The following is a 288,358-nucleotide window of genomic DNA, read 5'->3' on the forward strand; positions in this document are numbered from 1 at the left end:
ACCACGTCAGTTACGTTCACGCATACGTAACTATTTTAAACAGGAAGCTGCGAGCCATCTACATTTCCAACCGGCATCTACAATGGAGTCTCCAGTTGAGTTCATTCTACCGATCACGTTGGCCGCATTCATCATGCTTCGTCTGATGAACGACAGACGACAGGGGACTTCTGCTAGCTAGCTAACAAGCTAACATTACGAGGCAGCATAGTTATGCTAGCTGGCGTGTTATCGTAATGTGAAAAGTCTGACAATTTTGCAGAACAGGACAGATGACAGACACCAGATAGTGCGAGCTAGCTAGCTAGCTAACAAGCAACCTGACGATGGTAACGTTAGCTACGTATGAACTTTTTCCCCCGTCTCTTGCTCGGTGGTAGCCATGGCGACGTCTACCCCTTTGTAAACATAACATTTAATACATTCAACACATATTGTCTGCATTTACACGGTGCACATTCTGTTGTCAATACACGGTGTTTCTCCATACTGCAGTGCCAGTAGCGCATTTGATGACGCGGGACTTTTGAAAAATTGCAAGCCCCCCACAAATATTGCAGACTTTCTGGGGGACTGATTAATGTCACATGTAGTGAAGGTGGGTGAAGTTGGGGTCAGATACCGACCGGATTATGTGAAGGTCATATATTCTAACCCTCACTTCCTGTGGGCTACAGCAACACTAAACCCCTGAGCTTGCCTGAGAAGGACTAAATGCACAAAGCTGCTATTTTGAAATATCCCATGGAGAGAGACTCTCACTGCAGCCTGTTCTATTTTGTTGTGAAAATGTGGGCGTGCAGCCTCGTTCTGTGGACGATAAACCAGGTGCAGACTTCCATCTGTGTCACCGCTGATGAGGAAATACAGCGAGTGCTGGACGGAGCAGTGAGTGACAACAACCCCGCCCACATTTAAGAGGACTGTCTGAACACACCGAGGGTCTAGGTACCATGTCTGAAGGCTTACTGCTGGTTCCAGAGGTGCTGGACTGAAAGGGTTTGGTGGAGACGGATCTGTAGTTTTGCAGCACTGTTTACCTTTGAGGACATCAGCAGCATCAGTCTGTTTCTAACTACACTTATTCTGACCTGTAAAAAACATCCTTGCCTGGTTGGATTTTCTTTCATCTCCCAGTCCCCTCTCCCAGTCAGTCAAAAAGTTAACTTAGGACACTGGGTGAAGCCTATTAATCCATTCTCTATACCTGCTTATTCAAGGTCCCGGGGGCGCTGAAACCTATCCCAGCATGCATTGTGCCAAGGCTAAAGAGAAGCTCCACACTTCCCCAGGCTGACGCAGAACTAAAATTAAAACATTTTCTCATCTCTGGACAATTCAGTCTCCACTTCACCTGAGAGCTACGTGTCTTTTTAACTGTGAAAGGAAAGCACAAGGAGGAGGTGAGAATACACCAGCTGCTGACAGAAAGGACCGAGGTCACGCTTTACACCTGCACAACACGTCTATTCAGCAGATAAAAAGACACTTTAAGAGAGTTTAAGTGGATCACTCTCTCTTTCCCTTCTGAGTGCAGCTGGTATGAAAACCAAGTGAAGGCTGCAGATGCTCAACAATCACACTCTCTTCTCTAAACCAAAGATGGCGGACAGAAAAGACATATCTCCTTCCTGTTTCAGACCAGAGCTGTAACTAAAAATGCTTTATCAATGAAAGACTCTAGAAGTCTGTGTCTGAGAGATCGCGTCTTTGTGGTCGCTGCTCCAAAGCTTTGGAATAGTCTTTCCCTCCTAATCAAATGCTCCCCTTTTAAGACAAATCTTAAAACGTGTATGTTTTCAAAGGCCTTAGGCTGTTTGTAGTCGCTTTAATATTTTATAATCTTCATAAACATTTTCAATTGTTCTTACTGGTTTTATTCTGTTTTATATTTGTGTACATTTTAAATTGCTACATATTGTGTGTCACTGTGTGCAATATAAATAAACTTGATTTGATTTAATCTGTAAAATACTGAGAAACCTACAAAATGTTGTTTCTGTCTTGTAAATGACTCATAATAATAAATCAAATATCAAAGTAGTTGCAGATTCATTTTCCATGAGTCGACCGACCATCTGTTGCAGCTCTATTTTGTAATACACAAGAAAAAAGGGAACATTTTATTATATATTCAAACATCTTACTAATGAAGATTAATATAATGATAAAATAAAGAAGACACGTTCGTGCAACAATCTGGGCTTCACACTGATTAAAACTTAAATGACTCAATTAACCAATTCATCAGTCAACACGAAGTTAAATCAGCAACAATTTTAATCATTTTTCTTACATTTTGTGCGCATGTGGGAACAAGTTAAAAATCTTGTGGGCACAAAACAATTATACTGTGGGAAGAAGTTAATTATCTTGTACACATCAGATAAATAATCTGTTCCAACAAGATAATAACTCAACTTTAGAGCCTCCGTACTAATTATGTGTTAATGAGTTTGGGACAAAACAAACACCAATTTGAAGATGTCACTCCATCAGCGGTAACAAAGTACTGTACTTTAATATTAAGGTACTTGTTCTTGAGTATTTCCATTTTCTGCTGCTTTACACTTAAGAGGGAAATATTGTACTTTTTACTCTGTTACATTCATCTGATCATTTTCTTTTCTTTGGTACTTTCAAATATAATCAATGTATAAATGTATTATCTGAGGTTGACATGGGACTTCAAAGCTACCAAGCAGTACAGAGATTAATTTAATTTAGCTCCTCATTTACCAACTGTAACATTAAAGTGATAAACACATTAATGCATCAGGTATAATCCAGTTATATAATGTACATCTTTATGAAGTGGGTCATACTGTGTTATGATTTCTCTCGCTACTTAAGTAAACCTCTCAAAGCAGGGCCTTTGTGTATTTACACCATAACATTACTACTTTACTTCAGTAAAAAATCTGAGTACTTTTTCCACCACTGCCTAAAATATTTCTGGAATCTGGTGGATTGTTATTACATTCAGAGGGAGGATATATTGTGTAATTATAATTACTGTAATACTACTTGTTGAGTTCCTAACGCTAACTCTTGTTATTTTATTATTTATTATTACACCATTGTGTTTTACTCAATATCTCAGTCTGAGGCAAAACAAAGATTTCAAATGTAGGTCTGTTTCTACACTGTGGTTTATACTTATTTTATTTAAGAAGATCTGAGGATTCATGTTGTCACTGTATTAAACACTGAAAATGACTTTATGATGAGAAGCATGGTGAGTGAAGTCACAGCTCTGCTACTGATGATAGACACATCCATCCTCAACAGATTTAATGAGTAAACAACGGTTAATCTGTGACCAACAACAACAACAACAAACCCTCACACACACACACACACACACACACACCCCACAGCTGCACAAGTGACGTCACATTAGCTTAGCATAAACACGTTAGCTAGCAACACTACCATCAAACAAACAGAGCTAAACTCACCGTTAGCTTGTTAGCTTGTTAGCTTCCTCATCCTGTCACACGTTTGTTGAGTTAGAAACATGTCGCTCCGCTTGTCCTGTCTGTCTTCTGTCTGTCCTCTGCCTGTCTTCTGTCTGTCTTCTGTCTGTCTCCACTTTTGAGTTAAAAACTGTCTTTTTAACCGCCATGTTTTCCTCCCAAACTCTGTCACCTGAACGCACCACCTGCTGCAGTGATCATCACTGTGGGAGCGCTCGGTTTGTGTCACTGAACGGCCGCGATGGGCGGTGATTCACGTTGATAAAAATCATTTTTAGTGTTTGTGTTCTCCTTCAGCTTGTAAATGAAAACATGAACATTAATTACTCAGAGTATTAGTTTAATCTAAATAATAGTTTCTGTGTTTAACAATATGATGGAACACTTGTACAAATTTCTTTGTTTTCCTTTTTTCAGCAGTGTGTTTTTTATTTAATAAAATCAAGTAGGTGACACTGACTGACTGTTCAGATAAATGTCTCGTGCATGTCATGTCCTTTTTTTGTGTTTTTACAGTTATAAGACGTCCACATGCTTTTGATACTCTACACTGACGCTATAAATAAAAAAGTCAGAAATAATGTAACACAACATAACAACACATTTTCACTCCATCTTCGTCACATATTGACGCTCCACGTCCACATGGGCAAGGTACCCTGGGTGTGTTGGAGGCTGTGTCAACTTCAGCCTGTTACATGCACTGTCTTCTTTCAAAATAAAACTCTGTTGTCCCAGGCAATGTTCAGTTTGCATACAGTGTCTTTCAAAATAAAAGCACTCTGTCATTACAACACTGCAACTTGACTTTTTCTTCCTTCAGCAACAAACATAGTTGGGTTTATGCTGTGATCCATTTACGTTGCTACGAGCGGTGAGACTCAAGATAGTGTCGTAAAATGTCGTAACTTCCTGTTTAAATTGGCGATATGCGTCCCCGTTTGCATTTGTACCATTTACGAGCTAAACGTAAACAAAGATGGATGCCTCCAAGAAAGCAGTCGTCGCTATTGCAGTAGCGGAGCCTTTATTATTAGCATCACTGTTAGCTACTTTCACCAACACCAACCGATAAACAACACATACACGACATTCCACGCACAACAACATATCATAAAGCATTCCCATAATGCACTGTAATGTGAACGAGTCATTAAAATGAAGACTCAAATAATAGTAAAGAGCAGAGCCACTTGTGGTAAATACAGGGCGCAGCCATCTTTGCTTTCGGCAGTCTTTCGAAACTTGTAGTCCTCTGAGTTCGTACGAGACTGCTACTGGTAGAACCTCCTCAAAGAGGCGTGTTATGACTTGTCGCTGCATAATTTTGCGCAGCTTTCCTACTGTCTTACTAGCAGTAAGATCTATATGGAACACACCATTAGGCAACAAAAACACGTGGTCGGGTTGGTGTAGGAAAAAAGAACGGGATTTGGCTTTAGCATTTTACGGGATGCGACCACTGCTCTCTCAGGCAAAAGTGATTGTTGGACCCATCCAGACTTTTACCACTTTAACTTTCCCTCTTGTTTGCTGCGTTTCCTCCTGATGCCGCCGGGCACCGTTAAACTATAACGACAACCGGCTGTGTATCACGTCAGTGTTAAAGGACGCCTTTTTACATTGGTTCCTGACGCTGCAAGTCACTGCCCACGTGTCGGATTTCAATGACTTCAGAGAAGACTGGGCTCAACGTCACATAACATCTGTAACACTGGCTGGAACACTGACTGTGAATGAACTGGGTTTATTACTTATATATTTAACTGGGTGGAAAACAGACTGGGGACAGTTGTATATTAGTTTAAATAAATATGGGATTTGTTGAAATAATAGACGAGTTAAAAGAAGAAATGTAAGAAAGGGTTAGGGACATACAAGTTTTACTTCTACCTGCTTCTCTCCGGACACTGGGAGCTTTGTCCTTTTATTCATTCATTCATTTACAATATAGTTATGTTCAGGGACCAGTAGAGTAACATTTTGGCTTTCAATTGTATTTTCAGAAAATTTTATCTTCCTATGTTATGGCTTTAGTTTATTTCAAAGCTTCATTTACACTGGAAATGAACACTAAACCTTTTTATTTTATCTATTCATTTCTTGCCTGAAGACAGTCAGACTCAAACACTGGTGCTCAGTGTGCAGTAGCTGAGTGTAATTATAGAATGAGAATTCCCTTTTATGTCATTAATCCCCTAAAATTCACAGATAAATAAACCAGTGCTGCAGAAATATGCTGCTCACAAAAAGTAAAGGGAACACTTCATGGTCACTTTGTAACAGGAAGTCAGTTAAACTTCAGTGATATCAATCTGTCCATTCAGGAAGCACAAGTGATTGTGAATCAGTTTCAGCTGCTTTGGGTCAAATCAAAGAGACAACAGGAACAATGGAGAGACAAACAGGAAATGGTTTCACATGTGGTGTCCACAGACAGTTGCTCTCTCCTTCTCCTTCCTCACTGATCGTCTTCTCATCAGGGTCGACTCTGAGAAAGTCAACAAGATAAATGTGACACTTTCTAATGTCACAATGGAGGGACAACTACGCAGGTTGATTTTAGCGCTGCTCATCGTGGACTATATTGCTGTCATTGTTCATTTTAGTCAAAGCATACAGTTTGAAAACGAGGCAAACGCGGCTCCAACTAGAAAACAATGTTTTGATGCATTGGATGTGCTGAATGTGCATATTAAGGCAGTACAGGAGGAGGTGCACATTAATAATCCTCCAGGACTGTAACATGCTCATGTTTAACCCAAACAATGTGTCATGTGACTGCAGTTGCTTCACATCCAGGTCGCAACACCTTCTCACCACAAACCAACCGCACCAGAGTTCCTTTGGAACCGGACTGAGACCACCTCTTCAAGAAGGTCTCGGTCCGGTTGTTTTGCTGTGTTCACACCTGCACAAACCAACCGCACTGAGGGGGCAAACACACTGGAGTTTGACTGAACCGAACCAAACAGAGCAGGTGTGAACGCAGCCTTAGTTACATTAAACACTGACTTCAGGTTCAGGTGAGATCTGTTGTTTAAAAGATGTGTGATGACTTGAATAAACAAAGTGACCAAATGACCCAGACGTCTTTAAATTCTAAATATTTGAATCGTCCTGTTAAAAACTGCCACTCACCTCCTGAAGAGAAACAATAATATGTCTGTCTCTCTTTTTAATTTGATGTGTTGAACGTATCCCAGCGTGAACAGAACAGAGTAGGCAGGGTCATCCTGTCAGCGATCATACATCCTAACTGTGCTGCACATTATCGAGCTCTCTTTGAAGCCGTCCTGACCCATATCTCCTCTGTCACTCTTCTTTTCACCCCTTAATTTACCTGGCCATCCAGGCCCAAAAAATTTGTTACCATAGCAACCCCTCCACAGAGAGGGGGCTGCAGTGGAGAGGAAGGGTTACCCGAGCACACTGGTATTTAAGTACACACACAGACACACACACGTACACACAGAGTAGGTCAGTGGAGACATGAGCTCTGTAGCTCCAGTGCAGAGCTCACAGCCCTGCAGCAGAGGATCTGTGATGTGTGCAGACTGCCAGGACTCCACAATGACCTCCAGGCTGCCTTTTATGTCGCTCCACCAATCGCTGCACCGGGATTCACTCCAGGTTTTTTTCAGTCTAGTTTTGGGCTGATAATGGTTTTATAATCATCTGCTTTAAATCAGGCAGAGCAGCACTCTCTTCTCTCAGTGTTCACAGTCCGGTTCCACAAAAGTGTTCAATCATTTATTTCCACCCACTGGTGAAATGGATCTCAAGTGATGCGTGTGTCAGGGTGCTGGTACCTTACTGGAGTTTTTATATGTTATTTATGCTGATTTATACTTTTACGTTACAACATGTCAGAGCCAAATATTTTATATGACCTCATATTGCTAAACTACAGTTATCTGACAGCAGTGCTGCTACAGCATGGACACACTCAGATGGACAGTGTGTTCTCTTAGCTGATAATAAGTCATCATATCTGTTGATCATTTTTTGTGTTAATAATCTGAATCTGTAAAGCTGTCAACTAAATGTGGTGCTGTAAAAAGTAAAATATATCCAGGGTTCCTATTCCTTTATAACTCTCCTGAACAAATGGGCTTCACAAGACAAAATTAGTAAAAAGAGAAAATTAAAAAAAAAAAGAAAATTAGAAAAAAAGGAAAGAAATAAAGTTAAAAATAAACAAACAAGGAAATGACCTGGAAAATGTGCTTAAAAATTTTAATAATTCTGTACCATAATTCTATATGTGTAACAACACCAATAATAATAAAGTGTAATAATAAATAATAATAAATTGCTCTGAGCAAAGTGCTGCGATTATTTTCAAAAAAATGGGAAAAATTGCAAAAAAAAACAAAAAAAACAATTAGATTTAGAAAAATATTTTTTAAAAAATAAGGGGGAAAGCTGGGTAAAAATTTGTGTTTATTATCTTTTTTATTATTATTGTTGTTGTTACATATATGGAGTCATGGTACAGAATTATAAGTTTTTTTAAGCACATTTTCCAGGTCAGTTCCTTGTTTGTTTATTTTTAACTTTATTTATTTCCTAATTATTTTTGTTCTAATTTTCTTTTTTTTTAATTTTTTCTTTTCACTAATTTTGTCTTGTGTTGCTCGTTTCCTTCTTCCCATGGTTGTGAAAGAACTCAGGTTTGAGTGTGAAAGTTGCTCAGGTTTCAAACAGTTATAAAGGTGCATAACCCTGGATATATTTTACTTTTTGCTTAAATACAGGTTTAAATACATGCGAAAGGCGCCTGAAGGCAGCAGAGGAAAAGTGATGTCGCTCCAGGTTTCAAGCAGTTAAATATTAAATTCAAGGACGTTCCAGACTTAGTTCTATTCAAGGACCAACACAGCACAGTTTGAGACAAGAATCAAGATTAAGTAGTTACAACACTAAGATTGTTTTATAATGAGAACTAGCAGGTCACAGAAAACATTTAAGAGTCTAATTACTCAAGTTAAAAAAAAAAATCAAAAGAACCTCAATTTTTATTTTTCCAAGCACTTTCAATCACTCACTTCTATTTATGTGAGTTTTCGAAAACCTTTAAGACCTCGACGTTCTTCCCCTCAACTCTGCAAACTTCTTCTGCAGATATTTCTGGTGCTTTTTGCCTTTATGTGACAGGACAGATACGATGTGGAACCGGGGATGATGGGTTGGAATTGAGCCTCTGCACATGGGCTGCCTGCCCTGCAGCTGAGCCAGTGGGCCGAGGCCGTGACTTTGCAAACTTTAAATGATTCCAAGGACCTGTGGGAACCCAGTACGTCCCTGTGATATTTAGTGGAACAGAAAATCAGAAAATGGAAAAACTCCAGTCAAGTACCTCAGAATGGTTCTTCAGTACAGTACTTGAGTAAATGTACTCAGTTACATTCCACCACTGCAGATCCTTTATTTAAGTAAAAGTAGCAACACAACAATTCCAAAGTACTCCATTACAAGGTGAAGTCCTGCCTCAGTGAAAGTATTCATACATGACTTTATGAGTTGATACTGATGCATCAGTGTTTGCATGTTGCAGCTGCTCGAGGTGGAGCTTCTGTCAGCTGCTTCATATACAGTGTAGTTCCCAACGTGGGGGCCGGGCCCCTCTGAAGGGTCATCAGATAAATCTGAGGGGTTGTGAGATGATTAATGGGAGAGAGAAGAAGAAGATACTACCAGAGCCTACCAGGCAGAGGCCCCGGGGACCCTGGCTTTCACCTTCAATACGTCAAATGTCAAATTAACATGAACCGACCAGGAGGGGACTCGAAGTTAAAACAACGAGACACAAAACAACCAGCGGTCTCACTTATAAAACAATGTGCAGGATACAGGCTAAAAATGTACATAGGGACAAAAGACAAAAAATATTAGACAGTTTCTACTGTCAGGCTCCACCTTAGGGTCTGTGTCGCCAATTTCCTGTCTCCAAAACGTTCTTGTTGTCTTGCTCCTCTGTAAGAGAGGGGGTGGGGCCCTTTGCATATCTGTGCCCAGGTGCTGATTGTCTTATAATGCGCCCATGATATTACCGCACTATTCAGTATGTCAGGAAATGATTTTGTATGTCCCATCGTCATGTGCAGTTTGTCATAACTACCAGGATGTTCTACTGCATTGAGTCACACACTGCACTCTCCAGTTATTCTGCAGGGGAGAAGATGCGTCACATCAACCGAGCCGTGAACAGAAGACAGCTCACTGACAGACGACTCAAAACATGATCATACAGATAATCAATAACAGCTGGGTGACCTCTGGCTCACTGCTGGTAGAGTGTGTGGCCCTTACAGTCTTCTGCAGTGGCCTGTTTGACTCTGAGCCGTGTCGTCACCTCCTTCTCTCTCACACACTTCCTGTCTGTCTGCAGAGCTGTCCCATCAATAAAAAGACAAATCCCCCCCAAATAAATCTTTAAAAAGAAAATGCAAAAAAAAAAAACGGACTATGAAAATAAAAAAAAGACAAAACGCAGAGAAATGCAGATGGAATTTTACTGTTGTAAATATATCTTAAAAGACCACCGTTATAGACCACATAAACATTCTATATGGGTCCCTTTGTATTTCCTGTTTGAATGAATGTTAATGCAGAAGCTGACAGGAAGTAAACAAGGACCAAAGCTGTTGCCCTAGCAACAGAATAGCAATGAAACAGTCCATTGAAACTACATACATTGTAAAGTAACAACAGGAGAGCTCTCGGGGTTGACCTCTGACTTGCTGCGTTCCAAATCGCATGCTTCTTATTTTTAATAATAAAAATATTTAAGGAAATTTATGTTGTGGAAAAACGGTATTTTTCTCTAAAACATGTCACGAAAAAAATGTGAAAAATATTGGAAACCTTATTTGACTTTGAAGTGAAATTTTGTATTTGTATTTATTGTGTTAGGTGAGTTATGTCTTATTCCTCTCAGTGTGAAGACGTACAGAATAGACTGCAGCTCATGAATGAGTGGAGGATTTCTCCTTCTTTTAAACACCCCTCGCTGTCCACAATCAAAGTGAAGCATCGCAAGGACAATCATGTTATCTGTGACACTACAATGTGACCTTACTTCATTTCTTTTTCTGTTTTACAATATGTTAAACATTTCACCTTCACCTGTGATGTCACTGCATGTTGTCCTTGGTTTTGTCTGCTTTTTTCTTTTCATAAAGAATAATAAAATAAAGTATAAAAAAATAACTGCTACAGACAGAGACATGAGCAAGAGAGTAAAAGTTCAAGGCAAGTTGTGCGTCCCAAATGTGTGCAATCTCTATGCAACAGTACAAACTCTGTAAGTTCAGCTGCAAAACACAGTGAAAGGAAAAGGACAAAGTGTTCAATCAGGAGCGCAGGGTTCAATCTCTTTACTCATTTCACCTCAAACAATTGTTAAAATAAAACCACGTGAGACGTTCAGAGGGCTCGTCTTGGTTTACAGTTAACTTCTTAGACAACATTTGAAATTTAAGAACAAATGTTTAATATGAAATTATTTATTCAACATATAAAAACAGGTCTGAAAAGGACACAAAACATTCAAGGTGTTTAAAACAAACAAACCCTGTTTGATTGTTTCTAAAAAAGTGTGAAAACAGTAAACTTTGGACTGAATGAATAAAGACAATATTTGTTTATATGCTGACATATTAAGAAATGGATCTTCATGATAAAAAAGAAAACAGTAAGTGCAAATATTCAAAAAGTAAAAGGAAACATGTTTAAACAGCCGGCGACGACACAAAGATCAGAAATGATTTGTTTAGCAGGCGTTTCATTTCCAATCCATCCCCAAGAAATTACCTAAAAATAACTTTGGTGTAAATTAAAGGAAAAGAGGAACAAATATGTTTTATTATTCACTTATAATTGGAGACTTTAAATGTTTGTTTAAAGATTCGAGCTGACGAGAAATGACTCTGTTTGCCTTTGAGATCACCAGGAAACTTCCAGGGAAATTATTAGGAATCATTTGGGAAATTTTGGCCCTGTAAAATAAAGTGTTGCTAAAAAGTCTTAAGATCTACTTACTTGCTTTTTCCAGAGCTTTCGCCACATCTTACTGTCTTCCTCGGTTAAAAACAACAACGTTTAATGCGTCCTCATGAAAGTCCATCATGTTACATATGTGGCTGATTAAGCATCAGAAGAAAACGCAGCTTCCCTTCACCATCATGTGCAAATACAGCGCTGAAAGTTGGTGACAGTCCTTAAAGTTTGTTCTAATCAAACATATGAGGCACAAATATTAGAGTTAATGTACAAAACATCACATGGTCAGAGGGAGTGAGAGTTTAAATGCTACATGATCGCATCCTGGGGCTTTTCATGATTATAATATCACAATATCAAAACACATTGGTGTTTGTTTCTTACATTAAACAGCTGAAAAAATAAAACCCCTCTGAAGTCCTGTTTTCCCAGCTTTGACTCAGAGCGCCCTCTGCTGGCTACAGTCGCTCACTTCAACAGTGAGATCTGATGAAGCCACAATCAAACACTTCCTCCTCCTCCTGCACTCATCACACCACCCGTCCTCCACCTCTCACCACGGCTGCACAGATCGGAATCAAAGTGCAATAACAGTCTGTCCAACGTGGATAATTAAGCCATCGCCACGGGGACGGCAGCTCGTTAATTAAAAATAAAAACCAACCACTGTCTGGGGCTGCACGTGTAGTCAGAATAATTAAAAATACTACAGAGAGGAGGGGCGGACAATATTCTTCAACTCTTCCCAGGAGTGCACGTCTTACAGGCCTGATGATGTTATCACGCTCTGCACCGCTCTGCCACAGCATCCACACGTCTAACTGAACAGATACAAAACAATCTGACGACTCACACTTTACACTTGAGTCAAAGGTGTGTGATTCAGGGCCGACGGGGGCAAAGGTCGCAGCTGAGCGGGACTCATAGCGCTACACAGACGCAGGGGTGTTTGAGGCACACGGGGAGGATGCCCTTGTTGATCTGGTGGAACTCCACCAGCTGCAGCAGGTCTATGAAGAGAGTCAGGCCGTCGTCCATGGTGTAGTACTTCCTGCCTCCCTCCTCACACTGCAGACACACAGATAATCAGTCACGGTCAGCACACACAATGAAGACGTGTGTGTGTGTGTGTGTGTGTGTGTGTGTGTGTGTGTGAGTGAACAGGAGCTGTTTGAGTCAACAAAAGGAACTCACAGGGATCACCAGGTAATGTTTGGTCTTCAGCTTGTAGCACAGCGAGAGGACGAAGCACTGGGCGTGCTGCTGGCTCTCACGGATCAGGAACATCCTGCACACGAACATGAAGAGAGACGATTCCTTAAAGGAGCAGTACGTGACATTCAGAGTGTTCATGTGGCTGCAAACCACTCTTCACTGTGTGCTGCGACGCTGTGGAGATGATCTGCAAATCCTTTTGGACCCACACTCACCAGCCACTTTATTAGGTACACCTGTTCGACTGCTTGTTAGCGCAGGAATATTTCATGTCTGCACTTAACTTCTGCAGGTGAGTGCTGAACAGACATCTACATCAGTGAAGGCATCTCTGCTGGGCTGCCTGCGTCCTCCAGCTCGTGCACAGAACAGTGAGCTAACGCTGTCCATGAAATGAGCCGCGAGCACCGTTCAACCTTTACTCACTGACTCCTGGTAAAACTTGCTGTCTTCATACGTAATCTTGTCACATCAGCTAGCCAATCAAAATGTTACATAAGGGAAGTGAGGGGGCACAAACTTTACTCTCTACACGCTCTACGCTCCTGTCCTTATTTCTGCACTTCCCAAAAATGATTCACTTTGTTTTTAATCTGTGATATTTTTACTGTTTCAAATCACATTTTCCTCTAAGTGCACCAAAGCACATTTAAATAAACTCCAGACGGCCCAAAACAAGTAAATCAGTGTTAAAGTTTCCTCTCTGTACCAAACTCCACTCAGCACATTTTCTATTATTTAATTGGCTTCCAGTTGATAAAGAGTCGTACGAGTCAAGCTGGGACATAAAATGGCTCATAATGAGGTTCCCAGATATCTGTCCAGCTTCTTAAATCACTTCAGAGACAATCGGAAATATTCAACAAGGCAGATTTGTTGCTTTTTAGATTCAACAGTTCAGAGGGGGAAATATCTTTTCATACACAGCTGCAATTAGAAAGAATAAACCTCCAGTTTCTCTGAGACTCGTTAGAGAGGAAGTTTAAGGAGCTTTGAAGACACAGAGAGCAGATGGTCTCTGAGGACAGAGACTGAACAAACTAACAGCGGCGTCCTTTACGTTACAGAGGCATCAGTATTACAGTGAGACAGTTTCATGACCAGTTAAAAACTCTGTGTCGTTGTTTTAAACAATGAACTCAACTTGTGTTTTTGGACCCATTCAGTGATCTGAAAGGTTCCTGGACTCACCCGTCCACCAGGCCCTGCTTCTCCATCAGTCTCTGTGTTTCCTTTCTGGACACACCGCCATGAAACCACGGCTGGGACTTGTGGATGGCTACAAACAAACAAACAAACAAACAGAGAGAGAGACAGTGAGCATGAGGAGCGTGAGCAGGCACACAGTGTGCTTTGGATCAGGACCCTGTCTCCTCTCATGTGGACTCACAGGACGGTCTGGCTCCAGAGTTCAGGTTGGGCAGACTGCACCTCAGGGCTTCTCTCCGCTGCACCAGAGAGGACGAGAACAACAACAGGAGAGGGTCAAAATATCAGACTCTGATACGTGGAGGCTTTTTACATCACCACTACTGTCTCTCTGTACAGAAACACTCTGGGTTATTAAAACATGGATCCTATTTCTGCATGTTTGACCATCACTTATATCTCTATCAATAATCAAAAAATATCCAACGGCAGTAAATCATCAGACAGATATACATATGTTTTTTCACATCAACAAATATTTTTAAAAAGGAACTTGTACATTATCACTATTACTGTAGATATTAAAGTGAGTGTGACAGATCTGTGCGGACACATTTTACAGTTGAAAGATAAAAAACAAACATTAGCAGTACAAAATACGTTCAAGTTAAGATTAAAAAAAGATTTTAATAAATAAAATTGAAGCTTTTAAATCCCTTAAAAACTGAACTGATGCTGGTTCATATCATCTGTCTGCACAAGTTAGTTACAGACTCACAACTTCTCTGCTTCAGATTCTGGTTGTAATTTGATTAATTTACATGAATCAAGGTTTTTGAAACAAAAAAAATAACTACAAAAAACAATGTTGCACATTTCAGATCCGTTGTTAGCATCGTTAGCTTGTTTACTATATTACTATAGGTTGAACAGCCGAATCTGATTCGACTGACATCATTCAGAGTCGGGTACAGTCCTAACGCTGCGTTCTACAGACGAGGTATTTCTTTTATTTTCATGTCCGATGTTGGATTCAATATTTCAACTGTTCTTACTCGAGTGATCGTGTTTGTTTTTTCAGAACATGATGTAATGTCTGAGTCTATTTCCTGTACAGATGTTTGTATCTGTGAGCTGAGCTGGGTCCTGGAAAATGTTGTGTGTTGTTTGGCTGTGGAAAATCAATAAACATATCTAGAAGATAAAATAAATAAATAAATAAATGTGCAGACTGAAGACAACAAGATGCCATAAAGACGGCAACATGAACATTTCCACGACAGTCGAGACCTCACTGAGTACGTCTGCTCTTGCTCAGGATTTTCAAAACAGTTTTCAAATTCCATGACTTTTCCAGGTTTTTCCAGGACCGTATGAATCCTTTAATGAGCATGAATTATTCCTTTAAGTGAATCTCGTCTAAACAGAGTTCTGCTCGTGCATCACTGCCTCATCCACTCTTTTTGCTTTCAGACTTTTCTCCAGCGAGCTCTGCAGCCGGGAACTGCCCATTGGTTCGACATCCCATTGTTCCGACCATATTAAACTCATTGTTCCGAAATCATCATGATGCCCGGTGGTTAAGGTCTGGTTAGGTTTAGGCAAAAACCACTTGGTTAGGGTCAGGAAAAGATCATGGTGTGGGTTAAAATGAAAAAGAAAGTGGCAAACACATAAGCCGTGAGCCTGGTCCGCCTCAAGCCGGTCGCGGCGCACCATACGCCCGCCGCGAGCCGTTCAGCACCGCGGACAGTCGGACTAATGGGCTGTCAAACCAATGACATGAACCCCTGCAGCCATGCCTCCTCCTCCTCCTCCTCCTCCTCCTCCTCAGCCTTCCCCCGTCCTCACCCTCCAGGCCTGCCCCTCCTCCCTCTCTGCGCACTGGGCCTCCGTTGGGTTCTGGATGACTCGTCCGCCGGCCTTCCCCGAGAAGTCCATGGCCACCAGGCTCGCCTCCGACTGCTCACACAGAGAAACAAACAGCAGAATGTGAGACGACACGACTCTGCATCACATCATGTGACAAGTCTGATGATGACCTCACTTTGCTCTCTGTGAGTTTGGATCCTTCCAGGCTTCGAGGGGCAGACTTGGACAACTGGTAGTTGCACTGAAGCTGCTTCCCGTACTGACAACACACACACACATGAACACACATTAAGAGGACATGATAAAGAAGATATCCTTTAACTTTCAGCTTTGTGTGCAACACACTGACTTATAAATATCACTGTAGTGAACAGAATGATCTAACAGTGTGACAGGACTGTGTTAATGTAGGATTGAAATGGAAACCTTGAACAGCCTGAAGGCCGACGTCCAACACGTTCGTATCTGTTCGTTCTCAGCACACAGGATCTTCAGGTCCTGAACACGGACTGGGTTTTTGGAGGGCTGTGCAATCACACACACACAAAACAAGGTGACAGGGTTACTACAGGTCATCTAGAGATGTAGTTTCAATGGTTAAGGATGAGTGGAATGATGGATGACAAAAGTACAAAATTCTCTAACTAACATTTTTGGGCGATAAGGTGGAATATTTTCTATTTGTTCTTTTAAGACGATTATTATTGTTTTCTAACTTTTTTATTTATTTGTCGTTCTTTCTGTCCAGACACCTGCTGAACACAGGAGCTGCTGCTCTACTGCTGCCTCCATCACTTAGTTCAGGGGTCGACAACCTTTACTACCAGAAAAAGCCATTTTGGTCCACAAAAATGTATTAAATCTCTCTGGAGCCACAAAATATAATTGAACCTTATATTAAAGGTAACACAGCCTTATTAAAGGGATAGTGCATCCAAAAATGAAAATGCAGCCATTATCTACTCACCCATATGCCAAGGGAGGCTCAGGTGAAGTTTTAGAGTCCTCACATCACTTGCAGAGATCCAAGGGGAGAGGAGGTAGCAACACAACTCCACCTAATGGAGGCTGACGGCGCCCCAGATTCAAACGTCCAAAAACACATCATTGAAACCACAAAATATCTCCATACTGCTCGTCCGTAGTGATCCAAGTGTCCTGAAGCCCCGACATAAAAAGTTGTTTGGAAAAACCTCATTTGAACTCTGTTTTTAGCCTCATTGTAGCCTGTAGCTCTGACTGCCTCTCTGGGCACCACGCTCACGTGTGTGCGCTTGCACGAGACCAGCGAAAGCACGTGAACACACATGAAGATGGTGACCATATCTCACAGTCTCGCACAAATGCACACACGTGAGCGCTGTGTACAGAGAGGCAGTCAGAGCTACAGGCTACAATGAGGCGAAAAACTAGGGCTGACCTTCGACTCCAGTTTTTCGAAGCTTTGTAGCTCAGAACGAATTTAATTCGAAGCATTCAACAACAGGGGACACACGACTCCGTGGAGGCCCGCACAGACTAAAAGCGGAAGTCCGCAAGCCCTGTGCGTGCAAAGCTCAGATTTTCCGACCGCGCGGACTCCGCTCCGCGCACCAGTGTCACTCAAAAGACTGCTTGGCATGTATTTTTCACATCGCCATGACATAAACATGCAAGAATTGGGGGTAATGTAGTGTTTCACGGACATTTTTACAGGAAACTACAACGCGGAAGTGCGCTCGACTATGGAAGCCCAAATGACTGCGGACATTCCTCGCAGAGTCCACTCCGCTTATAGTGCGCCCGAGTCTGTGAGCACCTTAAATTAAAACCCTCGGCGCACACTGCAGCACAATCAAACAGATGCGCGACTCAAAGCATCAGAAGTGTCTCTGACACCAGACTCAGAGCGGCTCTGAGTGCGCTCATTGGGTTAGTGTTGTGTTTAAGGCCTCCCCCAAAAAAATGAAGGAAAAAAAAAAAAGCTTCAAAGCTTCGATTTTTTTTTTCTTTCACAATCGAATCCCATGCCATCGAACAAAGATTCGAAGCTTTGAATTTTCTGGGTTAGCCCTACTAAAAACAGAGTTCAAATGAGGTTTTTCCAAACAACTTTTTATGTCGGGGCTTCAGGACACTTGGATCACTACGGACGAGCAGTATGGAGATATTTTGTGGTTTCAATGATGTGTTTTTGGACGTTTGAATCTGGGGCGCCGTCAGCCTCCATTAGGTGGAGTTGTGTTGCTACCTCCTCTCCCCTTGGATCTCTGCAAGTGATGTGAGGACTCTAAAACTTCACCTGAGCCTCCCTCGGCATATGGGTGAGTAGATAATGGCTGAATTTACATTTTTGGCTGCACTATCCCTTTAAGACTAAATGAGCTCATCAACATCACTAATAGGTCTAATTTGATTATATTAACTTGTACATGTCTTTTCTTTGTCTGCTTTGGTCTGTGTAACTTTGATTTTGTTTTGTTTGTCTTTGCTCGACCATATCGTCATGATGTGATCTATGTTTTATGTATTATTTGCCTGTAGTTAATTTAAAAAATCATTTGATGGTGAGGTCTTCCTTTAATCGTAACTTCCAAACACAACATTGCATCACGTTTCTCACCTTTGTTTTCCTGTTGTGACACAAACACATGTGAACGAGGTGCGAGTGATTCTCTGCAGTAACAGCTGCTGTGAGGTCGTCACCTCCCAGAGCTACATGCTCTCCAGACAGTGTGATTTTCTATTGTCAGCACCACCGTGACATACGTCTACTGTGCAGCAAATTACTGGTGTGTGTGTGTGTGTGTGTGTGTGTGTGTGTGTGTGATGTTATCACACAGCAGTTACAGAAAGTTCCTCGATCACTGCCAGTCATGTGGAAGCATTACAGCTTACAGCTATTACAGCTTCTGCTGCTGAACACTACTGACTCAATAATCCACAAGAATGACATGAATGCTACTCTCACACACACACTCACACACACGCAGACCCTCAGGTCAAACAGTGCTCAGTCTGTTCCTGACACAATGTTCTGTCTGGTCTGAGAACATTTAATCCCGTCTGGGTGAGGCCTGGAGGAAGCAGTTACCTTGATGCAGAAGGTGAAGTCTGAAGGCGCTCCGTAGAGTTTACGACTGTTCACCACGGTGTACACGTTCAAATCGTCCAGATCAGCCACGTACTGCAGGTGCCGAGGCTCCTGGTCCACACACACACACACACACACACACACACACACACACACATGTTTAAAGATCGCAGTGTGTATAAAGTGTCATTAATCCATTTGAAGTTTTGCTGAACTTAGTAAGGAACTTAGTAAGTATCAGCTGGACTTACTGACCTTGGAGGAGCCTTTGGTGGAGCAGTAGAGTCCAGAGCGGCGGAGGAAAAAGTAGACCTTCTTCCAGGCTTTGCGGCTGGGCTCTTTGACCTGCAGGTAACCCTGAATCTCCGGACACGTCCCGGACTTCAGCAGATTCTGAGGAACACAAAGAGCTCATTATTCTCACATGTTAGAGCCCAAACAATTCATCAGAGACAAAAAAAGTTCCAGGTAGTTTATCAGAACTTTAATTATGAATCAATAAATTCATTTAAAAACATTTGTGTTTTCAGTTTTTGTGTCTGAATAAAATCAAAGGACACTTTATGCACATGTTTACTGGTGACTTCCACACTGACTGAGGCTCCTGATTTCAGCCGCTTTACCTGAATGAGCTCTGATGATGTCATCCCCTTGCTGACATCGGCGCTGTCGGAGATCATGCACTCTGGGAAGAAGAGCTGAGGAAGAGGAGGGCATCATTAAAATCCGCATTTACAAGACAAAGGAGCTGCTTCTGCTGCAGTCTGCACTGTGATCACTTTAACATCAGGATGTTGCTTCAGAATGCCATCATCTTCAACATGCAGATGAGACACACCTCACAGGAATCACGCTCGTTTGTTTAATGTGTATCAGAGGCAACATAATAACTTGTAGTTCGGACAAAGCCTTGAGTAAATGATCAGTCGTGCAAAGTGATCCACGTGTGCACAAAACCAACAGGTGTTCTCAGAGGAGACAGAGATCCTGCTGCTGTCGCTGTTTGCATATCACGCACATGAAACTGGGCGTGAGCGCTCAAATGACTGTAGAGATGAAATAAAATTAAATCAGCAACAATTCGGATCATTAATCCATCAGTTCAAATTAATGAAAGAAGTGTCAAACATTCTCTTCTCTTGTCCCAGACTCTTGAATACAATGGTTTGTTGTTTTGTAGGGTAGACATATTGGCAGAACCCTTTTGTTTTAAACAGACCGAGGCGGCCTTCTGCAACGGGAGGAGCTGTTGATGTCTTGTGGGAGGAGCTGTTGATGACTTGTGGGAGGAGCTGTTGATGACTTGTGGGAGGGGCTGTTGATGTCTTGTGGGAGGAGCTGTTGAAGACTTGTGGGAGGGGCTGTTGAAGACTTGTGGGAGGGGCTGTTGATGACTTGTGGGAGGGGCTGTTGATGACTTGTGGGAGGAGCTGTTGATGACTTGTGGGAGGGGCTGTTGATGACTTGTGGGAGGGGCTGTTGATGTCTTGTGGGAGGAGCTGTTGAAGACTTGTGGGAGGGGCTGTTGATGACTTGTGGGAGGGGCTGTTGAAGACTTGTGGGAGGGGCTGTTGATGACTTGTGGGAGGAGCTGTTGAAGACTTGTGGGAGGGGCTGTTGAAGACTTGTGGGAGGAGCTGTTGAAGACTTGTGGGAGGAGCTGTTGATGACTTGTGGGAGGGGCTGTTGATGACTTGTGGGAGGGGCTGTTGATGACTTGTGGGAGGGGCTGTTGATGACTTGTGGGAGGAGCTGTTGATGACTTGTGGGAGGAGCTGTTGATGACTTGTGGGAGGGGCTGTTGATGACTTGTGGGAGGGGCTGTTGATGACTTGTGGGAGGAGCTGTTGATGACTTGTGGGAGGAGCTGTTGATGACGCCACACGTGCGAGCCACTGGTGGTGGATAAACAGGAAACAGCTGATAGCAGGAATTAGCGAGCAGCTAGTAGCAAGAGGGAAACACAAACCTGACAGACACTGTAAAGATGAGCAACTGGGGAGACAAGGAATTGCGCGCCCTCCTTGTCCTCGCAAACGAAGAGGCCATTAACCGTCAGATGACGGGGACGGTGAAGAACGGGCCGACTTATGAGAGAATCGCCGAAGGACTGACCAGCCGCGGCTTCCCTCCCACGTCACTGTTTACGTCACACGCTGAGCTACACGTTTTGTTACTTGCTCACGCCCCCCATTGCCCCGAAAAAGGCACATTCTGTATAAACAAAAGTAGGTAGGCGGCATTTTGCTGCACTCCCCGATTTTGTTTTTACACTGCCAATGCTGAAAAAAGACTGATAGGATACAATCAGTGCTGATTGAATTTGCACAATTCCTGTTTAAAAAGGGCTGAAGATACGTATGAAAAGTACAAATGTGATATATGTGTGGTCAGCAGATATGTACAATGCCAACATTTCCTTCTGAGGACGGGGCTGTAATCCTCAATAATCATTTAACTGAGCAAAAACACCAAACATTGACTCATGATAGCTTCTAGATTGTGACGATCGGCTGCTTATTCATGCATCGCAGACTAGTTGCATAAATCTGATCTTGTGCAGAAGTGTTCTGTAGGAACATGGTCACTGGAGTGAGTTGAGTCAATCTACATTTTGCCAACAGGTCGGTGCACGTATGAAGTAAAATGACAGTATTATAGTTTTTTTTAAAGATCTGTAACATTAGAATTGTGGACTTCTACGTAAAGCTTTTTATCTTCACATAATTATTTTTAAAAAAATGGATAAACTAAATTAGATCACATTTGTAGTCATTATGACCTCACAAATTCAAAGTTAAGACTATTTAATGACTTTAAAGGCCTTATTGTTGTAACACTCAGTGTAAGACATTTTAAGACTTTTCAACAACATGAGTAAAGTGAATATCTTTTGGACCGTTAGTCTAATAAAACAAAAAAAAAATCACCTCATCACCTCAAACTGGCCTTTTTCTATAACTATTTTTAACTCAAGATTTATCCATTGATAAAATGTAAATCAGCAAATTATTCGATATTGAAATTAATCCTCAGCTGCAGCCCTGAGTGACTTTCTGTCACCTGTTTGCATGACACAGCTGCACACACTGCTCACATGTCACATGGTGAAGTGAACAGTAGTAAATCCGTCATCAAACTCCGCTCTGTGCCGTGTGGAGGCAGCGTGGGCCGTTCATCAAAACCAGTTTCACCTTTGTGTAACAGCACAGGTGACAGACCAGATCTGATGTCATGAAATACCTGAGGCATGAAGTCGACACGTCTGCACCAGCACGCAACCTGACAATCATTTATGCTTTTAATTGTTATGTAAAAGGAGTGGATGGAAACTCAACACGCCTCCTGTTATCTAATGTTAACGAGTACACTGCTGATGAGTTGTGACAGGCCGCAGGCTACGTACCATCGGTTTCCTGAAGAACTCGTACTTGGCGTAGTTTTTGCAGAAAACAAACCTCGTGTCGCCTTTGAGGGACCACGTCGCCTGAACCTCCAGCATGACCTCGTGGTCCTCCAGACATCTCTCTGAGGACACAGGAGGACATTTTATGAGCCGCTCTGCAGCATGTGATTAAAGAGAGTGTTGATCTCAGAGCAGAGTCGTACCGAGGCCCAGGGTGGGGTGGAGCTCCAGCAGAGCCCAGTTCTCCTGGTCGCTGCAGTGAGCCGTCTGGACCAACATGTGACACACCTCTCGGGCCGTGGCCTCTCGACACACCCACACCGACCTGCTGTGGCTGTCCTCTCCGTACACCTTTATCAACTGAGGAACACATGGAAGAAATATGAGCATCCTTTAGTACAAAAAAACCCCACCTTTAAATCTTTACTTAAAGTTTTTTTTAAAAGTCCAATTTTATACAATTTATGGTCTGAATTTTGTGTGAAACAGCCCTTTGACATATCGACTCTCAGTAATTCTCTCTGTGGACAGTATTTATTTATTTATTTTTTTTAATAGTTGGTGGCGGAGTCCGCCATTCCCCTGTTCCCACACTGGATTCACGTTCCCTTCACACACTACAGCACTTAAACCTGCTGCTCTTTAGGATTAAAACTTTACATAAGAAGTCCAGCTGAAAGGATCAGAAGTAAAAGAACTTATTATGAGGAAAAAAACCCCAAAAAATACATGTATATATATAACACACATATAAATAATGAGGTAGTTTACTTACTCTAAACATCTTTCAAAATAAAGGTAAGGCTGAACTGTTCAGCCAGGTGCTTGATTAAGAATTAGTAATAGACATTATTTAATTTATTTATATTTATTTTGTAAAATTGTTCTGTAACTTATCTATTATTTTATGAATACATATTAATATTATACTTTTTTAATCCATCTTTATCAATTTATTTGTCTTTGTTCTGTCTCTTTGATCTATTTTTTAGTCTTTTTTTAACTTTTTGTTAATTATTATTATTATCATTATTATTATTATTAATATTATTATTATTGCTTTTAAATCTATTTTATTGTACTTTATGTCAACATTTTAATTCTTGTTTTGTATTTTTAATTCATTATGTATTTATTAGCTTGCATTTTGCTTTTAAATCTATTTTATTATTATTATTATTATTATCATTATCATTATTATTATTATTAGTTAATTACTTTATTTCATTATATTTTATGGTCACCATTTTAATTTCTGTTTAGTCTTTTATAGTTATTTTATCTAGTTTTTATTTTAGTTTTTTTAATTATTATTATTGCTTTTCAATCTATATCACTGTATTTTCTTTTTTTCCAAATCTTTTTAATCTGTTATCCAGTTTTTAGTCCAGTTTTTATTTAACAATTATATTATTTAACAATTTTATTTATTATTATTATTATTATAGCTTTTAAATTCATGTCAGTGGTTTTATTGTCATAATATTTACTCTTGTTTTGTCTTTTTATTCTATTTTATTCAATTTCTAAATCTATATTTTAGTCTAGCTTTTATTTACTATTCTATTATTATCATTATTATGACGACCCTATGGTGATTATTTTTGCTTTTAAATCTATTTTATTGTTTTTTTTAAATATCATCACTTTTATTCTTGTTTGGTGTTTTGAATATATTTTATGACAATCTTTAATCTTATTTTTAATTTACTCTGTTTTCCAACTTTAACTGCTATTATTAATTTTAAATCTATTTTAATACAATTTTATTTTTTTTTCTCTCATACACTGGTCTTAAATTGTTAAATAGTTAAATAGTTTAGTCAGACATCTGTGAAGCGCTTTGAGCTGCACCAACTCTCACAAATCAAGTCTGACTGAATGATAACAATACTACTACTATTTTTTAAACATAGATTAAATCTTAATCTGCAAAGTACCGTCTGCACCCGTCAGATAAATGTAGTGGAGCAGATGTTTAAAGTACAGGCAGCTCTGTGCTGAATGAATCCTCAGTGTCCTACGACTTTACACATTTTAAGTTGAACAAACAGGTTTAAAGTGACGCTGAACAACAGAGTGAACAACACACTCTTCACAGCTGCCTGTAGCATCGTACCAACAACACGGCTACACTCAAAACAAAAAGCCAAACTGAAGCCAAGAAGCTGTCACCTGTGCTGACACAGTCACTCTGGATTTAATAAGCTGTGACACTTGGAGGGAAAGGCCCCTCATGTATTCTTCCTAATTTTAGAGCGACACTGCGGCACCTTGTTTCTTCTGCAGCTGAACTGAACACACACGTTCCATATCTTTGTCTGTGAGTCATGAGCCGTCTCACTCTTCTGTGTGTGTGTTCAGGGTGAAGATGACACTGGAGACACGCCTGTGGACTGTTTCTGTGTCTGATGCTGCGGAGGTGAGCTGGGTGCAGGTTATTCAGGGGTCAGGACGTTCCTCAGAGCGCGCTGCTGTCTGACTCAACGTCTGGATCCAGCAAACCGAAAGAAAACAAACCTGCCCGACCACAAAGTCATCAAGTCCGGACTGGTCGGGCGAGTGTCAGCGTCAGGCAGGACAAATAATGGGTGAGTATGAGCCGGGGAGGCTCACGGGGGAGGAACATTCCTGCTGTGGAAACTTCACGCTTCAATATCCGGTCAGTCCACTTTGACTCCTGAGAGGTTTTTATTAAAGAGCAGGGGAGGAAAAGGGAAAATGTTTCTGAGCTCAGGACAGGAAGCTGACGACACGTGACGACGGTGGAGATCAGATATTTAAAAACATTCAGACACGCTGTAGCAGCAGTTTTATTTTGAGCATGTGATCTGAAATATTGTGTTTAATCAAAGTGATGTCACAGCTCACAGTGCAGCGACCTACAAACACAGGTTGTATGTAATGTGCAACACCCGCAGAGCTACATTATCAAACACATAAAGAGACAAGTGAAGGAACAAATCCAGCTGAAACTATTCGCTCAGATAAAGAATTACTATCTGAACAAAGAGTAATGTTACATGGCCAAAACTATGTGGACACCTTGTGTGCTTTCAGGCTCTGCAGACTGCAGTTTGATAATGTCTGAATTATTGGTATCATTTATGAGCAGCAGTGACAAACACTTGGTCCTAAAATGTCAAAATTCTGCTCATATTCGGTTCGGGTTCGGCCCACCTGACACGCTGCTGTGTTGTGCTACAGCTGCATTCGTTATTTACGTGACAACGCCTGAACGCAACACAGGCTGTGTGTGTTTAATGTTTAATGTCTGAACTGTTTAGACTTTTTATCCTGTTTTCATTGTCCAGACATGAACGTTTCTGTGCTCCAGCCACTAACCTGCTTTGCAGCTCCTTTAAATTGAGAAGCATAATCGAACATTCAGAATTTGACGTCATGAGCGACTTGAGCTGCTTTCACTGCCACAAATATTTTACCAGCACCGCTGCTCGAGTGAATTCAATTATTTTGCAGCTCTGGCAGCTTTTGGTGTGAACGTACAGTAAGAATAAACCGTTCATATCTACACACGGAGCAGGTCCTTCCCCCAGTTTGTCCCAGAGCGTGCTCGTGTGCCTTTTCACACACACACCCAATGTGTGTGTGTGTGTGTGTGTGTGTGTGTGTGTCAGAGACAGAGAGAGAGGCAAGCAGCTCCATAAATAAAAAACAGTTTGTTGTGGCTGATTCTGATATCGTGGCAGGCAAAAATAAACAAATATGTAAACCATGTTACTACAATAGCTCAGAACAAACAAGCCAAACTCTGGCTTTACAGAGGGCCTCTCATGTGTTCACGTTACAGTGAACGCCACCGTGGGCTCGCAGGGAGGGTGAGCAGAGGGGTATTCAGTCAGTTGCAATCTGCAACCTCAGCGCTTAATGTGACTCCACCCTGCACACTGCTCCTGCAGGTACAAGTTACGGAGGTGAATCTAAAACCAGTTTAAAATGATCTGATCGATCTGGATCAAATGCCTCCGAGCTTCGTAATTTCTTTTATCAATGCTGGCATGTTTTTCTGACAGTTGCAAATTGTGAAACAATGAGCTGCATTCACCAATATCCTCGTACACTTTCTCTTAAGAAAAGTCTACGTCAGTTCTTAAATGGCAGAACTGTTCTCAGCTGTGTTCTGACACAGTGCACTCAGTTACCTGAGTATTGTTGCTGAGCGTGTCCATCCCTTTATGACCACAGTGTACCCATCTTCTGATGGCTACTTCCAGCAGGATAACGCACCATGTCACAAAGCTCACATCATCTCAAACATGACAATGAGTTCACTGTACTCCAATGGCCTCCACAGTCACCAGATCTCAGTCCAATAGAGCACCTTTGGGATGTGCTGGAACGGGAGATTCTCATCATGGATCAACTGTGTGATGTCATCATGTCAATATGGACCAACATCTCTGAGGAATGTTTCAGCACCTTGTTGAGAACCAAGAATTAAAAAGGAGGTCCAACCTGGTACCAGCAAGGTGTACCTTATAAAGTGGCCGGTGAGTGTGATATTAACAGACTGATTCATGACAGCAGTGCTGCCTGTAATGTCTGTAAAACGATCATTTCAAGTGGAATCATCAACAATATGGGCTTTAATCCAGTAACACACACTCTGCACACGAGTCAGTGCCTCCCAGCCGAGCAGGGGAGGGTAAATATCCCATGTTATTACCTGAGCGGCACACAGGCAGGCTCAGGAGAGTTTTCTTTGACTAAGAAAACAGTTAAACAGCAGAGCTCTGCACACCAGTCACGTGGATTATTTTTTTCTGACTCAGTTTCTACACTGGGCCCAGACTCAGATCAGAAACAGAACTGATAAAGAATCCGACTGATGAGCAGAATCAGAAATGGTCTTGTTATAAATAAAGTCTTATCAATCCAGTCCACAAACTTCTGGCCACATAATCTCAGTCTCAAACAGCTCACAGGATCTTTCAGCGTTTGTTTCCCTCCTGCAGCTCCCACACAACAATCACAATTCCCAGTTTGACAGATGCCTGTGTGTGTGTGTGTGTGTGTGCGTGTGCGTGCGCGCTTGCCTGTTTGCCTCCATCACTGTAGATGTGGCACGGCGACACGCTGCTGTAATTACAGACATGTTTATTCTGGCAGCGTTTGTGAGTCAAAATAAGACGGCGCAGGCATGGCAACACAGCTCTGCTGTCAGTCACAGTCTTAACCGAACTTTACCTGCATGATTAGCAAACAGGTTGAGACACATCGAGAGGACGCACCTGTCAGACCCTACACATCAGACAGGTGTGAAGGGATTAACGCAGCCGCTGTAATTTGTCCAAACAAATAAGTCTCAGAGGATGAAGCTGGTGTTATTATATGTCGTCCTTCCTCTCAATAAACACTATATGTCTACTGTCTGTCGCTCTGAGCCCAAACACACACTGCCTCCAAGTGAAGACTTAAATCTTTATGAATACCATTTCCCAAAACAGGCTCAGTGCTCTCCTCAAACAGCTGATCACTGTAGTTTCTATCAAACAGGAGCGAACAGTGCATCTGTGGGAACTATTTTCAGTACTTGTTGACAGGGTTCTGTCTTTTCACAGGATGTGCTGACATTAAAGCAAATGTCCACTTTAGAATGAAAACACAGACAGTACTTACTGACCCTCATGCCGACAAGAAGCCCAGTGTAGTTTTTTAATCCACAAAACTCGTTCGGGGTATCAGAGGATAACAGCTACACTTGAAGTGCACAGAACCCACATTTTGAAAATGTAATAAAACTCTGCTAATGCATTTCAAACACATCAGAACGGCTCATCCGTCGTAATCCAAGTGCCCTGAAGCCACGGCATGCAACACTGACTTGAAAAGACGTAATTTACTCCACTTTTATAGCATCATTTCTCACTGTGGTCAGTCAGCCTGCCCTGCAGGAGTGCTGTGTTTACATGACAACTCGCGCGAGACTTGAGAACGTTCAGAAACGTTCCTGTTCTTGAGTCTTGCGAGTTGCAGGCTGACTGACCACGGTGAGAAATGATGCTATAAAAGTGGAGTAAATTACGTCTTTTCAAGTCAGTGTTGCATGCTGCGGCTTCAGGGCACTTGGATTACGACGGATGAGCCGTTCTGACGTGTTTGAAATGCATTACTGGAGTTTTATTACATTTTCAAAATGTGGGTTCCATGCACTTCAAGGGTATGGAAAAATCTGGCTAGCTGTTATCCTCTGATACCCCGAACAAGTTTTGTGGATTAAAAAACTACACTGGACTTGTTGTCGGCATGAGGGTCAGTAAGTACTGTCTGTGTTTTCATTCTAAAGTGGACATTTGCTTTAAGAATATCACAGAACATTGCCAGATTCATTCCTGAAGTGCACAAAAGGTAATTAATAGAGCGTACATTTGCCATAAGACTGCAACAAAGTGTGTTTTTGAAAAGATGGGAAAGATGGATCATGTATGTTACACTGGTGCAACCATCTTTTGTCTAATGCTAAATTGTATGTCCCTTTTCTCATATTCTTCCCCTTTTTACTTCATTTTTAAAGTTTTCTTTTTTTCACACCCCGGCTTTCCTGTTCTAGGAAGTTTAGTTCTTAAACTGTATTAACAGACTGCCTTATAATATGGTGGAAGGACCAATCATTCATCTCTGTATTATTTATACAGTCTTGGATATACTGTGGAGATTCAACTGTAATTTACGGATGAATGGATGAGAATGTTATGTCAATGAACATGTGAACCATGTAAAATCCTCATAAAAAGAGAACTGAAAAAACAAAAAAACAACAGATGGAGTGATGTGGTCACTGGAGTCAGTTTATCTTGGCTGATATTCCTTCAGTGTTCATCGTGAGGGAGGTTTTTATCTGGAGCTGAGTATCCACTGAGGTCTCTTCCTCTCAAACACTAACAACCAGGGGCCTCATTTATAAAACAGTGTGCAGGATCCAGACTAGAAATGTATGTGCGAACAAAAGCTAAAAAAATGGCGTGTCCCAAATAATACTTGACAGTTTCTACAGTCAGGCTCCACCTCACCATCTGCGTCGCCAATTTCCCATCTCCAAAATGTTTGTCAGCGTGGGTCAAAGTTTCTCCCATCAAGCCTGTTTTCACAGATCACAACTTTTCCATGGGAGGTGGCGTACGCCTCTTTCAGGCCTCGATTTGTGCGAACAAAATGTTTATAAGTGAGACGCCTGGTGATTAAAACCAGTAAAAACACTGAATAAAGCTACAGCCAAAACACACGTTTGCCGTGGCGTGCATGCAGCAGAGCGCGCTCATTATGATCAACTGAAGCTTCTTCACTGACCAGTGAAGCTGCTGCTCAACATTATTTCTACACAGCTCATCTATTTTTCTTCTGTGCACGCAGCTCTGCAGCTCTGCTGCAGGTAAACCTTTACAGAACAGAGGACAAAATGAGCAAAGTCTGTTTATAAATGATTAAATGAACACCTCACTGTGTCAATGTGAAGCCGCAGAGCAGCGCTGTGTTCTTACATTTCACATTAAAATAAATCAATCAAATCAGCCTGCAGTTAAAACGATGCAGTTCATGACTTCAGTACCAGTTCATATGGTGTACGCTTCCAAAGCCTTCATAAACAACTGCATTATTATTCTGCAAAACTCAACACACACACACACACACACACACACAGAAGCTGTCAGCTGAGTGTAGCAGGTGAAAAATGCCGCTCTGCTCCGCCTACATGACCACGCCCCATTTCAGAACTAATGTGTGCTCACCTTTTTTCTCTTGAGATCCAAACCCTCAGGAGGTTTTTAGTTAGAGCTGAATTATCCTTAGAGGTGTCTTCCTCTCCAAAACAAACAGACCCGCTGATTTAAAGCAGTAAAAACACTGAATGAAGCAGTTTCATGTTAAAAATCAATGTTTCTCTAAAGCTGTTCGGCACAGCAGGGGTTAAGGATGAGCTGCCGCTAATGTTTGCTCAGCTGGTTTCTCCGATAACTTGAGATACAGAAGTCTGATGACTACAACCCTTCATCTTCATCTAGTTACAAACGACCAAGATCTAAAAAGTGTTTCATAAAAATGTCTAGTTGAACTAATTCAATCTTTAAATGAGGAGGATCCTAATGTTTATCTAAAATGAGGCTTTAAATCTGAATTCTGAGCGTTTTATTTAATCTTTCACCTGTACTGGAGCTGCACTTGGTGACATCACACTGACACCTGTTCAGTCCACAGTGTGATAAACTGTCTGTGTTGTATTAATGAAACTAAAATGATGAAGTGAAAAAAACACCTGGAATCTGAGCCTGTCCAAACTGCAGTTTGAACATTCATCAAACCATTTAAGATGATTTCTGACAGACTTGTGAAGCAGCTGCCTGATAATGATGCTTTGAACTTACATGTTTGTTAGCGGACGGAGAGGGAAGTGAACTGATGAGCACTGGAGACTTGGAGGGGCTGCACAGCTCTGGGAAAGGGTTGGGAATGGACGGGACAGAGGAGGAAAATGACTCCACACCCTTCGTCCTGCAGAAGTTACAGACATGAACAAAAGACCAGAACCAGATGAAATCATGTAAAAATAAACTGGCAGAAGATTTACAAACAATCAATTCCTAATTATCTGCTATCAAAGGACAAGACTGCAGATTTCTATATTTTGTTTTATTGACAAAACCTGACATATCTTGTGCCAGCGAAAGCACGTGAACACACATGAAGGTGGTGCCCATGTCTCACGGTCTTGTGCAAGCGCACACACGTGAGCGCGGTGCCCAGAGAGGCAGTCAGAGCTACAGGCTACAATGAGGCTAAAAACAGAGTTCAAATGAGGTTTTTCCAAACAACTTTTTATGTCGGGGCTTCAGGACACTTGGATCACTACGGACGAGCAGTATGGAGATATTTTGTGGTTTCAATGATGTGTTTTTGGACGTTTGAATCTGGGGCGCCGTCAGCCTCCATTAGGTGGAGTTGTGTTGCTACCTCCTCTCCCCTTGGATCTCTGCAAGTGATGTGAGGACTCTAAAACTTCACCTGAGCCTCCCTCGGCATATGGGTGAGTAGATAATGGCTGAATTTTCAGTTTTGGGTGCACTATCCCTTTAAGACAATTTGAGACTTTTTAAGGCCTTATATTGAGAGAACTTAACTTAAGACTTTTTAAAGGATCTGTAGACGCCCTGGATTAAATAAAAAAGACTGAAAAACTGAAAAAAAAATCTATACATTATAAAAAACAGATGTTGCCGACTATATGGAGATTTTACGATGCAACATCAGAAAAAAACATTCATAAAGTCCTTCTTACGCTGTATCGTCATCTTTAAGAAGTTGAAAGTTTGATTGAAGACATTTTAGTACCAATTAAGGCCTTATTTTTAGATTAATGAATTCAGTGGCGTTTAAGACTTTTGCAGGGACCCTGACTTTACAAGTCCACAGTGGGAAGAAAATAAAACTTTGATTGGAGCTCTTTTGTGTCTCTGAACTTTAAACAGACAGAAACAACCCTCCCTATCTCGCCATGGTTAAATACTGTGTTTTGTTATGTCGTCAGAAAAAAAAGAGCCAGTTTCTAGATAATAACGTGTTTAACATGTTTTCTTTTTCCCATTTATTTCACAGTGTGGCCACAAAGAAACAGAGCTGTCTTTGTCTTCAGGGAGGAAGAAACAAAAAGGTACCACGTCTATATAAGGACAGAAGGAAGTGAAACTAAAACAAAACTCTGTCTAACACCAGCACACACACACACACACACACACACACACTGCTCTACAATCACACTTTTATTACCCGTGACTTAAACGCTGTCGAAACTTCTTTACACATCAGATGACTTTAGCCTGAAGGTAAGTCACTGACTTGAGTCAACATCCACCTGAACAAGACTGACTCATGTCCACTACATGTGTACACGCTGCATATCTAAACACCCTGTCAGCCTGTTCCCACAGGGAGTAATGATGCCTGTTGGTCGTACCTGTTCACAGTGATCAGGATGGGCTGGGAGCGCCGTACAGAAGGAGAGTCAGCCACCAGAGGAGCCAGAGTCAGAGTGGAGCTCCCCAGCAGCGTCTCTGCTCCATCAGACGACTCCTTCCTCTCCGAGCCCTCGAATACTTCTGTCCACGGACCAGCCACCTCCATCATGTTACCTGAGGGGAGGAGGGAGTCAGAGTTTTAGCCTCCAGGTGACTCTGTGCTGATGAGGAGCAACCCTTCAGTCTGTAGTGAAATCCACATGCAAACTATGATCGACTTCATTTATACAGAGGAGAGTCACGAGAGAGAAGGAGGGAGAGACTTTGACTTTGCATACTTTAAAGTACACCGTGCTGATAATACTTTAAGTCAAGAATGCAGGACTTTAACTTGTAGCGGAGCAGTGTCAGTGTGGTATTAGCACTTTTACTGTACATAAGTAAAGGACATGAATACTTAGAACCAACCCCAATACCCCCCCCTTGCCCACTACCCCTTGGCCCTCGAAATGAAGCAACGAGGGGCAGAGGTAGAAATCTTTCCCTAGGAATTGGGACACCACTCACTACGTCACCGCATCAGTTACGTTCACGCATACGTAACTATTTTAAACAGGAAGCTGCGAGCCATCTACATTTCCAACCAGCATCTACAATGGAGTCTCCAGTTGAGTTCATCCTACCGATCACGTTTGCCGCATTCATCATGCTTCGTCTGATGAACGACAGACGACAGGGGACTTCTGCTAGCTAGCTAACCAGCTAACATTACGAGGCAGCATAGTTATACTAGCTGGCGTGTTATCGTAATGTGAAAAGTCTGACAATTTTGCAGAACAGGACAGATGACAGACGCCAGATAGTGCGAGCTAGCTAGCTAGCTAACGAGCAACCTGATTACGGTAACGTTAGCTACGTATGAACTTTTTCCCTCGTCTCTTCCTCGGCTGGTAGCCATGGCAACGTCTACCCCTCGCTGGCAAGTCAGCATCTGAAATCCCTCGCTCCGAAGGGCTAGTTTCATACCCGCTACCCCTCGTTATGCCCCCTACCCCTACACGCAAAAAGGAATTGGGAAGCAAGTACCCCTCTCGGGAACGCGCAAATGTAGGGGTAGGGCTAAGGGGGGTATTGGGACGGACCCTTACTCTCTGGCAACTCTGGCGAGTTGATCCAAGGTGCCCAGTTTTCAGCCTCGTAGGGTAGACATATTGGTGGAACCCTTTTGGTTTAAACAGAACAAGGCGGGAGGGGCTGTTGATGACTTGTGGGAGGAGCTGTTGATGACTTGTGGGAGGAGCTGTTGATGACTTGTGGGAGGGGCTGTTGGTGACTTGTGGGAGGGGCTGTTGATGACTTGTGGGAGGGGCTGTTGATGACTTGTGGGAGGAGCTGTTGAAGACTTGTGGGAGGAGCTGTTGATGACTTGTGGGAGGAGCTGTTGATGACTTGTGGGAGGAGCTGTTGATGACTTGTGGGAGGAGCTGTTGATGACTTGTGGGAGGAGCTGTTGATGACTTGTGGGAGGAGCTGTTGATGACGCCACACTTGCGAGCCACTGGCGGTGGATAAACAGGAAACAGCTGATAGCAGGAATTAGCGAGCAGCTAGTAGCAAGAGGGAAACACAAACCTGACAGACACTGTAAAGATGAGCAACTGGGGAGACAAGGAATTGCGCGCCCTCCTTGTCCTCGCAAATGAAGAGGCCATTAACCGTCAGATGACGGGGACGGTGAAGAACGGGCCGACTTACGAGAGAATCTCCGAAGGACTGACCAGCCGCGGCTTCCCTCCCACGTCACTGTTTACGTCACATGCTGAGCTACACGTTTTGTTACTTGCTCACGCCCCCCATTGCCCCGAAAAAGGCACATTCTGTATAAACAAAAGTAGGTAGGCGGCATTTTGCTGCACTCCCCGATTTTGTTTTTATACTGCCAATGCTGAAAAAACACTGATTGGGCTTTCCTGCTAATCTGCACAGCTCCTGTTTAAAAGGGCTAATGAGTAGATGCACACGTCCTTCTGCGCCGGATCAGTTGGCAGGTGTTGTTTGGTAGAAAGAAAATAGTTCCCACCCCACATACAAAGGCAGTGTCCTTACCGCAGCAGCCACAGATTCATTTCCAGCTCGTGGCCCTTTGCTACATGTCACAGTCAACGCCCCCTCCAGGCTCAAGCCTGTCCTGTCGTTAAGGGCAAAAAGCCCAAAAAATTATCTTTCCAAACTAAATTAAAATAAATAACAGGATCAAGAACACCGAACGCACTTTGTTCTGGTGTGTTTGGGTTTTTTTCCATGAGGTAAAAAGACAGCAGGGAGTTGCGTGTAGTGCAGACAAAGACTTCTCTGCTTTCATCAGTCAGAGCTTTTGTTGGAAATGGTTTTATATTTAGACCACACACACACACACACACACACACACACACACGATAATAACACCTGCTGTGTGTGTGTGTGTGTGTGTGTGTGTGTGTGTGTGTGTGTGTGTGTGTGGATATTCAGGTTCGTAATATTCTCTGGCTCTGCGCCACCAAATCTATTTTCAGTAAGGAAAGTTTGACTCCACAGCGTGTTATTGTCCTGACATTGTTTGTTAATCTGTGTAAAGTTGTGAAGTTGTTATTAAATAATTACAGTAATTACAGTTGCCATGCACAGCTGGCTCTGTGTGCGCACTCTGATCGAGGCAACAACAACAACAACAACAACAACAACACAAATACTGGCTGACATATTGATACTGAAGAAATGCTCTTTAATTTAATTCCTATTGCCCAGCCTGACTTCTGATGCTGTCTAACACTTGTTGGGGTTTATTGTCTTATTATTGCAGCATGTGAGGGGAACAGGTGCAGCCTGCAGGTTTACACACACACACACACACACACACACACACACACACACACACACACACACACACACACCACCGGATGGATAACATCTTCTTTTACAAACATAAAAACCCTGCAGGCAGCATTTAGTGGTTTAAAATCTCTCCTCAGCAGGTGTGGATCCAAATTAAACATGTGTGTAAACAGGTGTACATGTGTGTGAAGGAGAACAGAGCTGCCATCACACTACAATCAGAGCACAGACAGGACCGACACAACCCACATCCTGTTTCCTCGAGGAAGAGTCGACGAGACGGGAATAAAAGGTTGAATGTCTCAGTTTGCGACGATGTGACGCAGAGAAGCTGAGCTTTGCTTTATGAAAGGATCTAAACGTTGAGCCCACAGTCACAGTGCATGTCACTGAATTCTCCTTTGACTGACTCATGACACCTTTAAGTGTTGTTTTATTGCAGTCATATTTTCTACCAGTGTGATTTACAGCCATCATTCAGCACTGATGTTTGGAGGGAGAGCGTCTGATATAACCCGTCTGAATCCGAGCTGACGTCTTGTTTTGTCTGAACAACAGACACAAACACAAATATATTCAGTTTATTGTTGTCACATTAGGGACTGTTTGTTACTTATGGGGGGTGGGGGGGGGGTGGGGTGGGGGGGGGGGGGTGCAGTAAGGGTGAGGCATGTCAAATCATTTTTTAAGCACGAGGTGGGACTTCTGGTTTTTAGTTTGGCTGAGAGGAGGAGCTTTATTCTGTATTTATTTTACCACAGATTTAATTTAAAATGTAGAATAAATGGTTTGATGAAATATATATCACTCTCTTAAACTCAGGGAGCTGTTGTTGCTTTGTTTTGTTTTGTTATGTGTACATGTGTGTTCGATATGTGTTTGTTATGTGTAAGTGAGAATGTTTATGTTTATGCTGTATGTATGTTGGACCCCAGGAAGAATAGCCGATGCTGTTGCTGGTGCTAATGGGGATCCTAATAAAAAGAGAAAGAAAGAAGAAATGGTGTCATTTTGGGGATTTTTTAAGAAAACATAACGTCTTTTTTTTTTTTTTAAATTAAATCTGTGGTTTGTGGGGTGTCGGTGGCTTAGTGGATAGAGCAGGCGCCCCATGTACTAGGCTGTTGCCGCAGTGGCCCGGGTTCGATTCCAGCCTGTGGCCCTTTGCTGCATGTCACTCCCTCTCTCCCCCCCCCCGACTTCACACTTTGTTTTCCTATCGATTAAAGGCAAAAAATGCCCCAAAAATATCTTTAAAAAAAAATCTGTAGTTTTTTGTTGAAGAGAGATATTCGCACATCCAACTGTCTCAGATGCAGGTGTGTCGGAAAAATGACTTGAGTCTTTGAACAGTTTATTAGTTTACAATTTACAAACAACATGAGTGTTTCCTGCTGGACCTTCAACACTAGCCATGTTTCCATCAGCCTGTTTAGATGCGCATCTAGAAGTATCGTATCGGAAGATTATGATGGAAACGCCAAAATTCGAATTAAAATCCCCTGATTCACACAAACTAAAATACGCTTGCTTTAGCCGGGTTTTGGTTGATTAGAAAAAATGTTGATTTGCAAAACGGGGGATGGAAACAGTTATGTTCAAATTAAGTGTGATGTAGCGCACCTCTCTCCATGGTGATATCCACACTCCGGGTCGGGAAGGCGGTAATGCATTTACAAGCTGGTTGCCAACCGCCAGAAAACGTAGAAGAAGAAGAATGCGAGACTTGTTTTGTTTCCGGTTCTGCGGAAAACTCGCGCGAGTTCGTAGTTTTCACCAAAGTCCGTACATTTAATGGAAACACACAGGATTCATATTTCTTTTAATGCGCATTTCCCAATGATTCAAATCACTTTTGGATGGAAACATAGCTACTGTTATTTACAACACTGAGCTTAAATATTTCTTGTTGCCTTGTTCTTGCGTGTGTTGGGTATATAATGTGACATATGGGGCACAGGTTGTTATTAATAACTGAGGAACACACCCACGGCGGATTAATTCCCCCACACCTGTGCACACCTGTGACATGGGTGGAGCAGTGTCCATATAAGCTCAATGTTGTACATAATGGTGTTGAACACTCCTGACGAAGGTCCAGGAGGAAACGTTAAGCTGAGCAGGAGCAGTGTGCAGGATTGTTTTATGCACCTGCATCTGAGACAGCTGGATGAATATCTGTCTACAAACAAACAACAGATTAAATAAAAAAGGATGAAATGACACCATCTATCAGCCAGAAACTGTATGAAGAGAAATTATCGTTGGATTTTCACATTTCTGATGAACAAATGCGTCCTCAGAAAAACACTATAATCAAACTTGAGCTTAAAATGGTGATGTCTAATCTAAATCTCTTTATTTTACATTTTAGATTTGGCCTATTATAAACCGTCTGCATGAACTGAGCAGCAGAAACGACAAGAGTGAAAAACTGAGGCTTTTTTCAACTCCAGGATTTTGTCTTCAACTTTTAACTTTCAAACATAAAAGCGTCAATTTTACAAATCTAATAACCACTCTTAATAATCAGGGGCGTAGTGGGTGCAGGGTGCGTGGCACTTTTCCATACTGTGAGTTTGACAGCCGTTCAATTCATGTTAACAAGTCAGAGCTCGCTTCTCCAAGTTGTCTGAATGCACCTTGAGTGACTTGGCAAGATGCACGCTTGCTGCTTGTTCTGTCATCACAGCAGAGCAGCACGCTCCCTCGCACACAGCAGGAGGATGTTGTATGTCTGAACAAAACTGTGCAGCAAACACGTCAGCAGGAGGCAGAAACCCTGCACTCCTCCTTTATATCGAACCATGTTAGCTGAGTTACCTGGTTTGTGATAACGGTTCGCTGTCGTTAGAAGATGAGCTCTCTTCCTGGTCATCAGGTGGTTTGGGTTATTTGGTTTGGCTCCTTAGCCGCTGTGGAGAAATGCAAACGAATGGGAGACAATAATTCAATAAATCATTTCAAGAAATCGTCTCACTCCAGAACAATCTGACCCCTCACTCCTGAAATAAATAAATACCTGTAGCTTTAGTCAAAATAATATTAAAACAAACAACAAGTCACAGCTCAGCCGCCCAGCTGCTCTGACGAGTAAACAACAGTCCCTAAGGCAAAGGAAACAGCAGATCCTCACGGTGTGAGAAAAGATTTGGCTTTTTTGCTTGATTACATCATTTAAATTATTAATACATTTTCATAATACCTGACAATCCATTTACTTGATGTGCTTCAGCAGCATAACTGTCTGATTATTGCTAAACAAAGAGCTGTAATTATCTGACTGTGTTTTAATCTATGACCAACAGGACAACACCACAGTTACTAAGTAGGCCAGTGATAAGAGTCCTCCTGTGTGTGGAGCACCTGAGACACAATATAACACCTGATAACAAACACTTGGTATCAGACCTGTGTGCTGGAACAACAGAGTGCTGGTGTGAAGGAATATAACTTAACAAGTCCACCTTAAGAGCCTTCAATACGGTCTTAAATACTGTTAATTAACTGATACATCTCTGCCACGTCTTTGTCTTTTATACCTATGAACACAAAGTGGTACAGACTAACTCCTGGTAGCTCCAGGAGCCTGAAATCTGAGCTAACGCAGGTGTAGACGTAGCGTCAAAACCTCATACCGAAACTGCTAAAATTACCTCTCCTGCCCTCATTAAAGCTCCGACGACAAAAAGAAACTTCAGTTAAAGTGACAATAAGGTAAAGATAAATTCGGCTAACTTCGGCTACAACCTGTCCTCACCTGAAGTTTATATTCGCGGTTAAAACCAGCCTGCACCTGTTCAGACTAGCTAGTTAGCTCCTCCGGACAGAGCAAAACCTACCTGTGAACGCAGTGTGGTCAGGCGGAAGGCTTCAGCTGTCTGCCATCGTCTTAATCCCAAACTGAGCTGCTTCGTCAACTCTTTGTTTTCCTCTGATGTGTCGCAAACAAACAACAAGATGCCGTGCCTCTACCACAGTGCCAACAACATGATCTGAGTGGAGAGGCGGGAGGAGGGCGGAGTCTGACCGTCAGGTGTGCGCTGTAGCCCCGCCCCCTCCTCACTGAGGGTTTCACAGGGTAATGGGTTCAAATATGAGAACACACTTCCGGGTTCATGACGAGGAAATATAAAATATAAAACATTTCCTTGGTTCAGGTTGTTTTTCATGAACAAGTCTTTGTTGCTGAAAACAGAAAACAATTTAAATCAGGCAATAAATAAGTTAAAATAAATAAATTTTTTTTAAAAAAATGAGGAAAATGGGAGCTAGAAAAACAGATTAATAGAAATAAACAAATAAACAAATAGATAAATGCACAATAATAATAAATATAAAACATTTAAAAGGCATTACGTTAAATTAAAAGGTAAATCTTGAGTTTGCTTTCTCTGTGCAGCCCTCAGGTGTTCAGACGTGGATCATATAATAACATGACGCCTCACTGTAGGTTTTGTTCTGATTAAAGGTCCACGACCAGAGGACCTGAGTGTCATACGATGAAATCAAATCTGATAAACAGGCAGGACTGAGACCATGAAGAGCTTTATAAACCAGTGATCTTAAAATCAGTTCTGAAGCTCACAGGAAGTCGATGCAGAGACTTTAAAACCTGTGTAATGTGTTTGTGAGGGAGACCATAAAGTAGAGCATCACAGTGTTTGACTCTGCAGGTGACAGAAGCATCAGTGTGTCTCTGTGTTGGGAGAGAAGCAGTCGCACTCTGACAATGTTCTTATTAAGATGATAAAATCAGTTTTGGTTAAACTTCTAACATGTTTATCAAGACCAAGAGCTGAATCACAGAAAACTCTGATGTCTTTTTTAGTTCCAGCTGCTGCAGTTTTTCTTTAATCCTTTAAAACCTGGAGCGACATCACTTTTTTGTGCTGCGTTCACACTCCCTTCACAGGTATTTACATCTCTGAATCCTGAGCAAACTGGTTTGATTTCTTTTGGGAAATAAGCAACAAGAAACTTGTGAAGAAATGTTCTGCAAATTCCAAGAAGTTAGGGGGTTTGTAAATTATTTTTAAAAAGCTATGGAAAAGAAATGTGCCCTGTATTTATAATTATCATAATTATATATTCAAAATGATGTTACAAATACATAATTTTTATGCTTTTTTTCAAGTCATTCCCTTGTGTGTTTTTGTTTTTTATTTTGTTGAATTTATTTTGGCTGATTTCCAGGTCATTTTTGTAATTTTTTCTCTTCTAATTTCTTGGTATTTTTTTGGGGCCATTTCTTCCCTATGTTTCTCATCGCCTCCTTCCCATGTGTTTGAAAGAAATCAGGCCACTATGCTCAGGTTTCAAAGGGTTAAGTTCCTCTCTCTGAGCTGCAGGCCCAATAACTGAGAGCTCTGTCTCGTCCTGGTTGAGTTGAACAAAGTTTTCTGCCGTGCAGACTTGATGGATAAAATACAGCACAGAAGTGTGTCAGCTGGCCCGACCTGTAGGTGACTGCAGCGTTTCCATTTCCTGCTGCTCAAACTTCAGTTTCATGAACTGTCAGAGACAATTATTGTACTTTTTACTACATTAATCTGATACCTTTAAGTTCCTGATTCTGATTAATAATACAGATATATTGATTCATGATTATGATATTATATATTGATCCCCAATGTACAAATTCATAACCTAGGTGGCAGCGTATCAACTAACAGGCTCCATATACATTAAATATTAAATCATTTAAATGAGCTTCACTTTTATCAGCTGCAACATTTAAGTGATGAACACATTAATACCTCAGTAATTATCATCCAGTAATCAGTGCTGGGAAGGTTCATTTAAAAATGTAATAGGTAATAGATTACTATTTAGTTACCCTGTTAAGTATGAAATGAGTAATGTAACTATTCTATTTATTTTGTCATATGAATGTAACTTATTACATTTTGACTACTTTTCTAACAAATGTTTTAAACTGGGCAGTCGGGCTCAAACTACAAACATAAATGTCACATCAGTACTCAACACTGATTACTCTCAAACTTTACTTTTATTTTATTAATATAACAAAGAATAGAGAATGTTAAACACATAACTTTTATCCAAAAGAACATATTCTGATGTCACCTTTTTGTAATCACCAATATTTTGATTAGTAACTAATTCAATCGGATATTTTCCTTGTAACTGTACTTGATTACAGTTACATTTATTTTGTTGGATATTACTCATTACGCTCAGACACTACCAATAATATAATCAACATTATTCTGAAATGGGCCTTTCTGCAGGAGTAATCTTCCTTTTGATATTTTAAGTATATTTTAATGGAAATACGTTTAAACTTTTACTGAAGTAAGATTTCAAATGCAGCACTGAACGACTTGTAACAGAGTATTTCTACTGTAGTATTACAACTTTTACTTAACCCAAACAAAATGTGATTACTCCTTCCATCACTGTTATTCTTTAAAACGAAGCAGCAAAATGAAAAAAAAGTTTATCGATAATTCAGAATTAAAAAAATTAGATATTGTTTATTTTGTTTTGCATGATATTTTCACATAGGGCTTATAGTCAGTGGTGGAAAGTAACTAAGTACATGTACTCAAGTACTGTAGGCCTACTTCCACTCCACAACGTTTCAGCCACCCAACAGTACCCTACTGAGTTCTTGCATGGAAACTATTTTGATAAATCCAGATTATTTTTCAGAAAAAAATGTAAAACACTCATCATTGTTCCAGCGTCTCAGTGGTGAAGATTTACAGCTTTTGTCTGTTATTTATTTATTTATTTATTTATTTATGTGGGTTTAAAACCACATGAAGACATTGGAAGACGTCACCCGGAGTTTTAGGATTTTTTTATTTATTTTATTTTTTACTGTTTTCTGACACTGTGTTACCATCACCAGCACAAAGAAAACAATAGTTAGATTAATCAATAATAAAAATAATCCTTAGTTGCAGCTCTGATAGTTTGTGCATGTTTATTATGTTTGCTGCATTTATTTGAGAAGACATGTTGTTTTACTCAGCGGTGCACGAAGCACCTGAAAGTCATACTTGAGTCAAAGTTATCGTACCAGAGAATGACTCTGGCACAAGTCAAAGTCACCTACAGCATTATTTGAGTAAAAGCATTAAAGTATCTGATAAAAAAAGTAATTGACAAAAGTAATTTTGTGATATTAAATGTACTCAAGTATTAAATGTAAAAGTACAAGTAAATGCTGTTAATAAAAAGCAAGTGGTGAAGTCTGTTTCTTTATAACATGTACACCACCTTAAACAATGTCTTTTTTCACAACTTAAACGATTTAAAGAACAAAATCCAGTATTTTCCTCCCTCCCATTCCATCTGTGCATCCTTTCCTCCCTCCTCCCTCCCTCATTCCTCCCTTCCTTCCTTCCTTCCCTGATTCATAGCAAGGAGCCAAGACGCTCAGGGGAAATGCACTGGAGCTAAAGTAAACATTTGATTTTGTAAACGCAGGAGAATAAAAGTGAGAGTTGGCAGAAGTATACAAACTCAAGAAAAGTACAGATACTCCCCAGAAATACTTCAGTACTGTAACTGTAAGTATAAGTACTTCGTTACATTACATCACTGGTTTAATTCTGTTTTTAGGGTGCTTTATTTACATCTGGCCCATGATGAGGTTTGCACTTTCAGCTGACTGTTTTCCTATTTCAGAACACTACATTAATATGTGTCATAAATCTGACACACAGCTGCGGTTCATCCTATTAACACATCACTTAATGTGACTTCATAGATATATTTGCTTTGACTGAGAGGGACGAATTAACTTCAGTATTTACACCATGTCAACAGATGTCACAGATGTTTGTCTCCACCTGGTGGTTGAACTGAGGAACTGCAGACAGACAGACACACACACAGACACACAGACACACACACAGACACACAGACACACACACAGACAGACAGACGGAGAGACAGACACACAGCTGAACAACTTATTTGTCTGTACTTGACTCGCGTGTTTCTCTGAAATTGAACAGGAAGTTCAACCTGGGTTAAATATTCACAGCTTCATAAACCTCTGGCAGCGAGCGAACACACACACACACACACACACACACACACACACACACACACACACACACACACACACACACACACACACACACAAACCTGAAAGTCAATCTCTTTTATTGAGGCAATTATTATAATGCTAATAATTAATATTTGAACCTGGAGGCGACGTCTCACTCTCTCACAGCTCCATGTTTCTGACAGGATGAGTCATGTTTTCAGTCGTTTGCCAAATATCAACTTTAGAAATAAAGAGTAATCTTGTATCTTGTTTCATTTGTAGATTTTTTTTTAACAATTTCTATTTAATTTTTGACAATTTAATAATTGTAATTTGGTCTATTTATTTATATATTAATGAATGTGTTTCATATTAAATTTGACTATAATCAAATAATTGTAAATAATCTATTTTACATGAATATATTCATTTGTAAATACGTGTTGACTATAATCAAATAATTATTCTAATTTGGTCTATTATATATTAATAAATGTATAAATTTTATTTGTAAAAAAAATTACGATAAAATATTACTATTTTATTTATTTGTAAATAAATGTACTATTATCAAATAAATAATTGTAATTTGGTCTATTTATTTATATATTAATAAATGTATTTGATATAAATTTGACTATAATCAAATAACTGTAAATCATCTATTACATATGAATATATTCATTTATAAATACATGTGTTGCCTGTTAAATAATTTCTAATTTGGTCTATTATATATTAATAAATGTATTTGTAGATAAAATTGACAGTAATTTTATTTATTTACTTATTTGTAAATATGTATTATTATCAAATAAATAATTCTAATTTTGTCTATTTATTTATATAGCAATAAATGTATTTGTCAATAAATGTATTAATGTTTAATATAATTGTACATTATTTGTGAAATGTTTTATAAATACTCCCATGACACCTGTGGGCCACCGTACATGAGTTACTTTACAGGTTTGTTTGGTTTTGTAACAGCTTCTCAATTTTAACCATTTTTACTACAAATATTTTATGTTTTGGACTGTTGGTAAGAAAGAGTCCAAACAATGAATCAATAAACTAATGGACAGAATAATCAGTAATGAAAATAGCACTTAGTTGCTGGGAGTGTGTTTAGTTTCGCAGGTATTCGGTCATAGAGTATTGGAGAAATTAAACTGTGACTAAAACCATCTTAATATTTGAGGCTCAAGAAGAAAACTCTGTGAGCACAAAGTGTTGGATCAAATCATGTTTATTAATGTGTTCAGGAAATCCCCACAGAAACAGTTTACAGGGGAACGTACAGATTTACAATCATTCTCGACACAAGTGCCAGCTTAACCCCCGTGACACTGAGAACGCCCGCTGACTCTCACGACCAGTTAACCCAACACCCATTCCCCTTTAAACAGGTCGACCATCAAGTCCTTCCTGCTCGCTGACGAGCTACACACACACACAGTACGTGTTGTGTTGGTCTCCTCGGTCATGAAGTGTGCGGCGCTATAATGTGTAGTAGCCTGCCATCGCCCAGACATCCAACTAGGTTTCCTTTCTTCATGTATGGACCATTCACAGTTAAAGAGCCTTCATATTTGGTGCCAATCCTTCATCCCAACCAGGAAAACTAGACAGCTGGATGCTTTCAGATGTCAAAGTAAAACTGCCAACCGTTGGTGAGAGAAAACCTCTTGAGGCCCTCGAGGATACACTACGCTCATATACAGGATTTGTCATACTGCTCAAATGCATTTGGTTCAGCAGTCAAAGTACAAATAGAAATGCTAAAACTAGTTACAGAAAAAAAAACACATGTAACATCTCTGAAAGGAATAACATGTGAAGCTTGTGAATGTATCAGGACACCTGTCTTCAGTCAACCGGCTGACGCCTGTGAAATGCCCAACACTTTGTATATGACCTACGTCACAAAGGAACACTGTCAGGATGAGCCGTCGTACGGAGGGGCATCTCATAATCCAATTTAATCCGGGGTTAATTAAATGCCAGCTATCCAAAAATATAGACCAGAATTGCATATACTCTCAGATCCTAATTTTTAAAACTGTTGGCTTGCTTTGTGCTTCACGGTCTCGCTTGGTGGGGGACAAAGGTAGTGTTCACTGGAGAACCATCGCTAAGAATAATCTGTTATATTCCAATATAATAATAATAAAACAAACAGCATGATTTTCAGATGACACCAGAATGACCGAGGATGGGCGTTTTTTTTTTTCTTTTTCTGTTTTTTGATTTGTTTCGACCTGATACAGGTTAAGATGCAATTTACTGAATCTCTTAACTGGTGGGTTTGAGGTTTCAAAATCAAAGAGAGGTTAAAATGAACATTTAGCATTCAGTCTACATCAGGTGAACAGTTCTAGTTAACATAGATATATACTACAGGGGGAGGGGGGGCTTGCACCCTTGCTCTTTCTTTGCCGTATGAAAACCATGCTTCCTCTGGAGAGTAAGGGCGGGGAGGAGGGGGCCGTGCAAGACTTGGAGTGGGGGCAGGCTGAGTGGGGCAGAGGCTGAGTTTGGTGGATGGAGAAAGGGGCTTGAAAACCAGACTGCTGATTCCACAGGAGGTGTGTAAAAGGCACGCCAGGGTTACTCCCAATCCCAGCCAACATACACAGAGACGCCTTCACACCCACACACACACGCACGCACACACATGCTGAACACACAAGGTACGCACACGCACGCACACACGCGCACGCACACACACACACACACGCCCACACACACACAAGCAGCACAGGCTAGAGCCCCGAGAGTACTGAGGAGGGCAGAAAGCAGGAGGGAGGGAATGAAGGAAGTTCTTGAAAGAAAGAGCTGGGACTGAAACTTGGGTTAGATGGGAGCGAAGGGGGGCCTGGGTCCGGTGCTGCCGCTGTGTTGAAACAGAAAAAATAAACGACAAACAAAAATCAAAACTGGTGGAATGGATCATTTCTGGTTCTTGAGCTGGTTGGAGAGCCAGTCCAGGCCCTCGTACAAGCCATCCCCACTGGTGGCACAGGTGGCCTGGATGTACCAGCTGCGCTGGCGGAGGGCGTGCAAGCCCAGCTTGTCTGTGATCTCTGCAGCGTTCATAGCGTTGGGGAGATCCTGGAGAAGAACAAACAGTCGGTCATGATCAAGGTTACAAACACGGATACCTCCACGTTCAGTGTTTTAATACTCTAGATGTCCGTTACACTGAGTCACGTGTTTCACATACATTTTTTTAATTTGTCACATGAGGGGACACATTTCCTCCTTTGCCTCTCTGTACCTGTGTGGCTGTCATCACTACCACTGTCTCTCATTTGACACCGAAGCTGCATTCACATCCTCCTCTTCATCATCATCATCATCCACCTGAATGTTGCTATCTGACCTGCTGACAGTAGCTGTCTGAGTTATGAAATGATTCTGTTCCTCTGTCTCGTCTCAGCTGTGTCCTGCCGCCACAGTTTCTTGGCTGATTCTTGGTCAAATGTCTCTAACGGCTGTGACGGAGGTGAAAAAGCAGGAAATTGAACGTGTTCCGAAAATTTAAATGACGGGCAAAGGTTTTGGATTCAGTATGCAAACGTGATCGACACAACGTGAGGTCGTATTTCTTTTTAGACAGACTCAGTGTGCTGAGGTCTTTAGTCTCATCTTGAGACCGACTGCACTTTTACTCAAGTCTTGTTGCAGTCTCAGAAAAAAAACGATTTGAGATTTGAACAAGATTCAGAACTTTTCAAGACCACAGCTGCAGGGATATCACTGAATTAACTTTGCAAAAACAGTGTTAGATAAAGATGGTTAAGTTGATTTCAGTTGCTTAGTGTTTGTATTTGTTTACTCACTGAAAACAAAGAAACATTCCCACATGAATTCACCTCTGCAAAGCCTTTTAATTATTCATTAAAACATTTATTAAGGTGCATTTACACATACACACATATACAGTATATGGCATTTAAAGAGAGAAATATGGAGGAGCTTTCATTTGTTTTCTGTGGGTGTTTGTATGTGAACGTGGATTCTTCAGATCAATAAGTTTATAGCTTTCAAATTTTAGTATCACGCAGTGTGGGACTCACGCTGGTCTGGTCTTGGTCTTGACTCGTTCTTGATAGACTCTGGTCTTAGTCACGATTTAGTCTCAGTTAAAGTGGTCCTATAATCTAGCAATTTAAGGGGAACGACTACAGGTAGAAACAGGTCTTTCATGCACTGCTCTTTTCTTTTAATATGTCTGTCTATCTTGCTTCCATGATGCTGAACACACACCAAGCAGCACCGAAGTGCGTCCTGCAGCGAGCTGCCATGCGCTGTCTATGGAGCATCTGCTCTGAGCTTCATTTAATTCTACGGAAAAGTGTGACCCAAGTAAAAGTTGTGGAAAGTTAAAAATTTAGCAGCTACTTGCGGCCTGAGAACACCAGCAGCCGTAAGTAAACAGTCCTGAGACTCCAGTGACACGCTGACCTGCCTGAAACACACTCACGCCCACGAACTGTTAAAAAGTATAATTATTGCTGCAAGCAGCTCTTTGCTGCTGCTTACTGTGTTTTCTGCACAACACGTCTTCTTTTAGACTCAGGCTGGCACGATATTAGATTTTCACAACATGATTATCGTGGCCAGAAGAGTTCAAAGTTCTCTTTTTTTAACCTCTTTATATAAAGTATTTTTAAAGTTTTAGACACAACATGAACACCCCAGAGAACACTGTGTAGGGGCACAGCGGTTGAGTATTAATGAGTCCACGTGTTAAATGACCTTTAATTGTCCACAGACGCTCACAGTGTAGCTGCATCTGTGTCTTCTGAAATAAAGACAGGAGTATTGCTCCTCTAGACCCCAGAGAAACAATGTCCATCCATTGTTTGGCTTGGAGGCTCAGGTTTGTACCAAATAATTCCTCATTTACATAGATGAACTTCAGATATCAGAAAACTTGTAATGCCAAAAATACCTGTCCTAATGTAAGTTCTCAACTGAGGAGGTGTCACAGTGAGATCTCCCCTATTCACCTGTAGCGTTTCCTCTTAAGACAACATAGATTTCCATCTCAGTTTAACTGGTACATAGAACATACCTTAAAGTGACCTCACCTGTTTATTTGCAAAAACGAGCAGCACGGCGTCTCTGAGTTCATCCTCAGCGAGCATTCTGGACAACTCCTCCCTCGCCTCGTTCACTCTCTCTCTGTCGTTGCTGTCCACCACAAAGATAAGCCCTGCACACAAAATACAGTTCACACTTAATACAGATATATGCATTTTACTTACTGGCTAAAGCACAGAAATGTTGCATTATAATCATTTGTCTTCTGGTTCCTAAACATTTTCTTCCTGCAGATCAGAAGCTGTGACTTTGCCCCCGTTGGTAATTCACTCTGCACAAACTGTTCCTGCTGCTGAAAAGGTCTCTTTGACCCAAAAGATCACTAATATTCATAAGATGAACTGGACGAATGCAACTCAGTGGTTCTAACGTGGCGATTATCTTGATCAATAACTCCAAAACATTTGAGAATTATTCTGATGAAAATGAACCACTGAGAGTCAGCTCAGCTGTGAAGATGCCTACGTTACAGTCAAGTGTTGAAAACAGCCAATTTAAAAAAACAAACTCTAAACGTGTCACTCTGTAACTGCAGGTCTGTTGAGTGTGAACGTTTTATCATGCCAAATGGTGACAAAACACTTGAATCATGCTGTCTGACAACCTCACACTCACTCCCATTAATTATGTAAAAGCATCATTATGAAGACGCAGACAGTTTATACTTCTACAGTCAGACGGCTCAAATCAACCTACAGAGCTGCAGCTGAGTGTGTGTTGATATTTCACAAAACAAGAAGCAAGAGAGGATCTAGTCAATGCAGTGTTCGTAAACTTCCTGTTTATGAGCCAACACATTTGGTAAATATTTCATCATCTCTGTAGCTCAGTAAACACACAAACAAGTTATTACTATGGACAAAGTTGTCACATAGACAGGAGCCTGTGAAGGAGCTGCTCAGGTTGTTGCCCCAGAATCTGTACACAGCAGCTCTGTGTTTAACCACAGACCCTCTGCAGGCAGCAATATATCAGTAAAATAAAGTCATCACTGCTCACTGAGGGCACGAGGTCTAACTACAAAGTTTTAGTCTTTCTTTCTGTCGTGTCATTATCCAAATAATGTAACACGACCACTGTCACGGTATCAGGTAAGCATGTCCTGACCCAATCTCAGCATCGAGGCCCATCGACTCTTTTTTCTTTAACTGATGGGGGTCGGCCATATTAAGGCCCAATCCTATCTTTTGTTTTACACCAGCTGTCACACAGGTGTTTTTACAGACGACACTTTCATGTTTAGCAACAAGTGCAGCCGTCATCAACTCTCCTCCACTCTGCAACCCACCTGCCGTTAAACACCACACACCATGAACGACAGTTTAACTCAGTATAAGACTGTTTATTTATGTTATTTACCAAAGTTACGAGCACTTGTTTCAGCTCAGAGTTTGAGTCTGACTGTCGTCATGGTGTTTCACTACAGGCAGAGGATAGAGAGCGGTCTGTCACACTCACCCTCGCCAGCAAAAAGCCAATCAGAGTGATTTATTATCCACGCAAAAAAATAAACAGAGGACGAAAATAAACACTCGACAGACTACAGTTCATTCAGGTTACTAAGGCCTCTCCGAAGCAACAAACACTGAAGAGTAGCAACTTAGAGGGATAGAGATATTCCCTAGAAACAGACACAATTAAAAAGATGCAAATTAATACATTAAAAATAAATATAGGAACAGCTTGAATGATTCTGGATGCACTGCAGAGCTATTCACACCCATATACACTGGATTGATTTCACTAGTTTTAATATTCTTACAGTGCTGCACTGTGCAGCTGTATTATCAAGGAAAACAGAAGTACCCGATTGGGACTCAGCATCGGCAGATAATCAATATTAAATGTCTGGAGTGGGAGCAATAAACTTGGTTGGGACATGACTATTCTAAGTCTCTTAACTGCCAGAGAAAACAAAGTATCTCACTTATCTGCTCTTAAAAGTTATTGTCAAAAGACTTGCTCCCTCGTTCAGACATTCAGAGACAGAATTGAGCAGTTAAGAAATGTCAGCCCTTAAATAAGAGGCAGATACCATTTAGTGAATCCAACACTGCATCGAAAAGAGCCGAAGTAGTAGCCTGGTATCTGATGGCAGTTTAGTATGCTCTCAGTGATGTCTGAGGGAGGCATTTTGGCACCGTTTATCTCACAGTGGAGCAGTGTGTCCTGACCTCTCTGACTTGTGACCTTAAAAACACGAGTGTGTATCTGTGAGGCCCGATCACAGGCCGTCACGGCCTCAGTGAGGACTTTCATTAGCAACCAATGAATGATGTTTCCACCACATACTATTTTATTTGAATTTTGAGTGGTCTGAGGTTGTGTTGTCACCATACTGGAGTTTTAATTTTTTTTTAATATTATTTTTTGGGGCTTTTTATTGATAGTGCAGCTGAAGAGTGATGGGTAAGGGGGAGACAGAGGCAGTGAAGGGCCACAGGATGGATTCAAGCCCAGGCTGCTGCCAAGGAGTCAGCCTCAGTGGGGCACACACTCTACCAGGTGAGCTAAAGTTTCTAACTTTGATACAATACCTTGAAAAATATTAAATAATCAACACCATCTTTGATACCAGGAGGAAATACCGACATTAAGGATGTAAAATGTTAAGTTTTGGATAAAAGATGTGCCTAACAGGGGTATAAAATGACAACAACCACTTTCCTTTACCTTGGTTAGTAGCTATGAAAACAGCAGACTAATGCATCAATACTGTGAAAATGAGTATTGAAACGGTTTCAAATATTCAGTATCAATATGGATCCATAAATCAATATTTTTAACACAGCTAACCTGAAGCAGTTTAAGTATTTCACAAAAAACTTTTTGAGGTCAGAAAAATAAACTTTCACACCCCTTTCTTATCTTTTTAATCATCTTGTTACCCCCTCATATTTTGGGGCCCCTTAGGTGGTCCCAAATCCCAGCTGTGATATTTTCCAGTCAGAGAGTCAGTAGGCCTGCGTATATATGCTGTATCACACATCAGCATCTTTATATGTTGAGAAAAACTCCTGATATCTTCTGGAATAAGGCATTCAGTTTGTGAAATACTCCTGGGCCTTTATTTGATGTTGTATGCTGTATCTACTCATCATCACCAAAGGGATTCACACGTTCAATTTCACACTTGGATGCTCAGTGTATGGACAGTGATGTTTGCTGCATCTGCTGTAGATAATACAGCAGGCCCACAGGTAGTGTGGATGGAGCTGCTGAAATATCTATAGGATTAAAACTACAACCAAATACCAGTTTGGCAGAGAGTTTACCTGCAGGTTGCATCATCAGTAGGAAACAGTAAGCAGCGTCTACAGTGTCTTCACATATTCTGATGAATTCAATTTCAGGAAATAGCAGAGGAGTCACACAATACGCCCTCTGAGAACTGAACAATGGTGCCTGAGTCATTAGTGACTAGCTTTAAGATCATCTTTTATGCACCACAAGGCCACCTATAGGCAGCAATGTTCACTGACACTGCTGCATGCTAACATAAAGTCTCCTCTCACCTTGAGTGTTCTGGAAGTAGTGGCGCCACAGCGGCCTGATTTTGTCCTGACCGCCCACATCCCACACTGTGAAGCTGATGTTCTTGTATTCTACAGTTTCAACGTTAAAGCCTGGACACAAAAGGAGAAACATGGATGAGTCACCAACTGGTTGAAAAACTTTGTACAATTCAAGTTTTGACTGCTGACAAGCATTGAGAAGCTGGAAATACAACATGCCTGGGTATCAAACCTGAATACTTCTCAATGAGTCCATGAAACATGCATAAAGACTTCTGTATGAAATACTGAAAGCTGCCATCAAATCTCTGGACAGATTCATAATCTTGTGTTCTTATTATTTTCATCAGATAGATCCTGATTTATTTTACAATTTTGCACATTTCAGACTGTTTCACTGATGTAGAGTTCAAGTACAGCCAATTGTGTTGGTAAAACACTCAAAAACACAACTGTCAAGTGACAAAAATGGATTGACACAATCAAAGATATCCATACCAATGGTGGGAATGGTGGTGACTATCTCTCCAAGCTTCAGTTTATATAGGATGGTTGTTTTTCCAGCAGCATCGAGCCCAACCATTAGAATCCTCATCTCTTTTTTGCCAAACAGGCCTTTGAATAGACTTGCAAATATATTCCCCATGGTGACGAAGCTGTCAGAGTAGAGGAGAAAACACCGTTAGGAGAGTAATGTCTGTCACGTTTCAGTTTCACGGCAGTGTACGCCAAGAGGAAAGGAGGAAACGAAACTGTACCGTCAAGATTACCACCAGCCAGTGAGACTGGTATACCGGTGGTAGATTTAATACTTCCTTATTGTTCAACAATTCACAAAGGCACAGATGCATTAACAAAACAGACTGACAGTGGTGGGATGTAATGTAACCAAGCAGGGTCCAAAACTAACACTCGCCAATTACGGGTAGATTTTGTCTCTGGCTGGTACATTTTTAAGACCACTTGCCACTCTGGCGAGTTATTTTTTTACCAGCGAAAAATGCATTTTTTGTTACTGGAGAACGATCCTGGTATCAGCTGGTTTCCTGGCAGAGTAATGTGTATTTCAGGCAGAGACGATCGTTGGTCACGTAAGTGTGTCACATGCATTTGCGACTAAAAATAGTTTTGTGCGAGCGAACAAAAGAAAACATTCAGGAGCACGCTGTGCTAGTAGGCTACAGATTTCAACCAGCAGCAGAAAGGAAAGGCGAATCCTGTCAGTTGTGGGTTGAACGGGGGTCACAGACACAAGACAGGAATACATATTCCTGTCAAATACGGCGGCTATAGTGCTCCGCGGTGCAAGATAACGGCTTACCGGCGACGGAGAAGCCCGACTCCAGGTCCAATAATTTCCTCTTCGTTGGCGTCATGATTGCCCAGTAGTACCTGGACAGCTGAGCCATGGCGGCATACAGGTATGTGACGTGTCAGAGGAGAAACAAGCCGTTCACATTTCTCTCTTTGTGGCAGGTAACAGTCCACAAACCTCACCGTACTTAGGGACTGTTCTTTACTTGTCAGAGGAGGAGGGTGGCTGGTTGATTTTTATTTTATTTATTTATTTATTTTATTTCGATCCCTATGTTAATCAGTTGGTGCAGTTTCACTTAAGTAAAAGAAAATGACTGAACAACTTTCACTTGTATTGGAGTAACATTTGACCAAGAGTATCTTTACTTTCACTCAAGTCATGTCGTTGAATACTTTGTCCACCACTGGTCAGACATTCATGTTTATATAGGGCAGGCCCTGCTGTTGCAGTCTGGTCGAGCTAAAATCTCATGTCTCAACTGTCCAAAGGCGACTGAAGTCAGTGATTCATGTAAAATTCCTTAATGAAAGAGTCTTTTTGCACTGTAGTGAGAATACTACAGAATTTATTAACTCAAATATTACACTTAACTGTTGAAACAGTTATCCATATTTTAGCATACATTATTACTAATATTAGTGCACACTATTAAAATATTGCTCAAGAATCGCATACAAGACCCAAATGACATGCTAAATAATACTGATAGCAAATTGCAACACTTAAAAGCAATTTTTATTTGGTTGGCTGGTAAAATATCAGCCTGGCTGGTAAAAAAAAAAAAGTTAGTTTTGGACTCTGTAACCAAGTACAGCCAAAATTTAACAAGTGGGAGCGTCTCCCTAGTTTTGAAAAAAATAAAATAAAACATGCTTATATTTCACAAAGTTATAATATTGGTACCAGGAACTCAAAATTAAGAAACCTTAATGTACCCAAATACCATATTGAAGCACACATTCAAGGAACTTGTGCTGTATTTTACCTGACTATTTCCATTTAATGCAACTTTCTACTCCTACTCTACTAAATTTCAGAGTCAAGTACTGTACTTTTTACTCCACTACATGTACTTGATAACTTTGATAATGTGTCACTTTGCAGATTTAGATTAATTACACAAAAAAACGTAATCGCTGCTCCACCTTTACCAGGTGCAACATATAAGTGATAAACACACACTGCATCAGTAATTATAATCCAGTATTATAATACATGTTATTGTGGAGTGGACCAGTCGGCATAATGAGTATTTTTACTTCTGGTGCTTTTAATAAATCTTGATGCTAATACTTTTGTACTTACTCTAGTAAGTCTTTTACTTGTAACTTGAGTATTTCCGCACTGATGTAGTGTTACGAAGGTAAAATATCTAAATACTTCTTCCAACACTGCAGTTTGATGACAGCTGTGACTTTAATGCATCAATAATCATAATAGAGTAATATAAATTATTCTGAAATGGGCCAGTCTGCATAATGAGTACTTTTACTTCTGGTACTTCAGTATATTTTGATGCTATTACTTTTGTATTTCAACTTTGACAAGTCTTTTACTCTTAACTGAAAATGTTTACACTGTAGTGTTATTACTTTATTGAAGTTAAATATCTGAATACCTTTGTCCAACACTGCAGGTTAAGGACAGCTGTTTCTGAAATGGGACCAGTCTGCAAATGCCTAGTATTACTTTTGGTATATTCTGATGCTATTACTTTTGTACTTCTACATATATAAAACTTTAAATTGTAATGACATACTTTTACACCGTAGTATTATTAGTTTTTCTCAAGTAACATATCTGAACACTTCTTCCAACACTGCAGGATGATGACAGCTGGGTATTATTGCATGAGTGATTATAATTTTACATTTTGACAATACTTTTGTACATTTACTCAAATAAGACTTTTTGTTGTACTGGAGTACTTTTACACTTTAGTATTGTTACTTTAACCCAAGTAAAACATCTGAATACTTCTTCCACTCCTGCAGGCTGATGACAGCTGTGTATTTAGTGCATCAGTAATTATAGTTTTTACTTTGAATTCTTTTAGTAAATTTTGATGATAATATTTTTGTATTTACACTTAAATAAGACTTTTGATTGTAACGAAATACTTTTACACTTTAGTATTTTTACTCTAACTCAGGTTAAACATCCGAACACTTCTTCCACCCCGACAGGTTGATGACAGGGGAGTATTTGCTCGAGGAAAACGCAGATTTTCGCTGAACCAAAAGGGGGCACAATGAATGTAACATGCTGGGAACACAAGTGAGATGTTTACTTAAGCTAATGGTTAAACGTCAAGGTAACAGTTTAATGGCTATACGTTAACAGCCAGTCCAAACCCTCAACAACATCAACTATTATCTAACGTTTATCTGCATTAAATCTACAACCTCATATTTAAATCTTATTGATTATAAACTTAAAAATCATACATGTAAAGGCAGCTGCGTTAACCCGGATAAACTCAACGGCTAGCTGATCACCAGATAAGAAAGGCCTGTTCCAGCTGGCAAACTCTGTCCCTGTGTGCAATAGCGGCAGGGATAATGTTACTGTGTGTGTGAGCCGTCACAAGACGATAGCTTGCAAACAACACCTCGACCTTAGCAAAAGGCCGACGATCCGGCTACGTTTGTGTCCGTGTGGGTAAAATGTAGAGCACATGTGTGGAGGATGGTTGATTAATTTAACTTAGATATGTTAATAACCGACGCCAGGTAGCGTTAGCTAGTTACTGGAACTCGAAGCAGAAAACGGTTAGCCTAACTAAGGGCGGATGCTTCAGCTTGTTAGCATGCTAGCTTGTGTTAGCCTTCACCTAGCGGCAGCGGTACAATTTCGCGGACGTTAACGGTCCAAAGATCACCGTCGTTCACAAAACACGGCGACACGTTACTGACATATGTAACGCGGACATGTTTTGAAACCCGGTGGGTGAAATCTGAGCCCCGTATTTTGTCAACCCGACACTGACAGCTCTTTGATCTGTCCGTTAACGTTACAGGAACTGCTTTAGCGAGCTGGCTACTGTTAGCCGCCGTTAGCTAAATGCCGCGTCACAGTAACAAGAGAACACCGTGACGTCAGTTTAAATGCTAAAGAAAGCGGGCCGCTCGCGCAGCACAACACTCACTCCACATAATAAGACATTTTAAGGCGAAAAGCAGCGCGTGTGTGCGGGTAGTTACCTTTAGAAAGACAGCTTCTCGATCTTTCCGTTATCTTTCACTGTCACTCCAAAATGGCGTCTTGCGCAACCAGGGAGACACCGGCGTACGGGGACTTCCCACTATCAAACCCGCTCCAATCACAGTGCAGGTGGTGTCACTAATAACCCGCCTTCCGCTGTCAATCACGCTATCTGTCCAATCAGCGCGTCGGCAGAGTCCTGTGTGCGCACAGTGCACAAAATGTCGAGGAAGTGAATTCGCTCACAAGTTTATTCAAGTTTCAGACACAAAACCGACTGACTGCGCTGGGAGAGGTGTTTTCCTCAGTGCTGGAGAGTTAGTCACATCAAAATACACACTCTGGAAATCATTACAAGTCCTGCATTCAAAACTCAAGTGTCTACCAGCAAAATGTACTTCAAGTGGGGGGTGAAACTCAGCTTGTGCAAGGGCTTGTGCAAAGGCCACTGGTGCAGCCAAACCACTGCGTAACAACCCAGTGTAATTTCTCCTGTTTTAGTGTGAAGATTCTGTTAACATTCATCAATTTACAGAGCAAATGATGATCAGGCTGTGACGTCCTCACATAAATATGTGCAAATTCAACAGCACGTCTCAGTTTTTCCACATTCAGTCAAGTCGTCTGCTCACTTTGAGCATATGTTTCATAATTTTCCACTAAAGTGCACGCTGGTGAAGAAGCAGGTTAAGTCACCCACTGCCTTACAAACCATTTACAGTCTGTCAGTGCCTCAGCAGCAGGGTTCCACCCACAGCGCTGTAAGATAGATATCTGATACAAATTCTTTTACACTGAAACTGCTGGTTGACAATATACAGTGTTCAGCATCTTTAAATCTGACTACAGTAAGTATTCATCGTTATTTCAGAGAGCTGTGTTCTGGTCTGGAAAAGCCTCCGAGACAGTATTTAACATGGAGTATCTCTTTGTTTTATTTTTGGACTGATATCTCTGCATTAATGCGCATGTTGCATTTTACTGCTGTCGACATTAACCTCTGAGATGTTGTGGAACAGAAGTACAAAGTTGCATAAAATGGAAATACTCGAAGTACAAATACCTTGAACGTGTACTTAGTTACAGTTTTCTTGCATGTGATCATAAGTCCAGCGCAGTGAAATGTCACTGATCCTGGATTGTTTCTCTGTAATATCCACTGCAGGGCCAAAGGTGTGTGGACAAAGGTGTTCTGTTGTTTCATGGCTCAGGCGAGGCCCCTTAGTCAAATAATACAATGGACAATAGTGAGCTTCCAACTTTGTGGCAACAGTTTGTGTTTGACTCTTTCCTGTTTCAACATGACAATGGCTCCCTACACAAAACCAGCTCCATGCAGAAATGGTTTAATTGTCCCAGTTTGGTGTTGGGGGACATGACTGGGTACACACACAGAGTCCTGCCTGGTTTCAACCTCATCCAACACCTTTGGGATGATGGAGGAATGTAACTAAGTACATTTACTCATGCACTGGACTTAGAGGGTAACCTGGAATGTAATCTGCCATGTCTATGTGTCTGATTGACTGATAGGAACAACATTTTTTAAAACTGGTCCAGCCAGAGTGACAGTGCTGCAGCTGACAGCGGCAGAACAGGCTGCAGTGTAACCACCCAGGGCAGTTAGGCACCGTCAGTTTGCATCATCTAAAAGTGCTTCTTTTTGCCACTGACAGGTTCAGATTGTTCTTATATTCAGTTCAGTCCAATAGAACTTTATTTATCCTGAAGGAAGTTATTGCGCTTCAAATTACAGTAGCACTAAGTTCAGTAACCACAATTTAAGGTTCACAACCAGTAACAACCAGTAGGTCAGGGCCACTCACTGGGCCCAGTTTTGGAAACAATAGAGTAATAAATATCTGGCAAAATATACAAATATACAAGACTAGTCCATAGCCACTGGTAGCTTTGTCACCTTCTACCTATGCCAGTCCTCAATGCCTATGTGCAGTTTCACATAGATTGACCACGTCAGTGAGTAGAAAAACGTGGGACAGACAGAATGACTGACTGACAGAATGACACACTGACAGTTTCCGTGATTATGTACAGCATACCATACCATGACTTAGTCATACCAAACATTAGAAACAACACCAACATTGGTCCACAGGGGGAGCCACAGCGATCGGTCACATTTTAGCCATTTTGAAGCATTTTTCTGTTGTTATAGCGCCACCCAGTTGCCAATTAGAGTTAAATTTCTCCAGTCACCTTGAGGCGTCCTGTTCTACATATCTACCAAGTTTAGTAAAAATCCATATGGCGGTTAGGCCTAGATAAGAAATGAGCTCTCTAGCGCCCCCATTTTGTTTGATGGGCTCAATAATGGAGGGGTCCCCTCAGATTATGTGTGGTCATATGCCTACAAAGTTGCGTGGTGATGGGTGAAACCCTTGAGATGTTCTACACCTTTATGTGATGAGCCACGCCCTCCGCAATATTCATTGCCTTATAGAAGCTCAGTTTTAGGAAGTTTTCCAACTTTTGCCAAGAGGGAACTTTAGATATTGCTCCCTAGATTATGTTCACCCAGTTTCATGCAGATCGCTCAAACTTCCTAGGAAGAGATCCATTTGAAGTGTTTTTCAACAAATTCAAAATGGCGGAAAATCTATATAAGCGGAAGTTATGGGTTCTTGAGGCAAATGTGTTCCTCATGAGGAGAGGCATCTCTGTGCAAAGTTTCATGTCTCTACCACATACGGGGCATGAGATATGCCCATTCAAAGTTTGACATTTCAATGGGTTGCTATAGCGCCCCCCTTTGGCCAGTTGATGTAATATTGCTTCATTGGCATCCTCCCATGACCCTCTACCACTGTGCCAAATTTCACATGGATTGACCAAGTCAGTGAGGAGAAAAACCTGGAACACACACACACACAGAGTTTTCATCATTATATAGTAAAGATATGAAGTGTGTATTAAAGGAGCAAAAGCAAACCTAGTGCCTAATGGAGTGACAGTGGGAGTTAGATAAGTACAAAATGGTGGAAAAAGCAGACTGCACCTGATAATCAATGTTATATTGAATATGATGTGACAATGAGAAGTACTATTGCACATGATTGAGAAATGATATTTCACTACATTGACAAGCGATCATGATATTGAAAAGTAATATTACTATTAAATTTGTATTACTATATTAAATGAAACAGAACGTACAAAACCACATTCTCATACTGCCACAATGAAGTGTACTACACTGTGCTACAGGAAAACTATTTAAAAAGTATATAAATAAGGTAAAAAAGTTAATAAAATCCCTACAAAGATAAACCGCTTTGTTAAAAGTAGAATCATTTTTTTATTCACCAAACAGTCCAAGAATCATCACCAAAGCCACCAGACTCCATTTAAATGAGCAGTCATTTTAGTGTGTACAGAACCAGCATATTTCCACATCTCACTGGATGAGTTAAGGGTTTATTTCAACCAAACCAGAGCTGGTGATTGTTAGAAGAGTGGAAGGACCAAACCAAGACGGTTTTTGTTAGTTTAATTTTGTTTCTGTCAACTTTGAATTAAGTGTGTTTTATGATGATAAAATTACAGTTTATTTTAATGGACTCTGGTGGGTTTGGTGATGGTGATTTCAGGGCTGTTTCTGGTTTAAATAAAAAGGATCTTTCTCTTTAGCAAAAAGCTCTATCTCTGTCGGGATCCTTCCCATAATGTTGTCAGATACTGAGTAACACTGAGCCTGTCAGTGACAAGAACAAACACTTTCAGTGGATGTAAGTTGACGGTGAATAATTGCCCATGGCAGCCTGTTTTACATCTTCAAAAACTCTTGTTGCCATTTGTCAATTGGACACAAAAACAACGGAAAACAGAGTCCAGATCAAAAAATACCAAAGTTAACTCTTTAAGTACAGACTGAAGGGACTTTATAGGCTTTTAACTCTGCATTCTCTCGGCTCAGGCTGTCCTTAGTCACACATTATTAACCCAGGGTTAACCTCAGCCCAGGGCTATACACGATTCACCCTGCACTTCCACCAGCTCTGAGTTCAACACCTAACTTATGTTACCGTTCTACAGTTGTACTGTTGACTCACTGGCAACTTTTAGCCCTGGGTTAAGTCCATTTTTATGGAATAACCCTGCAAACTCAGGGTTAAACCTGCTCCAAAGCAGGGCCAGCAAGCCTTACGCTAAAGTCGGTGTTAGCTCACTTGGATTGTGACAGGACTGTACCACTTTCTTAGGACCAGACTAACAGCTCTGTAGAGTCCCTCGAGCCAAATTTGAAATAAAGGGTGACACTGATTATTCAAATTTTAAGGCGTAACTTAAACAAGTCCTTTTGTCCTTTTTTCTGTTTGTTCAGTCATCAGTTTAAAGACTCACTGTATTATCCTTTGTGTTGACATTATGCAATTTCTGAGCTACCGGACATCTGCTGAAAGTCAACACAGATCGCTCTCTGAGTGGAGTCAGGCTGCTGAGCACTTTACATTATGATTCTTGTTTTCGTTTTAGGCCAGAAGGTTCGGCCAAACAGATCCTCACATACTGAATCATGTTACAGAGTTAGAGGAACACTAATTGTGATGCTGTGGTGAAAAAGGGTAACAGAGGGTGAAAAATGACTGCTGGGCCGTGTTTAAATATTTGCTATGGGAGGAGCTGCTTGAGCGACCCGAGCTCCAGATTCCTCAAACATCATATGTTGTTTGAAAGGGAGGGAAAGGCCAGAAATTTAGAGGTTATGAGTCAAAATCCGCCCAAACAAAACACTTTGATCAGACACAAAAAAAAAAGAGTCTTTTTTTAAAAATGTTTTCTGCATTTTTACCAACAGAATTTTCTGTAAATATCAACTCCAGAAATGAAGGTCCAAAGGCAGTATAATTAACTACATATCCAGTGGAATTTAAATACAACATTGTGGAATCAGCCTATTAAATATCCATAATAAAATATAAACACCCTCCATTTTCCTTAAAAAGAAAAACTTTCCTCACTGGTCGATTCACTGTTGTAATAATTCTCAGTAAAGCATTTTACATAAAAATACCATGAGTCTCAGTCATGTGACCACATGTGAAATCCTGTTTGTCAAGCGACTCAGTCACATGAACCTTCTTTGTGCTGCTTTCTTCATTAGTGTTGTAAATGTTCCCAGTAGCTGCAGCTCTGGTCTGAGTCTCCTCCTGTGTGGACTGAAGCTGGAGGACACGGTGCACGATGGAGGCAGTGACAGGAAAACAAGCAGAGGTGGCAGAAGAGAGCAGGTCATTTTTTTATTAAGATATAAAATGTGAGTAATGTTCAAGTATTAAAGTCTCAAGGGCTCATGTTGTATCATGACAGTTATTCATGGATTTAAGCAGCTTCACTTGTTCACTGCATTTAAAGGGCACAAAGAAACACGACAGACTCCAGATCACAGAGAGAACAAAGAGGTGCCCCAAACGTCTGAACTCTTTTGTCCCCTGATTGTGCATCCAGGGCGAGATAAGAAAAGATAACATTAAACTGAAGAACGGCTATAAATCATCTTTACAAATAGAAAATCAGCTTTAAAATCACATCATGTTGATAAAATCACACATCTTAAAATCCAGCAGTCACCAGAGGAAAATGTCAACGTACATTTCTATAAGCCAGGATTTGCACATTTCATACATATTATCAACATTTCTAAAGTAACGTATTTATGAGCTGACAGTGTCATCGGTTTAAGGGACCAAATGTGGCCATTTTTTAGCAACCTGTTACTGGGGATCACCGGGGATAGTGACACAAAAGTGACTGTTTTATGCAAGACATTGTTGCATTTCTTACCTTGCTAGTACCACTACCAAAACAGTTGCTTAACTGAGGAATTGCTGTGTTTCCTGCATGGAAAGTATCATGAAATACAGTTGTTTTTTTACCAAGGACACTGTTGTGTTTCGAGAAATTGACACCAAAGATGGTTCTTTTTAACAAGACATCGCTGCGTTTTCTGCCTTCATAGTGACATGAAAAATTGTTGCTTTTACAGAGACATCATTGCATTTCCTGCTCGGAAAATCACATGAACATATATATCTCTGCATTTCTTGTCTTGGTAGCAACATGAAAAACAGTTGCTGTTATCAAGACATCGCTGCGTTTCATTCCGGGGTAGTGACACTAAAAATGGTTGTTTTTAACCAAGACATCACTGCATTGACACAACGACAAAAGAAAAAAAATCTGACTACTGGGTTGAAAATCAGTCATATCAGCAGCACAACATCTACAGGTACCTGTGCACATGTTTACGCATAAATGCATAAATTGGTGCAAACCACAAATAAAACAACAACAACAACAACAACAAAGTCTCATTCTCTGAGTTCCAGTTTGCCGTCTCGGACTCTCCACCTCCAGCGCTGACACCTGTCAGGAGCAGGAACACAGCGCAGCCACAGACACGACTCTTTGATCTCTTGCTCAAAGGACACGATCTTCCTGTCCAGCGTCTCCAAGGTGAAGGCTTTCCCTGAGATCTGTTAATGACAGGTGAGATCCATAATTTTGATACTTCACGTAAATTCTTTTCAAACTACTTGTGTACTTTTACTTAATTTACGTCGCCTCTTACCTGATCGCTGATTCCTATGGCAACATGGCCCACTTTGACCTGCCGCCGCTCACGGATCCTCAGACACTCGCCCTGGACATTCTCGATCCAGATGTCAACACCTGGAGTGTCACAGCAGTCAATAACAGTAAAAAACAGAAGTCGAACGACATGTAACTGAGTGATACGTCCTGCCGTCTTACCTTCAAAGCAGCACGAGGACGGCTGACTGGCTGAGGCCAACCACTCCAAGTGTCCGTCTGTCCGACTGTTGCAGGAGGAAAAGACTCCAGAGCTTAGATCATCAGACGAATGATCAGAGTCCTTAAAAATGGAGAGAACATTTTCAGAACGTTTTAATTCCACATGTGCGGCACACGTACACCTGTGACTTCACAACACACACCTTCTCTGAGGCGTCTATCTGTGATGTGTCTGAGCAGCTGAAACAGGACGGAGGGTCGTCTCGAGGTTCAGGGGACGGGGTCTGGATCGTGGTGCCCAAAGGTACGTCTAGTGAGAGAAAACATATCAGCAGTTTAGTGCTGAGCAACAAACTTTTCTTCCCACTGAAGGATGATATCAATGTTTTTTACATGTTTGAGTGCATTTACTTAAAATCTGGTACTTTCCAAATCAATCCTTCACTTTATTAGACTTGTGCCTAAATAACCAGGCTCTTCAGGTGCTCTGTGAAAAGGTGAAACCTCGTGGGGCGTCTGACTCAGTAACTCAGGATGTGTCTTTGCAAGGTGACCTTTTTGGAAACCTTCTTTGTTTCCAGAGATCAATATGTGGAACTGAAGTTGAATGATTACAGGTAATCAAATATGGACGCTCTGTCACGGCTCTCAGTGTTGCCGTCGACACCAAACACATCCCTTATTGTCTTTATGAGCTGCATTGGGCTTTGAGCTAATTCACTCCAATGTAAACGTATCCATGGCGATATTTGTCAGCTGAAGAAGTACACAGATGGATGGGTCACACGCTGACATCATTCACATACTTATCTTAACTAAAAACATGTTCTAATCTTGACCAAGTAGGCAGCAGTACATGTAGCTCAGTCCATAGGGACCTGGCTTGGGAACCCAAGGGTCACCAGCTCAAGTCCCAGTATGGACCACTGTGGAGTTGGCAAGGCCCTAAACCCCCAACTGCTCAGGGTGCCTGTCCACGGCAGCCCCCTCACATCTCTCCATTTAAAGCATGTATAGGTCCTGTTTGTGCATGTGTGTGTGACAACAGAGTGAAATAACTTGGGTATCAATAAAGTACATCTTTTTCTTCTTCTTCCTAAAGTTCTGTTGCCTGAACCTGACTGCAACCATGTCACAACATTAACCTCATGTCACACTGTGTTTCAGCTGTGCATCATCTTGATACTTTTGCGTGGCTGTGGTGGAGCGGGTCGTCCACCAATTGGAGGATCAGCGGTTCAAACCCCGGCTCCTCCACTTTGCATGTTGAAGTATCCTTGGGCAAGATACTGAATGCTCCCGATGGCTGTTCCATCAGTGTATGAATGTGAGTGAATGTGACCCCTGTGAAAGCACACTGAGTGGTCAGAAGACTAGAAAGGTGCTATACAAGTGCAGTCCATTTACCATGATCCGCTAAGGCATGCCCTGTGTTCCCCTTTAAGACACGCTGGAAAAAACTCTGTTTTACTTTAAATATGCACCAGAGAGGAAAAGCTCTGAAATCACACTGAGATGCAGCGTCCTGATAAAATGTAGCTGCGTCAGATGAAATGAGGTGATTCTGGACATGTATAAACAAACTGTTAGAGAGGAGTGTATCTGCTGAGCTGTCCTCATGACGCAGAGTTTTTCTGACTCACCGTCTCGGAGGTATTCCAGCTCCGGCTCTGATCCCCATGAATTGTCATTTGTCTGTTGGCCTTTTTGCAGCAAAGGGAAAATGCCTCTGAGAGCACGGAGATACTCTGTGGACATGGAGGACTCCCACTCCTCTTCCTCCTCCTCCTCCCCCTCCCCCTCTTCATCTCCCTCCTCTTCCCAGTCCCCCTCATAGTCCCTGTCACTTTTCGGCCACTTCTCCTGAACATGTTCCTCCTCGGCCATGTATATATCCACCTCTGAATCAGAGCAGGTGTCCCAGTCTTTTCCATCTGCAGCATAATCATCCTGCAAAGACTTTGGCTGGGACTCCCATTCCCTGGTTAAGAAATCTGTCTCCACGTCAGAGTTTTGGTCTGAGTCACCATCTTTCCAGTCACTGGTGTCCTCGTCCACTGCTGTTGTCCTCCAGGGGCTCACCCAGTACATCGTGGCTGATGGTTTGGTTGGTTTGATCCCAGGTGACAGAGAGCAGGGCGTGTCTTCATTCTGGCTCTCACTGTGATGCAGCTTCTCACAGGCACTTTTGATGGACCAGGGACTCAGACCGCCAACTGTGGAACAAATGTAGAGTCCTCAGTGGTGCAGTAAACACAACAACAACAGTAAGGTGCTTGAGATTGGAGGTTTTTGGTTAACACACTGTTTTATTAGCTCAAAAACAGACAATTCTTGGTTTCTATTGACAATGACATCACAAAAACTAGGTTTGGAGTACCTCAAGGCTCAATCCTGGGTCCTGTTTTTTTCCTATAGTTGCTCCCTCTTGGGGATATTATTCACTGCCATGGCATCTCGTTTAGTGTTTATGCTGATGACTTGCAGCTATACCTTCAGATCCAGCCCACGACTCATGATTTATCAGTGTCATTTCTGTTTGTCATTGATACTGTTCTGTTCTGTTCCGTTCCCAGGGGGTCTTTGCTGCTGCTCTCCCTGCCTTAGGCTTTCCATGTAGGTGCATGGAAGGGCAGGGAGGTGTGTTACATCAGCCTCAGGCTGAAGGGTTATAAGGGCTTTCTGCCTAGGCCTGAAGAAAAGCAGAGGGGCTCCAGAAGAGAGCCGTACTGCCAAATATAATACTGCACATGGAAATAAAGTTTTCTTTGACTGAAGTGGTCCTGACTGAATTAATATTTTGGCAATTTGGTTCCCCTACAGTTTCAGAGTGGTAGACCACTGTTGTATATATATTCGCCTGCAAGACTGCAAACTGTTTATATGACCCTGACGTAAGCTGTAGTGATATGTCTCATGGCTAACAGGCAAACATCTACAACCTGACAGCAGAGTGTATATCCCTGCCAATGTTATTTATGAAAGATTGTGACATGAGCTGTAACCTTATCTGTGTCATCCCCGTCTCACTGAGTCTCATGGACAGCCTTACAAGTTCATCTGTGGACAAGCTGAAGCTGATTTGGAGCCAGGAAATCGAACATCAGAAGAAGAAGAGCCATGTCGGCTGACGTGAAAAATTTTGCACGAATATGACTCGGCACAGTTTTATCTATTGTGGCATTGGAGATGAACACACACAAAATAAATGACAGAAAGTTTGCTAAGCTTCTGAATGTGACTTTTGGAATCCAGAAAAACCCAGAACTCAGTGAGACAGGGATGACACAAATGAGGCGACAGCATATGTCACAATCTCTCATGAATAACATCGACAGGGATGTACACTGTGTGATTGTCGTATTTCTTTAGTTAGCCGTGAGACAGATCACTGCAGCTCATATCAGGACAGTTATGTTACAAACACTTTGTAACCCTGCATTCATCCCTTTGTTAGTTTACTTTTGTCCGGCCTGCTCGGTCACTCTCTCTTTTTCTCTTATTTGTTTCCTCTGTGAATCCTTTCCTTTTTGGGCTGTTCGCTACTGCCATGATGTTTGTAATGAGAAAACCGAGCTAGCTTCATAGTATCAAAAGACAACATCAGCCACAACAACTACAGCCAAACTAGCTAGTGCCATAAATTGTTACGCTTTGGTGATCCACTTCGTTTATCAAAGGGACATAGTGCACGAACAGCCGTTTGGGGTGCTGAGTGGGAAGGATAGAGTCACTATTCTCCCTGTTACAAGTCAGTGTAGCATCAAGATAGAATAGAATAGAATAGAAAGAACTTTATTTATCCCAAAGGGAAATTCAGCAATTGATTGATTTAGCAGATGATAATAAAGCTGTTATTTTAATTTAAAAAGTTGCATAAAGTTGCTTTAAAGATACTAAAACTTCCATACACACTTTAATTTTGTCACGTTGTAATTAGTACAATGCACTTTTTACCTGCCTTAATTGAAAAGCCTAAAGGCCGTAACACAAGCCAACAGTTGTTGGGCTGTTGGTGAGAGTCTAAGGCCCTTGTTGATGCTAGTCAGCTTTTTTCCGCCTATTCAGTTGGCAAAGTAAAGCCTGATTCACTATGATTGGCAGTTTGACTCAGCACACGGAAACAGAGACAGAAGTGAGGAAAGTAAACAAACAGCTAAAGTCACGAGGGAGTGAGACCGAAACAAAGTTGTTAAATAAGGTCAGATTATTTTTCTTTATCCACTGAGCTCTTTAGCAGAAATGTTTCCTGATGGTTTGTGTCATTGTTCTTTCACGCACAGTAAATATACTGTTCTTTCAACATTGCATTGTGTTGTTAATGTGCTAGCTGGCTAACTAGCGTCAAGATGAACTTCCACTTTTTGAATGATGATTACAGATGACCACTGTCTGGTGGTATGGAAGGGTATGTCTTCTCACGCAGGAACAGAACGTACAGTACGTACTTGTTGGTGTGTTCATGTGCATTTTTTTGGTTGAGAAGTTTGGTGTGTCTGGGCCTGGAGACTGAGAGGCTTTTAACTGGGACAAAGAGATCACATTACTTTTCTTTTAGCCTCTCTAGATTAGCTGCCTCTTCATTTTAGAAATTATTATTATATATTTTACTTCTAACGTTTAAAGCGTTGCATTTTGCTACATCACTGAACAGTTCTCCACGTGACCTTTGCTGAGTGTTTGTCCTCTCTCAAATCACTTCTCAGGTCATACTTTTACTGCAGAGCTAACCCTGATATTCAGCTTTGTTTTATTGAGTTATTTTAACCACTTTGTTTAAAGCCTGTCTTATCTTCTTGATTTTATTTTTGCCATAGTCTGTGCTCATTACACTGTTGTAGTTTCCTGTTCTTGTTGTATGTTGTTAAATTCTTTGTAATTTTTTGTTTTCTGTGTAAAGTACTTCTTAATTTTGTTGCAGTATTTCTTTATATCATTTCTTTTTTATGTTTTAAAGCACTTAACCTTTGTTTAGAAAGTGCTCTAATATGCTTTTGATTATCATCGTTATTATAAACAATAAAGATGATTGTGAAACATGAAGCACATCGACCTGCTCTGAGGGCTTTGGTGGTTTTCCTCCGGAGCTCCTTTGCCGACGCTCGTCTGTCAGGGTCCTTCTGGAGTCCGGCCCTGAACACTTTGGCTGTGAAGTTGTTGCAGTTGGACGGCACCTCCCACAGAGGCGGAGGCTCGTTGACAATCTGACAAACACATGACAGGAAACGTGAGAAAACCTCTTTACACGTCAGGGTGGAAATGTCACACTTTCCAATAAAGACAAAGAAGACTGTCACCTGGAGACACAGTGGATGGGAGTAGTAGCGTATCCATGGGTGGCATCCATTGAGCATGTGCAGTAGCATGCAACAGCTGCTCCACACGTCCGCCTTGGCACACAGTCGATCCCCCTGTGCCACCTCGGGGGCCATGTGGGTCTCTGTGCCGGGGAAGGCAGCTCCTACATCGACATACGGTGAATTCATTTTAATCTTTCTGTCTTTTACCTGCTCATTACTTTGTCTTAATAAACATGCTCCTGTTGTTTCTATATTTTAACTTGGCTTACACTTTTCTGGGGCTGTAGACACACAGTAATATATGTATTTTTTTCTGTCTGTTCATGTTGAACTGTCTCTTACAAGCTCCTGATCTTGACCCCTTTAAGTTTTACCATGTTTTTTGAGTCAGTAGAAGCTGGTTTGAGTAGGACCATCAGCCTGAGATGTAAATGCTCAATGTGCCACCAACGTAAATGTTCTGTATATAACTCTGGAGAAAGATTTCCAGCCTCGTTTCCAGGTCGTCAAATATCATAGCTTTGGGTTGCTTGTCGGCTCAAACTACGAACCCGAAGCATCTGGCGACCGGGCAATGATTTTCAACCTTATTGCCAGGACACATGTTGGCATTGTACGTTTCTGCAAACCACAGATACATGTGTACATCATTATGTAGCAGATTTGTTGGAAGTTCGCTTCGTTACTGTGTGGTTTGGTTTAGACACAAAATACTTGGTATGGTTAGGGTTAAATATCCCGTTTTGGGGGCACAATCCAGCTGGAAACGCAGCGATGTCTTGATGAAAGACACCCACTTGTTTGTGGCACTTTCCCTGCAGGAAATGCAGCGTTATCTGGGCAAGAAGAATCTGCTTTTGGTGGCACAGTCCTAGCAGGAAACGTAGCCATGTCAGTGAGAAACAACCACTTTTTGTGGCGCTATGCCAACAGAGATGCTGTGATGTCTCGGTAAAAAAACCAACCACTTTTCAAGGTACAATCTGGGCAGGAAATGCAGCTATGTTTTGGCTTGTTGTGGCACTTTCCCTGCAGGATATGCAGTGCTATCTTGGCAAATAAAGAAACTACTTTTTGTGGCACAATCTTAACAGGAAACTCAGAGATGTCTTGGTAAAAAACACCCCTTTTTGTACCACTATCCCCGCTGGAAAAAAAGTGACAGACCACTAAAAAACACTCGCATTTGGTGGCTAAAAAGTTGCTGGAAAAACAACGGGTTTTGTTGTTTCTTTGTCTCGAACTGTGGTGTGCAGCTTGGCAGATGTCTTGCCTAGGTGAAACGCCATCCACCAGAAATGTACAATGCCAACATTTTCTCATGGTGACTGAGCTGGGTATTTGATAACTGGAAAATGAAACTCAGCAATTACCTATCTTTCTCCATAGCTCCATACAGAACCTTTAAAACTCATTTGGGAAATTACTATAAGTGAGTTTATGTAGCGTCTGAAAGAAAAAAATAACATAACTTTAACAAAAAATATAAGATTAAGAATTCATATATAAAATAATTCAATAAAAACTTTAACTAATGAACAAAACCCACTATTACTCAATTCAATAGAATTAGGTTTTGCTGCTTCAGCCTCACTCGGTCTGGTGTGACCTGTTGCTTCATGTTGGCCAAAGCCTAGACAATTTAAGATGGATATTGCTGCATAACTAATAATATTATAGATTGTAAATGCAGGAGTTATTTCCTGTGCTCTGTCAGTGTGTTCATCTTTATATTTCTGTTATTGTCATGGACCTGCTAAAGATAGACACACAGAGAGGAAATAATACAGTAAGTCAGACTGACCATCAGGGGAAAGATCCAAATTGCAAATATAAACCTTTTTTATTTTCAAGGATCAACATCCTCTTGATTCACAGCCAGTAGAATTATAGTGAGATTAGATCAATTTTAAATTTATAAAAGGCTAAAGTATCTTTTTTTGCATTTATTTAAAGCTAACTTGCGTAACAAAATCCAATAATGTGATTAACAAATATTCATATTTAATGTAAATGTTGCCGCAGTTTCTCGCTGACTGTTCAGACCTCACTCACCCCTGAACGCTCTGGTGCTCCATCCGTTGTCATCTAATGTCTCTGAGAGACCAAAGTCACAGAGGAATGTGTCTCTGCAGTCTGCAGACAGCAGCACATTGTCAACTGGAATAAAATCAACACATAGGATTCAGTGGGACAGCTTGTTTTCATTTGGTGCTCATTATGAAACAGTTGAGTGAGAAATCAGGAGGCTGTCAGGCTGATGGGTTCACGGGGGACCACAGCCATCTGAAGGAACATCTCCAAAAGTAAAGCACATTTTTTCCACCTCTGCATGAAGACGTGATTTGATGGGACTGCTTAATTTGATGTTTGTTGGCTGAGTGAACACAGAGGGCGACGGAGGGGCCTAATTTGAGCGAGCCCCTTCGTCTCCAATCCTCTCAGCAGGGATTACTGGGGGTTTAGGGTCGAGGTGTCAGTTTAGGATTAGGCACCAACACTGGAGATGCGATCTGACAGTAGAACCAGCAGCTAGAGGCTTTACTGGGCTCCATCCCTCTCTGTAAGCACTGCTGATTATATCAGATCTACTACTGTGGGGCCTGACCACAAACTGAAGCTGAATCCGAACATATGCATATCAACAGAAATATGAATATGTATTAAAATCTGCTTTAACAAAGTGATTTTACACTGGAAACACATCAGCATGCCCTCAGATGTAGTGAGAAATGAATCGATATAAACTAATCCCCTGACAAAAGACAGAGGAAGTGCTCAGATCGCTAAAAGTAAAAGTAGCAATACACCAAGTTAAAGGTACATTACAAGTAACAGCCCGGTATTTAAAAGTACAGAAGTATTATCAACAGTATGTACTTCAGTAAAAGTAAACTCAGACAAGACAGAGGTAATAACCTTTAGCCCTGATTACCCAGTGAGGACATTACAACCCTTTATTGGTTCTCTGGCAACTAATATAAAATCTACAGCAAGAAATGTAGGCATCACTTTTGATTCTCAGTTGAACTTTGAACCACACGTCAATCATCTCATCATCTCATCACAAATCTCCCCAGCTCTCGCCTCCCTCCACTGGTCCCCAGTTAACTTCAGAATTAATTTTAAGATTCTTCTAATAACTTTTAAAGCTCAGCATGGTTTAGCCCTCGTTATACAGCTGAGCTTCTGACTACCTGTGCTACGAGTCATGACCTGAGATCCTCCAGTCTACCCTCACTAGTCGTCCCCAGGTGCAGGCTAATAACTGAAGGTGATCAAGCTTTTAGCATCGAGGCCCCGAGGCTCTGGAGTCCTCTGCCTGAGGAGATCAGGCTGACACGTAACCTGTTTTTAAATTATTGCTTAAAACATATTTCTAGGAAAACTTTGTATTTTAATGCTGATTTATACTTTTGTGACTTTTTTGTTTTATTCCCTTTTGCTCTATTTTTTGTCTCTGTACACACAATTTTTCTTGGCTGGCATTATCGTTTTTAAAGATCTCTTTGATCATCAAGTAGTCAAGTAAAGATCTCCTCATTACACCTGGAATAAGCTCCAAATCAGTTTATAATGCTTTCAGTCACTATGGTCCTACCCTCTGGAATTCATTCAAAACTCTGCAGCTCAGCTATTAACCCCAACCAAGAGGAGAGAGCACATCAGCCACCAGCTCTCTGATGTCAGTGTGGTGTGTGAATGAATGGGATTTTCCAATAAAAACAATGCGTGGACTCATTCAAAAGTAACCCCTCTCACTCATCACTTATGACTGACTAGAATATGTGGCAGTGCATTAATCTGCAGAGATTCTCGCCTCTGTTTGTATTTCAGATTCTTATTATTTTGCTTTGTTCTGGACGTAACCTTTGGGCACTGGTGTGTAGCGCCCGGCCACAGCGGGCAGCGTGTGAGGGCGGGACTCTTAAGAGGAAGCTATGAAAATGGTGGACACAGCGCCCACCATGTAACAGTGTGGTTACAGCTGGTTGATCTAGAGCTGATTTAAAATGGTGTTTGTAATTTTGGTGAATTAAATCTGCAACACAGGATCAGATGTTATGAACTAATGATCACATTGTGTTTGTAAAATCTCAAAATGTAACTATAGCTGTCAAACAAATCTGGTGGAGCACAAAGTACAACATGTACAAGTATAAAGTAGCATAAAGTGAAAATACTCAAGTACAAGTACCTCAAAATTGTACTTGAGTAAACGTACTTAGTTACAGTCACTGAGTGTGACTCATGTGACCTGAGGTGTCTAAACTCCTCTAATCTGGTGCTCAAAACAGGCAGAAATAAATACCCGGAACTCTCATGTGGTGTGAAACACAAACACACCTTTGACATCCAGGTGAAGGACCTTCCTGTGGTGCAGGTGCTCCAGCGCCCCCAGTGTCTGATGAAGGTAGTGCAGGGCCAAATCCTCAGGTAGACAGTTCATCTCTTTGAGAAGCTGAGCCAGACATCCTGCAAGAGGAATGGATGAATCTTTATTTTCAACACTGCAGTGTGTTAGTGGTGAATTATGCTGCAGCACACAGACAGTGTATCTGTGTTATTTACTGAAGAAAGTTTACCTGGCTTCAGGTCCATGAAGAGCACGATGTTGAGGCCCTCCCTGACGGCCCCAAAGAGCTCCACCACACGAGGAGAGTTGAGAGCGCTCCACGTGCTCACCTCCTCGCTGCTGAAGTGACTCAGTGGAATCTGAGATCAGAGGACAACAATGTGCTGAACAACACTTCACTCACTTTAAACTCAATCATCGGCTCAGCGCTGGGGAGCGGGAGACTTTGGGTGGTGCATATCTGGATTCAAATGACTCACTCTTTCTTGGCTTACCCTCTTGGCAGCACACTGGAAACCAGTCCTTTTGTCCCGGACACAGAACACATCGCCGTATGAGCCGTTCTGTATGTGGTGCAGGACGCAGTACTCCTCTCCCTCCCTGTACTGACAGCTGTCGGGCTGAAGTTGCTTTAGGACACAAAAGTAAACAGAATCAGTGAAATAACAAACAGCCTGAGGAAGTAAAGTCTGTTGCACTTTGGCCACGCCCCAATCAGTGATGTCACTGCAGCTGGTTCCTGTCTGTGGTCAAAGATCAAATACCTGCTGTAACTAAGAAACTAAGCACAATACTCAAGTACAATGTGGAGGTACTTCTGCTTCAATTAAACTGCTCTAATTAGGGACGCATGATAAGGATTTCCTCCCGATATCTGGTATGCCGATATTTAACAACTCATTTGGACGATACATTGATACATCCACTTTTTCTTCCACCTAATTTCAGTGATCATCAAGTCTCTTCTGTGGTGGAATTAACATCATATTATACATGCAATCTCTTATGGTGACGGCCCACCAGCGGATGGAGACGTGAAATACAAATGTTTGTGATATTCATTCATTGCGCAAAAGAAGAATAAGCTCGCTGAGAGTTCATGTTAAAGCTGATATCGGCTGCTACCCACAATGTGCCGGTGTTATCGTGCATCCCTAGCTCTAATATCTAATTCTATACATCAACTGATCAAATGATGATGTGAAATTTGAAAGGGGTTGTTCATGGTGACAAACACACAGCTAATCATCACCTGAGTCTTAAAACTATGAAGCATTTGAGCTCTTTGTTTTAAGTTTTACGACCCACAACTTCACTGTTTTGGTTCAGTGTCACTGCTCCTATCAGCTCTGGTTCCAGCTGCACTCTTCAGCTCAAAATAAAAGGTGATAAACCCTCAGTGCTCTGCCTGCTCAGCAGCAAACAGCAGACTGACTCAGTCAGAGACAGGCTGGTGAACATGGTGGAGCATTTAGCAGATAAAGAGACAGATATTTCCCTCAGGAGTTGGTGGAGACCAAAAACAGAGCTAAAAAAGAGAGAGAATACTTGACCTGTATCTGACAGAAATATGACTCCATATGTCACCTGAGAAAATAAAATGTTTATATGGGACTAAATTGTTTCCCCAGTGATGCTGTGCTGACAAATATAATCGCTGGCTGACTTATCTTTACAGGTAACATTTTTCTGATTGAATGACGCCCTATGCTAATCTGCCACACTGTAGTAAATGTGAGGTGGTTCTTAACATTTCAATTAATTTTAATTTCAATGTGTAGGTCTAAAGATATTCTTACATTCTCCAAGTGTAAAAATGTGAAGCCTACATACCAGATAAAAAAATGTTTTCTCCATCCACAGCCTGGCGCTTTTTCCTTGAATCTTTGCCTGACCTCGATAACAGTGGCTCATCTTGAGTCTCCCTCTCTGGTAAGCTATGGATGTCAAATCCAAAAAAGTAAAAGTCTTAAGATAAAATAGAGAATTTAATAGTGCATGGGCAGATTTGTTTGCGTTTACTGTCAGCTCTGCAAAGTTAAAGTACCAAATTATCATAACTAGTGTCCTGCACAGTGTCCACCTTGTGGTAAAACATATTAATGAATGCTATAAGTATGGGCTATCATGGCGGCCAGTGCGTCTCCATGCGTTCACGTCTGCATGCCTTTGCGTTGACTATGAAACGGCCCTTAGACTTAATAGGCTATGTTACCGTGATTATAGGGCTTAAATATAGTTTGTGACTCCACACACATTTTTAAAAATGATCATTTTTGCTCAAAAATGGCTCCCCTGGTTTAGACAAAAAAAAAACAAACAAACAAAAAAAAAACACTTGGTTCGGTTTAGGAAAACATCATGTTTTGGCTGAAAAGACCCAGTTTGGTTGCTACAAACACGGCTGGACATGTTCTGACGTGTCATCAAAAATAACCTGTTCTAGTTGTTTGATGGTCTCAAACAGTGATTGGCGGCTTGGCAGCCATCTTGCCTGGGTCTCACACATCCACCATCCCCTCCACTTCCTGATAAGAAGCTCAGCTCATATACATGTAACCAAAATGTTGATATAATATGTATGAAATGTACAAATGTGCCAGATTTGCCGTTTGCAGAAACGTACCGTGCGAACATTTTACTTTGAGGACTGGGCCGTAGGTTCAGGCAACAAAAGGACTTTGCTTAAGATCAGGTGAAAACACTGGTTTGAGTTAAATGTGTGTAAAAAGTTTAACGATCCAAGTCACTGCTGACTTTTTCTGTCTTAAACAAAGACCAGGGTCTTTCCCTTATCTCAGCTAAGTGTTGCGAGTGCCTCAACATAACCATACTAATACCAGCTGTAGTCTCTATGAGTGGATGTTGTCGAGCAAGATCTGACATTAGGGTGAAAAACAAAGTAAATACACTGTCAGTGATATGTTAGCAAACAACATCTCCTCTGGGTTTCATTACGTTTCCTTCAAAATGTACCTACTGTTGCAGACTAGTTGTATATAAAAGTAATTTCTAGGAGACAGGGCTGCAACATGAATGCTAATGTCGTGTCTGCTGGATGTGTGAGTAGGAAACGATTTGTTCACAAACGTCAAAGGTGATAATATGAAAAATGAGTTTTACCTTGTTTTGCTTTTGTTTATGGTAAACAAAACCTTATTTCTACATTTCTAGGATGAAGCATTTTTGGCTCTTGATCAATATTACGCACTAAAAGTGACGACATTTTGGCTTTTTCTGCTTTCGTTTGATCTACTTTCTTCATGCCTTCTCCAAGCAGGTTATGCTTTTGGTTTGATTTGTTTGTGTGTTTGTCAGCAGGAAATATTACAGGCCCTCTTTTCATTAGACTTAGTGAACAGGTGCAGCACAGGCCAAGGAAGAGCCCGTTAAATGTTGTAGCAAATTTAAATCGCAGGGAGGACACACAAATTATTTTTCACTTTTCTTAATGTGGCGAGACAGCGGGGCATTTTGCCTTGGTGGAGGTCTGCGCTCTCTGAGTGCACTTCCTGTTGTAATTTGTCTCTTGTGAGTGTCCAAAGCATTTTATGGAGATATAATAACTAAACCCTTCAAAATAAAGCTCAGAATACTTTCCCTTCGGCTGATTGTGGCGCTGATAAAAGTGCATACTTTAAATTTTTAACTCATCAGGAGCAGTGTTCAGAGCTTATAATGGGGTCAAGTCAAGTAGGCGTATTATATCAGTATAAAAACATGGACGTGAATGTCTTACATGATGAAATATGAGTCCTTCATTGACAGATGTGCTGGTCCTCCAGTCTGTCACAGTCAGTTTGATTAGATCTTTAAAGAAAGGTAAAACAAAAAGCTTCGGCATCCAGGTGACTCTGCCTCTCAGGCCGTACAAAACTGCGTCATCATCGCTGATGTCATCAAAACTAAAGGCACACTGGGGTGTATTTACAGTGCTGGGGCTGTAGGTGGAGTCAGAAACTCCCAGCAGGCTTTGCACACACCCTGCTGAGTCAGAATCCCACTCAGTGTGGGAGGCAGAGGTAAAACCGGACACGTGCATGAGGTCAAAGGTCAAATTTGACACTCTGGCTTCAACTCCAAAACTATCTGGTGCTCGTGTGCCGTCCTCTGCAGCACAGGATGAGTCTGACTCGCTCTCATGTGTGTAAACAGAATCAGAGTCCTGCTCCTGGACGCCATCGGAGTCTGAGCCTCCTCTGCCGTCAGAGCTGGAGGTGTCGTCTGTATCTGCTGATCTGAGCTGCTCCTCTGAGAGTGACTCTGATCCTCTGACACACACATCTGCACAGCCGTCACATACGCAGGAGCCTCCGTGGCTGCAGGGGTGTGACGCTGAGTCAGTAAACTGTGGAGGCGGCGGGATGATCTCAGCTGATGTTGATGATGTCATCTCTCTGCTTGCTGATTTTAGCCAATCGATCTCCTGCACCCACAGGCCCTGTATGATGGGAGGTTGTTCACCGTCCTCTTGGCTCTGTCCTCTGGGTTTCCTGCGTTGTTTCCTCTGGAGGTGGTGGAGCGGGAGTTTGGCAGCCAGATGGAAGTCTTCGTCCTCTGTGTCACTCAGGAGGGCAGCGTCCATGTTGAGAGACCTGTCAGTTAGATGACATGCAGTATGTCATGTTCAGGGTACTAACTGAAATGAAGTTATTTATAGACAGTGTAAAGATCATTATATATTATCAAAGCTCATTTTTCCAGTTATTCTGGTGGCAGTTATTTCTTCCTGAGACACTCTGATGGTACTGTGGGTTGTATGTTGTGAGGTACCTGTGCTTTTTGAGCAGCTGAGATCTTATGTAAGGACACTGTGTGTTGGTGGGGCTGAACTCCTGATAGTCTTCTCCTGGGACAGAGAAATATTTAGTTAAAGTATCCAAAAACATAAATACATTCAGCCAAATTCTGTGAGGAGGAGTGATGAGGAAACTGAGACCTTGTTACATGTCTGTCTGTTTAACATGAGGCTACAGCTGATAGTTTGCACCCACAGTTTGCAGGAATTCTTTTTTTACAGGAGGGTTTATGTGTTGGAGTACCCTCTGGAGGTGTCTTGGGCCTATCATTGAAACAATCGACCAGTTAGAGTCCACCTTGGTTAAAGTTAGGTAAGTTTTTCTCCTGTTAGCTTCTTCTCTCTTCCCTCATCAAAATAAGGGAGTAAGGGGGAGGTAGGGTGTACGGCCTGGTCTGGCAGGGGGGAGTTCAGTCCACACAGATGTCTCTCCTTGGCTCTGCCTTCTCTATGCTCTTTCCCACTTTTCTGTTCATCTAACTTTAACCTTTTGACTCCCACTAAGAAACCCACAGGCTGTTGTAGCGTCCAGTCCTAAACTGAACTTCTTGACTCGGAGCAGTTTGAATCAACCAGCAGAGACTTCTGGCCATGACAAAGTTTGGCACATAACCCCCCTGTAAAATGACAAATTGATGTTTCTACACTTCTGTTTTTGTACATACTTACAAACAGGATACAGTGTGTGAATAATGAGCTCTGGAGACACTGACAGGCTGATTTTGTTACCTTTGGACAAGCCAGGCTGTTTCTCTCTGTTTCTAGTCTGTATGCTAAGCTAAGCTAAGCTAACCACCTGCTGGTTGTAGCCTCTGACTATTTCACAGACAGACATGGAGTCGTATTCATCTTCTCATCTCACTCCCTACCAGAAAGCAAATAAGCACATCCTCCAAAATGTTAATATACTCCTTTAACATCAGGGCTTCAAATGTTGTTTTCCTAAATTATCTTTCTACCAGATTAAAGCCCAGTGTGGCATTTTAAATCAAAGCAGTAGAGGGCGAAATATTCTGGCTGTTTGAGCCTCTAGAACAAGTAAAAAAAGAAAAGAAAAAGAAAACCTGGATCCTACATGTCCCATAATGCAACTCACTAGCATCTCACATGACCACTGTCATCCACCTGGGTGTGTTTATCATCCCTGAATATGGGCAAGTTTCAGTTACTTTATGTCATCACACTCTGTGCAATATCTGAGTGTTAACATTTCATATTAAAAGTAGAATTACATGTTTTTCATCCAGTAGAAAACACATGACAATCAGTTAGATCACTGGTTCCCAACTGATGGCTTGTGGTCCAGAAGTGGGTCGCAGGTCCATTTTGAATGAACCACAAGTGACTTGCAAACCTGTCAAGTTTGTAAAAAAAAATGCAATTCATTTTGAAGTACAGTGAATTTCCCGGGACAGAGCTTTTATTTTGAAATGCTGTTTCTAGCTGTAAATGAGTGACCGAGGGATAGCTGCGTAACAGAGACAGCAAACTAGCTCTACGACGTAACGCTGAATATATTAAACTGTGTGGACCTTGAACTAATGACTAAGGAGAAAAGTTGTATAATTGCCTAGAGTTGGTTGGTGTTCTCACGGCAGCATTTACAAGAGGACCAGATCAAATGCCTTGTGTGAGAAAGCTGCTCTTGATTGGTCAGAATTTCCATGTGGGAAAAATCCAGGAAGTAAAGCAAACGTTGAAGAAGAGTACACTTGCAAGATAAATGTGACACTTTCTAATGTCACAATGGAGGGACAACTACGCAGGTTGATTTTAGCGCTGCTCATCGTGGACTATATTGCTGTCATTGTTCATCAAACCAACTGGAGTTTGATTGAACCGAACCAAACAGGGCAGGTGTGAAAGCAGCCTTAGATCATCCTTAAAACACATCATACATTTCAATATAAAAAGCACCAGTGGAAACTGACCCTGTTTTAATGATAGCTTATCTGCACAGAGAAAGCCCCCCCGCCTCACTGTGGTCATTCATGCTTCATTCACTGATCCACACATGCAGCTCTTACTCTCTGCCTGTGCCACTATGGAGACACAGGCGTTCTCCTCATGTCCCTCAGTGACCACATGTTTGGCAGTGCCGTGCTGCATCACCCGACTCAGATGAGGGGCGATGGCCTGGACCAGCGAGTCCTTCTCCTCCTCACAAACTTGGCTGTCGTCCTCTTTGCCGAGAAATGAGAGTTCAGATCCTCCGGTCACGATGATGAACGGGGTGTTGGAGTTGAACATTCGGGGTATCGCCATTTCTCTGTCACTGTGCATCTACACTGTGAGAACTGGAGAGGAGGATCAACAAAACACATCAGTACAGACAGATGTACTGCTTTGTGGGAATCCTCCTAAATTCTGGGGATGTGTTGACCCTTTGAATAGAAAGATGTTAGCCAAAGATATTACAGAACAAGAGACATGTGGGGCATGAATTTACTTCATCAACGTTTTTACAACCTCTGCACAGAAATAAGACAAAAGGCTTTTTTGCTGTTCTTACCCTTGGCACCAGCATTTATAGAATATTATGGGAGCGATGAGATTGTTATTTATTTTAGTTCTAGTCCTGTTTATTTAGTAGTACTTGTATTTGTCACTTGTTTCTGCACTACTCTACTGCTGCTGCTGCAGTCGCTATAAACAGATATCTGCATACGAATGCAGAATCTCAAGGTAACAGGACAAGATGTTTGTATTGGAAGCTTTCTGGGTTGCGTCTGTTGTCCGAGTAGTGTTGACCAGTCACGTTTGAGTAAGCTGTGGCTGCACACAGGTAAGGAGTCCGTGTGGAGAGCAAAAGTGGCAGAACGCAGCTGCTAATATATAATCTCAGAACCCACCAGCTATTGTCTTACAACGACGTTGCATTTTATGAGCTTTTTTCAAAAAATCATCTGCCTTTATCTGTCGACAGAGATTAGCCAACATGTTCTAGGCTTAGAAAACATGGCTTGGCTTAAAGTAAGTATGGTTGTTACTAACAACATTTAATGTCACAGGTCATATGTCATGCTATACACACTAGCACACTACTTTGTTATCAAAATAACTCCACTAACTTTTGCTTTCATACGGGAAACGAAAAGCGGGCTCCCAGGTGAATGTCTGAGGTTTGTTTGACCAATCCACCTCACTCCCGGCCCCATACGGACTTTCTCATTATCTATACTATGGTGGTAGCCGGTGCATTTCATATGGCCATAAAAAGGGCTTTTGTGCTTCAGCAGCCCCTTTTACACTGCCAGATATTCCGTGAATGTTGGGCCGTTTTGCCGGCAAGCTGCGAGTGTTTAGACACACAGAGCCGGATTGGCGAGTTGATCAGAGGTGCCCAATTTCCCGCCTGTTGATGACGCCGCACGTGCGAGCCACCGGCGGTGGATAAACAGGAAACAGCTGATAGCAGGAATTAGCGAGCAGCTAGTAGCAAGAGGGAAACACAAACCTGACAGACAATGTAAAGATGAGCAACTGGGGAGACAAGGAATTGCGCGCCCTCCTTGTCCTCGCAAACGAAGAGGCCATTAACCGTCAGATGACGGGGACGGTGAAGAACGGGCCGACTTACGAGAGAATCACCGAAGGACTGACCAGCCGCGGCTTCCCTCCCACGTCACTGTTTACGTCACACACTGAGCTACACATTTTGTTACTTGCTCACGCCCCCCATTGCCCTGAAAAAGGCACATTCTGTATAAACAAAAGTAGGTAGGCGGCATTTTGCTGCACTCCCCGATTTTGTTTTTATACTGCCAATGCTGAAAAAACACTGATTGGGCTTTCCTGCTAATTTGCACAACTCCTGTCTAAAAAGGGCTAGTATCTGACGCTAATGTCCACTGACAAAGCGGTGTTATTTGCTGAGTTGGGTTGTTGCCTGCTTTGTCAACAACTGCTGCCACCAGATGCATGCGTAGCATACTGCTGCATTGGTGTCTAAACTGTGATCACTGACAAACTGACGAGTTGGAAATGAGCAAGCGCTGGATTAGCCAAAATGTTTTCTGGACCTGTCTGAATTTGCTTATCAAACTGTAAACAAGTGCCACACGGTAGAGGAAGTCTCGGCTACAGTGGATCTCCTAAGATATTGGCAGTTGCCCCCAGAGCCTTGATTGAGACACTGTTGCTGCTGGGAAATGCAAATTTACCCCTGGAATAAATAACATATCTGTCCGTCTATATCTGTCAGATCAAAGTGAAATTGTGGCCTCATGGTGGAGCCAGACAAAAAGCCAGGATGAATAAAGTTGTTAGGACTCATCACAAATGTCTGTACAAAATTTGGCGCTAATCCATTCAGTAGATGTTGAGATATTTCACTGGATGTTCAGTGTAAACAGCCTGCTGGTGGCACCAGAATCAAAGTCAGAGGGTCAGCAACACCTTTAGGGTTCATCCTCTGGAGACCGTGATGTACATAATTTAATGACAATCCAGCTAGTGACTGCTGAGAAATTAATCTCTGGAACAATGCGGTGAAGTAAACATCCATCTCTAATTATGGGGATATATTGGATTTTTCATGTATATATTGTGTTTGTCATGGTCACCATTAAAGTATTATGGTCTGTAAAACCAGTAAAAGACCTCAGCGTATTCCAGCTCTGGTTGTCAGTAGGTTCAAAGTGTCAATTGATGATATTCCCACATTGATGGAATGGCAGAAACAGCATATTTGTAATTGGCACTTATTTTAATGTGGTGGCATTTGCCGCAGCCGGGCGTGAATGAATAGACACCAGTAGTGATCCTGGCAAGGTGAGTATAAATAGCACGCAGAGATTTGGCACGCAGGGAAGCAGCCGCATGCCTTCCACTGCGCCCGGGCCAGCTGTCGGAGTCTCTCTTCCTCAAACACTCGCCATGTTGACAGCGAATACTGGAGGGGATCAAAACACACACGCTCACCACACATAAAGACGGTCCTGAAGTCCTCGTACACAGAGCGAGACGGTGGGGGAGATATCGAATCTTTTAGTAGTGCTTCTGTTTGATAATGCGAGGATTTGATACTGTGAAAACTATAACTACTCTGAAATTGTGACGTTTACAGAGCTGAAGTTTTAAAAAGGACAAGCAAAATAAAAGTATCACCTGAGCTGTGGACACTTCCAAAGTAAGATAAGATAAAGCTTTGATGCAGCAGCACAAGGACAGAAATACAGATATGTAGAAAAAGTTAAATAAATAAATTATAAGAGTTATATAAAACTAAAATAAATAAGGTAATGTGACAGTAGTATAATAAATAATAACTCTTGTGCACAATAATTTAAACTTACTCGTACTACAGTGATTATTTAAGACTCAATCTTCCAAAACATGCAAGATCAATCATCCCAAACACTGATAAACTCTTCCCATGGTGCACCTCTAACACTTCCTGTCGGCTACACTGCTCGCCTCCCTCTGTGACCTGACAGTGAGAACACCTCTGATCAAACTAAAGTCAGACTGACGGCATGGTTTAAAGTTTCCAGCCAGGTGAATCTGTGCACCAGCAGAGCACGTTACCTCAGTGAGTGACGGTCAGTCAGTGTGTCAGGTTCAGGTGAGATCTCTGCGGTCGCTCCTGTGGAGAGACAGAAGAAGAAGAAAGTGTGTTTCCTGACTCTCTGTTCGTCCTGTGTGTTCATGTCCAAGTGTAACCTACCGGCTTTCTGCCCCCGCAGGCTCTGCTGATTGGTTGACCATGTGTGTGAGTTACGAGCTCTTACACCTCAGTCACTCCGGCCCACTGCCCCCCTCAGCACACCCACCACCCACACACAGCAGCTTCCAAACACTCCGGATGGACTGTGTGGATGCCCCCTGTGACATTTGGATACTTGCTGTCCTGTGAGTTTTCTTTTATTTAAAGAGTTGTAACTAAGTACATTTACTCCTGTTTGGTACTTAGGTACAATTTTGAGGTAGTTGTACTTTCCTTCTTCACTCTACTTTCTACTTCTACTCCACTTTACCTCATCAGATTTATCTGACACAAACATACGAAGAGTTCATGAAATATGAATATTTTGTTATAAATTGAAGTACCTGACAATTTAAGTGGCAACACAGCTGAACTGAGTTGATCAAAATAATTGTTAACTACTTCACTTGTCTTTCAAAGGAGCTGTATGCAACATTCCTGACACGGGATTGCCCACACACGGCTCTCAACATGGCTGAGCTGGCTAGCAGCTAACAGCGCCAACACTGCCAACAATGGCAACAGTGCTAACTGTGTTAACATGGGGGGGCACCTCCAAGACAACACCATCTTACCACCATGGGTCATGACAATATTTTGAGCGTTAACTGCTGTACACATCTCATGAATGCAAACATTTAATGGGTGCTACAAATATATTTTGAATTAACACAAATTTTACACCATAATCCTGATGAAGAGAGAGCTGAGCTGGAAGGCAACACTTTCAATTTACTGGCCCATAAGTGTCCCAACCCTCACCTATGGTCATGAGCTCTGGGTAGTGATCGAAAGAACAAGGTCGTGGACACAAGCAGCCAAGTTGGGTTTCTGCAGAAGGGTGTCTGGGCGCAAGGACATGGGACATCCGGAGGGAGCTTGGAGTAGTGCTGCTGCTCCTTATCATTGAAAGGGGTCAATTGAGGTGGTTCGGGCCAACACATTTTCACTCTGACCTCGTCAAATATCAACGTTTGGTCATGGACTTTCCACGTCCACATACGTCGTCCAAGGTACCTTGGGTGTGTTGGTTGTTGATGTTCTCGGACGCCGTGTCAACTTCTGCCTGTAACATGCATCATCTTCTTTCAAAATACACTTCTGTTTTCAGAGGAAATTAAACATTTACATACAGTCTCTTTCAAAATAAAAGCACTACGTCAGTACAACACCTTGAATTGATGTTTTTTGTCCTTGAACAACAAAAGCATGTGGTTAGGTTTAGGAAAAATACAGGGATTGGCTTTAGAATCTTACAGGACACAAACACTGCTCTCTCGGGTTAAAGTCGGTGTTTGTTAGACCCACCACCACCCCTCCTACCTGCCCCAGTCAGACTCTTGCAGCCTTGACTTTCATCCTTGTCCCACCGCGTTACCTGCTGACACCGCCAGGCAGCGGTTAACTATAACAACAACCAGCCTGGTATCATACTGACATTAAAGGACAGCTTGTTTTGTTGGTTGCTGACGCCGCAAGTCACTGACCAAACACCGGATTTGGTCTGGGCTCACCGGGCATCTGATCAGGATCCTCCTGGGCAGAGGTGTTCAGGCATGTTCCACTGGTAGGAGGCCCCGGGGCAGACCCAGAACACACTGGAGGGATTATATATCTCATCTGGCCTGGGAACAACTCGGGGTCCCCCAGGAGGAGCTGGAAAGCGTCTGGAATACTTTGCCCAGGCTGCTGCCCCCATGACCCGGAGTTGTACATCAGTAATGTACATTTACACATAAATCATCAGTGCATATGCAAGTATGTTGAGTGTACTGTAAGGTATACTTAGTACTTTTAATAATGGATTGATTACAAAGAAAAACTTGGATATAAAAACATAAATTTAAGGAAAAGATTTAGCACAATTTAGTTTTTTACCTTATGGACAATGGAGAGTACCTCAGACATGACAGAACAGGGTATTTTAATTGTTATTTAGAATAATACATTTGAATTACAATAAAGGTACTCAAAGTTATTCTATTTTAGCACAACTAAGTGCATTGAAATATACCGTGAAAAGTCTGAAATTGAGCTTTAGTATTTCTAAAAGAACGGTATACATACTTCTTTATGCCTTTAACTTCTAAAATAATGCATTTAATATGCACTTGGGAAAAAAAAGCATGACTTAAATATATTTCTTTTTCACCTGGTCAGCATTGTCAGATCTGGTTTTGAACAAGTTTGCGTGATTTAACCGTCAAAAACTTCCATGAGTGAATATTGTAAAGAGTATGAACTTGAGATGAAGTTTTGTTTCGAGACAGTTTGATTAATAAATATATATTTAAAGTGTAGCGCTCTCGTATGAAAGAAAAACAACAACAATGACGTTTGCTAACGTTTAGTTTCCACCCCAACAACACACTTGCTGTCCCACATAGAGATGAGCAGAATATATACATTCCTGTGGGAATTAACAAAATACCAGAGCAGGGAGTGTGTGTGTGTGTGTGTGTGTGTGTGTGTGTGTGTGTGTGTCATAGGGGTGAGGGTCCCTCTCCCTAGCAACATCTGAATGGGATCAGAGGCCGACCAATAGTGAGGCTGAGGAGAAAGTTTGCTCCCACGTCAAAGGGTTTTTGTCACTTTAGTCCTCTCTGCTGTTGGTGGGTCAAGTCTGCTAAACATAGACCTGAAAAGCCTCCCAGAGGTTAAATACAGCTGCTCACAGGCCTCATTTACTAGAAACTGATTAATTAATAGACACTAGTTGAAACAAATCAATACACTAACACAAAACTCTTTTCTTATGCTCACTGTTTGACATTTTGGGAAACAAATGCAGAGAGTTAAAATATATGTTCCTGAGGCTATACAGCCAGGAGCTGGTTAGCTTAGCTTAGCTTCAACACTGAACACAGAGCACAAATAGCCCTCGTTCAAACATTAAACTTCCAGTACAACCACAAATAGTCGTCTTAACATTTTTGCTTTTCTACAAACTAAACAAACAAAAAATGACATGCTAATTAATGAGCTTTGAGTAAATGCTAAGCAAAGGTTTTTGTTACCTTTGACAGAGCCAGGCTAGCGGCTTCCCCCTGCCTCCAGTCTTCATGCTAGCAGCTGTTAGCCTCCACCAACACCTTTTTAAGTGACAAGAGACATTTTGATATAAATAGAAAAACTCCATCATAATATTTTACATGTATTTTGCGTATACCAAGAGATAACTAAACAGTGAAGTTGATGATCCGACATTAAGCTAACTCCTCTTGATGTAACGTTAGCTATACATTAGCTAGCTAACAGCTAACATAAGAGGTGACTAAATAGAATGTAATGAGCCCATAAAGACTGTGACAGTCTCCCAGCGTCATCATTTGAGTATCTTTAAAATTCGGGTTTCTGAACAATATTTTCAACTAGCATGGAGCATAATCTAAGTTCAACAGGAAAGAGGAAAAGTTGATCAAGGTCCTAAAACCTGGAAATGAGTTAGCATTGTAGCACTCCTGGTTCCCTCGTCTCCGAGACAATGGGATTTTTGAATGGGTTTTTGGTTAGATGTCTGTGTCTGTTGTCTTGTACGACACAAAATAAGTCAGTAAATACCCTATGCTGAATTTAGAAGCTTTTATATGTCTTGAAAAGGCGGTTGCTAACAAATGGCTAGGATTATACGTCATCATGCCGAGCACGGGTTTACAATCTTGTCGAAATCATGCATTGTATTTCGTTTATGGCCTAATGTTAGTTCTAGTGATTGCAGTAAGGTTTCTAAAATCATAAAAGTGATGTTCATTTGAGATTTAAGATTATCTTGCTGAACAAAACATGAACGCATCATAAATATTTGCTCACCACAGAGCTTATTCTCTGCAATGATCCAAAATGCAATGGAAGATTACCAGATATCCTAAAAGTTTAAAGTGGTGTGTCGTATTTTTTATTTTTCTGAAGCCAAAAGCACACAGAGAGATGTTGGATCTAGATAAAACATTGTTGAAAACCTCACTCATAGCTGAGTCCATCAAACATAAACTCCCTCATTTGCTTCAAGGTAAGATGCTAACTAACGCAAGCTAACGCAGCACGTTAGCTAACAAAGACAGTTGAATATTAATTATAAATTACTTAAGTTTTAACTTTACATTAGGTAAATTTTATACCATTTGAGGCTGATTGTGCTTCAATAAAAAATGCAGGATAATTTACTTTTGCTATCAATAACATATATGAGACAGCAGATAGTGAGTCACAACTAACGTTAACTTAAAATAAAACAATACATTGACTTATATTGACCTCTGAAGCAGGTGCCTGACTTGCCTTGAGCCACTGAACTTTTCCCTTGATTTTAATGTTCTCTTCATTTGTAGTCCTTTGCCTACAAATTATAATGTTTTTATTTTTTGGAATATCTCCCATTGATATCATGGAAAACGCCGTATTGACATGTCGGGTGTGAGGGCTACACAGGCCTGACAACAGTAACCAAGAGTGGCTGAAATTAGCTAACGGTCATTTGATGCAGGATACAGAGTTAGTAAATTGTAGTTATTGAACAGTGTCTTTGAGGAAATAATTTGCCTTTTTTTAAGCCACTTAATTGCTAACTTGTCGAGAGCCCTTTAAATATGAGGCCACAGCAAGAAGCTAGTTAGCTTAGCTTAGCACCAAGTCTGGAAACAGGCGGAACACCCAGCCTGACTCATGACCAAAATAATGACCAAAAACATTTTTACTTTCCAACACACTGCAGTTTAACAAAGAAAAAACTGAACGAAATACACATCCATGTTATTACTACGGCTAGGGCGGCTAGCTTCCTTGCAAATTCAAAATAAAAAATATGTTCATAGTACTAGGCTACTAAATTTGTACCTTTAGCAGGTTTCTCATAAATTCTCAAACATTTATCGTTAATAACGTAAACAGTATGTTAAACATTCTTTTAACGAGCTACAATTAAGAACAAAGTATATACATTATCTAATTCCTTCAAACATAAAATAGGCTACTTGAGATTTATCATTAACATTTACATTTTTGTACATAAACCTGTACTGGTTTTTGCAAAATATTTCTGCCTGTAACTGCCCTTTGGGTAACAAATAGTCATCTGAACTGAACTCCCCAAATTAATTTAAAATGAAAACAGCCGCCTCTTTAGGAGCACTTTGTTAGGGGAGGCATGTAAACGATTTTTAAGCACTTGGGAGGGAATTATGTTTTTTTAAATTTTGGCTTAGGGGAGGGGCACACAAATTTAAATAGTTGTATTTTGTATTAATCTTACTGCTGATTTTTATAGACATTAAAAATTTCCAAAATTACACCATTTATCACAGCTAGTAAAAACTGAAATTATTGCTGGATGGATGGAAATTTCCGACATTCAAAAAAACCACAACCAAATCTGACCCTAAAACTGATAGTTCATCAAGATAACTTTAATCTATTTCTCATTAAAATTTGCCAAAAAATAAACCATGTGCACAAACTAACCAGCATGAACATCAAGAGTAAAAAAGAGAGAGTTAAAAAAAAAAAAAGAAAATCAAGGGTTTCGTCTTCACCTTTTAACTTTCAAAACCAAAGGGTAAGTTTTAAAAGTCTAATAATTCTATTAAGGTGGAGGGAGGGTCATGCAAAAATATTTGTAGCTTTGGGAAGGGTAAAACAAAAAAAGAAGTCACGCCCCAGCAACCTACTCCTCTAATAAATAAAGAACAGTCCCTTATTATGACTCTGCTCTACAAAGACATCAGTCTGTGTCAAAGGGCTCTCACATAAGTAACCGTCCTGTAGATCCTGAACAATGAGGCCTCACAGGAGCGAAGTATCTGACCTCATTTAGAGCTCAAACACCATGTGCTGCGTTTTGTTTTCATCTCGAGCAGAAAAGCCGCCATGTTTGTTTCTGACCACCAGAGGGCAGATGATGAAGTAAAGCAGTGCTGGCCTGTGAGCTGGCAGCAAAGTGGGACACACACCACCCCCCACAGCTGAGTCTCCACTTGTCTATCTTGTATTTATCCGGGTCGTCATAACAACTTTGTGATGAGTAGGAGGATGGAGGATGGGAGAGGGGGCGGGGGTAAGAGGATACGCAGGGAAAAGGCCAGAGGAAGTGTGTGGGCTTGTTGTGTGAGCGTCGGCACATCCTGCCAACTGATAAAACTTAAAGGATGACCTCACTGTATTTAATTATCACATCAAGCAGACGGATATTTTGAAGAACTTTATTTCACTCAAGCCCTCGCCCCTCCTCCTTCTCCTCCCAAAATCTTCCTTGAAAGGCTGCAAAAATTTTAAATCACAGCAGAAAAAACAAGACAAGTATCTGAAAGTAGCGGTGACAACATGAAGTGGATGCTGAGTGCATGTTTACGTAATTTAGTTCCAATCTGGGTCCAAATTTTATTCACAAAAGTGGATTTAATTAAATTACAATTATCCTCATGACCTAGAAAGTTCTGTGTGAAAAGAAATCCACCCACTGACAGAGTTCAGGAGCAGTACTCTACAATCATTAAATGTTTGGAAAATTCAAAAGCTAGAAACCACTTGATGACAACGTGTGTGTTCAGCTGCTGCGGTGAAAATGGCCGGAAGCTGCTGTTTAAACACAAAAACCTTCATCTGAGTCTTTTTGTCCTGTGGTGAAGCAGCGAGCCCTGGATGTGTTTCCTCATGACATTTAAACGTGCCTGGCGCTTATGTCTTGGCTGTTTGGATGAATCTACATTCAGCTGTCCAAAAACAAAAAGCATGTTTGCTCATCAACCACGAGCTCTTACAGTGAAATTACAGAAGCTATCAGTCATTGTTTCTTTGTGATTTAATTAAATGTACAGCAAAAAAATAAAACAAAAATAAAGTTGCAAATGGTAAGAAACTATTTCAATCACTGCTTCACATGAAATCACTGTTGATCCGCACAGCCTTCAATAAATCACACACAAAATAAAGATGAAATAAAATCGACTACATTAAATTTCAAGTCAACAACTTGTGCCCACGAAGCAATAAACAAGGACATGATGCTTCCTCACCGAGTCAAACCCGTAAAGAGGCACGTGACTATTCTTAGAGACAGAGACACCTTGAGTCACATATGAGGAGCTGATTTGATCAAACTGCCCACAACAAGGCTGCACACTCTCTTTTTAACGGAGAAATGGAACAGGGCAATCAAAGTAAAACAATGGAGCGGGCTTTAAGGAGAAGTCTGCTGATACTCTTTTTCTTTCTATTGTCAACCAATCCCATGAAAAGGCAGAAACCAACAGTGAATGTATCGACTAACATGATCATGAACACAAACACACACACTGTAGTTCTGACTCAGTCCCACACACACCGTCCTGCAGCCACAAATACTCACTGGAGCACCAAATGTGGATTAATCCGCTGCCGAAAATAGTCCCCAACAACTTTCCCTCCTGTTTGGTTGATAACAACTATGTTTAAGCAACTTGCTGAGTCATATTTTTGTTTTTAACTACATATGTTTTCAAAGCTGCATTATTGATCCTACATGGGTCAGACTTCACACGCTAAATATCCCAGAAAAAAAAAAAAACACTGCTGCTGAGATTCCCAAGCCCCAGAAACTGTAAGATTTGTGAGAAAAGGTTAAATAATAATTACATCATTTTATTTTTTTACCCTGTGCTTCATTTTCCCATAATCCCCCGTCGTATCCCAACTACAACAAAAACAAGAACATCATTTTTTTAAGCTAATCAAGGTCACCTGTCCATCACCACCTTCATCTATCTGTATTATATTCAATTAGTACAAAACCCCAAAGAAACACACACTGAATGAAGCTCTGGTGTCTGTTTAACTATATATTAGAGCTGTAATGATAAGTCAATGAGCTGATCGACAGAAAATGATTTTACCAACTGTTCTGATCATCAAATAATCATTTGAGTCATTTTGTAAGCAAAAAGAAAAGAGTTTCAGTTTCATGTTTCCTAAACGTGAGAATGTGTTGCTTGCTTCCTTTTTATTATACTGTTTGCTGATTATTTTATTTTTTCCTACCACTTTGCACTCTGTCCCTTTGCTGCTGCACATTTAACCACTGTGGGACGAATAAAGAATGATCTCGTCTAATCTGTTCTTTGTCATAAATGATTGAGCCAAATACTCAAATGAAACGAGTGTCCGACAAAGATAATGTGCAAGTATCATACGAGTGAAAAGTGTCTTTATCTGAACCCCTGATGTTTTGGTATCTGTGTTTCATCTTGTGATAAAAAATGATCTGAAGCTAAACTCTGAGGCTGTTCTGTAAATACTCTTCATAGGTAATAAACACTGCAGCTGCTGATTAATCTGTATGAATTTCAGGCTTAAAATAACAACTTCAGTTTAGGTTCAACCCACTTTCGATTCAAACCACACCCGCTCCTGGTATAAACTCCACTCACTCAGATACAGAATGATACAGAATGATACAGATGTACTTGCTCATCCCTAATGATGATAATAAACCTAATAGCTTTGGCTTTTGGACTGTTGGTCCCATAAAACACACTTATACCTAACATACATGAGAATACGTCACCTTGGGCTCTGGGAAGTTTCACAGCGGGGCATGTTTCACTATTTTCAGTTTTCTTTTCTTGACAAATTGATTAATGGAGGAAACAACAGGCAGACTGACCTATAATGAGCGTAATCGTTAGCTGCAGCCTTACTTTATATCTGTGACCCATGTGTAAAGGTTGGTAGGAACCAGTGGGCTCCGGGTCAGAAACTACTGAGACGGACTAAAACGTTGGTTTTAATCTTTTCATAGGATTTGTTGACAATAAGAAAAATACAGAATAATGCCAACGTTATACTTTAAGAGACACAGTAAGTCCTCACTGTGCTGCTCATGCTCGTCTCATCTGCATGTTGAATTTCAGGAAGTGAGCGTGATGATATTTTCTGAGACTCCTGCAAACTGTTTTTGAAGGTAACACAAGCTGAAATGACAAAACAAGTCTGAGTGAATGAGAGGCTGTCACGTCACCTGACCCTACCAAAGTGCTTCTACTTCATCATAACGTCGTCACTGCCACCAGCTCTCCTCCACACCTCCCACCAAAAACACCCAGGAGCGCACAAACTTGATAAAAACACTCCCATGAAGGACAAACAGGAAGTGTTGTCCAGAGACAACATGAGCTGTAGAAGGATGTTGCAGGTCGAGATGGAGGAAGATCAGTGCACCTTTGTGTGCGATTAAAGTCCATGTCGGACAAAGTCTTTCTTTCTGTCCCCAATCAAAGTGTCCCAGGTCAGCTGGGTGTGCAGGGTGCAGCCTCCAGCCGTCAGGTCACAGAAGTATCCTGCAGGACAGCAGCGCTTGGAGTCAGAGCAGCAGACCGCCTGTCAGGAGGAAATGACATCAGTTAGATTAAGATGCTCAGAGTTTGGCTCCTGCTGGGTAACACACAGGGATGAACGTACAGGTGCTTTTCCCCCCGTTTTCCCCCTAGCGATGCTGCGTCCAGCTGTAACTGGGCTGATGTCACCCGGCATGAGTTGGCTGTTTCACAGCTTAAAGGTCCAAATGTCAAAGAAAAAGATAAAAATTCAGAGTGGAACTTAGTATCAGGCTCAAACTGAACATGTTTACATGCACACAAGAAACTGGGTTACTGGGAGAAATCAGCAGAGGCAAGGTGACTAGGTGACAAATGTTCTGCAGAGGAAACTGAATTAATCTGACCTATAGGGACAACTCTCTGTTAGTTTCAATGTACTTGTTTTAATCCATACGTGTAAAGATTTTTGCTTTAATCCTGTTGCTCTGCTGTCACACTGATCCTCTCCCTGTCTGAAACCTTTGGTCATGCACATGCTCACATGTAAAAAGCTGATTAGAAACGCCTTTACACATACAGACTTTATCTGTGCTCATGAAATCAGCGTTTTCCAGGAGAAATCTTGCTGGGAATTTGAAGGTTTTCTCATCCTATACCTCCTTAAAATAAATCTGCCGTGATGTCACATTATGCGAAAGGTTAACCATGGGAGGTTCTACAGATTAGTTTTAGTGAGTTTATGGGCATCCCAAGATTACTGTAACTATTTCATTACGCTCAACAAATTTCCGCGACTTTTCAAGCACTTTCAAGGATTTAACTCAATCTATGACTTTTCCAGGCCTGGAAAACAAGATTGTGGAATTCCATGACTTTTCCAGGCACACTAATCTTGCGCTGTGCCAACGCTGGAGAAAGGTTTGGCTGAAACCATCATGATTCTTCACGAGGGGAAAAACGCTCGAGTTGTTTGTGTTTCATTCTCATCTTGGGCGACACTCAGCCCAGGATGATGATGAAACACAAAATATTGATTTTACATCTGAAACTACATGTCTTGAATTATTTTTGTGAATATTTCCCAGAGTCAAAAATAACGTATTGAACATCAGATCAGACTGATTACTGACAAAACGCAGTGCATCTGTTGGCTGATGAAACATTATGAACAGCTGTTTCTTTATTTAAAGTTGATTTTAACACCACTGTCATGACTCATCTCCATTTCTAATGTGTTTTTCATCAGTTCTATCAATTTCATATCATTCAATTTAATATCTAAGCTGCCAGTTTCCATCCATGCACGTGAGGAACACACTGGAACAAAATCAAACGAAGAGGGACACAGCGTGTTCAGCGAGGCAGAAAACAGCGAAGCTACAGAGCCTCTTTGGATCATGTGACACAGTGTTCACATTGTCCACATTCCTGTGGATGGAGCCAGACGAGGTCTCACTGTAAAACACACATTAAAACAATCAAACATTTAAGTCAGTAAAGTGTGAACGCACCCCGGGTGAGGGGCAGCAGGCCCACTCTGTGGCTGAGACCTTACAGCACGTGTCCTGCTTGGGGCAGCGAAAGACCCCCGTGCTGTCACATGGTACGTCTGTGTCGCCTTCTGTGTCTCTCGGCTCAGACTGTACCACTGTGGTTTGAGGGAGGGTGAGGACGAGCGTGTCGTGGCTCTTCTTCTCACATGTTCCAGTCTGCATGTTGCAGGTGTAGCCCTGAGGGCAGCAGTGCTCGTGATCTGCACAGCAAACCGCCTGCAGAGGAGACGGAACAAGAATCTATAATCTGATGTGAACGCTAGAAGACCTGAGTTTATTCATGTAGTGAAACAGTGAATTCATAATTATTCATCTTAAATGAAAAACGTCTGAAGCAACACCTGCTTGTAGTTTGTTCTTAAATGTGAATCAAATGGTTTGTTAAATGCACTGAAAGGTTACTGTCTGAATTTCAGCCAATTTATTTTGATCTGTTTATTCAAAGATCTTCAAACCCAGCTGAGCTTCATCATCGTAACTAAAATAAATTATTTTACATGAATTTAGCCAAACACAAGTGTGACATCACTGATGTACGGACCTTGACCAGCGGGCAGCAGCCCCACTCTCCCGTCTGCAGTTTACAGCAGGTTGTTCCTGAAGCGCAGCTGCTCTTGTCGTCACATTTAACATCCGTGACGCCGCTCGGCTCGGTGAGGGCGCCCACTTTGGTGAACCAGGGTATGACAACATGGGGTCCCCTTGAGCAGGAGGAGCGGTGAGGCTCACAGGTGTGACCGCTGGGGCAGCAGTGGTTTCCATCACTACAACAGACGGCCTGAAGAACAGCAGACACAACTCTGAATTCTCAAAAACTCACATGTAATTAGCTTTATCTGCGTGTGAGGCTGTTTGAATGACAACGTACCTTCGGCAGAGGGCAGCAGCCCCATTTCTGGGTCTTGTCCATGAAGCAGCAGGTGGTGTCTTTGGGGCAGCTGGTCTGGGCGTCACACATGTTCCTGGCCGGCCCAGTTGGACTGGAAACAGCTCGACTGGGCTCCTTCTGCTTCTGCAGGGCCGGGATCTTCTGCAGCCAGGGCAGGCTGAGGTCACCGGGCTTGTCACACGTCTGTTCAGCCACGTTACACTTGTAGCCTTTGGGGCAGCAGTGCTCACGATCGCTACAGCACACGGCCTGCAGAGAAGAAGATAAAATGGCTCCTTAATGCCACCTGAAGTCTCTGCAAGTGTCTCAGTTTAACAGATGGAGGAGATTTCACGCAACATTACTTTAAATTAATGACACACAAGTCAAAGAATGTGATGATGAAACATTCCTGCTCTGCTTTTGTCCATGAACTCATCTGTTTGGATCGTCAGTAATCAGACAGTTTTGCCTCTTTTAAATCTTTTCCTTCTTTAAATATATTATCATTTCAAAGTTTTCCCAAATGTTCCTCAACACATAAACACATTGAGTCTCCTGAGTGTTTTCATGATACTAAAGGTTTATATTTAGTGCTTCAGTTTTAGTTGCTCCTACTTTGTTTCACAGTTTGATTTATTGGAGGGATAAATAAGAATAATAACCGTGATCCTCAGCCAGTCTGTTTGTTGAAAAGAAGCCAGTCAGACGCACGACTGCAGCATGAATCACACCTCTGACGAGCAGGATGGGAAAAACACGCACATTATTCCAACCTGGAAACATTAACACACTAATCAAAGATTAATTAAATGGCAGCTCCATTACTTTATTGTTTTTAGAGGTTTTTATATCATTCCATTCCTTCACAGGAGTGTTCCTGTATTCAAATCTGAAAATTCAGGGGCAGCAGCGAAACGAATTTTATCCACCTAAAAAATGAGTCACATCTATCACCTTGCCATCAATCAGCCCTGCAAGATGAGGAGCATAAACTGCTGAATCACTCTCTTCAAAGTCACCACACTACTTTTGTTGCTGTCTGACTTTTGAATCCACCTTCTAATGCGAACCTTTGGCTGCGTTGTTGGCATCATCAAGGCCGCATGGAAGTAGGGAGGACAGTGGCGCTTACAGACTGAAACAGACGTGTCTATTTTCATAAATAAAGGGAGTATAAATGAGACTTCACAGGAATGAAAACAAGTTTTTTTGGCTCAACAATCGTAGAAAAGTGAGAGAACACGATAAGACAATTTTCATACTACGATATACTTTGAAACTGGCGTACGGCTGCAACCCCAGTCTGAACAATATGGCATCAAAGATGAGGTAAATTCAGAAAGCTTTAATGTGCAGAACTCTGCAATATAGTGGATGAATACCTCAAAATTTTAATCTGAAAGCAAACTGAATTAAACTGTTGAGAGTTTATTCATTAGTCTTTAGTTAAATGCAAGCGGTGCACGCAGAATCTTAAGCTCTGTGATTGGATGTTCTCTCTGAGTCATAATTAACTCCTCTCCTGCAGTTTGTACGTCCACAGGCTTCGAGTAACTTTGACTTTTTTATTAAAGAACCAGACGGTTTCTAACACAGTTGTTCATCTTTTGTTCTCATGATATAACCAGGAGAGTTTCACATCTAACCGAGATGTGACAGTGTTCCTGCTGTGAGTTATCCAACAGGACTTTTACATCCTGGAAGCTTCAAACAACTCCTCCTGCCTCTATTCCAGCTGACACGTTACGAGAACAAACACACCTACAGCCATCAGAACCTCCAAACACACCAGTGTCATCTGGCCTGCAGAGACACACCTTCACACACTGAACACTCAACAAGCCCTCAAACTGCTGACCTGAGGTAGGGGGCAGCAGGCCCACTGTCCAGAGTCCTTCTTACAGCAGGTGGTGCCTCCTGGACACATGGTCTGCTTGTCACATTTCTCATCCTCCACCTCTGAGGTCAGAGCCGACACCTTCTCCACCCAGCGGAGGGAAGGTAAGAGACCTGACGGGTCGTCACAAGTTTCAGCCTCCATGTTGCAGATGGTGTTGTGAGGGCAGCAGTGGATGTGGTCGTCGCAGCACACCGCCTGGCAGGAACACAGGATATAGAGCATTTATACTGTTTCATAAAGCTTCGCAGCTCAAAAGCAAACACCGTGAAACACCAGAATATTTATTGTTGGCTTATTTTCATGCTTCTTTAAAAAATATTATTACAACATTTTCTTTGCTCTAATAAAAACTGAAAACCTGTGATTGATGTGACTCGTTTAGATGCGATGTGAAACACTAAAAGTTTGAAAGCAGTTGTTTTAAATGGAACTTTCTTTAAAGTAAAGAACAGTTCAGTTAGTTTTTAGTAGTTTGACTGTGATAGCTGACTTGTTTTCATTTTAATGTGAGTTTCAGTCAAAAAACTATTAACTGCTTATCAATAAAAATCTATCATTTATTATTTATTGTTCCATCTGTGAACAATAGGTGCACATGCCTCTCATCACATGTGAAATAATGCTACTGTGATACCCCCGAAGATGAAGAGTAAAAAGCAAGGATTAGAAAAAAATGAGACATGAATGACAACATTTCACAGATAAAAAATATACACAATCAGCTGCCAGTTTATTAGGCACCCTTGGCTAAAACTAATGCGGCCTAAAATATGAAAGTTCTGCGATAAATCCTGCAATAAAATACACATCACAAACTTTATCCTCCACACTGACCATACAGCTGAATCAAAACATCTCTGAAACAGTTACAACACAAACTGAACATTAGACACTTGATGAGAGGAGGATTTACAGCAGGTGAATCTAATAAGTGTCTGCATGGTGTTCTCCTTCTCAGCACCTTTTTCAAAGTGTTCCTAATGAGCAGAGAGTGTATGCAGCCGCTCAGAAAAGGCGCTCCACCCAGTGTCTTTTGTCAGAACGCTGCAACTTTTTTGTGCAGATGCTCCGAGCAAGTTAAAAAAATCTCTGAACTTTACTGTCAATCCCAAGCTGTACGATATAAAAGTCAGACACTGTCACAACAAAAAAGGAAATGCCTATTTGTGGAGGCAGATCCACTCTGAATGTGGAATGTGTGCAGGTGAGTGTTTTTAACACAGCACTCGTCACCCGTGTAGTCAACGCTCTGTTAGCACGATTTTTATGGTTCTGAATCACCAGAGGCCTCAGGATACAACGTTATCACGATACTTTCTTTCTCTATTTAAATATGTCAGGTGCTGTGGATGTTTGCTTTGTTGTCTGATTTTATTTGTTTTTATTTATCGTTTTTAATTCATTGCTCTTATTTGATTATATTACTATTTTTAGTATTTTATTTCTGTTTCTGTGCAGCACTTTGGAGACTTCCGTTTGTAAAATGTGCTATATAAATAAAGTGGATTGGATTGAAATATGCTTGCTGAGTACTGTGATAACATATATTGTGTTTTACTACCTTTTTTCAACTGCAAATTATGATAAATGTGTTCTAAAGCACCTTTCTAGTGTTTTAACCACTCAGAGTGCTTTAACACAACATGTCACATTCACACAGTGGCCAAGGCTTTCATACAAGCTACACAGCTTACACATTCACATGCACTCACAATCTGAAGTTCAGAATCTTGCCTAAGGATATTTTGACATGGGAACTGAAGGAGCCAGGTATCGAACCGCCAATCTTCCCATTAGTGACGACCCACTCTGCCTCCTGAGCCACAGCTGCCTATTACGTCCCCGAAGTAAAACTGTGTTTTCATCAAGATGAAGTTTTCAGTCTGTTAATTTCACTTCAGTCATTTTTATTGCAGCAAAATATATATAGTGGACTGAGAGAGCAAGTGATTTTATTATTCTAGTCGGCTACCAAACGTTTAATTTGTATTTGCTATATCAATAATTTACGGAACAAAAAAAATCAATACTCAGGGCGACCTCTAGCTCAACAGGTAGAGACAGTCCTTTGCATTGGCCTGGGTTCGATTCCAACCCTTTACTGTGTGTCATCCCCATCCTCTCCCACTTTCCTCTCTCTCTCCAGCTGTCCTGCAATAAAGGCAAATGCCTCTAAAAAATAATCTTAAAAAAATAAAATAAAATACTTAGCGTCCCTGTATTAAAATATTGCCAGGCAAAATAACGCAATATTCTAGCCTGGTTCCAGACCATAGACCCCGCCCACTCAACTGAGTAGGCTTGCATCTCTGGTCTGGCATACTGCAATGAATTTGTGATTTATCTCGTCCAAACGATGGACGGACCAATGAACGCCGGGGGTGGGGGCGGGTCTAGTGATTAGCCAATCAGCGCCACGCTGATGTCAAGCTGTGCGCCGGTGGGTAACTGGTGAGGATAGCAACAATGGCGACCGCTACAGATCCTACAGACCACATTAATGATGCTATCGAGGTATTTCGCCACTACTCGCGTTAATGGAGGACCAAATTAAGGAAGCTGCTAAACTGGATTTAACGGCGATGCAGCTGGGCGTGCACGACGATGGAGACATTTTAAACAGGCAATGCTCGCTTGTTTTCAGCACCCCCGAGGCATGGATACTAATGACGTCAGATTCTGGGTGAGTTGTTGATCTCTACTGATTGGTTAGGGAAAAATCAAATTCCCTCCCCCTTGTAAATCGCCTTCAATGGAGGCAGTGTCAGACTGAAGGTTCTGGGAGCTTCAGTCTGACATCACCTGAGTGTCAGACTGAAGCAATATTCCATTATTATATCAATTTTTCCCCACCCCTAGTAGCGTTACATCAGCTAACTAGCTAATGCTAATGTCAAGATATTGCAGTCATGGATACAAAACCCATATGCAGCACTTCATCAAAAAAGTGGGATGGGATGAAGCTCCCTAAAGCCCTGCCAACACTTTTCTGCCAGAGAACAGCACTATATGGACCCACGCCCTAAACTGGGAACTGCGTAACATCATGTCCTGTTAAGTATTAAAATGTTGCATGTTTACAGTGTTCATCATCCTGTTAGTCTGAGGGAAGAAGGTTTTTGTGAGTCACCTCATGGAAAACACGAGTGGCAGACATCAAAAAACGTCCCAAAATTCTGCCGGTCTGAACAGCATCATCACTGTGGTCTAGCGTTACCTGAGGCAGAGGACAGCAGGCCCAGCCTCCACTCGCCGTCTTGCAGCAGGTGGATTTTCCAGGACACGACGTAGACTTGTCACACTTGCTGTTGTCGCTCAGCAAAGGGAAGGCGGGCACTTTGGCGAGCCAGGGCATCACGGTGCTGCCGGAGGGATCGTCACATGTGGAGGCTGCCAGGTTACAAATGGTGCCATGGGGACAACAGTGCACATGGTCCTCACAACACACAGCCTGCAGCCAGGAGAAACAAACATGCTGTTGTATCTGCGTTGTATATTTATCACTGAGTGGCTACTATAATGTGTCTGTGCTAGGAAACTTCTTCCTCCTCCTCCTCCTCCTCCTCCTCCGAGTTGACGTCCACTGATAAATATGAAACTGGAATACGTGCCAAGACTGAATAACAGTTTGCATTAATCATACTGACTTATATTTCTACACACGAATGTCGCAACACAATAAATTTTCCAGCACATTTCTGAGCTGAGATTAGACGCTCCATTTGTTGACAGACAAAAATCAAAACTCCTTAGACGTTAGATGAATCATGAGCTCAGGAAACAAGTCATGTGTTGAGTAATTCAGTGCAGCTGGACAGAGAGCCAAACACACTCAGCCTGTGTGACTCACACACATCAGTATGTTGGTACCTTAGGTAGTGGACAACAGGCCCATTCTCCCTGTGACGATTTACAGCAGGTGTTTCCATCGGCGCACGCCACAGAGTCGTTGCAGGGAACAGCGCCGCCTGAAAGATAAACTTTATTATCAGTAAACACGTGAGCAAACTTTATTTCAAAGAGCAGCATTCCTGTGAGACTGTTGACCAGAACCAGAGATATGGTCTTTTATTAAATGCATTCTTCTTCATCGTTTAAACCGGGCGCCTACTTTACCCACGATGCAGCTGTTGTAAATGTCGCTGTCCCATCACTACTTCTTAATGAAAGCCCAGATGGAGCCAACAGATGGCACCAGAGGGCAGAGTGAAAAGTTTCACACCACAACAACAACAACAACAACAACTATGGAGACTCTGGAGGAGGTCGTAATATATTTATACAGAGGTAGTCTGTGATGCCATTTAATACACTGTGACTGGAGGATGGAGCTCTCTTGTCACGATCTCTCTCTTTTAAAAAGTCTTCGCCGCCCCCTGTGGTCATATCCTGCTTGATCTACGCTACACTGCCCCCATAGTCTCCGGTGGTACTGCTCCCATTTGTCCATATTTGCAAGCATTCAGAAAACGTGCATAAATACGGGCGACATGGACACAGAGTACGGACAGAAGGCTCCGTCCACGTCCCTGTATCTAACACTGAGCATGAATGAGCCCTAATTCTCCCTGGAGCCTCCATCCTGCTCCTGCAGCAGAGATGAGCAGCGAGCTACAGAGGTCTGTAACGTTACATCACTTGAGGACATCTATCAGTGTCACACAGCTTCCTCTGGAGACACAAATGGCTTTAGTCACATTAGGACGGGGCAATATATCAATATTTTATCAGCTAGATATTGTTGGGTATCGTTATTTCGTGTTGTCTTCTCTGAACTGCAAACTGGAGAACATGCAAACTCTGCACAGATGGGCTCCCCAGCACGCTTGCTGTGAGGCGACAATGCTAACCACTGCACCACCGTGCCGCCTCTTTTTGTTTTGCACGTGCGAAATAAAACCTAAATCTAAAGGATTCATATTGAGTTTCTATGCTAAAACTATAAACTGACAGAAAACTAACCAGCAACAAATTTTGATCATCAATTAATAATCTGAATCATTTATAAAGCAGAAACCTTCATTTGTTCCAGCTTCTCAGGTGTGACGATTTACTGCTGGGTCTGCTGCTGAGCTGAAAACTCCTGTTATTTATTTATTTATTGATTTTTAAATATAAATGTCGACCGAACATTTTGTGCCAAACTCAAATTTCAGTTTGTGTATTTATAACTGAAGCCACGGGCTGTGGGAATTTGTGACGCACATCATTCAATATTGTTTGACATTTTAGAGATGAAAGCATAACTCAATGAATCAAATAAATAATCTACAGAATAATCAATAAAGATTAACTGAACTGCTGCAGCTTTTGTTTGATCAGACGAGAAAGCTTTTACTTATTAAATTACTTTATTCTGAGCTTTTACTGCATTTGTTCTTTTTAATTTCATCTATTAAAGTTCTCCTTATTTTAACTGTAATTATATGTATTTTGTTGCACTTTACATCTGTTGGTTTTATGTCATTACATGCATCTTTATAACTTGCTTTTGAAAAGTGCCATATAAATAAAGTTATTATTATTATTTGTTCCTTTTATTAAGGAACATCACGGCAGCATCATGACCAGAAACCGAACAACTACAACACGTCACACAAAAAGTCCTCAGAATAAAATACCTGGAGTGAGTGTGACAAAAAGAAAAACATGTCGTAACATTTAATTCATCACTCTTTGAGGTCTATAAATTATCTGAGAGTCGCTTCCCCTTAAGACTAGATAAAAGGCCCTAAACTTCTCCATGACACAACAGATAACGTTCAGTTCCTGCCCCACATTAGATCAACTCGCTGGAGAAAACAATTTAATGCAAATCAAATAATTAAAAATAAAGAGGGACAGTCAAACACAAGTTCTGCTTTAAGATGGATTTCCCCTGGAGATGAAACCATTGAACTCTGACCTTTGCTCTGCACTGCCACCAGCTCCGTCACAGTGGCAGGGATCTTCATGGTCATGCTGGTCTCTCCGTGGGCGGACATACAGGTGCTGTGGAAGAGGTCACACTGGGTGTCTGCAGGACAGCAGTGGATGTGATCTGAGCAGCAGACGGCCTGGAAGAAAAGAGGACAGTATCTTAATGAACACTGAATTATTGGCTCTCAGCTTCAGACTGAACGATCACTTCAGTTATGTGCAGTTTACAGGTTTGTGTCAGAGCTTCAGTTCATATAAAGCTAATTTATTTATATCGACATAAAACCAATAAAAAGCTGCTGTGATTTGAAGAAAATAATTCTCAAGAGCCCGATCAGGTTTTACAATGTTAACGTAGAACTGAGTGACCTCTGTGTCACAAATATATCTTTTAACCTTTTTTGTAATGACATCTTTTTTTTTTTTACTGTTCTTCTGAGAATTTATTTATGGACGCCAATGTGATAAATAAAAATCCTGTTTCTCACTATTTTGCAACACGAAGTCATCATTTTGATTAAGTGTAAAATATCTTTAATATTTTAATTATTTTATTTAATATTTTATAATTATTTATAATTATCTATAATATTTTTTATAATATTTTATAATTATTTATTATTTTAATATTTTCTATAAAGAGGTTTGGACTGTAGGATCTGTAGCTCCTGGTTTAGTCTGGGCAGTAATGTCTCTCCAGGCTGCTTCAGCTTACTCACATTGGGCAACGGACAGCAGCCATATGTGCCGTTGGTCATCTGGCAGCATGTGGTCTGGTCAGGACACGCTGACTTCTTGTCTGGACACTCGACTGCAGGGACAAGAAGCCAGAACAGAAACACGGTCCAACGATTAATACTTTGTTTCCTGCACATAATTTAATCTCAACAGTTACATCCAGTCCCTCTTCAGTAACATCTGCTTACCGTCATTGGGTACAGCAGCGATCTTCTTCAGCAGGGGCACACTCATCTCTCCAGACTTACAGACCCCATGCTCCAGGTCACATATTGTGTTGCTAGGGCAACAGTGGAGATGATCGCTGCAGCACATGGCCTGCACAGGTTTCAAAATATCAAACATAGAGGGAGCAAAAGAATTAAAGTTTGATATTTTGGCAGTGTAAAAGGATCCATCCAGCCACGTACAGTATTACAGCTTTGATTTCCAACTTCAGTCTCACACCGTAAACCTTTTTTTTATCCTAATAAAGCCGTTAAACCACAGCAACATAAGTTACTATTGCTACATCTTAAATTCACATGCTGAAGTCCTCCCTGTAGGAGGATCTGTGCAGCAGTGTAATGAAATAAAAGTGTGCAACGATCCACTGTGAGGATTTTAAATTAATGAGGTGTAATACAAAAACCACCTGCTAAAAGCAGTGCTTGACTTTGACATTAAAATCTACCGACAAGTAGTTTTTCCAGTATCCTCTGGTGTGATACAGTTACTGGTAATTTGATTCTGTGTCTGGCACCTTGAAGTGTTAGTATGTGGCATGATTAAAACCACAGTACGTAACGTTCTGTTTCACCTGCAGCACAGAAAAGACGTGCACACTGACAAGGCTGTGTGGAAGTAATTTGATATGTGATATAAATGTTTCTGATCTAACAGACAGGTTATTATTTGTGCATCATCCCGTCTCTTCTTTAATCTTGTTATTGAAGTAGTAGGTATTAAAAATTCATGATGTCTTATCCTGCCTTCAAGTCATGTTTAGACCAAGTGCAGCCGAACGTGAATGGCCCAACGACACAAAAACATACGGACAATAATTCAAGCAATTTATTACCTTTAAAAAACAAAACATTATTAACTGGATTTCTCCCTATAATGGTGCCAAGACTGGTGAAATGTTCCCTCTTCACTTCTCTTGGGATATTTCTTATGATAAAGTGGTGTAGTAGGGGGTTTATTCAGGTATACTAAGTTTACCCACCTCCTTTTTTTGGCCGTGCACAGTATATCCACCTATCAGCCAAACAGCTGTCAGAATATATAGAAGTGTAAACCCACTTTCTCCTCAGTAACTCCTCCCATCTACATAGTAATACACCCACCTCCCCAGCTACACCACTGCTTATGATTGTTGTTGAGGATCTTATATTTGTGTTTTGGTCGTACAAACAGAGTCCCAGTGACCAGAAAGGTCATTAGTCGGCAAGATTTCACTGGTCGCTTAGTCACAGAAAAAAAAACAAAAACATGTGAAACTCTGTGAGGAGCTGCACCTTGTCAGAATAAATCCAAACCTATATGACTGGAGCATGTGTGACTTTACTTTGAAAGGACAGACACAGGAAGTGTCCACGCTCAGCAGTCAGACAGGAGTCAGGTTAATTTCCAGAGCTGGTACCTGCGGTTATTCCACAGGCTAGTTAATAACATGTCGGGCAGGAAATCCAAAGTGTGGGATCATTTTGAGAAGGTGAAGGACGAACCCAAGGTGATATGTAAACTCATCTTCATTGGTCGACTACAAACATGACGTATCATGTGAAACATGGAAGTAGCTACATGCCCATTAGCCCACAGCGTCATTAACAGGCGGCTCGCTCAGTGTGTGACGTGCACTTGGAGATAAAATATAGGCCTATATTAATGAAGGTTCATTAGTACGGTTTGTATTTCTCTGTAATGTAGCACAGTGTTAACAATGTTACTGATACTATTCTTTCTCACACCTTCAACTCAAACCACCAAAATATATCATTTCATCATTACAGCAATATCCGAAACATGCAGGAGACTAGTCCACTGATGGACCTAAATGACGACGAGTCATGTGTACCTGTGGGTAGGGGCAGCAGCCGTAGTCTCCACTGGTGAGCAGGCAACATGTGTAACTATCTGGGCAGCTGCTTTTACCCCCAGGACACGTCACTGATCCGACAGCAGAAGCTACAGACACATAAAAATCATTATTAGTCATGAGTTATAAGTACAGTATCATCGGCATATAAAGAAACATGAAGACCAGAGAAAGAAACATCAACAACAGCTGGAATAACTGAAGCACAACTGTGACCTGACATGAGTACATGACCATCTACATGAGGAGTTCCCCACCTGCATTACTGTCCCTTCTCCTGGCAGGCAGTTTCTGCAGCATGGGGAAAGACTCCAGTGAGGGAGACGCACACTTTGAGTGAACAAGATCACAAATTGTTCCCTCGGGACAACAGTGGAGTTTATCCTCACAACACACCGCCTGTACGAGAGAAGAAAATCATTTCAGACAGTCAGGAACACTCATCAGTTTCCTGCAGATAATAAAAGTGTACAGGTGATCCATTTGAACGCTGACAGTTAGAGAGGATTACAAATGTGTGACGAGCAAACCATCATTTAGAATTACCAGATATTATACTTTTGTAATATATGGATTTGTTTGGCTGTGAATATGTGTAGAAATGAGACATAAATCTGTTTTACTATCAAGTTAAATGTCTCTCTTCAACATGAGCACTGTGACCGATGATGCTGTCGAGCGTGTAAAAAACAAACACCATATTTTACCCTGTCACCAAAACAGACAGTGACAGTTTGATGGTGGCGGCTCTTCATTTCTGCTTTAAGTAGTTGGTATTCAGCTGGTATTTCAACAGGCACTGGATAAGAATCACCAACACCAACATTTTAAAGAAGCAACTAAATCTGTAATTTTACTGGATTGTTTTTTACTATGACCTGGGGGTGGGGTGGACTATACGACTTTTCTTGTCTGTCAATATTTTTATGATCGTACCAGTGTGATTGTCGTCGTAAACTAATCTGAATTTAGAGGCAACACTGCTCGTATGTGACACTTTAGACGTCTTTAATTTTAAAAATTCCACATCAGAATTTATTGATATTGTCTGAATGACACTCTGAGGTGGTGTACTGTCATTTTGAAGTAAGACTGGTTGCTGAAATTACATTTGACTAATTATTTACATGACTGAAAGCCAATTTCTCTCTGAAATACAGTTTGCAGGTGTTTTTTTTAAACTATCACTCTTTATAATAATTTAATATTCATTTGTTTTATTAACTTATTTATGTATTTTCATTTATCTATTTATTAATGACTGACTGACTGACTGATTGATTTATTGAATGAATGTGAAAGTTCACTGGAAAGCTGCTTTTATTTTGAAATTAGTTCTTACACTCTGTTACCGTAACACCTTGTACAGAGGTCGTCAACCTTCACTAGCAAAAGAACCATTTTTGCCTAAAATAATTTTAAAGACCTTTCCAGAGCCACTAAACAAATTGAGCATTATAATGAAGGTGACACAGACTATTAAATCTATTTATGATTATGTTTAACCACCAGATGGCACTGCAGTGGGCTATTTATGATTATCAGAAACTTTAACTTGGCAGAGTTGGCGGTTAAAGCAAACAAATCTCTTCACGTGCAATATAATTCTGTTCTTTCCAAAACGTTTCCTTTTTTGGATTTGGAATCCAGAGCAAAGCTAGGGAGCCTCAAGACGAGTGTAGCCACAGCTATTAATCAGTCCATCCAGGATCTCAAGGCAAAAAAATGTTGAATTTACGGCCAATTTTGTCAAAAATTTTGATAAAAATTGCAGCATTTTTATGTGATACTTTGCGGGAAATTGCAGCAATTGACAAAAGGAGAAAAAAAAAAAAGTTTTTTTTTTTTTTTTTTTTAAAATTACTACCTCCAAAAAAATAAGTCATGTAGTCACTTGCTATAATCATACTGAATATTACAAAATAGCTGCACAGGCTTTTATAGTTCTCTTCTTTAGTTTTATTTAATTAGTTTCGAAACATGGTCTCCAATAACGCTGCAAAATATCCTGAGTGAATATTGTCGCTCTCAAACCAGACAGTGTAACTGTACAACATGTCAGCTACATCTTCTGTAAACATAACATTTAATACATTCAACACATATTGTCTGCATTTACACAGTGCACATTCTGTTGTCAATACAGAGCGTTTCTCCACACTGCAGTTCCATTAGCACATTTGATGACGCGTCTGATGACGTTTCAAATGACGTTGCATGTGCAACGACTTCCTGTTGGCCGGAAAATGCGATAAATTCCTGGGACTTCTGAAAAATTGTCAAAGCCGACGGGAGCCACTGGAGAGAGGCTAAAGAGCCACATGTGGCTCCAGATCCGCAGGCTGCCTTCCCTGGTCTATTATATATACACATACCACAAATCAAATCAATTCTAACATTGTGACCAGAGAGTTAGTCCTAGATGATAAAACAGTTTCTTATACAACTGAGCAGCTGGTGGCATCAAACACTAACCAGCAGAGTGTGTAATGTGTTTCCTGGTATGAAGTCATTTTGGGGTTTGTGTTTTAGTGTGTGAGTGTGAGTTCATGTATATCACCTTAGCTAATGGACAGCAGCCCCAGGAGCCGTCAAGAAGCTGGCAGCAAGTGGTGTCATCGGGACACTCAGACTCCTGGTCCGGACAAATGACTGCTTTTAGATTCTCTCCGAGCTGCAGCCACCACACGCCACAGCCCACGCATACCAATGAAGAAAAAAACAAAGACCAACATGTCAGAGACAGGACTGCAAATGTATTTACTTGTGGAAACAGATTTTAGCTTCCTACACTACAAACATAAGCAGTGTAAGATCAGTCCTCATGCCGGATCTATTATTCATGAAAATGCATTTAGTACCACCGTACACCAAAACCACATTAACTTAAAAAACACTGTGAAAAGCGAGCAAGAATAAAACTACTGCGTCCTACGAGAGGCTCCTCAAGACTGTAGAGTTCATTCAATGATTTGTCGATTGAGTGAAGCAAACAGTCAAACATTACCCAGAACTTGTTTTTCAAATTTAGGATATTCTGCTTGTTTTGTCTTGTATGACAGCAAACTAAATATTTTTAGGGATCTGGACTGCTGGTTACAAAACAAACAATCTGAAGACGTCATATTGGGCTTTATCAAACTGTGATGGACATCTTTCAGACTTTTTTGACAATTTCAAGACAAACTGATCACTCAGTCGAGAAAGTAATCGGTGGATTGATTGACAATGAAAATAATAGTTAGTTGCAGACTTAAAAAAAAAAGAAGCTGTTTGTCTTGCTATTTTTATGATGCGGCAAAAATGTTAAATGTATACTGAGAGTGTATATAAAATATTTTATTACTTATATCCTCTTTGAAGAATGACTGAGCTCTGCAGATTCTATGGCTGTTCATAGGTGATTGTTTCCTTTGTGTAAAGTTTATATTTTGGTCTGAAGGTGAGCAACAAAAAAGCTAATAAAAGGAAACGTGCTCAGTAAATGTTATGGCGATCTGAATTTAATGTTTTAAAAGAGGGCTGCGCAATATAGAGAAAATCAAATATCTCAATATTTGACACCTCGATACTGAGATGAAATTGTAAAGCTGACTGTTGGTGCTTTCATGAAATGTTTACAGAATGAGATTTTTGATAAATAATCATCAATAATGTGAATATGATGACTAAGTGTGTACAAATATAAAACAAAGTAATAGAACAGTCTGGTAAGTTCAGAAAATGACATCACTTAACTGTAATGCAGCCTTTAAAACCAGGAAAAGGCAACACTCATGATATAACAATATCCAAAATCTAAGACGACAATTAGTCTCGTCTCACGATATCAATAATATCGATATGTTGCCCAGCCCTAAATTGTAAGTAAGTAAATAGTTATTTATATAGCACCTTTTTTAACGCAGGTTACAAAGTGCTTTACAGTGATATTGGGACACAAAGAAAAGAGGACCCCAAGACCATAAAAGACACATTCAATAACACATACAGACAACACACACACATATACGAGCACAGCGAGCATGCAGTCATCACCCAGAGTACACACTTGAATTTATCAAATGTTATGAGTAAGCTGTTCTAAAAAAGTAGGTTTTTAGGTGTTTTTTGAACCAGTCAACAGACTCAGCTGATCTAATGGAAGTGGGGAGGTTGTTCCAAAGTGTGGATGCCAGTGCAGCAAAAGCACAGTCACCTTTGGGTTTTAGTTTAGTATGTGGTATGGCCAACAGGTTTTGGTTGGAAGACCTAAGTGACCGCTTGGTAGTATATGGGCTTAGCAGCTCGGAAATAAAGGTAGGAGCGAAACCGTGTAAGGCTTTTTGTCAGGGCCAAAAATAAGAATCTCAGTTTTGTCAGAATTTAGCTGAAGAAAGTTGACAGACATCCAGTCCTTCATCGCAGCTTAACAGTTGTGGAGAGTGTTTAGGTTGCTAAGATCATCTGGCTTTACTGAAAAAGATTGCTGAGTGTCATCCGCATAGCAACGATAGAATATACAACCATAACGACTGATTATCTGGACCAAGGGAAGCATATACAATGAGAAAAGAATGGGACCAAGGATTGAGCCCTGGGGCAGCCCATATAACAGCGGAGTGGACGAGGACACATAGTTACCTATGGAGACAGAAAAACGTCTATTTGACAAATATGTCAAAAAATAAACTGTGGCCTGATGGTGGTAGAGGAAAGGTCAGGTGTTCACTAGACAATAAGGAGCTGTGTCTACCAAAGTGTTTTTTAATGAGGCCAGCATATTTTTGTGATGCTTTTGCAATGGGAGCGCCGTTATTTATGCTGCGCTACAAAGGCTGGGAGGGTGGCGAGGTGCTGTGTGTGAATTCTACACTGAGCACTGTTGGTTTGATGTTTTTTCTTCTGAGTGTTGTAAAATGTTCAACTTTGGGTTAAAATGCTGCGCTCGTCTCTGTCACATCAGCTGTTCAGTCCCAGTGGAGGAGGGACAAATACCACAAAGACAAATGGTCACATCTTACATGTACAAGTGCTGAAAAACAACAACAGAGGTGAAATCTGTTAATCAAATATATTAAGTTTCCTCCAGTGAACGCACAGAGACCAGCGGGTCCATCCACTCTCCCTGCATGCTTGAGCCTTTCCCCAGTTCAGACCAAGTACTCCACCTTCTGCTGAAATGAACTTCCGCTGCGTCTCCAAAGCACTTACACGCTCTTAGCTTGTCGTTTCCTGAGGAGCACCTGGCGTTTTAAGCTGAGAAAAAACTCTTTGGTGGACACGGAGCTTTAGGATTCATCCACTTAAAAAATGCTCCATTATGTCGATGATGTTCAATAATATATTTCTATTTCTTACACTTTCCTGAAAGAGCAAAAATGTTTTGACCTTTTTATTTCTGAAATTCTTCACTGCCACGTCTGTCATTTTGTCTCATTTGCACTTTGTACCAATTCTTTATGTGTTAAAAGTACACTTCAATAAAGGACAGCTTATTGTGTGTTTTGTGTTGGATAAGAGTAAAGACAGATAAAGATAAGAATAAACCAAGTGCACATGCAGCAGATCTCCTGGTGTCAAAGCTGCTGTCTGACCTGCTTTCTTCAAAGAAATGTATTTGCATGTCTGAAGGATGACGTCCAGAAAACAATCAGTGGCTGCCAGGACGTAATGCTCCATAGACTGACGGTCGAAGAACAGCTCAAACTTCCTAAAGATCAAGTCTAATGAGCTCAGAGGAGACGGTACACAGAGATATAACACGCCTTTGACTTGATGAAGCCCTTTGTTAGAGTTACCTGAGGGACGAGTGGGGCCTGTTTGGTGGGAACTCGTCTCATCCAGGGCAGAGAAACTGTCTTATTGACACATTTGGCGTGGACGAGATCACAGACCGTCCCTTCATAGCAGCAGTGGAGGTGGTCCGAACAACACTCAGCCTGCAGAGGAATTAAAACAAAAAAGAGGTGTGAGGAATGACAATAGAGTGACATCAGACTTCACTGTGTACACACCTTAAATTCTCCATAAGCTACGTAACATAGACTCCTTCAAACACGCACGCTCTTTATTTAGTCTGTGAACATTCTCAGTTATTGAGGTCACAGTATCTGCAGAGATGTTTGTTAAAGTTTCAGCTGCTCAAACAAGAAATTAAGAAGAAAAGACTGCTGTGACCTCGTGTCAGCTGTCGTCCTGTCGTACAGAAATGTGTTAGAGGCTGTGTCCAAAGTTCTTCTTCCGTGAGGCTAGTGTATTTTTTAAATTCTTTGCAATGGCAGGACTGAGTTTAACTCGACTGTATCAGCAACAAGTGCATTACTGAGCGTCAACCAGTAATTTAATTTAAGACACATAACTGAGCCATAACTCACATGTGGCAGTGGACAGCATCCGTATCCTCCCACACTGTTCTTACAGCAGGTGTTTCTGTCCTCACACATGCCTCCATCAGGACAGACCAGTGCTGAGCTCAGGCCCAGCAGAGCCAGAAACAAGATCCCCATCTGTAGCGTCTGAACACGAGACAAAAGAGGAGAGGAGAGGAGAGGAGAGGAGAGGCTGTCAGCAATGTAGCATGCTGCAACAAAGATCTTAAACTACTGTCAACATCTTCTTATCTTCTTGGTTTCTGCGTTTCTTTCGGGTTGTGAGGAACTATATCATTGTGGGGAGGGATAACAAAGGTAAATATGTGCAGCAGCTCAGCAAGAATTCCTGCTGATAAACTGGATTTCAACACTAAACAAACCCTCATCCTTCCTGTAAAGTTCATGTCCTTTTTTACTCACATCTCTGGCATTCCTCAGCCTAAACAAACACTACATCTTATTTGAGTATTTACACTTAATGCTACTTTATATTTCTGCATCATCACTTGCCAGAGGAATATTGTACATTTTGAAGGGTTGCACAAAGGGAAAAATATGATCCACAGATTAAACTGCCAAAAGAGTATGAGGTAGTTAAAACGAGCCCAATATTGACCAACAACAACACTAAAGTAGCACTTACATATTACTTTAATACTTTAAGTACATCTTGCTGCTTCTTACTTTTTTTTTACTTTTACTTAAGTGAGATTTTAAATGAAGGACTTTGACTTATAATTAAGTATTTCTACCCTGTGGTATTACAACTTTTAACCCCTTTAAACCTGGATTGACATCCATTTTCTTGTGCTGCGTTCAGATGCCTTTTACTAGCATTTAAAACGTTGCAACAAATTGGTTTGATTTCTATAGAAAACACTGAAAAAAGCAATTAGCATTATTAGGAAAGTGTTATTAGAAAATTATCAAAAAACTAGGAAACGTCAGTTTCTTATCAAATATTTAAAGTTATGTTTAGCATGATTTTTACTACTAATTTATTTTTTTTGTGTTTATTTTCAGGTAATATATTTTTTTTTCTTCTTTGGCTTGTTTTCGGTATGTTTTTATGTTCTAAGGTTACTCATTATGATGTTTTAATATCTCTCATTTCTCATTGCCTTCTTCCCATGTTTAAAAAAAAGCAAGCCAATCTGCTCAGGTTTCAAATAGTTAAATAATTTAAATACTTCTTCCACCGTCTCACTGTCTGTCTCTCATGTTTGTAGATAATTTACCCAGCATCAGTGCCGTGTCAGACAGAAATGTTGTAAATAGCTAACCACTGATGGAAGTACTCAGTGGTACTCATAACTTTAACTTAAGAAGAAGCAGAAATAACAAAGTCAAAGTCCTGTATTCACAATTTCACGTAAATAGAAGAAAAAAATTCTTAGCATTAAAAAATGTTCTTAAAGTGCCAGATATAAAAGTGGTCATTAGGCATGCATGATGATGTCAGCATGTCGTCAATATCAGCTGGTATTGACTTTAACATGAACTATCAGAATCAGCTAACACGCTATTTTTTATTTTGCACAATGAATGAATATCACATACATTAAAAAGAACTATATTTCATGTCTCCACCTGCTGGTGGGCCGTCATGATAAGAGTATACATGTATAACATGATGCTAATTCCACCACAGAAGAGACCTGATGACCACTGAAATTAGGTGGGGAAAAAATGGATATATCGGTACTGAAACTGGTTATCAGCCAAATGAGTTGTTACATATCAGCATGTCGGATATCGGCAGAAAATTCAATATGGTGCATGCCTGGCTGGAGGTACTCAGCCGGGCAAACTGTGCAAAGTGATTAATGGTCTGGCTGCTCCTCCATTAAAAGCGCTCCTACAACTGCGCTCAGACAATGGGAGGACAACTAGGATGACTAACAGAAGTGACTGTGCAGTGCAGCACAGATCTACTGAATTTGGTAGATCAGTCTCAGTCTCAAGGGGACCAAGAGGAGGAAGTGGAACCCAAGATCAGCAGTTCAGGAGGCAGAGGCAGCTCTTAGGCATGCAGAGATTGTAGGTAATGTTCAGTTTGGCCAGGGAGACCTGGGGCTTGGCTCAGGCAAAACGGTATGGAATAAAGCAGGTCTCAAAGATAAAAGAAAGCTGGTTGTAGAAGAGATACGTAGACAGGAAGAGATGCTAAGGGGTGCAAAGGTAGTGGCCCAGGCTAAACAGGGACAGTGGTTGAATTGGGAAAGTGTAGAGAAGAGGAAGCTTAGTTGGAGGGACCTGTGGAGTATGGAGGAGAATCGTATTAGATTCCTGGTAGGGGCTACATACGATGTGTTACCAACCCCCCAGAACCTAAAACTGTGGGTAAATGAGGACCCATCATGCCCATTGTGTTCAGGTACTGCAACCTTAAAGCATATTTTGTCAGGCTGTAAAGTTAGCTTGTCACAAGGCCGATATACATAGCGACTTAACCAGGTGTTGAAATGTTTAGCTGCAGGCATCGAAGGGAAACGAAGACAGGTGAATTCAGAAGGTGTTAAGGATAGGAGTTTAGCAATTCAGTTTGTCCGTGAGGGAGAGAAATACAGACGAGATAAGTTAGTAATGAGGTAAGGGTGTGGCCGCCTAGAAGGTGCTTGTGATTGGGAAATGCAAGTAGATTTAGGGGGAAAGCTTGTTGTTCCCCAGGAAATAGTTTGTACTAAGCAGAGGCCTGACTTAGTGTTGTGGTCAGTGAGTCAACAGATAGTTTATTTCACTGAGCTGACAGTTCCTTGGGAAGACTCAGTGGAAGAAGCCTATGAAAGAAAAAAGCTTAGATATGCAGACTGAGGAGCAGAAGCTGAGCAGCGAGGATGGAAGACTAGGATTTGTCCAGTGGAAGTGGGGTGTAGGGGATTCATAGCAAGATCAGCTGTCTCACTCCTGGGGGAACTCGGAGTGCAGGGACAGAGTTTGAGGAAGACAGTGAGGGAAATGTCAGATGAAGCAATTAAATGTAGCCAGTTTATCTATAAGAGAAGAAATAATGTCAGTTGGGGGCCAGCAGGGGGAACTACTAAGCAGGGCACATAACTCCTTGAGATCAGGTGGAGAGATCCACTTCCTCTCAGGAGGAAATCCAGGAAGAGGAAGGTTATTCAAGTGTGGGAGTGGCCTATTTTAATCCATTTTGTTTGAGGCCATGCCTCAAGGTGAGTGTGTTTGCTGATCCTGTAAGTTCATTTATCTCCTTTAACTTTAGCTTATATTGTAGTTATGCTATGTAGCGTGTGAAATAGAGTATGGTGAATGTGCTAGGAAAGGTAGTATCAGCACTGTCTCTACCTGGAGCTTGCATGTACGGAGCCTGGGTTTGGTTGAAGGTGGCAGTGCTGTTTGGGCTGAGAAAGCCATGTGTAAGTAAGGTAAAGGAGGTTATTGGGTTGGTGCGGGGAGCAGTGAGACCTGCCATTAGGGGAGTGTCTCTGGGACGCCAGAGATCACTGTCTAGCCTCCTGGAGGTGTCGTGGGACCAACTAGACGAAACACTGGTGAAAGGAGGTTCCCACCTGATGACCCCAAAGACATGTTAGTTATCACTGCTCACTGGTCTGTATAGTTAAGCCTTGCCATAATAGCTTATCATAGGGCTTAGGAGGTTATTCACTGAGTGCTGATCCTTTCTCCAGAGCACAAACTTCTTGTGTTTATTGGAACTCAGTCCCAGGTGAGATCAGACAGTGCAGCAGCTTTGTTGGTTTTAAATTTAAGATGAAATCACAGCTAATCATGTACCCATCACACATGAACTCAAACACTTGATCTAACATTATGAAATCTTGTGATATCCTAATGTCCGCGGCACTAAAACACCACGGTACATATGTATAACGCTACCTCACGGCACCACTACTGTGGGATAAGTTCAAAGTCCAATCACAAGAGGGTGAGTGTCCATGCACCGTCCAATAACGCTGCGCGCTGGCCACCTGGCACTCAATATGCTGCTGCAGTCATTTGTTTTCCAGTGACATGTCAGGTATTAGCTGAGCTACTGAGTATCTTTGAGCAGTGAAAGTTATTATTTATTTCTTTTTACTTGTAGGTTCGATTTATTTATATATGCTACAGTGGTTTGTTTTCCACAGAGCTCTACGGTGCGAGCATTTTACTCACATTTGAGACTAAAAATAGTTTTGTGTGAGCAAAAGAAATCATTCAGGAGCACGCTGTGCGAGTACAGATTTCAACCAGCAGCAGAAACGAAAGGCGAATCCTGCCGGTTGTGGGTTGAACGGGGGTCACAGATGCCGTATTCCTGTCAAATACATCGGCCATGGTGCTCCGCGGTGCAAGATAACGGCTTACCGGCGACAGAGAAGCCCGGCTCCAGGTCCAATAATTTCCTCTTTGTTGGTGTCATGACTGCCCAGTAGTACCTGAACAGCTGAGCCGTGGCGGCACACAGGTATGTGACGTGTCAGAGGAGAAACGAGCCATTTGTATTTTATTTATTTTATTTTGATCCCCCCTATGTTAATCACTTATTGATGCTGTTTTTGAAGTATGAATAAGTCAATAAATAATTTATTCCATTGAAATATCATTGATGTATTATAGAAAAGTGATTTATCTTTTTATAAATGACAAAAGGCACATCTGCCTCATTTTTGCTGTGGTATCCTGATACCACTCAGAACCATGATACTTTCACTGGTATCATACCGTGGGTCCCAATTTTGGTACTGTGACAACACTAGTGTAAGTGTTGTAGCTGTTGTTGTTGTTGCACTGACTTGATGATGTCTTACTATTGTTATTGCTGAAGCTGTTGTGTCATGAATATGTTCTATTTTGTCACTATGTTTTTATATGATAGTGTCTTTTAGCAGAGAAATTATTCTCTGTTTCCCGCTCAGGGACTACAGATTAAAATGATCTTACAGCTAACTGTGGTTCAGATGCGTAGCTGAGCACTGTCCCTGTTCAATAAATAAATAATACATTTAAACCACATTCAATAGTGATACTACAGTAAAAGTCCTTCATTCAAATTATTTACCTGAGTAAAAGTACATTTATTAGCATTGGAATATGTTCCTAAAGTGCCAGAAGTAAAAGCAGTCATTATGCAGAATGGGTCAACACAGGAATAGTTTCCTTTAGGGATCAATAAAGTTTTATATTTGCCTGTGGTAATACATCATATTTACTTGATTATAATATTTTATATTATCAATCTGAACTTGCTGGGTAATTTCTGTTATCAAATAAATGTATAATATTTCCCTCTAACAGTGGTGCAGCACAAGTATCAGGTAGCAGAAAATGGAAATACTCAAATTAAGTACCTCAACACTGTACTTATGTTTTGTAGCCTACATGAGTAAATGCACTTAGTTACCTTCACCACTGTAGCTAGTTACTATATTAATAATGAGTACAGTTAAACACACGTGTCTAACAGTGATAATACTTTACCATAATTATCAGATGACAGATGATCAGGCAGGATGAGCTCAGTTGTTGTTAACAAACAGCTCTGTGCTGCATCACGTCACCGTTACTCCTCTGACAACCTGAAGAAGAACACAAACACCATTACTCATCACGACACTGCGAATAATACTCTACAGTACTTTAACAAACTCAGCACTTTATCTAATTAAACTGGACACACGAAACTTTTCGCTGAAATTAACGAGCTAACGTCAGAGGAGCAGTTAGCTTCCTTTATAACAAGCTAACCCAAAGGAAAAACAAGTTAGCTTAGCATGCTAGGTGGCTAACAATAAAGCTAGCCGGTTTGAATGACTTCAAGCGGAGACATTTTCTTCTTCGTGGTAAAACAGGTGTGTTTTTCTTACCTGGTCGGTTCGGTGCAAAGACTCCAACCTGTGAACATGTACGAGAGAAGTGTCAGCGGCTCCACAAACACTCAGAGCGACAAAGAAAGACTGTGGGAAGCTGTTTGTGACTCTCAATTCATTACATCACATGACACGGTCACACGTGACGCTGCAGTTTGGTGTTAAAGGGATATTACACCACATCTGACTGTTGCTGCTCACCACACTGAGTATTTATTTATTTATTTATTTATTTATTTATTTATTTAATCTAACAGTAAATATTGACTGTTGACTGACTAAACACCAGAGTTAAAGGTTGTGGTGGAGAGTAACTGAGTACTTTAGCAACACGCTAATGCTGCATATAGTCTGCTGGATATTCAGAAGAAGAAGAAGAAGAAGAGGAAGAAGAAGAGCTCAGTTCAGTGCATTTATCCAAACAGTCTCTCAGTTCTTTTTAGAGCTATTTACTCTGAGTATTTACAATTTCTGCTACTGTACACTCCCAATTCAGCACAGCTCAGAATTAAATGTACTTTTTACTCCACTACATTTATTTAATAACTTTATTTACTTTCCAAATTCAGCTTAAGAATCCAAAACATGACATCAACAAATAAGACTTCACTGATCCTCAGAGGGAAATTCACCCAAAAGTAGCTCGCCATATAAGGAATATATATCTCACGATATAATAAGGAAACTGTGTGTGTGTGTGTGTGTGTGTGTGTGTGTGTGTGTGTGTGTGTGTGTGTGTTCCATGTTTTTCTCCTCACTGACTTGGTCAATCCATGTGAAATTTGGCACAGTGGTAGAGGGTCATGGGAGGATGCCAATGAAGCAATATTACATCAATTGGCCAAAGGGGGGCGCTATAGCAACCCATTGAAATGTCAAACTTTGAATGGGCATATCTCATGCCCCGTATGTGGTAGAGACATGAAACTTTGCACAGAGATGCCTCTCCTCATGAGGAACACATTTGCCTCAAGAACCCATAACTTCCGCTTATATAGATTTTCCACCATTTTGAATTTTTTGAAAAACACTTCAAATGGATCTCTTCCTAGGAAGTTTGAGCGATCTGCATGAAACTGGGTGAACATAATCTAGGGAGCAATATCTAAAGTTCCCTCTTGGCAAAAGTTGGAAAACTTCCTAAAACTGAGCTTCTATAAGGCAATGAATATTGCGGAGGGCGTGGCTCATCACATAAAGGTGTAGAACATCTCAAGGGTTTCACCCATCACCACGCAACTTTGTAGGCATATGAGCACACATAATCTGAGGGGACCCCTCCATTATTGAGCCCATCAAACAAAATGGGGGCGCTAGAGAGCTCATTTCTTATCTAGGCCTAACCGCCATATGGATTTTTACTAAACTTGGTAGATATGTAGAACAGGACGCCTCAAGGTGACTGGAGAAATTTAACTCTAATTGGCAACTGGGTGGCGCTATAACAACAGAAAAATGCTTCAAAATGGCTAAAATGCCACCGATCGCTGTGGCTCCCCCTGTGGACCAATGTTGGTGTTGTTTCTAATGTTTGGTATGACTAAGTCATGGTATGGTATGCTGTACATAATCACGGAAACTGTCAGTGTGTCATTCTGTCAGTCAGTCATTCTGTCTGTCCCACGTTTTTCAAACACTCTGTCTGAATACTATTATATAATTTTGTAATGGAGAAATGTTGTAGCTGTTTGTTTTTTTTAGCTGTTTATTTAATTTTGTGCTATTGACTTTTATTTGTTGGTTTTAGAAAAAGAAGAAGAAAATGTACTTCATTAATCCCTGAAGGGAAATTCAGCTTCTTCACTCTGTTGTCACACACACACACACACACACACACACACACACACACACACACACACACACACACACAAACAGGACCTGCACATGCATGAGAGATGTCAGAGTGAGGGGCCTCCCATGGACAGGAGCCCTGAGCAGTAGTGGGTTTGGTGCCTTGCTCAAGAGCATCTTGACAGTGCTCAGGAGGCAAAATGACACCTCTCCAGCTACCAGTCAGGAACAGGAACTTGAACCAGCAACCTGCTGGTTCCCAACCCAGGTCCCTATAGACTAAGCTACTGCTGCTGATTCAGTAAAATTTCATTGCTCTATAAACATAATTTTTTAGCCTTGCAAGAGTTTATTTAGTGCTGTTTATTTTTGTTTTTATTATTTATTTTTCTCTGTGTTGTTGTGATTTGGCCATGAAACACTCTCAGCTGCACGTCTGTATCAAAGGTGCTGATAAATCAAGTTAAATTACTGAAAATATACCAGTGGCAATATTAAAGTGAAGAGCACATTAATGCCTCATTAAACATAATCCAATAATAATATATATATATATTATTCTGAAATGGGCCATTCTGCATAATGAGTACTTTTACTTTTAGTACTTTAAGTATAGTTTTATCCTAATACTTTTGCACTTTCACTTAACTAAGATGAATACAGAAACTGTAACAGAATATTTCTGCACAGTATTATTGCTACTTTCACCTAAATAAAATATCTGAGGGCTTCTTCCTCCACTGTTCAAAGGGCCACTCCAACAATTTAATGTAACAGTACACTTGTATAATCTTTGAGGCCTTGTGTGAGAGGGATTTAAATTAAGAATTCACACACTGACTGACCATGGGAACAAATTTATTTCTATTTTGTCTCATGTACAGAAAGAATCAATTTACAGTTTACAAACAACTGACCAGGTTTATGAAGCAGGTGATTTACTGCACAGGATGAAGGCCTACAGTTCAATCCTCCTCACCCTCACGTGTTTTTGTACTTATGTATGTGTCCTCTCGGGGATTCAGTTCTTGTGTAAACCTCTGTCCAAAACACAAGTTCACCAAAGAGAAAACACGTTTTGTCATGTAAAACAAAAACAAGCAAGGAAAGCCACAATTGCACAACTCATAATAATAATTATAATAATAATAATAATTCCACATCTGATCCCCAGTTAAACGTACATTTACAGCAGTGGACACGACAGTTCAGTAGGACTCGTTTCATGGCTTCATGGTTTTTCTTCAGACTTTGAATTACATCAAATTTTCAGCTTGTACTGTAGGCTACTGACACAGGCGTATGAACAGCAAGCAAATGGTGCAAAGGACCAACGAGTCAGCGTGACTTTTATACAGCCTTCACTTCATCATCATCAAAACATCTTCAAGTTTCAAACTGGTGAGCTTTTATCTGCAAGATGACGTAATTGATTTCACAGTTGTTGATGCGTCGTAGGCAGTGGAGATGCTCGTATCAGCGGGAGTGTGTTGGTCAGTATGTTATCGTTGTAAACATTTACGACCGGAAGTGAATTTTGTTAGAACTGGATTGAGGGAAAAGTCAGTGTTTCTTCTTCTAACCAAGTTCATTTTGGCAACGAGATTCAATGTGCATCACATCTTTTTTTTTGTGCCAAACATCCTGGATCGATTAAAAAAAAAAAATCATTAAAAACACCCTATTCTACACGTTACATGCACGTCGTATACACGTAAAATCTCATATAGTTCATCATAGCATTTACAAGTTTGGTGAAAAAGAGGATAGATACAAGAAAGTAAGATATTAAAGGACGGAAAAGCCGCGAGAAAAGTTGTCAGTTTTGGCAGGCATGCTCCCCAGAGTGACGCTGTTGTTGTTACCACAATGCAGTGTGCTTATTAGTGCCCGGTGACGACTAACTGCATTTTAAAAAGGGACCTGCATGCCTATCACTCGATCCTATGTGAAAGAAGGCACTTACAGGAGAGAAGTGGTACAGGCCCTGTCTACAAACAACCCCTGCAGATCTCAGTAGAATATTAAACAGGGAAGTCTTCAAGTAAAGTGGTGTTTTTGTGGTTTGGACTCACCCACGTGTCTTGGTGATTAGGGGTTGTCTACGCAGGAGCTCGGAGAACTGTGGGGGCTTTTGGTGCCTTCTGTTTTAGTTCATACATTCATATGCATGCAACCTTTCTAAACCAAGCAGTCTTTCCAAAACGTCTGGGAATCTTTATATTTACACAGCAGAAATCGCATCTCTGTCGACCGAACGACGTCAGGAGAGAAGGCAGAGATTTTGGCAATAAATCAATGACAGAGAGGATGATGGAGAGATGATGCTCAACATTTCAAATCTGAATAAGTAGTAATTTGAACACATGAACACAGCACAGGAGGAAGAGGAAATCAAGTACATCCCTGAAGGAGCAAAATGCAAGTCGCACGTTGGACTTTAGAGATTGCATGATCCGTTCACAGGGGCTCAAGAAACAATAAAGTCAGAACAACTGTTAAGTTTCCTACATGTTCAAGCTTTGGGAAGCTGTTTGCTTTGAAAGAAAACTTATTTTAGTTACAGTTCAGAGACGGGGAGTAGTCAAGGAAACACAGGCGCATGGCTTCTACCATCCACATGAGCCTTTGTGTAAGACAAGGGAATGAAAGCTAATTCATCTAAACACCCATCAATACCATAAAAAATCCACTTCCAGATACTTAGAAAGTATTAATCAATCAATTATCAAATCATTTGTAAGTGCTTTATTCTTATATTTTGCTCTATAAAATGGCTATTTCCACAGTCAGTAGATGCAATGGCTCAGACGATGGTTCAATGATGTGATGGGTGACAGAATTCACAATAAACTGGGTACGTTTCAGTGTACGATGGATCATCTCAGTGAGGTTTACTGACAGTGAGACGACGAGAGAAATCAGAAAGTGCAAAAGCACCTCACCAGAAACACAAAGGTCAAACAACAACCTGAAGATGGACCAGTGAAGCGTGGTTGTGCTTATTGTGATCGCTCTCGGTGAAAACATCACTCTTCTTCCATGTTTGTTGCGGAAAGATTCCCCCCTTCACCACAAAGATTGTTAAAAGTGTTCAGTAAGTTCACTTCCTGGGGTGGAAGACCATGAGAGGCCTGTCTTCGATCTTCTGCCAGGGGCTTTTCTTGTTCTCGTCTTTGTCGTCAGGATCGTCCTCGGGACTGGTCATGGAGTCGCGGCGGTTCTCGCTGTTGCTGCTGCGGCTGCTGTTCACACGGCTGCGTCCTCTCCTGGGGATGGTGGATCCTCGGGAGGATGGACCTTCGTCGAGGAGAGGGGTGAGGGAGTTCTCTTCGGGTGACACCGGGCGTCCCTCGCTGCTGCTGGGCTCGCTGTGGTCAGGGTACGCCAGCTTGGAGTAACACTTCCCACCACTGCTGCTGACACCGTGGCCCTTCCGTCCTCCCGTCCCCCAGCGCTCGTCTTTTCCCTTCCGGTTAACCCCTGACTTGCGTTCTTGGGACTCCAGGGGTGGTTCCAGGTTGACGTCTCGGCCGGCGCTGCTGGGACCACCTAAGAATCCACCGACACCTCCACCACTGCCACTGAGGTCATTCCCAGCATCTATGTAGGAGTGGCGCACGTGAGCATTATTACGTCCATCCAGGGAGATGAACCACGCCCTTGGGTGCTGTTTGACACCCAGCTCCAGCAGCTTCTTCTCAGTCAGAGCCTGCAGTTCCCCGTTCATCTGAGCCATGGTGGAGTCGTTGAAGAGCACTGGGATGGTCACGGGTCCGCCGGAGGAGTCGGACGCCCAGCTCGGATCCTCCGAGTCGTCACCCTGGGATCCACCTTGCTGCTGGCCTTGTTTCTGGGAGTGGTGGTGATGGTGCTGCTGGCCTCCTCCCATCTGAGCACCGTCTTTATCTTGGTCCTTCTGGTCTTTGCCGTCTTTAGAGAACTCGGATGGCAGGCGCATGTAGTGTGCCGGGATGACCAGGGTCGGCACCATGCTCCGGTACATGTTCTCCTTCATCTGGTCGATGGAGCTGCAGAAGATGATCTGACCTGGCTGGGTGTTGAGGGAGGTGGGTCTGGCGAGGCTGTCTGCAGCTGCTGCTGAATATTCGGGGGGTTTGTCGGACTGGCTTGGCACGTACCCTTGGAAGCGAGGCGGGGACGGGGGATCAGAGGAGTACCCTCGATTGTCATTGGCGTTGTGGTGTCGGTGGTATTCAGACTCCTTGTTCTCCATGGGGCTGTAGCTGCGGTTGTAGTCTTCATGGAGCAGAGGGTTGTCCAGGTTGTTGGTCTCTGTGGCACGTGTGACCTTCATGGGGAAGCTTTCACCCCGCTGAGGACCTGAAGCATTTTTTCCCTTTGCGTGTCGCAGCATGTGAGCTGGAACATGTTTGGTTAAATCCTCCCTTGAGCTCTGGTAGTCTCGAGATGGGGACATGTCAGATTTATCATTGGAGGGGTCGGACTCAACGTGGCCTCCACAGATTAGATTTAGCCGTGACGTGGATGTACCCTGGTCTCTCTTTGCGCCATTTAGATTGGCCACGTGGGGCTTCCCTTGCTGACGACGAGGTTTTAAACACTTCCGCCTGAAAGATAAAGAAACACTGAAGGTCAGCGAAAAGAAATGAAAGCAACACCTGCTACCTGCCGGGATCACAAGGGCCCAATCTAAAATGAGACCCTCATTCACAGTTAATTTTCTGCACTTATCACCACCAAAACCACTGCTGTAATTCTGTCATTTTTGCTATGAACAGAAACCTAAGTGTGAGACCTGCGCCTACGCTCCCCACACCTGCAGTAGTAGAGCAGCACACAGAGCAGGATGAGCACCAGCAGGGCCAGCGAGCCCAGGATGGAGAGCAGGAACAGGGTGTGGTAGGTGGTGATGTCCCTCAAGCCTGGATGAGACAGACCCAATCCTGCAAGACAAGTCACGGCAGAGAGACGACTAAAAATCACTTTGAAACTTCAGCTCTGCAGCACACTGGTACACACGGAGGGACAGAAGCCGATGATGATCTGAGTTTAGCTTTCAGCATTTGGTGTAAGATAGGGCCCGATGTGTTCACTGGTTTCAAATGAAGACAGAAAACAGGTCACCTGTATAAAGTTATATTTCTTAAAAAATATATTTCCAGAAGCAGCTGCTGACTGTAGTTTTTTCATCAAAGAAACAGAAGGAAATGGTGCATTTGCTTGGGACTATTTTTGCAGCGGATTAATCCAGATTTGGTGTTCTAGTGAATATTTAGGCAGCAGAATGGTGCACGTGGGACTGAGTAAAAATAAAATGTGTTAGGGCCAAATGTCAGATGACCAGAAAGGTCATTAGTTGGTAAGATTTCATTGGTCGCTTAGTCGCAAAAAACCCAAAACATAATGTTTAGAGTTATATATTTTAACTTCAGACAAAGGGACAAAACGCCATGTACGTGATGCTTCTGTCACAGCAGCTTCATGAGAAGAACACCAGATAAAATATTTCCCTCTCACATTTTCAGTATGCTTGTGAAACTATGAACCAACACCTGGCCTTCAGCAGCAAACACAACACCACATTACAGTGTGTTTCCTGTTTGTCTCCCAGGAGACGTACAGGAACATCTGCTGGCACAGCAACAACACTGGAGATACAGAACAGCACCAACAGCAGAGCGGAGGGTGGAGATGAGTTACGGTACCTGAAGACGAAGGGAAGGCAGCTAACCAGTATCCCATCTGAGGAACCACCACGTTCCACACAAACTGTGGGCCGTCTTTTTTGATGTAACCCGTCCCGTTCCTGACCCACAGACCTGCAGAGATGGAGATTATTATCACACAAACAGATTAAACAGCGAGCCACAAGGAAATCTAACACCTCAACTAGGGTTGCAGAGATATACTGGTTTCAAGGTATACCCTGATATGAAAACTGACAGTTATCACTGCGTGTACATTTACCTATCGATTAGATTCAGATATCAGATTATACGTGTCTCCCTTACCCGTCTTAGGCTGATACAGCCAAGCAGGCACACTCGTGGCCATCCTGTTGCGGGTGTCGGACGGCAGCGGCACAGAGACGTGGATTGGATCTGACACCTGGATCGCACGGCCATCTTTGTCAAAGAGCTGAATGCTGACCACGGCCAAAGCTGTCAGGTCTGTCCATCCTGTTTCTGCACCTGAAGAGGAGAAGTCACCGATATCAGCTCTGACACTTCTCTTACACATCTGTAAATCTTGTGTTATTACATCCTGATGATTCAAGACTTGAGGCTGATACATGACTCTCTTGTTCACTCTTTCACTACGTAATAAACGCTCAGTATCTGACTCTGTGGTGAGCAGAACATTTAATTTCTGTCACTCCTTTTGTGTGATCGCTGACAGGTGTTGTGTCACATAATGACACAGTATAAAACGTTGTAATGAAGCGCAGCGTAAGTTTAATCAGGAAGACTTTCTTTATGCTGTATCCTTTCACACTTCTCTCTCTCTCTCCCACTATCACCACTTCTTCAAATCAGCTGACTGCAGGTGTTCCCTCTTAGCCAATCAAACTCCTCTCTGCTTATTATTATTTGTTTCGTAGTTGTTTATGTTCAGTCCTTTATTAAGTACGACTACTGCTGTTAAATAAAACAGTCCTGCAAGAAATCCTGTTGTCATGAAGGTAGACAAAACTGTTTCAACATAAACCGAACATTACACCCCTCATGGAGGGTTTATTGCATTAAATGTCAGTAGTTGTACCTAATAAACTGGCAGCTAAGTCTGTATGTGGACATCAACATACAGCCTCTGTAATAATGGCTGATAATGTTAGCTCAGTACAGTTGTTGGGCGACATTTTCATCGAGCTGTGAATGTCTCTTTTATGATCATTAGCATCATCTGACTTCCTTTAATTGAGATCTCTGTGCAGAAGAACATTTGCACTGCATTCCTACAAGTATGTGAACACCTGAACGTTAGACCCAGCATCAGGGCTCAAACACCACCTGCATATGGGCGGTAGTGCACGTAAAATCTGAGCTCTACACAAACTGGTTCATGTAGCTTGGAACATAAAATAAGTTGAGCAGGGCGGCCAACTCACACACACACACACACACACACACACACACACACACACACACACACTGACTGTGAGACTCAAACAGCTGACACTTTTCACATGCTCTCACACCACACGTCTGTTTTCTCTTTTATAACTGATGCTGGAGGCAAAGACACGACACTGGCACATTATCACGGATCTTACTGTTTTTCTTGGCACGTCCCGCCCGACTGTGCTGTGACTGGCTGGTTCTAGCTCTAACCATGAGCTCTTTGCCCAGCCCTAACCATCTTTAACCTCGACACATTGACATGACAAGTATTAACCAATCACAGCAAGGCAGGGCAGGACGTGTCGAGAAAAGCAGCAGGATCCATGATAGTGTGACGCTGTCAGTGCACAGACAGAGCAGCAACGTGCAACAGCAGCACCGTGTAAAATACTGCCGTCAAGTGAGCCGTCGTTAACAAAGAATCCAGCTGGGGCTTAGATTTTGATGCACGTCTATTCGTACTGTTACGGTACTTGGAGCGGATAAAAAGAATTAAAATTAAAATTAAAGTCATGAGACCAGAGACGTTCTGATATGATAAAACACTTTCATAATAGGCTTGCTGTTATTCCTATGACTGTAAATAAAATGTGAAATAGTTTCACTGCATTACTTCAGCTCAAATGATGAGGTAACACATTCAAAATGTCCCTTTTAAAATATATTTTCGGTGGCTTCTTTGCCTTAATTAACAGACAGATATAGTGTGAGAGAGAAAGGAGGGATGACATGCAGCAAAGGGCCACAGGTTCGAATTCAACCCACAGCTGCTGCAGCAAGGACACAGCCTTCACACAATGGGTGCCTGCTCTACCTGGTGAGCAAACAGGCGCCCACTGTCCTATTTTTTAATTCACAAATTAATTGAATAAATGTTTTCCTCCAGAGGTTTGCTGAGATAATAATGTAATCCACATCAAATTTATTTTACAGGACAACTTTTGAGAAAGTCAGTTGTGTGCACCAGTGCATTTGGAGTCCTGCGTATGGCATTGTTGAACATCTTATCCCATTAATCTGCTGCTCTAACAGCCTCCACTCTTCTGGTCCCAGTTTTTCCTCCAGATGTTGAACCAGCTGCAGGGATTCACTTCCATTCAGACACAAGAGCTTCAGTGAGGTCCAGCACTGATGCTGGTGATCAGGTCTGGCTCACAGTCGCTGTTGGATGAGTTTGAGGTCAAAGCTCTGCGCAGACCAGTCAAGTTCTTCCAAACTAGGGAAAATCATTTCTTCATGGAGCTGGCTTTGTGCACATGGGAAACACTGAGACATTGTGAAACAGGAAGCAGCTTCCCTGAACTGCTGCCACAAAGCTGGATGCTCACAGTTGTCTAAAACATCACTGACAGGCCTCGGCCAGGTCAGGACAAACAGCCCCAGATGTTTCAGTAAACAACATAATAAAGGAGATTATTCTCAACCTGAGCTGTTGGTCTCTTGGCCCAGGAGGAATGGGAAACCGCCGATTTCATACTGAGTCCTGGCTGTGGTCAGCGCAGCAGAGAGCGCCGTGTAGTTGGAGTTGGAGGGCAGCTGAAGAGACTTCCTCTGGAGCTGCACCAGCGGCTGGTTACGAGCTCCTGCAGAGAAACAATCAGGCTGAAAATCCTGCCAACATGTCGTGTCCTCATACCTGTCTCTGTCTTCTTTTATTTAAGAAAGTAAACTGCACAAAGTCAGACATCCTGGATTTCACACAGTGTGAACATCAAACATTAAGACGCTAAAGAAATGAAAAAGGGCAGATAAACTTTTCTTTATTTACAAGTTTCACAAACTGCAATAAAAAATATTTTCAAAAAATCCGTCAAATAAACGTTAAAACAGTGGGAGAACTTCTCAAATGTAGATCATCCTCATGGTGTAAACACACTGGTGTTTAACAGATACAGGGAGGTGGCTGTATTTATAAAAAAAAGTACCCCGCTGCAGCTGTTGCTATGGTGACAGCAGCAGCAAATAACACAGGGTCATCCAAATGTTAAGCAGTGAAATCTATGGAGGCCTGAATAGACACAGGGGAGAGCAGAGGGGTGTGAATCTATCTCCGCTCTCTGCTGGAGACAGACTAATTTAAGATGTGATGACAGAATCACTGTTGAAGGGTCAAACTGACTTTACCAAGACTACAAAATAGGAGCGCTGTCGCCCGACACCTTTAAATTTTGTTAAATCGCCTGTTGTGATTCATAAGTTTTAAAAGCTGGAGAGAGAGAACTCAGAGTCTGATAATAATCCCTCATGAGCTCCAGGTCTGACAGGATCAGTGAGCGTGAACAACTCATCTTAGAATATTCTTGTTTCTTCAGACATAAATGTGTTTTTGTCTTTACCTGGTGACCCGGACAGCACCTGCAGGACGTCATCGTACAGAATAAGTGTTCCTGGCCTCTGCACCAGGAGGTACAGGCTGACTGATGCGTACACTGAGAACAAAAGGAAGAGACACTAAAATGAAATACAGCAGATCTCCAGGTGTAACAACAACGCTGACACAGAGCTTCTGCTGAGAGAGACTTTTCAACATCACACAAAATGCAATTTAACACTTTCACCAGCTCAACTTAAAGGGACAGTTCACCCCAAAATCCAAAATACACTGGAGATGTCTGGCTTCCCTCCAATGTAACGGATCTAGCTGGCAATCGGCTTGTTGTGCTCAGAGCACAAAACATATATTTGAAAATGTCAACAGCAATAGATGAACAGCACAACATGTCCTCACAACACGGCTCAAAGCATAGCTAACAAATTAGCACTCAACAAATTAGTGCCCCTGCTGGTTAGGAGATACACGGCTGTGTGTTGTTACGTTACATACTTTACGTAAAGTTACGTACTTAAAAGAAAATTATGTAGGCTAGCTTCAGGAGACGAATCATGATTGGGCATTGTCGTGTTACTTAGTTACAAGTTACACACTTAACATAACAGAACACGTTAGACGCATATATAGACACAGAAGAAGCCCTCTGTCGTAGGGATGGGAATCGAGTTCGGTTCCAACTGGTTCAATTCGTTGACATCATTAGCCTTTATGCTTAACGATTCCCTTATCGATTCTTTTCATTACGCCAAATCTTTACGTTAATTTAACAACGGCGGAGAGACAGAAGCAGGCAAAAGCGTGGCTTTACTTCACCAAAAAAGACTCTTACAGCGTGACGTGCAGTTTATGCAGCACCGTAATTACATGCAAGGGCGGAAACACCACCAACATGCTGTAGCACTTGTCGTCGTGTAACGTTATTTGACGTAGATGAAAACAAATGCTGTACAAATATTCTTTCATTTGTTCCATTTTAGATGATAGCAGTGGACCAACTTCATATTTGTTTACTTACACAAGCACTTATCTCTTGTTTAGAATACAAACTCAATAAAATTTGTGTTGTTGACACCGAAAACCTGTAAGGTCTACTTTGTCTACACAGAAAATTCACAGGAGGACTCGATAAGGGAATTGATATCAGTAAAATCCTATCAATTCCCATCCCTACACTGTCCATACTCTGCATTCACTTTGTCCAAATGTACCTTCTCTGAAAGCTTACAGACAAAACACAGCAGCACCACCAGAGACCATGGATGCAGTGTAACGTAGTTCAAGCACAAGCGTAGCAAACAACTAAGACACTGTAAAATTTTTGAAACGTAATGAATGATGCATTTAGTGAAATGTAAAGTGTGTCCACATGTCTTGTATATTTTTAATGGTCTGACAGAGGAACGCTGCCTCTGTTAAAACACCGTCGCCCTGTTTGTTGTTGCCAGAAATTTCTGACGCTGCCCTCTGGTGCCACCTGGTGGATGCATCTTTGTCAACATAAAGGCTGCATGGAGGTATGTGGGCAGTGACCTTTATGACATTTGAAATTCTGTTTTCATACGTAAAGGGAGAATCAATGAGCCCTTAAAATAACACATTTTGGCCCAATCCCAATACCCCCCCCTTGCCCACTACCCCTTGGCCCTCAAAATGAAGCAACGAGGGGTAGGGGTAGAAATCTTTCCCTCGGAATTGGGACACCACTCACTACGTCACGGCGTCAGTTACGTTCACGCGTACGTAACTATTTTAAACAGGAAGCTGTGAGCCATCTACATTTCCAACCGGCATCTACAATGGAGTCTCCAGTTCATCCTAATGATCCGATCACGTGTGCATTATTCATCATGCTTTGTTTGATGAACGACAGACGACAGGGGACTTCTGCTAGCTAGCTAACCAGCTAACATTACAAGGCAGCATAGTTATGCTAGCTGGCGTGTTATCGTAATGTGAAAAGTCCGACAATTTTGCAGAACAGGACAGATGCCAGACGCCAGATAGTGCGAGCTAGCTAGCTAGCTAACTAACAAGTAGTCTCGCTCACCAGACCTTTCGCAAGAACAGAAAGGTCTGGCTGGGCCGACTCTCACTTTAAAATTGGAGGAAAAAAAACGCCCCGGCTGCTTGTATTTCTTTCAACCAATCACAATCGTTCTTGGCGGTGCCAGCAACTATGCGCTTGCAAAGATATTGCCAGGGGGAAACAGAAAATATCGCCTACAGGATGCGAACCATGGCAGAAAAATGGCTACATCCCAAGATCAAACACCGCAAAAGTTAGTAAAGGATGTGTTGAAAACGGTTGAAAACTGCTACACAACCGGAGGTGGTAGGGCGGGACTTCAGCGGGTGGCTCTGCAGCAAACTTCCGCCCGCTCAGACTAGCTAACAAGCCATCTGACGACAGTAACGTTAGCAATGCATTAACTTTTTTCCCCATCTCTTGCTCGTAGGTAGCCATGGCGACGTCTACCCCTCGCTGGCAAGTCAGCATCTGAAATCCCTCGCTCCGAAGGGCTAGTTTCATACCCACTACCCCTACACGCCAAAAGGAATTGGGACACCACTACCCCTCGCGGGAACGCGCAAATGTAGGGGTAGGGCTAAGGGGGGGTGTTGGGACGGGCCCTAAGTTCACTTGATTTCACAAGTGACATGAACGTCTGTGTCCCGGGAGAAAGTCCTGTGTTTGACCCATCACCTCAACCAACCTCCTTACGCAGACTTTTGCTCTTACGCTCCTTCCTTCTTTACTTCCATCAGCACGTTGGTCACATGATCTCAGCCTTCCCAGTAACATAGGTTAAATATGAACTCTGGTGCATTACTTTTCCTACAGTAAGTAAACGTACAAACATTGCATCAGAACAGCCTGAAGAATAGCAGGTTTTTTTCAGTACTTCCCAGCAGTACATAACAATAACTCCTGATGATGTCATTAATCAGAGTCATGTGACCTGGACCTGATAAGCAACAGAAAGCAATTCAAATTTTTGCTCAAACCAAAACTCATAAAACTTGCAAGAACCAGTGACAGTTTGCTTCGTGCAGCTCAAAGCACTGTCACTACAATCCTACTTTCTGATGCACATCTAGATGTATAACATCCACCAACAGCCTGCAAGCACATACAGAAAACTCCACTTATCTTAAGACTATTTTAAACTCTCTAAGGCCTTTTGTTGAGGAAACTACATGTGAGATTTTAAGAGCCCTGCAGATCCTGCATGAGGAGACAATGGCTGCACAGCCAGCCAATGAGATGACTGCAGCCATCTTGTTAAGAGGCAGATTTTACAGCTCGATAGAGTCATGATGGTGAGAGTGCTCTTCATGCTTTATGAACTACATTTCCCTCCTCGGTGACTTACAGGGGATGCGGCTGGAGTGCCAGGGCACAGAGTTGGTGACATAGTCTTGTTTGGAGGCTGTGATGATCACCCATGTTCCTGTGCGGTACAGGAAGCTGACCCTCACGACGCCATCGCCGCCGGCCCTGCTGGACGCCAAGATGGTTTGGTTGCCATGGACTTCCACCTGAGCGTCTGCCAGCGGTGACAGGTCGCTGTTGTCGAACACCTGGACTTTGATTTGCACCTCTGTAAGAACAGAAAGGGAGAGTGGTCCGGTAATGTTACACTGAGCTGATAAACTAATTAGTCGATTGACAGAAAATCAAATGATCAATTAATTAAGAAACCTTGAAATATAAACTTTTGTCAAATTTAGGAGGATGGAACAAGTGATTTTTTTGCCTCCTAAAATACTTCAGTGCTTATTAAAGTTAATTACCTGTAAGTGATCAAATACGCTTGTTTACGCACCAAAAAGAACAGACTGAATATTTTTCCAGAGGAAATATTTCACAGTAAACAAACAGTACTTAATGCTCTGTCGTGGATTTTTCATTCCACTCAGTCAAAAGCAGAGCTTCATGATTTACTGGTCTCGTGCAGTCAGATTATTCTGCAGTATTAAAGCAGTAAATACACTTGAATATGGCTCAATTTATCAAGTCACCTCTGGCTGTCTCACAAGGACAACATTATTATGCAGCAGTGTGACGATCTCGTCTGAAAGGACCTTCAAAATAAGTTGTCATTAAACAGCAACTGACGACAGACAGTGTCGACCTCAGGATACTGTGGACTTAACTTCAGACAAAACTGTGGCACATGTGAACAGGTTTTAACATAGGACAAAAAGTGCAATATAAAAAGTTGTTATAAATATATTTCTGTTGTTCTTTGCTAACTTTATATCTGGGGGATAATCATCATGATCTCAGTTTTGGAACTACAGTTCCCATAATCCAGTGGCTTTGGGGAACGTAAACACTGAGTATAATTTTTTTTAACCTACATTATTTTCTACATTTCTGCAAATGGGCACCATCCACAGTGTGCCGAATTAGCTACCAGCAGCTCCCGTCTGCACTGTACCCACTGATGTTCTGACAACTGTCACTGGATTACTCTGACACTGAGGAAAAACTAAAAACGTTCTGTTTCTCAAGCAAGTTCTGCAGTCATGAAGCAGGTCTTTTTTTCTGGAAACTTCTATGCAGATTTACAGACGTTTATTCACGATGTATCTCAGAGATAACGATATGATCCCAAAGTGTAAGTCACACTGAATTTAAAAATATATATATCATGTCTTTGTGTTCAGGTTTGACTGAGTTATGACTCCGAGTATCACGACATAAATGTTAGTTTTAATTTACTAATATCAAAAGACAATTGAAGACTAGCTGTTACTCATGAAACAGTTACTAACAAATTAAGAATTCATTTTATACATTTTAAAATGACATCAAAGCACCAGCAGCACATCCATTTAAACAGGAAATAATGTAAGATAATGTGATGTGTCACACACTTATAATTCCCTCACATGAACAGCAAAAAATAGGTTCCCCGTGAAGGTTTTTAAAATTAAATTAAATCAAATCAAATTAAATTAAATTTCTTAGCTAGAGTTTGCCTCTTCATGAGGAAATGGGTGCACATGACATACTGATACAGTTAATTAAAATTAAACATTGATTTAAAAAAAAAAAAAAATTCAGTAATGACTTTCTGTAAAGGCCACGTTAAATACTGCAAAAACAATGTGTGGTTATCACAAAGTCATCCTCGTAAGTGAACCGTGCAGGGTCCAAATGTGTCAAAGGTTTCTTTGTTAGCCGTGAACGTGTACTTAAACTGAAGTGTATTATATGGTGCTAACACAATCCTCAACCTGCGAGTTATGATTTTCAAGTGTCTTTCTTTGCGTGTTGGTGGATGTACTATATGTACACAGACCGGTGTGTGTGTGTATGTGTGTGTCCTATGCCCTGGTATTTTTGTGATCATCCTGACGATATGACAAATTAGCAAATAATAATAATAATAATAATTTAAGAACATAGAAAAACTAAAATGATCTCTCATTTCTTCAGTTTGTGAACAACAGTAACTCAGAGTGAGATTCAGATTCTGTTATTAATAGTTCAACTAAATAAAATAGAAACATGGAACTCATTTTAACAAAAATAAATCGAAAGATGGATAAATTTAGATTATTTCTTTTTAGGCCTTATATTTATGTTAAGGACCTGCAGACACCCTGCTGTATCTTAGTCTCAAGTCTTTCCCAGAAACCTCTGCTGAAGACTAATCACTTCCCGTAGAGGTGGATTACTACGATGATGATGACGATGATGATGCTGCTTACAGTCACCACAGACACACCCATCACAAATCCATGGCGTGGCCCTTCCTGCCCTTCATCCTCCCTCACATGTTTTTCAGCCCCAGAACATTTTGTTTCTCATCTTGCCTCTTGGACAGCATGGATGTGGGTCATGCTGGGGGTGGGGTGGGGGGCTGTTTCCATGGATACACGCTGACTCTCCAAAAAGCCTGCTTGTCGTTGCTGCTGCCTCACTTGGCTCGGCTCAGTTCCTGTAAACCCTGCAGGCCTCCAGTGACGAAGCCTCCGTGCAGAGCTTCAACCACTAATGGCTGCATTTACATCATAAACAGCACGTATGTGTGTGTGTGTGTGTGTGTGTGTCCACGTCCATTGTGCCTGTGTCAACGTTGTCAGCCATTACCATAATTGGTCCAATAAAGACTCCCTTGTGTGTGTGTGTGTGTGTGTGTGTGTGTGTGTGGAGAGGACTTCCTCAATCTGGGCTTGAAGCAGCTCCATTGACAGAAGCACTGAGAGTCACAGTGTCGCATCAAGAGTCTGGGAATTTTCAGCCACTCAAAGGCCTGAATGTAAGTTTAGTGGAGTGTGAACCGTCCTGAGGCTCAGAGGAAACACTCATCTGGGTCGAGATAGATCCTTCAAACTTGAGAACATGAGAAAATATTTATCTCTTACTGCACCTTTCCCTACTACACGTCATCACTGGTTTCGTAAAGCACAGTAAGGCTGCAGCTGATGATTAGTTTCATAATCTATTAATCTGCTGATTGTTTTCTCGATTGATTTGCTGTTTGGTTTAAAAACCATCAAAGAAGAGTGAAAGTAATCCACTGAAATTCAGTGTACTATTAAAGAAACACCCAAAAAACAGTAAATATTAATCTCACAGTTTGTTTAGTGTAAATTTGTTTGTTATTTATTTAACTTTTCGTCATTTTATTTTATTTTTTTCTGCTGTTCATGATTCTTGCCAGACACCACAGCTGTTATTAGTTATTATGGACTTTCTGTCATCATGTTATTGTGGTTGTTTTCGTATACTATATATCCATTTATTCAGGGCACTGCTGCAAAAGAGCTTAATGCTAACTAAATTTTCCCTGAGTAAACAATGGCCGATGATGATGTTGTTCGTCACTTCAAATTGCATTATTGGTTCATCACTAGTTTCAAACTATAGACGAGTTTAAAAAAGTAAAATGAGCTGTAAGTCGTGAATTTTTGACCTTAACAGTTAAAAAACTTGAACAAGTGAACAACTGATTCTCTGTCATGTGACTGATCACTTTCCAGCTCCTGCCGTGCACAAACGCAGATTTCTTTAGACGATAATTGCTTCACAACATCCTGTGAACTGTTGCAGCTCGGGAGAAGTGCTGAGCTGTTCCCAAACGCACCTGAGGTATCAATTAATTGATGATTTAATCAGTGGAGCCGCAGCTGGGGAGCAAAATCTATTCCAATTTAATCCAAATTAGCTTCTAACAGACAAAGAAACACGTGGAGCGTTTTCAGCAGACGTCTGTTAGTTAAAATATCACTCAAGCATAAGTGCAGCTAATTTTAATTCAGGTGTCAAAAGTAGAAAACTGACCCTGTTATCAATCTACGTTTTATATTGTTATATTATTGTTGTGTGAGCAGCAGTGTGTTCACGTTGAAGCAGCCAGGCGGAGCTGATGTAGAGACTGTACAGTTTGTAGTTTGATCTTTAAAGGTCCAGTGTGCAGGGTTTACAGGCAGCTACTGGCACATATATAATACTCAAAACTATCTGTTCTTTACTGTGTGATCACCTGAGAATGAGAATCATTATGTGAGAACAGTCATGTCCAAAGCGCGGCCCGGGGACCAACTGTGGCCCGCAGATTGTCTTTCAAAATATATCATACTACTTTTTTTTCATCCACCTCACGATGGCAGGTCAATCATGCAATTTATAGACATGCACTGAGAAGGAGCACACCACGTGCGATAAGCAAGCTAACGAACCCTAAGGCCTCCCTAACACCAGGTGTTTCCTGCCAGGTATCACACATGGCCACAGCGAAGAAATGTAAAGTCAAGTGTGAGGGCCGCTGCTCTCAGGAGTGGTGGAAAGTTGAATTACGCAGCTGACCTCCACGTGACGTCACATGATCTAACCTGGACCCCATTTAAAATGTTTGGACGTGAGCCTTTTATATCGACATCGTACACAGGAGTCCACCCTTTTTTTCTACAGTAGCCCACGAGGGACAAATCAAAAATCATGTACTACACACTACATACCCAGTATGCGTACTATCTTCAACATAACCAGTAGCATGCATCTTATCAGACACACTGAGCTGTAATCACCACGTCACTTCCTGAGAGCCTCTTTGCTGATTCGAGACGCATCACCATGGCAACCAATCCCAACCTCATATCTACTGGTAAATTAAAAATAAGTTAGCAAAGTGAAATGTTAAACTTCTTAATCACAAACACTGATGAGCCTATATGCTGAATTTTCAACAAATGTTTTCACGTGTCGTCAGGTATGTGCGTCACACGTCTACGGCCTGGTGCCTTTTCCTAAAATATGAATCTCAACAGTGACGGCTAGCCTCGAGTCTCCTTAGTGAGGCGAGCTACTGATTCCAAATCCACAAAGTAAAATATCTCAGAGGGAAATAGAGACTTTCATAGTGAGTGGACAGATGTGTTTGCTTTCATCACTAACGCTGCAAACTTAAAGTACCAAATAGAGTTGTACCGATACAGATACCAGTATCTGAAATGCCTCTGATACTGCCTAAAATGCGGTAATGGTATCGGCGAGTACAGCCTATGACCAGTCCGATACCATGTAATGCCGCACATCATTACTCATACGCACGCTACAGGCAAACAAAACAGAAATGGAGCGGAGTTTAAAAAGCATTCTACTGTAGCCTTTAAAATGTCTTTTTACCAAACTGTGTGGCTGCACTTTAACCTGTGTCTTGATCTGTGTCAACACTGGATAATAATATTTAAAAAGGTTTTATGGCATTCACTGTACTGTTATGTATTTATTTCTTAATATTTTACACAGAGTTTTAGGAGCTGAGACATACAACAATTCATATCCCATCCATTTTTATTTTACGCGCTGGTATCAGATCAGTACTCGGTATTGTGAAGGAAAAAGTAGTATCGGTGCATCTCTACCGACCCCTGGTCTACAGCTTTAACAAAATATATATATTTTAAAAACTGATCACGTTTTGTTTGTACAGTCTGTGCAGTAACTAAAGCTGCCACATAAATATAGATCCTTTCTAAAATACTACAATGTAAAAATACAGCGCTCACTGAGCAGGACGGCCCCTCTCAGGGTGTTTTATCATCATGTATGCTCTAATAAATATTATCTCTACTGTCAGAATTCAAATGTTGCAGCAACTTTAAACTCCTTTGTGTTGTGTTGGGCAGTTTCATCTGTGACGTATCAGCTGATGACGTGTTTTATTAGTGAAATATTAACCTGTAAAGTAGCATCAAATCAGAACACTACAGTACAAGTACTTCAGACTGTAGTTGAGTAAATGTACTTAGTTACAGCCCTGTCCTGTCTGTGAGCAGCTCAGAATAGCCTGAAGCATGAATAATGCACAGTAATTACATAATGTCCTTCACAACATAAACAGAGGAGCTTCAATGCAGCTGCTGCATCATGCTTTCACTCATGCACATGTATGTGACGGCGTGTATGAACACATGAATGTGTGTGTTGTGTCAGAGGCTGACAAACATTCACCCTGGTGTGTCTGTCATTGTTTGAATCCCATGCAGGCCTGTGCTGAGCAGGTTGGGCCTGACATCACAGCAGACTGTGTCAGGCCTCACATCTGTACAGTATCACAGCACTAACACAGTGTGGCCTCTGTGGGAGATATAAATGCACACACAGCATCAAACCGACATTATTCAGCGGATATGATCTGATAATCATCCCCATAAACGCATCTGCTCTCGGGCTCAGTGATCTCACGGCGCATCGGTGCAAAGATCGACGCTTTGCCGACAAAAGCCATAAAACCCAACCACTCCCATCTCCTCATTGTGCTGCATCCCCGTATGGCGAGCTTACCAAACGCTCCCTGGTCTGGAAGAGATTTGGCCAGCGCCTCCCGAAGCGCGCAGATCCACACGAAGAGGAGCAAGCGAGAGATGGAGCTGGCTGCCATCCTTGCACCTACATGTCTAGTCGCAGCTCGGCGGCCATGTGTCCATATCTGTCCCAGCAGCAGCAGCAGCAGCAGCAGCGGTCCGAGGGCTCGTCACTGCTCACACATTTAGCTTTGTGTGGTGCTGAGATGAGATGCTGCTACTGCTGCCGTCTGTGTGTGTGTGTGTGTGTGTGTGTGGGCTTCGCCTTGTTTTTATTGTCTGAGAGCAGAGAAGAGAGGCCAACGTTTCCCTCTGCTGCTCTCAAGTGGAACTGCTGCTGCTGCTTCTTCCTCTGCACAGCTCTGCTCCTCCTCATCCTCATCCTGAGGCTCAACATGTCAGCATGCACGGGACACTTATTTATTACACCAAATACAGATTTAAACATGTTTGCAGAAAATATTTTCCAACATGTGACTGGTGATATGTCACTGGATACATTTACTCAAGTAGAGAAGTACTCAGATACTTTTAAAGGTCCAGTTTGTAGGATTAAGTAAATGTAATATGATATTTATAACTATGTTTTCATTTATGATTATTTACCTGAATTTAAGAATTGCTGTGTTACCTTAAAATGACCCGTTTATGTCTACCTGAGGAGCAGGTCCTGGTCCCAGGAGTCAGCCATGTTCTTCTACAGTGTGCCAGAATGGACAAATCAACACTGTTGTGCTTTTTGCAGTCTGCAGCCTCACCTCTAGACACCACTGAACCCTACACACCAGACCTTTGAGTGACAGCAACAAATTAAAGTTGAAAATAAAAGTCCTGCGTTCAAAAATTCACTTGAGGGAAAGTAGAAATGTGCCAAAGCTTAAAGTACCAAATATAAAAGTGTCCTACGACTAATTTTGTAGAATAGTCCAAATATACAGGGGCGTAATTATAGGCAGAGCAGGCGGGACCGTTGCACCGGGGCCCATAGAGAGTGGCCCCTCCAACTATATGTTAGGAAGAAAATAGGCCCTTGTGAGTGATTTAGATTACCACCTGAGATTATAACAAACAAATGTTATGAAATATAAAAAATTCTCAATATAAATTATAAATAAGGTGCAAAAAACCATTTGATTAAACCAAAAAATCCTTATTTTCTTTGGTATTTTTCTCACATACAACACACCATGTTTGCTGGTGTTATCCAGTGTCCAGTCTCCAACTGATCATGTGACGATAAGATTATACAGTGGCCAATTTAGGCGCATCACAAGTAAGTACCATGCCTGAGAGTCATAATAGTGTGCACAAGGGCCTGTTGTAAATGCCTGAGGCCACTGCTTACACATACACATGCAGTGCACACACTCTCACACACACACACACGCACACACACACACACACACACACACACACACACACACATATATGTATACAAATACACAGAGAAAATTATTATCACTAGTAATAATAACACATTTGTAAATGTATTTGTGGGGAGCTGAACAGCATAATTTTGAGCCACCTGAACATATTTTCAGTCAAATCTAAGGTGTAAAAGTAGCAGTAAATAAACAAACAAACAAACAAACAAACAAACAACAACAAAAACTCCTGCAGTGAAAATGAACTTAAATGTAGAAGTATTATCAGGAAAATGTACTTAAGGTACACGAAGACCAATAATATGATATTTAGTTGGGTTATTATTATTGATGAGAACAGTGAGGGAGTTTCCACAGAATATGGAAAGAGCACATGGTGCGGTGCTGCATAATTAATAGGCCAGACACTCAGAATATTTCAATTTGACTATTACGTCTGAAAAAACACATCAATAAATTGAGGGTTTCATGACCTGATTTTTTTTTCCTGGCAGTGTGGAGCTTTAATTGAAACAACATTCAGAACAGATAAAAATACAGAGGAACAGACTGAATAAATAATTCAAATATTTTCTGCCACATGTTTAATTTGTTGTTTCATCTTGATTTGTGATGTAATCAAGAGCAGAACTGGTTATAAATTAAACTCATCAACAATACAGTCAAAATTAGCCCCGTATCAACCAACATGACAACATAGCAATAATCCAGTATTATAATATAATCAGTCACAGATGAAGTACTGCTCATTATTATATCACACTAGTCCATACCCATTATGTACAGCATACCATACCATGACTTAGTCATACCAAACATTAGAAACAACACCAACATTGGTCCACAGGGGGAGCCACAGCGATCGGTCGCATTTTAGCCATTTTGAAGCATTTTTCTGTTGTTATAGCGCCACCCAGTTGCCAATTAGAGTTAAATTTCTCCAGTCACCTTGAGGCGTCCTGTTCTACATATCTACCAAGTTTAGTAAAAATCCATATGGCGGTTAGGCCTAGATAAGAAATGAGCTCTCTAGCGCCCCCATTTTGTTTGATGGGCTCAATAATGGAGGGGTCCCCTCAGATTATGTGTGGTCATATGCCTACAAAGTTGCGTGGTGATGGGTGAAACCCTTGAGATGTTCTACACCTTTATGTGATGAGCCACGCCCTCCGCAATATTCATTGCCTTATAGAAGCTCAGTTTTAGGAAGTTTTCCAACTTTTGCCAAGAGGGAACTTTAGATATTGCTCCCTAGATTATGTTCACCCAGTTTCATGCAGATCGCTCAAACTTCCTAGGAAGAGATCCATTTGAAGTGTTTTTCAACAAATTCAAAATGGCGGAAAATCTATATAAGTGGAAGTTATGGGTTCTTGAGGCAAATGTGTTCCTCATGAGGAGAGGCATCTCTGTGCAAAGTTTCATGTCTCTACCACATACGGGGCATGAGATATGCCCATTCAAAGTTTGACATTTCAATGGGTTGCTATAGCGCCCCCCTTTGGCCAATTGATGTAATATTGCTTCATTGGCATCCTCCCATGACCCTCTACCACTGTGCCAAATTTCACATGGATTGACCAAGTCAGTGAGGAGAAAAACGTGGAACGGACACACAGAGTTTTTGTCATTATATAATAAGACTCATTCATGTCAGTGAAGGTTCTCAGTGCAGTCAGGTCATGGTAATCATGAGTGCTACATCGTAGGCAACCAGACGTGTTTGAGAGGTGAAACGTCTTCAAGAAACTTAAGCCTCAGGTGCCTGTGATGTAGCACTCATGATACAGTTTGAATATTTTGACTGATACTTTATACTCTATTATTTTAAAGGCTAGGCCCAGTGTGTGACCCTGAACCGGGAACCCACTGGTTGTTCTGGTTGTTACTGGTTTGTCAAGGTTGATTGTTGTTACTGTAATTTGAAACATTCTCTGGCACAAGAATTTCCTTCAGGTTACATTACGTTCTGTTGAACTGAATTGAGTCAGCACCTCCAAATCTGAGGTCATGGCTCTCTGCTGGAAACCAGTGGATTGTTCCCTCTGGGTTGGAGAGAGTTACAGTCTCAAGCGAGGGAGTTCAAGTATCTCGGGGTTTCGTTCATGAGTGAGGGTAGAATGGAGCGTGAGATGGATCAGCAGTTTGGTGCAGCGTCTGCAGTGATGCGGATGCTGCACTGGACCATCGTGGTTCAGAGGGAGCTGAGCCAGAAGGCGAAGCTCTCGATGTCCTGGTCCATCTGCGTCCCAACCCTCACCTATGGTCATGAGCTCTGGGTAGTGACTGAAAGAATGAGGTCACAGATACAAGCGTCTGAAATGAGTTTCCTCTGTAGGGTGTCTGGGCTCAGCCTTAGAGATAGGGGGAGGAGTCAGACATCTGGAGGGAGCTCGGAGTAGAGCCACTGCTCCTTCATGTTGAGGTGGTTCAACATCTGATCAGGATCCTCCTGGTCCAGCTGGTAGGAGGCCCCGGGGCAGACCCAGAACACACTGGAGGGATTATAGATCTCGTCTGGTCTGGGAACACCTCGGGGTCCTCCAGGAGGAGCTGGAGAGTGTTGATGAGGAGAGGGACGGCTGGGTGCTTTGCTCAGCCTGCTGCCCTGCGACCCAGCTTTGGATAAGTGGTTGAAAATGGATGGATGGATGAACTTGATACAGTCCTGCTACTTTCACCACTAATAGATGTTGGACAGTATCTCAGTAAAGCTAAATATAAATGCATTCTTTGTTTGGGGAGTTAAATGTTCCTTGTTGTTATTTTGGCAGGAAGAAGCAGCTCACAGTCAGATTCAATCGTGGATCAAACTTGCCTCTGTGGTCTGTTACTCACATCAGAGCTGAAACTGAGAGACGAGATGAGCTCTGGATGATTCCAGGTTTCTTTCAGCCCACTTTCACCGCTCGGCCGCAGCAGCTGCTAGTCATATTTATCATTTTTAGTATTTAATTAAAAAGTCATACTGCACAAGTATTTGATTTCTGGCAGTCTGCTGAGGTGTTTTCAGATTTATTGTTTGTAGCTCGCTGGTATTTGATATTCATCACAGAGATCCACTGACCTGCATGTGAGGCTGTAGCGGCGTCTTAGTGAGAGTCCAACGAGACTGAACACAGAGTGGGCCTGAAGTCTGACAAGCAGCTGCTGAGCTCAAACACAAAGCTACTAAATATAGAATTAAATAGAACTTTAAACAACAATTAGTCAGATATAAACACTTAAATTGTTTTCATGCACCAGAGTTTAGTTATAAGATATAACCATGAATAGTTCTGCAGCTCTTCATCATTTTAATGTTTTCTAAATTTAAACTCTGACTCTGAGTCCTCCGTCCTGTACTGACAATTTATGACAATTGTTTTTAATTTCAAGACAATCTATTTTTATGCTGTTTCTCTCCTGTTTTATTCTGTATGGAATTTTTCCTTTATCAACTTTTATCTCTTTATTTTTTTACACTGCTGCTGTTTATATTTGGCCTCAGTGCACGGGGAGTGACTATGTGATGTGTTGTCTTTTATTGTCTGTTGTATGCCATGTGTGCACTGGTGATGCAACTGTACATGTACACACTGTGTGCCAAAGACAAAGTTCATATCGCATCGCATCTTACTGAGTTTAACATGTATAATATTTCACATGTTAGCCATCTTGCATTTTCTAATAGGCACTAATCACACAGTGCAGCTGAGGCTGATGGGAATGATTAGTTTTGCAGGTATTTGGCACATTAACATTTTGACCTGATGATGGCGCTGCATGAAAAGTCAGAGGATCACGACGACTATCACAGTTCATCCTGAGGGGAGCATGAAGAGGCTGTCCTGACCAAATTTATGGCAGTAGCTGTGTTTCCATCCAAAAGTGATTTGAATCATTGGGAAATGTGCATTAAAAGAAATATGAATCCTGTGTGTTTCCATTAAATGTACAGACTTTGGTGAAAACTACGAACTCATGCGAGTTTTCCATTCTTCTTCTTCTACGTTTTCTGGCGGTTGGCAACCAGCTTGTAAATGCATTACCGCCTTCCCGACCCAGAGTGTGGATATCACCATGGAGAGAGGTGCGCTACGTCACACTTAATTCGAACATAACTGTTTCCATCCCCCGTTTTGCAAGTTAGCATTTTTTCTAATCAACCAAAACCCGGCTAAAGCGAGTGTATTTTAGTTTGTGCGAATCAGGGGATTTTAATTCGAATGTTGGCGTTTCCATCATAATTTTCCAATGCGATACTTCTAGATGCGCATCTAAACAGGCTGATGGAAACATGGCTGTTGATATTTTAATCAGAAACACAAATTAAACGTCTGTCACATGTTCAGGAGGGGCCCAGGTGCAGAGCAGGAGGCAGGTTGAGGATTCAAACATAAAGCAAGCTTTAATAAAGCTGATAAAAACATCCAGTACAGGCAGGTAACTCGAAGTCCAAGAGAAGGAAGAACCAAAACTAAACTGGAAAACTGAACACAGGAGACCAGGTAGGAAGCACCACCATGAACACAGACGAGCTGACAAAGGACAAAGGGAAACACACAGGCAACTAATCACAAGAACGAGACACAGCTGGAGCAGGAGGACACGGGCAAAGGGAGGGAAATGGTGATTGGCTGACAACAAGGGTGTGGAGGGGACACTAGGGAAGGACTAACGAGACTGGTGAAGACAAGTGTGACCGAAAACACACAAAGACAGGAAGTAAAATCAGACAAGACACATGAGGAGAGAGTCTACAAAATAAAACAGGAAACAGATTCAACATGAATGAGTAACATGAAACAATCAAGACATGAAAGCTTCCTGGTGGCACTGGAGGAGAAGTCAGAGGATCGATTCATCGCCTGAGTTTGTACCATTTAAGATATTTTATTGTGGAACAAAGTGGTTGACCAACCCGTCGACAGACCATCATGGACCCACTCTACCTGCGTCTCCTCCATGTCCTCAGTTTGCCTCTCTTTGGGCCCGTGTGTGTGTGTGTGTATGTGTGTGTGTGTGTCTCATTCACAGAAATTTTCCCGGTTGGAAACTAATTTTGCTGATTATTCTGACACCACATGAATGTAGAGAAAATGTTGGAAATTTCTGCAGACTACGGATATGTTACGTTGGACGTCGTTAAGCAGCCGATATGTTCAAACTTCAAGTTTTACCAGTGCTGTGGTTAATGTGTGGTTATGTTCATGGTTAGGAGAAGATCTTATCTGGGCACAAACTCCACTGGAAGGGCAGCAGTGTTGTTGTTTGCTGATCTTGAACAGTGGTCTGCAGCTTGGCATCTGTCTCGTCTACCATCCTCCATTCTGTCCTCCTCCTGATGACAGTCGAGCTAACATGAGGTCAGCTCATATTAGAAACGTTGATATGATAAAGGTAACATAACAGTGATTAACAGAGATGTGGAATACCAACATTTTGATCTTGTGGCTGGGCTGCTGTGTGTGCAGTAGTTACACTCAGGCCTCGAGCTTTAGTTTCCTTGAGAGGAGTTTTCTTTGTCTTCTTCTCCCAAAGTTTAACGCTTGTTTGTTCCCTGTGCTCCAGGATTCCTGTTCACCCTCCTGCCTGCCAGTTTGCCTGCTTGCCAACCTGCTCTTCTTTTATTTCTCTGCCTGCCGTGCCACTTTCCAGTCCTCCTCTTCCCTCTGCCACCACCTACCATCCCCTCGCTCCAACCCAGCTGCATCAACAGTAACGTTGCAATAAGCATGTTAATTTTAATCTGTGTCATCTGACTGGTCTTTAACCACAACCAGCATGACTGATCCATCAAATCAAGTCAGACACCAACATCTGACTCATTTTTCACAGACAAAATTTTGTTAACAATAGCCTTTGTTGCATTAAACACTGTAAACATGGCCCAGAAGTATTTTTAGAAAAGACCAAAGTGAAAGTGGGCTGAGACACAACCTCTCATTACGTCTTAATTTGTTCTCTGTAGCGTCCTTATCATTTTAATGCCTTTTTAATGGCTTCATAAAGAAAATGGCTTTTGGAAATTAGCCAGCTTGGAACATATCAAGTTAAATTAAACCTGCCACAGATTTACAGAGATACAGGGATCAACGTATAGACCCTTAATTAAAGGCATGTATGACATTCCTCAGCGCTCACATCAGGAGCAACCTTGAACCAGCAGGGGACGACGGAGATTCTGGAAACTCCCTCGTCGGACAATGAGCCGTTGTTCTCCTCACATGACTGGTATTGCCTTAGTTTGTAGATGTACTCATGTAATGCTCCAGAAATCTCCTGGTGTTGAGCAACAGACAGCAGAAACATGGTGTGTGTCAAAGACTGCAAACATCTCGTGTAAAGAAAATGAGCAGAGGCTAAATGTCATGTAAGGAAAGTATTGAAACGACTGTCTTAGAAAGAAACCGTGAAATACATCAGAAGCAGATGGATGTTGTCCTGAAGGCCGGGTTCAGAAATAATAACTGAAGTGAAGGTAGTTTGGTATAAACACACACTATTTATGGCTTTATGGATGACAGAATTATCACAAATTTATACAAACAACTGAGTATTAATGTTGACATTAGATACAACTGATGTTACATCTTCTGCAATCCTGTGTTTAAAATATTTTTCTTTTCTTTCTTTTTTCTTCATGTCCATTTTTTCTCTTTCTTTTGGAAACAAGAGAATACCACAAATATTTTTTATTTTATATCATTTTTATTTTGAACTAATTTGAAACCCATCCTTCTGAAATCCTTTGTTTTAAAATTTCACAAAACATTATTATTAAATGTTATTAAATTCAAAAACTTCATTTTTATTTTTATTTTTTCCTTTTGTCGGATTCAGAAATTCATATAAAATTCAAGTGTCCAATATCCAAATGACCAGTATTCAAGTAATCACTTTAAACGATCATTTTCTGATCTTTAAATTTAATTCTGGTGAAATTAGGACACTAAAAATAAAAGGTTGATGGAATCAGTCAAACCCTCTGTCCAATCAGGCGTCTTTCTTCCAGTCACATGATCCAAATTTTTTTAAAAAATAATTTCATATGAGCAAAGAAAATCTGGAGACATGATTTTTGTGATTTGCAGTTTTTAACAGGAAAAAGAAAGTTTTCTGAAATAACAAACTTACTATGTGAAAACAGACAGATGCTCATCAAAGGAAAATATTGATGCTAAATATTCAGTGGCATCTAAATTTCAACATTTAAGAACAAGTGAAGTCTCTGTTTCATGTCGCTTCACAGTTTTAGCCTCCTTGTGCAACACAAAACATCTTTTCTTACCAGACAAAACTAAATAGCGACTGTGACTTTGCTTCTCTCCAAAACTCCAAAACCCTATTTCCACCGAAATCAGCAAGTGTGTGCAAGTTTTTAAACCAACACATCCCAACTGGCAACTTAGTCAGTGGAAACGCAAACCAAGATATGAAACACTAGCTTCCCTCCTGTGTTTGTTTCGGACGTTCATGGTTGGTCAGTTTTTCATTACAATGTGATGTGTCTTTTCAAAAGACACTTTCATTTCCACAGGAAATGTACAGTTTCTGTTTGTTACATACTTAAAGTGTTTTTCAAAATAAACCATTAACTTCTTTTGTTCTCAGATTGATTTCCTCTAGGCAACAAAAGAACATGTGAAAGTCTGGAATTAGTTTGACCCCTACACCTCCCCTCCCGCCCACCCTTTACAGACTTTAGCTCTTTATGCTACGGTAGCTGCCGGTGGCAGTTTGTGACGTCGCTGACCAGTGTGTATCATACTGCAGCGAAGGGTGCCTCTCTGCGTCAGTGTCTAACGCCAACGTTCACTGACAAAGTGGCAGCATTTGTTGACTTGGGTTGCTGCTCGCGGCCTCTAAAGTTGATGTGCCTAGTGCGTATCATACAGCCGCGAAAGGTGCCTCTGTGCATCGGCCTCTGTCTCTGTCGCTGAAATGACTGACAAAGAGGTGGTTGTTGACGAGTCAGAACCAACACATCCTCACTTGGTCTCTAAGCCTACACATGATGTGCAGGGTACTCTGGGTGTGTCTGTTGTGATGTTCTGGTCACCTTCATTCTGTTACATGCATTGTGTCTTTTCCAAACACACTTCTGTATTCACAGTTTGCATACAGTCTCTTTCAAAATAAAAGTACTATGCTGGTGCAGCATGTTGTTTTCCTTCAACAACAAAAGCACGTGGTGACGTTTAGCCAAAGTATGCTCATGGTTCGGTTTAGAAAAAACCCCAACAGGGTTCGGCTTTACAGTCACACAGGAAGCCAACATGGGTCAAAGCCTCCCCAGTGAAGTCGTGATTGTTGGACCTTCCCACCCCCTCACTCTGACCTTTCACCCCTTGAGTTACGTCATTGTTGCATTTCCCCTGATACTGTCATGCACCATCACACACTGACAGCCACGTATCAAGCCACTGTGAAAGGACGGCTTTGGTCTTCAGTGTCTCACGCAGAGGTCACTGCCCAAGTATTCAACGACTTCAGAATGAGACCGAACTGTCAGAAGAGGCTGAACACACCTGCGTAAAATGGCAATAGACTCCTTTACCATTGCCAGTGGACCAGAGCTTTGCACATAACTCTGCAGCAGATGAGTATTTGCCTTTCTGTTTTTTTCTGTTTGTCATGTTGGACTTGTCGGACACTCCGGAAAACAGGTTAGTAAACAGTGGAAAGTACATGGAGGACAGTCAAAGTGTTACAGTGGTTACCTCTTCTTAGAATATTCTGTCACTCATTCAGTCTCTCTTTCAAACACAGTGAAACTAATTTTAATTGTTGTAGGTTATGAGTAATTTACTGACTTATAATATTCTAATTCTAATGATATTTTTTTGCTTTCACACTGTTCAAATAACACTTTTCATTGCTAATAATACGCAGCAGTATCCATTAATGTGAATAATAATTTGCTATATAAATGATCAGTGACCAGAGTTCGTCAGTAACCAGCGGACGTTAGAGTTTATTTCAGGACTTTATTTCAGTGCTGAGCCAAACATGATGTGGTTGCATCACAGCAGGCTTCCCTTCAGACGCAGTGTTTTTTATTAAACTTGCAGGGTCAGGCACTCTGTCAAGTTCAGAGAGCACAACTGTCTCCTCTCAGGTTGAATCAAACGTCTGGAGAGTGAAGGCGAGGCCTTTGAGGCCAGATGTTTGACCGTCTTCAGCACATTAATCATGAGGCCGAGTGAATGAGATCGACTGTGGGAAGAAACGATCTGTGTGAGATGCACCAGACGCTGACGGGAAAATATTACAGCAAAAGATAGATATAAGATTCAGACTGAAAGAAAAAGGCCACTAGAAAATAAAAATGATGTTCAGTGTGATATAAGATGGTCATATGGTATGAGTGAATTTGCACATACTTAAATATTTAAGAAAATGATTGGCTGGAAGTGATACAGGGTGTCAGAGTCACTCACTATGTGGATAATTCACATTCAAACAACTTAAAACATGATTTGTCTGAGCTGAATTAATTATTTTCTCTCCTCACTGACTTGGTCAATCCATGTGAAATTTGGCACAGTGGTAGAGGGTCATGGGAGGATGCCAATGAAGCAATATTACATCAATTGGCCAAAGGGGGGCGCTATAGCAACCCATTGAAATGTCAAACTTTGAATGGGCATATCTCATGCCCCGTATGTGGTAGAGACATGAAACTTTGCACAGAGATGCCTCTCCTCATGAGGAACACATTTGCCTCAAGAACCCATAACTTCCGCTTATATAGATTTTCCGCCATTTTGAATTGTTTGAAAAACACTTCAAATGGATCTCTTCCTAGGAAGTTTGAGCGATCTGCATGAAACTGGGTGAACATAATCTAGGGAGCAATATCTAAAGTTCCCTCTTGGCAAAAGTTGGAAAACTTCCTAAAACTGAGCTTCTATAAGGCAATGAATATTGCATCTTATAAGGCAGCAATACTGAAGGCTTTTCTGTGCAGCGGTCTCGTTGCAGACGTCAGAACATGTCGGAGAACATCTGTCACATTAATGACATTAAACCTGAATCCTTCCTACCTGTACAGAAGCGATGGCTGAGTGAGGTTAGAGGCAGAGGGCAGGTTTCTCTGGGCTAAATGCATAAACATATAACTGAAGATGTCAAACAATTAATTTTTCAAGTAGCAATTAGTCACTAAATTTGTGTATAAATCACTCTGTGACTCAGCACCCACAATATATCTCTGACATGCTTGTGACACGTGAACCTTCGAGGAACCTTCGACTGACCGTCCCAAGAGTCAGAGCAAAACACGGTGAAGCAGCGTTTTGTTATCATGCAGAACAAACCTGGAGTATCCTCCCAGATGACGTCAGACGGCCCCGACTCTGAACATTTAGAAGTCACAGCTAAAAACATTCCTTTCTTACACCACCTGCTCCGCCCTGTGATGACTGCACGCTTGTTTTAAACTCAGTTTTACATCATTGTAAATAATCTTTTTATCTTTGCACCTTTGCTGTTTTTAATGGTGGTTGTAAATCATTTAGTAATTAAATTTAAATCTTTATTTTTCTCTTTACTGTTTCATAGTAAATCTGTGTTCTTTATTATGTTTTATATTTTATTGCTCTGTAAAGAACCGCACCTTTTTATCACAGCTTTAAAGTTCAATAATTTTGCATGTCAAAACAGATTTTCAGTCCATATTAAGAAGGTGAAGCAAATCTTACCAGAGTGTTTTGACTGGGAATCAAATGAATGAAAAGAAGTTTACTTTGTGATCTTGACTTTTAGATTTCTCTGTTTCAAATCAGTGCTGTGCTGATACACCTGTGCCGTGCATCGATTTGTCATGAATCTGTCATTAACATTGCATTCAGACTGTGTGGGACTGACATAAAGTGGACATGTCTGTAAAGGGGAGACTCGCGGGAACTGAAGCATTTACATTCAGATATCTTGAGGTGAGAGGTCAAAGGACCTCTGTGAAAATAGCCATGCTATTTTTTCCTTGCCAAAATTAAGCCTAATTTTGGAGTGTTGTTTAACCCCATCCTATGAAACTAACATTGCACCACTGGATTCCTCTAGTTTCATATGACACTAATATCATCACTCTAGCTTTAAAACCCAGCTGTCCATATGTAACCGGTGGTGTCTGACTCTGCGTTGTGCGCGTTGTGTTGGAGGAAGAGACTCAGACGTGGATATCTTTGGAGGCAGTCTCCATTTAATCTGACAGAAGCAGCATAAATACAAAATCCTCCGGTCAGTAATGTTGTCCTCCATAAAACGTGCCCCTACACAAATTAAATGACACAGAAATATGTTGCAGTGTAACGTAAGCACTTCAGGTTTGAGCTAGCCAGTAAACTTTTAAATGCAAATAACAGATGCTAAAACACAGAAATGTCTCCCGACTGCAAGGCCACTTACCTCTCCCTCGGAGATCAGCAACAGAAGGGAAGAGGAAAAGGCACGGAGACACTAGTTACAGATCCATGATCTAGACGTAGGTGTACAGTGTTTGGCCGAACACAGCCAGCCCGGCACCAGTGACTGCCATCTTTAAAAACTAATTAGCTGTGTAAACAACAAACAACACAAACAACTAATCAGCTGATAATGAAAAAAGGACGAAAACAGACCAACAGTGAAGTCCAGGTGACGTTGCTATAGTAACTTTAAGCCACCTCACAGCACGTCATCTGAGCAGCGTTCCTGTCAGTGGTGCAAATGCAACAACAAAAAGCCCTTGAAGGCTTGTAGCTCTCAGGTGAGCTCCCAGTGGGCACTTCCTCTCAGGTGAGCTTCCTCTCAGGTTGTCCCCAGTTTGGTCCCAGACCACCCTCTGACTCACAGTCCAACACATAAAGTTCGACTTTCTGACTTTAACGCTTCTTTACATTCACTTTTTGGGGGGTGGGAGAAGAAGGTAACTGTGTTCCTCGGGTGTCAACACAGTTTAATGAGATCATTAAGGCTGATTAATGTCTGAGACTCTGCTGCATAACAAACATGCACCTGAATACCAGATGATGAGAGCAGGAGAGAGCTGCACCTCTCATCTCTCCACAGTTATTTATTTATTTCATGCATGTGAGGAGCTCCACTGAAGCCTCCAGGTGCTGCCATGTTGTGACTGCATGGAGGCTGACCCACCAGCAGGGGGCAGAGGAGAGCTGGAGCAGGCACTTCCTGCTGACAGCGACCTTTGTCATGGTGCACTTGTCACTGCGATGGCACACTTGTTGAATTCATGTCATGTCTGAATGCCCAGTGAGATTAAATGTGACAGGAGGTGCAGCTCACCTTTAATCTTGATGTGTGAGCGCTGCTTATCACAGTGGGACTTTGTTTGTGGAGAGCGACGCAGGGAGACGTGATCCACACCGAGCTTCGAGTTTCAACCCTCCCACTGTGTGTGTGGGAAACACATGTTGAAATTCACCTGCTGTTATTCACTGATCTGCTGCATGCTACGTGCTAGCTTTAGCCTGGAGCATCATTAGCACTTTAAACACACATCAAACTACAGAGCAGATCAGAAGAGTTCATGCTCTCCATCAAACTGCACAAAGGGACAGTTTGCACCAAGTAAAAGATACAAACGCTCCAGCTCACCTCACAAGTCTAAGAATAAAAGCTGTCTTTTTCCCTCAGGTGCAGAACAAGTACAATTTTAAGGTACGTCAACTTGCAGCAGCTGCACAACAGTCACAGAGAGGCAGTGGTTGGAGATTAAAATCTTGGATCTCAGGCTCCCTTCAACAGCGCTCATTAAATTTGTACACAAAGAAAAACATGTAAAAAACAAAGGAAAATCAAAGACAGAGGATGAAATATAACATACAGGCTATACAATATCAAATACATTAATTATATATCCTTTATTAAACCAGGTAAAAGACTCATTGAGATTTAAAACCACGACCTGGCTGAGAGGGCAGCTCAGACACCGTTACAGAGATAACTCAAGCAGATAATTAAGAATGTGACGCATCACAAGTGAGCAAGCACACAGTTAAAAAGCAACACAAGAAGAACAGTTAAATACATCAGTGTATCATTTTCAGGGCGCTCACTTGATAGAGCAGGTTCCCATGTGCAGAGGCCATGTCCTCAATGACTTGTTTTAAGGTCTATTAACACAACATTTAAGCCATTACGATCCAAACAGCTCTGATGCACACCTGTTTCTACACCTGTCAGTTAAAGACGGTTGTTCCCTAATATCCCAGATGTCTGTGTGACGTGCAGAAGAAGACAAAGGTGCATTAACTCATTGTTTATGGGAGTGTACAGTACAAAGCTGCAGCAAGTCTGACAGAGTGCGACTGAATGTTTAAGCCTAATGAGTGTAAAAAAAGCTCCTTTATGTGCTCTATACTCTGTATATTGGAAATAGACTCTGAGCACTGAGCTGTAACTTTGCAGCAGTCTCTGCTTATTGACTCTGGACTCCAGCAAGACCGAAGGATAACTGCACTTTAATGCAAGAGTGTGGAAACACCTTCCACTGGAATGTGGACAGAGGAACTGACAGCCTGTCCAGCTTTGGAGAGACTGACTGACGTATATTCTAAAGAAGAAGAATTCTGTTCACTTGTGGAGCCCTTATATGGACTTACTCATGAACTCATGATTTTGAAAATAATTTGAAGCTTTTTGCAAATTATACACTGCTGTGGTTATAATAATAATTTGGTTATTTTTCTTTTATCTATTTATGTATTTTTATTATTAATTAATTATTTACTTATTACTATTATACTATTAATTAATTGTTTACTTCATTTTATTCTATTTTATTCTATTCTATTTTATTTTATCTTATTTTATTTTACTTCATTTTATTCTATTCTATTCTATCCTATTTTACTTCATTTTATTCTATTCTATTTTATTTTATCTTATTTTATTCTATTCTATCTTATTTTATTCTATTCTATTCTATTTTACTTCATTTTATTCTATTCTATTTTATTTTATCTTATTTTATTCTATTCTATCTTATTCTATTCTATTCTATTTTATTCTATCTTATTTTATTCTATTCTATTCTATTCTATTCTATTCTATTCTATTTTACTTCATTTTATTCTATTCTATTCTATTCTATTCTATTTTACTTCATTTTATTCTATTCTATTTTATCTTATTTTATTCTATTCTATTCTATTTTATTCTATCTTATTTTATTCTATTCTATTCTATTCTATTTTACTTCATTTTATTCTATTCTATTTTATTTTATCTTATTTTATTCTATTCTATTCTATTTTATTTTATCTTATTTTATTCTATTCTATTCTATTTTATTTTATCTTATTTTATTCTATTCTATTCTATTTTATTCTCTTATTCTATTCTATTCTATTCTATTCTTTTCTATTTTACTTCATTTTATTCTATTCTATTTTATTTTATCTTATTTTATTCTATTCTATCTTATTTTATTCTATTCTATTCTATTCTATTTTATTTTACTTCATTTTATTTTATTTTATTTATTTATTTTATTTTTTTTAAAAAAAAAATTTTCTTCTTGCCAGGGTCTGGGATATTGTGCTTATTTTCTTTGTTGAAATGTTACTGTTCACGTTTAATGTTTAAATATTCAATAAAAAAAATTGTTTTAAAAAACCCTAAAACCAGTCATGTCATCGCCACAGCAGCTGCAGGTTCAATTCCAGCCCATGGGCCTTGCTGTCTGTCTGTCTGTCTGTCCCATTGAACAAAGGCAAAAAGCCTTTGTTCAATAAAATGATTTCAGTGAGAATCTGAGGAGCAATCACACACTGACCAAGAGTGCTCTTCCCTCTGTCCTCTAGCATCCCATAATAATATAATCTGTCTGTCAGTAATTCTGAGAAGAAGCAGCACATTCAAAAGCTTATTTGTCTAGCTCTATATTTGGGGCCAACATGAAGAAGACACTGTGAGAGTGCCGGCCATGTTGGTTTGTGGTTTTAACACCAGTACGTACACAGATAAGTTTGAACCGGGCCAAACAGGAAGTGTCACACAAAAAACAACCAATGTGAAAGTGACAAATAAACAGTGTTGAGCAGCTGCGTACAGTGAACAGTGACGAACAAGGTTTCCACAGATGGTGATACATCGTACAGCACAATGGTATCCAACTTGTTAGGCACTGGTCAGGTGCCAGGTAACAAAGTATTCTTACACTGTAGTGTTTCTACTTTTACTCTTTTCTTTTCTTTTATTGAAGACACTTTTCATTTGTCTTCACCTGTAAGTGTGGCACTACCTTTTTTTCCATTTCAGACAATTTCCTTTCCCCTATCAATCAATCCCTATTCAATATTCAGGATTTATTAAAATGTGAGGATTACACTCAACAATGCTGAAAGGAAGAAGTTTCTCTAAATGAAGGATAAGACAAATGTATCCGTCCTACTTACAGTGAAGTTGTGTAACCTTAATAGCCGGTCTCAAGAGATCATACGTGCTCGGAGAGGAACAGACACAAGGATCAGACTGACCTCTGCCCACGTGTTTCATCCTTTAAGATAAAAAAATAAAAAGTTGAAGAAGTGTTGCTCCAAAACCTGAACAGGTGCATTGAAAAAAAAGGAAAAAAGTTCAATATAGGTGTCTCCTTGCCTGGAGGCAGAAAAAGGGATTTATTACCAAAGAAGAAATTTAATTTAAGTTTCATCTTGGAAACAAAGTTTTCAACGAGTGGTGTGAATGACAAGCTTCAAGACAAAATAATATAAAGTGAATGTCACAAGTCCACACACGAAGATTTAGTTTAACTGAGATTAACTTAAATAAACAATGGAGTGTGTAGGTCTGTAAAGTCAGTCATGAGATCCATGGATGTGTGTCAGGTGTGCTGCAGAGGAACAGCTGCAAAACCAAAGAGCAACGTTGCAGGGTGGCGTCTGCTGTCAGAACAGAGAGACAGAGTGAAAACATGACGCAGCATTCACAGCCTGGACGGTCCAGGTGAGATTAATCCAGGTAACGACCCCCCCTGTCAGCCAGCTGCCTGATGAAGCTGAAACATCCTCCAGGACAGTAGGAGAGGCGTCACAGTAGACAGGTGTGCAGTAATTGTAAATTGAATAAACTGAATGCAAGCAGGAATGCATACACTCACTGGCCACTTTATTAGGTACACCTTGCTGGTACCAGGTTGGATCCCTTTGTAATTCTTGGTTCTCAACAAGGTGCTGGAAACATTCCTCAGAGATGTTGGTCCATATTGACATGATGACATCACACAGTTGATCCATGATGAGAATCTCCCGTTCCAGCACATCCCAAAGGTGCTCTATTGGACTGAGATCTGGTGACTGTGGAGGCCATTGGAGTACAGTGAACTCATTGTCATGTTTGAGATGATGTGAGCTTTGTGACATGGTGCGTTATCCTGCTGGAAGTAGCCATCAGAAGATGGGTACACTGTGGTCATAAAGGGATGGACACGCTCAGCAACAATACTCAGGTAGGCTGTGGTGTTTAAACCATGCTCAGTTGGTACTAAGAAAATCTCCCCCACACCATTACACCACCACCAGCAGCAGCAGCCTGAAGCGTTGATACAAGGCAGGATGCCTCACTTTTGTATTTAAATTTTCAGTGACAGAAGAGATAAAGAAGAAGAGAATGAATAAATAAACAAATAAATAGATAAAGATGAAAAAATTAGAAATAAAGACGGGGGATAAAAATAATTATTGGACCAAGAAGAGTTAAAACAGGAGAGAAAGGCTTCAATAGTTTTGGGGGATCTTCTCACAGATCCTCTGACTTGTCCTTTATTGTTTCTAGGTGGAGAAAAGATTTAAAATTAAATTACAGATTAGATAAAAAGATTACGATTAAATCCTTTAACCATGAAGATGTGCCAGGAGTGTCTGGGCTCTTCCACTGTAACAATATGTGTTTAGTTGGTATGTGGTGAACCTGCCTTTCAGAGGAGACACACCAAGGATAGCAGTTAGGGGACTTTGGTTTAAAGGGAGTCTTAAGAGCCTCAGAGAGGGTGTCAAAAAATGTGACCAAAAGGAGCCGAGCTTTGGACAAGAGAAACGTGTGTGTGTACCATGAACATGATTTAGAAATGGGCCACTCTGCTTAATAAGTTCTTTAACTTTTTGGTGTATCAGTATATTTTAATGCTTTCTGCAAGTAAGACTTTTAAAGCAGGACTTTTACTTGTGACAACGTATTTTTACACCGTAGTGTTTCTACTTTTACTTCAGTAAATAATATGAATACTTTCACCACTGAAGACATTTAAGAGCTGTTTGCATTCATCTTCACTGTCTGCATGTGTAAATGTACTAAATGTTCCTTATTTCCTCCTTTTTTCCATTTCAGACAATTTCCTTTCCCCTATCAATCAATCCCTATTCAATATTCAGGATTTATTAAAATGTGAGGATTACACTCAACAATGCTGAAAGGAAGAAGTTTCTCTAAATGAAGGATAAGACAAATGTATCCGTCCTACTTACAGTGAAGTTGTGTAACCTTAATAGCCGGTCTCAAGAGACCATACGTGCTCAGAGAGGAACAGACACAAGGATCAGACTGACCTCTGCCCACGTGTTTCATCCTTTGAAATAAGAAGTGTTCTTCCAAAGCCTGTTGTTAGTTTAAAGGTTTTCTTATTAGTGTAAAATCATCAGTATTAACTAACACACACAACAGACAACATGTGACCCTCCAAACGCCCCAAACTGGTCAAACTTTGCTTCCAGATTGACAAGTGGAGATGAACAGATGCATAAATGGAGGCTGTAACAAAATCAACAGCATCTTCATTCTTGTGACAGAACAAAGTGATGTCAGTTAACATCCACGCACAACTGTGTTTGCAGAGCTCCCAAACTGCACAAATCTAAATTCTACACGTTGCTCGAGACCAAGACGACATTGCATGGTAATTGCAAACCACATCTCAGACGATGTTTCACCTCTGTAAACACGGAGGACGTGACGAGTTTACTTTAACAGCAAATTAAAGCAGAGAGCAGAGAGACCTCCCTTAAGTTAAAAATAAAGGACAATTAATTCAGGATCTAGATCCAGTGCTCGCTCTTAACTGGGTCTCATTATAGTCAGGGCTCCAGCACCAGCCAATGAAAGCCAGTCGCTAATAAAGGCCAGTATGACATGACTCATGTTGTTGTACTAATGCAATTAGTGCAGTGAAAGGTCAGCAGTCTGATGCAGCAGCTCCTTACATTCATGATCAGCAACATGTTTACTGATCAGAAAACTACATTTAAACAGGCTGCACCAAAAAAGCTATTACGCAGAGACGCACATACTAAACCTTTGAACCCTGAGCACATCGGTGATTTTCCTTTCAACAGATATGTGCAAAAAGTCAATGACCCCCGCCTGGTGAGATATGCCCCACAGACTGCAAGAAAATAATAGATTCAGAAAATTACTTCAATTCATAATTCCCATTATTACATTTTAAGATTATATTAGAGCATTATTATGCATTTTTTTTTTTACTTTTTATTTTTTTTTTACTTTACTTTTCTTTTAAATTTTTTGGTTCATTTCTTCTTTCTTTCTTCATTGCCATCTTCCCATGTTTGCTCTGGTGTCAAAGGGTTAAACTAAATAAATAAATACCAGTCATAAAGGTCACAGAGACATTTTTTAAAAAGTTAAAGGGATAGTGCACCCAAAAATGAAAATTCAGCCATTATCTATTCTTATATATATATATATCTCATTTCTCATCTCATATATCTCAACTTTTTATGTCGGGGCTTCAGGACACTTGGATCACTACGGACGAGCAGTATGGAGATATTTTGTGGTTTCAATGATGTGTTTTTGGACGTTTGAATCTGGGGCGCCGTCAGCCTCCATTAGGTGGAGTTGTGTTGCTACCTCCTCTCCCCTTGGATCTCTGCAAGTGATGTGAGGACTCTAAAACTTCACCTGAGCCTCCCTCGGCATATGGGTGAGTAGATAATGGCTGAATTTACATTTTTGGGTGCATTATCCCTTTAAGCCCAATAATGCAGAAGCACGCAGATCATCTGGGTAATTTCAAACCGGGAAAATACTGACAGTCCGACACTGACAGACGGCCATCTGTCAGCGTAGTGTGTCAGGGCCTTTTGGTATGTTCGGTGTGTACATGACCTAAATTAAGCATGGTATGTAAGTTACGTAACAACTTCAAACCCAAACCTTGATCTTTTTTCTAAACTTTGCCTCTTAGTACTGACAGCTGTGCATGTGTGTGTGTGTGTGTGTGTGTGTGTGGTTAATGTTGAGATGCTGAAGGCACAAAGCAGAAGCACATAATGCAGGGTGGGTGTCAGCTGTTGGAAAAGACAGACACAGTGAGCACATGGGCCAACTTTTATAGCCCAAAGGCCCAGGTGAGCTTAATCAGCTGACGAGCCTCTCATGTCAGCAGGCGGCTTGCTGAGCTTGTCCAGGCTCAGGACAGCCTCCACAGCAGTGGGACACAGATTATCCTCCTTATTACTGAGGACGCTGCTGTAGAAATGACTGTGGGTGCAGCTCCTGCAGACGTAGACGTAGCAGTGAGCTAGTTGTCCAGTTGACTGACTATAGTGAGTCCCAGAGGCTAATCTCAGTGACCAGTCGCCACCGCTGGTCCTCTTTAAAAGTAATTCGCCCTCAGTTGATCCAGTATGGCTTTGTCCTTTAACACATGTTTAACTGACATTACAGTGGCATTTTCTAAAATGTCGCTGCAGAGCTCTGATACCAGTTGCTCTGTCTGTGTCTGTAACGTCACCAACAACCAGATTAAGCTCAGTTTGTGGCAACAGTGTGTTGAACATGCAGCCAGATCAAAAAGGGATTGTTTCTCCGACGGAGAACTTTCCATCCACTACCTACAGAGAAGAGTGGGGTGCCATCCAAACGGTTCAATCCCAGATCGTCCCATATTAATAATAAAACGCACTGTCCCCTCAGAGCACAGATGGGCAAAAATACATCAAAATGTATTTTGATACAAAATACAAAATACCCTTCCAATAAATGTATCAAAATAAAATACATGTATTTTGTATTTTCAAACACAGAAAATACCTTTTTTCTTTTTCTGTTTAGCAGCGACCCCGCAGCTCTATAGGTCACTCTGTCAGTCGGTCGGTTGGCCAGTTGGTTGGCCAGTTGGTTGGTCAGTTGGTTGGTCGGTTGGTTGATCCGTTTGTTGGTCAGTTGGTCAGTTGGTTGGTCGGTTGGTTGGTCAGTTGATCAGTTGGTTGGTCAGTTGGTCGGTTGGTTGATCAGTTGGTTGGTCAGTTGATCAGTTGGTTGGTCAGTTGGTCGGTCGGTTGGTCAGTTGATCAGTTGGTTGGTCAGTTGGTTGATCAGTTGGTTGGTCAGTTGATCAGTTGGTTGGTCAGTTGGTCGGTCGGTTGGTTGGTCAGTTGGTCGGTAGGTTGGTCAGTTGGTCGGTCGGTTGGTTGGTCAGTTGGTCAGTTGGTCGGTTGGTTGGTTGGTCAGTTGGTCAGTTGGTCGGTCGGTTGGTTGGTTGGTCAGTTGGTCGGTTGGTTGGTCAGTTGGTTGGTCGGTTGGTCAGTTGGTCGGTTGGTTGGTTGGTTGGTTGGTTGATCAGTTGGTTGGTAAGTTGGTTGGTTGGTTGGTCAGTTGGTCGGTTGGTTGGTCAGTTGGTTGGTCGGTTGGTTGGTCAGTTGGTCGGTCGGTTGGTTGGTCAGTCCACAAAGTTTTTTGTGAATAACTCAAAAAGTCCTTGACCAAAAATGCTCAAAATGTACATGCTGCAATTAGAGACCATGAGTAACGATGCCAGAAAGAACGGCCATGATTCATCCATTAATGGCGTGATAGAAGCAAATTTGCTCTTGTTTTCTCACAGTTTGGTGAAGCAGAGAATTCAGGTTTGGGCTGTAGGCTACCCTAAAATATTATTTATTGATTCAGATTTAGATTCAGACAACTTTATTGATCCCACGTGAGGCAATCCATTTGTAGCATACTCACCCCGAGCATCAACCACAACAACATACAGTTTCCTATGTGATGCACAGTCCAGTGAAACAGACCACGAAGTCACTGAAGGGCCCAAGTTTGAAAAAACATATACATAAAAATATTTTCTGTCTGCTGCTCTCTGACATCACTCTCTCATTTCTCCAAACATACGATCATATCTCTTCAGTTAGTTACAGTGTGGGCTCCATGCTTACTGCACCAGCTTGTCAGTGCCATCAAAAAGGGGCGGGGCTTAGCAAGGGTCAATTTTCGGGGTCCAGCAGCTAATGCCATTGGGCCCAAAAAGACTTGTTCCAGTAGACTTTATGTTTTTAAAGATATTTTTGCCTTTAATTGATAGGACAGCAAAGTGTGAAAGGGGGAGAGAGAGAGGGAGAGACATGCAGCAAAGGGCCACAGGCTGGACTCGAACCTGGGCCGCTGCAGCAACAGCCTTGTACATGGGGCGCCTGCTCTACCACCGAGCCACCGACGCCCCGTTCCCATAGACTTACATTTGGAAAGAGACGTCTGTAAATCAGCAGATAAAATGTTTTTGAGGGTCACAGTCCCAGTGAAATGAATCGTTCCACTCTTTAGATTGAATCCATTCGGTCTGATAACATTTAATAAGTCTCTCATGTGCCTGCTTGTGCGAGACCAGCGAAAGCACGTGAACACACATGAAGGCGGTGCCCATGTCTCACGGTCTTGCGCAAGCATGCACACGTGAGCACGGTGCCCAGAGAGGCAGTCAGAGCTACAGGCTACAATGAGGCTAAAAACAGAGTTCAAATGAGGTTTTTCCAAACAACTTTTTATGTCGGGGCTTCAGGACACTTGGATCACTACGGACGAGCAGTATGGAGATATTTTGTGGTTTCAATGATGTGTTTTTGGACGTTTGAATCTGGGGCGCCGTCAGCCTCCATTAGGTGGAGTTGTGTTGCTACCTCCTCTCCCCTTGGATCTCTGCAAGTGATGTGAGGACTCTAAAACTTCACCTGAGCCTCCCTCGGCATATGGGTGAGTAGATAATGGCTGCATTTTCAGTTTTGGGTGCACTATCCCTTTAAGCCCAATAATGCAGAAGCACGCAGATCATCTGGGTAATTTCAAACCAGGAAAATACTGACAGTCCGACACTGACAGACGGCCATCCATCAGCGTAGTGTGTCAGGGCCTTTTGATATGTTAGGTGTGTACACGACCTAAATTAAGCATGGTATGTAAGTTACGTAACAACTTCAAACCCAAACCTTGATCTTTTTCCAAACTTTGCCTCTTAGTACTTTTGGTGCCACAGAGACGGTTTCACAGAGTTAACCACTTGTTAAAAACTGTGAGTGTTGCTATGTGCGCCTGTCGCCGGTGGTCTCTAACAGTCATATGTAATTTCGGGAGTCATGGCACCGTCATTAAGGTAAGGGTATGCACTGTCTTATTCATGAGGAGTGGTGAGTAGTACTCAGCAGACCCAGTTCTTGATAATATCTGAAGCAGCACACAGAATAACAAATCTAAGATGAAACATCAGCAGCACTTTTTACCTTCCAGAGAGGGAGCGACACACAATGAGGAGCTCTCAAACAAAAGCAGGTCTCCTCCTCTTCTCGTGTTTCTGTCCTCTTTTTAATTATCTCTGTCTCTCTATAGTATGTTTGTGCATGTTCTTGTTTTCCAAGGGCGATTTAATTAACAGTAGGACTATAAACTCACACCCTGCCTTCCTATTGATGTAGCTCAACTGTAACTGAACCGCCCTAAATAAATAAACACTGTATTCTTATTTACAGATTAATAACTAGACTATTGTTCTTACTGCAGTCGTGAGAGAACATAGATGCACAAACAGGGACAGGAACAACGATGTTAGGTGACTTCCAGGACTCTGCACACGCACACTTTCAGTAATTGCCGTCTGTGTTTTCTTTTCAGGACTTGTCACTTCAGTGGTGGCATGTGAGTCCTGCTGCCAGTCTTGGCTCCGGCTCAGACTCCAGGTGCATTGCGGCACATTCTTCCCCACTAATGGCTTCCTTAGCAGAAAACCTGTCCAACTGACATTTATGCATAACAACAACCCCAGTGAGTATGCGTGATAATTAGAAGGTGTGCACTACAGAGCCTTTTCACATCTCCTTGAGTCTCTCAGTGCGGTGCACGCTGGGGGAGTTTTATTTTTAGCTCTTTGGTCTTTGATTAAAATATGACTCTCTTGTTGACCTTCACACCTGCTGCAGCTCTGCCAGGTCCACGGGAACACGACCACTTGATAAATAAAGAGCTGCCGCCGGATCTGCTGACATGACATAATCAATTCTCCACAAACCTGCACGGTGTCTGTGATGCTGCCGGAAGAAGGCACTCCGTCCTCCCTGCAAATTGTTCCCATGTTACATATGTGTTACCTCACACTCCATGTGTGTGAGACACTCTGCCCTTTTAGCAACACTGACGGTATGGCTCAGCGTTAATCACCTGGTGCACCACTTCGGTCCAGACTGAAATGTCCTGACGATTAGATGGATTGGCACAACATTTTGCAAAGATACTCACGGTTCTCAGATGATGAACCCCAATGACTTTGCTAATCCCCTGGGGAGGACATTTTGGATTTTTAGTGACATATCTAGTGCTGCCATCAGGTCAAAGTTGTATCTATTCTGTAAAATATCTCTGTATGGATTGCCATGAAATTACATAAAGATATTCATTGTTCCCAGAGGATGAACCCTGATGACTTTGATGATCCCTTGACCATTCCTCTGGCATCAATATTAGCTTGACATTTTTGTTTTTCAGTGACATATATTGACAACTATTAAAGGGCTTGTCATAAAACGTATATGCAGATATTCATGGTTCTCAGAGGATGGACCCTAATGACATTGGGAATCCCCTGAGGAGGACATTTTGGATTTTTAGTGACATATCTAGTGCCAATATTAGGTCTGCAAAATATCTCAACATCTACTGTATGGATTGCCATGAAATTACATACAGATATTCATGGTTCTCAGAGGATGAACCCTAATGACTTTGGGAATTCCCTGGGGAGGACATTTTTTATTTTTAGTGACATATCTAGTACGACTATCAGGTCAAAGTTTTATTTATTTTGTAAAATATCTCAACATCTACTGTATGGATTGCCATGAAATCATGTACAGCTGTTCATTGTTTCCAGAGTATGAACCCTAAAGGCTTTGGTGATTCGTAGTTCTGTCCTCTAGCACCACTATGATGATGACCTTTTTGTAATTTAGTGACATATTTTGACAAATATTAAATGGATTGCCATAAAGGTTACACACAGATATTCATGGTTCCCAGATGATGTATCCTCATGACTTTCTTGATATCCTGACTTGTCCTCCAGCGCCACCTTGAGGTTGACATTTTTGGATTTAAGTCACATATCTTAAAAACTATTTGTCATACAGTTTGGAAGGATATTCGTGGTGCCCAGAGGCTGCATTAAACTGGCTTTGGTGATCTGTTGACTTTTCTTCATGTGCTACCATGATTTTTAAACACATCTAGCGCCACAAGCAGATCAATTTTTTTCCACTTAATTCTTTGATATATCTCAACCCTAACTACTGTGGTGATCTCATGAACTTTCCTCAAGCACCACCATGAGGTAGTCACATTTTTAATGAAATATCTAAACAAAAATTTAATCAGTTGAAATAAAAATGATATACAGATATCCATGGTTCCCAGAAGATGAACCTTAATGACTCTGGTGATTTCTTGATCTTCCTCTAGCACTGCCATGGGGTGACATTGTTGTTCTTTTAATCACATGTCTTGACAACTAATGGATTGTCATAAAAATGATATACAGATATTCATGGCTCTCAGATGATGTCTTGTCTGATGAAGGGCAGGGGCCCGAAACGTCACAACTACAATGCATGAATAAATTGTGCAAGGAGCAGCTTCTGGTGTGCGGACTTCATCTTTTTATTTCATACTTACCTTTTGGTCCAGCACCTAGCATAAAATTTTTTTGGGTATGTGCGTGCTACTTTTTACCTGTTCTCAGATGATGTATCTCAACAACTTTGGTAATTCCCTGAATTATCCTCTAGTGCCAAAGCTTTCTCTAACTCTGTGAAATGTCTCTAACTGCACAAGATAAATTGCCATAAAACTTTAGACAAACATTCATGTTCCCCAAAGAAGACATGCCTCTGGCCCTCTACTCTAGCACTACTATGAGGGCAACATAAGAATTATACACAGATATTCATGGTTCCCAGAAGATAAACCCTAATAACTTTCCCCCTGGCTTTTCCTGTAATGCCACTAGCAGGTCAAATTTTTCACTTATCCAGTGAAATATGTCACCACTACATCTACTTTATGGATTGCAATAACATTTTGTACGGACCTTTGTGGTTACCTGAAGATGAACCATGATGGTGTTGTGAATACATTGACCTTTGTTGTGGCACCACTATGAGGATGACATTTTCGTTTTTTAGTGACATATCTTGACAACTATAAAAAAAGATTGCCATAAAAAATATAGATATTTATGGTTCCTAGAGGATGCACCCTAATGACTTTGATGACCCCCTGACCTCTTGTTGTGCCTCTAGCAGGTCACTCATTCAGTGGAACACGTCAGCAGCTACATCTGCTTCACTGTTAGAATCATTACAAAGCAAAAGCAGCATGTGTATGCATTCAGTAGGCGATATCTTCAGTAGCTAGCTAACGTTAGCTAACCCTACACTTTTCAGGGTTTGCTTTTGGTTTTGGAACAGGGAAGAAACGTAGATCTGTTTCCAACCTCTCCAGGTAACGAGTGTCATTAATACACGACATGCCCCAGGCACAACATTTAGCTCCACATCCACAGAACCAGCCTGAAAATGAAGGAAATCTGAAACGATGGAGCACAGCTTGTTGTCGGATCTTGGTCTGAGCCGGCCCAATGCTACGTTAAGATTGGTCAGTCTGTGTCTGGGGGCGGGACTTAGTGAAGGGTCAATTGTCATGCCCCCCTGAAGATGAACTGTAATTACTTTGGTGAACCCTTGACTTTTCTTTTGGCCCCATCAAATATCTGCCAAACTAATGACATTTCCATCATTCTCAGTTGGTTGTTGTGTTAAATGCTAATCAATCAATTCAATCAATTTTATTTATAAAGCCCAGTATCACAAATCACAATTTGCCTCACAGGGCTTTACAGCATATGACATCCCTCTGTCCTTATGACCCTCACAGCTGATCAGGAAAAACTCCCCAAAAAACCCTTTAACGGGGAAAAAAAACAAAACGGTAGAAACCTCAGGAAGAGCAACTGAGGAGGGATCCCTCTTCCAGGACGGACAGACGTGCAATAGATGTCGTACAGAACAGATCAGCATGATAAATTAACAGTAATCCACATGACACAATGAGACAGAGAGAGAGAGAGAGAGAGAGAGACGCAGGTAATGACAGTAGCTTACAACAACATTATTGAAAGTAATAATATTATAGTTATAGTTCTGGTTACTGTGGTACAATATGTTGAAAGTATGTATTAATATCTGGCAGTATACATGTGTGACAATAGTCATATGTGTATAATAACAGTAGAAGTATGACTAATGACTAATGATGGCAGCAGCAGCAGGAGGCATCTGGCAGGACCACGGCAGCAGCACAACCACACACGTCACGCTGTCCAGGCACCGCTGTGATATGAGTTAATCTGAGAGACAGTGGAGCACAAAGGCTCCGGAGAAGAAGCCGAGTTAGTGACATCCAGAATGGCCGAGTTAGCAAGACGCAGTAATAGGATACAAGAGAGAGAGTGAGAGAAGGAGAGATGGTGCCCGGTGTATTATAGGGGGCAGACTAGGCCTAAGTCAGCCTAACTAGGGGCTGGTACAGGGCAAGCCTGAGCCAGCCCTAACTATAAGCTTTATCAAAGAGGAAAGTCTTAAGTCTAGTCTTAAATGTGGAGACGGTGTCTGCCTCCCGGACCGTAACAGGAAGATGATTCCACAGGAGAGGAGCCTGATAGTTTTGAGACTGTCTGTCCAGATTAAATGAGATTCTTCCAGTTCGGTTAATCGCCAATTCCTTTCAAATTTTTGCGATATTTGTTTTAACTTACAGGTTTGAGAGTTATACCAAGGAGCGAACTTTCTTTGCTTTGTTAACTTCTTTTTAAGGGGAGCTACAGAGTCAAGTGTTGTTCGCAGCGAGCCTATGGCGCTATCGACAAAATGATCAAAGTCGGTACAGGAAACCTCTGTTACTGAGGGACTTGGTATTGAATTTAATGACGGAGTAATCTTTTCCTTAAATTTTGCGACAGCACTATCTGATAAACATCTAGTATAGTAACTGTTGCTGAGTGGCGTGTAATCGAGTAAAAAGAAATCAAAAGTAATCAGATAATGATCCGATAGCGAGGGATTCTGTGGAAAGACTTTTAGGTTATCAATTTCAATTCCATACGTCAGAACTAGATCGAGGTATGGTTAAAACAATGAGTAGGTTCATGTACACCCTGACTGAAGCCAATGGAGTCTAATAATGAGATAAACGCGGTAGCCAGGGAGTCATTATCAACGTCGACATGAATGTTAAAATCGCCTACAATAATAACTTTATCTGATTTAAGAACTGAACTGGATAAAAACTCTGAGAATTCAGATACAAATTCAGAATACGGGCCAGGAGCACGGTACACTATAACAAATAAAAGTGGCTGTGAGGTTTTCCAGGTCGGATGTAAAAGACTAAGAACGAGGCTTTCAAATGAATTATAATCTAGTTTAGGTTTAGGGCTGATTAACAGGCTAGAGTTAAAAATGGCTGCAACTCCCCCTCCTCGGCCGCTGCCTCGAGGAATGTGGGTATTATTATGACTGGGAGGAGTGGACTCATTTAGACTGACATATTCATCTGGACACAGCCAGGTTTCAGTGAGACTGAGTAAATCAATATGATTATCTGATATTAATTCGTTTACTAACACTGCTTTAGAGATAGAGACCTGATATTTAACAGTCCGCATTTAATTCTCCTGTTTTGTCTTTCTGTCACAGAAGAGGTTTTAATTTTTATGAGGTTGTTATGCACAACTCCTCTTTGTTTAATTTTAGATTTAGATAATTTAGGCGGTCGGGGACAGACACCGTTTGTATAAAACTATTAAAACTATGGCTGGGTAACTGAACTAGAAGCTCAGAGAGGCGTTTAGGACTGCGACTCCGAGTCCTGGTCTCAACTCTGGGTTGTCAGGGATTTAAATTACTAATAAAGTTTGCCAGGTTCCTAGAAATGAGAGCAGCTCCATCCAAAGTGGGATGAATGTCGTCTTTCCTAATAAGACCAGGTTTTCCCCAGAAAGTTTGCCAATTATTAACAAAACCCACATCGTTTGCTGGACACCACCTGGACAGCCAGCGATTAAATGATGACATGCGGCTAAACATGTCATCACTGGTCAGATTTGGGAGGGGTCCAGAGAAAACTACGGAGTCCGACATCATTTTTGCACATTCACACACCGAGGCAATATTAATTTTAGTGACCTTCGATTGGCGTAACCAGGTATCATTGCTGCCGACGTGAATAACAATCTTACTGAATCTACGTTTAGCTTTAGCCAGCAGTTTTAAATTTGATTCAGTGTCGCCCGCTCTGGCCCCAGGGATACATTTGACTATGGCCGCTGGTGTTGCTAACTTCACGTTCCTCAGAATAACTGTAAAGCTAATGTAGCTACCAAGGCTAGTAATGTGCAAACAACAGCTAAGAGATGAGCGAGAAAGTCGTAGAAAGGAGGAGAGCTATAAGTGCTTAAACAGAACCAGTGTGGGTTAAGACTTGAAGTAGACGTTAAAGCAACGTTAAAGCAACTGAAGTGAGAAAGCAGGCTAATAGAATTCACCAGAGCAGTACAGAGACGCTGTCACAGAAACACCGGAAATGACACAACTCGCTTACCGCAATACGTCAACATAGCAGACCAACAGTCTTGATCAAACCCAAAACTCAAATGCCAAGCGTGCTATCATGGTCAGCTAGAGGAGGTGGAGGAAAAGTCCGAGCATTATTAAGTTAATAAGATTCATCTGTCGGGGACCATGAACATCTGTACAAAGCACTGGGACAATCCATCTAAAAATGGTGGATTACACCTGCTGAACATCAGCACGTTAACATTGTCACTGTGTGTCTGAATTCTGACTGTGTACATTTATCCGCCTTGTAGCGCCCTGAATGAGCCATGGACACAAATGCATATTGTTTTGCAACAAAAACCTGCAAATAAATAAAAGCAAAAAAGATGATTGGCAGGTGTCCAAAATCTCAATTTCACCATCGAGTAAAGGAGTGATTATCTATTTTACAGGCTGGAGGGACACGGGGAGGAGTGAAGGAGTGATTTTGGACACAGCTGTAATCTTGTTTTCTCACAGAAAATGGGCGCTGAGGCAGGAATACGCTGACAGACAGCAGATGGATGAACAGATAGAAGTATTGATTGTCAGAGATAACACAAAGAATAATTGACAGATGATAGATGGATGAGTAGATGAAGCAGATCCGTTAGGAAAGGTTCAAGGAGACTGACCTGCTGCACCTTGTTGTCTGTTTGTTGGTGGCTTCATTACCGTAATGGATGAATGCAGGACAGAAATACTCTTTGGGTGTCCAGATAAATTAAGGCCAGAGCGACTTCAATTCCCCGTGGGCACATTTGTCTTTCTGTGAGTGTGCATTTTCCTTTTCTTTATTTATTTTGTTTGTTTTTGTTGTTGTATGGTACAGCATCACTGCCCCATGCCAGATGTAATGTTTTATTGTTTGCAGCAGTGAATCAAATTAGATTTAATGTGGATGTTGGTACCTTTATTGATTGGTAGAAAAGGATCCATGAAGTAATTTGAATTAATCACAAAAAATACTTGTTTGCATAAGTATTCATTGTAAAGTCTGCATTTTTTTATTTTACATTTTTTCTCTTTGTTTTTATTCTTATCATTTTTATCTCGCCTTTAATTTTTACATTATTTATTCTTATAGTTTATTTGAATTAAATTTGCCTTTGTGTATATTATTTTTACTTTTTAATAGTGTTCTCTAACAGTTGATTATTTTGTATTTTTGTTTTATTTACTTATATTTATTCTATTCTTGTTTTTAATCAATTTATTTTCCTAAATTTAATATTTAGTTTAATATTAGTTTTGCTTTTTTATTTGTATTGTACTTTATATGGTTATTTTTATTTTGTATTTACATTTGTATTTATGTTTATTTATTTATTTATTTTTGTATTTTATATACTTTTGTTAGTATATACATTTTATTTGTATCGTACTTTATGTAGTTTATTTTTATTCCAGTCTGTTTTTGTGTTTTTATATTTGATTAATTTTTTTCTCCATTTTTGTATATTTTTTAATGTTATCTTATTAGTATCTATTTTTTTGTATCATACTTTCTATAGTTTATTTTTAATTTTTATTCATATTTGTATTTATGTTTTTGATTGATTTATTTATTTATACTTGTATTCATATTTCATATTATATTAATATTTTATTTATATTGGTTTTTTTTATAGGCCATTTTTTTTTATTGTTTATTCTCAACTGTATTTGATTTTTTAATTTAATAAATTTCATTAAATCCTTTTCTTTATTTTTTGTACTTTATATTTATTTGTATCCACATCTGAACTTGTATTTGTATTTATTTGTTTATTCCTTGTGTAAACTCCTGGTGTGTTACGTTCCAAATCCACATAATGCCTGTGTTACAACACTGGACAGTTACGGCACAATAACAGCTATTCCAACAAACAGATTGCAACTTAATCTGTGTTGTTATCATCTTACACAACCACCACCTCCATCCCCATAAATGTCAGGAGTGTAAATGATGATGTCACCAAAATTGCACACACCAAATGTCCTTTTTTTCCCCGAAATATGATTGTCAGGAAGTAATCCGCTGAAGAGTATCGGAAATGAAATGCTCGGCTGTAAGGGGCTCCACACTTGTTTTAAGTGTGATCAGATAACAATAATCCTGCTCTCTCTCTTACAGTACGGAGCGTAAATGTCACGGCTGCTTTGCATCTGGATGATAAATGCTAATGAAACTACTTACCCAGGTAAAAACAAGCTGAATGGCTTTATAAATGAACCCAATTGTGTGTTTGGAAGGTTAGCGGTGCACTAAAGCACAAAGGCCGTCTTTGTCCGGCGACCTTATTAGCATGCACAGAGTTGTGTCATGTTCCGAAGGTGCTACTACATCCACCCCTGTCATAAAATCAATACACCATCTTCCGAAGGCTTCGCCAATAACTCATATTGGATTTGTCACAAACCCGGTTCAAGGACCGACTCTTGAAATTGTTTACCAGGTGAAATATCTGTGTGAGAGGAGAGGAGATGTAGTGGTTTGGAAACATGCACATCATAAATATACAGCGTGTCGCTCCCCCTCAGTACATAAGCAGAGCCGGTGTTCCTTGTTCTCTGCAGCGTGCTGTCTTTGTTTCTTCCTCACACACCCGTCCTGACTGCGCCTGCAGATTGTTCAGTGTGTTTTAGGGACGCTTTGTGTTTGTTATTGTTGGGCGAGCTCTTCAAGTGTTGCTCTGAGAGTGCCTGTTCAACACAGTGCACAGATGTGGCAAAAACTCAAAACAAGAATCAGCACGAACGCACACACACGCCCCTCTCTCTCTCTCTCACACACACACACACACACACACACACACACACACACACACGTATACACACGCTGTCTGCTTAAATTTTTTCTAGGTCACTGAGCGACTTGACGAGTTTTCCTATCTCAGAGAGTGTTTGAAGTTTGCTGCAGTGATTGGATGAATGACTTTATGATTATGCAACTTTCCCCGCTGACAATTGATGTATTTAAAAAACTGCTTTAAAAATTTTGACAAAACTCCAGCTCCACTCACTCAGTTGTTTTCAAGCTTTCGACCAGATCACATGGTCTTCATCGGCAAACTGAGTTCACTCACTTGATGGGGAACTGTAGACGATCAAACTCTCCTTTAATCTGAGAACTCAAGGACTTTTAGTTTCAAAGTTGATCTTGACAGCAGTTGACAAAATCTGTACTCAAGGTCCTCTTACACTCTTGTTCTGGAGCTTTTAACGAGATAACATGGACTTCATCGGCAAAATTAGCTCACTCACTTAACTTTATATGGAACTGTAGACAATTAAACTTTCCTTAAGTCTGAGCACCTTTACAATTTTTGGATTGACCTTATAAACAGCAGCTGACAGAATACTCAAGGTCCGCTTACTTACTTGTTGTCGGGCTTTCGATCAGCAATTTGAGTTTGCTCTGTTGTCAGGGGAGTGTAGTCAATCAAACTTTCCTTTCATCTGAGAACTCAAGGACTTTTGGTTCAACAGTTGAATCTTGACAGCATTTGACCTTGGAAACAGCAGTTGATAAAACAGTCTATACTCAACATCCTCTTACTCATTTGTTTTCAAGCTTCCAGTCATATCACATGGTCTTCATCAGCAATTTGAGTTTGCTCTGTTGTCATGGAAATGTAGACGATCAAACTCTCCTTTAATCTGAGCACCTCAAGGACTTTTATTTAAAAGTTGATCTTGACAGCAGTTGACAAAATCTGCACTCAAGGTCCTCTTACACTCTTGTTCTGGAGCTTTTAACGAGATCACATGGCCTTTATTTAGCAAAATTAGTTCACTCACTTTATATGGAACTGTAGACAATTAAACTTTGCTTAAGTCTGAGCACCTTTACAATTTTTGGCTTAAAGGGTTGACCTTATAAACAGCAGCTGACAAAATACTCAAGGTTCACTTACTTACTTGTTGTGAGGCTTTCAATCAGCAATTTGAGTTTGCTCTGTTGTCAGGGGAGTGTAGACAATCAAACTTTCGTTTAATCTGAGAACTCAAGGACTTTTGGTTCAACAGTTGAATCTTGACAACAGTTGACAAAATCTGTACTCAAGGTCCTCTTACACTCTTGTTCTGGAGCTTTTAACAAGATCACATGGCCTTCATCTGCAATATTAGTTCACTCACTTTATATGGAACTGTAGACAATTAAACTTTCCTTAAGTCTGAGCACCTTTACAATTTTTAGGTTGACCTTATAAACAGCAGCTGACAGAATACTCAAGGTCCACTTACTTACTTGTTGTCGGGCTTTCGATCAGCAATTTGAGTTTGCTCTGTTGTCAGGGGAGTGTAGTCAATCAAACTTTCCTTTCATCTGAGAACTCAAGGACTTTTGGTTCAACAGTTGAATCTTGACAGCATTTGACCTTGGAAACAGCAGTTGATAAAACACTCTATACTCAACATCCTCTTACTCATTTGTTTTCAAGCTTCCAGTCATATCACATGGTCTTCATCAGCAATTTGAGTTTGCTCTGTTGTCATGGAAATGTGAGTCTGGGACTTTTGCTTTAAAGGTTTATCCTGACAGCTGTTGACATTGGAAACAGCAGTTGACAAAACTATGTGTACTTAAGGTCCTCTTTAGGTTTCTCAACTCATTTGTCCTGGTGCTTTTAACCAGATCACATGGTCTTCATCAGCAATCTGAGTCCACTCACTTGATATGGAATTGTAGATAATCAAACTTTCCTTCAGTTTGAGCACCTTTACAGTTTTTGACATAAAAGTTGATCTTATAAACAGAAGTCAACAAAATACTCAAGGTCCACTTATTCACTTGCTCAGGAGCTTTCCACCATATCAAACAGTCTTCCTTAGCAAATAGAGTTTGCCTAGTTGTCACTGAAATGAGTATATTCAAACTAGTCTGAGACTTCTAGCATAAAAGTTGAGTTTGACACCAGCTGACCTTAGAAACAGCAGTCAATGAAATAGTCTCAACTCAGGGTTTACTTGCTTGCTTGTTCTGGAGCTTTTAACTTTGTCAATCTTCATCATGAAATTAAGTTTGCTCTGTTATCACAGGAACACAGATGTTCAAACTTTCCATGATTTTCATGTCCATGTTGGTTTATATCCTCTTGACTTTGGACATAGTAGTTGGCAGTAGTTAGTTTACTCATTTGTTTTCAAGCTTTCGACCATATAACATGGCCTTCATCAGCAAATTTAGTTTGCTCTGTTGATATGAAAATGTGGATGTCCAAACTTCACATTAACCTGAGCACCTCTAAGACCTCATAACAATCCACAAAACAATCTCAATTTAAGGCTCACTTACTCACTTATTCTAGACCTTTTAACCATAAGACCTCATCGTCATCAGCAGATTGAGTCTGTTCAGTTGACTCTGTTTCGTTTTGTTAAACAGCTATGTGTCGTCTCTGTTGACTGAGCTGACAATTTAAAGTTTCTACCCAAACAACACATCACAGGCACCACTGAAAGAATTAAGCTGCTGGGACTTTCCTGCTACAATAAAACTCAAAGGATGCTCCCGGGAGTGTGCTCTCAATCACAGTGACGCAGATGAAAAGATATTTTTAAGTTTTAAGAGGACATTTCGTGACAATCAAAATTCAGCCCAGTATTCCCTGGAATTCAATACTGGACTCTACACATCATAATTTATGTCCGATGCTAACGCTTAGTGCCAGCACAGGAAGTTTGGCCAAGATGTAACAAGGTGAAAGCTGACGTACTGACGTATTGCGGTAAGCGAGTTGTGTCATTTCCGGTGTTTCTGTGACAGCGTCTCTGTACTGCTCTGGTGAATTCCACTTGCCTGCTTTCTCACCTCAGTTGCTTTAACGCTGCTTTTACGTCTACTTCAAGTCATAACCCACACTGGTTCTGTTTAAGCACCTATAGCTCTCCTCCTTTCTACGACTTTCTCGCTAATCTCTTAGCTGTTGTTTGCACGCTCTTAGCCTTGTTAGCTACATTAGCTTAGCCATGGCTTCTCCTTCTCCTGCTCTTTCTTGCCCGGTGTGTCAAATGTTCAGTTATGCCTCTGCCTCCTTTAGCGACAGTGGTAATTGTAACAAGTGTAGCTTATTTGCTGCGTTGGAGGTGAGGCTTAGTGAATTAGAAGCGCGGCTCCGCACCATGGAAAACCATTCAGCAGCTGCAGTAGTTAGCCAGCCCCCTGTAGCCGGTGCGGAGCCACATAGCATAGCCTTAGCCTCTGCTAACTGTCCTCCGGTAACTCCCGTTCAGCCGGGAGGTTGGGTCACGGTCCGCCAGAAGCACAGCTCCAAGCCGAAGCCCACGGCTCACCACCAGCCTGTTCACGTTTCCAACCGCTTTTCCCCACTCAGCGACACACCTGCTGAGGATAAAACTCTGGTTATTGGCAGCTCTATTCTGAGGAACGTGAAGTTAGCAACACCAGCGGCCATAGTCAAATGTATCCCTGGGGCCAGAGCGGGCGACATTGAATCAAATTTAAAGCTGCTGGCTAAAGCTACGTAGATTCAGTAAGATTGTTATTCACGTCGGCGGCAATGACACCCGGTTACGCCAATCGGAGGTCACTAAAATTAATATTGCTTCGGTGTACTCCGTAGTTTTCTCTGGACCCCTCCCAAATCTGACCAGTGATGACATGTTTAGCCGCATGTCATCATTTAACTGCTGGCTGTCCAGGTGGTGTCCAGCAAAGCGATGTGGGTTTCGTTAATAATTGGCAAACTTTCTGGGAAAACCTGGTCTTATTTGGAGAGACGGCATTCATCCCACTTTGGATGGAGCTGCTCTCATTTCTAGGAACCTGGCAAACTTTATTAGTAATTTAAATCCCTGACAACCCAGAGTTGATACCAGGACTCGGACGCAGTCCTATATGCCTCTCTGAGCTTCTAGTTCAGTTACCCAGCCATAGTTTTAATAGTTTTATACAAGCGGTGTCTGTCCCCGACCGCCTAAATTATCTAAATCTAAAATTAAACAAAGAGGAGTTGTGCATAACAACCTCATAAAAATTAAAACCTCTTCTGTGACAGAAAGACAAAACAGGAGAATTAAATGCGGACTGTTAAATATCAGGTCTCTATCGTCTAAAGCAGTGTTAGTAAACGAATTAACATCAGATAATCATATTGATTTACTCAGTCTCACTGAAACCTGGCTGTGTCCAGATGAATATGTCAGTCTAAATGAGTCCACTCCTCCCAGTCATAATAATACCCACATTCCTCGAGGCAGCGGCCGAGGAGGGGGAGTTGCAGCCATTTTTAACTCTAGCCTGTTAATCAGTCCTAAACCTAAACTAGATTATAATTCATTTGAAAGCCTCGTTCTTAGTCTTTTACATCCGACCTGGAAAATCTCAGCCACTTTTATTTGTTATAGTGTACCGTGCTCCTGGCCCGTATTCTGAATTTTTATCTGAATTCTCAGAGTTTTTATCCAGTTTAGTTCTTAAATCAGATAAAGTTATTATTGTAGGCGATTTTAACATTCATGTCGACGTTGATAATGTCTCCCTGGCTACCGCGTTTATCTCATTATTAGACTCCATTGGCTTCAGTCAGGGTGTACATGAACCTACTCATTGTTTTAACCATACCCTCAATCTAGTTCTGACGTATGGAATTGAAATTGATAACCTAAAAGTCTTTCCACAGAATCCCTCGCTATCGGATCATTATCTGATTACTTTTGATTTCTTTTTACTCAATTACACGCCACTCAGCAACAGTTACTATACTAGATGTTTATCAGATAGTGCTGTCGCAAAACTTAAGGAAAAGATTACTCCGTCATTAAATTCAATACCAAGTCCCTCAGTAACAGAGGTTTCCTGTGCCGACTTTAACCTCTCCCGAATTGATCATTTTGTTGATAGCACCGTAGGCTCGCTACGAACAACACTCGACTCTGTAGCTCCTCTTAAAAAGAAGTTAAAAAAGCAAAGAAAGTTCGCTCCTTGGTATAACTGTCAAACCCGTAAGTTAAAACAAATATCACAAAAATTTGAAAGGAATTGGCGATTAACCAAACTGGAAGAATCTCATTTAATCTGGACAGACAGTCTCAAAACTTATAAGAGGGGCCTCCGCAATGCCAGAGCAAACTATTACTCAGCTCTAATAGAAGACAATAAGAACAACCCCAGGTTTCTTTTCAGCACTGTAGCCAGGCTGACTGAGAGTCAGAGCTCTATTGAGCCTTGTATTCCTTTAGCCCTTAGCAGTAATGATTTTATGAACGTTTTTAAATGACAAAATTCTAACTATTAGAGGCAAAATTCATGACCTCCTGTCCTCAGATAGTACCTATCTAACCTCAAACACAGCTGTAAAACCTAATATATATTTAGATTGCTTCTCCCCAATTTCTCTTCAAGAATTGACTGCAGTGATTTCTTCATCTAAATCATCAACGTGTCTCTTAGACCCCATCCCAACTAGGCTACTTAAGGAGGTCTTTCCTTTAGTTAACACTCATATATTAGATATGATCAATATATCCTTATTAACAGGCTATGTACCACAGTCTTTTAAGGTAGCTGTAATTAAACCTCTACTAAAAAAGCCCACCCTGGATCCAGAGGTGTTAGCCAACTACAGACCAATATCTAATCTTCTCTTTATGTCAAAGATCCTTGAGAAAGTAGTCGCAGACCAGCTGTGTGATTTTCTCCAGGATAATAATTTATTTGAGGAATTTCAGTCAGGATTTAGAGTGCATCATAGCACTGAGACAGCTCTAGTTAAAATTACAAATGACCTTCTGATTGCTTCAGACAAAGGACTCGTCTCTGTACTTGTTTTATTAGATCTTAGTGCGGCGTTTTGACACAATTGACCATCAAATTCTACTGCAGAGACTGGATCACTAAATTGGCTTAAAAGGTTCTGCACTAAGCTGGTTTAAATCTTATTTATCTGATCGTTTTCAATTTGTTGACGTTCGCAATGAACCATCCTTACGTACTAAAGTTTGTTTTGGAGTTCCATGAGTTCTGTGCTCAGACCAATCCTGTTTACTCTATATATGCTTCCTTTAGGTAACATCATTAGAAATCACTCTATAAATTTCCATTGTTATGCGGATGATACTCAGTTGTATTTATCAATGAAGCCAGAAGAAAACAATCAATTAACTAAACTCCATAACTGCCTTAAAGACATAAAAACTTGGATGAGCACCAATTTCCTGATGTTAAATTCAGACAAAACTGAAGTTATTGTTCTTGGACTCTTTATCTGATGACATAGTTTCTCTAGATGGCATTGCTCTGGCCTCTAGCACTACCGTAAGAAACCTCGGAGTAATATTTGATCAAGATTTGTCTTTTAATTCTCATTTAAAACAAACCTCACGGACTGCATTTTTCATCTGCGTAATATTGTGAAAATTAGGCCTATCCTGACCCGAAAAGATGCAGAAAAATTGGTCCACGCTTTTGTTACCTCAAGGCTGGATTACTGTAACTCTCTATTATCAGGTAGCTCTAGTAAGTCCTTAAAAACTCTCCAGCTAATTCAGAATGCAGCAGCACGTGTACTAACAGGAACTAAGAAACGAGATCATATTTCTCCTGTTTTAGCTTCTCTGCACTGGCTCCCTGTAAAATCCAGAACTGAATTTAAAATCCTACTGTTAACTTATAAAGCTCTAAATGGTCAAGCTCCGTCATATCTTAGGGAGCTCATAGTGCCATATTATCCCACCAGAACACTGCGCTCTGAGAACGCAGGGTTACTCGTGGTCCCTAAAGTCTCCAAAAGTAGATCAGGAGCCAGAGCCTTCAGCTATCAGGCTCCTCTCCTGTGGAATCATCTTCCTGTTACGGTCCGGGAGGCAGACACCGTCTCCACATTTAAGACTAGACTTAAGACTTTCCTCTTTGATAAAGCTTATAGTTAGGGCTGGCTCAGGCTTGCCCTGTACCAGCCCCTAGTTAGGCTGACTTAGGCCTAGTCTACCGGAGGACCCCTCTATAATACACCAGACCCCTTCTCTCCTTCTCTCTCTCTCTCTCTCTCTCTCTCTCTCTCTCGTATTCTATTACTGCATCTTGCTAACTCGGCCATTCTGGATGTCACTAACTCGGCTTCTTCTCCGGAGCCTTTGTGCTCCACTGTCTCTCAGATTAACTCATATCACAGCGGTGCCTGGACAGCGTGACGTGTGTGGTTGTGCTGCTGCTGTGGTCCTGCCAGATGCCTCCTGCTGCTGCTGCTGCCATCATTAGTCATTAGTCATACTTCTTCTGTTATTATACACATATGATTATTGTCACACATGTATACTGCCAGGTATTAATACATACTTTCAACATATTGTACCACAGTAACCAGAACTATAACTATAATATTATTACTTTCATTAATGTTGTTGTAAGCTACTGTCATTACCGTCTGTCCTGCATCTCTCTCTCTCTCTCTCTCTCTCTCTCTCTCTCTGTCTCATTGTGTCATGTGGATTACTGTTAATTTATTATGCTGATCTGTTCTGTACGACATCTATTGCACATCTGTCCGTCCTGGAAGAGGGATCCCTCCTCAGTTGCTCTTCCTGAGGTTTCTACCATTTTTTTTTTCCCCGGGTTTTTTTGGGGGAGTTTTTCCTTATCCGCTGTGAGGGTCATAAGGACAGAGGGATGTCGTATGCTGTAAAGCCCTGTGAGGCAAATTGTGATTTGTGATATTGGGCTTTATAAATAAAATTGGAAAAAAAAATTGAAATTGAAAGAAAGGATGTGGGGGTTGTGGTGATGGAGGGAGTCCAGCATTACAGAGAAATACAAACCGTACTAATGAACCTTCATTAATATAGGCCTATATTTTATCTCCAAGTGCACGTCACACACTGAGCGAGCCGCCTGTTAATGACGCTGTGGGCTAATGGGCATGTAGCTACTTCCATGTTTCACATGATACGTCATGTTTGTAGTCGACCAATGAAGATGAGTTTACATATCACCTTGGGTTCGTCCTTCACCTTCTCAAAATGATCCCACACTTTGGATTTCCTGCCCGACATGTTATTAACTAGCCTGTGGAATAACCGCAGGTACCAGCCCTGGAGATTAACCTGACTCCTGTCTGACTGCTGAGCGTGGACACTTGCTGTGTCTGTCCTTTCAAAGTAAAGTCACACATGCTCCAGTCATATAGGTTTGGATTTATTCTGACGAGGTGCAGCTCCTGATAGTTTATTTGTTTGTTTGTTTAATTGTTGTTTCTGCAACTAAGCAACCAATGAATTCTCGCCAATTTGCCGACCTTTCTGGTCGACTAACGTTTGGGGGCAGCCCTAAAAAATACATTTAAAAAACTCAACATCAATGTCTCTTTACAGAAATCATGACCTGGTTACTCAAGATAATCCACAGACCTTGTTGTGAACAGTTTCCTGTAGGAACTATTTTCTTCCTACTGAACTACACCCACCAACGGAATCACTGCGCAGAAGAATCTTGAGTAACTGAGTCATGAATTCTGGAAAGAGACATTGCTGTTAAGTTGTATTTTCTTGGTGCTTTGAGCCCCACAAGCTGAGTGTCATCTAGTTCCATTATATTGGAGAGAATCAATCAATCAATCAATCAATCAATCAATCAATCAATCAATTTTATTTATAAAGCCCAGTATCACAAATCACAATTTGCCTCACAGGGCTTTACAGCATACGACATCCCTCTGTCCTTATGACCCTCACAGCTGATCAGGAAAAACTCCCCAAAAAACCCTTTAACGGAGAAAAAACGGTAGAAAGCTCAGGAAGAGCAACTGAGGAGGGATCCCTCTTCCAGGATGGACAGACGTGCAATAGATGTCGTACAGAACAGATCAGCATGATAAATTAACAGTAATCCATATGACACGGAGAGAGAGAGAGAGAGAGAGAGAGAGAGAGAGAGAGAGAGAGAAGGAGAGAAGGGGTCTGGTGTATTATAGAGGGGTCCTCCGGCAGACTAGGCCTAAGTCAGCCTAACTAGGGGCTGGTACAGGACAAGCCTGAGCCAGCCCTAACTATAAGCTTTATCAAAGAGGAAAGTCTTAAGTCTAGTCTTAAATGTGGAGACGGTGTCTGCCTCCCGGACCGTAACAGGAAGATGATTCCACAGGAGAGGAGCCTGATAGCTGAAGGCTCTGGCTCCTGATCTACTTTTGGAGACTTTAGGGACCACGAGTAACCCTGCGTTCTCAGAGCGCAGTGTTCTGGTGGGATAATATGGCACTATGAGCTCTCTAAGATATGATGGAGCTTGACCATTTAGAGCTTTATGAGTTAACAGTAGGATTTTAAATTCAGTTCTGGATTTTACAGGGAGCCAGTGCAGAGAAGCTAAAACAGGAGAAATATGATCTTGTTTCTTAGTTCCTGTTAGTACACGTGCTGCTGCATTCTGAATTAGCTGGAGAGTTTTTAAGGACTTACTAGAGCTACCTGATAACAGAGAGTTACAGTAATCCAGCCTTGAGGTAACAAAAGCGTGGACCAATTTTTCTGCATCTTTTCGGGTCAGGATAGGCCTAATTTTCACAATATTACGCAGATGAAAAAATGCAGTCCGTGAGGTTTGTTTTAAATGAGAATTAAAAGACAAATCTTGATCAAATATTACTCCGAGGTTTCTTACGGTAGCGCTAGAGGCCAGAGCAATGCCATCTAGAGAAACTATGTCATCAGATAAAGAGTCTCTGAGTTGTTTGGGGCCAAGAATAATAACTTCAGTTTTGTCTGAATTTAACATCAGGAAATTGGTGCTCATCCAGGTTTTTATGTCTTTAAGGCAGTTATGGAGTTTAGTTAATTGATTACTTTCTTCTGGCTTCATCGATAAATACAACTGAGTATCATCCGCATAACAATGGAAATTTATAGAGTGATTTCTAATGATGTTACCTAAAGGAAGCATATATAGAGTAAATAGGATTGGTCCGAGCACAGAACCTTGTGGAACTCCAAAACAAACTTTAGTACGTGAGGATGATTCATTGTGAACATTAACAAACTGAAAACGATCAGATAAATAAGATTTAAACCAGCTCAGTGCAGAACCTTTTAGGCCAATTAAATGTTCCAGTCTCTGCAGCAGAATTTGATGGTCAATTGTGTCAAATGCCAAAGGGAAGCATGTATAGAGTGAACAGATTTGGCCCGGGCACAAAGAGAAGGCAGACATCTCTACAGCTGATATCTCCAACACTCTGCAACTCACACCAAAAAAAACTTGACTGATGAATAGCAGGAGGAAAATATGTGTTTTTGATTTTGGGGTGAACTGTCCCTTTAATCATACTGAAGTTACCATTTGCACATAATGTAAAAAGCCAGATCACAGAAACCTTTTGGTTTTCAATGTAATTTGCAGAATTGTCCAATATGGATTTTCTTGTCAGGTGTTCAGGTTCACTCAGTCTCAGTGACACAGATAAAAAATAATAACTCCAACTAATTTAATGACAGATAAAAGAATTATGTGTAAAATAAAAGAGTGGAAATGTGTCTCAGACGCATTTATCTTTCAACCAACTGAGCAAAAATCAATCAGCTAATGAAGACTGTGTGTTACAGTCAAAAGCTCCAGAAATAGAACAGAGTGTTGCTCAGCTCGAGCAGAGCACTGAAGTTACACTTCCATTAGCTGATTGGCTGCCTCTGTTTCATTCATGCCTCACAATCATTCACTCATTCATCAGCTGCAGCTACCAGCTGACCGCTAACATAAAATCATAATCATGTGGCATGGACATGATAACCTGACACTTCTCACTGCAGCTCCTGTCACCACCCACCCTCCCCCTCCTCTTACTCCTCGTGCTCGTGTGATTTATTTTTGGTATCACACATAAGATTTATGGTCCTGTATGTTTCTTTAAGGGGGATTAGTTCCCTCAGCGTCGCTGCTCTGAGCTCTGTCAAAGAGCTTAGTCTTTTCCACCAAACACAACTCGATAACTATGTAAAGCTATAAATGGTCAACTCCTTGATGAAAGGCCTTGAGCTGGGGTTGCTTTGGTAACTGCAGATTCTCAAGAATTAACTTCATGTTTTAAAATGTTAAGGATTATTTTAGTGTTGATTAATCAGTGGATCATTTTCTTGTTTAATTTGATTTGTGGTCAAAATGTCAAAAAAAATAACAAATTAAATATTTAGATGAAATGAAGTTCCCCCACAAGTTCCCAGAGCTTGAAGTGTTTTGCCTGAAACCCCAAATATTAAATGTATTATCACATGAAACGAAGAAAAGCAGAAAATCCTCAAATCTGAGAAACTTGAACCAGAGTATCCCAATCACCATAAAAAAATGTTGGCATCGAATGTTTGTGCAAACCACGAATACATTTGTACGTCATTATGTTGCGGACAAGTTGAAACAGATGTCTTGGAAAACAAACACTTTTCAGACCCCTTTGTCATGTAGGAAATTAGCATTGTCTCCACAAAAAAAAACAGCCGCCTTTCTGGCCTCTGTCTTGGGGAGGAGAAGCATCAGTGTCTCGCTAAAAAAAGAAAAAGCTTTTCGCGGCACTGTTTTGGCATTGAAAGCACCAATGTCTCAATAAAATACCACTGCTTTTTGTGGAACTGTTTGGCAGGACAAGCACCAATGTCTTCCCAAAAAACAACTACTTTTTGGGCCAATATCTCGGGAGGGAAAGCTGCAATATCTCGATAAAAAACAAACACTTTTCAGGCCACTATCTCAGGTAGAAAAGCAGCAATGTCTCCAAAAATCACAACCGCATTTCCTGGCACTGTCCTGGCAGAAAAAGCAGCAATGTCTTGATAAAAACAAATGCTTCTCAGGCCACTAAGTCGGGGAGGAGAAGCAGCAATGTCTTGATGAGAAACAATCGCTTTTCATGGCACTGTTCTGGCAAGAAAAGTATGGACGTCTCATAATAAACAACTGCTTTTTGGACCATTACCTCAAGTGGAAAATCTGCCATGTCTCCAAAAATCACAACCACCTTTTCTAGCACTGTTCTGGCAGAAAAAGCATCAGATGTCTTTAAAAAACAATCGCTTTTCTGGCCTCTGTCTTGGGGAAGAGAAGCATCAATGTCTCGCTAAAAAAAAAGAAAAAGCTTTTCATGGCACTGTTTTGGCATTGAAAGCAGCGATGTCCCAATAAGATACCACTGCTTTTTGTGGAACTGTTTGGCAGGACAAGCACCAATGTCTTCCAAAAAAACAACTAATTTTTGGGCCATTATCTCAGAGAGGAGAAGCAGCAATGTCTTGATGAGAAACAATCACTTTTTATGGCGCTGTCCTGGCAGGAAAAGCTCAGATGTCTTTCAAAAAACAAACACTTTTTGGGCCACTATCTCAGGTGGAAAAGCAGTTATGTCTCCAGAAATCACAACCGCATTTCATGGCACTATTCTGGCAGAAAAAACACCAATGTTTTTGACAAACAATTGCTTTTTGGGCCCCTATCGCACAAGGAATACAGCAATGTCTTGATAAAAAAAACAACTTTTCATTGCACTGTCCTGGCAGGAAAAGCTTTGATGTCTTGGAATAAACCATCAGTTTTCAGACCGCTATCTCAGGTGGGAAAGCAGAAATTTCTCCAGAAAACAGAACTGCCTTTCCTGGCACTGTCCTGGCAGCAATAGCAGTGATGTCTTGATGAAAACAATTGTTTTGGGGCCATTATCATGGGGAGGAAAAGCTGCAATGTCTTGATTAAAAACAACAGCTTTTCATGCCACTATTCTGGCAGGAAAAGCACCAATGTCTTTGAAAAACGATCACTTTTTGGGCCACTATCTTGGGGATAATACCCAGCAATGTCACAATAAAAAAACAACCGCTTTTCATGGAACTGTCCTGACAGGAAAAGCACCTGTGTCTCAGAAAACAACAACCACTTTTTGGGGCTCCTATCTTGGGAGGAAAGACAGCTATGTCTCAATAAAAAACAACAGTTTTTCATTGCACTGTTCCCACTGTAAAAACAGCAACGAGTTGCTACAAAACACCCATGTTTGGTGCCTGAAATCTGCTGGGAACACAGCAATGACTCACTAAATCACAACCTTTTTTTTCTCTGTTGGTCTCAAACGGTGGTCTGCAGCTTGGCAGCCATCTTGCGTAGGTGTCATGCCATCCACCATCCCCTCCACCTCCTGATGAGCAGCCTATATGTAACGTCATTACATCATGAGACGTACTTGTAGAAAAGCACAATGGCAACATTTGATGGTTAATATTTGGCTTTTCTGCTTCATAAATGACTCAAAAGATTAATCGTTTATTAAAACAAATTATTTTCCAATCACTTGGCTGATTGTTTTATTGATTTCAGTCCCTCCCATATTACCCTCTCTTTAAGCAGAAAAAGAACAGACACCTTTAACCTCATTCCTTCCTCCCACCCAAGCCTGAGAACTCATCTCACAGGGAGTCTGTAGGTTACACGTTCTCATCACCGAATGCACTCATGTGGAGAGAATAGCACATTTATCTGCTGGACCTTTGAGGGGGACAGAGTGCATGTTCATCACATAAATGTGCGACACCCAAACATGCAGCAAACGCCCGCTTTGTCAGCGAGCATGCATCTGGAATGACCCTCAGCAAACACACACAGCCGGCAGTCGGTGGGCATGTATAGAGTTTCCAGGGGATGTGACATGTCTAGATTGAAGATAAATTGCGTTTCAGATTAGATGAGGAAGAGGAGGAGGAGGAGGAGGAGGAGGAAGGGGAGGAGGGGGTGAACTACAGTCTGCTCGATGGTGAACTCCTCCAGCTGCAGGAAAAAAGGGATTACTGTCTTACACAAACCCAGGTGGCCTTTCAGAAAATCCACATCAAGCCCAAAACAAATTCCACTAAAGCATGCATGACACCTGCCACCTTGATTAAAATCATATATTTCTGCTCGTCTCATAGACAGGTGTACATACAGTGGTTTAGGTACACTGTGTCCTACAAGGAGTACATTAATGAGTCGGCTCCTAACCACATAACCCAGTTTGCCACGGTCGCCTTGTTGCCACCTCTGACACTTCACGAGATGGCACACTCAGGGGAGGGCACTGTCACCTTGGATTAAAGCATCTTCTGAATAATGCCTCTTTGCACGTCACTGGGTCTAAAGAAAGCTTTAGCGCAGTGTGCATAAAGCGTTTTTTGCACTCAAAGCCTCGGCGATATGGATATTAGACACCAGCCATCCCTCCTCCTTCATGTGAGCAGAATATCACGTCTGGTAATATGATGTGTTGTGTAAAATATTAATTTTGGATTAAAACGAGCAGGAGGAGGAGTGCCAGGGAGGATGGAGGTCCCCCGGTGCTGCAAAATCAGAGCCAGGATGGCCACTCACTAGAGCAATAAAATGTTGGACAATGATGTGGAAAAATACACAACTCCCCAGAGTCCGAAGAGAACTCTTTAAACTTGAATGCGAAAATAAAATACATGTACATTCAGTTAACAAAGATATAAAACAAGGCAAATCTGAAAATCCTCATATTTGAGCTGCTGCTGGAATTAAAGAATATTTGGCACTTTTTCATTAAAACAACAATTCAAACCTGTGTTTCCCGTTTCTTCTCTGAAAATGAAGCAGTGTGACTGAGCATGAGATCGAGTAATTTATATTTGCGGAGCCTTGGAAAGGTTAAAGCTGCCATAATCAATATTTGTTTATCATTAACAATAAATCAATAGATCAAAGTCCAACATGAAAGGCATGGCCTGTGCACACAGAATGGTAAATAAAGGTATAGTTTCTCTCAGCTCTTCGTTTTAGGTTCTGATCAGCAACTTTAATTTTTTGATTCACTCCCGTGGTTCTCACAGCGTCACTTTCAGCGGCAGCAGGCGGCTGTTTTCTGAGAAGAAGCTTTAAAAACTGACACGACCTGCTCAGCAAACAGCCACCAGAAGAAAATATTATTCTGCCACTAAAACTGGGTATTTTAAGCCAAACATCATCTTTCAACCTGGTCTCTCTCCAAACTCGTCAAATGCCGTGCTCAGTTAGTGTCCCTCGGCGTCAGATACCAGCACACTCAGGCGTCCTTTAGCAGCGATATGAGATACACCAGGCTGCAGCAAATTGTGACTGCTGTCATATAACGAGTGAGAAAGTCCACATGAGGTGGGCGGGAATAGAGGTGGATGGGTTGAACAAACACTGGACTACTGTTCGTGTGCTGGTGTAAAACCAAGAGTAAACCGTATGTCATGTGAAGTCGTGTGACGTAAATCAAACCACGTGCAGTTGTTGCCTAAATGTAACAAAGTAAAAAATGAAGATGAAGTTTTAGTTTCTGTTTCTTTAAAGTGTATTTTGAAAAGAGGTTGTGTGTATTTCATGAGCAGCAAGTGTACATTTCTTCTGAAAACAAAAGTATACTTTGAAAAAATAAACAATGCATGTAACAATCATAAATTGACACGCGTCCAAAACTGACGCTGTAAGGGCACCTGGAGCGTCATATGCTGATGTGTAGAGCCACTGAGTATGACAGTATTTGGTGAGATAGGAGTGAGAATGTGTTGGATCTCTTCCAAACCACATCCCACTGGTTTTTGTGCCTAAATATAACCACAGGAAATGCCTCATCTCCACATTGCTCTATGTACGTACGCGAGTCCAGTGGAAGTCCATTTATTCAGATGGAAACGTCCCTCGTCTCGTTAGCTTAACTAGAGCCCTTTGGACAACAGCTAACAATGATGTACCATCACCAAAGTACAAAACTAGAACAAAATAGGCTAATGAACTCCCAGCAAACAAGGTGACATGATGAACAACGCAGCTAGGAGCTAACGTTAGGCTAACTTTAGCTAACGTTAGCTAGAGATGTTAAAGATAACTTTATATTTCTTTGCAGCAAAGTGACAATATGTTGCCTCAAACACAATGTTGACTTACCTTAGAACAGATGTAGACATCACTGTTAATCTTATTCACGTTGAGTTGATGTTGTGGTCTAACGTTACCACACAACTTTATCCAAAGGAGACACTTTTCTCGCTTGAGATGTGGTTTAAAGTGTAAAAATACACCTGGTCGCCCAGCCTCTCAGGATACCTTGTGTCAGAGTTGCATGTACCCCATGCACACCGTTTGACCATTTTTAAACTTCAAATCTCAGAAAAAGCTCATAAAACCCAACAAACTGACTTTCTGTAATGCATTTCAATGGACGTCCAGGCAGAGAATGTCCCAGTGTATGGGAATGGCTATACGCACTGTGATTGGCTCATCACGTTTGAGGGCGGGGCTCAGCCATAGGTCAATTCAGTTCAGTTGCAAAAAGTGAAAAGCTCAACACCTATTTAGCTAACATTGTAAGCATGCTAGCTAGCTGTCTGACGTGCAGGCCCACAGTTCACCTGCCAGGCCGACCTCCTCACTTATTTGTTGCTATTGGTCCTGTTTTTATCTCAGTAATGCCCCATGTGTATTTTCCAAGAGACTGGTCGACAACAAACAACAAAATTAATTTCTCTGCCATTTCTGCGGTGGCGTTTCTGTCCATCTGTGGAAAGATGTGAGGAGCTGGTGAACATAGTGACGTACCAAATGTCGGTATGTGACGAGGTCAGAGTGAAAATGTGCTGGCTCTGTGCATATCTAGACTCACAAGTCAGTCTTTAGACGTTTTGCTTAACTAAAGAGTGATGACTTTCTCCCTGATTTTGTGCTTAGATGGGCAGTTACAATTTCAGAGTTTAAAAAAACTCGTTGCAGAACCAATAGTAAATCCGCAGGGCGGTCCTTCGGTGGCTCGCTGAACTCTTGTGCTCGTAAACATAGTCCAACTGTGTTAAAAGTCGCTGTAAGTCCTTCATTTCCACAATCTTGTGGACTGAGCACACGTTTGATAAAACGGAGTTAAATCTCTCTGCATCCATTTTCAAGCGCTCTGTGTGTTTGTGTCTTGCAGACGAAAAAAGGGGGAGCGCACATTTCCAGGAGGGCGTGTCCTTTTCAAAAATGCAAGAGGCGTTGATTTGTTGCTGGCCGTTTTCTCCGGTGTGTTAAACACACTTTAGAGAGGAGTGTCCCCAGACTGTCAGAAGGCGGAGATCTCTGATTGTCTGGTGGTGAGACTAGTGCATATTGCACCACTGCAAAGTGTGCTGCTGACAAAATGGCGGTATTTCAATCAATCAATCAATCAATTTTATTTATAAAGCCCAATATCACCAATCACAATTTGCCTCACAGGGCTTTACAGCATACGACATCCCTCTGTCCTTAAGACCCTCACAGCGGATAAGGAAAAACTCCCCAAAAAAAACCCTTTAACAGGGGAAAAAAAACGGTAGAAACCTCCGGAAGAGCAACTGAGGAGGGATCCCTCTTCCAGGACGGACAGACGTGCAATAGATGTCGTACAGAACAGATCAACATGATAAATTAACAGTAATCCATATGACACAGGGAGAGAGAGAGAGAGAGAGAGAGAGAGAGAGAGGGAGAGAGAGAGAGAGAGCGAGAGAGAGATATGCAGGTAATGACAGTATCTTACAACAACATTAATGGAAGTAATAATATTATAGTTATAGTTCTGGTTACTGCGGTACAATATGTTGAAAGTATGTATTAATACCTGGCAGTATACATGTGTGACAATAATCATATGTGTATAATAACAGAAGAAGTATGACTAATGACTAATGATGGCAGCAGCAGCAGGAGGCATCTGGGACCACGGCAGCAGCACAACCACACACGTCACGCTGTCCAGGCACCGCTGTGATATGAGTTAATCTGAGAGACAGTGGAGCACAAAGGCTCCGGAGAAGAAGCCGAGTTAGTGACATCCAGAATGGCCGGGTTAGCTAGATGCAGTAATAGGATACGAGAGAGAGAGAGAGAGAGAGAAGGAGAGAAGGGGCCCGGTGTACTATAGAGGGGTCCTCCGGCAGACTAGGCCTAAGTCAGTTTAACTAAGGGCTGGTACAGGACAAGCCTGAGCCAGCCCTAACTATAAGCTTTATCAAAGAGGAAAGTCTTAAGTCTAGTCTTAAATGTGGAGACGGTGTCTGCCTCCCGGACCGTAACAGGAAGATGATTCCACAGGAGAGGAGCCTGATAGCCAAAGGCTCTGGCTCCTGATCTACTTTTGAGACTTTAGGGACCACGAGTAACCCTGCAGTCTCAGAGCGCAGTGTTCTGGTGGGATAATATGGCACTATGAGCTCTCTAAGATATGACGGAGCTTGACCATTTAGAGCTTTATAAGTTAACAGTAGGATTTTAAATTCAATTCTGGATTTTACAGGGAGCCAGTGCAGAGAAGCTAAAACGGGAGAAATATGATCTCGTTTCTTAGTTCCTGTTAGTACACGTGCTGCTGCATTCTGAATTAGCTGGAGAGTTTTTAAGGACTTACTAGAGCTACCTGATAATAGAGAGTTACAATAATCCAGCCTTGAGGTAACAAAAGCGTGGACCAATTTTTCTGCATCTTTCGGTCAGGATAGGCCTAATTTTCACAATATTACGCAGATGAAAAATGCAGTCCGTGAGGTTTGCTTTAAATGAGAATTAAAAGACAAATCTTGATCAAATGTTACTCCGAGGTTTCTACGGTAGTGGCAGGGGCCAGAGCAATGCCATCTAGAGAAACTATGTCATCAGATAAAGAGTCTCTGAGTTGTTTGGGGCCAAGAACAATAACTTCAGTTTTGTCTGAATTTAACATCAGGAAATTGGTGCTCATCCAAGTTTTTATGTCTTTAAGGCAATTATGGAGTTTAGTTAATTGATTGCTTTCTTCTGGCTTCATTGATAAATACAACTGAGTATCATCCGCATAACAATGGAAATTTATAGAGTGATTTCTAATGATGTTACCTAACGGAAGCATATATAGAGTAAACAGGATTGGTCCGAGCACAGAACCTTGCGGAACTCCAAAACAAACTTTAGTGCGTAAGGATGGTTCATTGCGACGTCAACAAATTGAAAACGATCAGATAAATAAGATTTAAACCAGCTTAGTGCTGAACCTTTTAAGCCAATTAAGTGATCCAGTCTCTGCAGCAGAATTTGATGGTCAATTGTGTCAAACGCCGCACTAAGATCTAATAAAACAAGTACAGAGCAGTCCTTTGTCTGAAGCAATCAGAAGGTCATTTGTAATTTTAACTAGAGCTGTCTCAGTGCTATGATGCACTCTAAATCCTGACTGAAATTCCTCAAATAAATTATTATCCTGGAGAAAATCACACAGCTGGTCTGCGACTACTTTCTCAAGGATCTTTGACATAAAGGGAAGATTAGATATTGGTCTATAGTTGGCTAACACCTCTGGATCCAGGGTGGGCTTTTTTTAGTAGAGGTTTAATTACAGCTACCTTAAAAGACTGTGGTACATAGCCTGTTAATAAGGATATATTGATCATATCTAATATATGAGTGTTAACTATAGGTAAGACCTCCTTAAGTAGCCTAGTTGGGATGGGGTCTAAGAGACACGTTGATGATTTGGATGAAGAAATCACTGCAGTCAATTCTTGAAGAGAAATTGGGAGAAGCAATCTAAATATATATTAGATTTTACAGCTGTGTTTGAGGTTAGATAGGTACTATCTGAGGGCAGGAGGTCATGAATTTTGCCTCTAATAGTTAGAATTTTGTCATTAAAAAGCTCATAAAATCATTACTGCTAAGGGCTAAGGGAATACAAGGCTCAATAGAGCTTTGACTCTCAGTCAGCCTGGCTACAGTGCTGAAAAGAAACCTGGGGTTGTTCTTATTGTCTTCTATTAGAGCTGAGTAATAGTTTGCTCTGGCATTGCGGAGGCCCCTCTTATAAATTTTGAGACTGTCTGTCCAGATTAAACGAGATTCTTCCAGTTTGGTTAATCGCCAATTCCTTTCAAATTTTCGATATTTGTTTTAACTTACGGGTTTGAGAGTTATACCAAGGAGCGAACTTTCTTTGCTTTTTAACTTCTTTTAAGAGGAGCTACAGAGTCGAGCGTTGTTCGTAGCGAGCCTACGGTGCTATCAACAAAATGATCAATTCGGGAGAGGTTAAAGTCGGCACGGGAAACCTCTGTTACTGAAGGTATTGGTATTGAATTTAACGACGAAGTAATCTTTTCCTTAAGTTTTGCGACAGCACTATCTGATAAACATCTAGTATAGTAACTGTTGCTGAGTGGCGTGTAATCGAGTAAAAAGAAATCAAAAGTAATCAGATAATGATCCGATAGCGAGGGATTCTGTGGAAAGACTTTTAGGTTATCAATTTCAATTCCATACGTCAGAACTAGATCAAGGGTATGGTTAAAACAATGAGTAGGTTCATGTACACCCTGACTGAAGCCAATGGAGTCTAATAATGAGATAAACGCGGTAGCCAGGGAGTCATTATCAACGTCGACATGAATGTTAAAATCGCCTACAATAATAACTTTATCTGATTTAAGAACTAAACTGGATAAAAACTCTGAGAATTCAGATAAAAATTCAGAATACGGGCCATAAAAGGTGACAATATGTCAGTGTTGTGTTTACAGTTTGTTTCTGCTGCCCTCTAGTGGCCAAAAAAACAGCTATCACATATGTAAAGAGTCTAAAATCAGAGAAGAGAAAAACATATTTTGTGAAGCATAAAAATGTATTTTCCTTTAATCATCAGAGGACCCATCAAATTTAATCCTCTGGGGATCCTGACTGATTGATGAATTAATTGTGCCTTTAATCTGAAAAAGTCTAAATCTTCAGTGTGTTTGTGCAGAGCATGTTTTGAGGACTCATTTGCATGGGATTTTATTTAAAAAGATCCCCCCGGGGGAGATGCTTAACTTTACTGACACAGTGGGGACCATCTGTGCGTCTTAGCTCACAGCCAAATCTGTTAACTCTGACTGAGCTTGGCACTAATTCAGCTGCAAACGGGGACACACGTTGAAAGGGTTCCCTTCTGGATGAGCTTCTCCTCTTTTCAGTAATGCGCGCGGATCCTCTCCTCTCTCCAAAATCACTTCACCCCGGGCTCTTGCGTTAACTTTCTCATAGCAGTGACGTCTAGATTGCAAAGAGATTAAAGATTAGGATCTGGAACAGCGGAGAGCCGTTGCATAATTAACTCCACAGCGAGGAGCGGAGTTATTCCTCAGCCGCGTCGCATAGTCCCGGTGTAAATGGCACAACGTGGGCGGCGCGTCGAGGAGACGGTGTGAAGCAGCGCAGCGGCTCCGCGCAGGACTCACAGGCTGGATATGAAGCGAGGGGACATGACGGTGTGACCGGCGGAGTAACGCATGCATGCAAGAGGACTTTCTGGTCCGGGGCCAAACGTGAAGGGTACGGGAGTGTCCGTCTGATGGTGCGCGTCTCTCCAAGGTGGATCCGGTTTCCAGTCCGGTAACACAAACTGACTTCGTTTCGCGAGAAACCGACCCGAACGGAAAGGACAGCTGACACATCTCCTCATTACTGGATCCCAGTATGATCCGAGCAGCTCGTTTGGACACCTGATTGTGTCCACGCGTCTCTCTCTGTGGACACAAGTCACATTCCCAACAACATTTATTTTCCGACAAATTGTGCGACTTTTCTCTGCACATTTAAACTCAGAGGAGACTCCGGGAGGATACAACACTGTCACTGAGTCACAAGAAGACATTTACCGTCACACCTGGACATTATGTGAAAAATAAAAGGTGTGGAAATGCGTCGCAAAGGCTTCTGTCTGCTTGAGGTAAGTTCTGCGCCTTTTGCGCGTCCGCTTCATCTTCAAACCTGCTTTTGGACATTTAATCAAAATATCTGAATAACAGATCTGTCTTATTCCGGCGGATTGCAGCTGAGTATAATCTTGGTGCGCGGGGATTTAACACATCATCCCGTCCAGATGTCAGTTTTGGATATTGTCTCCATCTCACAGCTAAAAAAATATCATTCACTGAATTAAAACCTTCCCCTGAACTAAAAGCTCTGAGCCAGGACAGGAGGCTTGTTCCTCTGCTCCGCACCTTCCCGCTGCACCGCTGCAAACACACCAACAACACTCTGCATCATATGAGTTAGGAATAAGAGCCGAGGGTGCAAATGACGTGTTTGCTCGTAAACAGAGAGACACGAACAGGACTTTGGGTTAAGATGGCATGAGAAAACCCTCCCGAGTGGCATGTTTCCTCCCTCTTTATGGGACCGGAGCTCAAATGCTGATGCTGAAAAAACCCGGATTTGGGACACTGGAGATTAGAAGTGTTAATGCAGCAAGTGCACTTCCTGTTCTCAGGCATGTTTGGGATCCCGTCATGAAAAGTCCAATTAACATATTTAAGTCTTTTCCCTGTGAGATGAGTCATCTGGTGTCAGCTCTGCTCCCAACAATAAGGACATGTGGTTAGCTGCACATGCTGATGTTGTTACAGATGCCTGAGGTGACTCACATCACTACCTCCTACCCATTGTGTGTGTGTGTGTGTGTGTGTGTGTGTGAGAGAGAGAGAGAGAGAGAGAGAGAGAGAGAGCTACCGCACTAAGAATAGTCAAGAATCTTCTGAACCCTTCTTTTGAAAGCTCTCCTGCTCCCTGCTTTCTATTCACGTCCCCATTGTTGTGATTTAAGATCAGCAGGGCCCCTCACATATCACATGTCTGCTGTAAGGTCAAAAAGTAACCGAGTACATTTACTCAAATACTGTAAGTTCAGTTTAGAAGCACTCAGCTCTTAAACTCATGCAACACCGCATACGGATACTCGGTTACAAGCAGAGGTCGTGCATTTAAATATTTATTTGAGGTCAAAAGTCTGAGCATCAAAATATACTTTATACCTTTACAATGAGGTCTTATTTTAACCTGTTATTATAGATAATAATTTATTGAATCTGCAGCTGTCGGATAGATATGGTGAGTGCAGTTAAATAAAATGTAGTGGATAAGACGGGTAAAGTAGCATGAAATAGAAATACTCTACTTAAGTGATGCTACTTACTGCATTCTCTTCCGCATCGAGCATCTACTTGTGTTGTATTTTGCAGATTATTCTTTATAAAAAAACACGCAATCACCTTCTACAATGTGAGGCACTGTGCAGTGAAACATCTCCCTCTTATTGAGGCATTTCAGTCTGACATTGAGTCTTTAAAGTTAATTTTTAAGAAATAAAAACTAAAAGAAAAAAAGGTCTAGTTTGAATATTTCCTCCTGCTTTCAATGCAAATCAACTTGTTTTAAGACTTTTTCTCAGATCAGCTTTTTCATTATTCAAGTGCTTCTACTTTGTTCTCTTTGTTTCAAGGGCATCGTTTTGTGTTTTTAGTGACAATTTTCAAGTGAAATAAAACTTCAGTTCGTGCTCCATGGTGACGTGAAAGAGTTTGTGTCTAAATCCTGTAGCAGAAGCACACTGACACTCTATGTGTAGATATTATAGAAGAGATTATAGGACATGATATTCAGCTGCAAACATGCGTCACTAATTTAACACAAATACAAAAATGTGCTCTGTAAGTTGTATAGTCAGCCATTCTGTATCCATCACCTCTTATCCTCTGGAGCCTATCCCAGCTGACACTGGGTGAGAGGCAGGGTTCACCCTGGACAGGTCACCAGACTATCACAGGACTGACACATAGAGACAGACAACCATTCACACTCACATTCACACCTACGGACAATTTAGAGTCACCAATTAACCTGCATGTCTTTGGACTGTGGGAGGAAGCTGGAGCACCTGGAGGAAACCCACGCTGACACGGGGAGAACACGTCAGATCACCTGGAGGAAACCCACGCTAACACAGGGAGAACATGTGGGAGCACCTGGAGGAAACCCACGCTGACACAGGGAGAACATGTCAGAGCACCTGGAGGAAACCCACGCTGACACAGGAAGAACATGTTGGAGCACCTGGAGGAAACCCACGCTGACACAGGAAGAACATGTTGGAGCACCTGGAGGAAACCCACGCTGACACAGGGAGAACATGTCAGAGCACCTGGAGGAAACCCACGCTGACATGGGGAGAACATGTCAGAGCACCTGGAGGAAACCCACGCTGACACGGGGAGAACATGTCAGAGCACCTGGAGTTAGGAAACCCACGCTGACACAGGGAGAACATGTTGGAGCACCTGGAGGAAACCCTCACTGACACGGGGAGAACATGTCAGAGCACCTGGAGGGAGGAAACCCACGCTGACACAGGGAGAACATGTTGGAGCACCTGGAGGAAACCCACGCTGACACAGGGAGAACATGTCAGAGCACCTGGAGGAATCCCACGCTGACACGGGGAGAACATGTCAGAGCACCTGGAGGAAACCCACGCTGACACAGGAAGAACATGTGGGAGCACCTGGAGGAAACCCACGCTGACACAGGGAGAACATGTGGGAGCACCTGGAGGAAACCCACGCTGACACAGGGAGAACATTTCAGAGCACCTGGAGGAAACCCACGCTGACACAGGGAGAACATGTTGGAGCACCTGGAGGAAACCCACGCTGACACGGGGAGAACATGTCAGAGCACCTGGAGGAAACCCACACTGACACAGGGAGAACATGTCAGAGCACCTGGAGGAAACCCACGCTGACACAGGGAGAACATGTGGGAGCACCTGGAGGAAACCCACGCTGACACAGGGAGAACATGTCAGAGCACCTGGAGGAAACCCACACTGACACAGGGAGAACATTTCAGAGCACCTGGAGGAAACCCACGCTGACACAGGAAGAACATGTGGGAGCACCTGGAGGAAACCCACGCTGACACAGGGAGAACATGTCAGAGCACCTGGAGGAAACCCACGCTGACACAGGGAGAACATGTTGGAGCACCTGGAGGAAACCCACGCTGACACGGGGAGAACATGTCAGAGCACCTGGAGGAAACCCACGCTGACACAGGGAGAACATGTTGGAGCACCTGGAGGAAACCCACGCTGACACGGGGAGAACATGTCAGAGCACCTGGAGGGAGGAAACCCACGCTGACACGGGGAGAACATGTCAGAGCACCTGGAGGGAGGAAACCCATGTGCTCCAGCTTCCTCCCACAGTCCAAAGACATGCAGGTTAATTGGTGACTCTAAATTGTCCGTAGGTGTGAATGTGAGTGTGAATGGTTGTCTGTCTCTATGTGTCAGTCCTGTGATAGTCTGGTGACCTGTCCAGGGTGAACCCTGCCTCTCACCCAGTGTCTGCTGGGATAGGCTCCAGCCCCCGGTGACCCCTAACAGAATACGGAATGAATTTAGGACTTGATTATAGATGGAAATATTTTTGTAGTTCTTTAACCAAACACAACAAATATGCCGCTTGCAAATCAACGCATCAGTGATGATATTCCTTTAATACATGTAAAACTCAATGAAATGCATTACATGTTACAGTTACCTGTACAGTCTAGACTGATAAACAGCTTTACAGGGAAGAGGAAAATGCGTGTTTTTGATTTTGGGGTGAACTGTCCCTCTAAGTGTAATTTTAAAGGTGTGAATTCACAGTACTGTCTACTGTGAATTTCTACATTATTTTATTGCCTTTTCTCGAGTAACCGATCTGTATATTTCTTTGACCAGGGAAAATGACACCCTGCTGATATAAACACAGGCCTGTTTGATCCTGTCGTCACATGGTGGCTGTCTGTCATTCAGTTGTTAAGCTTTAATTACTTGGAAGGAGGTGGACAGCAGGTACAGTAGGTTACTGTGCTCCGATACCTGCCCAGGATTCAGTGAGCGTGAAACAGATGCAGTGAGCCATTAGCAGAGCCGTCTTTGAAATCTGGGGCAGCGTAGCCTTTAACAAGTTGTGACCACAGACTGCTGGTATTTTACATTTCACGCTGCTGTAACCATCAGGTATGAAAGTGCTCTTTAAGATGCAAGAGTGACACATTCATGACACAGGAATTAATTTAGAGCACTTCACTCTGACAGATGTTCAACCCAGTCGCCAGGATAAATGTTGGTATTTCTGCAAACCATGGATACTTTACATTTGTACATTATTATGAAGCAAAGATGTTGAAATGCTGTGTTGCTTTACATTTCAACAGCACTGTGTTTAGGGACAAAAAACACTGAGGTATGGTTAGTGAAAGATCAGGTTTTAAACACCTACTTTTAGCAGCACAAACCGCGGCTTAAAATGCAGCCATGTCTCTGTAAAAAAAGAAACGCTTTTTGTGGCACTATGTCGGCAGGTAACACAGTAATGTCTCAGTAAAAAACAATCGCTCATGGCACAGTGATGTGCTGGTAAAAAAAACAACTCCTATTTGTGGCACTATCCCAGCTGGAAAAGCACTGATGTCTCATTAAAAAAAACCTTTTTGTTCCATTATACCGACAGGAGCTAAAGTTATGTCTCGTTAAAAAACAACCACTTTAATGCCTCTATCTCAGCTTGAGTTGCTGCAGTGTCCCTGTATAAAAACACGTTTGAGGATACTATATTCCGTGGAAACAGTGACATGCTGGTGAAAAAAACTACTGCTTTTTATGTCACTATCCCATCTTGAAAAACAGTGACGCCTTGGTGAAAAGCAACCACTTTTCGTGGCACTATGCTCAGTGGAAACAGCAATATTTCAGTAAGAACAACTGTTTTTTTGCCACGATTCCATCTTGACAAACAGCCATGTATTTGTTAAAACGCAAATGCTATTTGTGCCACTGTTGCAGCTAATGTCTCATTAGAAAAAACTTCTGCTTTTTGATGTCTCCGTAAAAATCAAAAGCTTTCATTCCACTGCACCATCCTGAAAAATAGCCTCGTCTTTTGAGCCATTATCCCGCCTGGAAAAACATCAGTGTCTCGTAAAAAGCGATCACTTTTCGTGGCACTATCCTCAGTGGAAGTACTAACATTTCAGTAAAAACAACTGCTCTTAGTGCCACAATCCCAACTTGAAAAACAGCTATGTCTTTCTAAATTACAACTGCTATTTGTGCCACTATCTTTGCTGGATGTCCCATTAAAAAACAAAACCCACCTGCTTATGTTTCATTATTGCAGCAGGAAATGAAGCAAAGTCTTATTAAAAAAACAACAACTGCTTTTCATGGCACTATGTTCACTGTGGAAACAGCGATGTGCAGCTACAAAACAACTGTGTTTCGTTCCACTATTCCAGCTTGAAAAACAGCCTTTGTCTTTGTAAAAACCAACTCCTTTTTGAGCCATTATCCTGCCTGGAAAACAGCCATGTCTCAGTAAAAAGGGATCAGTTTTCGTGGCGCTACCTTCAGTGGAAACTGTGATGTGCTGGTAAAAAACCTCTATCCCAGCTGGAAAAACAATAACGTCACAGTTAACAGCAACCACTTTTCTCGGCATTATCCTCGGTGGAAACAGCAACATTTCAGTACAAAACAACTGCTTTTTGTGTCACTACACACAAAGATAAACGCTTGTCGTGCCACTATTCTGACAGAAAACACAGCGACCGCTTGGTTAAAAACAGCCGCTTTTGGTGGCACTATCCTGGGTAGACACACAGCGACGCGTCGCTAAGAAGAGCCACAGTAGTGGATAAAAAGCTGCTTCAAACAAAGTGATGAGTCGCTAAAGAACAACTGGTTTCAATGACAGTCAGCTCATATACTATGTCTTTCTAGATATGATACGTATCAAACATAAATGTAAGGTATCATGGTTTACAGAAACATACAATGCCAACGTGTTCCTTCGGTGACTCAGCTGAGATGCTGCATTATTGAGAGGAATGATTTATTTAAGGAGGAAATGAAACATTGGCTTTATGGGTAATAGTAACCGCCCTCTCGTGTCCGCAGGGAACAGGTCGGTACTCAAGGACAGCTGTGTCGACATGTAACCTAGTTTGGGGTCAATTAGAGAGCGACCAAACAAAAAGGGAACTGATGACATTTTACAGTCTTTTGTGGTCTTTCCTGCGTCTCGTAAAGTGGTTGTGACAGACGCTGCCTGTGTGCCAGCAGCGATCACTGGTCACCAGTTCAACGTGCGGCACAATGCACACATTCACTGGACTGTCTCCAGCAGTCACAGGAAACCCAGATGAGATCAAAGTGTGTGAATGAAAAATTAATCCACTGTACTGCCATTTAACTCAGCGTTTACATCCCTGGTGTGTACATGGAGCAGATGCTATCTTACATTGTAGTCGTGGTTAAAATAAGCAAAGCCACACACACACACACGAGACCCAACCACACACACACACACACACACACACACACACACACACACACAACCCCTCCTGAGCTATATTTTTATAATTATGTGCATTATTTAATGTTTTCCCTTCGCACACATGTAAAGTAGGCTAACTGTAACTATGCACGCCATGCATAAACAGAAATATTTTGAATTTAGCATCACAGCCCTCCACGAAGGAGAAGTTCTTCGCCTTTATATTTTGTTGAACCCTCGTATCTGTAAACATGAAAGAGTGTGCCAGGGTTAAAATGATTACAGACTACAAAGTGCTCCAACTAAAGGAGTTGTTAATGCATGCATCATCTGCTCAAGGGCACCGAGAGTCTTTCAGTTGGATTCAGATTCGTCTGCCGTACGAGAGGGAATTAAAGGGGCGCGAGGAGATAGCTGTGTTTTACTCTAACGTTCTCTTAATATTTGATTTCACTGACTTGTGACTTTTCTGTGTTTGCAGGTGTGTGCCATCATCAGCCTCCTGCCTTCTGGCTGTTTATCAGATCTGACATGTGAAGCTCTGCTCATGCTGTCAGGAAATGTCTCATGTAAGTTTGGTGTTTACGACGACAGCAGCTGTTACAGGCTTTCTAAAGAGCAGTTACGTCCCGAGTGTTTCAAGTTGCATCACTGTTACTACACTTGCTTTCTCTGAACCCGTCGGCTATTAGCCTGATGACGATTTAGCCTCTGAGGGCAACGGCCAGTATTTCAGGCCTTCCAGTGTAGCCAGCAGACAACAGATGGGACTCGCTTTCACCCACATGGGCGAGGTGTTGCAGGAGGTAGTAGAGCGCTCTTTGCAGGCTGTTCGCATGCACTCTTCGTTTGATACCTCCAAAGACTAATGTTCACAGTGGGTGCGAATAAAACCATTCACACGAGTGAGTTACCTTTGAAGTCAATGTAAAGACGTGATTAGACGCAAATACCTGCCGAGCAGCAGGGGTTACAGGCTGCTACTCCGAAATATCGCCATTCCAACGGTCCGCCATCCCGAATTCTGGTCCCTGAGTCCTGACAGTGAGCTATGGCGAGCCTGTAGAAGCCGTATTTCCCATGCATGTTTGTTACCTGTTTTATAGGGAACTCCTCTGGTAATTTTATTAAAAAGCATGGCATATAGGTCCACAGTGACTTATTATTATTATTGTTGTTATTATTGGGTCTTATAAGAGTGGGCTACAATGAGTACCGGGCCATCAAATCACAACATCCGCGGTGAGAGGACATGGACTTGTGTGCGCTTTTATGCACGGGTCTAGGCAATCACAGATATTTGATGTGGGAAAGATGTAGCCAGATGTTTTACCTGTTTTTAAGCGGCACCGAGATACGTGGCCGCAGCACGAGTCACGTGCACCACTTCACCACCGACCCGTGCATAAAAGCGCACACAATTCCGTGTCCTCTCACCGCGGATGCTGTGATTTGATGGGCCGGGAAATACAGCTACTGTCAGGTCTCAGGGAACAGAATTCGGAATGGCGGACTCTTTGAAAAAAAGAGGAAGGGCCACCACTCCGATTAATGGCGAACGACCCCCCAGTCAGCAGGATGGATGTGATGCTAATGACACGAAATATGCAAGTTAAGCAGGGCAAATAAAACGAGTAGCACAATTTCAAGTCATACTGTACACTTATTCGCGAGAGTTTAAAAAGCTGAATTTTAGCGACCAATTTGCGCCGCGATAGCCAATCAGCATTAAGATCCTTCAGGGACGCATGAGGATGTACCAGCAGAAGTTCATTCATCCATTCAGCGTTTTCATGTTTGTATGAAGCGAGTCAACACAAAATATTCTAGCGTTCAAACTTGATGATTGAGTTTCTCGTAGGAATAAATGGACACCACATTGACTTGCGTACGCACACAAAACACGATGCAAATTTCTGCGTTGTGTTACACAACACAAAGAGTTACATAAATATTACAAAGAGATGTAAAAGAAGTGAAAAGACACACAAAACGACTACAAAAAGACCCGACCAACCGCAAGGAGACATAAAACCAGGAGAAAGTCTTTGTGTCTTGTTCCTTTGTAGGAGAGGTGGTGAGGACCTTTGCATGTGTACCCTGGGGCCCGTTGTCTCATAATCTGCCCATGCTCAGATGAGGGGGGGGAGGGGGGGGTCTGTATTCTGATATCAGTGTAGTATGTGGCATGGTGCCCAGCACAAGCAGGCTACAAGGCACACTATCAGTTTCCATGTGTACAGGCGGGAGACAAAACACACAAGCTACAGAACAATAAGAGGAGTATATTCTCTATGTCTTCATACTCGTGTAGTATTCAGTCTAGTTTGACTCATTTTCTAAGTTTAGAAATAAAACTAGTCCACAGTTTGACACTCAGTCCAGCTTCTCATGTCATTTAACCAAAATAACTCAGGATTGTTGCTCTGCATTCTTACAAAGGTGAACACAGGTTATCAGGCAATGGTGCACTCAGAGCAGAGGTTGAGACGGTCACAGAGCTCCCAGACGCACATGCAACAGTCTGCATGACTTGTAAGGAATTAGCACCCCACGAATGACATTATGTTCTTAACACATAGTTACATAGGTTAGGTGTAGGAAAAGAAACATACAAACACACAGGTCTCCTGGGGGAAAATCTTGTGTTGTTTGACCCTTCCACCACCCCAGCCTGCCTTCTTCACTCCTGTCGGCACATTAGTCACATGATCACAGCCTTCCTGATCTACAAATTGTAGTGCGTTACGCCTCGTTTCCACTTAGTTTTGTGTCTGTATTTCCGTATAGTATACAGAGTGCGCCCCCAGTGTTCAACGCAAGGAAATGCGTCTCTTTACAGACAGAAATTGTAGAACAGTTGATTTTGTCAGAGTACAGAGACAAAAACTGGACCAGTAATGTATCGCTACAAATACGTGCTGAGGTCGGCCCGTCAGGTGTGCGACCAGCCATGTGAAATATTCTGTTAAAAGACTTGTGATTCATTATGCATGCACTCTGTATGTCACAGAGCTAGCAGGCTACCAGTGCTAGCGAGCTAAGCATGCAGACATTGGGTGACACAAAAAAAGGAAGGAGTTTTGCACACACATTGGAGATGACAGTGAATGCCCGTGAATCTGTATAGTATGTACATATCTTACCCGTTACTGACTCTGATTTAGGGTAAAGAAACATGGTGAGGCTGTACCTTAAAATAACCCAAAGTTCACGCAAAGTTCACACAGTTCTGAACAGCGGTCTCCAGGGGAAAGTCCTGTGTTTTGTGACCAGTCCACCACCCTAACCTCCCACCTTACTAGACTGCTCGAAACCACTTCCTTGTTCACTCCTGTCAGCGCATGGGTCACGTGATTGCAGCCTTCCATACTACATGGGTTATACACAAATTACTGGCACATGATTACGTAAGATTTGTACAGATTTAGATGTGCTGCTTTTTGTAGGAAAACATACAAACAGTACATGAGAACAGCCTGAATGGAAACCAGACTGCTTTAGATACCAAATCTTGTCCTGTTGCCTGCAGATCCTGCATACAGATGTAGATAAGCTGAGTCTGCTTATAGAAATTACTGCACTTGTAATTGAATTGATTTTCAGTCTTTCATGTTTCACCAACACCCCCGCTGAAGGCCAAACCCTCGTCCTCAATCACAGCTCTCCTCTTGTGTTTATTGGCAAAATGTTTTTTCTTATTATTCTGTCTCCACATAGACCTCACAAGTACAGTAATAGTTGGTTATTAAATACTTTAAACCGCAGCACACACCCAGGGAGCACACACACACACACACACACACACACACACACACACAGATGCACAGGAATCTTCTTTTATTCGCCTCCGGGTTTAAAACTAATAAAGATGTCCCAGGTAGCTCTTAACAGATAATAACAATGCTGTCTGTGTTGTGTTATTATGCTGTCACGTCGCTCCGTGATGATGACTCGACCGGGTGTTGAACTTCTGTACTTTTCAACGCCGACTGAAATATGTCTCTAGGTTCAGATACCAAGAAGCTGTTGCAGCTCATGACTAATCATTTAATCACTGGGTCTACAAAATATCAAAGATTGAATAAATAATGTTCATGACATTTTTTCAGAGCCCAAGATGCTGCATTAATTGTCTTGTTTTGTCCTGTTAACAGTTTAAAACCCAAAATATCCAGTTTACAGCGACATAAAACAGAAAAGCAACAAATGCTTACGTTGGAGACGCTGGAAAAAGAGACTGTTTGGTGTTGTTGCTGCTCAAAATGACTTAAATACGATCAATGGATCAATGGATTATCTGAAGAGATGTAATAGTAGTTAAATAATTTCTCTTGATCAACCAAAAAAAAGTATAAAAAACTATATGCATGTTTTCATTTATTGCACGTCTGTCCGTCCTGGGAGAGGGATCCTCCTCAGTGTCTCTTACTGAACAACAGAGGGATGTCATATGCTGTAAAGCCCTGTGACGCAAATTGTGATTTATGATATTGGGCTTTATAAATAAAATTGAATTGTTTCAGTTCTGATTAATATCAGAAGTCAGCACTGAATTAGAATGAGATTCTTTGTCTTGTTTATTTCCTCTTTGATCAGATCTGATTTAAATCAGGAAACTTTTCAAACTTCAGACTCTTTTATGTTTTATTCAAAGTTCTTTTTTCAACTCTGCTGCATCGAGCAGTCTGACACATTCTGTACATGAAAACATATTGTTTTTATACCAACACTGAAGCTCAGGTATCGTATTGCCACCAATATTGAAAATTATGAAATGATTTCATGGTTTTTGGCTCAGAATATGAGAAAAGGATAACGGCCTTTTTACCATCTTTACCAAGAGTGTCTCTCCGTTAGTTTGGTGCTACAGTATTTACACTGAATCATTCAGCATAACGTTTGCCAACCTTTGTTATCTCTGCCATTACAGATAAGTTAATGAAGCTAAGCTCCAGAAGTTAACGTTAGCTTAACTAGAGCCCTTTGGACAACAGCTAACAATGATGTACCATCACCAAAGTACAAAACTAGAACAAAATAGGCTAATGAACTCCCAGCAAACAAGGTGACATGATGAACAACGCAGCTAGGAGCTAACGTTAGGCTAACTTTAGCTAACGTTAGCTAGAGATGTTAAAGATAACTTTATATTTCTTTGCAGCAAAGTGACAATATGTTGCCTCAAACACAATGTTGACTTACCTTAGAACAGATGTAGACATCATTGTTAATCTTATTCACGTTGAGTTGATGTTGTGGTCTAACGTTACCACACAACTTTATCCAAAGGAGACACTTTTCTCGCTTGAGATGTGGTTTAAAGTGTAAAAATACACCTGGTCGCCCAGCCTCTCAGGATACCTTGTGTCAGAGTTGCATGTACCCCATGCACACCGTTTGACCATTTTTAAACTTCAAATCTCAGAAAAAGCTCATAAAACCCAACAAACTGACTTTCTGTAATGCATTTCAATGGACGTCCAGGCAGACGAAGAGGAATGGCTATACGCACTGTGATTGGCTCAGCGCGTTTGAGGGCGGGGCTTAGCCATAGGTCAGTTGCCCACATTGGTGGAGCCCAGATGAGATGCCCATTTTGAGCTCAGACCCACTTGGCATCCAGTAGCCCTCACGTAACCATGTGAGACCCACTTGGGTAAAGCCATTGATGTGGGCAGTGGGCATGGGGCCAATATGGAACCAATGGACAATCATTTTCAAACCATTTTCAACCAATTTACCACCCATATGGGCCCCACATACAAATGCTGTCAGGGAACTGATGAGGACTGAGGTCTGATAGGAGGTTAATAACAAAACAAAACAACCCATAAGAATGTAAAGCAACGTGACACTAAAGACAGAAATGGTGCACAGGAGAAGACGATGGACAGAATATAGCAGAGCAGAGAACTCCTACACACTGTCCTCTACACTTACAGAAAACTTCAGTTTATTGGGAGCAACATTTTTGTGCAGAGACCTTCATCAGGTTATTTTCATTTCTGAATAACATGATGCAGCTCTCTGCACTGAATTCCTGATTAGTGAAAGTGTAGAAACCGTGAGTGAGATTTCTGTGCTCTGTTGTAGTAGACTTAGTAAACAACTACATATTTTATTTAACCTCCAGGCGTCCCATTATTTGGGGTCGCAATGTGTAAACAGTTTTTTCTCAGACCGACATTATGCAAATGTTTTACTTTATTACTTGTTAAGATATTTGTGGACTTCTAGCAGAGAAATAGAAAATAAGACATTATGGTCAGCCTACAGTGTAAAGGTATTTACAGACTGAAGCTAGCTAGGTTCACCAGCGGCTAAAGTTAGCATGTTGTACACACAACATGTACATAATAAATTTTAAGACTTACAGAGAGCTAGTGGCCCCGCACATGTACAATCTGGGCCTGCTTCTAACCTGATTTTTGAGCCACATGACTCACTTTGGAGTCTGAACCAATTTTGAATTTGTTGGCTGTCATTTGCATTGGAAAAAGAAAAAATCAACTGCAGTCCAAAAAGCATCTTCCCCATAGACCACCACTCAAAATGAGACGTCTGTAAATCTGTTCACAGGACACCTCCACACCTCCAACAAGTAAATTATGACACTAATGCACATATTCAGAGGGCTGCATACCACAGACGTAAATCTGGAGGCTAGAAACTTTTTTGGCGTATGGCCCAGGTGAGCAGCTCCGTCGGAATGACTAGGCGCCATCTTTGTAGTGATTATTATACCTTCATGAGCACACGGGGGAGCGAAAACCGATCAGCTGCTCCCGACCACTTATCGGATGTTTGGATGAATTCCTTACGTGTCTGAAATTTTGATCGGTCGTCATCAGGCTCTCACACAGTTGAAGCAGAGCCATGAGCCGATTCCCTGAGATCAGTGCTTCTTTCTTTCACTGTGCCTGTGCGCAGGTGCAAACAGAGTGTGTGAAAGCGCCATGGCGACACACTGCGTCATGTGGAGAGAAAATATCAAGGCCAGGTTCATCCAACTGTGGCAACACTCTACATGCCTCTTTGATGTTTCCTTCTCCTGCTGTCACAACCCATATGAACAAGAGAAATATTGGCAATAATGCATTAGTGTTAATTAAAGAGGTGTAACATGAGAGACCTGCAGAGATGAACTCTGAACTTTCAAACGAACCTTTGTCAATAGACAGAACAGACTATGAGGGCCAAGGGGCTGTTTTATCTTGTATTTTACACAAACAGTATGAGCACAGAAATCGTGACTTTGGACTTTAGATCATAAAGAATTTACTTGTGCAGTTGGAGCTGGAAATAAACAATATTTGTAAAACAGGCTCAGATTGTACCCTGTGCCCATGGAGGTATTTTTGTGTCGTTTGGTTGCAATCATAATCATATATCAGAACTGTTTTGAGAGCATATTTCTTGAACTGCAATCTAAAATCAAGTTTGTAAGTAAAAACATTTTGCTTATAAATCAGTCCTCTTTGCTTGCGAGTTAAAAAGTTTTGCTTAGAAGTTTAACTGCACTTAATGGGCGGGGCCTACGCTGATGAATGAGAGAAGAGTTTCTATTGGTGGGTTTGACCTGGCTCCATACAGAGCGGGCTACACCCACGATTCCCTCTCTGCCACTGGAAACGCTCAACAGTCGGCATTACTGCTACACCCAGGGGCATGGACGGTACGCCGTCGAATAGTTCTGCCCTGGCTAAACAAAAGCACTCTACATGCACCAGTTCAAATAAAACATTCTTGCTGTTGCACTGAATTCCCGGTGAACTACAGAACTCCCATGTTGCTTTGCAAGCTGTCATCCCGATTGAGACTGGCCAATAGAAACGTGTCTTACAGCTTTCAGTTTAGGCCCCGCCCACTAGGTTCAACTTTATACTCGCAAAACTTTTTGATTTGCAAACAGAAAAAAAAATGACTCGCAAACAAAACTTTTGGATTTGCATTTTTTAATCAATCATTTTTTTACTTGCAATATTGATACTTTTGCTCTCAAATCTTTTTTTTGATTGCAAAACCTCCTTGATTGAATAATAAAGAAACAAATGTCGCTCCATATGTGCCCAGCTTCATCCCAATTAGACTGCTAACTCCAACTAAAGCGGCTGACAGGTCACATATCAAACTGTGAAAGTAACAGAACATTACTGGGATTGGTTACTAATTAAATTACTGAATTTCATATTGTATTCCCTTACAATACTCATAAGTCATGCTCCTTTAAAAGTCATTGTTAAATAAAAAAGTACTCGGTTAAGGTAAGGGGGAAACTGACCTTGGCTTGACTTAAAAGAAACCAAAACTGACAGTATGGAGAACAACAGAAGCTGTGAACGGCCTCCTCTTGCAATTATGTTTTAACGCTGTTATTTTAAAATCATGAGTTAATTATTTTGTTATCGTGAGACAAAGCTTGTTTTCTCTTGAATACGGGATACTTTATGTTGATTCTCAAAAACAACAACAACCAAAAAAAAAAGGCAGATTTCTCAAGATAACATCATTTATCACATTAAAAATTCAATTTCTTGCATGTGAAGTGCAGCGTGCAATCCATGGCTGTGCTCAATGTGGAAAGAGTCGAACATTGAGCTGTGTTAGCAATTCCAACCGTGCTAACTGCTACTTAGCATGCTAGCTACTGCCTCACGGTTCCTCTCTGCCTCATCTGGAGAGGCGGAGACAGACTTGCTGAAGTAACTCAAACTCAGCCAGAGCTAACCTGCTAACCCAGCACTGGTGATGACGGCAGGCTGGTGGCCATCATCAGCGCTGGGTCTGACCTGTGTAACGGCAGCACAGAATCTTGCAGACCCGGCAGGGAGTTGGGGTTTGTGCTGACTGAATCCGAGCTGCTAACTGAAGGTCTGTCTCCAAAGCTGCTGTCTGCTCTCCATGCGAAGTGGTCTCATATGCGAGAGTGAGGTGGAGGGACCACAGGATGCAGCAATATGACAACACTATGTGAAGATAATATGCATTATTGTAGACTACTACTTTTCCCGCCAACTATGCTACCCCACAAATCCCCTAAAAAACAGACATAACAGCTCCACGTCCAGGGGTATGTGGACACTGAGGCAAAGGCGACAGAAGGCTGTGAGCATGAACCCCGCCGCTCTCCTGCCCCCCCTCTGGCTCCCTGGCAGAGGAGCAGAGCACAGCCTGGGTCAGAGGGGCTTGCTGCAGGCGAGAGGAGAGCCAGGGCCTGCAGAGCATGTTGGAGAACCAGAGGGAGCGCAGGAGTCCACACAGCCCTGGATATGGAGCCTCCAACATGCTCTGCAGGCCTTGGCTCTCCTCTCACCCACTATGACTGCCCTTCCGGCCCTCATGAATCCTCCAGCATGCTCCATGGGCTGTAGCTTGACTCTCAGCCGGCTGGCTCTATCCCACAGCCTCTGAGCAGCCTCCAGCTGACCCAGACTGTGCTTCGCTCTTTTGCCAGAAAACCAAGAGGTCAATTTGCAAATGCATCCTTTTTTTTCTTTATATGCAGCCAATCATGACTTTGTTACAAATATACTGGTCTTATATGTTTTCAAGGCTGCAGTGTTCATGATTTAGTACTTCATGAAGTATTGATGTCCACTTTCAGGTGGTGCCGTTGAGTTAGTCAAACATGTGCAGCGTGGGTGGAGTTTAACATTCGACTCCACCCTGAACTGCACATTATGGCGAGGGGTACTTGATGAGAAGGACCGATCTGAATGTGATCTCTAACTGAAAGACACAATGCAGTTTCTGTCTGTGTTAGACCCTGATGTGTTGATCAATAAAGGGCGGTCCCTGATCTGACAGCTTAGATCAGTTGTTCCTGTTGTTAAGAGGCTGTCTATGCATGCTGGGATGGCATTCCTCATCTCTTATACACATTAAAAGTAATGAGAGGAAATGAGCTTTTGTTAACTGGTGATTATAGTTTGATTATCTCATTATCTCCTGATAGATGCATTTAAAAAAAAATAATTGTAAGCATGGGCGGCACGGTGGTGTGGTGGTTAGCACTCTCGCCTCATAGCAAGAGGGTTGCCAGTTCGATCCCGGGCGTGGGAGCCCTTCTGTGCGGAGTTTGCATGTTCTCCCTGTGTCAGCATGGGTTTCCTCCAGGTGCTCCAGCTTCCTCCCACAGTCCAAAGACATGCAGGTTAATTGGTGACTCTAAATTGTCCGTAGGTGTGAATGTGAGTGTGAATGGTTGTCTGTCTCTATGTGTCAGCCCTGTGATAGTCTGGTGACCTGTCCAGGGTGAACCCTGCCTCTCACCCAGTGTCAGCTGGGATAGGCTCCAGCCCCCCGCGACCCTCAAGAGGATGAAGCGGTTAGAAGATGAATGAATGAATGAATAATTGTAAGCATGGCTTTTATAGAGAACAGCCGCCCCTGAAACAAAATCACGACTTGTCGTCGCAGCCGTGCGCCGCTACGACAGTCTGTGACGCTAAAACAGACAGACAAGGGTCATAATTTACCACTTGAAGACATAAATATATGTTGTTTTAGGCGTTTGAGCAAACCTCCAGTGCTGTCATTTTCTGTCTGGGGACATTTTAGTAGAACCACTCTGTCCTCATTTTGTTTTCCTTTCATTCTTCATTTTCTCAACACAAATCAGTGTGAAAACATTGGTTATAAAACATGTGAAAGCGTACGACTGAAGCCTGAACTTCGCCCCTTCAGAACATCCTTATTTCCGAAATCTCTTTCGGTTATTGCAGAAGTAATAGCCTGACCCTCGGGGCACGTCTAGATTCATATTTCCTGCTACCGTCCCCTTATTGCTCGGGGAAAGGTCTGTCACCAATGTTTACCGTTGCCCTTTAATGCTCACCCTTTTGTAGCTGTTAAGCTGAATCTAATGAGATTTTCATAGCCCTATTCTCAAGCCTGCAAACAAAGATTTCAGGTTATTGATGAAACTCTCCCTCTGGATTGCAGTACAGTCGCTGGCCTCCACCTGGAACCAGACCCTGAGCAACGCCACAGGTCAGTGGAGCGGTGAGTCGCACACGTTGTGTGTAACTGATTCCCTGTGTAGCTACTACAAAGCAGAGTTGTTGTGGAGTACCCCACGAGGAAAGCAAGTTTGATGTGAACTCAGACTATCAGAACTAACATCAAAGACTGGAACAATGCTGGAAATAGATTTGGCGACGTTCCGCAGGAGACGACGCTCAGGAGTAATCATTAAATCCTCTGCACACAAACAGCTTATTTGGCTCCTAGATTTATCGCTAAGATCATTGTCAGAGTTTCACCACAGCTAAATGTAGTCCAGAGCCATGCCAGGAATGTTCGTCTGTGTCTTGACACTTCTGTCCTCACGCTTCAGGCTCGGGACTCTCCTGTGACACTTCCATTGATGGCATCGGCACCTGCTGGCCCAGGAGCAGCGCCGGCCAGATGGTGGCACGACCCTGTCCTGAGATGTTCTATGGCGTCAGATACAACACCACCAGTAAGTCCTCTCTGTCAGATCCTGCCAGCCAAACAGGAAACAATAGATTTAGAGCATGATTTAATTTGATTTCACCCCCCTCCTCCTTCCCTCACTCGTCCTCGCCCTGGGTAAATTCTGTTTACGTAATTGTGGATACAGAAATTAGCATGAGCATACAAATTAGCAAGAGACACAGAGGTGTAAAAACACGTGTACACAAAGTGGGACTGCTGCTGATAATGCAGCATGAAGTGCCAGAAGAAAGGAGCGTGATTCACTGAAGACAAGACGAGCGGTGCACCCGCTGTGAGAAACATTTGTGTCAGGGCTTAAACACAAAAAAGAAAGATGGGATAATGTTGCAAAATGGATTGTAATTCGCTGCCAACTGAGATGCTTAAGCTTGGTAAAGAGATTGAAACAAGATTTCAAATTTCTTTACTCATGTCTATATTCTTCGTTTTGGCATCCACTACCAGATCCACTCCTTGAAACATGATCTGGGTCGTAGAGTGAAATAATCTGACCCAATTCTTTGTGCAGAGTCTCTGTAGATATTTTAGAAATCACACTTTCAGGCTGTGAAAGTATGAAAGTGGTTCAGATTCCTGCTTTGGTGCCGAACTCTTCCTGAACTCCTCTGCACCACAATTTCTTCTCAGGTCAAACTCTTAAAATCCACCTGAAACTGAATCGCTGCAGCGAATGGAGCTGCTCTGTGAATCACATGTCTGCTGCTCTCTTTTGAAAAGAATCTGTTCTCAAACTGGTGACATTCAGATTCTTTAGCCACTTTTCACAGCGTCAGGACTCCAGAAACGATCTGTCCACCAAATCAACCACTGCATGGATGTTTGTGCAGACATTCATATTCCTCAGAGGATGAACCCCACTGACTTTGACCATGCTCAGGCTTTTGCTCTAGCGCCACAATGATGTTAATATTCTAGATTTTCTATCTCAACAACTGTTTGATGGATTGTCATGAAATGTGGTACAAACATTCATGTTCTCCTCAGGATGAATTATAACTTTGGTAATCCTTAGAAATCAGTGTGGTTACATCATCAGGTCAAAGTTTTAATGCTCATCACCATATACCTGCAGAATGACATTATCTCAAAGAAATTATTTTGTTTAGTTACAAATAAATTTTCCATCCAACTGACTCAATTAAATCTAATTTATCCTCCTGAGACCCTGCGTCCTCATATTAGGACATCACATCTTGGGTTTACAGGACCTGGTACTTCACTCTGCTGAATTTAGACCTGTTGTCCTCATTTGTGGACACGTTTTGGTGCCATCTAGGGTAAGAGCACAAAACACTAATCAACTCTGACACCAACGTGGACAAGATCCAAAACCTGATCAAATTTTATGGTTGAAACTTGTTTATGTATGATTAATGACATTTGTAGTTTTAGCTGCAGTAACAAGCTGAGACGCTGTTGTTAGAATGTAGAAGACACGGGGACTTTATTATCGTCTTGTTTGAGGACATTATGACTTGATTTTTGGCAACAGTGTTTAATTTTTTTATACTTATCAGGTCCTACTGATCCCAAATAGCTAGGAGAAAATAAGAATGCATTACAAACAAAAGTTCGGGTCTCAGGAGGATAAACCAAAAAGTACCATTAATGTGTTTAATTCAAATAAAACTGAGACTATACTGTGAGAATTTATGTAACTATAGCTCATATAATTTACCTGGTTTACTTTAATTAAGTTTATATGATTGCTGGAGCTGTCAAGTGATTTTAAAAAAAGTATCTTATTAATTACATGCTCTGTGTTTAATAAATCTGAATTCATCAATCTAAAATCACATACATCAACTCTTGCTGTGAAAGTATTTGAAAGATTTCAGTTCAAGTGAATGTTGGCAGATGTGTCGTAGTAAAGCTGCTGGAGTTTGAACACAATTGTCCCCCTGTCCTCGACCACCCAAACTGGTCTGCAGTCCATTACGGTCCATTTTGTACGGCAGTTAGTTGGTCACAGTTAGACAACGGGCTCGTCCCAACACCCCCCCTTAGCCCTACCCATACATTTGTGCGTTCCCGCGAGGAGTAGTGGTGTCCCAATTCCTTTTTGCGTGTAGGGGTAGGGGGCATAACGAGGGGTAGTGGGTATGAAACTAGCCCTTCGGAGCGAGGGATTTCAGATGCTGACTTGCCAGCGAGGGGTAGACGTCGCCATGGCTACCACCAAGCAAGAGACGAGGAAAAAAGTTTTTATTGCTGTACACGATGTGTAGATTGGAGTTGACAGAGAGCTAGCCATCTAGCTATCTATGCTAACTCAGACCTTCTGGTCCGCTGCTAAATGCTTTGTGTTGAGGTGATATTTCAGGCTTGAAGTACTCAGATGGTACAAACATTCCTTCCTTGGGAAACTGCAGAGAACAGTGCTCCTATCGACAGCTCCATCAAGGCGTTTTTTTTAAATGTAAATGTTCGCTCACAGGGCCGAGCAGCGTCGTCTCGTCTGCCTCCATCATGTGACAAAGACACTGCGGTCTTCAGTAGCACACCGGGTCAGACAAAGGGCACCACAGAACACGAATAATAATTTTTTCTGTGATTAATTTACCAAATGTATCGTATTATTTTGACAGCCCTAATAATTATTGTTTATGAATTCTATGTATTTGTACACAGAATTTATTAAGAGTTATTACATAAACTTTATTCAAGTAAATTCTACAAGCTGCTCCTTTAGTCTGTTCATCTTGTCAACATACGTTACATGTGCAAATCTGACAACAGATTAAATACTCTCTTTGACTCAGCTGCACTTTGTGTTTGAAGCTAATTAGTTAATGTTCGCATGGCAACACACCATGCCGACATGCAACACATCAGCATGTTAGCATTGTCACTGTGAGTATATCACCACGCTGACGTGAGTACGTAACTTAAAACACTACTGTGCTCAGGTTTCTGTTCGAACAACACAAAGGGATTTTTGATTCAATCCTTATTTAACCAGGGAATTTAAAATGTTATTTTGAGTGTTCTTAGGCAGCCACAACAATGACCTAACAAATGGGGATGAACAATTAATTTAATCTTCAATGAATCTGCCTGTTATTTTCTTGAGTTAATTCATTGTGTGTTTATAAAATGCCACAAATGGCCGTTATAATATGTTAGAACACAATATGATGCCTTCAGAGAGCTTGTTTCATCCAAAACAAAAAAGATATTCTGTCATACAGTATATGACAAAGAAATGTACGTAAAGCTGTGTGTCATCATTGTGAGAAAACATTTCATAGATAGTGTACTCTATAGTCGCTGCAAACAGTTTCATCACACTTTATTGCACTTACTGAGCACAACACCAGCCTGGATGTATTCTGACTATGTGTCCATGAAACATGACGTTCAGTTTTGGCTGCTCGTGAACAAACAGAGTGACTTTAAAAGCACAATGTTGACACACTAATGATGATACCATTACTGAGTAAAGGAAATACAAGCAAATTAAATCAGCAAGCGTAGTCATGTCTCCGTCTTCTCAAACAGGAATGTTGACGACCACCTTAACCTTTTCCTGATCTCATTACAATGAGATCGAAAGTCAGAATTATGAAATACAGAACTCATAATTAGGAGATAATGGTTTTCCTTCTTTGGGTCAAGCGATGTGGGTACGTGCATAAGCAACAAATTGCTTTCCTTGAAGATGGAGCCAAAGGTTTTTGGTCATTTTTGTGTAAAAATGGTTCACTGATTATCAAAATAGCTGCAGATTAATTTTCTGACAGTGCACACATGCATTAACCAACTCATCGTTTCAGCTTTAAAACAAGTTGTAAAATCTGATTTAAACAAAAATGTAAATATAGAAAGCCCAGTCACTAAAAAAATATATTGGCAGGGTTACATCTGCAGGTTTTTATGTATCAGATTTGCTATTGTTAACATGTAGTTAGGTCTGGACACACAAAGCACTTTCCTATGGTCAGGCAAAGATAAGCTGTAGCTTAAAATACCTGCTTTGGGGCACAATCACAGCAGGAAATGCAGTGTTGCCTCAGTAAAAAAAACAAGTGCTTTTCAAGGCACTATCCCTGCCAACTGATCACAGCAAAACATCCATGTTTGAGGCTGATGGAAAAACAGATAGGTGACTACCAAACAACCCCGTTTGGAGCCTTAAAAGCCACTGAAAACACACCAACAGGTTGCAATAAAACACATTTGGAGCCTCAACAGATGATGGAAACACACTTAGGAATGGCTACAAAACACCCACATTTATCGTCTAAAAAGCAGCTGAAAATTTACAGTAAAACAATCATGTTTGGAGACAAAAACAGAACAAAACAAAAAAACAAAGCATTAGGACACAATACCCACATTTGAAGCCAAAAAAAACCCCCACTGGAAAACACAGACATGTTGCTACAAAACACCCAAGATTTGAGCCCAGAAAGCAGCTGGAAAATCAGAGAAGGGTCACTAAAAAACACCAATAATTGGAGACAAGAAACACATTAATGGGCCACACCAAAACACCCACATTTTAAGCCTAGAGTCATTTGAAACACACCTGCAATTTACTACAAAACATCCACTTTTTGACCCTAAAACTCAGCTGGAAAATCTCTTAAGGCCCAACAAACCACTGAGAAAACACAGGCAGATTAGGACACCACATTTGAAGCTTAAAAAGCCACTGGAGAAAAACTGACTGGTTGCTACAAACACCCACGTTTTAACCTTGAACACAGCTTGAAAAACACAGACACATTTGGAGAGATGCTGACTGGTCGCTACAAAACACCCTCTGAACAGTGGTCTGCAGCAGCTGCATGGAATCATCATAATGCTGCACCCTAAAAACAACCCAAGGACTGTCTTTAAACATAAATAAGATCAATATAATATATCAAACAGTAACTTAATGAGACAAACACATTAAGATCCAGACTTTTTGTGATATGTGTGAATTTAAAAACAGATTTTTGGTGAATGAAACAAAGAGTTTAAGCACAGGATTTAATTGTAGTGCAGTGATCCTTTAAACGGCGATTCTCAGCAAAATGAGGAAGAATTTAACTTCTGTCCTTCATCAGATTCAAGTTTAATTCATATTATCAGTGTATGAGTCTTGTTACCAATAACTGCTGTAATTTGCACAAATACTGTATAAAGAGGTTTCAAATGGAAATGACTCTGATCCAGTATGGACGTGTAGTCTGAGAGGTGTATTCATTAATGGCACGGCAGCACTTTGAAGGTAAAACAAACACTGCACAGTAAACATGATTAAGTAGATTTAGGAGATGAAAGCAAATTTGTTTCTTGGTCATTTAAAGTGTAAAACCCCCACAGGAGCCCCGAGAGGAGGAGAGAGACCGAGTCGGGTTATAATTCAGCTCACCAGTAATTTGACACTGCAAGGTTCATTTCTCCTTCAGGATTAACATAATCTCTATTCAAGCGCGGCATAAAAGCCTTAAAAAAACCCAACAACCTCCCACCAGCTGACATCACCAGCGAAGGTCAAAAGTGGAAAAAAGGTTCAGGATACAAGATGATGACATGTTTACTTGATGCAGATTCAGAGCTGATTCGCTCACTGAATGCTGAACAGTCTCCATGATATCACTACTGAGTCGCAAGTCATGGATTACAAATGAAGCTTCAACTTCAGGGCGTATTTATAGTATGAATTTATTATTAATCATTGTTAAATATTTGATGTTTTTCACCGATGAGGTCAGAGGGGGGAGGACGAACATTTAATGAAGCTGTTTGCTGTCGTTTCATTAGTCTCAATAGTTCTGCACAAAGAACTGTTTGTGTCAAAGGGAGACAAAGACTGTGACCTCACACACTTCTCCTCAAGGTTTTATATTCACCGCTCTGAGTTTAAAGCACCTGTTTGTCAGCATCTGCTTATGTAAAGGACTTTTAATGTAAACACAAAAGAGCTGTGAGGGTTTGCTTTCACAAAAATGTTGTTTTGCCAACACTTAACGGCACAAATGGACCTGATGGAGCTCAGAGAGCAGCAGTGAAGGAGCTGAGCCGAGGTCACCACACACACAAACACACAAACTCACTCTTTTCTCTCAGTGGGTTGTTCTGCAACTTTGGTGCAGACTGAAATACCTCAACATGGAAAGTATAGATTGACTCACTTAGAGACTAGAATGACATCAAAATCGCAGCATCAAAATTGTAACACGATCATGTTTTCCATGTAAAATCTTCATCCATTAAGTAACTAAAGCTGTCAGACAAATGTAGTCGAGTAGAAAGTACGACATGTCCCTCCAAATGTAGTGGATAGGAAGTATAAAGTGGTATATAATGGACACACCCAAGTGTACTACATGTACCAAGTTTGGTTTTGTGCAGCCTGGACACTACTTTCACACTATTAAGTAGAATAACCCACTATGCTATGACTACACCAAACGTAAGAGCTTGCTGTGCTGCAGGAGGAAGAGTCAGAGAGTAATCAGAGCAGCCCAGTGTCACAGTGAGACCATCAGGGACTAACTGTTTGCTTTATATGTTACTGTACACTTGAAAAAAAGTCCGCCTAGAAATTAAGAGTTAAGGCCAAGACCAGAAAAGGTCGAGCTACGTTCCCCGCACCTGATTTACACTTGTCACGTGTAGCGGACAAAGCAGGATATATTCTGTTAAATTTGGCCTTGGAGCGATGAATGACTTTAAACTGAATGTGTTGAAGTCGAGCATTAATGGAACATTTTGCGACCCTCTCGCCCATAATTCATCTGTAACCGTGTGCCCACCTGTATCCTTCGACCAAGCCTCTTTATTATGGAGAGAAATTAAAGAGACGCACACAGTGTGACATCAGATGCTTGGACGTGGGAGCTCCAGTCGCCAGGTCACAGCAGTCATGTTGTGTGGGCAGTGTGAAGATTAGCTGGTGGCTGTCTAACCAGATTTCTAATTTGGAGGTAATGAAAAAAGTGAGCAGGAGGGAGATTGAATTTAGCCTGGAGTTTGGCAAAAGATGCAAATGGTTTATTGACGTAAAGATCTTTAATTATGGCGAGGCCCCTGTCTGCACATTGTGTGGACACAGAGTGCATCATGCCAGGCCTGAAAGAGGGGCACAGACTGATGGTCCTGAGAGACCCAACGCGCTCTTGATCTGCCTTAAAAATCGAAGCACATTGTGCAAAATAAAATTATTCTTAAATTGTTTTACAGTTGGATTTATGTTGGAGAACAGGAACCTGTTGAACCCTCTAGAGCTGCTAATAAAGGCCTGGTGTGTATCAATACACTGATCAGAAGAATATCTGGATGTTGCCCATCAAATTTAAATGCAGAACCTCAGCTACAAGGCTGTAAAAAACTTTTTACATGCCCCAAACTCAGTTTTAACATCAACTAAATAAACAATAACAACAACAACTAACTCCAACAACTCCAAACAGCACCGACCCACGCGGTATACTTCGGGCTCTAACTCGACCACATGTTATTCAAAACACACACCATTCATCTCAAATGAAAGCTGAGACTCCACTCTTTCCACATGTATACTCCAAATGACTCTCCCTTTAACCATCACAGAGCCACAGCCCAAAGAACAACAAGAAATCTCTTTGCCAAAATATATTTGTAATACGGCTCTTAAATTATTATTATCGCCATAAAATGCGCATTCTGCTGTTCATTCACGCTCCGTTCGCATACTACCAGAAGTTGTCCGTCATTCAAATGAATCCGGGCGGAAAAAAAGGTTCCGGGGGAACAAAAACAATGACCACTCACAGCAGCCAACATCTCCCCACAAGGCATTCTGCTGACTCTGATTGGCTTACAGTGCTCTCAATCTCGTTTTAGTGGGTATAACGTCATTCTATTGGCTCTACCAAATTAAACGCGGTGTCAATCACTCAAATCAGCCAAGCCGTCGCGGAGATATGGGCCTCCAAAGCTCAGAATAGAAACTCAAATGTTCAAATGTAGTAGGTGCATATTGGTCAGTTTGGAGTGGGAAGTAGAGGAAAAAACCAAAACAGACAGTTGTATGTGTATACCCTAAACATCAGTCGGGATTTACAGAAATAAAACATGAAAGATACAGGATTGTACATGACAAAAATCACATGCAAACATGGAGCAGTTTTGGAGAGCTCGCCTGAATTTTCTGTACTAAAACCTCTCTAATATTGTTCTGCTTCACTTTATCAGAGTCAACCTTTGCAGAGTTAATGTTCACATATTGTACTATGATGTGATCGAGGTTTAGAGCTGCTGCTGCATCATTCCAAAGGGATACTCATCCTGAAACTGCTTTTTATTTTTAGGCGACCCTCAAAATATTTCATTTGTGCTGTGTGCCATCTTCATTTACTCCTCACATATAACACACACACTGATATTTACACATCTTAACAAATCTCACAAGGGTTCCCTTTACCATGACACCAAAGTATTCAAATAGACCTTGTGGTTGCAGAGATATATTCATTTCATTATGGTAGGTGAGCCTCAGAGATGTGAGGAGGCTTGTTGGCCCAAATAAAGGGTCCGTGTTTTTGTCTCTACAGCCCTTTTTAAACAGGAGCTGTGCAAATTAGCAGGAAAGCCCAATCAGTGTTTTTTCAGCATTGGCAGTATAAAAACAAAATCGGGGAGTGCAGCAAAATGCCGCATACCTACTTTTGTTTATACAGAATGTGCCTTTTTCGGGGCAATGGGGGGCGTGAGCAAGTAACAAAACGTGTAGCTCAGCGTGTGACGTAAACAGTGACGTGGGAGGGAAGCCGCGGCTGGTCAGTCCGATTCTCGTCGCCCGTTCTTCACCGTCCCGTCATATGACGGTTAATGGCCTCTTCGCTTAGGACAAGGAGGGCGCGCAATTCCTTGTCTCCCCAGTTGCTCATCTTTACAGTGTCTGTCAGGTTTGTGTTTCCCTCTTGCTACTAGCTGCTCGCTAATTCCTGCTATCAGCTGTTTCCTGTTTATCCACCGCCAGTGGCTCGCACGTGCGGCGTCATCAACAGCTCCTCCCACAAGTCATCAACAGCCCCTCCCACAAGTCATCAACAGCTCCTCCCACAAGTCATCAACAGCTCCTCCCACAAGTCATCAACAGCCCCTCCCACAAGTCATCAACAGCTCCTCCCACAAGTCATCAACAGCTCCTCCCACAAGTCATCAACAGCCCCTCCCACAAGTCATCAACAGATCCTCCCACAAGTCATCAACAGCTCCTCCCACAAGTCATCAACAGCCCCTCCCACAAGTCATCAACAGCTCCTCCCACAAGTCATCAACAGCTCCTCCCACAAGTCATCAACAGCTCCTCCCACAAGTCATCAACAGCCCCTCCAACAAGTCATCAACAGCCCCTCCCACAAGTCATCAACAGCTCCTCCCACAAGTCATCAACAGCCCCTCCCACAAGTCATCAACAGCCCCTCCCACAAGTCATCAACAGCTCCTCCCACAAGTCATCAACAGCTCCTCCCCTTGCAGAAGGGCGCCTCAGTCTGTTTAAACTAAAAGGTTCCACCAATATGTCTACCCTACGAAGCAGAAAATTGGGCACCTCGGATCAACTCGCCAATCCGGCTCTGTGTGTCTAAACGCTCGCAGCTTGCCGGCAAAACGGCCCAACATTCACCGAAAATCTGGCAGTGTAAAAGGAGCTTACGTGAGTTATGGGAACAACTGTAAGTGCTGCAGTCAACAGCAGTAAAACAGTCAATGTACGTCAGCTAACAGTGTGTGTTGTTGCCACTGACGGTCAGATTAATATTATAAGTGTGTGACAGCATTATGGAAAGGATCTATAGAGAGATGGACCTTTATTACCTCTGCCAAGGAGTTTATGTTTTCGCCGGCGTTGGTCTGTTTGTTTGTTTGTTTGTTTGTTTGTCTGCAAAATAACTCAAAAAGTTCTGAACAGATTTTGATGAACTTTTCAGGAAAGGTTGATCATGGCACAAGGAACAGATGATAACATTTTGGTGGTGATCTGTTGAAGTGAAGTGGATAAAACAATAAAATGGCCAAGGTCTGCGCTCTCTGAGTGCTCTCGTGTTAAAGAGTAAGATCCTTTTTCTAAACCAGATTTAGCTCCAAAACTCCATTTACATAAGCAGTCATTTTAGCATGGATAGAGGCAGCACACGTTCACATCTCACTGGGTGAGTTCAGGGTTTAACTAGAACTGGTGGATGTTGGAAGAGTGATATAGATGAGCCAGGATGGATTTTGTAAATTGTTGTTTTGTCTCTGTCAACTTTGAATTAAGAGTTTTTTTACGATGATACAATTACTGCTCATTTAAATGGAGCCTGGTGGCTTTGGCAATAGCAAATTTGGATGTGTTTGTGGTTAAACAAAATGATCTTACTCTTTAGAGATATTTCCCATAATGCTGTCAGACACGTAGAAAAAGAATCTGTACGTGTCAGCAGCAAAAACACACCCTTAAGTGGAGGAAACTGACGAAGAGGAACGTGCTGTGAGTGTTTATATTGCAGCCTGTTTTGCCGCTGTCACTCACAGCGCTCCGCTCAATACTGGACCAGTTTCAAAAACTGTTGTTCCCATTCGTCACTTAGACACAACAATGTGGGGAAGTAGGGTCCAGGTTGAAAAAGACGCAGTAAACACAGTTCTTAGGTCCACTGTCTGCTTCTGTGCTCATATCAATACGTTCCAGCAGTGACCAAATGAAGCGCCTTAACCACCCGCACATGTTCCATATTATCCATTTTTACAGGAAACACTTAGACTTTTATTGTAGTTCAGAGGCAGGATGGTTTGTGGAAGTGTTGAAAAGCCTCTAAATGTGAAATTGCATGACGCGGCATCAGAAGCCAAAACGCTCTCTGAGGTCTGTGGAGACACTGAACACGCTGCGACCCATCAGTTTCCACTCCATTTCATTTTTAACAGATTTGCTGCCACCAGGAGACAAGGTCACTATCGGTCCCTGTGTTTCTGTACCGCACGTGTACAGAGCTCACACACTTTATCTGTTTTAAACCATTTCTTTTGCACAAATCATTTTTTATAGGTTATGCAGCTCCAAAAACTAAATTTTAGGTGTTATTCTTCATCAGAAAACGTCCTGCACTCGTCTCAGAAAAACAGATTATAACTGAAATGGAGGAGTAGCTGCTCCTGAAGAACCTCTCTTTCTATAAGAACATTAAAGCAGCTTGTTCAGTCTTTGCTGGTGTAATTTCACCCTGTGATGCAGTCCAGTGCAGCTGGAGAGGATCTGTGTGTGTGTGTATGAATGTGTATATATATCGAGGGTAAAAATGATCTGTACACGCTTCAGCTGCTTCAATTTAAACTACATGTGAATCCTCTATCCTGCGTATTTGTGCCTGCTTCCACAAAGACTACCAATAATAACAATACTGATGATACTGCTCCCAGTACTTCTGCTACTGTATGACCACCACTACTATCATTATAAATAATATTCATAGCACCACCACTACTACTGTAACTAATCATTTTAATGCTGCTAGTCCCACTGCTACATACTTTATCTTTTTCATTTCAAAGAAAAGTTCTAGTCAGAAAAATATAAAAGATATAAATAACCGCTACATCCGCAGTATAATAACGACAGAGAAAAAAGGAAATGAATAAACAGTTGAAGAGATATACCAAAAAATTATAAAACAACACCAACATTGGTCCACAGGGGGAGCCACAGCTATCGGCCGCATTTTAGCCATTTTGAAGCATTTTTCTGTTGTTATAGCGCCACCCAGTTGCCAATTAGAGTTAAATTTCTCCAGTCACCTTGAGGCGTCCTGTTCTACATATCTACCAAGTTTAGTAAAAATCCATGTGGCGGTTAGGCCTAGATAAGAAATGAGCTCTCTAGCGCCCCCATTTTGTTTGATGGGCTCAATAATGGAGGGGTCCCCTCAGATTATGTGTGGTCATATGCCTACAAAGTTGCGTGGTGATGGGTGAAACCCTTGAGATGTTCTACACCTTTATGTGATGAGCCACGCCCTCCGCAATATTCATTGCCTTATAGAAGCTCAGTTTTAGGAAGTTTTCCAACTTTTGCCAAGAGGGAACTTTAGATATTGCTCCCTAGATTATGTTCACCCAGTTTCATGCAGATCGCTCAAACTTCCTAGGAAGAGATCCATTTGAAGTGTTTTTCAACAAATTCAAAATGGTGGAAAATCTATATAAGCGGAAGTTATGGGTTCTTGAGGCAAATGTGTTCCTCATGAGGAGAGGCATCTCTGTGCAAAGTTTCATGTCTCTACCACATACGGGGCATGAGATATGCCCATTCAAAGTTTGACATTTCAATGGGTTGCTATAGCGCCCCCCTTTGGCCAATTGATGTAATATTGCTTCATTGGCATCCTCCCATGACCCTCTACCACTGTGCCAAATTTCACATGGATTGACCAAGTCAGTGAGGAGAAAAACGTGGAACACACACACATTATATAGTAAGATGACGATAATAATTGTAATACCTCTGCCACAACAGTATGGCCACTACTCCCAGGACTGCTACTACAACTACTGCTTATATCAATGACAATAAAAATAAAATAGAAATAACAATAATAACAACACTCAGAATATGAAGAGGAATTTTTTTTTTCATGTATTCATTTTTCAAAAATGTATTTATCACATTTGAAATGGTGTTTCAGAAACATTCACGTGTAATTACATGTCAGCTTTTGGACATTTAACATAAAATAAACGTGAAAACATTAATTTGACTTTTTGTGATATAAGAGTAATAAGAGTAAGCACATATTCAGCAAATTCATGAAAGCAATATATTTCTCAAATCAAATCAGGTTTATTTATATAGCTCATTTAAAAACAACTGCGGTCGATAAAGGGCTGTACCAAATAAAATCATGACACACAAATATAAAACAGAATAACACCGGTAAGAACAATTACATGTGTAAAAAAGATTATAAAATACTAAAATATTAAAACCACTACTGAAAACTTGTTCATCCAAAGAGATGAAGGAACGATGAAGGACCTGCAGCCTGATCCTCAGATGAACAAGGTCTCTGTGCTAATCTCAGTCAAGTATAAGAGGCCATAGGAAGCAGTTGCAGTAGTGTCAGTAGTATTAGGTGAATAATAAGTGGCTTTAAGGCAAGGACAGGAGGTGAGTCCACAGTGGGCACTTAAAAGCCTGAGTGGATGTAGCTGCTGTTGTCAGATCCAGAGGGAGATTATCGCAGAGTTCATGTCCACGGGTGCAAAAGTCAGCTCGCCTTTTTAGTCTGCGTCGTTGAGACAGAAAGAAGCTGAAGATCTGGGACGTATTTCAGCCGCAGATCAACCCCGAAGCCAAGAGACAAATCCACGAAAAGATTTATAGACAAGTAAAAGGATCTTAAATTGGATTCTGAAAAGCAGACGAGTGATGCAAATTCTTGTCTCTGCTCCAGTTACAGATAATATGACGGGTCACCAACTGGACTCCAGACTCAGGAATATTAAATCTGCTTAGAAACAGACTGCCACCATCATGACCCACTAAACTTTGTCAATTTGTCACAAAACATATTTTATAAACGCTTTGTATCCAAAAAATAATGTGCAAAGTAACTTGTAACTAAAGCTTTTAAATACATGTATAAAAGACTCAGGTATCTCAAATTTGACCTTTGAACTTGGTTACAAGCCTCAGTGTTTGTGAAACGTTACAACAGCAACATGTGCCCTAAAAATAAATGCTGCTGCTAAAAATGCAAAAGAGAAGTAAAGCCGACATCCATTGTGTCTGAGGTGTGAGCGTGTCCCTGCCCTGAATAGCAGCAGCACAGTGAAACAGCACTTCCATGAATCAGGTTAGTAGGTACCAGGCTGGATTTCCAAAATTAGATTGCCACAAATCCTCGACTTAAGTTTATGAGCTGTAGAAGTGTGTTAGCATTGTTTCACTTTTTTATCAGGATGATCATGTTTGGACAGATCACCAGTAAGTAACTGGGCACCGTTTTAACCCCTTCAGCTCAGGTAAAAAATAAGTTAAAGCTATAAACACTGTAAGAAAGAAACAAAGGAGGCGTGGCGTGTGAACACAACAGTGTCACCCTCCAGTGTGACAAAGTGGTTGATCAAAGATCTCGTCCTCTGCTCTGAGGGTAAGGAGTAGGGATGGGCATCAATTTTCAGTTATCAATGATTAGCCATGTTTCCATCAGCCTGTTTAGATGCACATCTAGAAGTATCACATCGGAAAATTATGATGGAAACGCCAAAATTCGGATTAAAATCCCCTGATTCGCACAAACTAAAATACGCTCGCTTTAGCCGGGTTTTGGTTGATTAGAAAAAATGTTGATTCACAAAACGGGGGATGGAAACAGTTATGTTCGAATTAAGTCTGACGTAGCGCACCTCTCTCCCTGGTGATATCCACACTCTGGGTCGGGAAGGCGGTAATGCATTTACAAGCTGGTTGCCAACCGCCAGAAAACGTAGAAGAAGAAGAATGCGAGACTTGTTTTGTTTCCGGTTCTGCGGAAAACTTGCGCGAGTTCGTAGATTTCACCAAAGTCTGTACATTTAATGGAAACACACAGGATTCATATTTCTTTTAATGCACATTTCCCAATGATTCAAATCACTTTTGGATGGAAACATAGCTAGTGATTGTTAAGGATTTTGATCGATAGTCACAGTGTTTCCCCTACAGTGCTACAGGCCCGGTGAGCCGCCATGCCTACGAGACCCCCGCCGGACCTATGCCAGGCAACAAATCATTAACAGACGGAGGCTCTCATCGCTGTCCAAAGCCTCGGCGGCTTCCCTTGAGGCCTCTGAAAACACTACACCATTGAAAGATGGAGGTTTCGCTGAAAACTGAAGCCTGTAACTCTGGCTGGCAACGGTTGTAAACACCCAGGGGTGAACTGCGCATGCACGCCATTCTTCCTCTTTGGCCTGGGGGGTTGAAGCTCAGAACTGGGGCAGCTGCGCTCTCTTGCGGCGACAGTTTGCACTGCACTCTTTTGTTTTCTCTCTTTTGAAATACTCGCTTATCAATTAATCAGTAATTGATCGTTATTTTTTTTGATGATCAAATAATGAATTTTGATCGTTTGCCCATCCCTAGTAAGGAGCCATTTTCCGTTGCTGTTCTTCTTTGAGTTAGCTGCTAACTGCAGTTAGCTGCCTTTTAAATCTCCCGGTGGTGTATTGCACATGCAGCATGCCATAAAACGTCACACCTGTCCTGTCCTGCTGGCTCAGACTTTTTATACAGATGTTGATTCAGCTCTGTTGCTGCCTTTGCTGCTGGCTGAAAGGTGAAACAGCTCTCGCACCCATTCTGTGTTTGTGCGTTTTACAGAATGGCGAGGCGTAATAACTCAGTAACATTACTATGCTCTGAACAGGCTGTCATTAAACAAATACTTCACCCACAAAATGACCACATGTTCTACTCACCTGGTGTTACTTTGTTTTCCTCACATGCCTCCTCAGTGAACAAATAATCCAACGATAATTCTTGATGAACTGAAGTAAAGGGGGCGGAGTTTAACGACAGCAAAACATCCTCTAACTTTCATTTATCCAGTCACATGCTCAGCACTTTCTACATTGTGACTAAAACATTACTATTTAAAACACCAGTAGCGCGCCTGGGCACGCGCGCGTGTTTGAACTCTGCTCTTGCATTCCAGAGTTGAAACGCACTTGCCCAGGCGTGCTACTGCTCCAATGCATGAGACTGTTCATGTATGAGAAAATGCATGTGTTCAGGAAGTACTGAGCAACGACTGGATGAATGAGACTTGGATTACGTTGCACGAGTCATGTGAGAGTTTGTAAATGGATGTTTGGATATAGTTTTGCTGTTGTTAAATGTGACCCCCTCTTTATTTAAGTTCATCAAGAACTTTCTCTGTTTTTGGATTCCTCGTCCAGCGCGGAGACTTGCAGGAAAAGTTTACTTCACGAACTGAAGGTAACATGAGGTGAGTCACTGATACACAAATCATCATTTTGTGGACATAAAGAATATAATGAAGACATGAGCTGACAAAACCATTCGGCCTCATTTCTATTTGGGAGAAGGAATCATCTGGAAAATAAAATATAATGAGTGGGAAAAAAAGTCAGGTCTGAAGATCAAAGAGTCAAAAAGAGTTAATCTTCTTGCTGAGACTTGGAGTCTGGAGAGAAGCCTAATTGGAGCGATCAACACATGCTAATGATGTTAATCATTGCTAGCTGCTCGATATGTCTGATGTTCTCTGAGATGATTACAGCATGTTGTCAAACATATGCACGGAGGGGATGACAGAGACGTCCAGGGGGCGTTGTCCAGACCGCTCAGCCACTGATCCGTGACAGGTGCCCATGGCACTGCACGCGCCCCTCTGGGTTTGTGACTCAGCCTGGCATAGCTGTCTTTGTTGTTGCACGTCTTGCCCCACCCGGAAACCCCTTCACCATTTGTTGCCAGGCTTGACTTTCCCCTAATGGTCCCCAGAGGCAGCCCAGCGGATTTTCATATATGTGTCCCTGAAAGTGTGTTTATGTGGATGCACATTTCACTGAGTGGCTGTGAGTTGTCGGGTCTTGCGCCAGTCAGAGTGGATAGAGGATGAAGGGGAGGAGGAGGAGGAGGGGTGTAGTTTTATTTAGAGTAGTGCTCGCGGCCCGTTGGGTGGCAAAACCCTCACCCCTGCTCACCCTCCTGCTCACCCTCCTGCTCACTCACAAGGAATGCATCTTTTTGTTGAATGAGCTGGAGCGCGACGGAGCGCTCGTTGAATATTAATTTATGAGTGCATGTGGGCGTGCAGACGGAGAACATCAAAGACAAAGGAGACAAAAGAGAAAGATCTAAAAGTGATGTGATGAGCAGGTTTCTTGTTTTTTCTTTCTCCTGCAGTAAGTTGGACATGGAAAGTAGATTATTCTTCTCTCTTTAGACCTCGCTCCAAAACAAACTGTGTAGTCCTCTGTAAACCCTCGAGGTGTCTCTCGCTGCAGAACCAAACAGGAGTGAGCCAGAACACACACACCCAGCGTTAAAACTGGCATCCGTTCCCCCCTCAGTGTGGACTGCCTGCATCGTCTCCAGAGTAGCACCGGTTTCCAGTTTTGGTTTAATTTAACAAGTTTTTCTTTTAAATGAAAATGAGGTGGCAGAAAACTTTTCCATGTTTTCAGAGGAGCACAGATACAACTGCTCACCTGAACACTTTTCCTTATTAACGTGTGCAAGTGTTGAGGAGACGTGGAAAGTTGCAGTAATATGTCTGCTGTCTGGTTCGTCTCAGAAACACTCAGAATTTATTAGTTGTTAGTGAATAAAAATGTTTTTGGAGGAGACTGAGTTACGCCAGGATTAATCCCACTCTTCACAGTACAGTATTGTAAGCAGTTTGTGTGCTTACAGTGTGGAGGCATTCAAATCATTGACTTAAGAAAAAAAAAGTACTAATACGACACTGTGAAAATACTTCATTATAGGTACAAGTCCGGCACTTAAGCATAATTAGGAAAATGTTCTTAGATTATTAACAGTAAAAGTACAATATTTCCCTCTAATTTGTAGAAACAGAAGAAGTATGAGTGTTCAGTGGTATGAAATAGGTACTCAAGTAAAGTAAATCTCAAATTTAACAAGTACCTCAAATTTGTACTTCAGGGCAGTACTTGAGCAGGTGTACTTTCTTACTTTCTTTCCACCGCTGTTATTTACTGCTGCTTTATAGTGATGGGATTTCTCATTCACTTTGAAGAGCCGGTTCAAAGATGCCCTTCGTTCATTCGTTTTTGTTTTTTGTTTGGTTTTTTGCTGTGTGTGTTCAACGATGAATTGCATCGCTGATTTATCGCATCACGTGATATTGTAACGTGGACCCAGAAAAGACTCTGCAGATATAAAGTTTGGTGTAGCCATAGCAATGCCCTTTATAAACAACAAGCCTGTCAATACAAGCAAGTGCTAGCGGATAGTGGGTTAGCTTTAGCAATGTGACGTTCGCGAACGAGCCGAGTCTTTGAACCGGCTCTTTGAAGTGAACGAGTGAGCAGCTGCACTGTCTTTCTCCCTCACAAACTAGTCTCTCTCAACTTGTTATGGATCAAATAATCTGAAATGAATGGATACAGAGTAAATTAAATGAGCAAAAAACACGTTCACTCTAAAGAGCCGGTTCACTTGTTCACTTCAAAGAGCCGGTACAAAGACTCAGCTCGTTCGTGAACGTCACATCACTACTGCTTTAGGCCCTGATCACACACAAAGTGTTTCAGCAGCTGAAGGCACCTTTTCGTAATTGTGTTCAATGAGAATGAAGCTTTTTGCTCGTGGTTTTTGCGTTGAGACGCGCCTCTTGTTTCTGCACTCTAGGCGCCTGGTGTTTTTGAATTCCTCCAGTTGAAAAAACATGGGAGGGTTAGAATAAGGAGGTGAGTCTTTAGGCTAAAATTGAGTCCCTAATTCTTTTTATACCTTCACGCCAGCATTAGCGATATCTTGACTGTCATATCTCAAACACGCCTTGCGGGAGTTTCTTCAAATTTGGCACAAACGTTCACGTGGACTCAGCAATTAACTGATTGGATTTTGGTTGTTGAAGGTCAGGGTCTCTGTGACCTTGTTAATGGCATTCTTGTGAACATGGTATCTCAAAAACGCTCTGAGGGAATTTCTTCAAATTTGGCACCAACGTTAACTTGCACTCAAGGATAAACTGAGTATAATATGGTGGTCAAAGGTCACTGTGATCTTGTGCCCATCTCATGTCATGCATGCGATATCCGAGGAATGCCTCGAGGGAATTTCCCATCATAGAATATAATATAATAGAATAGAATATCTTTATTGTCATTGTAAAAATAATAAAGTGATGATGTTTTGTATCTAAAAGGTCAAAGGTCAACTTCACAGTGACATCATAATATTCTGCATAAAACACTTTTCTGGCCATTAGTCAACGTCATAATTCATGAACAGAAGGGGAGACATTTGCAACTTGAAGGGTTTGTGGAAGCAAACAAACGTGAGGTTGTAGTTCTAGTTTTAATTTAAATTAAAAAAGAAATCAGTGAGTCTAGTGCAAATATTTCAACCTGCTTTCAGTTTAAATCAACGTGTTTCAAAACTTTTCTCAGATCAGCTTTTCCATTATAAATGTCGTAAGTTTCTACTTTCATGTTTATTTCAGTGACATTTCTCAGGTGAACCACACGTCTGTTCATGCTGAGGTTAACAACTGTCCCATCTGCAACATATGCACACTGACACTCTGTGAATAGTAAATGCTTACGTATCAGCTGCAAACATGTCTGAAGTGCTTCACTCATTTGAACACAGGCCTAAGATGTGCTCTGTGCAGAGAAATAGAACTAAATCAAGTACTGGATCATAAGACCTGGGTAAGTGATTACACTGCGCCTCAGTGAGAAGCTTCACCTGCAGAGTCTTTGAGCTGTGAACAATGGCTGACCTGCATGAATAAGTAAACGCATCATGTTTCAGCTCACATTTTTATTATTGTGAACACGATATGTCAGGAACGCCTCGAGGGAATTTCCTCAGATTTGGCAAAAACCTGCTTTAATACTCAGCGTGAACTGATTGGACTCTGGCGGTCTAAGGTCAAAGGTCACTGTGGCCATAACTCAATAATTCATACAATCGTCATGACAAAACTTCACACAAATGTCTAATAGGATGATAAAATGATGACGATTTATATCCATAAGGTCAAAGGTCAGCGTCACTGTGACATCATAATGTTCTGTAAACACTAGTCAGCGTCATATCTCAGCAACAGAAGGGGAGACATTTGGTCAGATACTGGATCGCTGACACTAATCTTGGGTGCTCAACTTGAAACTGTGGTGATTATATAGATCTTCCGTGCTGCTGGGTTGAAGACGTGTGTGACGCATTTGTGTATCTGCCAAAAGTACACTTAATAGCTTTTATTAAATTCCTTCAAAATCTTCACTACATATATTATATGAGTTTGCACAGGCGTGGATTTAAATCGCAACTTGACAGGTTGGTGGAGGAATATAAGTGTAATTCTGTTTTGCTCTACAGCTGTGCAAAAGCCACCTCCTTTAGTGCAAATAATATGTTGTTCTCCTTCCTGCTGGTTCTGGTTTAATTAGACCTCTGCTCAGAATGCACAGAGGAGGAAGATGCTTCTTAGCTGCAGCCATTGATCCGATGTGTTGAAACGCTAAGTAAGTGTGACTAAATTTGGGTCAGCATATCTGCTCATGTAGGGCCTACAATTACAGCAGCGTTTCTGCTCAGCTCTGCGTTTTTTAGCCCCTCTGAGGACCCTCCGTAGACTGATGTGTGTTACTTACTGTTGTGTTTGCACAGCCTGTTGTGTTTGGAAATAAAATTAAAGGAGGATCATTTAGCCGTGGGCTTGGAGTGCTGCCGGTGTTCCATCCGCATGTACCTAGAGCTCCTGTTTCCACAGGGAGGATTTAACACCTGGCACAGGCCCCTTTCTGTTTTTACCACTCATTCAGAAACAACAATGGCCATCAGTGAGCAAAGATTAGAACTGATATGTACATTGTAGTGTACAACAATGAAATCCAAAGTGAGTCATCTAAAGATACTCCACAGACAAACCTTTCTGCTCTTAATATAACTCCTGGCAACCCACCAGTTTGGCTGCAGCCACTAAATGAAATCAGCAGATATTTTAGGGACCTTGAGCTCGTGACTGATGCAAACGGCGTTTTACGACGCTGTCGGAGGCTCGTTCGCCGCAACCTGCAAGAAGACAGCAGGAGAATGTTAATAAAGTAGTGCCGCTGCAGTCTGAGCGAGGTGTAGGCTGCTGGGACAGAAAGCAGCTGCACAGTGTGAATCTCACATCATCCGTGCATGTTGTGTTTGACTGTTTGCAGTACATGTGCTACTGAGAGTGCACCCAGTAACTTTTAATAATGTGAGAGAGAATGAGACTTCTCCAAGAAACATTCAGGAACTGGCCTCTGTCCCAACTTAACCACACAAATACTGGCCCCAACACATCTTGTTCACTTACTGAAAGTCACGTCTTTGTATCAACTCAGGTCACCCATTAAAGGAAGAGTTCAACATTTAGGGAAATCTGCTTAGTCATTGTCTTTCAGGAAGTGGCTAGCTTAGCTTAGCATAAAGACTGGAAATGGGGGGAAACAGCTTGTTGGGCTCTGTCAAAGCGAAACCCACACCTACCACACCTCTAAAGCTCACCATTAACACACTGTGTCTTGTTTGTTTAACCTGAACATAAACCTGACCTGAAATTGACATTTTTATCAATTTGCACATAAAAAAACAGCAGAATTTCAAGCAAACGTCCACTGAAGAGCTGAAGTCATCATATCTGCGTGGAGTGATGATGAGACTAACCTTTCTCACATGAATACATACAGCAAACGTAAATGTCAGATTTCCTTCACATTTTCCAGAGGGTTTTGTTGGTTTGAGGTTTTACTATAGAGCTCTCTTATATGACATCATCTCGTGGCACCTTCTTCCTTTGCAGTGATTTAATGGTGTCTGGCTGTAGCACAGTAGTGGTGGGAAACGCACATTAATAATCATTTTCTGAAACCGATTTCCTGGAAATTCTTTAAAGATTTATCCAAAATTTGGGTGGATACGTGGTTTGATTTTGGTGCGTGTACAGGACGGTTCACACAGAGCTGTGCACAGTAGTTGTCCAGTACTTTGCCAAGAAATGTTTCCAGCGCGTAACGCTCCCCTAAAACTATAAATTGTTGTTTTTGCATTTGTTGGGATTAAAACAAACAAGCTACAACATAATGAGCTCTGGAGGTGTTGTATTGTGTGGTTTCTCACCTCAGCCAGAGCCAGACTACTGTAGCTGCTTTCAGTTGTCAAATATTTGTCTCCACGTATTTGAACCCAAAAGGAAACAGGCTTTGCATTCTGCAACTGCTGCAAACAAGTGACAGCAGCAATAACACTGCCACTGTGTTGTCTGGGCATTTAATCCACTTTAATTTGCCACAGCTGTAAAACTGCCTCATTCACACTGCTCACCAACAGGATTAGAAAAAATGACAGAGACTGACATTGATTTTTTTGTCATAAAATATTGTGTGCAGTCTGTTTTTATTCAGCAGTGTATTGTATATGTCACCATCCTTCTGTCAAAGATTTAAGACACAGTCAGACACAGAGCTGCAGGTCAGTGTGAGTCTATTGAAATTAAATACAACAAAAATTTGTTTTTTGTTTTGAAAACTTGAGTGTGTTAAAGGACCACTTCAACAATTTGGGAACTGGACCTCAACATTTTCTTTAAAGAGCAACTTGCAAGTTGAATTTCTTTTTTTTCTTTTATTATTTTACAAGATACAATATCCTCAGTGTTGAGCACAGAAAGGATTAAGGATTAGATTTTATTATTGCACTAGTCTTGTCACAGTACCAAAATTGGGACCCACGGTATGATACCAGTGAAAGTATCATGGTTCTGAGTGGTATCACGATACCACAGCAAAAATGAGGCAGATGTGCCTTTTGTCATTTATAAAAAGATAAATCACTTTTCTATAATACATCAATGATATTTCAATGGAATAAATTACTTATTGACTTATTCATACTTCAAAAACAGCATCAATAAGTGATTAACATAGGGGGGATCAAAATAAAATAAATAAATGAAATAAGAATCAACCAGCCACCCTCCTCCCCTGACAAGTTAAGAACAGTCCCTTCATAAGTTAAGAACAGTCCCTAAAGTGCGGTGAGGTTTGTGGGCTGTTACTGCCACAAAGAGAGAAATGTGAACGGCTCGTTTCTCCTCTGGCACGCCACATACCTGTGTGCCGCCATGGCTCGGCTGTTCAGGTACTTCTGGAAGAGGAAATTATTGGACCTGGAGCCGGGCTTCTCGGTTGCCAGTAAGCTTTATCCTGCGCTGCGGAGCACTATGGCCGCCGTATTTGACAGGAATACGGCGTCTGTGACCCCTGTTCAACCCACAATCGGTGGGATTCACCTTTAGTTTCTGCTGCTGGTTGAAATCTGTACTCACACAGCGTGCTCCTGAATGATTTCTTTTGCTCGCACAAAAATATTTTTAGTCTCAAATGTGAGTAAAATGCTCGCACCGTAGAGCTCTGTGGAAAACAAACCACTGTAGCATATATAAACAAATCGAACCTACAAGTAAAAAGAAATAAATAATAACTTTCACTGCTCAAAGATACTCAAAATGCTTCATCGCTGCAGAAAACACACAGCCTTTGTCGCTACTAGGGCTGAGCTGAATAGCTGAAGAAACGAGTGACCGGTACAGAGAATGTGCTTTTTACAAGTATTATCGTGTGGATATACAGTACGTACTCATCATGAAGGAACATCCTCATTTTGGTAGCTGTGTTCAATCTCTTTCTTTTACGGTCCAAAATGATCTGAAACTCAATCCTGAGATTGTTTTTTAAAAAGGTTTTCTAATAAATAATCAATATAGCAAATGCTGATCAACCCGAATCAGTGTCAGGCTTAAAATAACAGCTTCCAGTTACATCCCAGTCGCGCCCACTTCTGGTTTAAACTCCGCCCATTCCGAGTCCAGATACGAATGCAGATTATTTTGTTTGTTGAACAGATAAAGAATCAGATAACGACGTATAAACTCGTCCCTCATCGCTGCATTAATCCCAAAATGACCCATAGATTTAAAACAAACTACAGATTATAAAATCTTCACAAAAGGATCAAGTTGGCTTCTTTATCAATTGAACCTTTTTATATTGAAGCCAAATAATAATTAGAATAAATTCACAGCAATCAAATTATGGTTATTAATCAAACAGAAAGTCAGCCGTCTGCTGATGATGTTGGTTTTCTCCTTCCAGTGACTCACAGCTGTCTGAATTATCTCCTCACCTTCCTTTCCTGTCAAGGTTGGACATTATTTTTCCTCAACATCAGAAGTCCCCGATCAAGGGGCCAATTCTTTTTTAAAATACAGGAACTTAAGGGGCGGGGTTTCGGTCAAACACACACAGCGCTACTGCTTCAACTCGTTTGTGGCTTCATTCATTAAACAAGGACGAATTTATGATTGGACGATTTCAGGACAAGGGGACAAAGAGAGAGACAACGCTGCGGTGCTGGGAGAAAGTCAGTGACTGAGAGATATAAAATGTTATTTTCTGATGATGGTCACGTTCTAAAGCACAAATAAATAACCATCAAGCACTCAACAGATGATTACTGTGGAGACTTGTTTTCCTCTCTCTGCATTTCATCCCTTACATCCAACTTTAAGCAATTATGAGCAGCAGTAAATGTCATCGCAGCAAGACAAAACCAAAGCAGAATTTTTTTAAATGAACTTTCAGATGTAACGACTGCACACTGAACTGCAGCTGCAGTGTGTTCTCCACCAGGAGCTCTCCGTCATGCTGCTTTGTCAGAGGACTAATTTGGCTAACCTTGATGGTTCTGCAGACCAAGGTGGAAACACAGGTAAGAGCGGGCTGAAGGAGTAGTTCCTTAAAAAGTTGTCCTAAAAGTCCCTGGAACTTTGGGTCCAAACGCGTCTTTAGAGGGCTTTAGAGGCAGGTTATATTTCCTCCCTTCACACAGAGCTGTCTCCTCCTGCCTCCAGCCTTCATGCTAAGCTAACTGTTTCCTGACTGCAGCCACAGACAGACATGAATCTGATACCAGTTGTCTCATCTGGCTCGCACAAACAAACAAAGCAAATAAGCACATTTCCTAAAATGTCCAACTCTTCCTCCAAATTATTTCAGCTGTCAGACATTTTCCACACATTTCACTGTGCACAACAATCCAGCCCTAACAACAACAGTGCTGCTGCTATTATAACTAAGGAGTAATGAAACTGTGCCTGGGCATTAAATCCACCCTAATTTGCTTCAGCTGTGAAACTGCTCTCACCTCCTCTCGTGCAAACAAAGCCAAAACATAACTAAATGAACATGTTGCTTAATTTGATTACATGAAGGGATATCTTCAGTGACACTGAGTCTTTAATACATGTAAGGACAAATACTGTCTATTTTTATAAAGAGGTTTAACAGTCATAAATCACTGTGTGGTCCGGTGCCAGAACGAATTTATTTCAAGGTCATGCTGCTTGATTTGACGGCGCTACCATTTATACCTTTAAGCTTCTGGCTCTGCTGCGACGTCTCTGTGTGGGCCTGTGTTTCTCTGCTTTTACACATTTCTTTAAAAAATTTCACTGCACTTTTAAATTTGTGCTTTCTTAATAAAAAGACTGTATTGCTTTGAGTGTAATCCGTTCACGTTATTTGGGACCATGAACCCAGAGGAAAGTTGTCCAGTCATGCGGTTTGATTTGAACACAAGAAGGAATTATGGGAGTGCTCTGAAAATGTGTGGTTTTTTTGTTGAGGAAATTTTTTTGCCAGTGTGCTTAAATTCAGTGAGTTAGAAGTCTGATTATGGGAAATGGATTTTCTCCAGAGAAATAAAGCAGTTTAAAATCCAAAATGCAGATAGTGAACTGCCGTCCTTGGACTCAAATTGAAAAATGTCACTCCATTAAGAATCCAAAAAATCTAACAAAACTATGAATTCTGTGTGTGTGTGTGTGTGTGTGTGTGTGTGTGTGTTTTAGGGCCGTCTATTACAGAACTTTTGACTTTGACATAATTCTCCACAGACAGATTTTAAAGCTCTCTAGGATATTGCGTTTGGGGTTTAGGGAATATCACAGGCTAGGTAATCTTGATTGGGGATGACAGTCCCCTTACACTGTCAACATGCTATTTTTACCCAGCTCATTGCACATTATTGCCCTCAGGCAACCCAATCCCATTTCATCTCTTATCCTTCCCCAAATTTCTCATTATTTAAACATGCATTTAAGGTTATCAGCCTCCATCTCTGCCCATCAGCACGATACTGTGGATGCATTTAACAGGTTTCTCTTTGTAGTTCAAACAGAGCTTTAACTGAAATGTCAGTGTTGTGTTTGGATGTTAATCAGTAAACCAGAGAAAGACCAGAGACTTACTGTGTTATTGTTGTGAGTCAGAATTTTAGACTCTACCTGCTCGCACTCTCGGGGCTCTAATTAAGCGATCCGTCATGCAGCCTCAAAGTGCATGTCGTAGGGGCATTTAGGGCGTATCCAACCACCTGTGCTAATTAAATGGCGCATAACCTCTGTGCAGAGTAAAGCACAGAAGGCAGGGGGGTTGTATTTAGTCCCTTAATTAGTCCTAGGTGTGTTTTGGGTGTAACATAAATTCAACCGATCACAGTGTCATCTCTCATTTCCTTTAAAAAGCAGAACCTGACACACTGCTATCTCAATGTATTCTCATCCCCACTCGTCACGTATCTCTGCATGTCAGTGCTGTTTACGTCTACGTATTAAGGCCCTGACACACCAAACCGACATCAAAGACCTAGTGGTGACGAAAGCCAACTGTTGCGTCGTCTACGTCGCCTCACGTCGCCCTGTGTCAGTTGCATTTGAACACACTACACGGACTACATCCGACGGCCAAGTAGCACGTACGTTCTGCGCCTGCGTGAGAGAGAGCGGAGTGAGAGAGTGGTACATCCTGTCAGCCGAGGGGTTTCCTATCTGTGCAGCCGAGCACCGCAGCACCTCCACGGACTATCACATCCAGACGGTCCCGGTGTTTCCTCCGCAGGCTCCACTTCACTCAGCTGCCCGATAAACCCGCTGCTTCTTCCCACTTTAACCTGAATAACAAACCAGGGCTCGGTGCTCCGGTTGGATCCAAACGGAGAGCCGGGGCTAGCTCAGAGACTAGCGGAGGCTAACTGGCTGTGCTTCCCTCCGGTCATGCTGCGGCTAACGCTCCGCTAGCCGCTCCCAGCTAGCTCCGGTTTGTTATTCAGGTTAAAGTGTGAAGAAGCAGCGGGTCTGTGGGGCAGCTGAGTGAAGTGGAGCCTGAGGAGGAAGCACCAGTTAGCCCCGGTTTCACTACAGGCAGATTCACTCGCTACAGGGGCGAGGAAATAAAACCTGAACAGCCAATCAGAGTGATCTCTCTCACCGACAAGCTCCACCGCCGATTCAACACGCTCAATCGGATGAAAAGCCGCCGACGCCAAAGTGCCAACAGTGTGGGACACACCACAAAAACTAGGGCGACAGATGCTCACCGACGGCCCGACTTTGGTCGACGGCTGACTGTCGGCTTGGTGTGTCAGGGCCTTTACACGCTAGCTATCCTCCTGCCTTTGTTGTTGATGTTAGGTTTAGGCACCAAAAGAAGGTGGTTAGAAAAAAAACATCATGGTTTGGCTCTACGTTCACACAGGAAGTGAACAGTGGCCTCTCGGGTGAAAGTCCAGGGTGTGTTGGATGGACCCATCCACCACCCTCTTGTCCGCCCTGTTGGGACTTTCCAGCTCCTTATATTGCGTTGTTACTGACAGCATTTCATCTCATTTTGGGCTTTTAGCGTTGTTGATGCGTGGGTGCTCTGATGCCAGAATCACTGACAAAGCAGCAGTAGTTGAACGGGCTGCTCTTTACGTTACCAGTTTGACAAATTGCAAAGGTGTTTTTTTTGGTGAGAGTAGCACAGTAAGAGCAGTAGTGTCACTGCAGCCAATATCAGAGGACACTGAAGCAGTGAAACTAAATCTTTTTAAACACTAATAAACACGCTAAAAATAGGCTGTAAACTCTTTTCCCATCGCCACCAGACCGGAGCTGTGTACACGGCTCTGCAGCACATGAGTATGCCTCTCTGTGTGTTTCGTTCTTTCTGGTGTGTGACGTTCAACATCATGGAAAGGCCAGAAAACAGGTTAGTAAACAGCAGAAAGCAGCATGGAGGCCTGAGGTCACTTCTTTTTTATATCTCTCACTTATTCAGTCGCTCTTCGGTGCGGGCTACTTTGGATCGATGTTTGCACGCTGCTTGGCGAGAGATGGGCGGTATTTTGTGGCGGTGCATCATTGCATCTCATCAGTGAAGATTGTGCCGCTTGTTGTGTTTCCATCAGTGCTGATCAGAACCAGATTGCAACCTTTCCCATTACAGTAAAAAGCCAGACGTTAGCGGTTGTTAGCAGGTTTTTAGTGCAGTGTAAAAGGGGCTTTAATGTGAAAGGCTAGCCAGGCTAACAGCTCCCTTAGCTCCAGGCTGACAGCTTCTCTAGCCTGGGGCTAAGTGCAGTGTGAGGAGGGCTGATAAAGCGTTTTGTAGAGATGAGGGAAGCTGCAGTTGGGCAACAATGCTCGGTCGATTTGTCACAATGAACAACCCCTCTCACAAAAAAGCTGTCATGTTAGCCATTGTTATCCTAAAGAATATTGATTTGAGCTGTTTTAACTTGGGTCCATTGTTCTTCCATCTGTGGGAAGCAAAGGGTTAATGAGCGCTGGGATGCAGACAGCACTTCAGAGGCCTGGAGCCAGGTTACCTTCAGTGCCGACAGCGTAGATTCTTGCAGTTTGGCTAAATGTTGGCTAACCTCAGAGAAGACAGACTCTAGCAAGCACTTCATTTTATTGATGCTGTGTTTCATTATTTCTGGATGTTGACAGCTTTCCTCATGCAGAGAAAAACCCACTGAAGCTTTAACTGTGTCAGCGATAGCTCTGCAAACTTCACTTTCTCCACTTTCTTTGCTCTGAAATCTGTCACTGAGAAAGGTTTCTAACGACCCGAGTCGACCCGCCTGGAGATCAGGGTCAGATCTGTCCATATAAGTGAGTGAAAAATGTTTTGTTTTGGGACGAGTGATTAACTGTCTGACACACTGGTCCGTGCTCTCAGTGCTGATCGTCTAAACCCGGTGACAGAGAGCTTTTTCTCCTCTGAAAACTGTTGTGATTTTTTTTTTTTTTTTCCATTTTTATGTATGTGTCAGCCTGTTAACATTATTAAGTGGCAGGCACCAGAACTAACTTAGTTTCATCCATGCTTTGTAATTTAAATGAAGTGAACCTCAGCTCTCAGGCTGTCAGATCCAGCAGCCTCACCTGCAGACAACTGATGATGTAAAAATAAATATCATCTTTGAAATATTTTGCTCCTTTTAACTTTAAATTGCCTCATTTGCAGTATTTCAACTCCACGGTATCCTGTTTGATGATTTCATTTCCTTCATCTTAAGAAATAATAAATGTGAAATGACAAATGTGAAATTTGTTACAGATTATTTCATGTCTGTCCCGTGAATGTGGCGAGAAATGTGTGCGATGACAGGGCGAGCCTGCATGGAGAAATATATTTTTACTCATCACTTGTCAGAGCCTTCATGCCGACCCCCGACTATTTGGGTTGCATTATCCAGCCATGTGCAGAAATGGTGTTTTCTTTTCTAAACAGAAAATGGCTCCAATCTGAGTCTTTCTGTTGATTTAAAGGAGGCGATACAGATGCCAGAATATGCCTTTTAATTGTGTCACAGCTCGTAGGAGAATCATCAATAACTGTTAATGTGAAGAACTGTCCCTGCCTTTCTCTGCCCACACCTTGTGTGCACAACACGACACAGGGACAAACTGTTTTGTGTAAAATGTTAGAAAATGCGGGTCGATCGCAGGTCATTGGTGATAAAAAGCAACCGTCTAAATGTAAGGAACGATAACAATGCTTAGGCAGAGGGTGGCAGACTGTCCTGACAGCAAACGTGTGAAAAGTCACAGCTTGTAAGACTACCTCTAACGATATCTCTCCCTATTAGCCTCAAAAGCAGAAAAGGTCACACTGCCACTATGCATCGAGCAGGAATTCACATTTTGTGCATTTCCAGGCATACGAGGCCAAAACAAGAATCACTCTCTGAACAAAAGGAAAATATGAGAAGCATCTTTTTTAACAGCGTCCCTCTGTGCTCTTTCTTCTCCTCCTCTCTGCAGATAATGTTTATAGGAAATGTCTTGCAAATGGGACGTGGGCGCTGAAGGGGAACTACTCCATGTGTAAGGCCATACTTCACGAGGAGGTAAGATGTCACAGCTTGTGGCGTTTGTGTGCATGTATACTGATTAATGAGGCTTTTCACAAAGACCCTGAAAGCATGAAACATAATCAACACGCAGCCACACAGGCGGCGAGGTCGGCAGTGGACGATGACTGCGGCAGGTTCATTTATAGTAAATATGGACTGAGGGTTCGGGTGCTCAGTGCCTGCAGCCATAAACAGGCACTAGAGGCCAAAAGATAAATACAGTGAATGCACTGTGAAATGCCCAGCAGCATCACTTAGAGGCTCCAAAAGCACAATAATTGAGTAGCATCAAAAAGCAACTGCAGCTTAAATGTCATGTTGCCTAATGTTTCAGGGGCTTGGCTGGTTTCATACGTAGGTGGGAGCCTGAAATCTGCAAATCAACCTGCAGCTATTTCTCCTCTGAACGCACAAAACCAAAGAAGGGTTTCATTTTGTAAATTCCTCAAAAGAAACGGCAGCCACAACAACTGTGATTTTTCTAAACACCCTTGTCCTCTGGCGATGAAGAGCAAGAAAACACAGCCGGCTGAAAGCAGAGCATGCTGCTGTTAAGGTCCTGCTGTGCTCCAGATTTTCATCCTTTCACATGTTGCTGTTCTGTTGTTGTTGTTGTTGTTGTTGTTTTGCATGCTCTTAGCCTCCACCTGGATGGAGTATTGTGATGTGCACATGTGGTGGTGATGAGCGCCCGTTTTAATTAGGATCCATCCAGCACAGGACAAAGCTTTCAGACAGAACACGCTGACCTAAATCAGCCTGAGACGAGTAGACATCTGAAGTACTGTATGTGAAATGTAAAATTACATGACGGAGACATGACACGGTATGTTTTGTTTTGCCTGACCTCACCATCTGCTGCAACTGAATATTAAACAGTGGAGTTTCCATAAACATTGTTACCCTGTGCTGATTTGATGAGCTGCTCTTTTTATTATAATTATTTTAGAGACAAGTGAGTCTGTCCTGCATTTAAAGGATGAAGCTGGAATCATTTGTCAGCCAGCAGTATGTGAGTACGAGTCTCTGCCCTGTCTGTGCCTTTTAGCACAATCATTAAACTAATTAAATGGTATCATTTCCATAATAACTATCAGGCAGGTTGCTGCACTTTAATTCAACATTACTGATGATAAATACAACAGTTGAAATACTTCACTTCACTGGTTGAGCTGTTGGAAGTAAATAAGAGGATTAGGCCCATGTCCTGTATTAATTTATATTGTCAACAGAAGGACTGAAGGCCGTCCCTAAATACTGTCTGACCTCTCTACCCTGACTGTGGGCTTTATAAACACTTCTCCAATATATTGTTTCATATATTTTAAAGGCTCAGTGATTTTCTAAAACAGCTGGGAGCTGTAGTTTTTATCAAACAGCAGGAAGTGCATTTGTTGGGGACTATTTTCAGTGGCGGAATAACACACAGTTGGTGCTCTAGTTAGCAGTTACAGCAGCAGGATGGTGAATGTTACGGTATAATCAGATTTAATTTGGTTTCACCTAATGTAATCGGGCTGATGTCACGTTCATGTCAAGTGAGTCAGTTTGTTTAGCGAGTCGTCTCGCGAAGGTCATTTGTTAGCGGTTGCTAAGGATGTTTAACTTTTCACAGAAGGTGAAGAAAACACGTAGATTCAAAGGATGTTGGGAGCCACTCGTAGTTGCTCTCTTACCAAGATTTAGATAAGAGGATTGATAGCACTGCTGTCTGTGTCTCAAGCTAGGAGGCAATTAGCTTAGCTTAGCATAAAGACTAAAAGCAGGAGGAATTCTGTTGTAACTGAAAAAATACACCTGCCAACGCCTCTGAAGTTCCCTGTCAACACATTGCATCTTGTTTATTTCATCTGCACAAAAACAGCGATATAAAATGGACACGTTAGCTCGCTGTTTACCCCTGCTACAATTCTTAAAAAAAATAAGCTCCCCCTCATAGGTCGAGCTGCTTAACACACAAACATGAGAGCGATATCAAGGACGTTCACAGGCCGTGTCCACCAAAGCATTTTTTTCCCTGAGGTTAGGGTCTTTTTTAAATTCTCTACAAGGGGAGCGCTGCAAATTTACATTGCTTCAAGTGTCAGCTGCACGATGAGGCGCTAAACTTTGGCTCAAACACTGCACTCGTCTGTTTTTACACAGCCGTCCAGTTACAGTGGAGCAGGGACAAATACCACAAAGACCAACCGTCACATCTTACATGCTGAACAACAGTGACAACAGTGGAGGGGAAATATGTTCATATACTGGTGACTATACCTGAGGCTCCCAACTGATGGGTCGCAGGTCCTCTCTGAATGAACTGCAAGTGACTCACAAACGTGTCAGATTTGTAGAAAACACACTTTATTTTGAAGCACAGTGAAAATCCAGCACAGAGCTCTTGTTGTCAAGTGCTGTTTCCTGCTGTAGAGTGAGCGACTAATGAGCAGCCACTCCACAGAGACAGTAAACCAGCTTGACGACACGTTCAAATGCAAGTATGACACTAGCTCCTTTTACACTGCCAGATTTTCGGCGAATCTTGGGCCGTTTAGAGCCAGATTGGCGAGTCGATCCGAGGTGATCAATTTTCCGCCTCGTAGGGTAGACATATTGGTGGAACCCTTTTAGTTTAAACAACGAGGTGGCCTTCTGCAACGGGAGGAGCTGTTGATGACTTGTGGGAGGAGCTGTTGATGACTTGTGGGAGGAGCTGTTGATGACTTGTGGGAGGAGCTGTTGATGACTTGTAGGAGGGGCTGTTGATGACTTGTGGGAAGAGCTGTTGATGACTTGTGGGAGGAGCTGTTGATGACTTGTGGGAGGAGCTGTTGATGACTTGTAGGAGGGGCTGTTGATGACTTGTAGGAGGGGCTGTTGATGACTTGTGGGAAGAGCTGTTGATGACTTGTGGGAGGAGCTGTTGATGACTTGTGGGAGGAGCTGTTGATGACTTGTGGGAGGAGCTGTTGATGACTTGTGGGAGGAGCTGTTGATGACTTGTGGGAGGGGCTGTTGATGACTTGTGGGAGGAGCTGTTGATGACTTGTGGGAGGAGCTGTTGATGACTTGTGGGAGGCGCTGTTGATGACTTGTGGGAGGTGCTGTTGATGACTTGTGGGAGGAGCTGTTGATGACTTGTGGGAGGAGCTGTTGATGACTTGTGGGAGGAGCTGTTGATGACTTGTGGGAGGAGCTGTTGATGACTTGTGGGAGGAGCTGTTGATGACTTGTAGGAGGGGCTGTTGATGACTTGTAGGAGGAGCTGTTGATGACTTGTGGGAGGAGCTGTTGATGACTTGTGGGAGGGGCTGTTGATGACTTGTAGGAGGAGCTGTTGATGACTTGTGGGAGGAGCTGTTGATGACTTGTGGGAGGAGCTGTTGATGACTTGTGGGAGGAGCTGTTGATGACTTGTAGGAGGAGCTGTTGATGACTTGTGGGAGGAGCTGTTGATGACTTGTGGGAGGAGCTGTTGATGACTTGTGGGAGGAGCTGTTGATGACTTGTAGGAGGGGCTGTTGATGACTTGTAGGAGGGGCTGTTGATGACTTGTGGGAGGAGCTGTTGATGACTTGTGGGAGGGGCTGTTGATGACTTGTGGGAGGAGCTGTTGATGACGCTGCACGTGCGAGCCACTGGCGGTGGATAAACAGGAAACAGCTGATAGCAGGAATTAGCGAGCAGCTAGTAGCAAGAGGGAAACACAAACCGGACAGACACTGTAAAGATGAGCAACTGGGGAGACAAGGAATTGCGCGCCCTCCTTGTCCTCGCAAACGAAGAGGCCATTAACCGTCAGATGACGGGGACGGTGAAGGACGGGCCGACTTACGAGAGAATCACCGAAGGACTGACCAGCCGCGGCTTCCCTCCCACGTCACTGTTTACGTCACACGCTGAGCTACACGTTTTGTTACTTGCTCACGCCCCCCATTGCCCCGAAAAAGGCGCATTCTGTATAAACAAAAGTAGGTAGGCGGCATTTTGCTGCACTCCCCGATTTTGTTTTTATACTGCCAATGCTGAAAAAAGACTGATTGGGCTTTCCTGCAAATTTGCACAACTCCTGTTTAAAAAGGGCTTCTGATATATTTCACTGTGTGGACCTTGAACTAATGATGAAGGAGAAACCTGGACCTCGTGGCTGGACCAGTTGAGAACCACTGGGCTATATGTTTGTATGTTCCCTCTCATGACCCTACTCAGACTGGCAGGTCTGTCCTCTCTCCTCGCGTGCTTCAGTCTTCCCTTCATCCAGAACAAGCACTCTACCTTGCACCGACATTATTACTTCTGGGATATTCTGTTTCATAGCAACCAGACGCAAGCAGAGCGTCTCAGCTGGAGAACTGCTGCGCCTCCAAAGCACTCTTAAGCGCTTCCAGCTGGGTGTTTCCTGAGGAGCGTCTGTTGTCCTCAGCTGGGAAAAGACCCTTTGGCGGACACGGTGCCACAGGCATGTTTCCTAAAATGTCAAGCTTTTCATGTCAGAGTTATCTCTGCAGTGTGTCGTACAAAAACCAGATAAAGCTTTATTTTTGAAGCACCATTTTTGTTTGTTTGTTTTATTTGTCTCCCATATTTAATTCCAGATACAAAACTCAGATTGCATGGATCGTTTGGTTTCATCAGGCTCTGGATCCACAGACTTGTTGGTTTAAGTCTCTTCGTGGGATTTGTTAACAATAAAAGAGATATAATTAATCTCTGAAGGATTTAGTCTGACGTGTGACGGCATGTTAAACCTGTCAGGTGTGGAGCACCTTGATGTCGAGTGGTTTCAGTGCACGCCATGGGGTGTGATTCTAGCACTGGGACTTGTGTTACATGCCGTATGTCTCTCTGTTTCCAGTTTACTCTGTCATCTGTCAAATGCCAAAAAAAAAAAAGGAACCAACTACAAAAAGCTGCCAGTTAGGTCACCAGACGCGGTGCAGTTGTAGTCATTTGTACTTTATAGATCTGTGAGCATGTTGTGGAATGAGAGCCTTCATTTAGTGTTTTCTGAGAGACTCTGATGTCGGATCGATCGCCAGCAGAAGATGGATATAGACTGTCTGACCTTTTAAAAATGTGTGTTTGATTTTTTTTCCTTTTTGTGGCCATGAAATAAATCACCAGGTAACAGCGGTGGCGTGATTGACATCAGGGGGGAGGAGGAGGGGGAGTTGAAGTAGTTTCTCTTTAAAGTTCAGCCTGTATTGAACCGGATATGCAGCGGCCCCACTGGGAGGAGAGAGTGCGTGGATCAAAGGCTTATTGGAAAGTTTATTTGTGGGGAAAAAGAATACTTTTCTCCTTTTGGGACTCACTGGAGGTTATTTTCTCAAATATACGATAAGTACCTTTGTTGTTTCTTTCAGGAGGAGAATGAGTCAGGTTTGAGTTTGACTCTCGTGGCCCACACATTTTCACACAGACCTGAGGCTAGTGGTGGGTGGGTCCTATATTATCCTCTTGTCATCCACCCCCTCCTCTCCGAGCTCTGAAGCCTCCTGTGTGCTTGATTTATATCCTGATGTGTTGGCCAGTCCTGCACAAGTCCGTGTCTGTTAAAGGACTGATTCACATCTTTTTATCAGGTCTGTGTTACTGCACACATCCTCGTATGGACACTGAGTGATTACTCTTTCAATGTGTCGTCACTAATCATTGTAATCACTCCTTCTGTCACACTAACCTTGAAATGATCCCTTTATATTGTGACTGCGCTGTAAGACATGGACGGCAACATCTACATCCTTTGTTTGGTGGAAAGAAGCATTTCACTGCAGCAGAGGGAAATGTTCAGGGACAATACACATATATGTAACTCCCAGGATGAAAACATGCCCGTGTGATTTATCCAACTCTAGACTGCTGAAGCCTCATATTAGCTTTAGAAACCATGAGCTGTGCGTCAGTGCTTTTAAAACAAACCACTTTGTTTGCTTTGATTTGATTTCTTTTGTCAGGTTCCTCCGAAATTTGCATCACAATGTTTCATGGCCAAAACAAAGCACAACATGTAGCCTGACAGCAAAACAAAACACAACAAACATATACAGTTTATTACATCCAGTGGAGGAGGAAGGAGTCCGATCCTTAGTACTTTTACCATGCGGTGAAAATACTCCATTACAAGTAAATATCCTCAGACTTAAGTTAAAGTATGTAAATACTAGTTCATACCCACTGAGTGCACAGTTGCCCAAGTACAGTTTCACATGGTGTGTGTTTGGGACACAGGTCATAGGAAATTGCAGATTAAATAGTCAACTGAACCCATTAAGAAGAGCAATGTATTCAGACAGAGTGTTTGTGAATCTGATAGTACGATTGCTTTATTGAAAGTACAGTAGTACCATTGCCAATAGTGGGATAGTTAGTGGGCTAAAACTGTACATTAGTAGTTGAGGTAGCACGTTGAAAGGCAGATAGTTAAAGTGTCTATATGTTGTATTGACTTCAAAGTCAGGCACACGGGTAGTTCACATGGGAAAGGTGCAGCTAGCCCTTGTTGCAGCAGCATACCATACCATGACTTAGTCATACCAAACATTAGAAACAACACCAACATTGGTCCACAGGGGGAGCCACAGCGATCGGTCGCATTTTAGCCATTTTGAAGCATTTTTCTGTTGTTATAGCGCCACCCAGTTGCCAATTAGAGTTAAATTTCTCCAGTCACCTTGAGGCGTCCTGTTCTACATATCTACCAAGTTTAGTAAAAATCCATATGGCGGTTAGGCCTAGATAAGAAATGAGCTCTCTAGCGCCCCCATTTTGTTTGATGGGGTCAATAATGGAGGGGTCCCCTCAGATTATGTGTGGTCATATGCCTACAAAGTTGCGTGGTGATGGGTGAAACCCTTGAGATGTTCTACACCTTTATGTGATGAGCCACGCCCTCCGCAATATTCATTGCCTTATAGAAGCTCAGTTTTAGGAAGTTTTCCAACTTTTGCCAAGAGGGAACTTTAGATATTGCTCCCTAGATTATGTTCACCCAGTTTCATGCAGATCGCTCAAACTTCCTAGGAAGAGATCCATTTGAAGTGTTTTTCAAAAAATTCAAAATGGTGGAAAATCTATATAAGCGGAAGTTATGGGTTCTTGAGGCAAATGTGTTCCTCATGAGGAGAGGCATCTCTGTGCAAAGTTTCATGTCTCTACCACATACGGGGCATGAGATATGCCCATTCAAAGTTTGACATTTCAATGGGTTGCTATAGCGCCCCCCTTTGGCCAATTGATGTAATATTGCTTCATTGGCATCCTCCCATGACCCTCTACCACTGTGCCAAATTTCACATGGATTGACCAAGTCAGTGAGGAGAAAAACGTGGAACACACACACACACAGTTTTCATCATTATATAGTGAGATAATCAGGAAAATGCTGTGAAACTATTTAAAGTAACAGTACTCAGTGTTTATAAAGTGTATGTAATGATAGACAGCATAATGTGTTTGTATGCTTTACTGTTTAAACAGGAGCTCATGTTTTACTGTTTTATATGAGGCCACACCTGATGATTATATTCACACTGGATTAATCTGCTGGTCATTTTTTTAAATGAATCGATTTAACGATTGTGTCGTTAGGCAACACAGAAGTCAGAAATGCTGTCACAATTCTTCAGAGCAGAAATGTTAGATTTTCTCAGGCCGACAGTACAAAGCCCCAAATGATTCTGTTTGCTGTACATTAAAATGAAGAGAAGCTGCACATTGACACCTTTTAGAGGCTGAAGGCAGAAACCATTTCAGGCACACACTGGTTGGTAGTTCAATGTTTTAAAATGCGTCATATTTGAAAGAGTTTTGGATGTAAAATCTAATTTGTGCCTCATTGAAGTTTAAAGCATCATGAAATGGGACGACTCAAACAAAGCACTGATGTTTCAAATATGTTCTTAAGTACAGTACTTATACCTCTCCAACTGCTTGTTGAAGTGGTCGTGTTCTGTGCTAAACAGAGGAAACATTCTTTAATAAAAACGAATATGAATGACTGAGCAAAATAAAAAATAAAAACAAACAGACATGCTGGAAAAGGAGCAGGAAGAAGTGTACACTTACATAAGCCTGTCCCCTCTCAGTGTTCATGCCTCCTTTAAAATGTAAATTATCAACAGACTTATTAACAACCATTGATGACGATAAATAAACAAAAGATTTAGATATTAAATATACAAAGATCATCTCAGCCAAGGCCTGATGAATAAATAAACCAACCCATCAGCATCGCCCCTCTTCGTCTGCATACCTCCGAAAAAACTCTCTGTACATTTTCTTTTTTTAAGTTCTTTATAGTCGTGCTTCCCTTTAACTCCTCATCTAACCCTCTCCATAAGTCCTCCCCACACACTCAAATACACACACTTTTCAAAGTTATATGAACATTATGTTTTTTTAGATTTTATTTTCCCCACTCCCTGTCGCAAAACATTTTTTGAATATTGCCTGGAAGTAGATTATTTCTTGCTTTGTACATTATGTTTTGAATTTACTGGCACGACTAGCACTGGTAATACTCCTACTGGGACTGTTATTATTAAAGGGGAACTAATGTTGTTTTCACCCTGGGCCCTATGTTCAGATCTGCTTTTGTCTAAATGAGTGATAGGATGTTCAATATGTGACATGTCTCCAGTATGAAGCTAGGGCTGACCTGCCTGCAGCCCGTGAGCGCGCGCTATATTAAATAATAGGGCACTCAGACAGCGTCAAACAACGTCAAAATACGTCCACTAAAAGTGCATTTTTTTCACACAGATAGGCTCGGATTGTTAGTATAATTATCTGACAACATAACAGAAAGGAGAAATGAACGTGCGTGTTTAGCTTTAGCTGGATTCAGACATGTTCCTCTGCCTGTTGCTGCTCCCTCTCTCTCCTCGTCCGCTCTTCAGTTTCAATGAGCTCTGCGTCCGTGTACGTCCGTGTACTCCGTGTTCAAATAAATACGGGCGCTCATCACATTCAAATGGCTCATGCAGATCCAGTTGGTCAAAATCGGGTCAAAATTCAGCCATGACTACTCCAAACAGAGGAACTCCTGGCGTTTGTAAGGTCACTCCAGCGGTAACTTCCTGCAACAACTCAAATCTGGCGAGACGTGAGATTTCAGAGCCAGACTTTCACTCTCTGAGTGAGTGTTTTGACTTGCCACAACAAACATGTCCGAATTTGTACCCGATTTTGACCAACTGGATCTGGATGAGCCATTTGAGTTTGATGAGCGCCCGCAGGGCAGCCCTAGCTTGGTACTGGAGAAATGTCACATATTGAACATCCTATCACTCATTTAGACAAAAGCAGATCTGAACATAGGGCCCAGGTTTTATTAGTTCCCTTTAAGGTGGTTATTAATGTGTTCATTCACCTATGAACAGTCGTCAATAATCACATTTGGGAAACAAGCTGCTGAACTTTATTACCAACTCTTCCAAAACATGCTTAAAATGGACAAAGGCAGATTTAAATCAAGGGCTCAGTGCTTAACTTAGAAAAACAGGAGACCCCCGTCCACGTCTGTTCCCACCGGTTCCTGCTGATTGGATCACCTACTGGTGATGTCACGTGACCACATATAAACGATATGAAAGTAGAAAAGATGACCCAACCCTTCAAAGTACATTTGATGCAGACAGAAATGATTATGACTTGTGAGTATTTTAGACTTGAAGAATCGATTTACGTACTGAGAGACACGACGTCAGTCTTTACCCACCCTAAAATAAATCATATGTCAGCCCCAGAGGTGGCCGATCAGGAAACACTCATATGACTTGTTTTGTAACAGTCGTTTTTGAGGGCAGTCACAAAGAAATAATTTTCCTGTTTTTCAGAGAAGCAGTCCCACAAATATGTGAACTATTAACGAAGCATCACACAGACACTGATGCAGCTACAGTGAGGCACCAGAAGGGAAAGCCTTGGTGTGATTAGTCCTCTGCAGACTGAGGAAGAGTTAAAGAGCTGCTGCAGCAAACTAAAGTGAATGGGATGACGTACTTCAGGGTGGGAGGGGCAGAGATTAAACATGTCCACATTTAATCTGGGCGTAGACACCAGTAGGTTACATAAATCCACTTACAGCACAGATTACTGTTGGTAGTGTGGGGGAAATCCGATCACAATGGATATCTGAGTCACAGACAGTCACAGTGGTCTCAGGCAGCGATTCAGACCAAGATGTGTCTTTGTTCTGTGTAAAACCTTCAGCAGCAGCACCAGAAGACCCAGTGGATGATTTATATGTGTGAGTGTGCGCACGCTCACAAGCCTCCCAGTGTTCATGTTTTAAAACCCCAAGAGTTATAGGTAGGCTGATAGGTAGGTGGTTTATGGATGGATTACTCAACAGGCCGAACAACCACAGGACCAGGACTCTGGGAGCACAACCTCTGTGTGACTGCTGATGTTTCCTGTAGGAAGATCAACAGAGTGATACACAACCACCACAAATAGATACAAAACAACCACGAGGAGATATTAACTGATCACAGAGACAAAAATCAACCACAAAGAGACAAAACCAGTACAAAAAAACAAAAAACAACCACACAGACAAAAATCAACTGCAAAGAGGCCGATATCAACTACAGAAAGGAGCAAAATGACCACACAGAGACAAAAATCAATGGCAAAGAAATGTGAACCGACCATGAAGAAACAAAAATGACCACAAAGACATGTCAGATGACTTCAAATGGATGAAAAATGACCACAAAATGACAAAAAAATAACCGCAAAGAGACAAAAAAAATCATCCACAAAAAGCTGCAAAACAACCACAAAGACACAAATATCAACATCAAACATACAAAATAGAGCAGGCGCCCCATGTACAAGGCTGTTGCCGCAGCGGCCCGGGTTCGACTCCAGCCTGTGGCCCTTTGCTGCATGTCACTCCCTCTCTCTCCCCCTTTCATGCCTGTCTGTCCTATACATTAAAGGCTAAAAAGCCCCCAAAGAATATCTTGAGACAACAAACAAACAAAAGAGACTCAACATAATCACAAAGATGTAAAACAACTACAAAGAAACAGAAATTGACCAGAAAGAGACTCAAAACATTCACAAAGAGACAAGAATCAACCACAGAAAGATGCAAAATTCATCACCAATAGACACAAAGCAATCGCACACATTCAAACTGACCTCAAAGAGAGAAAACAAAAATCAATCACGACACAAAACAAGTTAAAAGAAACAAAAAATCACCACAAATAGAAACAAAACAACCACAAAGAGACAGAAAATAATCACAGAGACAAACAGCAACCACAAAATGTTTAAAATGACCACACATATACAAAACAACCTCAAAGACATGGAAACTGACAACAAAGAGACAGAAATCAACCTCAAGGATACAGAACAAGGACAAAGAAACAAAAATGAGACCTAAATCAACACAGAAAGGAGAAAAAATGACAGAGACGTGTCTGAGGATCACAAATGGATGAAAAATGACCACATATTGATGCCATATGACCACAAACAGCTAAAAATCTTCTACAAAAAGGTGCAAAACTACCACAAAGACGCAAATATCAACATCAAACATACAAAAGTACAAAGAAAAAAATATGTAAAACAACCACAGAGACAACAAACAATGACAAAGAGACAGGAAATTAATACAAAGAGACAAGAATCAACCACAGAAAGATGCAAAATTCATCACCAACAGACACAAAGCAATCACACACATTCAAACTGACCTCAAAGAGACTAAAAAAATCAACACAACGACACAAAAACAAGGCTGTTGCCGCAGCGGCCCGGGTTTGACTCCAGCCTGTGGCCCTTTGCTGCATGTCACTCCCTCTCTCTCCCCCTTTCATGCCTGTCTGTCCTATACATTAAAGGCCAAAAAGCCCCCAAAGAATATCTTGAGACAACAAACAAACAAAAGAGACTCAACATAATCACAAAGATGTAAAACAACTACAAAGAAACAGAAATTGACCAGAAAGAGACTCAAAACATTCACAAAGAGACAAGAATCAACCACAGAAAGATGCAAAATTCATCACCAATAGACACAAAGCAATCGCACACATTCAAACAGACCTCAAAGAGAAAACAAAAATCAATCACGACACAAAACAAGTTAAAAGAAACAAAAAATCACCACAAATAGAAACAAAACAACCACAAAGAGACAGAAAATAATCACAGAGACAAACAGCAACCACAAAATGTTTAAAATGACCACACATATACAAAACAACCTCAAAGACATGGAAACTGACAACAAAGAGACAGAAATCAACCTCAAGGATACAGAACAAGGACAAAGAAACAAAAATGAGACCTAAATCAACACAGAAAGGAGAAAAAATGACCACAGAGACGTGTCTGAGGATCACAAATGGATGAAAAATGACCACATATTGATGCCATATGACCACAAACAGCTAAAAATCTTCTACAAAAAGGTGCAATACTACCACAAAGACGCAAATATCAACATCAAACATACAAAAGTACAAAGAAAAAAATACGTAAAACAACCAGAGACAACAAACAATGACAAAGAGACAGGAAATTAATACAAAGAGACAAGAATCAACCACAGAAAGATGCAAAATTCATCACCAACAGACACAAAGCAATCACACACATTCAAACTGACCTCAAAGAGACTAAAAAAATCAACCACAACGACACAAAACCAGTTTAAAGAAACAAAAAATCACCACAAATAGAAACAAAACAACTACAGAGAAATGCAGAACAATCACCAAGAGACAAACAGCAGCTACCAAGAGTTAGTGTTAACCGACCCCTTAAAAATAAAATGACCGTACAGAGATACAGAACAACCACAAGGAGACAGAAAATAACTGCAAAGAGACAAAAATCAAGCACAAGGACACAGAACGAGTACAAAGAAACAAAGAAATGACCACAAAGACACAAAAAATCAAATACAAAGAGACAAAATGAGTAAAACGTCTGCTGTGTTGGAGGGTCGGAGGACATTCACATGTTTGTACAGACGTCATCTTCCTTGCAATCTGTCCCTGCTCTGGCTGTGGGTGTTTGGAGTTACAAATAGTTTCTATTTATTGATGTTATTGAGAAACTGAATTGACTTCCTATTGTGAATAAACAACGCAGCTATTAGTAATGTACATTTTATTGCTGCCAAGAAGCTCCCCAGTGAGTCTTAACACATTTCCTCTCATGTTTTATTTTAAAAGTTTCTAAAGCCGCCTCTGTTCACAACCACTGCAGGAGTCGGCTCTAAAAAAGGAGAAGTAGACCAAAGAGGATTTTCCTTTTTTTATTATTCTGAGAATACTGTTTCTGTAAATCAGAGGGGCTCATCCTCTGTTTCTTTCTCTCTCTCTCTCTCTGCAGAAAAAAGGCAAGATGCACTACCAAATAGCTGTGATCATAAACTTCCTGGGTCACTGCATCTCCATGGTGGCTCTGCTCGTAGCCTTCTTCCTCTTCTTGTGTTTGAGGTAAGTGTTGGTCCCACTGCCACCAGTCCGCTGATAATCCTAAAGACCTCCTTGATGTGACAGAAACGTCAGCATCCTCGAGATCCCTCGTTTCAAAGCGCCTCTCGTTCTTATTCAAAAACCATTTGGTCATGGGATGAAACCTTCCCTATCTCAATCCCGTGGATGTAAAGGGGTTTAGACGCCCGCAAAAACTAGGGCACATTTCCCCCTCGAATGGGAATAATAGACCCATCTCAGAGAGGAAGCAGTGTTGTGGAGGCCTGCTGGGACGAGCGGTGGAGGTGGAGTGGGTTTCTCTGGCAAACTGAAATAAACCGAGCGTTAACGACAGAAAGGTCTTAGCACCCTCAACAGCCGGGACTGTTATCGATCCCAGAGGCACCCCCGGGGGGTGAGAAAAGCATGAAAGGCCACAGAGAGACATAATAAATAGAAGCTCTACAGGACAGCGTTTATGCACAACCCATGTCTGCGGGGCTCGGACGGGGACGGGGAGGGGGAGGGGGAGGGAGGAAGGACAAGTGTCGGCCAGCTAAAAATGGCATCAGGGTAGTGAAGGAGTTTGGCATTTATTACTCACCTTCTTCACTTTTTAATGAGATTGAGAACCATTTAGGGGAAGGTTTCCGCTGCCACTGTGATGGAGAGAAAGGTTGACACTGCTGCTCAGTGTTGCAGAACCGGAGGCAGAGAGGGGAAAGGATTACAGCGCAGAGAAGAGCTGGATTTTCGAGGCCGTTGAAAAGTTCATCCTCAAAAACAGTGAAATGGCAGCTGGAGCATTTTAAGCTTGTGTATGGTGACAGTGAGACAGAATAGAAATGGCTCTGAGTTCCAAGTTCAGGGTTTCCTTTAAGGATATCCTCGACATAGAAACACAAGACTGTCCTGGATACGTTAACACTGCTGGAGGGTTATGTTCAGGCCAGAAGGTTTCTCACTCACATAGCTTAAAGGAATTAAAATGGAAATTAACTGCATTTATATCTCCTTTCATCTGACGTTCTACCATGCACCACAATCAGGTGTATTACCATGGATTTTGTTATATATGTTGGTGCACAACAGTAAACACATTAAGAGCCATTAAAAGATCAAAGCAAGTCCTGCAACGGTCAAGAAACATAAATAGAATAAATGAACAATAACGAAGGAGTCGTTCAGTTTTGTGCAAAAGACACTTTGACGTGAGGAGTCAGGGATCGAATCCTGAAATGAGTGAATAAGTGCCTGTGCCTGCTGATCCACTGCTGCCCCACTTTGGTCTGCTTGATGGCTCTAAATACGACGACAGCCGTCAGCTGTCTGCACAGTTCATTTAAATTCCTCCAAAACTCATCCGGAAGTTGAAATCATTTAAACTTTTGAATGTTTTGTCATATAAACAAATCTTTAGCGTAGCATCCGTCAGCTCAGCTGGGTGTGTTCAGTCACGTGTGTGCAGGACTGCACAGCATATATGTCCCTTGTCCCACGTCCTACATGTTGAGACGATGTCCTGCATTTTGATTGGCCTCAGTTTTCAAATGTCAAACCTCAGCAGGACAGACGCTCCTCTGCTTAAGCTCATACTTGTTTACATACTTGCTGTTAGTTCATTGGACTAAGTGTAGTGGAGTACCACAAACAAAAGTAAGAAGATATAGACACCCAGCTACGAGCAGAGGAGGAGTGTTGTTGACCTCCATGTTACAATCGATATAATCAGAAACATGGATGAAGTATTGAGATAAAACGATCAGGTGATCGGACTGAACTGTGCAAAGTTTCAGGAGTGTTTGTTTATCCTAAAGTCTTAAAGGGATAGTGCACCCAAAAATGTAAATTCAGCCATTATCTACTCACCCATATGCCGAGGGGGGCTCAGGTGAAGTTTTAGAGTCCTCACATCACTTGCAGAGATCCAAGGGGAGAGGAGGTAGCAACACAACTCCACCTAATGGAGGCTGACGGCGCCCCAGATTCAAACGTCCAAAAACACATCATTGAAACCACAAAATATCTCCATACTGCTCGTCCGTAGTGATCCAAGTGTCCTGAAGCCCCGACATAAAAAGTTGTTTGGAAAAACCTCATTTGAACTCTGTTTTTAGCCTCACTGTAGCCTGTAGCTCTGACTGCCTCTCTGGGCACTGAGCGCTCACGTGTGTGCGCTGGTCTCGTGAGTTCAGCCTACAACCTCTCAGCTTTGATAACATGTCCCACATTTGATTTGATGGTCGCCGTACAGTCATCAGTGAAAGCTTTGCTGAAATACACAGTAGGGCTGCACATTACATGGTTATTTTTATTTTATTTTATTCTAATCATGATATCAACTTCAACAACTTATCAACAACGATAAACACTATGATATCATACTGGGGGATTTTTTGAGTCAGTAGAAAACTGCACTATTATTTATGTATTTATTTTTGATGCTGTTTGTGTTCAGTTCAAATTTCATCGTGTTGAACATAATAATTTAGATTTATATGCATGCAGAAAAAAAGTGTTAGCTTGTGTAGAGGGTGTCGGCTGCAGCACAGGGACATTTGTGTTTTATGTTTTCTCATCAGCCACTGTAGTTAACGGCCTCTCTGCGACAAGTAGTGTCGGAAATTTTTTTTTAATGTGAATGTGTATGTATGTAATGTGTTTTACTTTCACTCGTGGTCTCATTTATAAAACAGCGCGTAGGATCCATACTAAAAATGTGCGTACAGACAAAAGCCAAAAAATATTCAACAGTTTCTACAATCAGGCTCCACCTCACTGTCCACGTCACCAAACTGTGTTTATAAATGAGACCCCTGGTCTGTTTGTCGTGGAGAGCAAGAGATCTCTTATCTGCTGATTATTTGTCTTTTGGTAAAACTGTCCTGAAAAATGAACACTGGAGGAATTCTAACCAGGAGACGCTAGATGCCACTAAACGCCACTTACACACTGCTCCTTTGATTTAACCATTGTTTGTGTTTTAGAGGTAAATAAAAGCAACAGAAAAGCAGAAGTGAGCACACTTCCATATCTGTTTATTTATCTCATCACAGTATTAAACAGCGTTATCAAATATCACATATTCTCCTGACATGGTGCAGCCTTCATACACCGCATGTTGCCTCCTGGTTAAAGGCTCTCTGAAAGGTTGCAGAAATGTTGATGTTGCATTTCTTCTGTTGCAGACGTGGTTTTATATGAGCTGTTATTATAAACCTCATAAACACTGATGATGCGGGACTTTCGCAGACTGAGCCTGCTGAACTGACGGCGTTTGAGTCAGTGCCGTCGGGATGTGACAGTTTGCTGATGTGCGTCGACGCGCCTAACTTAAGAAAAACAAGCCAACTGCACCGTCAGTAGCTCCAAACCAGATATTTTCTCACAGAGCTTCTTTTGTTCTGATGACTCAACCAGAGGAGTTTGTGTGGGATGTCCAGGAGTGCTTCAACTGTCAGTCACCTAACACTTAATATGCATGAAACTAAATGAGACGTGTTCTTTACTCTTCACCCTGTAAGCTGGAATTATCTTCGTCTCTTTGAAACTCCATCTGCAGCCAGGCTCCAACTTCAAGAGGAAATTAATCAAATTGTTCAGGGGTCTGATGTAACGAGCACGAGAGCGACCTGCTCACCTTCACACACACACCTCCTTCACCTGTGCTGGCAGACCAGGAAGAGGAAGGCATTAATAAATTAGACCACAGCCGGCCTCTTTGAAAATGTAAACAAGGTTTTTTTGGCGGCGGATACTCAAACACACCTCTGACCCCGCGGTATCGCTGCTGCCGCACCGACCTCCACACTAACGAAGACAGATTTATATGACGGGAGGGGGGAGAGAAACATGAGTCATCGAAAATATTTTACAGGCAGATAAAAAACAAACTCAAATGCTTCTCCTCTGACATACAGTCAACATGGCTGAGAAGTAAGAAAATGAGTTGAGAGAGACTAGTTTGTGAGGGAGGAAGACAGCAGCCGCTCACCTGTTCACTTCAAAGAGCCGGTTTAAAGACTCGGCTCGTTTGCGGACGTCACATGACTCCTTGTTGTTTATAAAGCGCGTTGCTATAGCTACACCAAACTTTATATCTGCGGAGTCTATTCTGGGTCAACGTTACAATATCCAGATCACATGATGTGATAAATCAGCAATGCGATTTGTCGTTGAACTCACGAACACACACAGCAAAAAAATAAAAATAAAAAAATGAACGAACGAACCGCATCTTTGAACCAGCTCTTCAAAGTGAACGAGAAATCCCATCACTATACACTAGTGGTGGGAGGAAGCCGGAGAAAACCCACGCTGACACGGGGAGAACATGCAAACTCTGCACAGAAGGGCTCCCACACCCGGGATCAAACCAACAATCCTCTTGCTGTGAGGCGACAGTGCTAACCACCACACCACCGTGCCGCCCATCTGTAGGCACCTCATAAGTCAATTTGATTCTGATTCAGAGTGATTATAAAACGATTAGAGATGCAGCTCTGTGCATCAGAATTTCTGATTTCTTTACATGATTTGATTCTTCTCACTGTGTGACCACTCAAAGGGACACACCACCAGTCTTCAGCCCGCTTCATGTCGTAACAATGCGAAACTTTGCCAGCTGATGCTAACTGATGCACAACACGTCATCCAGCAGAGTTACGCTGGTTGTTGCTCAAACTAGAGGCTGTACTTCCACATTTTTGTATTACCCGCCATCCATGCTGCCACCACAAAGACAACAGTACAGAAGCAGGTCGAGAAGCAGACCCGCCCACCTCCGCTCACACTCAGACCAAAATCCGATCAAAGGGTAAAACCAGGTGCTAGATATTAAGATTAAGTTATTGCTCTTCCTGCCTAAAATGTTTTTAAAAAATGTATTTTAGTGCCCTGTTTAGCTGTACTTGTGAGAGTTTGTGAACAGAAGTTGCCTATTTATCGCGTCAGAAACACATTTGGCTCGCCGTTTAACTGTAGGAGATCGAGGTCGTTTCGTACCAGCTGGCCACCAGTGTTTCAGACACGTTACGTTAACCACCAGCGGGAGCTTTTACTGGTCTGGTGTGGAGCAGTGTGTTCTGGTAGCTGCAGGTTTTCTCCTTCTTGAACAACATTTGTAAATGTATGTGTACTTAATGGCAGCCAGAGGTGCACTACTGGACTTCTTTTGTATAAATATAAGTTATGTTAATGTCTTTAATGTATGGCATGAGGCTTCTTAATTTACTTTATTTTAATTATTTGATGTTTTATTCATTTTATTTGAATTGTTCTTTATCTTTTCTGAGCTGTTATCCTGTCACTGAGAGTCTCCCCTCAGGGCTCAATGAAGTCTTTTATCTTGTCTTGTCTTATAATGAAAACAATATGCATTATAATATTTTAAATCATAAAGGTGACACGCACACTATACAGGAGTACTGCACAACTGTAGCAGCAGCGCAGTATCACCATTCATAAGCAAATTTCGAAACAGCCAAGAACACGAACACCCAGAAGTTAATAATAAGCAATGATAAAGAGCAACAAAAGCAGTGATGAAATTCATGTACAGATAAAAGAACATATTCATAAAACATATTATGAGACACCAGGAAGAGCTTTTATAAAAGGATGAGCAGACCTTGAGGAAGAGCATCCCACAGACGAGGTGCAGCCACACTAAACTCACTCACTCACTTAGATGTTGGTGATATAATACAATGTAAAATTCAACATAGCTTTGTTAGTGTTAATATACTGCAGCTGCCAGAAGAAGAAACAGCCGAACAATTATCAGCGACAGAGGATAAGAACAGCTGTATATTTTATTTATTTATCCGTGTCTTTGTCAAAGGCTTGTCTGCAGGAGTGTTTCCTCTTAATTAATACCCATCAGGCCGAGCTGACCCCACTGGCAGGATGCCAAAGGAAGTGAGGTCACACAGCGTAATGAATACGACTGTTTGGAAAAAACGCTTCTGGCACGACAGTCCTTTATAATACTAATGGCAGCTCCAGTAACACTGTGATACAGTGAGGGGAAATTAGCTGCTCGTTTGTGGCACATTAAGATGTATAAAACATACATTTATATGTTTTTGTACCCGTAAGGCTGCTTTTCTTTTTACTCCTGTGTGATATTATAATTATGAACACTGCAGCAGCATGTCTCTGCGTGTTGTTGTGTTAATGAGGCTGTTTCCTTTAAGAGCTCCATGCTTAATAAAAGGTAAAAAGGCCCAGAGTCAGTGGAAAAATCTTGCTCATGCACGTCTGCTCAGTCAGCACAAAGCCAGTGCAAGTGACACCTATTAAGAATTGATGCATGTTAAAAAATAAATCGTGTGATTCATGGTTTGGCTGAAGGAGGAGGAGGAGGAGGAGGCAGCCGTTCGCTGGCTGTTAATGCCGTCAGCTGGTGACAACAAACGAGGCTGTCACCGCCCTGACCGAGGCTGGTTTGTTCTGTCCGTTCAGTTGTGTGCTTCTATTTTTCGACCGCTCTCTCCGAGGCAGATTTCTTAATTGTATCCTCGGGTCGATTTATTTACAGCATTAAAAAAACATCAGACGTTGGGGGCATGACACAAACAAGAGTGCAAACAGTGGAATGAATTGTTGCTTCATGTTATATTAGTGGTGAGGGGCACTGGGGAGGAACGGGACATGTTACTTTGAGGCTACATCTCTTCATTATTCATATTCATCATCTTCATTCTCCGTTTTCCTGAGATTACTTTCAGGGTTATATCACTCTGGATGAATAGCTGAATACGCTGAGGTTCATGTCTTTGTTTAAAATACATGAAAACACACAAACTCTGTAGGAAGAGATGATTAATTCAGATGGTTGAGACAATGAGAATATCTTTACTGCTCTCATGTCTGTGTAGATGAAACTAGAGCCAGGATGTGCTTAGCTTAGCTCAGCTTAGCATAATGCCCATCCAAAGATAAAACCTGCCACCACCTCTAAAGCTCATTAAATAACATGTCATATGTTTTGTTTGTTTAATTCATATATGAACAAAAATGTAAAAGGGACAAAATTTGGTTTTATGTGCCTGGCTAGCTGTTTCCACCTGCTTCCTGTCTTAATGCTAAGCTAAGCTAATCACCCTCTGGACCTCGCTGAGTACATGTGAGAGGTTTCTCATTAGACTCTCTGCATGAGCAAGAGTAATTGTATTTTCCGAAATGTTGAGCAGTTCATTTCACTCCAGTCAGTTTGGGTATGTTTTATTTTTAACTGGACTTTAAAGGTCCAGCGTGTAGGATTTAGGAGGATATTTTGGCAGCAGTGAATAAGTACGTTTTCTGTGGTGTAAAACTGCCCAAAAAAAAGAGTTATCGTGTTTTGGTCGTCTAGAACGAGCTGTGTGTGTATGGAGCTCATTGTTTCTTTATTATTCAATCAAACAGAGGAGGTTTTTCAATCAAAAAAAAAAAAGATTTGAGAGCAGAAGAATCAATATTGCAAGTAAAAAATGATTGATTAAAAAATGCAAACCCTAAAGTTTTGTTTGCGAGTCATTTTTTTCCGTTCGCAAGTCAAAAAGTTTTGTGAGTAAAAAGCTGAACCTGGTGGGCGGGGCCTAAACTGAAAGCTGTAAGGCATGTCTCTATTGGCCAGTCTCAATCGGAATGACAGCTTGCAAAGCATTTCTGTTTTCTTCTTCTCTCGGTTTATTGGCGGATTGCAGACAATTTAAAGGTGCATACTGCCACCTACTGTACAAGAGTGTGCAACATCATGTCATTTAGCCTGTTTCTTAAATGCTACTCATCAGCCTAGTACGCTTGCAAAGCAACATGGGAGTTCTGTAGTTCACGGGGAATTCAGTGTAGGAGCTGTGGTGAAAATCAATAATAGCAAGAATGTTTTATTTGAACTGGTGCATGCAGAGTGCTTTTGTTTAGCCAGGGCAGAACTATTCGACGGCGTAACGGCCGACTGTTGAGCGTTTCCAGTGGGAGAGAGGGAATCGTGGGTGTAGCCCGCTCTGTATGGAGCCGGGTCAAACCCACCAATAGAAACTCTTCTCTCATTCATCAGCGTAGGCCCCGCCCATTAAGTGCAGTTGAACTTGCAAGAAAACCTTTAACTCACAAGCAAAGAGGACTGATTTATAAGCAAAACGTTTTTACTTACAAACTTGATTTTTGATTGCAGTTCAAGAAATATGCTCTCAAAACAGTTTCATATGATTGCAACCAAAAGACACAAAAATACCTCCATACTTTTGTCTACACAGGGAGCAGACCCTCTTCACCATGAGATCACCAAGTTGCATCACCATGTTTCTACAGTAGCCCAGAACGGACAAACCAAACACTGACTTTAGATAGGGACATTGGCATTTGCATTGCCCTCTGTAGTCAGCAGCCCTCTGCGACAAGAGTGATGAAAAAAATACTGACTTATTTATTTATTCATATTTTTTTACATGAAACTGTTTTATTCAGTGTTCCTATCGGTTTAAATCACCGGGTCAGGTCCGTTCCTTTTGGAGAAGAAGAGACCTCTGTGGATAATTCGACTCTCGGTAAAATCCTCCTGAACATCTAGATCTGAGGTCATCAGAGAAAACAGGTGAGCACACATTAGCAGGTGGCGGGCCAGTGACCTGTCTCGTACATGCCAAACAGCGTCTGAGAATCTCTGATTTACAGCGTTAAACTGCTTTATTCAGTGTTTCTACTGGTTTTAATCAAACGCTCTGTTTGTTTTGGAAAAGACGAGACCTCTGCAGATAATTCTGCTCACAGTAAAATCCTCCTGAACGTCTGGATCAGAAATAGAATGAGCACAAGACTGAAGGAATTCTAACTAGGAGAAGTTTCAGCTGGTTGCAATCTGCAGTCCTCACCACTTGATGCCACTTAATTCCCCTGAACCTTGCACACTGTTATTTAATGTTTCTCTTTGAAAAAACATGACAAAAGCAGATTTTCCATCAGTCTGGTCACGTTTGCCTCGTCATCTTTCCTCCCAGTAGGACATGGAGCTCTTTTCATGGACACCGCAGGGGAAGTGTTGAAAAAGAAGCAGAAGCATCTGTTGATTCTCCTCTTTTCGTCTCACAGGAGCATCCGCTGCCTGAGAAACATCATCCACTGGAACCTCATCACCGCCTTCATCCTGAGGAACGCCACCTGGTTTATCGTCCAAATGACCATGAGTCCAGAGGTGCACGAAAGTAACGTGGTACGTATCACGTCATCTTTGATGGACTTGAACTATTTGGACGGACTGACACATGAGATTTACTGACAATAAGAAAAATACAGAATAACACCGGCCTTATTCATCGATCATGACATCCTGCACACACACCTCTGACTTCCTGTCAGCCAGCTGAAAATAATTATCCTTTAATGAAAGAAATGTTTCACCAAAACACATTTGAATACGCACTAGTTGACTTCTGTTGAATGAGGTGAAGAACTCTTCTTTGTTGGTGGCTTCAAGGATGTTTCGTGCTTCAAAAACAGCTGCTGCATTCATTAGGGTCAGATAATAGGTGCGGTGGAAATTAGCTGCAAACACTCAGCACTCAGGAAATAAACACAAAAGCATTTGAAGCAGAAACGAATGAATACAAACTATTCTGGAAGGGCACACGAGTCAAGATTAGCCAATCAGGAAACGGCACATGAATAACATAAGGTTTCACGTGTTTATTCAGTGAGATGTTGAGTTGCCATGAAGCACCTGAAGAGTTTGAATTCTCCTCGGCACAGACTCTACAGGTCTGTTTACTCTGCTGGTGCAGATCCAAATCTCCTGCATGAGTTCACCTCCTTTAAATAACCCTCGACATACGACGAGCAAACATATAGATGTGTTTCTTTATAACAGTAACTGTTTAACTGAACATTTGATTTTCTAGATTTGGTGCCGTCTGGTCACTGCCTCCTTCAACTATTTCCACTCCACCAACTTCTTCTGGATGTTTGGCGAGGGCTGCTACCTCCACACCGCCATCGTCCTCACCTACTCCACCGACAAGCTGCGCAAGTGGATGTTCATCTGCATCGGCTGGTGTACGTACACTCACTGGTGCACGATTAGCATCACAACAGCTGTTTGAGAAAACCAAGATATATAAAGACTTAACAGGAACTAGTATGGAACAGAGAAGATTAGCTTAGCTTAGCATAAAGAATAGAAGTAGGGGGTAACAGCTAGCCTGCCTCTGTCCAAAGCTCAAAGATACATCTACCAGCACGTCTAAAGCTCAGTGACATATTAGATATTGTTTGTTTAATCTGTATGCAAACAGAAAGGGACAAAATGAGTTGTGTTCCAGGCTAGCTGTTTCCCCCCATCTTTATGCTAAGCTATGCTAATCACCTCCCAGCTGTAGTTGAATAATTAGCATATATGAGAGTGGTATCAATCGTCTCAGATGTTTAACTATTAATGTCCCAGTCTCAGTCTCAACTTGATTTTTTTTCATTTTGATCTTACAAACAGAGCAACTGACTTTGTGACAATGTTGATACCACTCTCGTGTCTTTACGTTAACTATGGAGCTAGAGTCAGGGGGCAGTTAGCTTAGCTTAGCATAAAGACTGGAAACAGGGAAACAGCTAACCAGGCTCTGTCCAACATTAAAAACACATCTACCAGCACCTCTAAAGCTCAGTTATTAGCACATTATATATTGTTTGTTTCAGCCACTCACAAACAGAAATGTAAAAGGGACAAAATAAATGTTTATGTGCCAGGCTAGTTGGCTTTATGCTAAGCTAAGCTAAGCTAATCCCCTCCTGCCTCTAGCTCAGTACGTAGCGTACAGACGTGAGAGTGATATCAATGTTCTGAACTTTATATGAGCTAAATAAGTGTATTTTCAAATGTTGAACTGTCAATTTGAAAACTCCAGTTGTTTGGAGTAAATTTATTCTCTACTTGATATAAATTAAGCGTCATCAGTTTGATGACGCTTAATCTATATCTGACTGACAGCCTCCAGGAGCTAAGGCCAATACTTCTGGTTGATCCTGGTAGACACAGATACGATAGCTAAATAATGGACCCCAAGATTGTGCCTCTTCATTCAATGGAACATCTCATCTGGCACACGTAGCAGAAAAGTTTCTAGCTTCCAGGTTTGAAAATGATATTTAGTGGGCCACTGTGTGTGAATATGCCTGCTGGCTATAGAGACAGAGCGCAACACGCCATTATCTGAAAGCCACGCCCCCAAAACGAAACGAGGCACGCTTTCCCCTCCACTTCTTCACTCGTTCGCTGTCATTCTGCCTCTGCAGCCGCGCCTTCAAGTCTCCACATTTGAATTGCTAGCTAGCTACCTAAAATTATTAGCTATAGCTTGCAAATAATTAGCTAATAATAAGATGGCAAAGGATTATTTTAGCATGCTAACCCTACCAGAGAGACAACGGTATATTGCTAAGCTTAAAGGGAAATTTCGGTTTATTTCAACCTGTCTCCTTTCGTCCTAAATTTGTTTCAAGTCACTAGTGACATAGAAATAATAGTTAGCATGTTAGCCGTTAGCCTAGATACAGCCGTAGCGTCAGACCTGTTAAAACGTAAGTGAACGGGCAACCTTCAAGTGCAAAGTTAGTCCACTAAACAAGCTTTTTCTCCACAAAGACCGCCTCATATCATTAGGATAAATGTCAGAGAACATATAGAAAACCACATGTAAACGTGTTGTCTTACCTTACCGGTGTGCTGCCATGTTTGTTTACCATCTAGCTCTGCTTTCCAAAGCGCGCCTTTCAGATTATGATGCGGTGCGCTCCGTCTCTATACGCCGTAGTGTTTCTCTGCTGGCTCTGCCCACAAGTTCCCCCAGCTCATAGGCTATAGATTTTTATGACGTCACAGATTTTTAAATCGCTGTCCTCGGCTCAAGGAACATTTTATAAATATTAAACCTCCATGGATCAAAAATTCCAAACAATAGGAGTCACAATTGACTTTGTTTGCAGTTTAAAGTGTCCTGTCAACAGCTTTACTGACGTGTCTGTTTTATAATGGTGGTCTGTGGGGAAATTATCTTTGGGATGTTTTTTTTTTTTCTTCAACACCGCGAGTGGCTGCTGGGAAAAACTGTAAGTAAGGCTGAGCGGAGTTCCTGGGGGCCAGGGTGTAGCCAACAGATATCCAAACTCTTCTGTCTGCCGCTCATTTCAGCTAATCTCTTTAAGAAGACATTTGCATATGAATGCAGACCAGTTTTAAAAAAGCAAATATAAAGCTAACTCGCCGTCGGACAATAGCCGATGGGTTCTGAGACTTTAGTTACGCCAGCGTGTTCCACCTCTCCACACAGTCTGTTTATCTGCCAATCAAATGTTGCTGGTCAACTAACTGAAACCAAAACACTTTGGATACCGAAATCTTGTCCCGTCGCCTGCAGAATCTGTTACTGCAGATCATTTCTCAACAGAATGAAATAAAGGTCTGATGCAAACTAACTAAAGTAATTGACTTGATGAGAATATCGTTAACACTCTGAGAACAGTATTAGTTTTCTTATTAAACTCTCAGCAGCAACAGTCTCGAAGTGTCTAACTGTCGGGTTCACTGCAGTTAGTTTGGGTCCATTTTACTTCAGTAGAACAAACCGAAGGTCAGACACAAACTCACCAAACAATGGGAGCAGTTGACTTGATGGAGATACCAGGATTTGGTGTGACAGCTGGGAAACGTATTGGTGTGGAGTTCACTAACACCCAGTTTCACACTGTCAAACTCAACTCTGTGCGGCTGAGATTAGGTGTATTGTGCCATCTGGATTACATTTTCCCCCGGGGCCGCGTGAAGCCTCCGTGTGAAGGGGGAGATGGCAGCACATTTCAGGACTGGCGTGAAAACATAAATAAGATCAAATTTTATTTGCTTCACTTCGCTTTCACTCAGGCTTCAAGAGCAGAGGAATTATTAAAGCAGAGGGGGACGGACAAGAGATACAAACAAGACAAACGAGACTTCTCACATAATCTGGGGCCTGTGAGAAGACTTTCCTTTTAGCTTTAACATTAACACTGATGACAGCATGTTTCTAATCAAGTGGAACGTTTCCAGAGACGTGAGTCTGAGGCTACACGTGTGATGTGGCGGCTGGCAAGGTCTCATGGTCAAGTAATGGCTGCTCGTCTGCTCTATTATACTCACTGTAAGTCAGTAAATCAGACGATCACTCTGCATTATCATCAAGCAGAGTCCGGCTTTTCACTCATTCACAAAGAAACGCTCAGATGGTGACACGTCTTGGCTTGCATCTGTGGATCACAGCACATAAGCAACAATAGGATGTGACAGAGCTTGGCAGGCACTGGTGAAAGAAAAAAAGACAAGGATTTCATATTGCAGCGTGAAATCCCTCCGGGTGATATTTTATGATCTGAGTAGCAGTGAAAGATGAAAGAAGTCATTTTCCTTTTTCCCCTCACAGGTATACCGTTCCCTATCATTGTGGCATGGGCGATCGGGAAGCTGTACTACGACAATGAGAAGTAAGCCCTTTGTTGTGACTCGTCTGAGATATTCACAGAAACTGAGCCCGCTAACCAAAGGACATGGGCAAAGTCAAACTGTATTGCATTAAGGAGATGAATGTCTATTAATAACCTGCTGTAATCACATTTGCATTGTATAATAATCTTAATTACACATTACCCCTGTGGCCACGGAGTGCTTAGTGCGTGATTGATATAGAGTGGTCTTTTCTTGTACCTGTTAGACAGGTGGAAATGGAGCCAGCATTTTATCAATGCACTGAAAACATCTAATTAAAGCCTTCACAGCATTATGAAAGGAGCAGCATACTTATATATATTTATCTTATTGTCAACAAGTCCCACACAAAGAAGATAAAATGCAATAGTTATCATTTATGAAACAAATCTCACGTTAGGTCTGTAATCTAGCTGAGGTGGGGAATTGTTATCCGACCATATTCTGACTGGCATCTACGTATTTGCAGCCACATGTTCATCACCCAAATATGTAAAGTCATCGTATGGACGTGCACGTTGCCTGCCGTTGTGTTTCTGACTCCAGACTGACGAGGGATGAACGTTTGAGACGTTTCTCAGACAAACCAAAGCATGTTTACATCATTTATCATTAAAACATCATTAAAATGAATAAATAAACCCTTATTATTTAAACACTAGTGGCTGAGGTGATTAGATTTTTACCGATGTCAAGCTCGGACACATGTAGATGTCTTCTTATCGTTTCATGACTCACATGTGACCTTATTGTAAGAGAGATCAATAAATGATGAGATCAGTGTTTCTGCTAACTAGTATTGTGTGCGTATCACAGCGTGATGTGTCTTCGTCCTCTGTGTCACAGGCTGTGTTCAGACTGCAAGCTAAAGTGGCCAAAAACTGATTTTTTTGCTCATATATGATTGTCAGGTTTTTCATAACAGCGTGAACAGCACAGAACACATGAAATCTTTTCTATCCTGATTCGAGCCACTTTCAAATGTGTTCCTAGATCTGACATGGTCTGATTTTCTGCAGTGTGACCTCAGTCTGAACAGTCCTATTGGAACCCGTGCAACTGTGACATCACTCACAGATGGTTTGTCTTAATGAGCGTCTTAACGCGAGACTCTTGTGAAGAGGCGCTGACAGATGCAGTTACAAGTAGCTCCATGACATCCTGAAATGTTGTTTGAAACCCGTTTCAGTGAAGCGATTCACGTCACGATCCCACAGCTCCTGGCTGCGACTCAACTACCACACTGTGCATAAAAGTAGCAGCCACAAAAAGCCATAATTACAAATTTGTCTCTCTTTCTCCTCATCCTCGTCTTCATCCTTGTTATTATCAGCTTACAGTGCTGGCTTCCACTACACATGAAACTATGAATGAAACTGTAAACTCGACAGCGTGCTGCGTGTGACATCTTTGTTATAATTCTTCTGAGCTTGCACATGATTTTAAGACCAGTTCACGCTGGAATCTGATACTGGACACATCTACAAAATGATGTCAACAGCCAAACAAAAAACAATCTGATCTGAGCACTGAAGCTTTCAGTGTGAACGCAGAATTCTACATTGTTGGTTTCGTTCTGCTTCAGTCTCTGTTCACAGTGACTTTTTACAACTGGACGAAGAGGACTAAGCATAAAGTTATATACAGACTTATCCCGAGTTCACTGCAAGTGAAAGCACCATGAAACACATGCCCGTGTTTTTGTGAAGCTTTTGGCGCCCATGTTAACCAGTTGAGCTGTTCACACAGGATGTGACACGGCCCAGAGCTCTGCAGGCGCCTCACGATCTGCAGTGATAGTGTCAGCATCTGGTCCATATTTTCCGCAAGCCGCGAGCAAATCTGGCAAAAAAACACAGTGATAATCTATTTGTTTGTTCATTAAGGTCCCCATTCGCTTACGCAGAGCAGCAGCTATTCTTCCTGGGGTCTACTCAGTGTCCATGTGACAATACAAAACATCCATGTCACACACACGATACAACAATACATACACATTACAACACAAACTCCCACGCCAGTTCATGTTTATATCTATTCCATCAGCTCATCGGTCTACACGAGCACGGGCACGTACGTACGTACCAAGGCCAACACAGACAGTACATTAAAGCTCCTCCATTTTAATCTGTCAGCTTTTAGAAATGTCGTTACAACAAAGATGTTGATACACTTTCAGAACTTCTAATTGATGAAGTTTTCTTATTACAAACGACATAAAGGTAATATTATATATTATTATACATGATAGAATATGCATCAGATGTTTCCACTTATTTGTCAGCTGTGTCTAAATAGAGTGACAAAGACAAGACACACACACACACACACACACACAGAGCTCAAAGTGTAATTAGATGATGTGAACAACCAGGCGGCTGCAAGACAATATCATATGTGTGTATCAAATGACATATTAGGGCGCTTCCACAGACGGTGTGAACGTGGCGGATCAGGTAACGTATTGACTGGACAGTTTTGGCGATTATTACCTGCATCATCAGGACCAAAGTGGGGAACTTAAATCTCAGTGACATAAGTTTGATATTTCTGATTTGGTGTCACAAAGCACTCAAGAAGAAATAACTGATAATTAGCATTATTAGTATTATTAGTATTATTAGGCTGCAGATCGATTGCATGTGATGAATAATGAGCAACAGGCAGAGACAGTAATGATGCATGGCTCATTACCGTGGGATCGCTGTCACACAGGCTTTAATGAGCTTAATGAACTAACAATGTACACAGAGTCGGATACAAGCACAGCAGATTTAACAGCTTTTTAATCAGAGAAAATACTCAGGCTTATGTGTTACCACGGTTACCAACTGTTTTGCATACACTGGCTGTTCCCTCTTGAACCCTCTGGAGCAGACTTCACTGTCAGCAGATGGATTTATTAGTTTAGGTTTGAGATGATGCTAAAATCACGTCTGCTGTCAAAAAATCCTGTGGTTGGTTTGTTTGCTTTCACATCACAAACAAAGTGCATCAGAGTCCACTTGGAAGCAGACCGCACCCACGTTGATTCAGTTGTTTGTAAGTGCTGTGACATACAGTAGGCAACTGGACCTGAGTTTCTTGAAGAAGTTTTGCGTGTCTTCCAAGAGGCGTCTTCACCTTTACACCAGTATATCATTTTAACTGAATCAAGCAGGTTAGGAGTGGAAGCACCTTAATGCCCAGTTCAGACCAAAGATTTGTGATGAGACGAGCTCTGCAGCGTTATAAAAACCTGCTGGTTGACAGGAAGTGACCACCGTGAGACGGCGTGTCATCTCTAGTCAACGACTCTCTGTGCTTCTGATCTGTAACGTCGACAGGAAGTGACCGCCATGAGACGGCGTATCATCTCTAGTCAACGACTCTCTGTGCTTCTGATCTGTAACGTCGACAGGAAGTGACCGCCATGAGACGGCGTATCATCTCTAGTCAACGACTCTCTGTGCTTCTGATCTGTAACGTCGACAGGAAGTGACCACCATGAGACGGCGTATCATCTCTAGTCAACGACTCTCTGTGCTTCTGATCTGTAGCGTTGACAGGAAGTGACCACCATGAGACGGCGTATCATCTCTAGTCAACAACTCTCTGTGCTTCTGATCTGTAGCGTTGACAGGAAGTGACCACCATGAGACGGCGTGTCATCTCTAGTCAACGACTCTCTGTGCTTCTGATCTGTAACGTCGACAGGAAGTGACCACCATGAGACGGCGTGTCATCTCTAGTCAACAACTCTCTGTGCTTCTGATCTGTAGCGTTGACAGGAAGTGACCACCATGAGACGGCGTATCATCTCTAGTCAACGACTCTCTGTGCTTCTGATCTGTAGCGTTGACAGGAAGTGACCGCCACGACGTTCTGAAATGGTTTCGTCTTGTTGCGAATCTTTGGTCTGAACTGGGCTTTAGAAAAATCAGAACACCATCCTCTGATTTACTTTCGAGTGAATAAATCAACAGGGCAGTGAGATATTTAAGCTGATGATTCAAATTCATATTTCAACAAATATTAGGTAAAGTATATTTTCTTTTTTCTTGCTTTTCAGTGCCTGACTTTTATTGTTTCAAGATAGAGACATTACTTGAGTCTCAAGTCTCTTTTTATGCTGGCTCATCTCTTCATGTGTTTAAAGACAATAAGTATTTAAAGTCACTTCAAATGGAAACAAGCTGATCATGAATATGACATGTTTCCACAGTGTGGTGTCTCAGCTGAAGTTGCTGAATTTCTCTCCTGTTGCCAAAACTTTCCTGAACGCTCTATAATTAATATTTTGTGTAAATTACAGGCTGGTAAACCCGTGTTGAAGCTCCTGAGCACAAATTACTGAAATTGGAGGGGATTTTTTTTTCTTTATAAAAACCACTGAGTGCCAGAATGAATCCATCGGCCTGATAGACGTAAACATGACTCCTGTTTCGGTTTCAGGTGCTGGTTTGGGAAGCGAGCCGGCGTCTACACAGACTACATCTACCAAGGTCCCATGATTCTTGTCTTAGTGGTAAGAGTCTTTTTTCTTTTTGTCCTGCAGCGTTTTACAACACCCACTGATGCAATTAGTCTTCATAATGTCTTTTAAATACCTGACAGGCGTGAAATGTTGGAAACCGCAACACATTCTTCATGTTCGCAGTGATAAATGTGAAGTTCTGACGATTTACACACCGAGCGTAACGTTTAAATCTCTGCAGCTCGGCACGCTGTAAGAAATGTGGGACTCTTTCTGGAAAACAAGAATCAAATCCAAGTCACTCCAAGTCCAGTCTTGTTTGAACTTATTAGGAATTATCTGTAACTCTGGGTTCTGTCCTCGCCCTGAGGGGACGTTTTCAGGCTTTCATTATTTCATCAGGTGCTCACTGTTCTGAACCTGTCTGCAGATGAACTTTAAAATACTGCTGAGACAATATAACTGAGCCACCTGCAGCACCTCTGCTTCATCCTTCAGAGCACAGTTCTGTTATTGTGACTCTTCTTCACTCTGCTAACAGTCCATGAGAAGCCAGACACTCAGCCCTCCAGCAGGGCTCGTGTTGAATGATTCTGCAGATTTTGTGGATTGTCTGGGGACTCAGCCCGGCTCCATGAACAAGATTTAGTCATCCTTCGTCTGGGCTACAGTAACTCCCTCCTGGCTGCGCTTCAAAATACTCTTCTTAGTATTCTACTGGTGGAAAGTACATTTACTCCAGCTCTGTACCTAAATGCAATTGTGAGGTGCGTGTACCTCCACCCCACAATATTCATTTTACTGCACTGCATTTATTTCAAAGCCTCAGTCACACTGTAGATTCAGATGATCAGTTTAAAATATAGTTAACAAATAAATGGTTATGTGTTAGTATAGGTTAGGTTATGCCACATCTTTAAGCACCTGGAAAACACAAGGTTGGACACTGGGTGCTGCTCTTATGCCTACTCTGCTCCAACTGTCAAGGGCATGAAGGCAGTCTGTGTGTGCAGTTGTTAAGCAACAAAAACCTGGGTGCAGAGCTGATCTTCTTCCAGGCCTTGTTTTGTAAATGTGTGTTGTCCCTGGGACAGACGTAAAGCTCAAGCAGCCCTGCGCTAAAATGATTAACTTCCCCGTATTTATCGCAGACCGATATTTACAGAAGAAGGGACGGATATCTGTCGGCTGTGTTGAACTCTCTACAGCCCTTTTTAAACAGGAGCTGTGCAAATTAGCAGGAAAGCCCAATCAGTGTTTTTTCAGCATTGGCAATATAAAAACAAAATCGGGGAGTGCAGCAAAATGCCGCCTACCTACTTTTGTTTATACAGAATGTGCCTTTTTCGGGGCAATGGGGGGCGTGAGCAAGTAACAAAACGTGTAGCTCAGCGTGTGACGTAAACAGTGACGTGGGAGGGAAGCCGCGGCTGGTCAGTCCTTCGGAGATTCTCTCGTAAGTCGGCCTGTCCTTCACCGTCCCCGTCATCTGACGGTTAATGGCCTCTTCGTTTGCGAGGACAAGGAGGGCGCGCAATTCCTTGTCTCCCCAGTTGCTCATCTTTACAGTGTCTGTCAGGTTTGTGTTTCCCTCTTGCTACTAGCTGCTCGCTAATTCCTGCTATCAGCTGTTTCCTGTTTATCCACCACCAGTGGCTCGCACGTGCGGCGTCATCAACAGCTCCTCCCACAAGTCATCAACAGCCCCTCCCACAAGTCATCAACAGCTCCTCCCACAAGTCATCAACAGCTCCTCCCACAAGTCATCAACAGCTCCTCCCACAAGTCATCAACAGCCCCTCTCGTTGCAGAAGGCCGCCTCGGTCTGTTTAAACCAAAAGGGTTCCACCAATATGTCTACCCTACGAGGAGGAAAATTTGGCACTTCGGATCAACTCGCCAATCCAGCTCTGTGTGTCTGAACATTTGCCAAAAATCTGGTAGCGTCAAAGGGACTTCAATCTCAGGGCGCAGCTGTCGCACCCTAAAAAATAGGCGCTCAGGAAAGTGTGCGTGATGAGACATCATCGCTCTGGTGTTTGAGCGCGCCTGCCATGTGAATACATTGAAAACAGTGAATTTGAGGACAAAAACAATGTGGCATGTGCAGGGCCTCTGAGCAGCAGAGCAGGATATAATCAAATATGATCTGTCTTTATCAGCTGCAGCATTAAAGTAATGCTTAAACATCACTGTATTATTATTATTATTATTATTATTAATGAATAATGGCAAGAAAACTGAACTGAAGCCGACATAAGAGGTGTCCTAAATGGCCACAGGCGACGCAGCGCCTCCATTTTGAGCTGAACTCCTGACAAACAGCGTGCTTCTCTTTATAACTGTCGCTGGCTTTGAAAGCATCACAATGAACAAGGAGCGGCGGACTGATGAAGTTAATATGAGGAATTATGTTCACAATACCTTCAACCTAAATGAGGTGTCAGCTGGATGAAGGCAGAGCACCACGGAGCTGTTGGCCATATTGTAAGTTACTTCCATTAAATATCACAATATGAAAGAAAGTAGAAAGAACATTAGAAATGTAGGCAGACAGTAAACTGGCTACTCACCCATCTTTTAAGTTTGTATACGTCTCCGGTCTGATCTGCAGCAAACAGCTGGAGTAGTGCGAATGTAATGGATTCAGTGTGGACAGAAAGCTCAGACGCTTGTTTGCTGTTGGGACATGGCGTCATTATGTTCTACTCAGGAGCAGTAACACACACGGTGCTATAAACATGTTTGGGTTTGATACAACAGGTGAGTTTATGGAAGTATGAACACATATGATACTAATATACTCAATAAACAGTATAATGTCATTCTGAAATGACCCTTTCACTTTTACATTGAGCACCTTGATGCAAACACGTCTGTAGGTTTACTTTAAATGCAGCACTGTGATATTGCTTCTTTTATTCTTCCTCCACTGTCCTCAGTCCTGATGCACATGCACGTCCTCACTCTCTGATCACTGTCTCTCCCACTGTGGTGATCTGACCGTCAGTTTGGACTCGTGTCTCCCTGCTGGGACTCCAGTAGTGGACTGACCTTCCCGTCCTCTTCAGAAACGGCCTGTTCTCTTATCTTCTCTCTCTGCAGTTGAAAAGAGATCTCTCCACTCTATGTTTCAGCCTGTCCCGCCTGACTCTCCCCTGAAGCACATGTCTGCCTCCTTCAATATCTCCGCTACTACTTTCTCCGAAAATGTTTTGCTTACAATGGCAGCTTCTCTTCGGCTTTTATCTCTGTGCCGAGCGCTTGATCCTGCAGGATCATCGTCAGGTCACCAGAATATTTGTGGTATCTCCTGTCCGGCTGCTGTGGCTGTGAACTCTACATGCCTTTTACCGTCCCTGGCTTTTAATGTCAGCAATAATATGATGCACTGTGATGAGGGATAAATACAGGATGTTATTAAAAATGTTAACATAAGCTGTAATGCAGGGGGTCAGCGAGGAGCGGTGGAATGGATGGTTCTTGAAAGATCGCCATGCATCTGTTGAGGCCAAGGTCAGGTCAGCTGGCCCTGGAAAGTATTCCTGCAGCTATTTTTGCTCCTATGTTACATCATTCACACCTACTGTACCGCATGAGCTACTGATTTTGTCATTCATCACACTGAATGGGAAAAAATATCTCAAGGACCACTTCAGATAACCAAGAGCAGTTGTATCACTAAAGCTGATGTTACTTTATTGTCAACAAGCTTCCTGTGTAGATATAAATAGCTCTTATTTTCAGGTGAATTATACACTTAAGAAAACACACTTGTTTGATTAAAGTCCAGTTACCGGTACGTCCCCCTAAGTCTTTCACACAGGACCTTTACCAGTGGCTGAAATGTTCCACTCACACTTTCAGTCAAAGCCACATTTTCTGTCCTGCTGCCACAAACAGTGTTTGAAGACATAATTAAATCTTTGACTTGTAAGCACTGGTGGACTCAGCTCCTCACAGCAGCAGTGCCTCTTTGGGCCCCTTCGCTAGATAAAACATGATAAAGTGCCCTCTGGGGCGTCCTTTGTATCAACAGTCAACAGTCCTTGCTCTGTTCTTTGCCTTCCCCTGCTGTGTGAGAAACACCGTCTGAGTGGCAACTTCAAGTTGATGTTTGGTAACATCAGTTACCAGATCACTGACACGTGTGGCTGAAGTGGAGCCTCCATCACTGGAACGAAGGCCTCGACCGTGATTTCAGATGACGGCGCGTCTGAACATCAGATCTACAGCTGCTTTGTTCATGGACCATATTACATTTTGTTGAGCAGCAGCTGTCATGTGGTGGTGTGTTGAACAGTAAATGAAGAATGTCTGCAACAGTGTTAGCAGGAGATGCTGCAACAGCAGAAGCGGCTCGAGAGCGCCAGTGTGTCGACCAGGGTGGAAGTTGCTCTATCTGATGCAACCTTCTGGTCCGCCCCCCCCGACTGAGCTGCACTGGTGCAAACGTGGCAAGAAATGTGTGTGGAGTATTTCAAACATTTTAAATGCTCCATTTGAGGGAATCTACGACACAATACCCACAATCCTGCGCAGAGATTTAGCCCCTGTGTGCGCTTATTTAAAAATAAGTTTTGTAAATGTGAGTGTCACGTACAAGTCTCTACGATAATTTAACTGGTTTCCAGCAGGTTGCCTCGTTTCTAATCCCTGAACATGTCCATGTATTAACTATCATGACAATGAGTTTCCTCCTCCCCCGCTGGCGAGGAGCAATTCTATGTTCCCCGGCTTAATATCCTCTTAATGTGACTCATTAACGAGACCTTTCAAAGGGTTTCATGTTCCCAGCAATGTTTCTGCCGCTGGTCAAATGTTCAGTGCATGTTTCCAGGATCAGTATGTTAAAAACATGCAGCTTGTAGCCTACTGATGTTTCACTCCATGAAACCGACGGCCTCACGTTTACAGGACATTTCAGTCATGGTGTGTCCACAGAGGCTCAACAGATTTGTGCCTTTCAAACTGCATTTGAAACGTTCAGATCCATTTTGTTCTTCTGCTGTTTGAAGTGCAGAGACAGCCCTCATCAGTCTTTGATATATCCAGAGACACTTGGTTAAAACCCGACACCAGGCAACATCAGCCCCGTGGGAACAGTGAGGTGACCCCTGCTGCTTTAAACCTGTCAAGCACTGTGACCTCTGAGCGCAGAGCAGCGTCTCTTTGACACTAATAGACACTTAAACGCCTCACACTGCAGAGAGTCACACATTTATCTCTGTGTCTGATTCTCCCAACAGATCAATTTCATCTTCCTCTTCAACATTGTGAGGATCCTGATGACCAAACTGCGAGCCTCCACCACGTCAGAGACGATCCAGTACAGGTACATTGAGTCTAAACTTCTGTCTGTACACACCTGAAACTATTCATGCATTTGTATTTGATCTGTGGAGTGTGATAATCGCTCCCTACCTGCTTCTCATGGCCGATACCAATAAGATACCAGATTACTTTACATTTTTGTATTTTAAAAACAAGTTTACAATGTGTAGTTTATGCACAGCTGAGGGTAAGAGAGGCTGAGATGAAGTGAACAAATCTAACCACCACAGGTATCGTTCAAAAACAAGACTCTTCAAGATTTCATTTATTTTTCTTGCCTAAGATTTTAACTTAAATGCTTTGACATAATCTGTCAAATCAGACATGTCAACGTGTTATAGACATGTAATTGCAGTAAGTGCACCCCTCAGTACAGACTTAAAGGCTTTGTGTTTCCAAAAATTAATTTATTTGTGCCACAGTGTCAACACTGACCTGTCAAACTTTGATGTCCCAGTTTTTTTTTCACGATTTAAAATGGGTAAACTCTGATTTGATCATGGAGCTGCACACAGCGTATTGATTCACTCATCCCAGGCATGTCCAAAGTCCAGCCCGGGGGCCAGTTGTGGCCCTCAGACTGATTTTAAACATCCCACAGTCTGTCTTTTAAAACACTGGTTCTGAACTGGTGGGTCACAGTCCGAGAGGAGGTTGCTGGTCCGTTCTGATTGGGCCGCAAATGACTCGTTAATGTGTCAAGTTTGTGAAAAAAACACTTCACATTAAAGGGAAATTTCTGTTCATTTCAACCTGTCTCCTATCGTCCTAAATTTGTTTCAAGTGACTAGTGACATAAAAATAATAGTTAGCATGTTAGCCGTTAGCCTAGATACAGCCGGGGCGCATAGTAGCGTCAGACCTGTTAAAACGTAAGTGAACGGGCAACCTTCAAGTGCAAAGTTAGTCCACTAAACAAGCTTTTTCTCCACAAAGACCGCCTCATATTGTTAGGATAAATGTCAGAGAACATATAGAAAACCACATGTAAATGTGTTGTCTTACCTTACCGGTGTGCTGCCATGTTTGTTTACCATCTAGCTCTGCTTTCCAAAGCGCGGCCGAAATATCGTGAGAACAAGCAGCGATCTCATACCGTGCCGTACCGTGCAGTGAATTTCAAGCACAGAGCTTTTATTTTGAAGTGCTGTTTCCTGCTGTAGAGTGAGTGACTGTAAACGGGCTGGAACACATGGCCAAGGGCAAGTATGACATTGAACATATTTAACTGTGTCGACCTTGAACTAACGATGAAGGAGAAATCTGGACCAGTTGGGAACCGCTGCCTCACAGTGCACGATCACTTTGCATTTTTCCCTTCACCTCATGATGGCAGGACTATCATGCAGTTTGTAGGCGTGCACCAAGTAGTGTGTGTGATCTGTTGTCATAAACAGACAGTAAACAAGTCAACAAACGCTGATGAAACAGCACACATTTCCTGTAGCAGACATGGCCACAGCATACTTCAACACATACTTCAAACATGGCCGACACAGGCTGCAGAAAACAATTTACAGTCAGAAATATACATTAAACACACGTAGCATAGTTAACTTCTTCTTCTCTGTGTTAATTGACGGTGTGATGCTGAACCAGTTCAGTCAATGACTTTGCTTTTGACTCTGTTTATCAGCTCTAACTTTATTATGGGAATAATGAATAATTACATACATTTCTTATCATCGGCTGATAATCTGTTGGCCTGGTTAGTACGGTGCATCCCTCAGTGATGCAGCTGTTGCATCAGCAGTCTTCCTGTCATGTTCTCTCATCTGCAGGAAAGCTGTGAAGGCTACGCTGGTTCTCCTTCCTCTCCTGGGAATCACCTACATGCTGTTCTTCGTGAACCCCGGCGAAGACGAGATCTCTCAAATCGTCTTCATATATTTCAACTCGTTTTTGGAGTCCTTCCAGGTACGATTTGTCCCGCGGACAAATGTTTGCACATGCCTAAATGCTTTCAGAGACAAGGAGATGATATTGTCTTTTGTGTGGGTGTGTTTTTGTACACAGAGACACAGTAATTGTAATGAGTGGACGGCAGAATTGTTCCTCTGGGGAGATGATTAAATGAATGTATCGTGTGTGATAAGCTGCTGTGCATGCGATTAAAACAGGATCAGGGCGTTGATGTTTTGAATGCCCTCCTTTTTTGTTCCTGTCTTTATCTCCCTCCTCCTCTCCACACAGGGCTTCTTTGTGTCAGTGTTTTACTGCTTCCTGAACAGCGAGGTAAGCTGATTCACGTCCTCTCATTGATCAAACATTTAATGTTCCCCCCGCCTCAAACACTTATTTATATTACCCGTCTTCAGGCGCTCCCACTCTCCCTTTTGGTGGCTGTTGCTGTGTGTTATTCGAGGGGATTGAGTGATAAAGCCTGCAGCACTTATATTTAGGGCACAATTAAGACTTGTCATGTGTAAGTGACATCACTTTCTACTCTTTATGACAGTGTCAGCCTTAATTTGGTCTCACAGAGAAATCGGGGTTGAAACCCTCTCAAAATAGCACAGAAATATGAATATGCATGCATGCAGAAAAGCTACGTATTATGTGTCATATTATTATTAATACTAATAGTAGTGGTTTTATTTGTGTCATTAGCTTCAACTTTATCTTTGTGGCACCTCTCATACAAACATGCAGCCCAGCGTGCTTCACAACGCAGTTAAGAAAGAAAAAACACAATAAATACAGTTTTATTTTAAAGATTTTTTGGGGCATTTTTGCCTTTAATTGATGGACAGCTGAGCGTGAAGGAGAGAGGAAGAGGAGAGAGAGAGAGAGAGAGAGAGAGAGTGAGTGACATGCAGCAAAGGGCCACAGGCTGGAGTCGAACCCGGGCTGCTGCAGCCTTGTACATGGGGCGCCTGCTCTATCCACTAAGCCACCGATGCCACCATAAATACAATTTTTTACGTCAAAAAAAAATGTACATAAATGAAACAATAACATTTTAAAAAATCAAAAAATAAAACTCAAAAAATTGAAATGAACACCAGGGATGAAAATAATGTAAAAACTAATTATTAAAAATGACTTAACATCACTCCAAATTAGTATTGTTGTGTGTCGTAGCAGTGTTGCTGGTTTTTCATGACATGTTGTTGTTATATGATTTCGGTTCTGGAAACATTTAATGTGCCACAGTTGCACAAGCTAGACAGAAGGAAATAAAACAACACACACATCATTTTAATTCCTCCTTCCAAACTCAAACCCTCCGTATCCTCCTCCTTATCTGTAACCATCCTCCTGTCTTTGCACAATGTCTCCAGATGTTTCCTCGCACTAACAAACACACTAAGGCAAACAATTATTTCATAGTTTACTTTAGTGTTTTTACACTATACAAACATCACATATAACAGAAGTGAACCAGATGTTACAGGAGTCGTGGTGAAGCGTCAGGCTCCAACAGTGGATCTGCTGCTGAATGGAGAGTAAACAAAAAGCTCTGTGAGGCTGTGTGTGCTAATGATGCTAACGTGGCTAACACCTAACATTAACAACATGCATATGCAAAATAAAATACACACAGTACAAACAGTTTCAAACTCTTAACAGGATGTACTGACGGATTGTGTTTAGATAGCTGCAGCTCAGTCAGGAGAGAATATAATAATATTTAATACTGATTATGAGTGAACAGATTAACAGATGATTTGTGCTGACCTCTATAACTCCGCCAGGACGCCGACGTCCTCGCCCCCCCCCCCGTTAAATGGTATCTCCCAGGCACACTACGTCATCAAACCATGTGATGTTTGGTATTGCTGGATTCAGGAAGCTCTCGACTTTTCAAAAACAACATTGTTTTTTTTTTTATTTATTATGTATTTCACACCAGAGCAGCCTAAACACACAAAGTCCAAAATCACCATGAGTGGAGACAAGTCACGTCATGCCGTTTTTCGACGGGAAAAGTTAAAGGATTACTCGCGATCTTATGTGGAGCTGTTAGTGGGGACTTAGCTGGTTTATAAAAGGTAAGAGTCTCACTCCTACCACTATTTTTGGCTGAGATATACCGTCTAGAAAGTGGGATCATAACTTTCACGTTTCATATGGCTTTATTTGGTGATATTTTATGGTGTTTCTGTGTCATAAACAACATCAGCTATCATAATCACACCTGATTTCAATAAGGTACAATGTCTGAAGCTGGCTGAGTGTTGTTTGATCACTGATAGTACTGTTTTGAAGCAGAGTGACCCACTTGTCATGTGGAGCTCCGCCTGGATCTTTTCATGGTAAAAACACTGTAGAATGGTCATACTTTGAGCAGTCTTCTTCACATTTGAAACAAGTGTTCATTGATAGTGTGCCTACAGCCCCACAGTGTCATTTACCTGCTCAGATGAAGCCACAGACAGTTATTCATCCTGAAAAACACTTTTTATTTTATTTTAGGCAAAATCTTCAACTTGTTACTGACTTCAGAGGCCCATTACTCTGTCTCTGTATCACCTAGAGTGTTTCTGACACTTTCACAAGAAACTGCAGGGAGTTTTCTTTCTGGCAAGACCTCATGCATGCATGTAGTCAGAGCGGTTCAGAAGCTACAGTCATTTTAATTTGGGTATGTCATTTTAGGTGTTTTTGCCACAAAACGGGGGTGGAGTGCAAGATGTTAATATTTAACTTCAGTCTTTGGTGCTTGGACATTAGAGGGAGATGTTTTGTGATCAAGTGACATCTGAGCGGCAGCAGGATAAATCCCCCCATGGAGTCCAGACTCTGGTGTCGGTGGTGGCTGATGACTCTGAGGCTGATGAGGCTGATGAATCCGTAAACACTGGGTGGTGATGGGGAGGTGGAGGACACGCATGACGGCAGCAAGACAGAACTACAGTAGAGCAAAAAACATATTTAATATGAGGAGCAGTAAGATGATTGGCTGACAGAGAAGGTGTGTCGCTGTAATGTTGGTTGATTGTGACTCAGCTGATGACTCCAGTGAACCAGACACTGACACAACGAGAAAGAGTGAATGGCACTCCTCCTCCTCCTGACTGAGCCTTGGCAATAGCTTCATTAGTTAAGCATGTAAATATTTTAACATCTTGACTTTGTTGATAATATTTTTCTTTTTCTGGCTTCATATATGAAAAGATTTTGAAGGGTTTTTTTTGTTAGTTTCGAGTTATTTATTGTCATATGCACAGTGAACGTCTTTGTTCTCCAACAACGCTCATTAAATATGTATAAAAAGAAAATCACACACGTATAAAAGGCAGAGAGAGTCTGAGATATAAAACAGCGCAAAAGATAAAATTAAGGGATAAAATATATTATTTGCATTTGTGATAGACAAGTGTCCACCACAAGTAAAGCTATATATATATATATGAATTATGGGGGGAGAATGAAGCACTGTAAGAGACAAAGATCCTCTGAGCAGCAGTTAAATAAGAACAGAAGGACTCGTTGGTGAAAGAAACTTGAAACTCAGCATCAAAGTGTTGCAGCTTTAAACAGGAGCAGGTTTGTGCTCAGTGCTCAGTGTCAGTAATGCCTCTATCAGGCTGGAATTAACTTTAGTGAAGCTCTTCTTCAAGCTCCACAACAGAAACTGAAGTTTGTCCTCAGGTTAGCTCTGCTGGAGCTGGATCCAGACGGATGGAGCGCAGCTGCACTGTTGTGGTCCAGTCATGATCGAGGGTCACTGACGCTCTGGATTGATAAACAAATTCAATCCCCAGGTTCACACAGTTTCCTCCACTGTCACGTTACACTGTGGGGACATCGACCGAGAGGAAGTTTGAATCAAATGTAAATAAAACAGTTTTTTTTTTTATCTCTGTTCAAGTAGTTATTGTTGAAGGGAAGAAGAAAAGCATCAGTATAACAGAGTTAAATATTATAATATGCACGTCAGGACAGACGCCACGGCCTCGGCCAGGGCTGGACGAACATCCTCCTGCTTCAACAGACAATGTTAGAAATAAGCCATGGCCGCCATCTTGAATGACATCATCATTACATCTGGTGGCTTTTTGCAGGTGATGATCTCAGGCTGTTGCCGTCTGATGGATCTGCTTTTTGTTTTACAACAGTTTGATCAACTGACTGATAAAAAAGTTATTATTTAAAACATTTAAATCATTTAAATTTGACCCTATGACCTTAGTGTGGTAGAGTCCCCTCAGAAATGTGGGGTGATATCACACTTGAACCCGTGTAGCCTGTCTTTAAAGAGAAGAATTTGATAATGTAAATGCCGGTTGTCCGACACGTTCTCATCCGACATCGGCCCTTTGTCAGCAGACTTTATTGTCTAAATACGCTCGAGCTGGCGTGTCAGTTTACGCTTGTTACATGCATTGTGTCCTTTTAAAATACACCAGTAAAGCAACTTGTATTTACGTTACTTTAATTGTGTGACAAAAATAGGTGGTATAGAAACAAAACATCGTGGTTTGGCTCAACATTCACACAGGAAGTGGACGGTGCACGCCCAGGCTGGCTGAACAAATGTTTTATTACTAAAACTGAAACTATTTTGTTAATGTGTTAAAAATCTCCTCTTTGAGATTAACTGAAATAAAAGGGAGATTCTAGAGGAGTAAATATACACGGTATGATAACCGTCAAATTTTATATCACAGTAAACCTTAAAACCAGTATATCACCTAGGGACGCACGATCTGATATCTGGATCAAATATCGGCCCTGATATCATCAAAACAGATGGGTCAGGTATCAGAAAATGCAACCTGTACCTGAGGCGATCCTTTGCCTTTAAATCTATTGCAACGCCAGCTACGTCATTCGTCAAGGAGCGAAGGAGAGAATTTGCTGTGTGGAGATATTTCACACTGAACGCTCTAACTAGCCCGACAGCATTTTGCAATGTCTGCAAAGTGAATGTTGCTAGGGTTGGTGGTCGTACCGCCGAGTATAATACTACCAATTTAATAAAGCATCTACAAAAACATCACCAAACGGAGCACCAAGAGTTCCAGCAGTTGAGCAGGTCAAAAGGAGCAGGTGGTAATACTACACAGCAGTTAACGTCAGCAGATGCGCTGCAAAGAAGAGAGAAATTCCCCAGCAGTAACGCAAAACCTGTGAAAATTTCTGAGAAAGTTGTTTTGGACGGACAAACAATGACGGTTGTTGAAAACGTGGGCTTCCAATGTTTACCGGATCACCTGGAGCCACGGTACAATTTGCCGTCGCACAAATATTTTTTCCGAGACCACACTGTTGGAAATGTACGAGAAAGTGAGCAAACACTTGTCTCAAGAGTTACAAGATGTAGATGTAGATGAAGCTGTTTCATCTTGTTCATTTTATCTTAGGAGAGAACTGTGTAGTCATCAGTGCCTGATGCCTCCAGTCTTTTCTGTTCTACATGTAAGGTATACAGCTTCTTAGGTCAACCATGGTATCAGATTGGTATCGGGTATCAGCTGATACTCAAAGCCACAGCATCGGGATCAAAACTGAAAAAGCTGGATCGTGCATCTCTAATATCTCTGCAACCCTACAGCTTTAATTACTTTACAAAAACAGGAGTTTTCACAGACAAAACATAGAAAGAGTTTAAAATCAGAGTGCAGCAGAAATGATGTTTTTCTGTCGGCTGATGCGTAATTCAGTGTCACAAAACCAGTGGGATGATTCCACTGGCTTTCAGATTATTGCAGGGAATAAACTCTGTGGCAAAGAAACGTTTATGATAATTACACTTTTTGTTTCGTAAGATGACCCTACATGAAGATCACTTTATGAGCCTAAATTCAATCACCAGAAGTAAAACGCTAACGTTAGGTTATTAACGAACTACGCTGCGGTCACATGACTTAACATGGCCACCACAACGAGGCTGTGAACCCAGGTTTCACCCCGGTCAAAGTCTTGGTTTGACCCATCCACCACCCCTCCCACCCGCCCTATAGGGAAGCTGTTTCTGTTACATCATTCGAGCAGCATATCTAACCGATGCTGCTCAGCAGTGCATCATGCTACCACGAAAGGTGCATTTTGCATCAGTGTCTGACGCCGGAGTCACTGACAAAGCGCCGTCTTTGACGAGTTGGGAAACAGAATCAGCTGAGTCGTCAGGACATAAAACTAATGTTGATGTTTATCTTCTAGAAGAAACGTTTAAATTGAAAAATAAATCAAAACGTGACCTTAAAATCGAACGTCTAATCAAATTGTGGATTTTTGAGAAGTGTGACACTCCCTTATGATAATCCAGCAGGTGTGGATGAGCTTAGATCAGCTTCACATTGACAGTGCAGGCAACGGAAACAAACCCAACAGCTTCTCGTCAAACTGTAATCCATACATCGCTAAATTTGGTCTTTTTCCAAATGAGCTCCGGCTGTCGTAACAGAAAATGTTTCACATCAAAACACCCAACAAACCGAACTTTAGTAGAAGATCTGTTTCATCAGTGTGGAAGATTTTTAGGGCCTTTAAAGGTTTTATTTCTGAAAGGACGGCGTTATACATAAAGTGTAAATGAATTAAGACATTAAGTCTCCAAAGCTTCGATCAATACCCTTTTGGCTTTGCCCACAACCTGTGAAATACTGCCGGATGTCACATAAAGATAATTATATTATCACTTGACCTTTTCATGGAGAGGATTATGTCAGATCTTTAGGTTTAATCAAGGCAGCCTGGTGCGTCTTCAGCTGAATCCCAATCTGGTGTTTGAGTCCAGCATCTCATCACAGAATAATCATTACTCTACAAGCTCTTCCTCCAGTAGCACATGGATGTAATATCAGCTGACTGCTGGCCTTTAGTTACTGCCGCTGGATGATGAATGAATTTCTCATCATGGACCGTGTCGCAGCTCCAACGAGGGGCTTAACCAGCGTGTGGAGCGCACAGAGGATATTGATTTAGTGTTTTGTTTCAGCCTGAGAGTGGCAGAAAATAAATGAGACACATGAACAAAGGAACCCCGTGGTCACATTCAAGAGAAAAGGAAAACATTTAGTATAAAAACATGTGTGTGGGGGATTAAATGATCTGTGCAGAGGACAGCTGCCAAACACAACGCTGGTTAGCACGCTGATGAATCGAGATGTAAAATGTTACAGCGTGTTAAAATGATTGTTTGGTGTTTTATGAGGATCAGCTTTTGGGTTTAGAGCTCCTCCTCTGAGACCGTGTTGTATTATTATTACTGGAGGCAGCATGTTCAGCAGAGGGACACATGGGAGGATTGATTTTGGATCAGGGAGAGAGGAGAAGGAGGAACCTCTTTAATCAGCATTACAGTGATTCATGGCATGTTGTTGCTCTAGACTTTGTTTACGAGGAGCATGAAGTGTGTTGGAATCGGAGGTGTAGATTTGGTATTACATCACAGGCAGTGATTTAAAGGGAAATTAATTTCTGCCAGAAAGAAACAAGACAGTGAGTTAAAGGAATGATCAAAATTGAAGTCCTTATGGTAACTCCAGTCATAAGATTAGCGTTGACATGCTTTGCAAGTCAGAATTTTGAGATAACAACAATTCTCAGGTCGTACGTCTCATCATTTTGACTCATTTATTTTGCAGAATTTTGATTTTGAAAGTCAAAGAATTGACTGACTGTCTCATTGTCTGGAGTTAAAAAGTCAGAATTGTGAATTATAATTACTATCAGTTAATTTTGACTCTGTATCTCACACTTTTTCTCAACAATTTAAACATTTGAATCATTTTGCCTCAACCTGCTGACACCCACACACCCCTGTTGACTGTCAGCACAGCTACACTCACAGATAACTGAGCCTCCTACCTGCCTCTCAAACAGTGATCAACTCATAAACCTTCCTGAGACAGTACGGAGCTGAGGGATCAACAGATGTTAAGTCTGGCAGCTGCCATTCGGCTGCTAACAAGCAGAGCTAACTGCTAACGGCTAACAAACTCCACAAATCCATTCAGCAGCTCCACCATTCACAGACACACACACAAGGCTGTTTTATGGCTCACAACTCACACTAACGGCTCTGACTGTTCCTGCTGGCTACTGAAACATCCTGGTGCAGACTATTTACTGGAGTTTACCAGCCTGTCGCTCATGCTGCATCTGAGGATAAT

The 288,358-nt window shown here is 41.7% G+C and overlaps 6 protein-coding genes and 1 long non-coding RNA gene across 10 annotated transcripts in view; 2 read left to right on the plus strand and 5 right to left on the minus strand.

The window, feature by feature from the left end:
- Window positions 1-10,953: 10,953 nt before the first annotated feature.
- grb7 (growth factor receptor bound protein 7) lies at window positions 10,954-39,053 on the minus strand. The gene is made up of 16 exons (XM_049563330.1): window positions 38,883-39,053; window positions 37,864-37,955; window positions 32,169-32,343; window positions 30,583-30,709; window positions 22,405-22,561; window positions 22,202-22,323; window positions 19,419-19,493; window positions 19,051-19,188; window positions 18,796-18,906; window positions 16,149-16,247; window positions 15,898-15,981; window positions 15,702-15,812; window positions 14,092-14,149; window positions 13,893-13,980; window positions 12,681-12,774; window positions 10,954-12,554 (listed from the first exon to the last, which is right to left on the minus strand). Exons 2-16 carry the CDS (start codon window positions 37,916-37,918, stop codon window positions 12,408-12,410), a joined length of 1,641 nt encoding a protein of 546 aa, XP_049419287.1. The 5' UTR covers window positions 37,919-37,955; window positions 38,883-39,053; the 3' UTR covers window positions 10,954-12,407.
- A 5,249-nt stretch (window positions 39,054-44,302) lies between these two features.
- arf2b (ADP-ribosylation factor 2b) lies at window positions 44,303-56,358 on the minus strand. The gene is made up of 5 exons (XM_049563403.1): window positions 56,218-56,358; window positions 52,195-52,352; window positions 51,697-51,807; window positions 48,169-48,293; window positions 44,303-46,183 (listed from the first exon to the last, which is right to left on the minus strand). Exons 2-5 carry the CDS (start codon window positions 52,340-52,342, stop codon window positions 46,022-46,024), a joined length of 546 nt encoding a protein of 181 aa, XP_049419360.1. The 5' UTR covers window positions 52,343-52,352; window positions 56,218-56,358; the 3' UTR covers window positions 44,303-46,021.
- A 5,075-nt stretch (window positions 56,359-61,433) lies between these two features.
- On the minus strand, window positions 61,434-83,993 carry LOC125880629 (uncharacterized). 3 transcript variants are annotated; one of them, XM_049563258.1, is made up of 16 exons: window positions 83,914-83,993; window positions 82,974-83,031; window positions 79,472-79,741; window positions 77,420-77,495; window positions 76,386-77,241; window positions 73,141-73,275; window positions 72,876-73,005; window positions 72,637-72,765; window positions 70,345-70,449; window positions 68,287-68,450; window positions 68,043-68,193; window positions 64,633-65,205; window positions 63,193-63,299; window positions 62,990-63,110; window positions 62,808-62,908; window positions 61,436-62,712 (listed from the first exon to the last, which is right to left on the minus strand). In XM_049563258.1, exons 3-16 carry the CDS (start codon window positions 79,725-79,727, stop codon window positions 62,548-62,550), a joined length of 3,069 nt encoding a protein of 1,022 aa, XP_049419215.1. In that variant the 5' UTR covers window positions 79,728-79,741; window positions 82,974-83,031; window positions 83,914-83,993; the 3' UTR covers window positions 61,436-62,547. The 3 variants fall into 3 exon arrangements, with proteins under 3 accessions (XP_049419213.1, XP_049419214.1, XP_049419215.1); XM_049563256.1 differs by having other exon boundaries at window positions 61,434-62,712; window positions 68,043-68,450; XM_049563257.1 differs by lacking the exon at window positions 83,914-83,993 and having other exon boundaries at window positions 61,435-62,712; window positions 68,043-68,450; window positions 82,974-83,096.
- Window positions 82,035-84,320, plus strand: LOC125880706 (uncharacterized). The gene is made up of 3 exons (XR_007448139.1): window positions 82,035-82,412; window positions 83,132-83,297; window positions 83,572-84,320. It is a non-coding gene; the product is annotated as an uncharacterized LOC125880706 (long non-coding RNA).
- A 6,356-nt stretch (window positions 84,321-90,676) lies between these two features.
- Window positions 90,677-117,817, minus strand: grnb (granulin b). Its single transcript, XM_049563266.1, has 17 exons — window positions 117,681-117,817; window positions 117,295-117,392; window positions 111,853-111,993; window positions 111,277-111,417; window positions 108,057-108,170; window positions 105,754-105,895; window positions 105,476-105,585; window positions 103,605-103,734; window positions 103,398-103,489; window positions 102,665-102,815; window positions 100,630-100,727; window positions 99,977-100,210; window positions 96,718-96,954; window positions 94,857-95,126; window positions 94,530-94,766; window positions 93,947-94,204; window positions 90,677-92,496 (listed from the first exon to the last, which is right to left on the minus strand). The coding sequence occupies exons 2-17, from the start codon at window positions 117,295-117,297 to the stop codon at window positions 92,350-92,352; spliced, it is 2,505 nt and encodes an 834-aa protein (XP_049419223.1). The 5' UTR covers window positions 117,298-117,392; window positions 117,681-117,817; the 3' UTR covers window positions 90,677-92,349.
- Window positions 117,818-120,327: 2,510 nt separating this feature from the next.
- Window positions 120,328-139,003, minus strand: LOC125880634 (protein FAM171A2). The gene is made up of 8 exons (XM_049563268.1): window positions 138,718-139,003; window positions 132,287-132,514; window positions 128,917-129,009; window positions 128,005-128,163; window positions 125,471-125,650; window positions 125,165-125,278; window positions 124,276-124,402; window positions 120,328-124,066 (listed from the first exon to the last, which is right to left on the minus strand). Exons 1-8 carry the CDS (start codon window positions 138,812-138,814, stop codon window positions 122,578-122,580), a joined length of 2,487 nt encoding a protein of 828 aa, XP_049419225.1. The 5' UTR covers window positions 138,815-139,003; the 3' UTR covers window positions 120,328-122,577.
- A 54,231-nt stretch (window positions 139,004-193,234) lies between these two features.
- LOC125880668 (corticotropin-releasing factor receptor 1-like) overlaps window positions 193,235-288,358 on the plus strand; it is a 99,674-nt gene continuing 4,550 nt past the window's right edge. Inside the window, exons 1-13 of one of the 2 annotated variants that reach the window (XM_049563354.1) lie at window positions 193,235-193,706; window positions 200,624-200,711; window positions 211,090-211,149; window positions 211,484-211,609; window positions 241,482-241,567; window positions 254,927-255,033; window positions 264,088-264,208; window positions 264,894-265,047; window positions 268,440-268,500; window positions 272,936-273,008; window positions 278,207-278,292; window positions 280,073-280,208; window positions 280,485-280,526. In XM_049563354.1, coding sequence (XP_049419311.1) covers window positions 193,677-193,706; window positions 200,624-200,711; window positions 211,090-211,149; window positions 211,484-211,609; window positions 241,482-241,567; window positions 254,927-255,033; window positions 264,088-264,208; window positions 264,894-265,047; window positions 268,440-268,500; window positions 272,936-273,008; window positions 278,207-278,292; window positions 280,073-280,208; window positions 280,485-280,526 — 1,170 coding nt within the window. In that variant the 5' untranslated portion in view covers window positions 193,235-193,676. Of the gene's footprint in view, window positions 193,707-200,623; window positions 200,712-211,089; window positions 211,150-211,483; window positions 211,610-241,481; window positions 241,568-254,926; window positions 255,034-264,087; window positions 264,209-264,893; window positions 265,048-268,439; window positions 268,501-272,935; window positions 273,009-278,206; window positions 278,293-280,072; window positions 280,209-280,484; window positions 280,527-288,358 lie in introns of those variants that run through there. The other variant, XM_049563355.1, reaches the window with a different exon arrangement.

This window comes from Epinephelus fuscoguttatus, linkage group LG20, assembly GCF_011397635.1.
Source record: "Epinephelus fuscoguttatus linkage group LG20, E.fuscoguttatus.final_Chr_v1".
In the NCBI taxonomy this organism is placed as follows: domain Eukaryota; kingdom Metazoa; phylum Chordata; class Actinopteri; order Perciformes; family Serranidae; genus Epinephelus; species Epinephelus fuscoguttatus.

Excerpts from the sequence above, each read along its gene's own strand:
- grb7 (XM_049563330.1), bottom strand. The coding sequence starts at position 37,918 with ATGACCAGGAAGAGAGCTCATCTTCTAACGACAGCGAACCGTTATCAC. Across the intron at positions 12,775-13,892 it reads AAGCAGGGCCTGGTGGACGG|GATGTTCCTGATCCGTGAGA; the intron begins GTGAGTCCAGGA and ends GTTCGTGTGCAG. Across the intron at positions 12,555-12,680 it reads AACATTACCTGGTGATCCCT|TGTGAGGAGGGAGGCAGGAA; the intron begins GTGAGTTCCTTT and ends GTGTGTCTGCAG.
- arf2b (XM_049563403.1), bottom strand. The coding sequence starts at position 52,342 with ATGGGGAATATATTTGCAAGTCTATTCAAAGGCCTGTTTGGCAAAAAA. Across the intron at positions 51,808-52,194 it reads CACCACCATTCCCACCATTG|GCTTTAACGTTGAAACTGTA; the intron begins GTATGGATATCT and ends TTTTGTGTCCAG. Across the intron at positions 48,294-51,696 it reads CTACTTCCAGAACACTCAAG|GGCTTATCTTTGTGGTGGAC; the intron begins GTGAGAGGAGAC and ends TTTTGTGTGCAG.
- LOC125880629 (XM_049563256.1), bottom strand. The coding sequence starts at position 79,727 with ATGCACAGTGACAGAGAAATGGCGATACCCCGAATGTTCAACTCCAAC. Across the intron at positions 77,242-77,419 it reads CAGCTGCTCAAAAAGCACAG|GTCTCTCAACATGGACGCTG; the intron begins GTACCTCACAAC and ends TCTAACTGACAG. Across the intron at positions 73,276-76,385 it reads AAGGACTCATATTTCATCAT|CAACTTCAGCCCGACAGCTG; the intron begins GTAAGACATTCA and ends TGTGTCCTAAAG.
- grnb (XM_049563266.1), bottom strand. Across the intron at positions 105,896-108,056 it reads GCTGCTGTCCATTAGCTAAG|GCGGTGTGTTGTGAGGATAA; the intron begins GTGATATACATG and ends TCTCTCGTACAG. Across the intron at positions 92,497-93,946 it reads CCTGCTGCCCCTCACCCGGG|GCGGTCTGCTGCTCTGACTC; the intron begins GTGCGTTCACAC and ends TCCTCCTGACAG.
- LOC125880634 (XM_049563268.1), bottom strand. The coding sequence starts at position 138,814 with ATGGCAGCCAGCTCCATCTCTCGCTTGCTCCTCTTCGTGTGGATCTGC. Across the intron at positions 125,279-125,470 it reads GCTGTATCAGCCTAAGACGG|GTCTGTGGGTCAGGAACGGG; the intron begins GTAAGGGAGACA and ends CCATCTCTGCAG. Across the intron at positions 124,067-124,275 it reads GTGCTGCTCTACTACTGCAG|GCGGAAGTGTTTAAAACCTC; the intron begins GTGTGGGGAGCG and ends TTTATCTTTCAG.